This window comes from Thamnophis sirtalis, unplaced genomic scaffold, assembly GCF_051295495.1.
Source record: "Thamnophis sirtalis isolate CommonGarterSnake01/CBP01778 unplaced genomic scaffold, rThaSir2_p1.2 scaffold_15, whole genome shotgun sequence".
NCBI lineage: Eukaryota > Metazoa > Chordata > Lepidosauria > Squamata > Natricidae > Thamnophis > Thamnophis sirtalis.
In genome coordinates this window covers 39,896,167-40,180,077 of record NW_028261395.1, presented here as the reverse complement: position 1 = coordinate 40,180,077, position 283,911 = coordinate 39,896,167, and the positions used below count along the sequence as shown (strand labels likewise).

Sequence of the window (283,911 nt, the reverse complement as noted above, 5' to 3'; positions counted from 1 at the left end):
CCTCATGGCTGCTGCTGTGTCGCAATATTTTCAGGGAGGGCTTATTTTTGGGGGAGGGCTTATTTCAGCGCATGCGCTCAAAAGCTCGATTGGGCTTATTATCCGGGGAGGTCGTATTTTCAGGGAAACAAGGTATTGAAAGTGTCATGACCACAGAAATATCCTGCAGGCTAATGTATAGTTGGATCAGTCCTGCATTCTGTGGATATTCCAAAATAGGGTTGGCTGTATCCAAATCTGAATATTAAAGAACGGGGATCTGAAATGAGGCAGATGGGGCACTCTGGGAATGGTTGAACTGCCTGAATAAGGCCAATTACTTGATTCAGTTTGTGATGAACAAGGTGGGAAGAGGGAGAACTGTAGGGCTGGCCTGTGGTACTCTGTTTCCCTGAAAATAAGACCTCCCCGGATAATAAGCCCAATCGGATTTTTGAGCGCATGCGCTAAAATAACCCCTCCCCAAAAAATAACCCCTCCCCCAAAATATTGCAACACAGCAGCAGCCGAGAGGTGACCACATTCGCTGTCTCCTGCACCTCAAAAATAATAAGACCTCCCTGAAAATAAGGCCAAGTGCTTATTTTGGAGTGTATGTGTGTCAAAATAAAATCAGACCCTGTCTTATTTTTTGGGGGGGAACACGGTATTTGATGAGCAAGATGAAGGAACCTCTGTGAAAGAGCCAGCAGAAAGCTCTATGAAATCTCTCAAAAGCCATACCAAAGATACGCCTTCAGCTTTCTTCAGAATATTTTTTTTTTGGCTTGTAAGTCTAGCCTATAGCCTTGAATTTCATTGTGGTCTCCTATCCAAATATTACAGAAGCTTGATTGGGCTTAGTGTTGTTGTTGTTTTTGGCTCAAAGTCAACCAGATGTTGCTCTATTATGAAAGCCAACTTGTAGAATTCCACTCAATCCCTGGCCATTGGAATATCCTCTCTTACTTTTCAACTCTCTGGATTAGTAATCTATTTGATCTGGGAGGAGGAGGCGGGGGGTGAGGGAGAGGCAGTCCAGGATCCAGCCTGACGCTTGCTTCCTTTTGCTTAATGCCCGAACTGGCTGAGAATAGTTGATTAACCTACATAGATTTAAGAGCGAGAGAACCAATATCGAATCACCTTGCAATGGCCAGGTGGGTAAAGTCATTTCGAAAGCATGCAGGGATTAAAATTTAAAAGTTCAGCCGGACGTCTCTATCTGTAGAGTGAAATTTTCCACTCTTTTTTTCCCCAACCATATCGGCGTAAAACGCCACAGAATTATTGTTGAGAAATTATTATTTTTTTTGCCCAAGCTGAATGGGGGGCAGGGGAGAGTTTGTTTTGATATTTGCAGGAGCCAATTAATTTGAGCCTTCAGATAAAATCTCAGACACACCCAGATGACACGTACACCCCAAGCCACAAAGGGTGATAACATCACCAGCTGACTGTGCTGTTGCTGCCTTTTTTCTCCTTATTTCTAAGGTTATGAAATACATATTTTGTGTAGCTGGCTAATGCCAAAGTTTCAAAATCCATGTAATTAAGATTAATTTAAGAGCTGCATTGGATCATCTTGTGGCATCCACCCATTAATTAAAGAAACACTTTGAATTTCAGGTGCCTGTCTTAATATTTCATTCTGTGCTGGCACTATGCAACCGACGTTGGCCAAGGAAACTTTAAAAAAAAAAAAAGTGCCCAGGTGTACAAGAATGGAAGTGATTGAATATAAGAAAAGTTTTTTTTTCTCTCTCTCTCCTGGGAAAAAAGTGCCCTCTTCTGGAAAAGCACGACACTATGTAGAAAGAATACATATGTATTCAATGTATACAGCCCTGGCTATATGTCTCTTTATCATTTAAAAAAAACAAACCTCCAAGTGGGGTGAATGTCAAGGGCCCAAAAGAGCAGGGGTCCCCAACCTCTGGTCCCTGGGCTGCAGAAACTGGCCCATGCAAACAAGTGAAGCCCCATCTGTGGGATGCAGGGACACCGCCTCTGGTCCACAGAAAGACATCTTCCCATCTGTAGGAAGCTAGCACCCACCCCTCTCCTAGGAAAATGAAATATTGTAGGAAATATTAAAAAGGCAATAGCAATAGCAGTTAGACTTATATACCGCTTCATAGGGCTTTCAGCTCTCTCTAAGCGGTTTACAGAGTCAGCATATCGCCCCCAACAATCCGGGTCCTCATTTTACCCACCTTGGAAGGATGGAAGGCTGAGTCAACCTTGAGCCAGTGAGATTTGAACAGCCAAACTGCAGAACCGCAGTCAGCTGAAGTAGCCTGCAGTGCTGCATTTAACCACTGCGCCACCTCGGCTCATGTCAAGGCAGAATATTATATTTTCCCTAAAGGAGAAACGTGTTTCTAAAGACGAATTTGGAGCCTCAGCTCACTGCCTCCCGCAGCCGATATTTTTGTGCCAACCTATCTACAACCTATTTTCCAGTTGCAATGGATGGCTGTGAAGGTTGGACCATAAGGAAGGCTGAGGGCCAAAGAATGGAGGAGGCCTTTGAACTCTGGTGCTGGAGAAGAAGACTCCTGCACTGAGTCCCTTGGACTGCAAAGCTTCAGCAAAATTCCAAGTTTACACAACCTATGCTCCTATTGGGCTCCAGGATCATTGCAGATGGGGACTGCAGCCAAGAAATCAAAAGAGGCTTGCTCCTGGGGAGGAAAACGATGGCAAATCTAGACAGCATCCTAAACAGCAGAGACAGCACCCTGACAACAAAAGTGTATCTAGTCAAGGCTATGGTTTTCACAGATGCAATGGATGGCTGTGAAGGATGGACCATAAGGATGACTGAGCGCCATAGAATGGAGGCCTCTGAACTCTGGTGCTGGAGAAGAAGACTCCTGCATTGAGTCCCTTGGACTTCAAGGCGGTCCAACTGGTCAGTCCTAGAGGAGATCAACCCTGAATGCTCTTTAGAAGGCCAGATCCTGAAGAGGGAACACCAATACTTTGGCCACCTAATGAGAAGGAAGAAGGACTCCCTGGAGAAGAGCCTCATGCTGGGAAAGATTGAGGACAAAAGAAGAAGGGGACAGCAGAAAATGAGGTGGCTGGATGGAATCACTGAAGCAGTTGGCGTGACCTTAAATGGACTCCAGAGGATGGTAGAGGACAGGAAGGCCTGGAGGAACGTGGTCCTTGGGGTCAAGATGGGTTGGACAGGACTTCACAACTAACAACAACATCTACAAGACAAAGGTTGGGCCAGCTTATCTACAGCACAAAAGGCATGGGCCTCAGGACATGATAGGATTAGCCCTCGCTCAAGATGCAAATCAGGACAAAGCCATTAAGCCCAGTCGTGTATTAACCATTAAGCAGACTAAGCACATGCTTAGGGCACGAGATCCAAAGGAGGCACCACAAAGCAAAACAACAACAACCAATGAAGATATATACAAAGAAGGGGGGGCACCGAGATTTGTCAGTGCTTAGGGCACCAGTGAGCCTGAATCCACCACTGATTAAGCCATAATAAGAATTGCCCAAAGCCCCTTCATTACATCATCACCCAGCAAGATTCAACCAAGCCTGGGACACAGACAGCCCACCAAGTTAGCTAAGACCCCCCCCCCACCCCTTGGGAGTCTGACAGCCAATTTATTGTACAGGAACAAGAAACTCGAAGGCAGGGCCCAAGAGATTGTGTAAATATATCCCTCTGTCTCTCACCCATCTGCTCATTTTGCCCAGGACTCCAAAAAACCCATATGGTCCTGCCCACCATTAAACCATCTTTCCAAGCATGTTTCCAGTGTCTTTCTCCCCCATTTGGAATTGAACCCGATGGGCATTTCTTCCAATAATTGGAACCGATGCCTGGTGCCCAAAAGTGAAACGCAGAGTTGGCAGGAATGAGGAAAAGCTGGCTTCCACTCCTTCTTATCAAGGCAAGGGGTTATTGTGGCCCAGACCTCAGCCACTGTGAATCGCCTCAAAGAGCACATCAAAGAAACCCACTAGTTTCCAGGAATCAAGTGAGATTGCCAGACAAGAGCTTCTGTTTTGCAGTCAGTTGTCTGAATGGGAGGGAATACCAGCCAGCAAAACTGCAGCGCCGCTGATTTGAATACTGGGGCATAGATAATCTGGAGAAAATCTTACGCATCTTACAAGCATTCCTCTCCAAAGTTAAAAAGTGTCTTCAGCAGAATTACCAACCAGCCCTTCCGCTTCTTGTTCCCAGTTTTGAGTGCAAAACAAAATACTAGAAGACAGCTAAAAATCTACAGACAGGTATCTCAAAGATGCGACAAAGTGGGAACTTTTTTCCTTCTCCTCCCACCATTAGCAGAATGACACAAAAGTGTCAAAAATCTTTTTTTCAGATTGTTCTTTTTCTCTCTCTTTCTCATTCTCTCTCTCTTTCCCATTTTCTCTCTCTCACAAACACACACTCATTCTTTCTCATTCTCTCTCTCTCATTCTTTCTCATTCTCTTTCCCATTCTCATTTTCTCTCTCTCTCTCTCACACACACACTCATTCTTTCTCATTCTCTCTCTCTTTCTCATTCTTTCTTATTCTCTTTCTCATTCTCTCTTTCCCATTCTCATTCTCATTTTCTCTCTCTCTCACACACACACTCATTCTTTCTCATTCTCTCTTTCTCATTCTTTCTTATTCTCTCTCTTTCTCATTCTTTCTTATTCTCTCTCTTTCTCATTCTCTTTCCCATTCTCATTTTCTCTCTCACACACACATACACTCATTCTCTCTCTCTCTCTCTCTCTCTCTCTCTCTCTCTCTCTCTCTCTCTCTCTCTCTCTCTCTCTCTCTCTCTCTCTCTCTCTCTCTCTCTCTCAGTTTTGAAGCTATTTACTTTGTGCAGCTTTTATAGTCGGTTCTCACTGAAGGAGAGAAGAAAAAAAACACTTTGGAAAGGATTGGAATTGCCATCTTTCTCTGCTCCATTTCCACTGGTGCCCACGGCTATATGTAAGGCCAACCCACGAGGGAGGTTGTAAAAATGCTTTCTTCAGTGCCCCCTGCTGGTTGTGACAAATATTACGTTAGTTCTCCATTTTATGCCCTTTTAACTCGCCGACAATTGTTCCTCAGGTGGTCAGTCGTTCAGGAATTAGCTCGTAGCCTGATAAAGATTATGTGCCATTGCTGTGCAGATGTGCACCCATATAGAAATGCAAAGGTGGGTAGCTGTCATAAAGAACTCAGGTAAAATAAGGGGATATTTCTATGCCTTGGTGAGAAGCTAAGCAGAGGTGGTATTCAGCAGGTTCTGACCAGTTCTGGAGAACTGGTAGTGGAAATTTGGAGTAGTTCGGAGAACCGGCAAATACCACCTCTGGCTGGCCCCGCCCCCAACTATTCACTGCCTCCCGAGTCCCAGCTGATCGGGAAGGAATGGAGATTTTACAGTATCCTTCCCCTGCCACGCCCACTAAGCCACAACCCACAGAACCGGTAGTAAAAAAAAATTAAATCCCACCACTGAACCTAAGTGACTCTAATACAATTTCAGATCTGCAAGGAACCTGTGATTAGCACTCTTCAATCTATGCTGGATTGGCTAGCTTCACATAAGATTAAGGTTATCCTTCTCCCCTATGCTATCAGAGGGGGAATTCTCTGAAATTGGAATTCTCCATATGGATCACCAATTGTCCCTAATGGGAAACACCCAGCAGCAAGGTATGGGGGATGAAAACCAAGCGGAAACAGAATAGCAATAGCCCTTAGACTTATATACCACTTCACAGTGCTTTTACAGCCCTCTCTAAGCGGTTGACAGAGTCAGCCTATTGCCCCCAACAATCTGGATGCTCATTTTACCCACTTTGGAAGGATGGAAGGCTGAGTCAACCTTGAGCCAGTCAGTCAGGATTGAACTGTTGGCAGTGGGCAGAGTTAGCCTGCAATACTGCATTCTAACCACTAGGAAGGAAGGAAGAGTGCTTAGATTTATATGCTGCTTTCCAGTGTTTTCCAGCCCTCTGTAAGAGGTTTACAGAGTCAGCCTCTTGCCCCCACAATCTGGATCCTCACTTTACCCACCTTGGAAGGATGGAAGGTTGAGCTGATCAGGATCGAACTGCTGGCAGTTGGCAGTCAGCAGAAATAGCCTGCAATACTGCATTCTAGCCAGAGTTGGAAGGGACCTTTGTATTTTGTATTTGTATTTATTGTCACTTATAGGCCGCCCTTTTCCCTGAGGGGACTCAGGGCGGCTTACAACTCATGGGAAGGGAGTGCAAGACAGAACGTAAAATAATATGTGGGTACAAATAAAAATAGCAATAAAACACAACATTCATTCAACATTCGGGTGGGGTGTATGAAGATCTTTAAGGTTCTCTAGTCCTTCTCTGTGCCATTTCCAACAAATGTCTGTCCAATCTCTCCTTAAAAGCCCCCAGTGTTGGAGCACGCACAACTTCCAGAGGCAAGTCGTTCCACTGGTTAATTGTTCTCATAGTCAGACGCATCCACAAAGAGTCCCCACATTTACATGATCAGTGATTTTACATGTGGGGCGCACATCACTCTTACCTGCTAAATAGCAATACACTCCATTTTCCTCTGCACAGCGGGGTAGTCTTTCTTTATAACCCCCAAATAACCACTGGGGTTTAGTTAAGACTCCTCCTTCCTGCTCCAGGACCATTGGTGAGTCACCTGTACTCGCTGTTGACGAAGAAACTCGACGTAACCTCAGTTATCCTTTGCTTAAATCCAGCCCCAGGGTGCAAATGAATGCATGAAGCTGCCTTAGAGCACCTGTCCATGAAATGCAGCCCACCCCCACCCCCTCTGCCTAGTAGTGGTCTTCAGGCCTCACTGCCCATTCCTGTTTACAGGTAGTCCTCAACGTACAAACGGTTCAGTTTAATGACTGTTCAAGGGACTGGAAAAAAGTGACTTATGACTGTTTCTCACAGTTACGACCTTTGCACGTGATGATGATGAAGATGGGACCAAAATTTAGATGCTTGGCAGCTGGTTCATATTTACGACGGTGACGTCCCAAGGATGCGTGATCCACCTTTTGCGACCTTCTGACAAGCCAAGTCCATAGGGGAAACAGATTCCGCTTAACGGCCAGGTGACTAACTATAATCGACTGCAGTGATTCACTTAACCGTGGCAAGGAAGGTCGTAAGAAAGGGGCAAAGCTGACTCACAAAATGTCTCACTTAACCACTGAAATGTTGGGGGGGGGCTCAACTGTGGTTGTAAGTCGAGGACTACCTGTACTCAAGGGATAGCAGGTCGTATAAAGAGTCCAGTGAGCTAGAGCGCATTGACAGATTAGATTACAGGTTAACAGAGTTGGAAGGGAACTTGGAGGTCATCTAGTCCACCCCCTCCCCCTCAAGCAGGAGACCCTTCCCCATTTCTGACAGAGGGCAGTCCAGTCTCTTCTTGAAAGCCCCCAGGGATGAAGCTCCCACAAATTTGATGTCTTTGCTTCTGGTACTAAGCATAGATACGTAGTTCTCGCACGATTCCTACTAAGAGTAGAGTATTCTCAGTCACTGAACGATATAGGGCAGGTGGGTGAGTAGCATTTTTCCCTGTGTTTTTTTCTTCTTCTTCTTCTTTTCTTCTAGAGGTGTTGGTATACGTGTGTTCTCATTTGTGGAGAAAACGTTCATGATTATTTCATTTTGTGGCAGTAATGGAAAATACATTTTAGTGCCTTTGTCCCACATTTGCAATTCATGTTTCCATACATGATTACATTAAGCCTGTGTTCTGTCATTTTTGATGAATGTAGCTTGTTTTCTATAAAAAACAGACCTTGGGATGGAAAGTGACAGGAGTGGAGCTGTAACAAAGGGTGATCAATTTTTCATAGCCACGATCTCAAAAAGCAAAAGGAACTTCCTTAGAACCTCAAGGGCAGCCCAGGGAGGGAAATGGGAAACGCACTATTGTGGCACACTGAAGCGTGACCCCCCCACGAGTTATTTAGTGACCTGCCGGAAGGGCAAGACTAGGGGACAGTGGTCATTGGCAACGCTCTTTCCCCGCCTGAGGTTGACAGACTGATTTATTAGCTTACCAGTTCAAGTGTCACCGGTGGGTAAATTTTGCTCTCGCTGATTGACAGCCTCGGCTCGGCAACCGAACATACGCTGGGCTCACAGAAGGTTTCAGGTTCAATCTTAGCAATTTGATCTGAAGGATATTACAACACGGGGGGTTAGGAAAGGCCCTTTTTTGAATCTCCAAAGATCACAGTCAAAGACAAGAGAGAAGATTGGGCTGCAAATAAGGCACTAATGCCTCCCAGGGCCAAACGTTTCACCTTAAGGCAGCCGATGGGCACTTCTGGATGCATTTCGACACATCTGGAAGGGCGCAATTTGTGAAGACCTTCGCACCCACTAAAGATAACCAACTACTTTCTACCTGAAGTTCCCCCCCCCCAACCTATTTTTCCTCTGCTACTAGAATTCAAGCTACATAAGCGTTGGCTGTCTCAATTCTAACAGATACAGGTACACCTAAATTTCCACTTTGAATTAACTATGCACTTGGAAGTAAACAACTGATTTTTACAGTCGTGTTTTCCTTGTGGGAAACATCTAAGATTCCTCTGGCACTTTTTTTTTATTTTTTGTGGAATAAAGGTTATTTTCGGTAAATTTACCCAAAGGATAATATAGGATCCCAGGGAGCTTTTAATATGTTGTTGGTTTGAGCTCCGAACTTGGCGATTTGGTTAGAAACATTTCGTCTCAAAATATTTGCAACTGTAGGAAGTTAGCACGCACCCATCTCCTAGAAAAATGAAATTGTCAGGGTTCCAAATAGCATCCAAAAGTAAATCAAAGTCCGAGGCAAAGTATTGCTCCAATTTATTAAGAGAGCCATGTTGGCACATCTGGAAAAACCCGAATCTGAAAGCTTCCTGGTTTTCCCACCCAGTTGAAAGTTCAAGATCTTGCCCTCATACCCACAAGTCCATCACGTGGTCCAATCTTCCACTGCCATGCTGGCACTTCCACCCACCCAGTTCCAGCCAGGTGCAGAGACAAAGGATGACCTTGGCTTTCTAAGAAGAATTTTGTTATGGCTACATTCTACCCAACTCCATAATATCCTCTCTCCCATTTTCCCACAAAATGGGAAGGATGGAAGGCTGGGTCAACCTTGAGCTGGTCAGGATCAAACTCCTGGCAGTGGGCAGAGTTAGCCTGCAATACTGTATTCTAACCACTGTGCGCGATGGATGGATGAAAGGAAGGAAGATAGCAATAGCCCTTAGACTTATATATCGCTTCACAATGCTTTACATCCCTCTCTAAGAGGTTTATAGAGTCAGCCTCTTGCCCCCAACAATCTGGGTCCTCGTTTTACCCACCTCGGAAGGATGGGAGGCTGAATCAACTTTGAAAAAGCACGTTTGTCCTCTTTATTGTCGGAAGAATGGTGGAGAGAATCTTCCTACAAAACAACACAGCAAAGATTCCTAGAGAATATCTTGCCCAGCTTTCCATAGATCTGGGATCAACTCTGCCGATCACAGGTAGTCCTCGACTTAACGACCAGACCTGAGCCTAAAAATTTGTTTGCTAAGTAAATTTTGCCCCATTTTACGACCTTCCTTGCCACATTCGTTAAGTGAATCACTGCAGTTGTTAATTTAGTAACAAGGATGTTAAGTGAATAGAGTGGCCTAGGGGTGGAGCTGCCACCTCACAATCAGGAGTCTGTGAGTTCAATCCTAAGTAGAGGCAGATATTTCTCTCTCTGGGCACAATGTGAATTTATCTATTGAACAAAACTCTGCATTGGCAACAGGAAGGGCATCTGGCCATTAAAACACTCTGCTAGCTCAATTCGGTTGCCCAGACTCCACCCCAAAAGGGATTATTGGGGGGGGGCATTAAAAGGAGATGATGTTAAGTGGATGTGGCTTTGCCCGTCGACTTTGCTTGTCAGAAGGTCGCAAGGGGGGGGAAATCACACGACCCCAGGACACTGCAAACGTCATAAATATGAGTCACTTGCCAAGCGTCTGAATTTCGATCACACGAGCACAGGGATGCCACAATGGTTTTAAGTATGAAAAGCAGTCATAAATCCCGTTTTTTCAATGCTGTTGTAACTTTGAACGGTCACTAAACAAACTGTTGTAACTCGAGGACTACCTATACAGTGGGGACCAAAGAGCAGGTGTTGTTCCTCATTTAACGACCACGGAAGAAGGAAGGAGGAGTTGTTTCTCTTCTCCAGGCAATCACACTATAAAGTCCTCCCTGGAAGCAGCTTTCCCTGAAGTGCTCTTAATTCAGTCTAAAAAGGCTTTTTAAATAAATATTAAAAGCGGGTGTGTGAGAATCCTATTCGCCTCCTCTATAACAAGCTTCTTTTGAGTCATTTTATCCCTTTCGCTGATTTCTCCCCCCCCCTTTTTTTTTCCGCTGGCAAATAATGTGAGTGAGTCAGCGTTCTCCTCTCTCCCTCCACAAATTATGGCTCTAATTCAGTTTAAAGATTGTGACCCCTTCTTCTTCTTTTTTTAAAACTATACTAACCCGGCTAAAAGAATACTTAGCAATTTCTCCACTACCTACTGGGAGGGAATCTGGATGGGGCAGGCGGGGAGGGGTGGGGAGGACGAGATGGTAAAGAAAGGGGGCAGCGTAGAAGAGGAAGGGAAAGAAACTTTCACATAAAATTATGGTATATGGATAATTGAGAAGTTTAAAAACATGAATCTAATTGTGCAGCCCCTGGAGAGGCCGATATTGAGCCTTCCCTATAAAAGGCTTGGAGTTACCCAACGGTGATTTATTGCTAAATCCTAGTATTTTTCAATACATTATAGTTTTTAAATTGTGTTTAAATTGAGTGTAGAAGAGCAGGGGCCATTAGGAGATTCAGAAATGATGATTATATTTAAATATTCATGCACGCAGTACCTTATTATTGAATCTGAACACTAACAAAATCAATATTAAGTGCGGTTTGACATGAATTTATTTATGAATTTCGACTCTCTAAGTACTGTATTTTTTCACTCAAAAAATGGTGGGGTATAATGTAGTAATGATATCAAAATAGAGTGTCAGGGAGCATTAGCCAAGGAGGTTATAAACCTCCATATTACAGGGTGCTGTGCCGCCCTCAAAAAGTGCTTCGTGCACAAAACACAAATGCCTTTTTTATTTATTTGAAACACATAAACGCACACGCTCACACATAAACACATATACTAAGAAATAGGAAGGAAGCGCTGGGTTGGAAATTGCACAGCAGTGGGCTTTTCCTTGCTCTCAGGACTAGCGTAAAAAACGGACGGCCATCGACAGATTTCGGGAACGCAATGACTGGAATGGAGAAATAAGATTATGCGACAGTGTGTGTGTGTATGTGTGTTTTTTTTAAAAAAAACTGGACAGGTAGGAGGTAGAGTCACAAAAAACTGTCAAAGTCAGCCTGCTTTTATGATGTGTACATAAATCTACAAAATGTGATGCACTCTAAATTGCGGTCAGTAATTCACGGCCAAGGGCTCGAATGGGACAATTCACCACGGCCAACTTGTCCTCGGACAACTGGCCACAGGGCAGTTCAAGAAATAAAACAGTTCGATTAATTTCAACGGAACTGTGGCCAAGAGTAATAAAAGAAAAGCAAGCCGATCCAGAAACACAAGAGTCGCAATAACTTCCAACAAAAAACGTGGAAACGAAGAATAAAGATGAAATGATTAATTGCCGCCACCACCATCACCACCAACACAAATTGTTGCAAGTCGGACAAAAGCAACACCCGGATGATCTGACTGAGTTCCTTGAATTTTTGCAAGCATTTTCAAACAAAGACCAGAGAAAGAAGACAAAATAAGAAATTATGGATGTTTTGCATGCTTAAAGCTTTAAATGCAACGCCCCCCCCCCCCGGCTTGGCCTTATTTTTGGGGAGGTCTTATTATTTTTGAGGTGCAGGAGACAGTGAGCGTGGTCACCTCACGGCTGCTGCTGCATTGCAATATTTTTGGGGAGGGCTTATTTTTAGCGCATGTGCTCAAAAGCTCAATTAGGCTTATTATCCGGGGAGGTCTTATTTTGAGGGAAACAGGGTGTTCTCTCTCTCTCTCTCTCTCTCCCACCTTTATTATTTTTATAAATAACTCAAGCTGGAGAGCATATCTCGTACTCCTCCCTGCTCCTATTTTCCTCACAACAACAATCCTATGAAGTGTGTTGGGCTTAGGAAGAGGGACTGGCTCAAAGTTACATAGCTGGCTTTCACCTCTTGAATGGAAATAGAATTCACAGGCTCCTGATTTCTGCTGTATTATATTACTATTATTATTATTATTATACAATTGTATCACAGCTGCCAGTTGTTTCGCCGGATTTGGCATTGGTTACTAGTCGGGCCCCACCCAGGGGCCTAGGACGTCGTAACGTATTTTCGTAATATACGTGCAGATCCAAACAGTGCGGCCTTTTGCATTTGACTGATGGTGATTTTGTCAATTTTTAACTGTTTTAAATGTAATTCCAGTGCTTTTGGTATAGCACCCAGTGTGCCAATTACCACTGGAATTATCACTGCTGGTTTGTGCCATAGTCGTTGAATTTCGATTTTTAAGTCCTGGTATCGTGCGATTTTTTCATGTTCCTTCTCGGCGACCCTGCTATCACCTGGTATTGCGATGTCTATGATTGTGACCTTATGTTTCTAAACCAGTGTGATGTCTGGTGTATTATGCGCCAGTATTTTGTCGGTTTGTATACGGAAATCCCACAAGATCTTGACCATCTGATTTTCGGTGACTTTTTCAGGCTGATGTTCCCACCAGTTTGTTGCTGTTTTAATATTATAATTTTTGCACAAATTCCAATGGATCATTTGTGCTACTGAATTGTGCCGCAATTTATAATCAGTCTGCGTGATTTTTTTACAGCAGCTGAGTATGTGATCAACAATTATTATTATTATTATTGTTGTTATTATTATTATTATATATAATAATTAACAGAGATGTCACACGGAATAATGCTTTTTTCCTCCTTCCATCTTCTAATTTCATTCCTGCCTTTTTTCATACCTCTTATTAAATCGGGGTGGTGAGATTGTTTGTTAAAACAAAGAGGATATCCCAGAAATTTAAGATCCCTGAAGCACAGAAACCGGCGTCCGTAAACTTTCAAAGCACACAGAGGTTGAGCAAGTTCTACCAGACCAGATCCATTAAAAGATTTTAAACAGAAAATACAGGAAGATGCTTAAAAGTAACAAAATAAGACAATAGCTAAGCAAAGAGATAGGAAACCAGCTTGGGGGGGCGGGGGGTGTCAAAAAAAGAAAAAAGTCCAGAAACGTGCCTCCGCTCAACATCATGGATAATAATATTTATTTATTTTTATTTATTTATTTCATCCAGTATGCATTAGATAACAGATATAAGTACAGACATGATTATGAATACATGAAATGAATACAACTCCATGGGAATTGTGAGGGCAGGCACGCCCCTTACTTGTTACTTATTACGGAAGCAAAGGGGGGAAAATGGGTCTGCCTTACAAGGCAGTTGCGATGCGGTGGCTCAGTGGCTAAGACGCTGAGCTTGTCGATCAGAAAGGTCAGCAGTTCGGTGGTTCAAATCCCTAGCGCCGCGTAACGGAGTGAGCTCCCATGACTTTTCCCAGCTTCTGCCAACCTAGCAGTTCGAAAGCATGTTAAAAAATGCAAGTAGAAAAAGAGGAACCACCTTTGGTGGGAAGGTAATAGCGCTCCATGCGCCTTCGGCGTTGAGTCATGCCGGCCACATGACCTCAGAGACGTTTTCGGACAGCGCTGGCTCTTTGGCTTTGAAACTGAGATGAGCACTGCCCCCTAGTGTCGGGAACTATTAGCACATATGTGCAAGGGGAACCTTTACTTTTACTTTACAGGGTAGTTGTAAAGCTTTGATTAAATTCCAAGATCTATTTCTGTTTTCACTGCTGTTTGTGATATTTTGAATATGAAGGATTTTTAGTCACAGGTTGGGGGGTGGGTGGGTGGAACAAGACTCAAAGGGGCAAAATAGCTCTCTTCCAAAATACACTTAAGAGAATAAGAGATTAGAAACCACCCAAACACCCCTCTTTTCCGGTAAATGAATGCGTTTTGCTCTAATTTTATTTGGAATATAAAAAGGAGCCTCTTGAAATGTGCTTAGAAGAGCAGAATGGTGTGTGTGTGGGGGGGATGATTGGGGTGGTGGCATGCATGGGAAACATTACTCTGTCTTTATTAAAAATCCCATCCTCACATTTTATTGTTACTGTCAGCCTGCAAAAGACAGTGCTTAAAACAAAATAATACATAATGTATTACAGGGGCATAAACATCAGCAGTCATTTTTATCTTAAAAAGAAAATGCAAAAAAAACAACAACAACCCAACAACCAATCAACGCAACCGTAAAGTATATGGAGATGGTGAGTTAGAGGAACCTTAATATAAATGTTGGCCACTAAGATAATCAAAAAAGGTATTAGAGGGAAGGATGGGAGGAGCAGAGACTTGCAAAAGTCCTCTTGGCATTTTTGGTTTCTTGTTACTTTGCAATGGCATGACAGGAGGAGAAGGAAGCAGAGGAGGGAGCAAAAGGGAGAAGGGGGGGCTAATTTGGAAAGGACTTAAAGAGGGGGGGGAAATTTTTTTTGCAGAATAAATTCACTCTCCGTTGTACATCGCTGGAAAACGTTCTATATATATATTTTTTTAATACAGAACAAATAAGACGCACAAGTAATTCAATTACAAAATAATAAATAGTTTCTAATATTCAATGAGAAATCATTGTATGAGGGGAAACCACAAAAATGATCGAATACGTACTGTGGAGTTACTAGAAAGATATGATATTCCCGTTTCATTTGGGAAGGCTCCTGGGAGGGGCAGAATATCAATAAATACAAGGAAAGTTAGGAAAATACGGATAAGCAAAATATTCAGTTGCTTATAACATTGTAGGTAATGAACCTAAGTTTCCCACTGCAACGTCCCCCTCCCCATTTTAATAAAATTTCCACGGCTATTGCAAATCTGTCAAGAAACAATGAACAGTTAGGAGACACCGGCTGTTCTACAAGGTCATATAGGCTACGTATACAAGGTACTGTATGTGTAACCTATATAAGCTATGGGAAGTGCACTAATAATGTAAGATGGACGGATTGCAGACCTTTTGAACCTGCAGAAGAATTCCCAGGAATACATTATTTCTCAGGCTGCATCCAGCCCCAAGTGCTACTTTTACACTGGTAAAAATGCATAATCAAACCTGGGTAGAACTAATATAATTGTCTTCTTTAACTGCATTGATCATCTTACAATACAATAGCAGAGTTGGAAGGGACCTTGGAGATCTTCTAGTCCAACCCCCTGCCTAGGCAGGAAATCTTATACCGTTTCAGACAAATGGCTATCCAACATCTTCTCTAAAGACTTCCAGTGTTGGGGCATTCACAACTTCTAGAGGCAAGGAGTTCCACTGATTAATTGTTCTCACTGTCAGGAAATTTCTTCTCAGTTCTAAGTTGCTTCTCTCCTTGATTAGTTTCCACCTATTTTGCTTCTTGTCCTGCCCTCAGGTGCTTTGGAGAATAGTTTGACTCCCTCTTCTTTGTGGCAACCCCTGAGATATTGGAAGACTTCTATCGTGTCTCCCCTAGTCCTTCTTTTCATTCAACTAGACTTACCCAGTTCCTGCAACCGTTCTTCATATGTTTTAGCCTCCAGTCCCCTAATTCTCTTGGTGGCTCTTCTCTGCACTCTTTCTAGAGTCTCCACATCTTTTCTACATCGTGGCAACCAAAACTGAATGCAGTATTCCAAGTGTGGCCTTACCAAGACATTATAAAGTGGTATCAACACTTCACGTGATCTTGATTCTGTCCCTCTGTTGATGCAGCCTAGAACTGGGTTGGCTTTTTTGGCAGCTGCTGCACACGGCTGGCTTGTCCACTAGATTCCAAGACCCCTCTCACAGTTACTGCTGTTGAGCAAGTACCTATACTGTACCAGTGCATTTCATTTTTCTTGCTTGCAACCTATCCCAAACTATCTTGAAAACTTATAATCTAATTTTAAAATGCATCGCTTGCTTTTGCAAAAAAATAAAATAAAATGTCCAAAAATATCAGCAAAGGGGAAATAAACATAAAGCTAAGAAGGGAAAATTCACATCATGATATTTTCAGTGCCACCGTATAGGAACTGGGGTGGGTGAGTGGAAATTCACATGGCTGATTGATTTAAGAACAGTGTTGCCCATTGGCGGTTGTACGCATATTTTGAGTGACAGGGAGCCGCAGCGGAGAAAGAGGCTCCAGAGTCGCGGGTTGCTGACTCCAGCCATAATTCGGAGCAGTGTCAAGGGTCTCTGAACAAGTACGGGCAAAGGGGGAGGCGGAGAGAGGGAGATTCCAAAGCCCTGCCCCCAACTGTTTCTCCATTGCCGTTTGGGGGAGAATAGTTTAATTTGGAGGATTTAGTTTGGAGAATACCTACAGCTGTGATGGCGAAACCTATGGCACATGTGCTGGAAGTGCCACGCAGAGCCATCTCTCCGGGCATGCAAGTATTTGCCCGTTGCTCGTCTGCCTTCTGGCACGCAGGCCAGCTGGTCTTCACATGTGTGGGAGCCCCAGAAATCGGAAGAGCAGCCACCTGATATGCATGTGCATGCCTGAGCGGCTACTCTTCCAATTTCCAGTGCACACATGCGCACTATCCACCTGGTGCTCTGGTTTCTGGCATGCATGCGTGTGCAAAGACCAGGCGGCCTGTGCACATGTATGCACCGGAAACCGTAGGATCATCTTCCCGGTGCAACTGAGGATGATTTTAAGAGGGTGATTAGGAAGAATCATTCTCTCATATTTGAAGCCTCAAAGCACTGAGGTTAGCAGTAGCTTTTTGTATTGGCTGTTGGAAATGAATGGGAATCCAATGGAGGTTAGATAGCACCAGTGGTGGGTTTCAAATTTTTTTAGAACCTCTTCTGTAGGTGTGGCCTGCTTTGTGGGAGTGGCTTGCCGGCCATGTGATGGGTGGGAGTAGCTTGCCAGCCATGTGACCAAGTAGGAGTGGCTTGTTGGCCATGTGACTGGGTGGGCGTGGCCAACTTGTAAAATGTGGTGAAACTCAGTTAACAACGCTCTTGCTTAGCAACCAAAATGTTGGCTCAGAAACTCTGGCATTTGAAGCACGCAAGTCTTAAGTTACAAGACCCTTGCACCCCTAACCCTTTAGGAAAAAAAAACCCAGGGGTGTTCAAACTTGATAGCTTTAAGACTTGTGGACTTCAACTCCCAGAATTCCTCCTCTCGCTCTTCATCTTGATAATGTGCGGACGGGCGGGGGGAGCTGGAACCGGTTCTAAACGGCACTGTAGATTTGTGGAACCTCTTCTATAGAAGAGGTTAGAACTGGCAGGAACCCACCCCTGGATAGCACTAATATAATATGACAGCAGCGTCTACTTCTAAAAAGCAAGACTATTTCGCTTTTCAAAAATGTAGGTCAGCAAAACGTTTTTGTTAAATGCGCTAATAAAATGTATTTAAACAGTGGTGTTAAATCAGTGTGCCAGGTGAATTCCATTCAGAAAGTCCTGATTAAGCCCACAATTTTAAAGCAGAAACTGCTTAAAGATAGCAGAATCTCAATTGCAGAACCCTGCTGCAGAAGGGTTCCGGCTGCCATCTAGTGTTGTAAAGAGGGAACTGCATGTTTTTTGCATTCAGCATGGAATATAACAACATCCACAAGTTACAGTTGAACGTTTAAGTTGTTTCCACTTTTTTGTTGATTGAGACAAGAAATATGCAACAAATCTAACGTTTGGAAACAGTCGGGACTCATATTATTACATATTTTTTTCCTTCCCTCTTCAGATCTGGAAATTGGAGGTCTACTCTAGAGAATAAAATGATCTGCTTCTGATAGAGATACAGACAAATAATTCAACAAGCTTTTCCAAGTAGCTAGATAGGCCATTAAATACAAATTTCAAAGATTCAAATTAAGGGTAGGAGAGTTAACAATGATTTTATACTGTTCCTGGAGGACAAAATTATTTCATCGAAGGCACTTGCCCTAAAAATGACGCTATATGGCACTGCACAAGGACAGTTTTCCCCCAAATGCTATCACTCTGCTTAACAACTAATTCCAACAACATTGTCAATAATTTACTAAGACTGTATTACTGTTATTCTTCACTTCCTCCTTAGTATCTATCTCTTCCCACTTATGACTATAACCATATTGTTTGTATCTTTCAATTTATATTGTTTTTGTTTCCTAGTATAATTTGATAGCTTATTAGTAACCTTGATAACTTTGATAGATTATTATTATTAGTAGTAGTAGTAACCTTGATAATTTTCATAGCTTATTAGTAACTATCACTAAGTGTTGTATCTTATGATTCTTGATGAATGTATTTTATTTTTCTTTATGTACACTGAGAGCATATGCACCAAAGACAAATTCCTTGTGTGTCCAATTATACTTGGCCAATAAAGAATTCCTATTCTATTCTATTCTATATTCTATTCTATATTCTATTCTATTCTATATTCTATTCTATATTCTATTCTATTCTATCCCATTTCTACATTCTATTCTATCCCATTTCTACATTTTATTCTATTCTATTTTCTATTCTATTCTATTTTCTATTCTATTCTATTTTCTATTCTATTCTGTTTTCTATTCTATTCTGTTTTCTATTCTATTCTGTTTTCTATTCTATTCTATTTTCTATTCTATTCTATTTTCTATTCTATTCTGTTTTCTATTCTATTCTATTTTCTATTCTATTCTATTTTCTATTCTATTTTCTATTCTATTCTATACTATTCTATTTTCTTTTCTTTTCTAGTCTATTCTATTCTACATTTTTTACCCCTATCTTAAAATATGATATTGACAAAAGTTATTTAAAAAAAAAAGGGTGTGTGTGTGTGTGTGAAGCATTCCTGGGGACACAAAAGCACCGGGTGAGAAATTCAGAAAACTAGGCAAGGCAGGTAAGAGAGACAGCCTCAAGGCCTCTGAAACATTTCGGTCCATAGCAGGTATAGGACCGAAGGTGTCTTTGGCAGGAAGGGGGAAACAACAAACATATTCCTTCCCTGGAGGAAGAGGGGGAGCCAGGGTGGCAAAGAGTGCAATTATCACCCAGTAATCACACCTCATGAATGTCATTTGGCAGGAGATGTTAATCTTCCCCGCCTCCCCTTTTCCTGCACGTCAGGGATAGAAAGTGAGCAGTTACATGGGTTATTATGAGAAGGGGAGAGAGGAGGAGGAATTTTTAATAAGAATTGCCTGGAATTCCTTGCTCCTGCATCTCCCCCACCCCCCACCCCCATCCTCTTATCTTTGCCTAGTTGTGGCAATCTGGAACACGGAGGCCTGATTGCACCCCGAATTCTTTGTGATTCATTCAGAGCTTGTGGGACGGGGGCACTGGACTCGCAGGCTCAGTTCGGCTTTAAGGGCTGGGAAAAACTCCAAGGCTCTCTTTATTTTAGCAATCTAGACCAGACCTGGTATTCAGCCGGTTCGGAACGGTTCACCCAAACCAGTAGTGGAAATCGTGGGTGGGTGCGCCTAGGCTCTATGCCATCCTATTTAGGCACGTTTTCAAGCCCCGTGCATGCGTGCCAGCCCCACACGCTCTCACATTTACGAACCCCTTAGGGAAAGTAAGTGAATACCACCAGTGGTGGGATTCAGCCAGTTCGCATCACTTCAGGAGAACCGGTTGTTAAGTTTCTAAGCAGTTTGGTGAACTGGTTGTTGGAAGAAATCATTGGAACAGAGAACTGGTTGTTAAATAATTTGAATCCCACCACTGATTAGACGCCAGACCTTCAATATAAAACTGGAAACAGAGAATGAAAACAAGCTGTATGCAACTCTGAAACTATATTTTCTTACCAATGGGTTAACTAAACGGAGGTTTGTGGAATTAACACCATTGACAGGGGGGTTGTAAGGCAATGCAATGCGATGCGATGTAATGCAATGAACCACAAAACTTGGAGCGTTGGCAGAAATTCCTGTGCTAAAATGTGGGTGGCTAGTTCCGTAGATGTTTGAACTAATCTATGAATGATGGAAGGGAAACGGTGGCTCAATGGCTAAGACGCTGAGCTTGTCGATCAGAAAGGTCGGCAGTTCGGCGGTTCGAATCCCTAGCGCTGCGTAACGAAGTGAGCTCCCGTGACTTGCCCCAGCTTCTGCCAACCTAGCAGTTCGAAAGCATGTAAAAAATGCAAGTAGAAAAATAGGGACCACCTTTGGTGGGAAGGGAACAGCGTTCCGTGCGCCTTCGGCATTGAGTCACGCCATAGACGTCTTTGGACTGTGCTGGCTCGTCGGCTTTGAAACAGAGATGAGCACCGCCCCCTAGATTCGGGAATGACTAGCACATATGTGTGAGGGGAATCTTTGCCTTTTATGAGTGATGGGAAGCCCCATAAAGGTTGAACAATAGACATGGACTTCCTGAAATTACTTATTTCAACCTTGGCCAAGCCTCAGAAGTAAAGATTCCCACCCTGAAGTTCTGCCTAGACTATGGCACAAACCGACTTGTGTACATTTGTATGTTTCTACGTGCGCACGACTTAATATTGTTATCATTTTATTCCCAATTGCTGCACCGATAACCAGCTCTCTCACCCACCCCCCACAAAAAATAACTCATTGCCCACAAGGATCTTCTTGAACCCAATTAACCCACCCCCTCATTTAAAAAAAAAAACCCAAAACAATGTGGTGTAAAGAGCTAATCAGAGCTTCTTTATTAATTTTTCCTTTCCCCACAAGCTAATAATTGCATTAGAAAATGAATATGTAACGAACTGGAAACCACAGGAGTTGAAATGGCAGGAGGGAGATGGAACTCTTCGCAGGTGGATTTCTCGCGCATTAGAAGGGAGCACAAAGATCTGGTGTGGTTTTGCAAAGCCACAAGCGGGGGAGACCTTGAGAAAATAAACCACGTTTCCCAGCTACAGGAGAGCCTATAGGAGAATCAGCAGTAGACTTTAGCTATGGGGCTCTAGGGAATATTTTCCCCTAGGAAAATGAGATATTTTAGGAAATATTAAAAGGGCAGGATATTTCCCCTAAAAGGGAGGCAGAAACTTATCCCCCACATACCTTTGTCAATGGACCATTAAGGCCTGAGCCAGTTATTCTATATAATAAATATCTACCTCCTTCAGGCAGAGCCATACTAGGGCTTACCCAAAGGTCTTTCATTACATCATCATCCAGCAAGGCTCAACCAAGCTTGGGACTCAGGACAGCCTACAGAGTTGCCCCATGGGAGTCTGGCAACCAAGCACAAAATCAAAAGCCCAGAGTGGGCATAAAGCCAGGCCACTCTCAGCCTCTCTTCCCTTTTCCCCCAGGACCTCAAACCATGTGATCCTGTCCACCATTAAACCAGTGGTGGGTTCCTCTCCCCGTCGCTACTGGTACATTGCACACGGGGCCGGGCATCCTGGTCATGCATGTGCGCTGAGCACGCATGCGCAGTCCACCGCCCCTGTGACACCCAGCTGCTTGTCGGAGGTCGTGCATGCACCACACACTGTGCGCACATGTGCAATTGGCCAGTTGCTTTAAAAACAGGTATGGAACGCGGGCAGGCGTGTGTGCCAAACGAGCCACCGTACCGGTACAGTGGCTGCTGCTTCCGGCTACTACCGGTACAACTGTACCGAGCCGTACCGGCAGGAACCCAGCATTGCATTAAACCATCTTTCCAAGCAACTTCCATGAATCCAGTGTCTTTTTCCCCACTTGGAAATGAACCCAGAAGGACATTTCTTCCAACAGCCCAGATTGGTCTTTCTGCTTCTCTTCTGTCCTTAAGAGTGCTCCAAACCCAACATAATACATTTCTTTACAGTAGGGCCACCTCTGGATATTTTGATAGGTCTGTGGGTCGGATAACCAATACCTTATCTTTTCTTTCAACTTACAAGACTATGAATGCTAGAAGTGTGACTTGTCCCCTGCGGGAACAAATGTCTGTTTGGAAGAACAAACAGCTGCAGGGGTGGCAATTAACCCATCACAATTTGGGGGGGGGGTTGTCTTTCCCTCCCTCCAGTCAATACTTCACTGCCCCCTGCAGGGTGTGTGTGCCATCTCTGCTTGGATAGTCCACTCCATCTCTGCGGTGCGGTTATGAACCGTTGAGCACACAGGGTTAATTAGGGAAAATATCCTTTCTAGCTATTTAAATGATTCTGGCATTTTCAGGAGGGCACATGTAATATTCAAATTACTTCCACTCTATGCCGCCTTGTCTTTACTTGGCTTGTCTTCCCAGGTGAATTCGCGGCCTCTGAAATGCTCTAATTTCCCCACACAAGCCGTGTCAAATATAATTTTGGTGCAAAGTTAGTAATTATACCTAACATCAGTCTGATGTTAAAAACACTGAAAATTCTGCAAGGGGAGATGAACAGAGAGATGCGTGCGGCCAAGGCTGGGAAATGAAAGGCACCCCTTTAGTATTTGTGCAGCTTAATTAATAATAGCATGTTTTCACCAGTCACGGGGAGGGGGAAGATGTATTTCCCCTAAAACTGCCAGAATTCACTTCTGCCCAAATTATACTTTTTCACGGAGGAACTTGGCTTAGGGAGCGAGAGATTTGGCATAACTTCAAATAAAAATGCAAAGCCCCGGTGAAATCCTACAAGCATTTTGCAAGCATGTAAGGGATGCGGTGGCTCAGCCGCTAAGACGCTCGGCTTGTCAATCATAAAGGTCGGCAGTTCGGCGGTTCGATTCCCTAGCGCCGCATAACTCCCGTGACTTTGTCCCAGCTTCTGCCAACCTAGCAGTTCGAAAGCATGTAAAAAAGGCAAGTAGAAAAATAGCGACCACCTTTGGTGGGAAGGGAACAGCGTTCCGTGCACCTCTGGCGTCGAGTCGTGCCGGCCACATGCCCACGGAGACGTCTTCGGAGAGCGCTGGCTCTTCGGCTTTGAAACGGAGATGAGCACCACCCCCTAGAGTCGGGAACGACTCGCACAGATGTGTGAGGGGAACCTTTTCCTTTAAGCACCTGCAGTTTCTTCCCCTGAGAAATAAACCTCCCCCATTTTTCCTTTCTATAAAAATCCTTTAGAAGAAATATGTAGAAAGTATCAGCATCTGTGTACCCAGACACATGTATTTGGAAAAACTGGTTTCCAAAACCATAGACCGTCTGCGCAGAAGCAACATAGATGGCCACCTGTCAGTCTCTTTTCCCGATCTTAGTTTTGGTATCTCCTAGTTGCCCTGGTATTTTAGCTGAATTTAAGAAGTGGTGACTTCTCTGAATCTTGACAGTGTCATCCCCATTCTGATCTATCTTTCTGCCTGATTCCTCTGAATTTGCAATATCCCTCAGAAAGATGGGTTAGGAATGCTAAGAATTGTAAATTTTACATTTATAATGTTGAATTGTAAAGGAGCCCTGGCGCAGTGGTTAGAATGCAGGATTGCAGGCTAACTCTGCCCACTGCCAGGAGTTCAATCCCGACCGGCTCAAGATTGACTCAATCTGCCACCCTTCCGAGGTAGGTAAAATAAGGACCCAGATTTTTTTGGGTGGGGGGAATAGGCTGACTCTGAAAACCGCTTAGAGAGGGCTGTAAAACACTGCAGGTATTCCTTGACTTACGACCACAATTGAGCCCAAAATTTACGTTGCTAAGTGACACATTTGTTAAGTGAGCTTTGCCCCATTTTACGACTTTACTTGCCATAGTGAATCACTGTGGTTGTTAAATGAATAACACCGTCGTTAAGTGAACCTGGCTTCCCCATTCTGACTTTGCTTGTCAGAAGGTTGCAGAAGGCAATCACATGACCCTGGGACACTGCAATGGTCGTAAGTATGGAACAATTGCCAAGCATCTGAATTTTGATCAGATGATCATGGATCATAACTGTGAAAAATGGTCATAAGTCACTTCTTTCAGTGCTATTGTAAATTCAAACGGTTACTAAATGAACTGTTGTAAGTCGAGTATGTATGAAGTGGTATATACGGTAAGTTCTATTAATATTGCTAAAACTGTCACCAGAGTCCTTTAACATAGCAGGAGAGGAACCTTTCATTTAAAAAATATATATATTCCTTCTACGCCTGGAAATAACCAAGAACTTAAATCAGTCCTACTAACTGGAGGCATGTAAGGATGTATAATTATATAAGGATAATGATGAGAATAGCTGGGAATTGTAAAGAGGTCTACATCTCGGCCAAAATTAGGATTGGGGGGAGGGTTTTAAAAGCACAGTGACTATATATGTATACTTTTTTGTTGTTTTTTTCTTTAAAAAAGGAGGAGAATACATGTTAAAATGAAATACGTATATTGAGAAGGAATTATAGATACCATCAACATAAAATGGGGCTAGCTCAGAAGCTGAAATACACCAAGTAAATGAGATGAAGAGTGGGAAATAAGAGGAGAGAGGTAAGAGAAGAAGAGAGGGATAGGAGAGAGGGCAAAGGGGGGGGGAGAAGAGAAGAGAAAGGAGGAGTGGAAAGGGGAGAGAGGAGGAGAGAGGAAGGGGAAGTAGAGAAGGACGACAGAGGGAATAAAGAAAGTAGGGAGGGGGAGGAGAGAGGGAGAAAAAAGTGAGGGATAAGGTACAAATATGGTGTATGGGGAGCAGAAGAGCCAATAATTGTTTTTGGGAGTTGATGGTAAGATGAATTGATGTAAACATTTAATAATATAATACAATGTTGGCTATGTAATAGTATACATGCGCTTATATGTTATGAAAATGAAAAAATAAAAAACTTTATAACCAAAAAAATCAGTCCTATATTTCGGAGGGAACGAACCTGCTTCTCGTCTTAAATAGCCCTGTTGCACAGACCAATGCTGTGCAAAAACAGGGCTTTGGGAAGAACATTTGTGGCCTTATAACATGACAAGCACAATTCCTTAGTTCTTTCTTACTGCGCTTAGAGATTATCCTTTCCCCAACTGATGCTGGACAGATAAGCCACCTTCTCAGAACCTTTCAGCAATTTTACTGAGAGCTGCTAGAAAGGGTGTCAAACCGTAGCTGCGACGTGGAAGCCATCAACGCTAACTTCTGAAAGGCCTCTGTATAGCCACTTATCCGAGTCCCCCCCCCCTCCCGCCTGTCTTTTAGAGAACGAGAGATTTGGCATGACTTCAAATATAAATGCAAGGCCCTGGTGAAATCCTACAAGCATTTTGCGAGTGTGTAAGGATGGCTCGGCAGCTAAGACGCTAAGCTTGTTTATTAGAAAGGTCGGCAGTTCGGCGGTTCAAATCTTTAGCGCCGCGCAACGGAGGGAGCTCCTGTGACTTGTCCCAGCTTCTGCCAACCTAGCAGTTCGAAAGCACTGCAAGTAGAAAAATAGGGACCATCTTCGGTGGGAAGGGAAACAGCGTTCCGTGCGTCTTTTTTGCACGTAGCCTAGTGGCAAATGCCTTCTCTGGGTTAGAGGAGGAATTGGGAGATCAGGCTCGAACAATTGTGCTGTACGCCTCGCTTGAAGCCTGTCAACACCACGTCCCGACTGGCTTAATCTAAAACATGCCTGAAACTTAACCCTCCTACCCCAAGAGGATCAAATAGAGTTGTAAACTGCAAGAGTGTTGACAAGATCTCTGGTAAAAGGCTTGGCTGGTGGCTTTAGGCCTCTGCGTTTCTTGCCTCCCCGTTTTCTCTCCCCACCATCCACTCAAGTGCAGGAGAGCATTTTTCTATTACCATGTTTCTCCAAAAATAAGACAGGGTCTTATTTTCTTTTGACCCCCCCTGAAATAAATGCGTGGCCTTATTTTCGGGAAGGTCTTATTATTTTTGAGGCGCAGGAGGCGGCGAGCGTGATCACCTCATGGCGGCTTCTGTGTTGCAATATTTGAGGGGAGGACTTATTATATTTGAGGGGCAGAAGGCGGCGAGCATGGTCACCTCATGGTGGCTTCTGCGCTGCTCGTTGCTAAGCCTGCCGCTCTTTTCACAATGGCCATTAGTGTGACAGAAGGGGGGCTGTGGCTAGGGTTTCGGGAGCGGCCGTTAGGTAAGTGCGTGTGAGGTGCATGGGGCATGTTCCCTCCCTCCGGCCTTGCCTCGCTTCATGTTGTTTGCCTGGCAACCAACCAGAGGAAATGGCGGGGAACGGCTGTGCATGCGTTTGAATATTTTCGAGTAGGCTTATTTTCGTGGGAGGGCTTATTTTAGCACATGCGCTCAAAAGCCTGATAGGGCTTATTACCCGGTGAGGTCTTATTTTCGGGAAACCGGGGTAGATTTCTGATTACTCCACAAAAGAATTGCTTCATTCCATGCACCTCCTGCCATTCTACAAAAGAAGACGCACGGTGCTTTTAGCTACAAAAATACTTCCCCGTGTAGAAAAGGGTGTCTTCAGCAATTGGAGCAGCATACTAGCCAGCAGATAAATAAATATCCATTTGTCTGAAGTGGTGTAGGGTTTCCTGCCGAAGCAGGGGGTTGGACTAGAAGACCTTCAAGGTCCCTTCCAACTCTGTTATTCTATATTCTATAAATAAGATTAGCAGATAAAAATTACTTAAGCTTAGCCGGAAAGCTCCTTTTTAACAGACATTTCAATAAACGATGGCTGGGGAAGGGCCTATCTGCAGCCCCTGAGGGACAGGTGGCCACTGTAATTGTTTCCTATAGATCTTTCCTGAACTACTATCTCGTTTGGCTGATGGGGGAAGCATAAGAGGCCAGAAACGACTTTCTGGGCCAGACAATGCCCTCCCTTCTCTAATAGCTTTATTGATAATCTGCCATGTCTTTAAATTACAGGCCTTGTCCATACTCTACCCAAGATTCTCTGTGACATGCAGGTAGCAGCGCCAACCTCTGGATTCTTGGGAGCTGATAGCATTCAATGCATATTAAAAGCCAGTTTGGGGCTGTGGCCAGCATGTGGGATATGGATGCGAGAAGCCCAAAAGTTTAAGTCCTAGAACAGGGGTGGCTAACCTGTTTGTCGTTGTGTGCCGGAAGCATATGCGCACACACACACCTGTGCGCCTTTCCCCTGCACATGTGCACACGATGCCCTGTGTGTGCCTCGCCTCCATGTATGCATGCGTGACCCCGCCGTGCATGCATATATGACCCCCACGCTGCCCCACCCATTTTATGCTTCCAGGTTGGTGAAGGAGGCTTTGCAGACCCAAAATGGGATACGGGGGGCCCTCACTAAAAGTAAAAGCTGCTTCAGAAGAAACTTGGGCATGGACAGGTTGAAGATTAGGTATGGATCAGGCATGGAGTACTGTATGGTGTTACGAAGCTTTTAAAACAAGCAAGCAAGAGGCAGAAGCAAGAAACACCAAGGAGGTAGGAGTTAAGTCAGGGGAAACTAGGAAGTCTGTAGAGCTATTTAATGCCAGAAGCTACTGGTGCTGAGATACCAAGCCTTATGAAGCACTGTAACGAGCCAAACTAAATCCTGTTTGATTCTTTGGCTCCCCTGGTTGACCGGATGATTTGAAGTACCCCTTTAGCTATTCGAAAGTTGGCACAATTATATGTAGGACAAACAGAGTCTTTAAACTGAGGAAGTGTTTTAATGAAAATTGGCCCTGAGGTGTTGGCTATTCCTGCCAGCTTGCTGTTGTCTGCAAATTTGATGAGTTTCCCCTTCTATTCTTTCATCTAAATCGATAAAACAGAACAGAATAGAAGAATAGAATAACAGAGTTGGAAGGGACCTTGGAGGTCTTGTAGTCCAACCCCCTGCTTAGGCAGGAAACCCTCAGACAAACGGATATCCAACAGCTTCTTAAAGACTTCCAGTGTTGGAGAATTCACAACTTCTGGAGGCAAGTTGTTCCACTGATTAATCGTTCTAACTGTCAGGAAATTTCTTTTTAGTTCTAAATTGCTTCTCTCCTGGATTAGTTTCCACCTATTGCTTCTTGTCCTGCCCTCAGGTGCTTTGGAGAATAGCTTGACTCCCTCTTCTTTGTGGAAGCCCTTCAGATATTGGAAAACTGCTATCATGTCTCCCCTAGTCCTTCTTTTCATTTAACTTGACATACCCAGTTCCTGCAACCTTTCTTCATATGTTTTAGCCTCCAGTCCCCTAATCCTCTTTGTTGCTCTTCTCTGCACTCTTTCCAGAGTCTCCACATCTTTTTTACATCGTGGCAACCAAAACTGGATGCCGTATTCCAAGGGTGGCCTTACCAAGGCATTATAAAGTGGTATTAATACTTCACGTGATCTTGATTCTATCCCTCTGTTGATGCAGCCTAGAACTGGGTTGGCTTTTTTGGCAGCTGCTGCACACGGCTGGTTCATATTTAAGTGATTGTCCACTAGGACGCCAAGATCCCTCTCAAAGTTACTACTATTGAGCCAGATACCACCTATACTGCACCCATATAGCCTTTGTTTTTCTTGCCTAAATGTAGAACCTTACTTTCTTCACCATTGAATTTCATTTCGTTAGATAGTGCCCAATGTTCAAGTCTGTCAAGATCCTTCTGTATCTTAAACCTCTCTTCTTTTGCTGTAACCCACCTGAAATCTAGTTCAAAATCTACTTTCCATAGCTCCCATTCATGGTTGGGGAAACTGGCTTCAGTCAGAAATGATTAGGAACTGTCTGCTTTCATGCCAGGATGAGCCTCCTAAGTAAACCTGAGCTTTGAGGTTTAAGGCTGGGAAAACCCAGGATTTTTGTCCCACTACTTGGTCAATTATCAGATTGCTTTCTTTCCAGCAGTGACTTTATTTACTGAACTTGTAAAAGGTAAAGGTTCCCCTTGCATATATGTGCTAGTCGTTCCCAACTCTAGGGGGCAGTGCTCATCTCCGTTTCAAAACTGAAGAGCCAGCGCTGTCCGGAGACGTCTCCGTGGTCATTGGCCGGCACGACTCAACGACGAAGGCACACGGAACACTGTTCCCTTCCCACCAAAGGTGGCTCCTATTTTTCTATGCATTTTTTACGTGCTTTCGAACTGCTAGGTTGGCAGAAGCTGGGACAAGTCACGGGAGCTCCCTCCGTTACGCAGCGCTAGGGATTCGAACCGCCGAACTGCCGACTTTTCCGATGGACAAGGCGAGCGTCTTAGCCGCTGAGCCACTGCAACGTGTAGGACTCTCGAAAGAATGGTATGTGTTTGCTCTCCATCTTTTACCACTGATTTATTCACTTGTTTTATTTAATCTTGTATATGATGCCATGTTTTAATGAAATGGTTTGGGTTTGATCCTCAATGCCAATCACACTCCCCTAATGACTGTCTATCCATGCGGTCGCTAAAAGTGAAGACCAAAATCAGATGGCACATAATCATCACCTCAGCCGGGTCAATTTGCCAAACCGATGAAAAATCTTGTGGCCGCTTAAAAGCTAACATATCTGTTATGGCATCAGCTTTTTGTGGACTTTCGTTCACTTCATCAGATGTATGAAGTGTTGTTGCAAACTGCAAGCATATGCAGGCATCCCTGCCTCACCACTGCCGTACAATAGTTGCATCTGTTTTGAGTCAAGCTTCTCATGTGGCTTCAATCTATCCGTTTCCTGCTACCGTCTCTAGGATAAAGGGAGACCAATGCTGAGGCTTTCTCCAGTTATAACGGTCTAATTGTTGCTTTGTTGTCTATCGGTGGAAAGAAAGAGGAATTAAAAGTAGAAGGCTGGGGAGTTTTCTCCATGGTCAGTTTTCTCTTCCCTAGTTATTGTGCCCTGCCTGTGTCTGTGCACGAGGGCATGTTACACTTTTTAAATTCCCGAGCTTCAAACAGACAAGCACATATTTTTCTCTCCCACCCGGCTTCCCATCCGTGGCTCTTCCAGCCTTCTAATTGAATTCTTCCTTGACTAAAGCAGCTTTTGCTCATTGTTGGTATTAGTTGCAAAATCGCGTCCGATCCACCGCGACCCTATGGACAATGTTCCTCCAGGCCTTCCTGTCCTCTACCATCCTCTGGAGTCCATTTAAACTCACGCTGATTGCTTTGGTGACTCCATCCAGCCACCTCCTTCTCTGCCGTCCCCTTCTTCTTCTTCTTTTGCCCTCCATCGTTCCCAGCATGAGGCTCTTCTCCAGGGAGTCCTTCTTCCTTCTCATTAGATGGCCAAAGTCTTTGAGTTTCCTCTTCAGGATCTGGCCTTCTAAAGAGCAGTCATGGTTTGATCTCCTCTAGGACTGACCAGTTGGATGGCCTTGCAGTCCAAGAGACTCGCAGGAGTCTTCTCCAGCACCAGAGTTCAAAGGCCTCCATTCTTTGGCGCTCAGCCTTCCTTATGCTTCAACCTTCACAGCCGTCCATTGCAGCTGGGAAAACCATAGCCTTGACTAGATGCACTTTTGTTGGCAGGGTGATGTCTCTGCCTTTTAGCATGCTGTTCTAGATTTGCCATAGCTTTCCTCCCCAGGAGCGAGCATCTTTTAATTGGGCTGCAGTCCCCATCTGCGGTGGTCTTGGAGCCCAGGAAAATTAAATCAGTCACTACCCCCATTTCTTCCCCATTTTTTGCCAGGAATGGAGAGGGCCGGATGCCATGATCTTAGTTTTCTTAATGTTGAGTTTCAAGCCAACTTTTGCACTCTCCTTCTTCACCCGCATCAAGAGGCTCTTTAGTTCCTCTTCACTTTCTGCCATTAGAGTGGCATCATCTGCATATCTGAGTTTGTTGATATTTCTCATTAGGGAAAAAGTAAGCGCATGGATCCAATCTTAGTTTGTAGGGAGACCTTTGGGGGTTTCTGTTAGATAGCTGACCTTGTCGGGGGAAAGGCTGCCATAAGTACCGTTAATACCGACAATGAGGTTTAGGGAACAGGGTGAGGAGGATAACAGTGTAGGAACCAATCTGTTTCAGCACGGCCAGAAGGCAACTAAAGCTGAAATCCACATCTCATAAATTTTAATAAAGGCATACAACTGAAATAGAGCTTAAATATAAATGCTATTACATTTGATTGTCATCCACCTTTGTGATCCGTGACTCTCGTTCCTTTTTTCACCTCCCTTCAATTTTCCTCCTTCAGTTGCCCATCTTGGTTACCAAGAAACAGATGGGCAATCTCTTGAAGTAATTGTTGTGGCCCGCCAGTGGCCAGCAGAGCTGGCAGCGGATTCGGACAGTGAGGAGGCTGGGGAGGAAGATGGGCCAGTCCTGGAGTCTGGGGAAGGCTCGGATGAGGGCTCTGTGTCGGAGGCAGAGAGGGGGCCAGAGCTGTCTGACAGTTATCAGCTGCCTTCAGAGTCAGACATCAGTGAGGCAGACGAACAGCTGGAGCCTGTTCCCAGTGTGCGCATGAGCAGAGCTGCCAGATGAAGGGAACAGCTAAAGAAGAGGGGTCTACTTGGGAGTAAGGCCACAGGTGGACGATGAATGGCCCCTCCCAGAGGAAATAAAAAAAGAGCGAAGGGGGAGTGGAGTTTGCAGGAGACAATTAGTTCGCTTAATTGGTTCGTGACTCCCCGAGACTCCTTGCCAAGTTTTGCAGATATCGGCCTGGCAGCTCTCCAAGCCAGATAAGGTCTGTGACTGTAAATCCTCCCTCGAAAGACTTTGCTGGATGTGAAGGAGCAGAGTTCACAGTCAATTAATAAAAAGGGTTTTTGTCGGGACCAGGAGTTGGCTTCATGCTCTTGGGAAGCCTAGGTCAGAATAGTGCCTTTTTTCATGGAGGTGGAAATGTACAAAACAACGTTAAAAACCATACTAGCTATGTGAGTTTTGGTAGGGGGTGGGAGTTGCCAGCCACCCTGCTGTATGGTACACAATCAATATTTGTTTGTGTGTGTCTTTGAAGATGAAAGATTAAAGCCATACCCCGCCTGGGCTGCCTTTGATTAGCTTTTCATCTGAAACTTTGCAGCTGCAATTCTCCTTTGCTTCTCCCCACCCCACCCCACCAAAAAAAAAACATCATTTCTTCCTCATCCCCAAAAGTGACACAAAATTCTACAATTGTTCCTGCTTCTCTGGGGAAGATTCAACTTCAATGAAATCTTACAGAAAAGGAAGGGTGGGACGTAAAAGAAGCTGGACGAGACGAACCCTCTCCCCGAGAGAGACGGTTTGTCACTTTTGTTTTCAATTCTCTCCCAATCCTCAAACCACAACAGGCACCAGGAAGAGGAGGGGAAAAAAATCATTTGTTTTTGTTGTTTTTTTTCCTGCTTTTGCACTGCAGAGTCCCAAGATTTTTATAGAGCTGTCATGCAGAGGCATATTGTGCATGAAAGCAAATAAAATAGAATCCATTGAGTGCACAAGTCTTTTCCTAATTCCCTAACAAAAGATCATTTTTATGGAAGGTAAGAAAAAAAATGTGTTTCCCTGAAAATAAGACAGGCTCTTATTTTCTTTTGACACCCCCCCAAAAAAATAAGCACTGGGCCTTATTTTTGGGGAGGTCTTATTATTTTTGAGGTGCAGGAGGCCCTTTAATCTCGGCCCGCAGCCCGCAAATCAGCTGATATGGAGGGCTGGATATTCTGTCTCTTGTTTCTGGCACACTCTTGCCAGCTCCATCATCACCTGCCGCTCCTTTTGCCGGCCGCCACTAAGAGAAGAGATGTGGTAGTTAGGGTTTGCGGGAGCGGCCTCTGCGGGGCCGTTCCATGTGGATGGCAAGTGCATGTGGGGGTGCGTGGGGCAGGAAATGGCGGGACCGGCTGCGCATGCGTTAAAAATTTTTTTGGGGGAAAGTCTTATTTTCGGGGAATGGCTTATTTTAGCGCATGCGCTCAAAAGCCCGATTGGGCTTATTGTGCGGGGAGATCTTATTTTCGGGGAAACAAGGTAACTTTTTTAAAAACTAGATTTTAAATAAAGTATATAAACCAAGATAGATAGAAAATAAGGAAAATGCAACAAAGCAAAAATGAATAAACAAAGGATCTTTTTTAAAAAAGTAATAATAATAAGGGGGCGATAGTGTCAGTGCATCATTAATTATGAATGAACAAACTAAATACTTTGGTGAAGATAACAAAAGATCGTTATTAAGTTTTAAGCTAGGATAAAGAACTATATACCAATAATAGGACGTTTCATTGCATAAAATTATAAACTACAGTAGATCAATTCAAAACTGAAAGTTTTGCTTCAAACATCCCATGGAATTGAAATCTTTATATAAATTTCATAATTTATACATAAATTATAATTTATATATAATAATTTATACATAAATTTAATTTAATAATTTGTACATACATTATTAAATTTAATAAATTTCATAATTTATACATAATTTGCCTTGTGGTGCAGCCAGAACAATCTTGAACTAAATACACTCAAAATGGTAAAAATGGTGGTGGATTTTAGGAGAAATTGCCCTATACGACCACCTCTTACAATACTAGACAACACAACATCAACAGTAGAGACCTCCAAGTTTCTAGGTTCTATCGTATCTCAAGACTTAACTCCTAACATCAAAAACATCATCAAAAAAGCACAGCAAAGAATGTTCTTTCTGTGCCAACTCAGGAAGCTTAAACTGCCCAAAGAGCTGCTGATTCTGTTCCACAGAGGAATGATGGAGTCTGTAATCTCCACCTCCGTAACTGCCTGATTTGGCTCTGCAACCCAACAAGACAGACACGGACTTCAGAGGAGAATCAGCTTATTCATAACCTTGACTATCACTGTGTTGTATCTTTTTATTCTTGATGAAGGTATTCTATTTATTCTCTTATGTACACTGAGAGCATATGCCAAGGTAGCGCAGTGGTTAGGGTGCAGTACTGCAGGCCACTTCAGCTGACTGTTATCTGCAATTCAGCGGTTCTAATCTCACCGGCTCAAGGTTGACTCAGCCTTCCATCCTTCCGAGGTGGGTGAAATGAGGACTCAGACTGTGGGGGCAATATGCTGACTCTGTAAACCGCTTAGAGAGGGCTGAAAGCCCTATGAAGCGGTATATAAGTCTTAACTGCAATTGCTATTGCTATATGCACCAAAGACAAATTCCTTGTGTATCCAATCACAAAGAATTCTATTTTATTCTATTCTGAATTCTATTGTATTCTATTCTATTCTAAGGTTATATGTATATTATGCTATGATGATGATGATGATGTTATCTACCTGGATAATGAAACGTCTGCCAGAAAACCACCAAGCTCAGAGAGCACCAAGGAACCCCATAGTTCCTTGGTGCTCTCTGAGCTTGCTTGGTTTCTTGTAGATGTTTCATGACCCCAACTAGGTAACTTCATCACTAATCGCTAGCACTGATGATGTTAGCTAGTTGGGTCATGAAACATCTGCAAGGCATCAAGCAAGCTCAGAGAGCACCAAGGACTCCTCATGTTAACCCTTCTCTCCTTCCTTCCTTCCTTCCTTCCTTCCTTCCTTCCTTCCTTCCTTCCTTCCTTCCTTCCTTCCTTCCTTCCTTCCTTCCTGTCTTTGTGATGATGTTACCAAGCTGGGTAATGAAACGTCTGCAAGACAACAAGCAAGCTCAGAGAGCACCAAATACTGTAATCGGAGGAGGACTTAATGCTTAGAAAATCCTACAGCAATTAAAAAGAAGCAGAAAACAAAGTAGCTAGATACTCTCACTGACAATAACACACATTTCACACCGTACTGCCCCAAGAACAAATAAGTCTTTACTGTAGGGCATGCGACCTCGCCTCCGCGCACAGGACCCCTGCATGTGCGCACCCCGCAAACCAGCTGGCTGGTGGGAGGCATGTGTGCATGCGCGGTGATGGCGCACGTGACTGCAGAGAGGGCTCTGGGTGGCACCTGTGGCAGGCGAGCCATAGGCTCACCATCCCGGCTGTAGGGAGATGAAGGAATTCCAAATCGTGCCCTTCTAGGATTTCAAATTTATGCCCAGAAATGCAGCTGTAGAACTCTTATACTAATTCGAAGTCACTGCCACTGTCTCTTGTGGAGGGGGACTCTACCTTAAATACAGCCAAACCTACAGGAGCGTTTTGACTGTGTCATTGTGGGAGGAAGACCTGAACTGCACATTTGAGCTTGTTCTTCTCCACATGTCACATCTGGCTAATGTAAAATAAAGAAAAGGGGGGGGGAAACCCACACATGTTTTGATTGAAGCCTTTTTTTTTCCAAAAAAAAAAATGCCAACATTAAAGGAAGGTTTTTCCCTTTGTAAAACTGAAACTATAAAATAGTTCTGAAATTGAATCTGGGGGATTAAAGGAACCACATGAAAAGAGGAATGAATAGCTGGACATTTACTTCCGACACAGAACTTGGAGGCAAACATGTGCCTCCCAGCTTGCTTTTGAATAAATGGAATCTTACACAAACAATTCCATTTTTTTTTTAATTTCATGCGGAACTAAGAAAAGATATTTGGGATTTGTTATGGATATCTACACAAAGACTATTCATTTTTTAAATGTATAAAAAAAAACCTCCCCCCAAAAGCTTTTAAATTAAATTGGGAAAGTGAGACGAAAACATCAAATTATCCTCATTTTCCTTGGGCAATGCGCTTGATCTTACCTATAGCAGGAGAGGCTTTTTTTTAGTGGGACAATGTGCATGTCTACAAACAGTAGATCTATTATCTCTCTTCCTTCAACACAAATCGACTCATCTGACTACACAACACACAGAAATCTGTACGTTTTTTGCTCCCTAAAATTACTCTATTTTGTCTTTCTAACAGATCCCTTTCTGATCTGACGTGGAACTGAAAACACTAGCCATAGGTATCTCCAACTTGCTTAAAACCCACCATTTGTATGAAGACTGATCACAATCTTCTTTCCCAAGGCTTATGGCATCAATTTATTTATTATTATTATTATACTTTATAATTTCAACTAAACATTCAAAAATGTATCACAAATACCATTCACTGGTTGATACAGGTTGCTGCCAGCGTCCTAGGTATCAATCAAGTACCTTCTTAAGATGAACAATGCTCCGAGTAGCAGAACATATTATATTTTAAGAAGTTGCTGTTATCATCATCATCATCATCATCATCACCACCTTTATCTATCTATATAAAAATGGCTCTGTGTGTGTTCCAGCATAACTCTGGAATACCACAAGCAATTTCAACCAAACTTGGTACATAGATGACTTACTCTTTGGAGACAAATACTATGGGGGTAAGACACCCTTAACACCCCTCAGTGTGTGTATTCTGTTATGATACAGCCCGTTGTCCCTTAAAATGGCTTCTACTGTACAGCGCAGTAAAGTTGCCATTGTAATGGCTTCACAGTACTCCACAAGGGGGCTCCCTCTGGTAAGGGGGAAAATCCAACATTAGGAAATAAGTTTGTTCTGGATATCTACCTCCACAGAAATTGTGAATGTTGGTTTTGTTTTTAATATGTTGTCTTTGTCTCATTCCCCCCTTTCCCTTGTCTTTTGTGAGCCGCCCAGAGTCCTCCGGGAGTGGGCGGCATACAAGACAAATAAATAAATAAATAAATAAATAAATAAATAAATAAATAAATAAATAAATAAATAAATAAATAAATAAATAAATAAATAAATATTTTCTTATTTCAGGTTACAAAAGTTTCCTTGCAGAACTGCTGGAACCTTCCTGCTTTGTGTCTAATTATACAAATAGCTACTTATAAATCTGCAAGGTATTTCCAAAGCAGAAAATCAACAAAAAGAGGCGATTTTGCTGGTCCACGCACCCGCTGATTGAGCCAGAAAGGTATGTCAGTTCTGGAAGGAATATTTGGATCATAACCCAAGCCACAGACTATTACGACTGCATGATAAACCTCATAATGTTTGGCTGCGAAAGACTCATTACATGGAAGCCTCTTTCATAAATCTGACTTGTCCTCAAGTGTCCTCCAGTAATCATTTGGCTTAATATTGGGATATTAAACAAATACGGAAAGATTTTAAAATAATTATTAAAACACAATTAGCTATGTGTTTGACTTAAGAAGCAATATCACTTTTTCCATTAAAAAAAATAAAAGGAAAAACCCTTAAGTTGATTGTGTTGAAGGCCTTTGCACCTTTCAGAGATAATAAAACTGCCAATCAAAGGGATTTTCAAATATGGAAAGGCTCATCCTTTATGTTTTATAGCCCCCTCAGTGAACATTAAAAACGCATTATGAAGCTCTTGCTGCAGTAACAACTACCCCCTAAATCTGCATTCATAACTACTGAAATCACATTTCCCCTCCTTCGGAGCCAGCTAAAGTCCCAGTTGTGCCTTATCCCCACCCATCCTTTCCACAGCCAAAGAGTCCCGCGGATCAGTCCTGGATGAACTTGCCATTTTGGAAGAATAAAAACAGAATTCTCTATTTCCCCGTAGAGACAGCTTGGGTCAGTCAGTAAAACTGGAACAGATTATGCCTCCTGCCACACCAAATTCAGGCAAAAGACATTTCATCAACGAGTAGAGTTGTTCAACAGAAAATATCGCCCCCTTATGTCCAAAGGGGGAATCCCACACTTTTTAAAAATGAAAATATCAGGGATTTAAGAGTTTTGAGTTTACTGATCTCTGAGGATAAAAAAGGCCAACTGAGTTCCACAAGGTTTCTCTCAGCTATAATACAATACAATACAATAGCAGAGTTGGAAGGGACCTTGGAGGTCTTCTAGTCCAACCCCCTGCCTAGGCAGGAAACCCTATACCATTTCAGACTAATGGCTATCCAACATCTTCTTAAAGACTTCCAGTGTTGGAGCATTCACAACTTCTGGAGGCAACTTCTGTTCCACTGATTAATTGTTCTAATTGTCAGGAAATTTCTCCTCAGTTCTAAGTTGCTTCTCTCCTTGATTAGTTTCCACCCATTGCTTCTTGTTCTACCCTCAGGTGCCTTGGAGAATAGTTTGACTCCCTCTTCTTTGTGGCAACCCCTGAGATATTGGAACACTGCTATCATGTCTCCCCTAGTCCTTCTTTCTATTAAACTAGACATCCCCAGTTCATACACACTCTGCTAGAAATAGTTCTCCGTAAGGCAGCAAGCCCTATTGAAAAATAGAATAGAATAACAGAGTTGGAAGGGACCTTGGAGGTCTTCTAGTCCAACCCCCTGCTTAGGCAGGAAAGCCAACACCATTTCAGACAATAGGTTAGCCAACATCTTCTTAAAAACTTCCAGTGTTGGAGCATTCACAACTGTGAGACCTGCTCCAGAATAACGGTCCACGTGTACTTTTTCACTATTTATTTATCTGAAAGACTATCAAAATTAGAGTCATGTTTTTTTTTAAAGTTGAAGGAAGCTGTATAACAACAGGAATCAGAATTGGAATAGAGCTGGAAGGGACACTTGAAGGTCTTCTAGCCCAACCCCCTGCTCAAATAGGAGACCGTATACTATTTCAGACAGGTGGCTGTCCAGTCTTTTCCTAAAAACCTCCAGGGAGCACCTACAACTTCTGGAGGCAACTTCTGTTCCTCCGGTTAATTGTTCTCACTGTTGGGAAGTTTCTCCTTAATTGCAAGTTGCTTCTCTCCTTGATTAGTTTCCATCCATTGTTTCTCATCTTGCCTTCTGGTGCTTCGAAAAATAAGTTGACAACCCCCCCCCCCTTCTTTGTGGTGGCTCTTCAAATACTGGAATACTCCTATCGTGTCACTCCTATTAAGTTCTTTTCTCTAGTCTAGGCATACCCAACTCCTGCAATCATTCTTCATACATTTTTGTCTTTAGGCCTTTTATCATCTTAATTGTTGGTTCTCTCTCTCTCTCTCTCTCTCTCTCTCCCTCTCTCTCTCCCTCCCTCCCTCCCCCTCTCCCTCTCCCTCTCTCTCTAATTCTGCAGGACTTTTTTCCTCTTCGCAAGGGACGCGGTGGCTAAGACGCTTCACTTGTAGATCAGAGAGGCCAGCAGTTCACCGGTTCGAATCCCTAGCGCCGCGTAACAGAGGGAGCTCCCGTGACTTGTCCCAGCTTCTGCCAACCTAGCAGTTCGAAAGCACGTTAAAAAATGCAAGTAGAAAAATAGGGACCACCTTTGGTAGGAAGGGAACAGCGTTCCATGCGCCTTCGGAGTTGAGTCATGCCGGCCACATGACCACGGAGACGTCTTCGGACAGTGCTGGCTCTTCGGCTTTGAAACGGAGATGAGCACCGCCCCCTAGAGTTGGGAACGACTAGCACATATATGCAAGGGGAAGCTTTATCTTTACTTAAACCGGGCAGGGGCGGGGCCAGCATGTGACGCATCTGGTTTGCGGGCTGCGGGTTTGACACCCCTGATTTAGAGAATCCCAGGATCAAATTTTTGGCCTTTGGAGGTAAAACTCAACAATCCTCTGCCTGCAATCAAACATTCACTGTCTGCCAACTCAATGCATTATAATCTCCTATGCTGCTCCTACCTGTCTCTTGACAGGTGAGTGCATCTCGAGCAGGGCTGTCAAACTCCCATCAAGCGCTGGCCATGCCCACACCTGGTTTAGCGAAGGGGGGAAAGTCCCAATACATCATGTGACACCGCCATGATGACGTGAGCTTGACACCCCTACTTTAGAGCAGTGTTTCTCAACCTTGGCCACTTGAAGATGTCCGGACTTCAACTCCCAGAATTCCCCAGCCAGCGAATGCTGGCTGGGGAACTCTAGGAGTTGAAGTCCAGACATCTTCAAGTGACCAAGGTTGAGAAACACTGCTTTAGAGTAAGGACTATAATAAAAGTTAGGACATATTTAAGCCATTTATCAGCGCTTCACCAATAATTATCATTAAAGAGTTGCCTCTTTATGAATTCAATGCTTCACCCAAACAGTATTAACAGTCCCTTCATCATATGGATCAATTGGCAGCCATCGCCCCAATTCTTCCTCCCATTTTCTCCTTTATAGAGAAAAGCAAGAGATACTTAAATTCCTGGCATCGTGGTTGATGTTGCTTCCAGTCCCAGAGCGCAAATGACTTTCTTGTTCTAATGAGAAAACAGCTGTGCTGGAGCAGCTCCGTTGCTGAATCCTGCTGTGGTAATTGCCAGCTCTCTGCGTTATTTAGACTGGGAGCTTTCGGCTGCTTGCATCTTGCTGTGTCAATGGAGCTAATGGCTGGGAGAGAGAGAGCCATGTTTCCAGTAGTCTCAGCAAGGGCCATTTTCTGCCCCTTGCCCACAAGACATTTGCTGATGTCGTGCCCTGCTCCAGTCCAACTAGGCCATTTTGAATTGAAATGTCCAAAGGCCACAACTTCTATATAACTATGGAATTCTAGACAAGAAGCAAACTATCCTTTAAAAGTATTTTCAGAAAAGATATTGGAAAAGTGATGCTCCCCGTAACTTGATTTAGTGATATATATACATACATACATACATACATACATACATACATACATACATACATACATTACATACATACATACATATGTGCAATAAATGGAAGGGTGACTCAGTGGCTAAGACGCTGAGCCTGTCGATCAGAAGGGTCAGCAGTTCAGTGGTTCGAATCCCTAGCACCGCGTAAGAGTGAGTTCTCGTTACATGTCCCAGCTTCTGCCAGCCTAGCCGTTCAAAAGCACGACAAAAATGCAAGTAGAAAAAACAGGGACCACCTTTGGTGGGAAGGGAACAGCATTCTGTGCGCCTTTGGCCTTTAGTCATGTCGGCCACATGACCACGGAGACATCTTCAGACAGCGCTGGCTACTTGGCTTTGAAACAGAGATGAGCACTGCCACCTAGAGTCGGGAACGACTAGCACAGAGGTGAGAGGGGAACCTTTACCTTTTATGCAATAAATGCACGTGGGGTATGCTGCTTTTGGAGCCAAAGGTATAAAGGATCCAGCTGGCCCTTCCATTTTGAAAAGGACCAGGTTGGTACAGTATGATGCAGGCCCAGCAAATATTCACGTAGGAACTTAAGCATTTTCATTAAGGATAGATAACAAAGCAGCAGGTGGAAGTAGGTTGAGGCCTATTGACTATAGCAGCCACTAAGTGTCAGTAAAGAGTCACACTGTTCAAAGGTTTCTCTCCTGCACTATTTAGCACAGTATTTCTCAGTCTATACAACTTTTAAGATGCGCAGACTTTCTAGAGTTCCCCAGCCAGCGGGGGATTCTGGGAGCTAAAATCCACACATCTTAAAATTGTCACGGTTGAAAAACACTCACCTAGCAGTTGTCCAGATTTTTGTTCCCTAAGTCCCTTGGTGCTGATGCAACCTGCCACATTGTTCTGTTGGAAGAAATGTCTTTCTGTGTTCAGTTCCAAGTGAGGGAAAAGACACTTGAAACATGGAGGCTGCTTGGAAAGATGGTTTAATGGTGGACAGGATCACAGGGCTTGAGCCCCCGAAGAGAAAAGGGGGATGACATGCTTCCAGATATTGAGAGAAGAAGAAAAAGAGACCGAGATGCTGAAAGTCCCTGGTTTTATGCCCCCTCTGGCCTTTGATCTTGATCTTGTATTCTGATGGGTTGTCAGACTCCTATGAAGCCATGCAGGGACAACTCTATAGGCTGTGTTTTGAATCCAAGTTTGGTTGAGCATTGCTTCTTCCCAGGTGCCCTGCGGTGAGAAGAGTAAAGGGCTAATGCGATCATGCCTTGACCCCGTCGCCCTGGAGCTGAAAGGGGGAGATCTTTGTTATGTAGAATAGACTGGATCTATAATGGCCCATGTGGTGGTGGCTATTAAGAGTGAGTCTGTTTCCTGCCTAAAAACACGTTTCTCTCCATTTCTTACCCAGGGAAAATATAATATTCTGCCTTTTCAATATTTCCCAGGATATTTCGTTTTTTTCTAGGAGAGGGGTGGGTTTTAACTTCCTACAGTTTTAAGCAAGGAAGCTCTCCGGGCAACCTGTGATGCCATTTTGCCTCTGTGGGGAAGTCCCAAGCAACGACTTCTCTGTTCTTAATGTGGACAAGGGCTGCTCATTTGAGATGAGAAAATACTATTTATGGTTTTGTTTGGCTTGTTAATTTTCATGACACTGCCGTTGTAAAAATAATTAAAGCAGTGTTTCTCATCCTTGACAACTTGAAGTCCACAGGACTTCCAAGTTGTCAAGGTTGAGAAACACTGAATTAAAGCAAGCGCACAGATAAAAGGGTTCAGAAGACTAGGTTTTGGCAAGAGAATAAACATGGGAGGAATGTGAGTTGAAAAAGGTCAGTTCTTCAGAGGGTCAAGCAGTGGTGAAAGGCTACAGATTCGGGCCGGTTTGCCAGAACCAGGAGTTTAAAAAAAAGAAATGCTTCAAAAAAGTATTTTAAAAAGCCAGCTGCGTGAGAATCAGCGGTGCCTGAGGTTCCTCCTTGCCGCGACGGAAATTTTGTGCGAAGTCCAGCTGCTTTTGCATTGTGCATGAGTCAGTTGTGCAGCCACGCCCACCCAGTCACATGACCACAAAGCCACACCCACCCAAGCCACCCCCACTAGACCATGCCTACAGAACCGGTAGGGAAAATATTTGAATTTCACCACTGAGGTCAAGCTATTGTATCAATCAACCCACAGTAAAACAGGTTATCTCTGATTCAGACAAAGAAGAAAAACCAAGATTGGTTTGAAAGTCAAAGATCTCACAACAGATAGTTATTTGAAGCTAAGCTATTTTACAAATAGCTATATTTCAATACCTATTCCTGCTTCTTTGTTGCTCCATCATAACTGTTAGGCTCAGCAGCTAATCCTTACATCGTGTGCATATTTACCTGGACAACAAGTCATTTACTTTATGTTTATGTTTGTAATGTTTATTAACATTTATAGGCCGCCCTTTTCCCTGAGGGGACTCAGGGCGGCTCACATAAAATCAGGGAGGGGAAATACAAACAATGACATAAACACATATAATAAAAGTAATAAGCAACATACATTCATCATTCGGGAGGGGCAACTATCCTTGTCCCCAGGCCTGACGGGCTAGCCAGTTCTTAAGGGCTGTGCGGAAGGCCTGGACGGTGGTGAGGGTACGAATCTCCACGGGGAGCTCGTTCCAAAGGGTCGGGGCTACTACTGAGAAGGCCCTCCTCCTTGTAGTTGCCAGCCGGCACTGGCTTTACCATGTTACATATTAGGTTGTGGGTACACTTAACTAAACATGTTTAGTAGCTGCAGATTTATATTCCATGGGGCATTTGCTAAACTGTTGTGGCATGGGAATACTTGAAGATCAATATACCCAACCGAGCTGTTATGCCAAGATAAAGATTTTATTATAATTAACATCAGCTGCTAAAAAAAGCCAACACAGTTCTAGGCTGCATAAACAGAGGAATAGAATCAAGATCACATAACGTGTTAATATCACTTTATAAGGCCTTGGTAAGGCCACACTTGGAATACTGCATCCAGTTTTGGTCACCACGAAGTAAAAAGGATGTGGAGATTCTAGAAAGAGTGCAGAGAAGAGCAACCAAGATGATTAGGGAACTGGAGGCTAAAACATATGAAGAACAGTTGCAGGAACTAGGTCTGTCTAGTTTAATCAAAAGAAGGGCTAAGAGTGACATGATAGCATTATTCCAATATCTCAGGGGTGTCAAGCTATTCTCTAAGCATCAGAGGGTAGGACAAGAAGCAATGGGTGGAAACTAATCAAGGAAAGAAGCAATTTAGAACTAAGGAGAAATTTCCTGACAGTTAGAACGATTAATCAGTGGAACGACTTGCCTCCAGAAGTTGTGAACGCTCCAACACTGGAAGTTTAAAGAACATATTGGATAACCACTTGCCTGGAGTGGTGTAGGGTTTCCTGACTAGGCAGGGGGTTGGATTAAAGACCTCCAACTCTGTTCTTCTATATTCTATTCTATTATGTGATTTAAAACTGCATTTGGTAAAGAAACAAGTGAAGAAAGTAGGATTATTATATCAGAATTCCCAATGACTAAAACAATTTTTTTGCAGTGAGTGCAAATCAGAAGCCAAGAAGGCTTCTGTGGCTAATCACAATATTAGGATTATTCTTTTTTAGCTGGAACAAAATAAAGTGTAAATATTCATAGTATTCAAGTACTTACCTGTGTAGAGTCTCTTTTCTTTGTCTTCAGTCCACTTGTGTTTCCACCAGAAATGTTTCTGCAACATGTTAACTAAGGAGAAAAGTAAATCAAAATAAGCTGGAAGTCAAATGCAATTGAACCATTAGCAACATTTTACAACTTCAGACACTACAATAAACAAATAATCCACACATTTTTTCAGAGGCAAGGTGTAGAACTAAGTTTTCACCTGCACTTGGTTCATTTATCTCCAGGTAGGATTGCATGTTGCCAACAGGAAAAAATGTTTTGTAGAAGAGCCCTGAAACTTCTCTTATCAGATACATGATTAGGAAGACTCCCAGTTTCATTAGCCCTAAATTGGGGGATCAAACGACATTTAGAAGATTAATAAACTATATAAAAATTTCTTACAATTAACAGGAAACGAGATTTAATAGGAAGATATTAAAACTGTACCATCAGCTTTTAACTATAAATTAGAAGGTGGCGAGGTGAGGTGGCGCAGTGGTTAGGATGCAGTACTGCAGGCCACTTCAGCTGACTGTTATCTGCAGTTCAGCGGTTCAAATCTCACCGGCTCAAGGTTGACTCAGCCTTCCATCCTTCCGAGGTGGGTGAAATGAGGACCCAGACTGTGGGGGTGATATGCTGACTCTGTAAACCGCTTAGAGAGGACTGAAAGCCCTATGAAGCGGTATATAAGTCAAACTGTATTGCTATTGCTAAATGCCAATTTCAAAAGAATGGTTTCCTTTGGGGAAAAAAATCATATTTCACCATAAGATTATGCCACTCAAACATTTCATAGACATTTCTAGTGTTCTGGTTGCTCTTTCTGTTTAACTATATTAACTTTAACCTGAACCTGGACCAACTTCCTTTCAAACAGAGAATATCTTCAATAAGATAGTATTGTGTAAAGTTATAAGGCACAACTATGCTCTCCAAAACAGATGAAATAGTTTAGAAATAACAAATAGGAGGAAAAGAATAAGTAAAACCAAAATTTAGGTCTGTTCTTGAATATTTCTAAGGCATTTGTAATATCTTAAAAATATTATCCTCTACCTGATCTTGGAGGTTTGGTTTCACCTCCTAATTTGATTCACACATAAACATCAAGCTATACTTTGATTGCCAGGCCCCATTTGCCTGTATTTTATATATGTTTTATACACTCCAACATTGTACTAACTAACCCATCATGGAAACTCACCATGTGGGTTGGTTTTGGCTTACTACATGTGAAACCAGCTATTACAGTGTGTGACCCATGGTTTATCGTTCAGTATGCTGCAACAGCGACGTTCTACAGAGGAATTATTGAATCTGTCCTCTGCACCTCCATAACTGTCTGGTTTGGCTTTGTAACCCAACAAGACAGACACAGACTTCAGAGGAGAATTAGAACTGCAGAAAAATTAATTACAGTACTATCAACCTGCCTTCCATTGAGGACCTGCATACTGCATGAGTAAAAAAGTGGGCTGTGAAAATATCTACAGGCCCCTCACATCCTGGACATAAATTGTTTCAACTTCTACCCTCAAAACGAGGCTATAGAGCACTGCACACCAGAACAACTAGACACAAGGACAGTTTTTTCCCCAAATGCCATCACTCTGCTAAACAAATAATTGGATCTGCACTACTATTAATCTCTCATCGTTCCTATTACCCATCTCCCCCCACTTATGACTGTATGACTATAACTTTGTTGTTTGTATCCTTACAATTTATATTGTTTCCTAATATGATTTGATTGCTTATTTGTACCCTATAACTATCATTAAGTGTTGTACCTTATGATTCTTGATGAACGTATTTTTTTCTTTTATGTACATGAGAGGATAATGCATTAAAGACAAATTCCTTGTGTGACCAATCATACTTGGCCAATAAAAGAATTCTATTTTATTCTATTCCTCCTCTCCTCTCCTCTCTATTCTATTCTATTCTATTCTAGTTTTGGGTTATTCAGCACACGGCCACCAAAATATCTTGGTTTAGTCACAATGTAAAGACATTCCTTGTTAGAAAAACAGATTAATTTTAGATACTGGATGTGGGCCATAAAGAGAGAGGTTAAACCAGACTGCAAGTTACATAGCATTTAATTTTTAAAAACTGCCATCTCAAGTGGTAAGAAAATAGCTTTCTTTACAGTAAATTGTCCCATTTTTTCTTTGCTACTTTCTCAGGAGGGGGAGGCATATGTTAAAAATGCAATATACAAAATGTATTTTTAAAAAATGAAAGAAAAACAGGGTTTTTAAAAAAATTTGTACCCAACTTATTCTGTGGGTTTCTTTCTGGTTTGCTCTTGGACATAAATGGTTCATTTACATTTACTATGTGGCTTTTTGTAAATAATCAGCTTTTTTATGCATCAGATGCAGTATTTTAAATTAGAAATAAAGCTTCTGCAATGGTCTACTCAATGCACTGGTTGTAGAAACGACCCAGGGCGAGTTTTAAGCCCTCTAAAATTTAAAAATATTAAATGCAAAATTCTGCAAGAATTATTGAGGGGGAAAAGAGTAGTCTAGTTGCAAAACCGCCCTTTATAGCTCAGAATTTCAATGCAAAGCCAACCCCGGTAGTTTGCACGCATTTCAGAAAGAACTTTGGGATTAAGAATAGTTTTTTTTGGGGGGGGCACATTTTGTAAAAACAGCAGCGCAAAAACCTAAAGTTTTCGGACACAAAGGGAATTCAAAGTATTCAGCACTTCTGGGACTGCGCATGCGCAACGCTTGCCGCCAGTAGCTTTTCCCGCCCTTTTCCCGCTCGTGGTCTCCAAGTACCGCCTCTTCCGCATGCGTAGAAATAACAGACGCTGCTGAAACGAGCTTCTCTATAACTTCGCAGCGTCCTCGTAACGCATGCGCATGACACGGCCGAGTGGGCCATACCACTCCTGGGTTTCTATAAGGGGGGGGAGCCGTACTGTAGACTTCCAATTACTTCCTTTCGCGAGGGAAGAGAATATGAGCAACTTCGAAATGGAAATAATAGTGGAAGAATTTTGAACTATGCCTACTCCGGAGCACATTTTTTCCATGGCGATGACAAAAGCCTTGAGTGACAAGTCACGGCGTCTCCCCGCTAAGCGATTTGGCGTGGCTCGTTCTGGGACCGCGGCTTCGGTCCGCAATTGCTGAGGGAAAAGAGGGCGCCGCCATTTTGTCGACAGCGAGGAGAGTTGGAGGCCTCAGCCGGGAGCTTGCCCAAGGTCCTCTCGCGGCCTAGTCGCAACCGATTCTTTCCTGTCCTGCCTAGGCTTCGCGCCAACGGTGAGTCCAACAGTGGGAGGACGAGTCGGGTCGCCAGGCCCGGGCCCTCACGCTGAGGCCGCGGTGACTGAAACCCGGCCGAGCCGCGGTTGCGCGTATGGGCCTTTCTCCCGCCCGCTCCCCGACCCCACGCAGGAGGGAATAAGGCGCCCTTCCCCAGCTGTGAAGCTTCCATATTTAAGGGACTACGATTTCCACCATTTAGCCGGCGAGGCCTTCTTTTGGCGCTGGCACCCGTTGCGGCCCCCCACCTTTCGCAGCCAATTCGTGAGGTGTGGATAGACGCTGAGAGAAATGGAGGTTGCTGGGACTTGTAGTTCAGAGTAAAAAGTCTGGGATCAGAGCAAAACCAGGCTGCCCTGGTACTCCTTATTTCCAAGTACATGCAATCCTCGACTTACGACCGCCATAGAGCCCGACATTTCTGTGGTCGAGTGAGAGACATTTGTCAAGCGAGTTTTGCCCCGTTTTACTTGCCACAAGTTATTAAGCGAATCACTGCAGTCGATAAGTTAGTAACATATTAGGAATATATGGTACAAATGGCTAGAAAATAGACGCAAAGATCATAAAGGTTACTTAAGAGTCATATTAAAGTGGAAAGGTGTAACAAATAATTATGAGTATTGATATAATTTAAATATAAAAGCTATTTATATATAGGCATGAATATTTATAGAATATATAGGACAGCGATGTGTATAACTGGAAAGAAAGAAAATTGAAATAACCATTATGTAAAGATGAGCGATACTGATACTGAAACACTGTAAAGAATGAAAGTGTGGTGTAAATGATAAAATATAAGTGATAAAAATATATTTTTTTAAAGATAAGTTAGTAATCGGTTGTTAAGTGAATCTAGCTTCCCCATTGACTTTGCTTGTCAGAAGGTCGTAAAAAGAGGAGACACTGCAATGGTCATAAACATGAACCAGTTGCCAAGCATCTTAATTTTGATCTCACGGACGTGGGGATACTGCAACAATCTTAAACTATGAAAAAATGGTCCTGTCACTTTTTTCAGTGCAGTTGTAACTTTGGTCACTAAATGAACTGTGCCATTGTAACTTTGAATGGAAACTAAATGAACTGTTGTAAGTCGAGGACTACCTGTGTCTTTTCCTCCTCCCTCTGATTTTGAAAACCTACCGTAAATAAAGGTTGGACTAAGAACTTGGATGGGGGACCACTAGGAAATCCTAGATCTGTCACTTCAGCTGAGAAGTAAAAAAAAAAGTGGGGTGGGGAATCCCTAAAGAAGGCAGTAAACAAATCACTATTCTGCCAAGAAAACTTTGTGGATGTTACCATGGAGCCATGAGAAGTCAAGGAAACTATTTCTGAAAACTGCCAATGAGTTACCTCTTTTGATAGACCAATTGGAAAAAAGAGGAATTTCGTGCGTAATTATTTCAAAAAACACTTAATCTGGTTTCCAGGGTAACATTTATAGAGCGGCGCTCTTAGAGTGGCTAAATTTGTACCTTTTTATGTCATCATAGTGTGTGTTTAGAGTTGTAAATAAACAAAAATAGCACCTTGCAGAAAAATCCATTTGCAAAAGAAATTGATTGTAACTTTGAATTTCTGTTAGATCCAGCAATTTTTATCTGCAATTGTTCAAAGGTTGTGCATTTGCCAGTAAGAAATGTGTAAGTGGACTGTTAGGGGCTACCAGCTGGAGCGGGAAATTAGTTATGACATCCCAGAATGATACATGAGTCAATTCAAGAAAATACATGCTATGATACAGATAGTCCCCAACTTAGGACCACAATTGAGCCCAAGATTTATGTTGCTAAGTGAGAAATTTGTTGAGTTTTGCCCCTCTTTATGACTGTTCTGATCACATTTGTTCAGTGAATCACTGCAGTTGTTAAATTAGTAATGAGATTGTTAAGTGAATCTGGCTTCCCCATTGCCTTTGTCAGAAGGTCGCAAAAGGTGATCACATGACCCTGGGACACGGCAACTGTCATAAATATGAGTCAGTTGTTGAGCATCTGAATAAAAATCACATGACCATAGGGATGCAGCAAAGGTCATAACAGTGAGAAAGGGTCATAAGTCACTTTTTTTCATTGCTGCTGTAACTTTGAACGGTCACTAAATGAACTGTTGTAAGTCGAAGACTACCTGTATATCATCTTCATTCCATTGATACTGTTAGTGACAATTTTATTCTAAAGCAGTCTTCCTTGGAACAAATGAGACATAAATCCCTTTTGTGGTAGTGTTTGAACTATAGTACCAATATAAACGTCATATTCCACTTTCTATTTATGATGTTGTTGCTAATGAAACGCTTAATAATGGGAAATAGGGTTTTAATGCATATCCCCCAAAGAGTGGATATGTTTCTTCATGTTTGGTTTTAAAATATATTTTAGAATCAGAAACAGTTTCATCACAAGTAGTCCTCCATTTACAACAGTTCATTTAGTGACCATTCAAAGGTATAATAGCATTGGAAAAAGTGACATGATGTTTTTTCACACAATGACTGTTTCAGCATCCCCCATGGTCATGTGATCAAAATTCAGATGCTTGACAACTGACTCATTTATAACAGTTGCAGTGTCCGGGGTCATAAACCTGACAAGCAAAATCAATGGGGAAGCCAGATATACTTGTGTTACTAACTTAACAATTGCAGTGATTCACTTAACAATTGTGGCAAGAAAGGTTGTAATATGGGGCAAAACTCATTTAACAACTGTCTTGCTTAGCAACAGAAATTTTGGGCTCAATTGCTGTCATGTCGAAGACTACTTGTATGCTATTCCTCATTTTATGTATATTATTCCTTTTGTAGCATTGCATGTTAAAAGTTTATTTCTTTAAAGATTTTGTATTTAATTTTTCAGCATACTTACTACTGCGGCAGCTTATAGATAGTTAAAAACAAGATGGGTGTTGTTTTAATTATACATTTATTCATATGCATACACACCTCATTCTCTTCTCTTTGAGGGTAAGCAACATTATTAGCTTGTAATGTAAAAATACAAGATAAAGTAGAATAAACAAATCATAATACTTTATGATTTTGTGTAAGAGAAAGGGATCGATTTTGCTTTTGCAATGTAAACAGAAGTTGCTGTTTGTTTTAACATGTTCAGTTGAACAGGGAAGCCAAAAGATGCCCTATAGTCAAAAATTGCTGGTGTCTTGCCTCGCTGGTGGAATTAATTTGCTAATCACCCTGTTCCTTTTTTTAATAGCTGGCTGATGGATGCCAGTTTGGCAAGATTGCAGGGACAGTAGCTGCTTTATAATTTAGAATGTGCATGTAAATATCAACTATAAAATTTATGAGCGTCTGAATGACTACTGTTGGAATTATAATGGTAGTTGTTACCATATCATTAAATGGAATATTTTTGTATGTCAAAAGTATCTGAATGTTAAAAATAAAATATACAATATTTTTGTATGTCAAAAGTTTCTGAATGTTAAAAATAAAATAATGAGGCTGACTCAGTTTAATATTGTCCATTCTGATTGTAGGTGGATCTTTAGGTTCCAATCTATCATTTTTCAATTCAAGTTCTGTCCTATAAACAGTATTTAGATTCTGCCATTAGCCGAACCACTGATTACTTCTTTTATAAATTGCATGTTGCTTTTTTATTCATCTGTTCCTTTTCACCCTTCAGTAACATCACGGCGGAGATGTCGGAATACATCCGAGTAACGGAAGATGAGAATGAGGAACCCATTGAGATCCCTTCAGAGGATGATGGGACTGTATTACTCTCCACGGTTACTGCGCAGTTCCCAGGAGCCTGTGGCCTCCGTTACAGAAACCCCGTGTCTCAGTGTATGAGAGGAGTCCGATTAGTGGAAGGAATTCTTCATGCACCAGATAATGGCTGGGGAAATTTGGTATATGTGGTGAATTATCCCAAAGGTGTGTGTTTAAAGCTATTCTTCCTTTTCTTTTAAAAAAATTCTTACAACTATAATAATATATAGCTGGAAATTAAACCAGTTCATAAAACATTTTTTCAGCCATGTGTGGAAACAACTGAATTATTTAACCTGTTATTCTTTTAAATAATTGGGAAGGGAAACCACAAATACAGTACTAATATTCTGTCTAACAACATATGCATTCATATTATGAGGTGTTATATACATGGTTATTTAGTAAGGCCCCACTTACTGACATCTAGCTAAATACATATTACAGATGGCATGTGCATAAAAGCTTATTTCCAAATTATTATGCATATTGAACATTATGTTGAATGTATTCAGTTTCATGTTTCATGAGTATACCTTTGTCTGGAGTAACAGTTGAGGTATGCACAGCTCTAACATTAACTTATGTAATAACTTTGGGAAGGTCTCAATAGTCAAAAAATGCCAAATCCAGTCTAAGCCTTTGACTGCACAAACAATCGTAGTTGGTTAAAGTATAGACTGCCCAGCTTCCAGCAACTTTGGGAGTCTTATGTTGCAATTAAAGTAATCTATGTTTGTGTCCATGGCTGTTTCTTAGACAACAAGAGGAAAATGGATGAAACAGATGCTTCATCAGCCGTTAAAGTGAAACGAGCAGTTCAGAAAACCTCTGATCTGATAGTTTTGGGTCTTCCGTGGAAGACAACAGAGCAAGATCTGAAAGAATATTTCAGCACGTTTGGAGAAGTTCTCATGGTGCAGGTATTTGGCACTAGTTCTTCAAGTCGCACGGCGGTTCTTACAGTAGAATGAAAATTTAGTTTAGCTGGAGAAGGACTCAGACGGAGCCACCTCTCAGCAGGGAAGACCTGCCTCTCCTCCCTCTAGGCCAAATGGAGAGGGTCATTTGAGGGAGAAGGAAGCTGATCTTGTTGCAGCTTTTCATCAGAGACCGTAACGCAGAATGAAAGCTTCAGCTAAGAGACAACATTAGTATTTTTCTATTACATATTTCAAATTAACTTCAGAAGTAAGGTGAATACGGTGACCTTATGCTATTCTGGCCCTATAATTTCTTTTTCTAAACCTAGGTTAAGAAGGACATCAAAACTGGCCACTCAAAGGGGTTTGGTTTTGTACGATTTACCGACTATGAAACCCAAGTAAAAGTCATGTCTCAGCGTCACATGATTGATGGAAGATGGTGCGACTGCAAGCTCCCCAATTCTAAGGTACATGTTGGCATTTGTGGGCTTTATGAATCAAATTGGGCCCAGAGATTCTGTTCTCTGAAGCAGAAGAACAGAGTGGTCCGGGTGTTCCTATGACTTGACAGGGTTTTTCAGGTGGAGCGAAGCACTTCTTAGTTTTCCAATTTCCAATTCCTTGTCATCACTTGAACTTTAGAAGAGACAATTTCAGAATTTGAAATTTTTCTTTGGCTAGTTGCTGCGTGTGGGGTGGGGAACCTTTATTGCTTACGGCTTCTGTAATTCTTCCCTTTATATTAATATAAATCTTCTGCATTGGTACCAGCAAAGTCCAGATGAACCTTTGCGTAGCAGGAAGGTGTTTGTTGGGCGTTGCACTGAAGACATGACTGCAGATGAGCTCCGTCAGTTTTTTTCACAATATGGAGAAGTCGTTGATGTCTTCATTCCCAAACCATTCAGAGCTTTTGCCTTCGTTACGTTTGCTGATGATCAGGTATTCACCCAGTGCCCTCTTTGCCCCTGGGGAGCGTGCACTGTTTCCTTAAGCAGTTTTCATAACATTCCCATTTAATTCTGCTGTGTGTTCAACATAAATGCAGCTGGCTTTTGAATTACGAGACATACAAATTGCATATATCCTGTTAATACTTCATTCCTGTCAGCTCCACAATCATTTTAAGGGAGGTTTTCATTCAGGAAAGCTTGATCTAAAGTAACTCAGTATTACTGTGTAATTAGATGCTTCCATTTCATTGCCGCTGTTTAAATAACAACAGGCACAAAGCAAACCTTGTAAATAAGCTGGCTGTTAATCATTTTTGCCCTTGAGAAAGAATGAAGGAAAAACAGCTCTTAACTCTTGTTTGTCTGGGAAGCTGATTAATCTTGCCACAGACTTCTGGGCCTTCATACATTTGTATGAAGCAGGATTCGATTTCCAAATCAGCTGCCTAAGAACTATAATTGGGGTAATTTTGTGGAATGGGCTTCCTTTTAGAAAGCTTTTGTGGGGAAATGGGTTTATTGCAATGGTGGGTTCTGGATCCCGTTCCAACCAGCACGGTTGGAACAGGCCTGGCGCCACCAACATGGATGCGCATGATGCGTGCATACGTTGTAGCTGCCAGCGATGCTTCCGCAAGCCTCTGCGATGCTGCTCAGCAGAGCGTCGCGCAGGTGCTGTGTGCGGAAGTGCCGAAGGCTTTAAAGGACAGGTAAGGAGCGTGGGCGGGCAGATGGGCTCTCCAGAGCACCGTACCGGAACGCTACCCGGTATTCCGGGTTGCAGGCAGTATGTTATACTGGGGCATAACATACCGCCTGCAACCCACCACTGATTTCTTGTTTCAGAAGGAGTATGAAGTACAATGCAAGTTAAATTAGTATTGCCCAGTCCTGTTTATTCGTTTGTTTTAATAAGAAAAGGAGCGTAGTTCTCCACTGTTGTGAGGGAATTCTAATACTTGGCTAGGTAATCATGAATGCTTCAAACAAGCCTATATATTCATTGCTGCTCTTATAGCTCTTTTTGTGCATTTGTTGTCTCTCTTCCTTTGCTCCTTGGGTGACTAAACCCTTGCTCCTTGTTCCTTACAGGTCGCCCAGTCCCTTTGTGGTGAGGACTTGATCATAAAAGGAATCAGCGTCCATATATCCAATGCTGAACCTAAGCATAATAGCAGTAGACAACTAGAAAGAGGTGGAAGATTTGGTGGTAATCCAGGAGGCTTTGGGAATCAGGGTGGATTTCCTAATCGGGGGGGAGGCGGGGGAGGTGGCGGACTGGGTAACAGCCAGGGCAGTAACATGGGAGGTGGGATGAACTTTGGGGCCTTCAGCATCAATCCCGCCATGATGGCGGCGGCTCAGGCCGCGCTGCAGAGCAGCTGGGGGATGATGGGCATGCTTGCTAGCCAGCAAAACCAGTCTGGGCCGTCAGGGAACAACCAGCCACAGGGAAACATGCAGAGGGAGCAGCAGAGCCAAGGGTTTAGCTCCGGGAGCAATTCCTACGGAAGCTCGAACTCTGGCCCAGCGATAGGGTGGGGCTCCTCCAACACGGGCTCCAGCAGTGGGTTTAATGGCGGGTTTGGTTCAAGTATGGATTCCAAATCATCAGGATGGGGGATGTAAGGCAGGCTGACTCTGATGGGAAATCATTTTTTTTTTCTAGAGCTTCCGGTAAGTATAATCTAAAATGCATATTACTAAAAGGAAAAAGAAAAAAAAAAACCAACCCCAAATCAATTTGTTCAGTGTGTAGTATATTTCGATAGTATTTTTGACACTTTTTTTCTTTTGTAAGGGGGAAAAAAAGATTAAATGAAGTTTTATAGGTTTTGTTACCATGAGTTGGAATACATGAGTTGGGATTATTGAGTGGCTGAAAGTGAACTGTTTCCCTGACTGGTAAACGGGTGTGCTGCAGTTTAAATAGGAATTTGTAAAGATTGGATTCCTTGTTTTCCTAGTCAGCTGAGATCTTTGCATGTTTCAAAAAAAATGGAAGCCATTTTTCAGAAACTGCATCCTATCCTTATTAATTTTTTTTTAAATTTAATTTGATCCCCCCCGCCATAAGAATTTTTCTCTCTTTCTCTCCTTCCCCCTCCCCCAAATGTCCTGTGTGGAGAATGCAATGTTGGTGTCGGCTTTTTTTCCTTTTAACACTGTCTCCCTTCTCATACTAAAGTACAGTATGGAGACCTCATTTAGTTCTTGCAGTTCATCTCATTTCAAATGTGTCTGGAAGAAGCACTTCATTGAAAACAGTGCAGTTTAAAAAAAATACACAAACACAAAACACCTATATATAAAAAAAAATATCTGCTTTAGGAATACTCCTGTCTCCATGCTTTCCTCATCCAAGACTCCTTCATCACACTGCACATGCTACGTCTTAAAGATGGTGGGTGTTCCATTTTATCCGCTCCTCTTTTTATTTCATGGAGTCGTACTCAACGCTGTGAACGCAAGGCTGTGAGATGGAAACCAGAAGGCTTGTTTGAACTTCTGAAAACCTTGTGTGGGATTGGATTTGTGGTGCCAAGGCATGTGAGGGCTTGGTATGTGCGAGAAAAAGAAGGAGGCGCATGCGGAGAGAGACTTGGTGGTGCATTATGGGATTTTTTTTTTATTAAAAAAAAAACATTTTTTTTTCCTTGACGCAATGTCCCTCGATCCTGTGGCTTTGGTGAGAGAGTGTGCGGAGAGCGATGGGAGCAGACGTACGAATGTTTTCCTTGCATTCAAAAACGGACATCTTGATCTGGAAGAACTTAAAAAAAGGGGGCGGGAGGAGGGCTTTTTACTTAGTTAAACCAAATTAGTTGGATGTGTTAAGTGAAACGAATATCTGTATATATTTTTTTCTCCTTTATGTCAACTCTGCTGTGAATGCTGTATGGTGTGTGTTATTTTGTTCAATGATCCTGTAAGTGTGGTAACGTGAACCGAAGGTGGGGATTTTTCTGATGGGAACATCCAGTTTGTAGTGTGCTTTCTGCGTGTGTGCTTTTTTTTCTTCTTCCCCACCCCCACCCCCAGCAAAGCTCACTTGCAAAGCTCAGGTGTTCCCTTGCGGGTGGAAGTTTTTCTGTCTGTAAGATATTCATATGAATGCTGTTTGCTGAAGTTCTGTGTTTGGATGCTTTTTTATAAGATTTGTCAATGTAGGAAATTCTTAAATAAAACTGATTTAAGTAATACGTGTGTGTGTTTGACAGCCCCCCCCCTGAGCAAAAGAGCTCCTTAAAAGTATCATTTAAGATAAGAATTACGTTTTTTAAAAATGTTTTTTTAGGTTTGCCTGCCTTATGTAGCAGAAACTCCAAAACTAAGACCCAGCCTTATCTTTATAGCTTTTGTGATAAACGTATCTGAAATGCAATTCTGTCACATGAAGTTCCCCATCCCTAGTCAGCAGGCATTGGTAATTTCCTGGGTGTAAGCAAAAATCTCAAATAAGTCTATGTTCTCAGGGCATTCAGCCTTGATGGGAATAGGATGCTAAAAACCTCCGTTTCAATGTGGTGAACAGACAAAGTATTGGCAAACATTTGGCTCTCAATGAGTTATACAGTAACAGACCGTTTACTGTCCCTTGCTTGATATAAACCTACAACTTTCATTTGATACCTAATGGGAGCCGTCAATTTGGTCCCAAATAAATTTATACACTTTAAAATCTCCTGTAGCTCCCCTGATTTTCTTTGCATTTCAGCTGAAAATCCTATTTCCTTTTAAAGGATATTAGTGTAGTAGGTGGACTCTTTAAATTATTTGCTGGGTGCTTATGGTGGCGTTGTTGTTCGATACTGATACTGGTTTATTACACCAGAAGATGGTTCTTGGTGTAAAACAGATCTGTGAATATTCCGGAGGACATAATAGTCTTACATTGCATAATCTTTACTTCACCTAAATCCGATCCATTGCCAAAATCTACCATCTGAATTTTGCATTTTAGCACTTGCATTAACACCAGCTACTGCTGCTGAGTAACACTTAATATGGTTTTCTCGGACCTCCCAAGGCTAAACTGTGTCATCCCAGGAAGAATCATGAGGGTAAGTTTTATACCTCACTAGCATGGTTTCAGTAATTTATTTTGGCTTGTATTTATAAAACCCAAGGGCCACTTCTGGATAGAAAGGGGGACCCATGCTGTGATCATTTTAATGCTGCTTCAAGCAGTAAGGGCTCTAACGTCCCTTCCCTCCAATCCCTAAGCATCTTAGAATTGTTTTCAAACATGATTCATATCATTAATTTTTTCGTTAGTGTTGAAAGTGAGTTAATAAACAGAATTCTCATAACTTGATTGTCTGGAGTCTTGTTTTTAACTTTCTGCAGCCCTTGTACGTATTGTGCTAAATGCAATTTAAAGAGGGGAATAAGGAACACAGTCGGTTTGCCACCGCTAGAAGGATTATCTTGCTAATGAGCTTCATTTAGTAATAAGCAGCATTGTAATTTAACAGAGGCCCAATGTGAGCAAATGTGTGTTTCAGCTGCTTGCTGAGCATCTCTTAATTACGGAGACTTTGCTACTCAAATGGACGTGATGGTGACAATTCCTTTTTCCAGTCCAGATTTGTGTGGGCGTGAATTAAATCTTGGTGCATTTTGGTCTCAGCAGTTGAGACCAAAGTCTTACAGCTGAATGAGCAGGGCCTCTGGGGCTCTTGCTCAGCTCCTATGGGCTACATAACGCCTGACACTCTTTCTCTCTCCCTCCCGACCCACCAATTGTCAGCAGTGCCTGTTTATAAAAAGAGAATGCTACTACCTCCAACTCTTTGGTAGCTAATAAAGGAATTCCTTGTATGCTAGGTTGATCTCATTAAGATTAGCTTCAGTAAATGTAAATGAAGGGGAAGAGATTAGCCCCAATGGAGTTAAAGATTTGGACTTTAAAATTGACTGGTAGAAGAAAACGGGTGGTTTTAACAACATGAGAAAGCTGAATAGATGGGAATTATGACTGATGGGTTGCGGCAGGGAATAAGCCTGGGATATCTGTCTGTCTGTCTATCCATCCTTCTATCTATGATACAATACAATAAAGATACAATAATTTGCGAGGAAAATGTGAACATTGGTCTGGATGCTTTCTGTGAACCTTTCTGATTTAAAATGGACAAGGACATAATAATTGAGGCCCCTGTGCAATTTTCACTTGAGGGTTGGTGATAAATCCACAAAGAAGCAGATCTTTCAACTCTGATTGGTTGCATAGCCTAGAGACAGATTCCGTGGATCTTTCTTAAAATAAACCTCAGTTAGCTTGGTGGTGGTGAGGGGCTATAGATGAGCTTTATTAAAATCTACAGAAATGTTTGCGTTCTAGGTTTTATTAGAAAATGCGACAAAAACCAATCAAGAGTGGCGTGCAGTTAGGTCCCCCATCCATGACATATAATTGGACACCTTTGTGTAGACCCCGTAGAGCTCAGCAGAGCCACATTCCAAACCCCAGGAGACCAAGCCCCCGACAAACCACCTCTTGGCCTGGGTATCGTAGAACACCAAGGCCCCTCCACTGTCCCCATAGCAAGAATCCTTCCCACCCTCCTCAGTTCCTGCGCAGAGCATGTTTTCCGTCAGCCTGAGCTGATTTCCTTGCACAGTCCGGTTTGCGTAGGCCGCTTTGCATTTGTTCGACTCGACAACGTCTACCTCGGTGTACAGCAAGAAACGGGACTGCCGGGACCGCTCCGTTTTCCCCCAGCCAGCAATGATTCCTGTGTCGTTTGTCTTCACGTGGAAGCCGGGGTTGTATCCCGGCAAGCAGATTGGAGTGATGTTTTTGTTAACAGGGACTTTGTGTTTCAGTTTAATCAAAGCGATGTCGTTGTCAAAGTTGACGCCGTCGTTCGTGAAGCCGTCATGGACAAAAACCGATTCTGCCCAGGCTTGGTGATAATGAGGGGAGCGTTTGTTTAGGAGCCCCAATTTCAAAGTCAGGGAGGAGGCATCAGCTGGGCTGCCCAGGACGTGAGCAGCGGTTAAGATCCAGTTATCGTATAAAAGGGCTCCACCCCCAGTTGCTCCATGCGCGTCCGTGATTAAAACCTGCCAAGGGAATTGGCCGGGCAGAGCCTTCTGCCCTCCAAAGATACGCTTCAGAGTGTTAGACGTTTGCACTCCACAGACTGGCAAGGAAGAGAAAGGAGATACAAGTCAGACCTATTAGTTAAGTGAGATTTGATTCTCCTAGTCTCAATCTACAGGACCTAGAAAGTGTGGGGGATTGGATTGTGTGTCCCAAACTCATTTACTTTCCCATTCTTCTCTGCCCCAACAAGGAATTCGAGAGAGTGGGGGTGGTGTTTGATATTTGGATGCAAGATTTGCCAAGCACTTTCAAACACTAAGCTATGAGGCTTCTCTTTCCCCCACCTGGAGAGGTGGTGGTGATTGGTGTCCTTCCCATAACAAAATTCAGAGCTATCTGTGGCTGCATTGTAACATTGGCATCTGTTGCAGCTTAATGTGAGACAGGTTTCTTAGTCACAAATCTCAGCCGCTTAAGTATATCGATGCTTAAACTATGGAAATACCAATTTTTTCCTTATTGTGTGGTCTTGCTTTGAGATCTCCCAGGTGCTGAGTGGTTCAACTATCTTCACAAATATGAACGTTGCTTTATTATTGGTAATACTACATGGTGCAGTCTGGTCTTTTCAAATGTTGGCTTGGTTGTTTGATATGTCCCCAATTGTGCAGTTTGATTGGCCAATTAAATAATGGATGAGACAAAAAAAGAAAAGTTATTTTGTTCTATACCCAAGTTCTTGGGTATAGGTTTTTTTTAAAGGTTGCAATAAGGGGTATTTCACATCTGAAAAGTTCGTAATACCTCTCTTTAGCCTTGCATAGTTTCTTTTGTATAGTTCAGGGGTGTCAAACCCAAGGCCTGGGGGCCAGATCCGGCCTGCGGGGTGCTTAGATCTGACCCATTGGGTCACCCTGGAAACAGGGGCCGCAGTGCCTCTGCCAGTGAAAACGGGTTCCCAAGCTCAGTTTCTGGCTGCATCAGCCTCCTGCAATCCTCTGCCAGTGAAAAGGGAGCTCAAGAGGGCCGTGTGCAGAGTGTTCGGGCTGCCACAGGCAGCCCTGACATGAGTGACATCAAGCAGGCCACGCCCACTCTGCCCCCCCCAAAAGATGAAACAACCCTGATGTGGCCCTCAATGAAATCGAGTTTGACACCCCTAAAAGTGAAATAGTTATGCTGAATGAAAATTGCTTTCAGACACCTTTGATCATATGGGTATGAAAAAATCTGCAGATTTTTTTAAAAAAAGATTATTTTATACCTAAGATTCTACACACCCACACACATACACACAATTATGCACAGCTGGCAGATCAGGAAGGGAAAACTTTCTGCACCACTTGGAGCAGATTAGCAGCACAAAACAAGGAAAGGGTGACATTTGCCTGAGATCATATCCTTGTCTTATGTACCTGTTGTAGAGCACTTGCATATATATTACCTGGTTCACAGACCGGAGGTGCTTTGTTTCCCTTGTGATCCTTCCAGAAACCATCATGGGCACACCGGTAGTTACCTGCATAGACGGTATAGCCTTAGTAAAGAGAGATGCCACTCATACTTCAAATTGCAGCCAGCTCTTTTCCACCAGTATTAAAATACTGTCCTAACCCTCACCGGAAGCTCCCAATTTGCATCCCATAGTTTACTGATACCTCCTGTAGGAAATGGCCAGGCTGAACCCTGCGGGTGGAGTCAAGCACATCATCAGTTCAGAGTCCCTTTGTGCCCACAAGAAATATATCATATTTTTCAGAGTATAAGACGCACTTTGTTCCCCCCTAAAAGAGGGTAAAAATTTGGATGCATCTTATACAGCAAACGTAGCCCCGCCAGCCCCCACCCTTTGGCCTTTGCCTCCTAGCAATTTGCCTCCTTGCAGCAAATAGCAAACAGCCTGTTTCAGCTTCAGCAGAAGCAGCTGATTGTCGGTTGGATTGGCCACCTGACCAGCAACTGTTTCAGGGATTGCCATTGCCGCCTCCGTGCGCCCCATTTTCAGCCTCCACATCCCATTTTTGCCCTCTGCGTTCCCTGGTTTGGTCCTCTGCGCCCCAATTTTCTGCCCATTCTGATCTCTGGAAGGGGCATAAAATGGGGTGTGCGGAGTCTGAAAACAGGATGCGGAGGCCAAAAATGGGGCGTGCGGAAGTGGCAATAGGCTTTGGCAATCCCTGCAGCCTGAGACAGCTGATCTTCGGGAGCTGCTTGTGTTAATCAGGCTGTGCTGAAACTGAAACTGACTGTTTGTTGCAAGGAGGCAAATTGCTGGGAGGCAGATTTTTTTCCCCTTCTTTTCCTTCCCAAAAGCTAAGTGCATCTTATAGTTCGGAGCGTCTTCTACTCTGAAAAATATGGTAAGTCCAGCCTTCCTTCAATTCCATGGACTATCTACTGCCAATTTGCCTTGACGGTTAGTAGTATAGATTCTGGTTTAATGGTGGTATGAAATAAACTCATACTAATTTTGAACCGAACACTGGCTCTCGATTTCTTGCACCTGGCATCTTCCTCATTGCATAGACTCTATGCATAGCAATGCCAGAATCCTTGTGCCCTTGTTCCACCAGATTTACAAATGCCTTAAGTTGAAGAGACGTTTTTACTCGATAAAAACTATCGAGTGCTATACCTCAGCAATTAAGGCAAGGCACTGGTGTTTAGTCCAGCATACTTTTTTTGTTTGTTTAATGGAGCACTTCTTACTGTTTAATTGTCATAAGCGTGTCAAATTCTCTCTCCATGTGCTGATCCACAAACGCCCAAAGCATCACTTCATTTGCACGGGCGGGTGGGGAGGTCTGAATAGCCTTAGTGAAACTGCAAGATTTGCAGAATTAATTTTCTAAAACACTGGATTGTTGGGTTTTTTTTAAAAAAAAAGTCTATTGAGGAAGTCAAAAGGGGAGAGATTTTCAGAATTACGGAATATTTCAAGGTTCAAGAGAATAAGAATAGAATGTCCTGGGTGAAGATCCTGCTAACGAGAATGCAGAACTACTCCTCCTTTACTTTGACAAACTCCCGCTGGGATCGCAGGAAACCTTTTCAAGCAAAATTGAAGGCTTGCCTATGTCACAAAATGTTTTTCTTACCAGAATGGCCGGTTTTCAGGGCGTAGAAGGGGCTTTCACAATTATATTTGATTTCAGCTTGATAGGTAGAGATCTCTCTTCCGGTGACATACACAAGCGTGCCATTGGCTATGTCATTGGCAGGGCCGCAGTCAACAACTGAAAAGGATCAGGAAGAAATATTAAGCATCTGAAGGGCTGGAAATGCAGACAATAGTTACAAGAAACATCAGTATTAAAATAGTGACAGGTTAGGCGGCAGAGAATCTTGTCCCAAGTCAAAGATAATTTTTTTCTGAAGCTAAAAATGGGGGGTCTTGAGTATCTCATCAGAGATCTGTAACCCAGAGGCTTTTGTTTTAATTCTTACAAATTCTTTCACTCAGCTTGTAAATAGCATACATTACATTCTGCTTCTTTAAGTGTCTCCCAAATGACTTCTGGAGCATAGAATCAATTTTAAAAGAAGGATTAGAGGATGAGCAGAAGCGAGATAAAAGATTTTTGTGTCTGTTTAACTCCCCTGTTAAACCAAAAACCGGGACATATGTCAGGCTTGAGAACAGATTTCCACCAAGAAAAAAGTAACATATCTTGAGGACTGCAAGTCTCATGTGGATTCTGGGCAGAAGACCTACTGGTGCATTGGGCCATTGGCTTGTTCCATGCCCCGTCCTTTTGGCAGGTTGCTTTGAACGATTTCACAATCAGTTTGTTCTGTGGGAGGCAAAACAAAAGATTTCAGGGAATTTGTCTTGCAATTTGAGAACGCCTTGGTTGGTAATCATTCCAAAAACAACAAGGCAAAAAACCGTGTTGTGTCCTGCAAGAGCTTGATGTCCCTTCACCCCAAACCAGGAAGCACAAATTGCCAAGGAGCTGCTGATTCTCTTCTACAGAGGAATTATTGAGTCTGTCATCTGCACCTCTATAACTGTCTGGTTTGGTTCTGCAACCCAACAAGACAGACACAGACTTCAGAAGATAATCAGAACTGCAGAAAAAACAATGGCTGCCAACCTGCCTTCCTGCACGAGTCAAAAAGAGGTCCGTGAAAATATTTACAGACCCCTCGCATCCTGGACATAAATTGTTTCAACTCCTACCCTCAAAACGACACTATAGAACACTGCACACCAGAACAACTAGACACAAGGACAGTTTTTTCCCTGAATGCCATCACTCTGCTAAACAAATCATTCCCACAACACTGTCAAACTATTCACTAAGCCTGCATTACTATTACTATTAGTCTTCTCATCGTTTCTATCACCCATCTCCTCCCACTTATGACTGCAGGACTGGAACTTTGTTGCTTGCATCCTGATGATTTATATTGATATTGATTGTTTCCTGATTGCTTATTTGTACCCTCTGACTATCATAAGTTGTACCTTATGATTCTTGATGAATGTATCTTGTCTTTTTATGTTCACTGAGAGCACATATGCACCAAAGACAGATTCTTTGTGTGTCCAATCCAGTGGTGAAATTCAATTTTTTTTTACTACTGGTCCTCTGAGCGTGGCTGGGGAAGGATACTGCAAATCTTCATTCCCACCCCAGTCCTGGGGCAAGGAGATTGCAAAATCCCCATTCCCTCCCCACTTCAGGGGAAGGATACTGCAAAATCCCAATTCCCACCCCACTCCAGGGGAAGGATACTGCAAAATCCCCATTCCCTTCCCATTCCTGGGGAAAGGATATTGCAAAATCTCCATTCCTACTCCACTCCTGGGGCAAGGATACTCCAAAAGTCCCATTCCCTCCCCACTCCTGGTGCCAGTCAGAAGTGGTATTTTCCAGTTATCCAAAACTACGCAAATTTTCCGCTACCAGTTCTCCAGAACCTGCTGAATTTCACCCCCGGTCCAATCACACTTGGCCAATAAAGAATTATATTCTATTCTAACCACCAAGACCAAAACTAGGAATTTAGGTTAATAACAGCTCAATATTAAAAGCCTTTATAATGTACAGTGTTTTTCCTCTCTGCGTGATTGCTTTGGCCCAAGTTCCACAGCTAAAATTTATACCGATCTGTATAAGTTGCCTACCTGTAGAAGTAAAAAAAAATATTATGAGAATATTACACACCTCCAAAAGTGCGTAGCCCACGTTGCAAGTGAGGCTGTAGAAGTCTTTAAAAATATATTTTGCCTGCACTGGAGAGATCCGGCCATTGGGTGGCGCTTGAGGGTTGGGGCACGGCAAAGCTGCAGAGTTGGAAAACAAGGGGGTGGGGGAAACAGCCTTGATTTCCTACTTTTTGTCAAAATGCAATCATCTCACCGTTCCTACCAAACTCTACATTTCATATTTCTGTTCTACTAGTTTTCCTAGTCTGAATGGAAATTTAATCTCTGCAATGTAGGGGTTGTATTATTGATCCCACGGAACTCCTCCCAACTGTTTCAGCAACCGTCTGTATTGTGAACGTCTTGGTACAATTGGCATAACTTGCCTCAAAAGAATTCTAAATACCGTTGACTCGGGGGTCGACGTAAGTACAGGTAGTCCTTGACTTAGAACATTCAGTGGCCGTTCAAAAGTGACAACCACTGCAAAGGATGACTTATGACCATTTCCCACACTTAACGACCGACGCAGCGTTCCCCACAGTCACGTGATCAAAACGGAGATGCTTGACAACTGACAACATGTTTATGACGGTCTCAGTGTCCTGAAGTCACACGATCCCCTTTTGCGGACTTTCTGACAAGCAAAGTCAATGGGGAAGCCAGATTCACTTAACAACTGCGTGACTAACTTTAACAATTGCGGTGATTCACTTAACAGCTGTGGCAAGAAAGGGCACAACAAGCGGGGCGAAACTCACTGAACAATGGACTTGCTTAGCAACAGAAATTTTGAGATCCATTGTGCTCGTAAGCTGAGGACTACCTGTATCCCAATGAGATTTCCAATTTGCTTCCCCCCCCCACCTTCATTTTTACTATGCTTTCCTCTCTCCAAACACTACTAATTTGCCTTCTAGTACAGTTGAATTGCTATGGACACAAGGGTCCTCAAAGTACAGGCCACGGGCTGGATGCAGTCCGCTGAAGCCATTAATCTGGCCCGCATGGCGCCACAGGGCTGCCCACCTAGAGAGAGGGAGGGAAGACACACACACACACCCAAGGTAGCCACATCCCTTCACTAACCTGCTTTCCACCCCCAGGAGCATATCAAATTAAAGTTTAATTTGTATTGTTTCATGGGCTGCTAAATTGGCCATACCTATCCAGTCACATGTTCATTTAGCAGGGGTGGGTTCCGGATCCTGGTGCAACCAGTACGGTGCAACAGGGCCCGGCGTCCACCACATGAATGCGTGGAGCATACGCACGTTCGCAGCGCGTGCATGCATCCTTGCCTCCTGCGATCCTCCAGCAGCTCCAGCTGCTCGGCAGAGTGTTGCGCAGGTGTTGTATGCTCCGTGTGCGGAAGCGCCAAAGAGCTCAAATACAGGTAAGGTGGGCCCTCTGGAGCACCATACCTGAACGGTATCTGGTGCTCCCAGCAGACACCAGTACGCCCGTACGAGGCCGTACTGCCTGCAACCCACCACTGCCACCTCCGGGGCCCCAACAGTTTGAGGAACCGTGAATTAACATGACTTTTCCCCAAAGCTGTCTAACCTGTTGTGCTATAGCTGAGCTTCCATCCGGCATGAACACCAGAAAGGTCAGTGATGAACGTGATATCAACCGTATTGCTCCGCGTTTCAATTTTGGGAGGTGGGGAACTGCCACAGAAGGGACCATATTCTTTCTTGGGAGTCTTAACCTGGAAGAGCCACAAAAGATAAATGCTTTATAGCATCCGACATCCAGGTATTGCAGTCTGGCTCGGTCTGATGCCACCGTTTAAGAAAGAAAGGTCTTCGGTTATGGTTTTAAATTTCCTTTATCTTATTTTAAATACCATATCTTTAGGACTATAAGACGCACCCGTGTATAAGACGCACCATGATTTTGATGAGGTAATTTTTTTTTTTAAAAAAAGGTGTTGCACTCTGCAGGCCTCCCAAGCCCACTGTACGCCCCATTTTTTTGCAAAAAAACAAAAAGGGGGGAGGGCATGCAGAGCTTTGGGAGGCTTGTAGAGTGCTCCGGGGGGTTGGGGGGGGGTTAAAAAGGAGCAAAAAAGGGCCCTTCCCAGCCCCCAGGAGCACTCTGGAAACCTCCCAAACCTCTGCACGTCCATTTTTGCAAAGGGGGTGGCGGGGTTTCAGTAGACCAAAAATGCTGTATTCAGTGTATAAGACGCACCCAGATTGTTACCCTCTTTTTGGGCAGAAAAATGTGCGTCTTATACTCCGAAAATATGGTATGTTAATTTTAACCCAATCCAAAATAGAATTTGTCTTGTTGGGAGGCTGCAGAAATCGTGTGGAGTTCATTGGATTCACTGTGACCCAAGTACCGTATGGTTTTAGGATATGTCATTCAATAGGCATCCCCCCTTCAGTGTGATCCTACGGTACAGAGGGAAAGGGCTTTAGAAAGAGTGCAGAAATCGGCCATGTTTTTTTTTTTAAAGCCAAGTTTTAAACTTATTTCAGATTGCACCTATAAATTGAAATGATTGTGTGGCAAGTAGTTTTTTTTTTTCGGGGGGGGGGGATCCTTTTGAGCAAAATTCTGGAAAGCCTGCAATGAGGTGGACCTCATGTCTCACAAGTGTGATGAAATAGAAATATATTGGAAGTATTAATTTATTTTGAAGGTGTCTTGTGGCATTGACTGGCTTCATACATCATACTTATGTAATTTGTCTACTTTTGCCTTTGAAATGCCTTTTTATCAGTTGTTTTAAAGCCATTCCGTTTCTTTGGTCCTTTGCTGTTTGCTTCCTAGACTTCGTCAAGATAGGAGCAGGGCATATACATTGGTAGAGAGATAGAGAGATACTGTGTTTGTGAACTCTTAATATGGAATAGAATAGAATAGAATAACAAAGTTGGAAGGGACCTTGGAGGTCTTCTAGTCCAACCCTCTGCTTAGGCAGGAAACCCTACACCACTTCAAACAAATGGCTATCCAACAGCTTCTTAAAAGCTTCCAATGCTGGAGCATTCACCACTTCTGGAGGCAATTTGTTCCACTGATTAATTGTTCTAACTTTCAGAAAATTTCTCCTTTGCTTCTCTCCTTGATTAGTTTCCACCCATTATTCTTGTTCTACCCTCAGGTGCTTTGGAAAATAGCTTGACTCCCTCTTCTTTGTGGCAGCCCCTGAGATATTGGAAGACTCCTATCATGTCTCCCCTATTCCTTCTTTTCATTAAACTAAACATCCCCAGTTCCTGCAACCGTTCTTCATACGTTTTAACCTCCAGTCCCCTAATCCTCTTTGTTGCTCTTCTCTGCACTCTTTCCAAACATCTTTTTTACATCGTAGCGACCAAAATTGGATGCCGTATTCCAAGTGTGGCCTTACCAAGGCCCTACAAAGTTATATTAACCCTTCACGCGATCTGATTCTATCCCTCTGTTGATGCAGCCTAGAACTGGGTTGGCTTTTTTTGGTAGCTGCTGCACACGGCTGGCTCCTATTTAAATGGTTGTCCACTAGGACTCCAAGATCCCTTTCACAGTTACTGCTATTGAGCAAGGTACCACCTATACTGTACCTGTGCATGTTGTTTTTCTTGCCTAAATGTAGAACCTTACTTTTTCCACCATTGAATTTCATTTTGTTAAATAGCGTCCAATTCAAGTTTGTCAAGATTCTTCTGTGTCTTAAGCCTATCTTCCGGAGTGTTGGCTATTCCTGCCAGCTTGATGTCATTTACGGCTTAACATATCTTAAGCCCATCCCTTTGTAATTTATTCAACAAATCGTGACATAGGCTGCTTTGTGAACCCCGCCTCTTTGTTAGTTACCTGCTGTGAATTAAACAGAGCTATGTGAAAAATCCAGATTTCTAGCACATGGAAAAACCTCTAGAAGCAATCCCACTGACCTTCAGGATGTCATAGGGACACAGCACTTCTGGATGGTCTTCTACATCAAAGAGTCCCACAAATTCTAGGATGACCATGAAACCTTCTTCCACCCGGATGCTATAACTGCACTCGGATATTTTAGGATACGGGTTGGGATAATTGGGGCTGGAGAGTTCTTGCTGTCAACACCTTATTCGGACAGTGCGCTGAAAGAAAGGGGGAAGAAGAAGAAAAATAGAAGCCTTCTTCAGAAAAAATGCATGGTGTTTTTATAAAAAATATACATATTCAGTTCACATTTGAGTTTTGAACCAAAAGACCTTTTTGAATCCTAGGCTGATATAAGAAGAAACGAGATGCAAACATCAGCATTCCATAGGAAGCTGGCTAACAGGAGATTGAAGTGTTCATTTATCTGAGCAAGCACAGATTATCCTTGACTTGCAATGGTCCTTGTTTAATGACTGTTCGAAGTTACAACAGCACGGTGAAAAGTAACTTACGGTTGTTTTTCACACTTAACGACCGTTGCAGCATCCCCATGGCCACGCGATCAAAATGCAGACGCCCGGCAATGGAACTCATGTTTATGGAATGGAATGGAATGGAATAGCTTTGTTAATAACTCTTGTTATTCTATTCTCTATTCTATTCTCTATTCTATTCTAACTCTTGTTATTCTATTCTATTCTCTATTCTATTCTCTATTCTCTATTCTCTATTCTCTATTCTATTCTCTATTCTCTATTCTATTCTCTATTCTCTATTCTATTCTTTCTATTCTATTCTCTATTCTCTCTTTTCTATTCTATTCTCAATTCTATTCTATTCTCTTTTCTATTCTATTCTTTCTATTCTATTCTTTCTATTCTATTCTTTCTATTCTATTCTCTATTATTTATATTCTATTCTATTCTCATTCTATTCTTTATATTCTATTCTATTCTCTATTCTATTCTTATATTCTATTCTATTCTTATATTCTATTCTATTCTTCTATTCTATTCTTATATTCTATTCTATTCTCTATTCTATTCTTATATTCTATTCTTATATTCTATTCTATTCTCTATTATTTATATTCTATTCTATTCTCTATTCTATTTTTATATTCTATTCTATTCTTCTATTCTCAATTCTATTCTTTATATTCTATTCTTTATATTCTATTCTTTATATTCTATTCTATTCTATTCTCTATTCTACTCTACTGTACTCTACTCTACTCTACTGCCATCCCCTTTTTGATATCTCCCAAAAACAAGCCCCCTCCCCACAACTCTGTTCGCTGTTGCCAGATGTAAAGGAGAGGTAATAAGAGTTTCCGTGATTAAAAAAACGAAAATTTTTTTTTAAAAAAAAGAGTTTCCATGGTAAAATCCAGCACTGTATCACTTTTTGTCGGTGACATATTTATAGCCACAGTGTCTCCCTCTGATAACCCAAGGTAGGACTTCCCATCTAACAAATCTCTGCTAATTTCCCCTCCGTGTACCTTCCATTTAAATTTAATGTAAATTACATATAGTGAGTTTAATTACGCCATTACAAGATCCTCTCTTCTGACAGGTTAAAGAAAAGGTGTGTGTGTGTGTGGGGGGGGGTTATCTGGGATTGCATGTCACCCTGGAGACCGTAGGTTATATATCACGGCCTTAAGGAATGCCAGAGAATAGAAGAAGGGAGAAATTAAACTCTGTGGAATCTAGCGTTGCTGCACCCTGAACCTTTTCAGATAGAGCTGGCAGACCATTAAAATTTAGATAAAGGTAAAGGTTCCCCTTGCATATATGTGCTAGTCGTTCCCGACTCTAGGGGGCGGTGCTCATCTCCATTTCAAAGCCGAAGAGCCAGCGCTGTCCGAAGACGTCTCTGTGGTCATGTAGCCAGCATGACTCAACGTCGAAGGCACACGGAAGGGTGTAACCTTCCCACCAAAGGTGGCTCCTGTTTTTCTACTTGCATTTTTTAATGTGCTTTCGAACTGCTAGATTGGCAGAAGCTGGGACAAGTCACAGGAGTTCACTCTGTTACGCAGCACTAGGGATTCGAACCTCCAAAGCGCTGATTTTTCTGATTGACAATCTCAGCGTCTTAGCCACGGAGCCACCGCGTTTCCCATTAAAATTTAATGCAGTTCAATTAATGATTAGATGGTTTGGGCACGGGTAAGAGAGCTGTATCGACAGAGGTGTCATACAGGCACTGTTCAATTAATACATAATGTAGCAGGCATTAATATTAATTCAGCATTCCTTATCAAGGGTTGTATTTCTGTTTTGTAGACACACACACACAGACACACCTTGCACAAAAGCAGCCTTCTCTCTCTCTCTCTCTCTCTCCCTCGTCCCTCCCTCCCTTTCTGTCTTTGCCCATAAACCTCAACTGAGTTTTAAGAGTATCAATAGAACATTCAATTACATTTAGGCCTCTCTCTCTCTCTCTCCTTCCCTCCCTCTCTCTTTCTCTATCTCTATCTGTCTGTCTGTCTGTCTGTCTGTCTCTGTCTCTACACACACACACACATATGTGTGTGTGTGTGTGTGTGTGTAATTGAGAGCATTCAATTACACTTAGGCTTCTATCTATATCTATCTATCTATCTATCTATCTATCTATCTATCTATCTATCTATCTATCTATCTATCTATCTATCTATCTATCTATCTATCTAGCATTCAATTACACTTAGGCCTCTCTCTCCCTTCTTTTCTCCCCCCCTCTCACATATATGTTTGTGTTTGTGTGTGTGTGTGTGTGTATGCATATATATATGAGACAATTGCACAATTGCAACACAAATGTAACAAAGGCAACAGTAAAAATAATGGCTTTCTGTCTGGATGGTCTCTTGTGATGAGCCGATAGACAGAGAAAGGAAGCAGTGAACTTCCTCCCATATTTGAGCATATCAGGGGTTGTGACATAAAATACATATATATGAGAGTATACACACACACACACACTGCAGTGCCACCAGAGACCTTAACTCTGAGAAAGAAGCCTATCTCAACTTGTAAAAGTGTGATTGCCGGATCATTAGGTCCGAAATTAACAGTTGCCCATAAATTTGCCTACTGAATGGACTGGAAAAAAACATGGCAAAGACGGACGAGTAGAAAACAAAGGCAGGAGAAACTGGTGGGTTCTGTAAATGAGCCGAGATGATATGAAGCATAAACCATGATTTACCAACAGGGATGGTTTAAGTCCTGCAGTAAGGTAGACGGAAAGTGTTACAGGTTAGGGCCAACTGTGAAGAGTTCAACTTCACACAATCTATGGATGTCAAAGCTTAACTGTCAATTCCCCACTAGAAAGACCCTCATTTGAGATGATGGGTCTTACGGGGGAAACAAACCAAGAGTTGCTTTGAACTTTAGGTTCCTAATAGGAAGGAGTGGTGCGGTGGCCTAGAGGGAGAGCTCTCGCCTCACAATCAGGAGGCTGTGAGTTCGATCCTAGGTAGAGGTGGATATTTTTCTCTCTCTGGGCACACCGAGAATATATCTGCTGGACAAAACTCCGCCTTGGTGACAGGAAGGGCATCGGGCCATTCTGCTAGTTCCATTCAGTTGCCAAGACCCTGATGCAAGGGATTTTGGGGTCGTTAAATGAAGATGATGATGAAAGGAAGTAGGTTGGCAGGTGGGGGCAGCGCTGTAATTAATTCCTTCCCCAATTGTCCTCCCCAAGTGTTTTATTTCCTCCCTAAGGCTCCTTACATTAAGGGAGAGAGGGGCTTTTGGAAGTTGATGGAGGAAACCAGGAGGAAGAACCTCTTTCTGTTCATCTATTTTAAAATGCCCAGTTTCTAGTGTGAAATAGTTGGACTATGAAGCACTAATGTGGTGAGATTTGGGTGGACAGGAAAACCTGTCTTCTCTGGCATCAAATGACATGGGAGCTTACTGTGATTCTGAATAGAATAGAATAAGAGAGATGGAAGGGACCTTGGAGATCTTCTAGTCCAACCCCCTGCTCACGCAGGAAACCCTAGAGCACTTCAGCCAAAGGGTTATCCAACATCATTTTAAAAACATCCAGTGTTGGGTCATTCACAACTTCTGAAGGCAAGTTGTTCCACTGATCAATTGTTCCAATTGTCAGCAAATTTCTCTTGAGTTCTAAGTTGCTTCTCTCCTTGATTAGTTTCCACCCATTGCTTCTTGTTCTACCCTCAGGTGCTTTGGAGAATAGCTTGACTCCCCTCTTCTCTGTGGCATCCCCTGAGATATTGGAAGACTGCTATCCTATCTCCCCTATTCCTTCTTTTCATTAAACTGGACATACCCAGTTCCTGCAACCGTTCTTCGTATGTTTTAGCCTCCAGTCCCCTAATCCTCTTTGTTGCTCTTCTCTGCATTCTTTCTAGAGTCTCCACATCTTTTCTACATCGTGGCGACCAAAACTGGATGCAGTGTTCCAAGTGTGGCCTTACCAAGGCCTTATAAAGTGATATTAACATGATACGTGATCTTGATTCTATCCCTCTATTTATGCAGCTGTGTTGGCTTTTTTGACAGCTGCTGCTTCAACCTCACTCTAATTCCTCTTTTCCCCCCTACGAAACCTGCCAGATCTGTGTTGGGGACCGTTTCCATATAGGATGCTTTGAGTGTACGCTCTTCTCTCCCCTCCTCGTCTAGTCCTCTCAGGCCAATTTTCAGCCCAGCTTGTGACCTCTTTACGTTTCCCTTTCCCCTCGTGTTGAGCACCATTGCAAAATAAAACATTGCAGGAAATGTGGGACAGGGTGGAAGCCATTTTATTAACCACAGGAGGCGAGTCGCAGGAGGTGGGAGAAGCGGAAGGAAGAGCTAGATGCCGAATGACTGCAGCCCTCCATGGGTCTTCAGGAGAAGACTACACAGGTGGCCCCGCTGTCTCCATCTCTGCCTAAGCTGGGGAGCGGCAAGTTTATTTCACGCTGGAAAATAGAAAAGGGAGAACGAGAAAGGTGGGAATGAAGAGAACGACGCTGGCGAATGTAATCCTTCCTGAGTGAGTGGCATAGCGGATTTATGAGCCTCGGTGGCGCAGTGGTTAGAGGGCAGTACTGCAGGCTCCTTCTGCTAACCTGCTGGCTGCCTGCAGTTTGGCAATTCGAATCTCACCAGGCTTAAGGTTGACTCAGCCCATCCATCCTTCTGAGGTGGGTAAAATGAGGACTCAGATTGTTGGGGGCAAAAGGCTGACTCTGTAAAACGCTTAGAGAGGGCTGTAAAGCACTGTAAAATGGTATATAAGTCTAAGTGCTATTAAGCATAAGTCTAATCTTTATTGTCATTGTACTTAAATACAACGAAATTGGTTATTCCTTCCTTCCTTCCTTCCTTCCTTCTTTCCTTCCATCCATCTACCCATCCATCCATCCATGGTGCACAGTGGTTACAATGCAGTATTGCAGGCTAACTCTGCCCACTGCCAGGAGTTCGATCCTGACCTGTTCAAGGTTGACTCAGCCTTCCATCCTTCTGAGGTGGGTAAACTGAGGATCTAGATTCTTGGGGGCAAGAGGCTGACTCTGTAAACTGCTTAGAAAGGGCTGTAAAGCACTGTGAAATGGTATGTAAGTCTAAGTGCTATTCCTTCCTTCCTTCCTTCCTTCCTTCCTTCCTTCCTTCCTTCCTTCCTCTTTCCTTCCATCCATCTATCTATCCATCCATCTATGATGCACAGAGGTTAGAATGCAGTATTGCAGGCTAACTCTGCCCACTGCCAGGAGTTCGATCCTGACCGGCTCAAGATCGAGTCATCCTTCCATCCTTCCGAGGTCCGTAAGATGAGAACCCAGATTGTTGGGGGAAAGAGGCTGACTCTATAAACCACTTAGAGAGGGCTGTAAAGGCACTATGAAGCGGTATATAAGTCTGAGTACTATTGCTATTATAATCTGCCTTTTCTAGAGTTTCTGTTGACTTAAGTTGTTTTAAATCCCAATGAAACGTGCAGCACGTTCCAAGAACAAAGCAGTTGCATAAACAAATTAGGGAAATGATGATTAAAAAAAAAAGCATTAAAAGGTTCAGGTAGCACACTCCGGCCAATTTTTGACCACACCATCCTCCCTGCTTTTAGGAAGTGGACTCACCTTTGCAAGTTTTCTTGTCCTTGTGCAGAAGGTAGCCAATGTGGCAACTGCAATAAAAGCCACCCAGGTAATTGTGACAGTGGTGGTCACAAGGCAACTCGCCATCCAGCTGCCCTTCGCACTCATCAATGTCTGAAAGAGAAAAAAAAAACCAGAAATGGAGGACCAAGACTGGGGGCAAGGCTTGTAGAAGTAGCTGCTCACATGCAACATGGGAAATATCAAAACTGGATTGCAAGCTGTATTAGGTTATGGGCCTCTTTGGTGCAAAGCTCTGTGGCTTTCCATGCCTTTTTTGCATAAAGATAAAGGCTCCCCTCGCACATATGTGCTAGTCGTTCCTAACTGTAGGGGGGCAGCAGCGTTCATCTCCATTTCAAAGCCGAAGAGCCAGCGCTGTCCAAAGACGTCTCCGTGGTCATATCGCCGGCATGACTCAACTCCCGAAGGCGCATAGAATGCTGTTCCCACCAAAGGTGGTTCCTATTTTTCTACTTGCATTTTTTTACGTGCTTTCGAACGGCTAGGTTGGCGAAAGCTGGGAAATGTCATGGGAGCTCACTCAGTTACACGGCGCTGGGGATTCAGACCGCCGAACTGCCGACTTTAATGATCGACAAGCTCAATGTCTTAGCCACGGAGCCACCGCGTCCCTGGCCTTTTTTAGACCTCTCCAAAATTCTGCGGTACAATCCCTGTGGTTTCCCGCCGTTTTGATTTACGCGCGAAACTAACCTGTAACTTCTGAAGAAGCACATTCTATGTGAAAAGGAAGACCACAAAACCAGATTTAAAAACTCTTATTTTGCCCCCTCGTACCTATTTCTAAACTTATATATTAGTGATGGTGTCACATGGCAACGATTCCAGATTTGCCTTAAGAATGGTTTCCAGGAAATGCCGGACACTGAACTATCTGCCGACAAAATAGGTGCCAATTAAGGCAACCTATGATCATATCAGATCGGTGCCCATTGGACTCAGTACTGCCTCCATCAATGGGGTCTCAGCCAGACCCCTTTCCCATTATGTTGCCACCTTTCCCCACCTCCCTAGAGTCATCAAAACCCGGAGCCGCCTATATTTCCTCGTCTCACCTTCAGCAGCGTAGAAGGCCTCAAAGCCCGTGAACTGTTTCTCGTTGGAGTAATCTGATCGGAAAGTCACTTGTAAATTGTTATCAATGGAGCGGTATATCTTTTTCCCAGGGGCCTCCTCTGTGTCAGTGCTCTCTTGTCCGCAGAGAGTGGCCACGACCTTACCTGCTGAGTTCAGCTGTAAAGCAAACACACAGTAAGCTTTGCTGTTACTTGGTCTCCCTTAGCAATAGCAATAGCGCTTAGACTTACCCCAGCAATCTAGGTTCTCATTTTACCAACCTGGCAAGGACGGAAGAGTGAGTCAACCTTGAGCAGTTCAGGATCGAACTGCTGGCAATTGGCAGAATTAGCCTGCAATACTGCATTCAGACCACTGTGCCACTACAGCTTTTACCTACCATCCATCTATCACTATTTCATCCATCCATCACCTTTACTCTCTCTCCTTCCCTCTCAATTATCCATCCATCCATCCATCCATCCATCCATCCATCCATCCATCCATCCATCTATCTATCACAATAGCACTTAGACTTCAGCCCTCTCTAAGTGGTTTACAGAGTCAGCCTCTTGCCCCCAACAATCTGGGTCCTCGTTTTACCGAACCTCGGAATAACAGAAGGCTGAGTCAGCTTTGAGCCGGTTAGGATCGAACTCCTGGCAGTGGGGAGAATTAGCCTGCAATACTGCAATCTCACCACTGCGCTACCATGGCTCTTGTAGCAATAGACATATATACCGCTTCAGCCCTCTCTAAGCAGTTTAGAGAGTCAGCCTCTTGCCCCCAACAATCTGAGTCCTCATTGTACCGACCTCGGATGGATGGAAGGCTGAGCAAGAGAATCTTGTTCCAGTTTTTTCTGAGCTAAGCCAATAGGAAACAAGGGGTCAGGTTGCTCGCTCATTCGTATGAAAAGTGCTCTCGCATGTGGGTCTACACAGTATCTATCTCAACATGCACACCAAGTGATACCACCTGTCAGTTGGACGTACTTTGACATAGTCGTATTCGCACTGGTAAGACAGCTCAAGGTTGAAGTGAGTGAAATAGATGCGGATGGCGTAGCCCTGCGGCAGGGTGATATTCCATATCCTCTCCTTGCTGTTAGGATAGACGTTGGGGAAATCTGGGGAGGCGATCCTCCCGTACATTTTGTCTAGCCGAAGAATGTCGCCAAGTATCCCAGGCCACAAAGCGAGGAGGAAGAAGCAGAATCTGTGCCAGAGGAAATGGGGAAAGTTACACACGCATACAGACACACATACACAAAACCCTGCAGCTGGCTGATCCTTCACTCATGCTGACTGTCATTCCCTCTTCCTTCCTCATCTCCTTTCCTTCCTCTTCAGATTTCTCAGCCTGGCTGCCATCATTACCCTTTTAAAAAATATTCTGTAAAGCTAAAAAGTCAGGTATAAAAACTGTTTCAATTCTGTCACTAAAACAGGCGCACATTGATTGAATTTTGTAGACTACACCGGCGTAGACTTACAAGCTTCCAATTCTTTTTTTAAAAATGTTTTTATTAAGCAGTTTCCCCCCATTTTTTAAAGACCAATATCATCTTTGCAACATTTCCACATCAATAAGCTTCCATTATACTCTTTTTATCTGTACATGTATACCTCTATCTATCTATCTATCTATCTATCTATCTATCTATCTATCTATCTATCTATCTATCTATCTATCTATCTATCTATCTATCTACCTACCTACCTACCTACCTACCTACCTACCTACCTACCTACCTACCTATCTCTTTACACATATTTTATCTAATATAGTAATTTATACTTATATTTCTTCTATACATGTTACTCTTTCAATGTATTTATTTCTACACAATACATCTTATATCCATCTATGTACATCTATTCCTCTTATAACTATTATTCTATGCTATTTTATATACAATATATCTTAGATTTCCCCCCTCTTATTAATTATGCGGTTTTATGATCTTTTCTAATTTCTTAATCTTCTTTCCTTTAATGCTTTCTTATTCTTTGCATCTTTTCTCTAGCCATAAATTCCATACTAAGTAATACTCAGATTCTCCCAAATCCGACCAACTTCAATTCTTATCTGTCCAAGCCAGAATTGCCAATTTGTCTCCACTGTCATCGCCCATATCGAAGCTGAATTTAAGAAAGCCCACTAAGCTTCATTAAACAGAAGGAACACCAGAAGAAAAGGCACGGTTGATCAAATTAAATACTGATTTAATATGGTATCTTGTCTCTCTCCCTCCATCCCCCGAATAAGAATCCTCACGGAAGCAGGACGCAACCCTGTTCTTCTCCATTAATTTATCAAACAGCCTACTAAAGTCATGTAAGTTGATGGAGGACATATTGTCTCCAGAAATTCAATAGGTCTGCAATAGCGGGGCGGCGGGGAGGTGGGGGAGGAGAAAATCACGCCAACAGATGAAGGGAACAACTTGATAAGCACAGAGCAACCTCACAGCAAGCCATGCGTTGCCCAAAGGAATTGAATTATGAAAGCATTTCCTCATCGAAACAAGATAATGGCAGTTCCATAGATATTGGTAGAAATCCGAGAAATTGGAGAAATTACAGATTAACAGAGTTGGAAGGGACCTTGTAGGTCATCTAGTCCAGCCCCCTGCCCAAGCAGGAGACCTTACACTATTTCTGACAGATGGCAATCCGGTCTCTTAAAAGCCTCCAGGGATGAAGCTCCCACAACTTCCGAAGGCAACTTCTGTTCCATGGGTTGATTGTTCTCCCTGTCAGAAAGTTCCTCCTTGTTTCCAGGTTGAATCTCTCCTGGTTCAGTTTCCATCCATTGTTCCTTGTCTGGATTTCATGTACTTTGGAAAATAGCTTGATCCCCCCCTCTCTGTGGCAGCCCCTCAAATATTGGATGACTGTTCTCATGTCTCCCCTGGTCCTTCTCTTCACTAGACTAGCCATGCCCAGTTCCTGCAACCATTCTTCATATCTTTTAGCTTCCAATCCACTAATCATCCTGGTTGCTCTTCTCTGCAATCTTTCTAGAGTCCCAACCTCTTTTTAATAGTGTGCTGACCAAAACTAGATGCAGTCTTTGTGGGGGTCTTACTAAGGCTTTATAGAGTGGTATTAGTACCACTGATTCATCAAATTTTAGCTTTTTGCCCCTTCGCGCTCTCAATTTGTTCTCCTTCCCACATAAGGAGACAAAAACTAGGTTCTTCCCGGACACCAGGTAGTATCTCAATGTGTCATAGAAGAGATTGCTTCTCTTGTGGCTACCGACGTTCGTTTTTTTTAACAAGGATCAGTGAGATTTTGCTGGTCAACAGTGTTAGAACGAGTTCACACCAAGACCCCCGTTTCATTCCAATCATGCCCAGAACATACCTCATCACAGCGGTGTTCCTGTCTATTTCCACCCAGATTTTTGTAGTCAGTAGCTTTCTCCGGCCTGTTTACGTTGTTTTTGAGGAAGGCTTTTCCTCTGTTGGTTCAGAGAATGTTTGTCTGAATTTTGAACTCTTACGTTTCTCTCACACAGGCAAGTGGCGGAAGTTGGGACGGGCTCCCGTTGTTTGCTTCTCGGCCCCCCCTTTTCTTCATTCCCTTAAAGAAAGACACACCTTAGAAGTTTTTTTTTTAACGTCTAAGCTTGTTCTGGGATACAGCAAGTTGGCCAAAAAACCCCAAGCCCCAGAGCTTGTGGGTGAAGTGAGTGAGATAAAATGGGGAAGTTACAAGGAAGTACATGATTTTGTGAGTTGAGAGGGGGGTGGGTGGAGGGTTTGTGTTTGGCAATAGCCATTGTGTTTCATCAGCTGGGTCTTCCCCGCTCTTGTGTAATGTCCGTGAGCATATCAAAAGTCCAGGCACCTCTCCTGCAGCTGGAGAAAGAAAGAGGGGAGGGGAAGGAAAGAAATATTTTCATTTTCTCGGAAGACACTGTGTGGCAGTGGTGAAATTCAATTTTTTTAAACTACCGGTTCTGTGGGCATGTCTAGGTGGGGGTGGGGAAGGATACTGCAAAGTCTCCATTCCCTCCCCACTCAACACGCAGGCTCAGAGTAAGGGTCAGGAGTGTCATCTAAAAAATTCCTGTGTTTGATTCGCGTCTCGGGGGAATGAACCCAGATAATTTATATCTGCCGCTCGTTGCAAGAAGTAAACTGCATATAAACCAGAAATCTCCCAGTTCAATTCCCTGCAGGCACCAGTGCTAACAATATACCTGTGTGTTTTCAGCTAACACAAAATCGCATAGTACACAATGTTCCAACCAGGTTCTATAGCTCATCTGAAGCTTGTCGGGTGCATTAAACATAAACGGCTGTGCAATTTTTTTTTGCTTTCTGAAATCAATGTCCCATTTTCATCATTGCGACAAGCAGTGTACAAGCGCTGAAAGATAATGGGTGATATTCTCGGGAGCAGATGTCAGGTTGGCTCCGAGCTCAGAAGTGAGTCATAAAAACCCCTGATTCCCATCCAATTGCATCTTCAGCTTCGCGAGAAGAGCTATCCCAACGTTATGCCTTTGCACTTTGCTCAAGTAGAACCTCCTACACCTTCAAGAGACGGCGGACTTGTGTCGTGTGTTCTGAGCGAGGCTTCCCAAGAGCCTGAAGCAAACTCCTTGTCCTGGCAAAAAAAACTTTTTATTAATTTCCTGTGAATTCTGCTCCTTCACATCCAGCAAAGTCTTTCAAGGGAGGATTTACAGTCACAGACCTTATCTGGCTTGGAGAGCTGTCAGGCAGATATCTTTGCAAGGAGTCTCAGAGAGTCACAAACCAATGAAGCGAACTAATTGTCTCCTGCAAACTCCACTCCCCCTTTCGCTCCTCTTTTATTCCCTTTGGGTGGGGCCATTCATCATGATATCAAGTTGGCCATTCCCACCCAGTCACATGACCACCTAGCCACACCCATCCAGCTGGTCATTAGGCAGATCGTACTAGTGGCCCGCAAGATTTAAAATTATGAATTTAGTGGTCCCTGAGGTCCGAAAGGTTGGTGACCTGTTCTGACCCCCACCTTGCCCATTCAGAAACTACAGCCAAACAGAATGTTCAAAGGAATGTTTTTTATCAGTCCCGGCTCTTGCTAGCTGCGAGCCCAAAATAAACACAGATAAATGCTCTGGCAAAAAGTAAACTACAGCAAAACAGATTATATAAATCAAATCACTTATCCAAGTGCTTTTTCTCGATGGTTGCAAACAAATGGAGAACTTGACTAGAACAGAAACGGAACGTTGACTTCTGCAACCAGGGCGTGGCACCATCAGTCTTTTATCCGCAGGAGGCAATCCTAACTAGCCACAGCTACTCCTTATCATCTCCTGTGAATCCTCAATTGTTCCTTACTTCGGTCAGCCCTTCTCCTGTGTGCATCCTGAAACCACTCACAGGAGGTTTCTGTGTCAGAGTCTGATAGCAGCTCCAAAGGCTCCTACCGAGCCACAAAACTGACCCATGCTCCAGTCTATCCCCTCATGATCCCACCCAAATCCTAGACAAGCCCAACCCTGCTTAGCTTGGGAGCACCAACAAGGTCTGGCAGCTGCTACTTCCGCAGAATCCGCTATCAAAGACTCATTAGGCATTTAGCATCATCCCTACCTCCAGTTTTGTATAATGCAGTTGGAACAGTTTCTCCTGGCTGTTTCTGTGACAGTCAGTTGTTGTCCAATTTGGCCCTGGCTTTCTTCCCCCAACCTTTTCTGCCAAGATTGTTGCTGCAAATCAGGACTTAAATAAAACGAGCCTGCAAACAGATCACGCTCTTGTCTTGATTTGTGGACTTGGCTCAAGCCGTAGATTTGGCACACAGGCACATTAAACAGTTGGCTAGCGTTGATGGCCAGCAGTAATGCCCTCATTTGCGGAAGGTGAGCCTCGGGATATTCAGCTACTTAGGCTGCGCTGCACTAATGCTCTAATCCATGCACGCTGCCCCGATTCCTGCCCTCGAAGATGGCTCAGCCTTCCCCAATATGGGCCTTCCAGATTTAACAGAATAACGTTGGAAGTTGTGACCATAAATCCTCCCTTGAAAGACTTCGTTGGAGGTGAATGAGAAAAATTCACAGTAAATTAATAAAAGGGTTTTTTTGTCGGGACAAGGAGTTTGCTTCATGCTCTCAGGAAGCCTCGGTCAGAACACGGCCTCACAGGGCCACCAATTTAAGCACGAATTGAAATAAGTAGAATATTATTTTAATTCTGTTTTGGGGTACTTATGGAAAAACAATGCTGCCATAAGGCTAATGGAGAACTCCTAATAAAGAAGCAGCTTGCACTATATAATTAAGAAATTAAGACGGGGAAGACAATAAGCTGAAGGCTGCAGTTTAGGGAGGCAGAATTGGGGACACACAAACGTTCTGCGATGAAATAATACAAACTGACAGACTTTGTGTTCCTCTCCTCTCCTGGTTGGTCTAACGCAGCTTGCTGCAATTTGGCAGATAAATTCGGACAACGGTTTTCATAATTCTGCGGTTAATCCCAATACATCCAAGAAAGACTGGGGTGACAGGTGTTCCAATAGCTGAGGGGTTACCACAAAGACAAGAGATGGTGGGGTCAACCTATTCTCCAAAGTACCTGAGATCAGGAGAAGACGTAACCTATGGAAGAACATTAAAGAGAGAAGAGAATTAAGGTGAAATTTTCTGACCGTGAGAACAATTCATCAGTTCAACGGCTTCCCTCCAAGGGCTGTGGATGCTCCATCACTGGAGGTTTTCAAGAAGAGACTGGAGAGCCACTTGGCCAGAATGTTATAAGGTCTCCTGTTTGAGCAGGGAGTTGGACTGGAAGACTTCCAAGGTCCCTTCCAACTCTTGTTATTCTAGGATTGAATTCTCCAAAGCACCTGAAGGCAGGACAAAAGAAGCAGTGGATGCAGAGATTAAGTGAGGTACAAAGACCACTCTATAAAACCCTTGTAAGGCCACACCTACAGTGCTGCATCCAGTTTTGGTTATCACACTATAAAAAAGATGTCGAAACTCTAGAAAGAGTGCAGAGAAGAGCAACCAGGATGATTAGGGGGCTGGAGGCTAAAACAACGGTTGCAGGAACTGGGCCTGGCTAGTCTAGTGAAGAGAAGGACCAGGGGAGACGTGATAGCAGTCTTCCAATATTTGAGGGGCTGCCCCAGAGACGACGGGGTCAAGCTATTTCCCAAAGCTCCCGAAGGCCAGACAAGGAATAATGGATGGAAACTGACCAAGGAGAGATTCAACCTGGAAATAAGGAAAAAATTTTTGGCAATGAGACGAATCAACCCATGGAACAGAAATTGCCTTCGGAGGTTGTGGGGGCTTCATCACTGGAGGCTTTCAAGAAGAGACTGGACTGCCATTTGTCAGAAATGGTGTAGGGTCTCCTGCTTGGGTGGGGGTGGGGGTGGACTAAATGACTTACAAGGTCCCTTCCAATTTTGTTAATTTGTATCCGAAAGTAATCAAGGAGAGAAATAAGGAGAAATTTATTGACAGTGAGAACAATTAGAGGAATCTTTGTCTCCAGAAGTTGTGGGAGCTTCATCATTGGAGGCTCTCAAGAAGAGACTGGACAGTCACCTGTCAGAAATGGGATAGGGTCTCCTGCTTGAGCAGAGGTTGGACTAGAAGACCTCCAATGTCCCTTCCAACACTGTTATTCTGTATTTAGCCTAGAAAGTCTCTAAGGGGAACTCCCAACACTGATGATCCATTAGCAGCCTCCGAGGACAGAGCAGGTCAAGGACACAGGATCCATTGAAGCAGAAACTTGTTAAGTCTTCCAATTCTTTCAGCTCCTGTTTCTGTCACCCCTTCAGTTCTCAAAGAAAGGCCAAGCGTGTGAGTGACACCTGGCCTAATGCAAGTGGATGTGTTTTTATGGAAGCACCCTAACGAAGGCTGAAAAGATTTTTAAAACGTTTCCCTCCCTCCCCTCGCCTCCCAGTTTCTCTGTACCTCTAAGCTTCTTCTCAAGGTAACATTACAATTAAACAGGAAAGAAGATCTGGCGGCTGTGGACCGGGAGGGTGATGTGGTGTGTGTGTGTGATGGTTTTGCCAGGACTGAAAATAAATGTTGTGGTCCACTAGCAGAGCTGGCAGCAGATTCGAACAGTGAGGAGGCTGGGGAGGAACATGGGCCAGTCCTGGAGTCTGGGGAAGGCTCTGATGAGGGCTCTGTGTCGGAGGCAGAGAGGGGGCCAGGGCCATCTGACAGTTATCAGCTGCCTTCAGAGTCAGACATCAGTGAGACAGAGGAACAGCTGGAGCCTTTTCCCAATGTGCGCATGCGCAGAGTTGCCAGATGACGGGAACAGCTAAGGAACAAGGGTCAGCTTGGGAGTAAGGCCATAGGTGGATGGTAAATGGCCCCTCCCAGAGGACATAAAAGAGGAACGAACGGGGAGTGGAGTTTGCAGGAGACAATCAGTTCATTCCTGCATTCTTGCCAAATGTTGCGGCGTCTGAAAGATATCGGCTTGGCCACTCTCCAAGCCTGATAAAAATCGGTAATTGAGAGCTATCTTGAAAGACTGTGAGAGAAGAATTCACTCTAAATTAAATAAAAAGGGATTTACCAGGATGTGGACTTGGCTTTCTTGTTGCTGGGGAAGCCTAGGTCAGAACAATAAAGCAATAAGCCAGGAAAGGGAAGTGGGCTTGATTTTTCAGCCACAAAAGGAGGTTTTATGTTGCAAGTGGGTGTGTCTCCTATCAGAACTGACAGTCTTGCTTCCATCCACAGCGTGCTGGGATCCATCAGCTGAATTGCCGTTTTCAGTTAAGTCTGTGCATGTTAGGAACTTGCCAGTTTTGCCTCTCTTGGATGTTACAAGTAGGAAAGAACCCAATTCTCATTTCTCAAATCTTCCAAGGTGCCTTATTGAACTCAGAAAACTGGCCCTGATCTGTGAGCGTGGATATAGAAGCCGAAATTGCAGGGGGGGGGGGAGGAGGAGGGGAATAAATATCAGATTTAAGTCTGTAAAAGATTTTCTTTTGAAGGGGATCGTCTTAGTAAGACAATAAGACTATCTTTTAAGATGGAAATATTTGTTCTGATCTAGACTTCCCCAAAAAGCACGAAGCAGAATCCTTGTCCCGACAAAACCCCTTTTATTAAACGAACGTGAATTCCTCTCATTCACATTCAGCAAAGGTCTGGCAAACAAAGGAATATTTATGACCACAGACCTTATCCAGCTTAGTAACTATTTTCCAAATGAGGTGCTGTGCAAGGGGCAAAGAGTCTCTGAGATTCACGGACAGATCTTCGCACTCTTAGAAATGAATCTAACGACCGAATGAATCGTTTCCTGCAAAATCCCACTCCCCTTTTGCTCCTCTTTTATTTCCTATGGGAGGGGCCAATCACCTTCCACCTGCGGCTTTACTCTCAAGTCTACCCTGAGTTGTTCTTTTCTTCTGGCAGCTCGGCACATGTGCACACTGGGAACAGGCTCCCAACTGCTCCTCTGCCTCACTGCTGTCTAGCTCCGTAAACACCTGATCACTGCCAGACAGCCTTGGCCCAATCTCTGCCTCCGATGCAGAGCCTTCATCCGAGCCTTCCCCAGCCTCCAGGACTGGCCCATGCTCCTCCCCAACCTCCTCACTGTCCAATTCTGCTGCCAGCTTCCCTGGAGGGCCACAACAATATTTTGGATTTAAGCTGTGGATTCTGGCTGCCTGCTCTGATGTGCGGTAATAAGGGAAGAGACCTCATTTACCTCCAGATGCTCAAATTTGGTGTTTTCTATAAGAGGACCTTTGAGTTTTTCATGGATTCTCCCCCCCATTCTGACAGGCCACGTCCTCCTCAAAAGCAGAACTTGTCAAGAAGGCCTTCCGAAGGCATTTGGAGTTCGCCATTTTTGTTTTCATGGTATCCTGGCCCTCTCAATTCCTGGCAAATAGATGGGGAAGAAACGGAGGTAGTGACCGGTTTTATTTTCGTGGGCTCCAAGATCACCGCAGATGGGGACTGCAGCCAAGAAATTAAAAGACAGCAAAGTAAAAAGCAGAGACATCACCCTGCCAACAAAAGTGTGCATAGTCAAAGTTGTGGTTTTCCCAGTTGCCATGGATGGCTGTGAAGGTTGGACCATAAGGAAGGCTGAGCACCAAAGAATGGAGGCCTTTGAACTCTGGTGCTGGAGAAGAAGACTCCTGCATTGAGTCCCTTGGACTGCAAGGCCATCCAACCGGTCAGTCCTAGAGGAGATCAACCCTGACTGCTCTTTAGAAGGCCAGACCCTGAAGAGGAAACTCAAAGACTTTGGCCCCCTAAGGAGAAGGAAGAAGGACTCCCTGGAGAAGAGCCTCATGCTGGGAACGATGGAGGGCAAAAGAAGAAGGGGACGGCAGAGAAGGAGGTGAATGGATGGAGTCACCAAAGCAGTCGGCGTGAACTTCAATGGACTCCAGAGGATGGCAGAGGACAGGAAGGCCTGAGGAACATTGTCCATGGGGTTGGACACGACTTCGCAACTAACAACAACAAAATCAACCATTTTTGTTTTCATAAACAAAAATTGATGACGCACCTTTCAGAGCAGCTGATCGGTTGAAGGGAAAAAAAAAGTGGCTTGAACCCATCTGCCCGCCAATTGGCATGAAAGAGAGCGGCTCATTCATTCTGATTAGCCGGCCCCTCAGAAGGTGGGCGGAAAAGGTGAATCCGGACAGCTGCCCTGTGTGCTGTGAAGAGAGACCCATATGGAGAGTCCTAATACCTATTAAAAGACATCTGTGAGCTAAATTGAAAGAATAATGGCTCATCCCTTGGCGTGGCAGCCCAGGAGGCAGACTTCAGCACCAATTCATCAGAGGCAATTTCTGGTCCTTACAGCCCTGTTAAATCCAGCCTAGCGGGCGGGCAGGAAATTAAGCCCCTGTCAATGGCAGGGATGAAAGAGGATAATTTTCCTCTTGCCGTTTTTTTAATGGTCTCCCTCACCCCTGGTAGTAAATACCACCATACTTCCAGCTCTTCAATTCTTTTCAATTGCATGGAGAACTTCTGACCAGAAAAAAAAAATTAGGTACCTGATGTGGTGTGGTATGGAGGGCCACACAATCCATCATTCGTTTAACAATTTTGCACACTCACGTGTAGCAATAGCACTTAGACTTATATACCGCTTCACCGGGCTTCACAGCCCTGTCTAAGTGGTTTACAGAGTCAGCCTCTTGCCCCTGACAATCTTGGTCTACCTTTTACCCAACGCAGAAGGGTGGAAGGCAGGTTTAAGTTTTGTGCCACAATTTCTCTGTTTGAAATATTCTGACAATTCTACAGAGGAATTATTGAGTCTGTCATCTGCACCTCTATAATTGTCTGGTTTGGCTCTGCAACCCAACAAGACAGACACAGACTTTAGAGGATAATTAGAACTGCAGAAAAAACAATTACCGCCAACCTGCCTTCCATTGAGGACCTGGACACTGCACGAGTCAAAAAGAGGGCTGTGAAAATATCTACAGACCCCTCACGTCCTGGACGGAAATTGTTTCAACTTCTACTCTCAAAACGACACTATAGAACACTGCACACCAGAACAACTAGACACAAGGACAGTTTTTTCCCCGAATGCCATCACTCTGCTAAACAAATCATTCCCTCAACACTGTCAAACTATTTACTAAGTCTGCATTACTATTACTATTAATCTTCTCATCATTCCTATCACCATCTCCTCCCACTTATGACTGCTTGTATCATTATGATTTATATTGATTGTTTCCTAATATGATTTGATTGCTTATTTGTACCCTATGGCTATCATTAAGTATTGTACCTTATGATTAGTGACTTTACTTTTATGTACATTGAGACCATATACACCAAAGACAAATTCCTTGTGTGTCCAATCACACTTGGTCAATAAAGAATTCTATCCTATCTATTCTATTCCATTCCATTCCATTTCAGGCAGATGAGAATGTGATTAAGTCAAATCTCTTTGACTTGGGAATGGGAAACAGGTGAAAAAGTGACCACTTTTATATGTTTAAAAGAAAAGAAAATCCTTATTTTCTGGAAGGGAAGAATTAAGATTTATCAATATCCTGATTTCCTTGTATTTCTGGGTACAAATTGGCCACTATTATTCCATTAAGGAAGTTGATGGGCCCAGCCCGGAAAGTAAGTTTTCTTGTAAAAAGTGCCCTCAGCCTGGGAGAATTTTCTGTTCTGAAGCTCCCTGCTCTTTTGGCTAAAGTAAACCTGAACTGCCTGGAATTAAATTAGCCCTGTGAGGTTTATGGATCATTATATCTCTTGCAAATTCTAGTTTTATTGCCTGCGTCATGCATTTGAATGCGTTTGTTAAAGACCAATTTATGAGATTATAGGTACATTTTTCCCAGCTTTCTTTTGGTGTAGTGTTATTTATTAATTTTCTAGCTGGATACCTGTGTTTTGTGACAAAACTATGTGATTGGGCAATGCAGGAGAAATCCAGTTTACTCCAGTTCAATCCATTAGCTCAGTGGTGGACTATCTCTCACGCCGCCTTGAATGCGGAAGCAGTTCCATAGATGGAAGGTGTAGACATTGTGGTGAGGTACTGTAAGGAGCCCCAGGCCGCTCCTGAGTGAAGGAGTGGAACATCTGCCAGTTTGAACTGATGTAACGGAATGTGAAGCAACTGGCAGTTGGAACAGAGTTCTTTTCAGGTGGGGAGTGGGAGTAGAACTCCTTAGCATCAGAGCCTGTTAATTACTGTATACAAAATACTAGTGATCTGATGCTCATTTCAAAAAATCCTTTCTTAGCGAGCACCTAGAAGCCAAGAGGAACATATATGCCAAATTTCAAGTTTGTAGGCTTTATGGTTCTGGAAATATGGCTTTTATATATATATATATAGATTTAATACTTTTTTTTTTTACTCTGGCATTTACAAGAATTGTCGTTCTCACTGTTTGGTGACAGATCAAGTAGCCAACATGAAAGCAGAAACCCTCATCTTTGGGGCTATAGCTCCAGAAATTTGGGGATGGTGGCCTCAACAATGATGCTGCATAAGGGGAAGGTGTCTGTTGGCTCTCAGTTCTTTTATGTTCTACTGAGTTAGTTGTACACTTTGTCCTCTTTATTTAGGACGGTTTGGCCCATTGATATTTCCTATTGAAACAAAGAAAAAAAACCTTGAATTACTCATAATGACATAACATTCTTCCTGTTTAAATGCTGGCTGTTAATTTTTCCTCTGCTCCATTAAGCATCTATGATTCAGCTGAAGAAGCAAAAACGGCATAAGAACGAAGGCTCTTCTTTGAGTTGCCCTCTTTGGTGTCGTCTCCCCCCAGGTCGCCTGGGCCCAACAGCTCTTAGTCACAGCAATCCGACCCTGGGCATGCTTTCTCACTGAAGAGTGGAGTTACAATGACAACCGAGGTCATGCTGGAATTGCCCAAGACAAGGAAGGGACAGCCAGCCTCCCAACTGACCTTCCTCTCACTGGCTATTAATCATCATCATCTGTTGTGGCCCACTGGTGGCCTGCGGAGCTGACAGCAGAGTTGGATGGTGAGGAGTTTGGGGAGGAACATGGGCCAGTCCTACAGTCTGGGGAAGGCTCGGACGAGGGCTCTGCGTCGGAGGCAGAGACGGGGCGAGGGCCATCTGGGAGTTAGGTGCTGCCTCTGGAGCCTCCAGAGTCAGACATCAGCGAGGCAGAGTGCGCACTAGCGCAGAACTACCAGAAGGCAAGGACAGCTAAGACGAAAAAGATGTGGAGACTCTAGAAAGAGTGCAGAGAAGAAGAACAAAGATGATTAGGGGACTGGAGGCTGAAACATATGAAGAACAGTTGCAGGAACTGGGTATGTCTAGTTTAATGAAGAGAAGGACTAGGGGAGACATGATAGCAGTCTTCCAATATCTCAGGGGTTGCCCCAAAGAAGAGGGAGTCAAACTATTCTCCAAAGCACCTGAGGGCAAGACAAGAAGCAATGGGTGGAACTAATCAAGAAGAGAAGCAACTTTGAACTAAGGAGAAATTATCTGACAGTGAGAACAATTAACCAGTGGAACAACTTGCCTCCAGAAGTTGTGAATGCCTCAACACTGGGAGTTTTTAAGAAGATGTTGGATAACCATTTATCTGAAGTGGTGTAGGGTTTCCTGCCTAGGCAGGGGGTTGGACAAGAAGACCTCCAAAGTCCCTTCCAACTGTTATTCTACTCTAAAAGGGACTACTCGGGAGTAAGGCTTGGAGGTGATTGGCCCCTCCCATAATCCATAAAGGAGGAGCAAAGGCACGTGAGCCTTTGCAGGAAGCAACTTTGTTCATGCTGGTGAGTTTACATTCTGAAGCTCCATTTTGACTCTTTGCTCCTTGTGGCCTTGCAAAGTTAATTGCCAATTAGGTCTTTGGCAGCGTTTCAAGGAAGATAAAGGTGGGTGCTTATCAGCCTTATTCCGAAGGACTTTGGCAGACTTCTGTCAGACTCTTTACAAACTATTTGTGACTTATTATGGGCTATGAATGCACATAGTTCACAGCCTTTGAAATAAAAGGAGGATTTTTGGGACTAAGCGTGTGCTTTTCACTGTAATCAGGAAGCCTAGATCAGAATATCATCTTCTTTTAACGACCCCCATAATCCCTTGTGGGTAGAGTCTGGCCAATTGAATAGCGCTAGCAGAGTGTTTTAATGGCCGGATGCTCGTCCTGTCACCAATGTGGAGTTTTGTTCAGCAGATATATTTTCAATGTGCCCAGAGAGAGAAATATCAGCCTCTACCTAGGATTGAACTCGCAGCCTCCTAATTGTGAGGCTAGAGCTCCACCTCTGGGCTATTGACAAAACACAGCTTCTGTGCTTAGTTTGTACTCAGTTGTGTGCACCACATTCCCACGTTAGACCACTTGAGCAATTCACCTAATCTGAATGCTTAGCGGCGAGGAATCCCGTCCTGTAAAGATAATCAATGCTCTCCACGCGAGCACGTTCACAGCTGGCTGCTTTCCTCTCTTGCCAGTTTGCCGTGGCGGTGCCCTTAATCTTCTGCCGGGTTCTCAATTTCATACGTAAAGCAGGGCTTCTGAATATTTACAACGTTGGCTGCTTGTTTGTGGGTTCGAGTTTGCAACTTGCTTTTAGAAATGTGAACTCACATTGTTGTGTACGTCTTGTGTTTTGTTTTTTCTTGTTTGTGCTTTTCTTTCGGTTTTTAAAGGTTAAAATGTTCAATAGAAACTAAAAAGGAAAAAGAAATGTGAACGCCAAATCGCGTTCCGAAATGGATTCTTAAGTCTTGCTTTTACAAAAGTTGCGCCTAACGTGTTGCCGAAGGTTAACCAAAGGGGGGGAAAAACCGGTCTGTCGCTCACTGGAAGTAGAGAGTTGGAAGTTAATGCTATGGAATGTTAGCCAAAAGGAGGACTGGTCACAGGGCAAAAATTTGGGGAGGATTTGGGAGAAAGCAGCTTGAGGGACGTAGTTGAAAAAAATGTTCTTTCTCAGTGGAATTATCACTTTGGAGCAGGACTCTGTATTGCTAGCAAAGCTGCCCGAGGGAAGAGCCAGCCCCATAACTGAGGCATTGATTGGAGCATTGATGATTCCTTTTCATCCCAAACCTTGCTCCTGAAGTCAAATCAGATTTTGAGCAAAGCTAAGGAGGCGTGACTTCACTTGCTATGACATTGATTGATCCTCAGCCTTCCATTATTATTCTGGCTCAGAGCTAGTGCCGGCTACATGTTATCAGTACTGACTTAGTAGTTTTATCAGCAGCTTGTTTCCCCATGCAACTCCCAGCCTCAGGAGTGATTTAAGGGGCATTAGAACAAATTGGGAGACGCCATAATATCTGTCTGCAGCTCTAGCCATGTCCGTTGCCTCAGGCATCCACTCTTCTTAGCATCTGATGTTTTTCCTGAAATTTCCCCCCATGAGGAGGGGCCAATCAGGAGCTGCCCTCCCCCTAGTTTGAGAGAGAGAGACAGACAGACAGGAAGAAAGAAAGAAACAGAAAATGAGAAAGAGAGAGAAAATGAGAAACAGAAAATGAGAAAGAGAGAGAGAATGAGAAAGAAAAAGAGAGAGAATGAAAGAGAGAATGAGTAAGAGAATGAGAAAGAGAGAATGAAAGAGAGAATGAGAATGAGAGAATGAGAAAGAAAATGAGTGTATGTGTGTGTGAGAGAGAATGACAAAAAGAAAATGAGTAAGAGGGAATGAGAATGAGAGAAGGTTGTGTGTGTGTGAGAGAGAGAGAGAATGAGAAAAAGAATGAAAATTGTGTGTGTGTGTGAGAGAGAGAGAGAGAGAGAGAGAATGAGAAAAAGAAAGAATGAGAAAGAGAGAGAAAATGCGGAAGAATGAGAAAGAGAGAAAGAGAAAGAAAGAGAAAGATGAGAGCGTGTATGAGAGAGAGAGAATGAGAAAGAGAAAATGAAAAAATAAAGAGAAAAAAGAATGAGAGAATGAGAAAGAGAATGAGAAGAGTTTTTGTGTGTATGTGTGTGAGAGAGAGGGAGTGAGAGAAAGAGAGAATGAGAAAGTGTGTGTGTGTGTGAGAGAGACAGACAGACAGACAGACAGACAGACAGAGACACTGGAAAATAAACAGAAGACTCTGCATCCCAAAGTCCTCAGGCCATGCTTTATTTGTCAATGAAATCATCACAAAATCAGAGTTTGTGCTCTGATGGGGGAACGGAGAGAAGCCGGAAGAAAAGGACGGGGGGGGGGGGCATCACCACAGAAGGCAGGAGAGTGCCGGCCGGCCACAGCTTAGCAAGACAAGGGGTGGGAAGGGACTCACAACCAAACTGACCCAGTCCTTCACCTTCAGTCCTCCCGTCCGACCTTTGCAGCCTTTTGCCAAGAGGCGTGGGCTTAACTTAGGTCGCAAAATGTGATGAGAAAACCCCTTCCCCCACCTCCCCCCACCCCACACCCCCGTCTGCCGACCGAGACTCTTCTTTTTCTTTTGTTTTCTGGCCCAACATACACAACAAGAACAGCTCCAGAAGCCAGGAAGGCCCCCCGGGGCAGTGGGTGGATTTGTTAGCAGGCCGTGTAGGTTTTCCAGAAGAAGTTTTTGCACGGAGTTTTGCGGTCTCGCAGGCTGAGGTGTGGCGGCCTCCCCAGCACCAAGGGCTCTTCCTCCAGTTTCCTCTCCAGGGGATCTTCGAAATCGGAGAAAGCCACCGGGTCGCGATCTGCTGCGTCGACTCCATTCAGGAGCCCTGCGAGCATTTTCAGGACGAGGCTTTTCTGAGCTTTGGATGGCTCCTTACGGTCGTGACGGAGGCAGGAGAGAGAGAGGGGGAGAGAAAAAAGAGAGAAGGCACTGTGAGATGTTTTTTACATCCTTGCAAGAAAGGGGTTTTCTTTTAAAGGGTGGGGGGAACATAGAGATTATGGAAGAGAAGAGAATAACGGACTAGAGATGAGTGGAGTGGAGAGGAGACTGGACTGGAATAGAATAGAATAGAATAGAAATAGAATAACAGAGTTGGAAGGTATTTGGTATTTTGGTATTTATTAATATTTGTATGCCGCCCTTTTCCCTGGGGGGACTCAGGGCGGCTCACAATTCAGAAGGAGGGGGGGACAAACCAAGTTACATATAGGACAGTACTTCGTTAAAAAACACAACATTCATACTATTCGGGTACGGTGAGGTCTTTAGCCCCAGGCCTGTCGGGACAGCCAGGTTTTAAAGGCTATGCGGAAGGTCTGGAGGGTGGTGAGGGTACGAATCTCCACGGGGAGTTCGTTCCATAGGGTCGGAGCTGCCACAGAGAAGGCTCTCCTCCGCGTGGTTGCCAGTCGACATTGACTGGCTGATGGAACTCGGAGGAGGCCTAATCTGTGGGATCTAATTGGTCGAGTGGAGGTAATTGGCAGTAGGCGGTCTCTCAAGTACCCAGATCCAATACCATGAAGGGCTTTGTAGGTGACAACTAGCACCTTGAAGCGTACCCGGAGATCAACAGGCAGCCAGTGCAGCTCGCGGAGGATAGGTGTTACGTGGGTGAAACGAGGTGCACCCTTGAAAGTCTTCTAGTCCAACCCCCTGCTCAGGCAGGAAACCCTAAACCACTTCAGACAAAGGGTTATCCAACATCTCCTTAAAAACATCCAGTGTTGGAGCATTCACAACTTCTGGAGGCAAGTTGTCCCACTGATTAATTGTTCTGTAATGGCTCCTCTCCTAACTTGAGAAAGTGAAGACTCTTGAAACGGATTATGTCAAAAGGAACCTTTGATCAAGCAGGATGGAAACCATTAGAAGCAAAGCAGCACCTGAAAACCTTTTAGGCCATGCAAATGGGGTTAAGCTGATAATGACCGAATGCAGATTTTGACCAATACACAAGTGTGAAGATGCTTCCTTAACTCTTCTGCCCTGGGAGTCAATAAAGCACACTGTTCCCATGGCTATCTCTAATTAGACATCAAAGTTATATATCCCACATGGCTACCATAAACGTCCCTCCATAGATGTTGGGACCTTCAGTCTCCTGGTGACAGGAAACCAGTTGTAAAGTTGTAAAACTCAGTTGTTTCAGATGTAGCTAATGATTTAACTCCGAGGCTCCCCTCCTCCCAATTGAATGGCAGTATCACTTTTAGGGATCTGACATGCCATTGCTTCTTGTCCTGCCCTCAGGCGGTTGGTTTGGAGAATAGCTTGTTTCCCTCTTCTTTGGGGCAGCCCTTGAGATATCGGAAGACTGCTATCATGTCTCCCCTAGTCCTTCTTTTCATTAAACTAGACATACCCAGTTCCTGCAACTGTTCTTCATATGTTTTAGCCTGCAGTCCCCTAATCCTCTTGGTTGCTCTTCTCTGCACTCTTTCTAGAGTCTCCACCTCTTTTTTACATCATAGCAACCAAAACTGGATGCTGTATTCCAAGTGAGGCCTTCCCAAGGCCTTCCAAAATGGTATGAACCCTTCACGTGATCTGATTCTATCCCTCTGTTTATGCAGCCTAGAACTGTGTTGGCTTTTTTGGCAGCTGCTGCACACGGCTGGCTCCTATTTAAATGGTTGTCCACTAGGACTCCAAGATCCCTTTCACAGTTACTACTGTTGAGCAAGGTACCACCTATACTCTACTCGTGCATTTCGTTTTTCTTGCCTAAGTGTAGAACCTTAATTTTTCCACCATTGAATTTCATTTTATTAGATAGCACCCAGTGTTCCAAGTCTGTCCAGATTGGATGATAATCACATCCAATTTTAGATTTTCAAGGCAGACCCCTTCCCATTTATACAGGTAAAATCCTCGACTTAACGATCCCAATTGAGCCCCAAATGTGGATGGCTAAGCCAAACAGTGGTTAAGTGAGTATTGCCTCGCTTTACGACCTTCCTTCTCACAGCGAATCTCTGTGGACGCTAAGTTAGTAACGCAGTTATTAAGTGAATCTGGCTTCCCCATTGACTTTGCTCATCAGAAGGTCGCCCAAGATGACCCCGTGATCCCAGGTCATAAATATGAGTCAATTGCCAAGGGTCTGAATTTTGATTACAGGAACATAGCGGTACTACTAAGAGCATAACTCTGAAAAACTCGTTTTTTCAGTGCTATCGTAATTTTGAACGGCCACTAAATGAACTATTGTAACCCATGGAACAAAAGTTGCCTTCGGAGGTTGTGGGAACTTTATCCCTGGAAGTTTTCAAGAAGAGATTGGACTGCCATTTGTCAGAAATTGTGTAGGGTCTCCTGCTTGGGCAGGGGGTTGGACTAGATGACCTACAAGGTCCCTTCCCACTCTAGTGTATCCATATCTAAATTGAGGGCTACTTGTGATAAGGAGAGCACAGTAGAAATAACAGATCCATGGCGTTTGCAAGGGACTCCCCCCCCCCCCCCGGCAAGGAAATCCTATTCATTGTCTGAGCATAGCTGGATAAGCCAAACACTGCTGGATCTGGTTTGAACCCAGATAGGTGGAAATCCAAGGGAATTCCGGGGCCGTAGGGTAAAGAGACAGAAAAACTGGAACGCCTCCCTGAAGAAATCATCCCCATTTGCAAGCCGGCCTCCTTCTCTTTCCAACAAAAAGTTTCCATCAGCTTGACTTCATGTTTCCTTGACTTCGCATTTATGCTCCTCTCCCCAGAACCAGAACGATACACCAGCACACAATAGATACAAACTCAAGGTAAACCGTACCAAACTTGATTGCAGAAAATACGACTTCAGCAACGCCTGGAATGCTCTACCTGACCCTGTGGTTTCTTCCCCAAAGCCTCATAGCTTTAACCTCAGACTGTCTACTGTCGACCTCACCCCATTCCTAAGAGGTCCGTAAAGGGTGTGCATAAGCGCACCACCGTGCCTACCATCCCTGTCCTACTGTCCCCATTTATTCGTACCCATTTCATGTATTCATAATCTTGTATATACTATTTGATTGTTGCTTGTAGAAGGGGATGAGAGACAGGTACCTTGGTCTATATACCAAACAAATCACCCACTGGGATCCCCGTATCAAAACAACTTACCTTATGTGCAGCCAGAACCGGAAAATAGCATTTAACACAGCACGGTCCTTAAACAAAATGGTTCGGTTGAGCTCTGCATACGTGGGACTGGTTGGGGTAGATTGCAGGGGTGTCACCGAAATATAATTTGATCATATTTTATCTATATCTTAAATTACTGTATTGTATTGTATTCTATTGTATTCTATTACAATTTCATTTTAAGCTGTATTTTATTCCCATTCCATTTTAAATCATATATTTTATTCCCATTCCAGTTTAAATTGTATTGTATTCCCATTCCATTTTAAGTTGCATTTTGTCAAATTCCATTTTAAACTTGCTTTTATCAAATTGTCATCCTAATTTTGTTTCTGGAATTTTGGCACTTTGATACGGCCCAAGGACTAATCAATAGAGACTCAATGTCAATATATTTATTCTCTTATACACTCTTGACAAAACAAACCAATAAAATAAAAATAAATCAATAAAGAATGGGACAACTCCCCGCGGCCAACTCGCGCGCGAGACAATTATTCAAGAATTCGATTGAATTCATTTAATTTAATTTAAATTTTGGTCATTCACCTTTCCTTTCATCTCTCCTTTGGCATCCTTTCTTCAATGATTCTATTCCACTATTTCTTTGACATTAATGTAACTCTTTCCCCATGGGGAGTTTAGGTCTCCCAACTTGGGAGGGTGGTTTTCTTGGAGTCCCTGTGCTCCGAGGACAATCGCTCCTTTCACTCCGGTTGACCTTGTGTCTACTCCAGGTCCCTGGATGTGAACTCTTAAGCTCTCAAGATATCTTTTGAAAGGATCTCCCTCCATCTGCACTGATCTCTGTGACACTGGGCTGCCCACGGGAAATGAGAAAGCAGCTAATTCTCTTTTTTCAAACTATGCGTAACAAGGACATATTGGGGGGGAAGGTCCTGGCAGGAGGATTTCTCCCTAAGCCTCCTGACCTTTCCCGCTGGAAGAGCCTGATTTTAAATTTTCTATGAACTGCTAATTTGGTTCTGCAACCCAACAAGACAGACACAGACTTCAGAGGATAATCAGAACTGCAGAAAAAAACAATTACCACCAACCTGCCTTCCATTGAGTACCTGGACACTGCATGAGTCAAAAAGAGGGCTGTGAAAATATCTACTGACCCCTCACATCTTGGATGTAAATTGTTTCAACTCCTACCCTCAAAACGACACTGTAGGGCACAGTACACTAGAACAACTAGGCACAAGGACAGTTTTTCCCCAAATGCCATCACTCTGCTAAACAAATCATTCCCTCACCACTGTCAAACTATTCACTGAGGCTGCATTACTCTTACTATTAGTCTTCTCATCGTTCCTATCCCCCATCTCCTCCCACTTATGACTGCAGGACTGGAACTTTGTTGCTTGCATCCTTAACGATTTATATTGATACTGATTGTTTCCTGATTGCTTATTTGTAACCTATGACTATCATTAAGTGTTGTACCTTATGATTCGTGATGAATGTCTTGTCTTTTTAAGTACATTGAGAGCACATTGCACTAAAGACAAATTCCTTGTGTGTCCAATCATACTTGGCCAGTAAATAATTCTATTCTACTCTACTTTACTCTACTCCTATTCTATTCTATTCTCTATTCTATTCTACTCCTATTCTAGTCTAGTCTATTGTACTCTACTATTCTATTCTCATATTATATTCTACTCCTGTTCTATTGTGTATTCTATTCTACTCTACTATTCTATTCTAGTCTAGTCTACTCCTATTCTATTGTGTATTCTGTTCTCTATTATATTATATTCTACTCCTGTTCTATTGTGTATTCTGTTCTACTCTACTAGTCTAGTCTAGTCTACTCCTATTCTATTGTGTATTCTGTTCTATTCTATTCTACTCTATACTCTTCTATCTACTATGCTATTCTCTATTCTATTTTACTCTTATTCTATTGTGTATTCTATTCTATTCTACTCTACTATTCTATTCTCTATTATATTCTACTCCTACTCTACTCTACTCTACTCTACTCTATTCTATTCTATTCTATTCTATTCTATTCTATTCTATTCTATTCTATTCTAGTGTATAGATAAAGTATGTTCCTAACCCAACCACCAGCAATTTATGGCTCTCAAATGGATTTGGAACACTACCGATGATCCGAGAAAGGTGATTTAGAAAATAATCTGTCCCAGATTGCGTTTGTCTTGGGGACAGCCTAATGAAGCAAGGATTCTGCAATTGTTTTCAGACTGTGTGTGCTTTATCTCTTCCCCACTTTTCTCCCCTCTGTGGCGAGAGGGCACACTGAGCTCCGGGAAACTAGCTTTTGAGGCAACTCATAAAAGCTGGCATTGTTATTCTTTACTATTCTATTACCCTCCATTCCTTTCGCAGTTCTCAATGGAGGATTAAACAGCCTATATTAACTCTCCCTGCTTTCTGATCAGTTATTTCCCCCCCCCCCCCTTGTTTGTCTCTGATTCCTTTATGGGAACCACACTGCTCTTAGGAGAGGAGAAGAGAGGAAAGGGGAAAGAAGAAAGAGGAAAGGCAAGGAAGGAGGGAAGGATTAGAAAGAGAAGGAGAAAGGGTAGGAGGGGGAAGAGGAAGAGAGGAATAGGGGAGAGGTAAGGGAAGTAGGAAGGCAAAGGAGAGAAGAGAGAAAAGGGGAGAGAAGGAAGGAAAAGGAAAGGAGAGGAAGGAGGGAAGGGATAGAAAGAGAAGGAGAGAGGGCAGGAGGAGGAAGAGGAAGAAAGGAGTAGGGGAGAGGTAAGGGAAGTAGGAAAGGCAAAGAACAAAGGAAGGAAGTAGAGAAGAGAGGGAGGGTGAAAAGAAAAAAATAGGGTGGTGATAATACAAAATAGGTGTATGGGATGGTAAGCAAAGCAACCCAAAATGTATATTTTAACTTTTTATATGGAAAAACAAATAAGTAAAAAGTGATAAAAGATAAATAAGAACAATAACTATGGGAATGTATACCTGTAACTATATATAAGAGAATAAAATTTTTAAAAAACTTTTTAAATTAAAAAAAATGCACACCCCTGATTGAGAAAAAAAAAAATCTTTTCCATGCCCCAACGTCCATCCTAAACAAAAAACATGGACTACTTCATGAAAGGCTTCCTCTTTTTCAGATATTGAAAGAATGTCATCCTCCCTCCCCGCCCCCCCCCCCAACTCACCCTGCTAGTCTGTGCCGAAAAGTTATCGTCTCCCGGCAAGGCAGCCGCGCACACCGTCCAGGTCAGCAGAAGTACCGCAACAAACCTGCCCATCGGCATGACGGATAAATTTCAGGGAGCTCTTGCGAGAGAGAAGCTGGGAGGCAGACCCGCTTCAGGATATTCTGCCCGGCTGCTGCATCTTCTCCTTTTATAAAGCACTCCCCGGTGCTGTGCCAGGTGACGGGAGCCGGGAAAAACTCTCTCCCAAGCCAATGAGATTTGAGACAAGTGGCAGCATCAGCTATTAGAGGAATGAGAATAGAGAAGTAGGAGCGACCCCAGGGGATTGTGACATAACAGCAGAAACGGGTAGGTAGGAGACAATTCCACTGGAGGATGAGGATGATTGAAATTTATTTATTTATTGGGTTTGTCAAACATGTAAAAGATAACAGGTGTAAGTATACCACCTAGGGCTTGAAATTTTAGGGCTGGATAACCTTGAACTACGCCGTCTACGTTCCGGCCTGAGCTTAGTGCCCAAGATAATCTGTCATAACTACTTTTACTTCAACGGCAATAACACAAGGGCTATCCATAGACACAAACTAAGTGTCATCCGTTTTAATCTTGATTGCAGGAAAAACAATTTCAGCACTAGAGCAGTAAATGTGTGGAACACCCTACATTATCCTGTTGTTAGTTCCTCTAACCCTCCCATACCTTTTACCTTAAGCTGTCTACTGTGGAGTTTACGCGTTTCTTAAGAGGTCCCTAAGGAGCCGTGCATAAGCGCACCAGCGAGCCTACCATCCCTGTCTTACTGTCCCATTTATATGTACTCTTTTTATGTGTTGATGGCTATGCTTTGCTTATTTATATCCATTTATTTGCGCCATTTTTTTCACGTGTTTTCACCCTTGTTTCCTTGTACTTGTCGACAAATAAAATAAGTGTAAACATGATTATGAATACTAGAAATTAGTACGAATAAGTGGAGACGACAGGACAAGGACGGTAGGCACGCTGGTGCGCTTATGCACGCCCCCTTTTCGGACCTCTTAGGAATGGGGTGAGGTCAATAGTAGACAGTCTTAAATTAAAGTTTTGGGGGCATTGGGGATGTAACAACGGAGTCAGGTAGAGCATTCCAGGCGTTGACCACTCTGTTGCTGAAGTCGTATTTTCTGCAATTGAGTTTGGAGCTGTTTACCTTGAGTTTTGTATCTGTTCACCCGTGTATTATTGTGGTTGAAGCAATAATACGTTGATAGGTAGGATGTTGTAGCAGACAATTTTGTGTACGACGCTTAGGGCAGACCTTAAATCGGTGTAGTTCTAGATTGTCCGAGCCCAAAATTTCAAGCCTGGTGGCATAAGGGATTCTATTGTGAGCAGAGGAGCGGAGGACTCTTCTTGTGAAATACCTCTGGACTCGCTCGCTTGTATTAATGTCCGATATACAGTGTGGATTCCAGGCAGACGAGGCTGTATTCGAGAATTGATCTGGCAAAGGCATTGTATGCCTTGGTTTAGAAGCTTCGCAAGATTAGTTTGACAGCTCTTAATACCTTTTTGGCAATGCTGTTACAGTGAACTCTGGGGCTTTAAATCATTTGAGATGAGTACTCCTAGGATCTTGGTAGAGTGAGGGGTTGTCTGTGAGGTCGTATTCACCCAGCCTCTCTCCCTAGATTCTTGCCTCTGGAAATTAAGAAAAAAATTCCACAGCTGAATTGTAGATTTTCTCCCCACCCGAGGCTTAAGTCCAGCAAACAGCACAATTTTTTAAAAAAACAAACACCACAGGGCATTGATAGCACGCTTTATCCCCATGTGTTCCGAAACAACAAAACTTGCGAAACAAAAAGACTCTGACATTCAAGGAAGACTTTTTCCTCCTCTGAAATGCAATTTCTTTTCCTGGTGGGGCTGAATTCTACCCCGAGAGATCAGAAATTGTGGAATCATCTGAACTTCCCTCCTCTTTGCATGACTAGTGAGAGGATAGTTTTATCAAAGAAGTCGTGGGTTGGATACCCATGCTTCGCTATGGAACTATGTGATCGGGCTTGATAAATTGACAGTTAAACCTTGAACATTAATGAGTAGTTATGTTTGGCCTCTCCTCTCTCCTTCTCTCCTTCAGGCTTGCCCCACAGAAGCCTCTCCTCTCCTATTCCCCTTCTCTCCGTTAGGCTGGCTCCATTGATCCTCTGCTATCCCCTTCTCTCCCTCAGACTTGCCTTACAGAAGCCTCTCCTATGTTATCCCCTTCTCTCCCTTTCAGGTGGGGAGGGGAAATAGAATGTCTAACTTCTTAGCATCAGAGCATTTTTGAGGTGGGGAGGGGGAGTAAAATGTCTAAACTTCCAGCCCGCAGCCCCAATGTGTCACTGGCCATGCCCACGCCCAAGTGGCAGTTGGAACAGAGTTCTTTTCAGGTGGGGAGGGGGAGTAGAACATCTAAGTCCTTAGCGTCAGAGCGTGTTAATAATAATATAAGAAATACTAATGATCTGATGGTCCTTTCGAAAAATCCTTTCTTAGCAAACACATAGAAGCCAAGAGGAACATACATGCCAAATTTCAAGTTTTTAGGCTTTATGGTTCTGGAGATTTTGTGATGATGCATGAGTGGTATTTCGCTTTTATATATATAGATGAATGACTGATGGGGAACTGTGTAAAATCTGATCAGAGGCCATAATCACTGATCAGAATAGTCCCAAAGGTGCTTTTTCCAGGAGGTAACTGGACTCTCTTGTTTTTTCTTTTATGACGTTTCGCTTCTCATCCAAGAAGCTTCTTGAGCTCGGACACTATCTGACATTTCCCTACTATCCTATCAGAGCTGAAGAAGCTTCTGGGATGAGAAGCAAAACATCCTCAAAGAAAAAAAGTCCAGTTGCCTCCTGAAAAAACACCTTTGGGACAACCGTGACCTGGATGATTGAGAATCTCTAGAGACTTTTAGCTACACAATTTGGGATGAGGATCCTTGGAATGGTCTGGGAGTAGGAATGGATTTCCAAAGGGGGAAAAAAATTGCAGACTACAGGAACCATTTGCACCACGCAGGTGATTCTGAGGACACAGACAAACCTCCAAGGGGCCTCAACGACCCTCTAAAAGGATGCAAACGACCAGCTGTCTGCAAGGAATATAAATCCTTCTATTATTCCCCACCATCCAGTCAGAGCTGAAGAAACTTCTTGGATGAGAAGTGAAACATCTTCAAAGAAAAACCAGAAATCCAGTGGCCTCTTGAAAAAAAACAGCACCTTTGGGACGACCATGGCCCGGATGTCTGAGAATCTCTACAGAGACATTGATGAAATTCAGAATGAGGAAATCTTCTTCTTCTTCTCCATTTGCCACCCCCAGTAAATATAATAAAGATTTTAGTTGATTAATCTACTGCTGACATATGTCAACTTTATACATCTGCCTTGGTTGGTGAACATGCTTACTATTGTGGTTTCCTGCTGGACTTCTCTTTTGTTGGTGAGATTTTCTAGAACAACATCTTGTGTTGCCTCTATAAAAGCTCTCTTGTTCAGAATACAACATATGTTGCCAAACTTAAGCCCAGTGCTGTAATGTTCCTTACAATAACATATCCATGAAAATTGAATTGGCCCATAAACGGCAGTTTTAAAGAACCCTATTCTTTCGAATTGCAGGATAAAAATTAGAAATAGCCGATAACGGAAAGCCCAGGAGGGGAAATTATGTAAGATGCCTCTGTAGAAGGTAGAATTGAAAGGCATATATGCATGCACCCTCCCTAATAGGTTGCTATAGTTATTGCCAGTAGTTCTCAACTTACTAACTCAATGGAGCCCAAAATATCTGTTGTGAAGTGAGACTTATTTTTTTTTTAAAAAAGGTTTTTTGTTTTTATTCTTCATACATACATACATACATTCACAAAAATACATTCTCATAGTTGTTATTAATATTGTGTGTGTTTCTTTTAACATTTATAACAATTCTTTTCTCCCTCTAAAGATTTAAATATATATGGTAATCTCTACCTGCCATGAGCTAGATCAGCAGGTCAGCGGTTCAAATCTCACCGGCTCAGGGTTGACTCAGCCTTCCATCCTTCCGAGGTGGGTAAAATGAGGACCCAGATTGTTGGGGGCAATATGCTGACTCTCTGTAAACCGCTTAGAGAGGCCTGAAAGGCCTATGAAGCGGTATATAAGTCTACTGCTATTGCTATTGCTATGAGCCGAGGTGGCGCAGTGGTTAGGGTGCAGGGCCACTTCATCTGACTGTTATCTGCAGTTCGGCGGTTCTAATCTCACCGGCTCAAGGTTGACTCAGCCTTCCATCCTTCCGAGGTGGGTGAAATGAGGACCCAGACTCTGGGGGCGATATGCTGACTCTGTAAACCGCTTAGAGAGGGCTGAAAGCCCTATGAAGCGGTATATAAGTCTAACTCCTATTGCTATCTCATACATCCATCTTGTTTTCCCGCAACCCTACTCTTCCTTCCCTCTCCTTTTCTCCTTCCTTCCCTTTTCTTCTTTCTTCTCTACCCTTCTCCTTTTTCTTTTTCCCCTTCCTCTCCCCCACTCCTCTCCTCTTCTTCCCCTTCATGCCCTCTCTCCTACTCTTACTTGCCCTCCATGTCTTCCTCTCCTTTCCCCTTTCTCCTTTCCCTCTCCTTTCCTCTCTTCTCCTCTCCTTCCTTCCTTCCTTTCCTCTCTCCCTTCCCTCGATCCCTTGTTGTGATTACTTATTTTCCCCTTCAATCTATTTTCAGGACGATGTTGGAACAAACTGGGTACTGTATTTACATAACTTTAATTCCCTTGAAGTGAGACCTTTGTTAAGTGAATTCTGACCCACTTTACAATCTTTCTTGCCACAGTTGTAAGTAAATCATTGCAGTTGTTTAGTTAGAATATAGACTAACAGAATTGAAAGGGACCTTAGAGATCTTCTAGTCCAACCTGAGTCCTTGGGAGAAGGACAGCATATAAATCCAATAAACCAACCAACCAACCTCATGCTCAGGCAGGTAACCCTATATCTTTTTAGACAAATGGCTGTCCAATCTCTTCTTAAAAACATCCAGTGTTGGAGCATTCACAACTTCTGGAGATAAATCGTTCCACTGATTAATTGTTCTCACTGTCAGGAAATTTCTCCTTGGTTCTAAGTTGCTTCTCTCCTGGATTAGTTTCCACCCATTTCTTCTTGTCTGGCCTTCAAGTGCTTTGGCAAATAGCTTGATTCCCTCTTCTTTGGGGCAGCCCCTGAGATATTGGAATACTGCTATCATGTCTCCCCTAGTCCTTCTTTTCATCACACTAAACACCCAGTACAGTGTGGTGGGATTCAATTTTTTTTTTACTATTCATTCTGTGGGTGTGGCTTGGTGGGTGCAGCATGGCTTGGTGGGCGTGGCAGGGGACGGATACTGTAAAATCTCCATTCCCACCCCACTCCAGGGGAAGGATATTGCAAAATCCCCATTTCCTCCTGATCAGCTGAGACTCGGGAGGCAGAGAACAGATGAGGGCAGGGCCAGTCATAGATGGTATTTATCGGTTCTCTGAACTATTCAAAATTTCTCCTACCGGTTCTGCAGACTGGTCAGAATCTGCTGAATACCACCTCTGACCCAGTTCCAGCAACCGTTCTTCATATGTTGTAGCCTCCAGTCCTCTACTCATCTTTCTCGCTCTTCTCTGCACTCTTTCTAGAGTCTCAACTCTGTTAATAACATGTTGCTAACTCAACTGTGTTAGTGATATGTTATTAAGTGAATCTGGCTTCTCCATGAGTTTCAGCCCTCTGCAGGCTTCAGAAGGGCTGGGGCTAGGCAAAAATGCTTCAATTTTTGTGAAAAATGGGCAAAAACGGGCCATTTTCCACAAAAACAGAGAGTTTTTTTGCCTTCCCTCAGGCCCCAGCAGCCTTCTGCAGGCTTCAGCAGGGCTGGGGCAAGGCAGAAACGGGGGCATTTTTGCTTTGCCCCAACCCTGCTGAAGCCTGCAAAGTGCTGCTTGGGGCTGAAGGAAGGCGAAAACTTTTTTTTCCTACTTACCTTTTCGAAATCTTGGTGCGTCTCATACACCGGTGCGTTTTATAGTTCAAAAAATATGGTAAAAGCAATCGTCAAGCAGACAGTTCAAATCTCAGCCGAAAGCACAGAAACGTTGTGCAATTTCACTGCTGTGCAATCTGCTCTGCAGATGTGATGGCGTCAGTTTGGTATGCTGTAGTACAGTGGTGTGAAGTCTCTGGCCTAGAAAACAGGAGGTTGTGAGCTCAAGTCCTACCTCAGGACTGGAAACTGTCTGCTTGATCTCGGGCCACTTCCTGCCCCTCAGCCCAATCCACCTCACAGAGTTGTGGGTATTTTGGGTAAAACTGGAGGCAGCGGAATTAGGAGTGTTTGCCACCTTGAGTTATATAAAATAAAAATGCAAAATATCTTAGGTTGATATTTACGCGAGCGAGATTTGAACAGCTTGACACAAGGGTCAGATATGGGAGATTCCATTCTGTTGTGACTCAGCAGAAGTTTGCTGTGAGTTGAGTCGGGATGCAAGATTAACAGTGCAGCTGGGGCTCATTAGTGGCGTCTTCTGGTGATAAAAGGAAGGATGCTGCCACGCCCTGGTTGCAGGAGTCAATGTTCATCATTCATTGTTCATCGGTCGTGGTTTGTGAGAGACACTTGGAGAAGTGATTTGCTTTCTGTAACCCTGATTCAAAGAGACACTTGGAGAAGTGCTTTGCTTTCTTTTTGGACACCTGGTTTTGCCGTAAGAGTTTTGTTTTGCATTCTGTTATCTTCTTGCCAGAGACTTTGTTTATGTTTATTTTTGGGCTCGAAGCCAGTCTGAGCTGAGGACTGATAAAGTTCTTTCCTTTTAAGTTTGTCTGCCTGTCATCTGTTAACGGGCAAGGAAGGGGGGACAGAACACCATTCTATACCCTACAATGAGCGTCTCTGCATTTGTGGAGCAGCAGAGGTAGAAGACCTGGCTCACATCCTATTGGATTGTTGCTTGTATATGGGGTTGAGAGAAAGGTACCTTGGTCCATATACCAAACAAATAATGACCCATTGGGATCCCCATATCAAAACAACTTACTTTATGCGCTGCCAGAACCTGAAAATAATATTTAACACAGCACAGTACTTAAACAAAATGGTTTGGTTGAGATCTCCATACGTGGGACTGACTGGGGTAGATTTCAAGGGTGACACCATATAATATAATATAATTTTATCACATTTTATCTATATCTGAAATTATTGTATTCTGTTCCAATTTCATTTTAGACTGTATTTTATTCCCATTCCATTTTAAATCATATTTTATTCCCATCCCATTTTAAATTGTATTTTATCAAATTACATTTTAAATTGCTTTTATCAAATGTTAGTAATAATTTATTTCTGGAACTTTGCACTTTGACATGGCCCAAGGGCTAATCAATAGAGACTCAGTCAATGTAAAGTAAAAATGCCACTACAGTCATTAATGATAATAAAATTAAGTAGCTGGCATTTGACACCCTCTTAAGGTACGTTTAACTAAACAAGAGAAAGAAGTCCTTTGGACAGAACTCCTAATCTTACCCTGCTTATGTTATTCTGCAGTTGTATTTGGTTTCTTTATGTAGAACAACATTAGAGCACAATTAGGATCCAATCGCACAATAACAATTGTGCAGTTGACTGGTGGATGGATTCTCCATTGTGAAAGCCCTGCGATGCTCCTCAAGTTGTGGAAGGTGGCCATTTTCAGCACCCTGGACAGAGGCAGATTTCTCCTGCAAGAAGGGAGAAGGAACCTGGCTGAAAGCCAGATTTTCATGCAACCATAGAGTCATGGGGTTGGAAGGGACCTCGGAGGTCCTCTACTCCAACTCCCCACCCATGACAAGAGTCCTGGTACTATTCTGGAGAAATGGTTGTCCAATTTTTGTCTTGAATACCTTCAACGATGCAGCACCCACAACACCAACAGGCAAGCTATTCCCTTGATTAATCCTACGCACTTACTGTCATACTAAAAAGCAGAGACATCACCCTGCCAACAAAAGGATGTCTGGTCAAGGCGATGGTTTTCCCAGTTGCAATGGATGGCTGTGAAGGTTGGACCATAAGGAAGGCTGAGCGCCAAAGAATGGAGGCCTTTGAACTCTGGTGCTGGAGAAGAAGACTCCTGCATTGAGTCCCTTGGACTGCAAGGTGATCCAACCGGTCCAACTGGCTCAAAGTTCACTCAGCTTTACATTCTTCCGAGGTCGGTAACATTAGGAGCTAGATTGTTGGGGGCATGATGCTGACTCAATATGCTGACTGCTTATATATATATGTATATGTGTGTGTATGTATATGTCTCTCTCTCTCTGTGTGTATCTCTATCTATCTCTATCTATCTATCTATCTATCTATCTATCTATCTATCTATCTATCTATCTATCTATCTATCTATCTATCTATCTCTCTATCTCTCTATCTATATCTATATCTAGATATATCTATATCTATCTATCTATCTATCTATCCATCTATCTATCTATCTATCTATCTATCTATCTATCTATCCATATCTATCTATCTATCTATCTATCTATCTATCTATCTATCTATCTATCTATCTATCTATCTATCTATCTATCTATCTATCTATATGTTTTCGTAGACAATCTCAATCTTACACAGGAAAAGATCTGAATACAAGACCAGCATATGTATACACACACACACACACACACACACACACACACACACACACACATGAGCCAAGGTGGCGCAGTGGTTAAATGCAGCACTGCAGGCTACTGCTAGATCAGCAGGTCAGCGGTTCAAATCTCACCGGCTCAGGGTTGACTCAGCCTTCCATCCTTCCGAGGTGGGTAAAATGAGGACCCAGATTGTTGGGGGCAATATGCTGACTCTCTGTAAACCGCTTAGAGAGGGCTGAAAGGCCTATGAAGCGGTATATAAGTCTACTGCTATTGCTATACATACATACATACACATAAACACACACACACACATATATATACACACACAGAGACATACACACATTTATACAGAAGGAGAGAGAGAGAGAGAGAGAGAGAATGAATACAATCATTTAATAGGCTCTACACTTCCATGTGGTCTCCAGGCCCCATGGCAAAAGCAGGTTTCAAGCTCTTCTGGGAGGCCAATGGGGATAAGGGGGGTGGGGTTGTCACTTTCCCTTCATAATTTAGTGGCCATTTCACCCCAACTGCTTCTGTTCAGCTGAGCTGACGTTAAAAGCAGAAACAATCCAAGAGGATGAAATAAGGGGAGGAAAAAAGAAAAACAATGAAGACACGACATCGATGCTTTAAGATTCCACAAAACATGCTTTATTATTGTCCCCCCCCCTTTAGGAAATCACACAGAAAGGGGTGGGGAGGGTGTCGTGAGCCCGTCTTCCTCATTGAAGATCCCCAGACCGTGTAGGAAAACAAAGCTGGCATTGTGGAGCCGTGAGTGGGGAAAGGCAGCCGCCTTCTACCTCTCCTCCTCAGGCTGGTCTGTAGATTTTACTCCTTTGATTTTGTTACTTTCTCAAGCCATTGGGCGCCTTTATGGAGCTTCGCTTTTAGTTGCTTCACAGTAGCTTTGGCGAAATCCTGTATTTTTCCAAGTATCCCTTCACCCTGTTAATGGGGGAAAGCGGGTGTTAAAATTGTATAATACTGCTGTCTCAAATTTCAAAACCTTTCAGGTTAACTTTCCCGCGAGATGTCTCTCTTTGAAATGTACCGAGCGTTACCTCAAGAACGTGAGTATGCAGTGAAGTCACACTTTTTCGCCCCAATGTAAAACAAAACAAACATCACCCACTTTACTTGTTCAAAATAAAGAAGGGGGGAAAAAAACCCCCACCCAAATCTTTTTTATTTCTCCGGAAGGGAAGAACTAAGTTTAAACGGATGTCTTTGGCCATCCGGATCAGGGGTGGGCTTCCAAATTTTTAGCAAGGGGTGTTCTCTGCCCGGTTGCCGGCTGGGCATGGCCATCGTGGGTGTGGCCCAGTTGGCCTCCTGCACCACGGCTGATTGGGGGGGGGGAAGGAGGGAGTTTTTGTCCTCCCTGGGCTCCGGAGGCTTTCTTCGAGCCTCCGAGAGGGTGAAAATGGCCTTCCCAGGCTCCAGAGGACCTCTAGAAGCAGGAACTGGGCCCGAACGTCTGGTAGGCCCATTTTTCGCCCTTACCAAGCCTTCATGCGTGCCCTGCACTTACCTGCATCCAAAATGGGCTGTGTGGGAATTCCTGGGAGGGGAGGGGTGGAGTAGGCGGGGCCAGCCAAGAATGGGAAGACTCAGTCTTCCGTCCTTCCGAGGTGGGTAAAATGAGGATCAAGATTGTTGGTGGGACAATAGGTTGACTCTGTAAACCGCTTAGAGAGGGCTGTAAAGCACTGTGAAGCGGTATATAAGTCTAAGTGTTATTGTTATTTTTCCTCCCTCCCTCCCTTCCTTCCTTCCTTTTTTGTGGTTAGAATGCAGTATTGCAAACTAAATGTACCCACATCCATGAGTTCAATCCTGACTGGCTCAAGATTGACTCAGCCTTCCATCCTTCCGAGGTGGGTAAAATGTGGACCTAGATTGGGGGGGGGGGGGTGATAGGCTGAATCTGTAAACCGCTTAGAGCGGGCCATAAAGCACTGTGAAGCAGTATATAAGTCTAAGTGCCATTGGTATTTTTCTTTCCTTCCTCCCTCGCTCCCTCCCTCCCTCCCTCCCTCCCTCCTGTTAGAATACAGTATTGCAGGCTAACTGGCCACTGCCAGCAGTTCAAATCTCACCAGGCTCAAGGTTGACTCAACTTTCCATCCTTCTGAGGTGGGTAAAATGAGGACCCAGATTGTTGGGGGCAAGAGGCTGACTCTGTAAACTACTTAGAGAGGGCTGTGAAGCGGCATATTAGTTTAAGGACGATTGCTATTATATATTTTTCCAAATTCTGGTTTTATTGCTGCACCATGTATATGAGCATGTAAACTGGTTAATGCCAGTTTATGGGATTGCAATTTCTTACAGATTCGTTTGAAGGGGTGTTTCACCAATGTGTTAGAGAGGTCTGTGCAGAGATTACACGCTATTCTCCACACCAAAAGACTCTAAAGTCAATCCTAAGCATGGATCTAACAAATAAAGAAATAAATTAGAGGAATCTGATGAGAGATCTTCCAAGATGGGATGAGAATTCAAACAACTGTTTCTTCCAGATCTGCACCGAGCCGAGGTGGCGCAGTGGTTAAATGGAGCACTGCAGGCTACTTCAGCTGACTGCAGTTCTGCAGTTCAGCTGTTCAAATCTCACCGGCTCAGGGTTGACTCAGCCTTCCATCCTTCCGAGGTGGGTAAAATGAGGACCCGGATTGTTGTTGGGGGCAATATGCTGACTCTGTAAACCGCTTAGAGAGGGCTGAAAGCCCTATGAAGCGGTATATAAATCTGCTATTGCTACTGCATTATGCCAACTTAGGTATTAAATATTGGCTTACAACAGGGAAAGACACTGTCCCATGAACTCAACAAAGAAAAAATACAGATATTCCTCAACTTACGACCACAATTGAGCCCCAAATGTGTGTTGTTAAGTGAGAAATTTGTTTTTACAACTTTTCTTGCCACATTTCTTAAGTGAATCACGGCAGTTGCTTAAATCAGGAATATGGTTGTTAAGTGAATCTGATTTCCCCATTGACTTTGGCTTGTCAGAAGGTTGCCAACGATGGCCGCAGGACATTGCAACCGTCATATATAGGAGTCAGCTGCCAAGCATCCAAAAGCTGATTGTGTCAGCATGGGGATTCTGAAATGGTCATAAGTGTGAAACATAGCCATAAGCCATTTTCAGTGCCATTGCAACTTTGAACGGTTACTAGATGAACTGTTATAAGTCGAGGATTACTTGAAATGCCGGTCCATTCACCTACCTTCTCAGCGTCACCGTCATCAGAATCACTGTCTTTGCCCTCTCTCTCTTGAGTTTTCACAACCAGGACCAGGAATGCTACTCCTAGGAGGACAGGTAGAAGCTTCATGGCAGCGAGAAAGATCTTGAATCTCTCAGGTCAGTGGCTCAAGCAGTACTTGTGCAGGGGGAAAGGGCCGCCCCTTATGTAGTCTTGGCTACGCTCCGTTGACCGACCCTCCACCTCTTCCTGGACTAGAAGGAACTGCAATTTAGGAATACAAATTTGGGTACTTGCTGATCTTGTTTTATGGACCGTTGGGTTCCATGAACTGCTCCATAATGGGTCCCCCTTGTGACCACCTAGGAACAGATGTAAGATTAATTGGGGAGTTATAGAAACAACAATGAGGAGAGGAATATCCTGAGCCTGCATCACGCCATGGCTCATGTTTTATGACTGCATCACTCAGTGAGAGCCAGACCTAATTATTGAAGTTAAGCAAGGATTACCAATCATAACAAAATTACAGGGGAAAGTGTAAGCTAGCTATCTAGCTATCTGTCTGTATAGATAGATAGATGATAGATAGATAGATAGATAGATAGATAGATAGATAGATAGATAGATAGATAGATAGATAGATAGATAGATAGATAGATGAGATAGATGAGATAGATATAGATAGATAGATTAGATAGATAGATAGATAGATAGATAGATAGATAGATAGATATAGATAGATGATAGATAGATAAATAGATGATAGATAGATAGATAGATAGATAGATAGATAGATAGATAGATAGATAGATAGATAGATAGATAGATAGATAGAGATGGATGGATGGATGGATGGATGGATGGATGGATGGATAGATAGATAGATAGATAGAGCACAGTGGCTCAGTGGCTAAGACACTGAACTTGTCAATCAGAAAGGTCAAATCCCTAGCGCCGTGTAACGGAGGGAGCTCCCATGACTTGTCCCAGCTTCTGCCAACCTAGCCGTTCGAAAGCACGTAAAAATGCAAGTAGAAAAATAGGGACCACCTTTGGTGGGAAGAGAACAGCGTTCCGTGTGCCTTCGCCATTGAGTCATGCCGGCCACATGACCACGGAGACGTCTTCGGACCAGCGTTGGCTCTTCGGCTTTGAAACGGAGATGAGCACCACCCCCTAGAGTCGGGAACGACTAGCACATATGTGCGAGGGGAACTTTTACCTTATGACCTCTGTCCAGGCCCCATGGCAAAAGCAGCTCCTGAGGAATTTTACAAAGATTTGCACTCTGTTAATATCACTATTTTATAACCCTAAAATCTGAAAACCTTTCAACTTATGTTTCCATTTCTCTTTGAAATATTCTGACCATTACCTCAAGAACTGAGTACGCAGTTAGGTCAAATCTCTTTGAGCTGCAGTGTAAAACAAGTGGGGAGGGGGACTAGCTTTGGTAATTCAAAATAAAACAAAACAAAAACATTTTTTTCTGGAAGGGAAGAACAAAGATTTATTGATATCCATGGCCAACCTGTTCCCTTTGTATTTTGAGGCATGGGAGGGATGTGGCTAGTTATTTCACTGAGTCAGCTGTGGGATGTAGCGTGAAAAATAAGTTCTCCGGTGTAAAATGTCTTCAGCCTGGTAGAGATTTTGAGTTCTGAGTCTCCTTCCTTGGTTTCTTTATTTTTATTTTATTTATTTATTTGTCAATCATGTATAAGATAACAGATATAAGTATAAACATGATTACGAATACAGGAAATGGATACGAATAAGTGGAGACAGTAGGACGAGGAGGGTCGGAATGTTGGTACATTTATGCGCGCCCCCTTACAGACCTCTTAGGAATGGGGTGAGATCCACGGTGGACAATTTAAGGTTAAAGTTTTGGGGGTTTGGGGAAGAAGCCACAGAGTCAGCTAGTGCATTCCAGGCATTGACCGCTCTCTTGCTGAAGTCGTATTTTCTGCAATTGAGTTTGGCGTGGTTTACGTTAAGTTTGTATCTATTGTTCGCCCGTGTATTATTGCGGTTGAAGCTGAAGTAGTCATTGACAGGTAGCAGACAATTTTGTGTACTAAGCTTAGGTCAGACTGTAGGTGGCGTAGTTCTAGGCTCTCCAGGTCCAAAATTTCAAGCCTGGTAGCATAAGGGATTCTATTGTGAGTAGAAGAGTGGAGGACTCTTCTCATGAAATACCTCTGGACTCGCTCAATTGTATTAATGCCTGTTATACAGTGTGGATTCAAGGCGGACGAGCTGTATTGGAGGATTGGTCTGGCAAAGGTTTTGTATGCCCTAGTTTGCAGTGCAATGTTACCGGAGAAGAAGCTTCGCAAGATTAGTTTGACAACTCTTAATGCCTTTTTGGCAATGCTGTTACAGTGAGCTCTGGGGCTTAGATTGTTTGAGATGAGTCCTCCTAGGCCCTCCTACGCCCTACGCCTAGATGACTGTGGTTAATTATTTCACTGAACTAGTTGTGGGATGTAGCATGGAAAGTAAGTTCTCCGGTGTAAAACGTCTTCAGCCTGGTAGAGATTTTTTAGTTCTGAGCCTCCTTCCTCAGTTTATTTTAGCAAAAAAGAACAGGGGAGCTCAGAACTCAAAAATGTGAGAAATCTCATTTTTGGGACGGTACGGGGGTGGGTTGCTGTCAGTTCACAACCTGTGTGCGTCAAGTGCACTGTTCCGCGTGCACTGTTGAATGTAAATTGTTCTTCGTACATGCGCAGAACAATTTACAGTGAACTGCACACGCGCAGTCACTAAAATCCAAAATGGTGGTGGCCAAGCGGCAGTGAGGGAATCGGTTTGGGGGCGTGGCAGGCTGGGGTTGCTGCCGGTTCTCCGACTTAGGCCTGAATTCCACTAACAGTTCCGGCGAACCGGCCCGAACCGGGACCAACACACCTCTGGGACGGTAGTTCTTGCAATTTGGAAATGGCAGCAAGCAAAATTATGTTTAATGCGGGAGGGTTGTTTATGAATATGTCCAACCATCCAGTTGGTCAGTTGTACACATTGTGCTCTTGTTTTACGATCCCTTTGACTGATAGATACTTCTTGTTGAACGAAAGAAAAAAATAATAATAATAATTACCCATGCTTTTTAGTCATAATTGTGTTCCAGATGACTTCTTCCTCTTTAAATACAGGCTGTTCATTCTTCCTCTCCTCCATTAAGCATCCATGATTCAGTTGAAGAAGCAAAAACGGCATAAAAAAACAAAAGTTCTTCTTTTTTTCAAAGTTTTTTTATTTTTTACATATCAGTGTGTGAACAGTGGCACCTGAGTAGAAAAAAAAATAGTCTTAATCATATTAGTTTCATTTAACAAGCTCATATAATACCAGTAGTAATACACATCTTTGTATTAAATTTTAATCTTTCATTGTTTAGTTATTCAATATTTCAATATGTTATTTTTCTACCGATCACCCTATCTTAATTATCATACTTTTTGATGTGAATAAAATATTATCCATCATATTTGTTACATTTAACAAACTTATATAACCAAGGCCACACTTGGATTACTGCATTCAGTTTTGGTCGCCATGATGTAAAAAAGATGTGGAGACTCTAGAAAGAGTGCAGAGAAGAGCAACCAAGAGGATGAGGGGACTGGAGGCTAAAACAAACAGGAACTGGGTATGTCTAGTTTGATGAAAAGAAGGACCAGGGGTGACATGATAGCAGTCTTCCAATAACTCAGGGGTTGCCCCAAAGAAGAGGGAGTCAAACTATTCTCCAAGGAACATGAGAGTAGAACAAGAAGCAATGGGTGGAAACTAATCAAGGTGAGAAGCAGCTTAGAACTAAGGAGAAAATTTCTGACAGAACAAATGGAAAAACTTGCCTCCAGAAGTTGTGAATGCTCCAACACTGGAAGTTTTTAAAAAGATGTTGGATAACCATTTGTCTGAAGTGGTCTGGGGTTTCCTGTCTAGGCAGGGGGTTGGACTAGAAGACTTTCAAGGTCCTTTCCAACTCTGTCTATTCTATTCTATTCTATTCTATTCTAGCTATTCTATTCTATTCTATTACTAATACCAACATTTATATTACATTAAAATCTTCCATTATTGCTTATTCAACTTGTTATCTTAAATTAAGAAAGATCTTAGTTTAAATATGTAAGTTTATTAAATGTAATAAATATGATGGATAATATTTTATGAAAGGGTATTAATACATGTATTTAAATAATATGGGGATTGGCATAAAAACAACACATAGAATTACTGACTAAACAAAAAATGAAAAATGATGATTCAGTATGAATATGTATGCTAAATGTAACGAATACGTTTAATAATATCTCAGTTATATTATGTAGAATATGCTGTGTCCCAAGATGGCTTGCAGGTCTGATAGGGCGATTGATATAAAAACAATATATTGAAATATTGAATAATCAAATAACAGAGGTTCTTCTTTGAGTTGCCCTCTTTGGTGTCATCTCCCTCCAGGTCGCTGTTGGGCCCAAGAGTCACAGCAAGCTGCCCCCCCCCCCCCCCCCGTGCATGCTTTCTCACTGAAGAGAGTAGTCCGGATCAAGAGGTTTCAGGAAGGAGCGGGCTGTGAGAGAGGAAGTTTCTGCCTTGTCCTTTTTCATAGCCATTGCCTCCCAAGTTGACCAAGACCAGAAGCCCTGGGAAACCAAGCAAGTCCTTGTATGAGGCAAAGATGAAGGTAATGGCCCAAGACAAGGAAGGGACACCCAGTCTCCTCAATAACCCTGTTCTCCCTGACTTTGAGTCCTTAATGTTCTCAAGAAGGTCCTCCATGGAAGGGATCGCCATGAATCTAGCAGTTTGTTCCTTGATTAACGAAGAATGGATTCTAAGGTCAAGATCTCTTTCTGGGGGGTGGGGGGTGGCTTTGCATTGTGCCCTGCACAGCAGCAGCACTGAGCCATGCTTTCAAAGCCTCAAGGGCAGCTGTGGCTTTGTATCCCATTGAAGTGCACCAAGAAGTCTCCAGCACCAGCATATTTTTTTCCTGATCTCCAGAGGCCTCTCAGTCTCCACCCCGATGGGACACTCCTGCACTCCTTTCCCAAGACCCCTTCTCTATTTCCCACTTAGGGACCCAGGTGCTTGGAGTTACAATGTCAACTGGGACTGCAATGGATCATGCATTACAACCCTATCGCTTCGTGACCAAATTCTGGTCCCAATGATAGTCGTAACTCAAGGATGACCTCTGCAGTGCAATGGTGTTAGTGAATTCTTTCCATCTTTGTTTATACATATGTACAGCTCAGCTTGTATCTATGGAGCAGGGGGTAAATTCAACAAGTTCTGACAGGTTCTGGAGAACCGGTAGCGGAAATTTTGAGTAGTTCGGAGAACTGGCAAATACAACCTCTGGCTGGCCCCAGAGTGCGGTGGGAATGGGGATTTTTCAACATCCTTCCTGTGGAGTGGAGAGGGAATGGGGATTTTGCAATATCCTTCCTGTGGAGTGGAGAGGGAATGGGGATTTTGCAATATCCTTCCCCTGGAGTGTGGTGGGAATGGAGATTTTGCAATATCCTTCCCCTGGAGTGCGGTGGGAATGGGGACTTTTCAATATCCTTCCCCTGGAGTGTGGTGGGAATGGAGATTTTGCAATATCCTTCCCCTGGAGTACGGTGGGAATGGGGATTTTGCAATATCCTTCCCCTGGATTGCGATAGGAATGGAGATTTTGCAATATCCTTCCTGTGGAGAGGAGAGGGAATGGGGATTTTGTAATATCCTTCCCCTGGAGTGTGGTGGGAATGGAGATTTTGCAATATCCTTCCCCTGGAGTACGGTGGGAATGGGGATTTTGCAATATCCTTCCCCTGGAGTGCGATAGGAATGGAGATTTTGCAATATCCTTCCTGTGGAGAGGAGAGGGAATGGGGATTTTGTAATATCCTTCCCCTGGAGTGTGGTGGGAATGGAGATTTTGCAATATCCTTCCCTGGAGTGCGGTGGGAATGGGGATTTTGCAATATCTTTCCCCTGGAGTGCGATGGGACTGGAGATTTTGCAATATTCTTCCCCTGGAGTGCAGTGGGAATGGGGACTTTTCAATATTCTTCCCCTGGAGTGGAGAGGGAATGGGAGTCTTGCAATATCCTTCCCCTGGAGTGTGGTGGGAATGGGGATTTTGCAATATCCTTCCCTGGAATGGGGAGGGAATGGGAATTTTGCAAAATCCTTTCCCTGGAGTGGGGAGGGAATGGGGATCTTGCAATATCCTTCCCCTGGAGTGCGATGGGAATGGAGATTTTGCAATATCCTTCCCCTGGAGTGCGGTGGGAATGGGGATTTTTCAACATCCTTCCTGTGGAGTGGAGAGGGAATGGGGATTTTGCAATATCCTTCCCCTGGAGTGTGGTGGGAATGGAGATTTTGCAATATCCTTCCCCTGGAGTGTGGTGGGAATGGAGATTTTGCAATATCCTTCCCTGGAGTGCGGTGGGAATGGGGATTTTGCAATATCTTTCCCCTGGAGTGCGATGGGACTGGAGATTTTGCAATATTCTTCCCCTGGAGTGCAGTGGGAATGGGGACTTTTCAATATTCTTCCCCTGGAGTGGAGAGGGAATGGGAGTCTTGCAATATCCTTCCCCTGGAGTGTGGTGGGAATGGGGATTTTGCAATATCCTTCCCTGGAATGGGGAGGGAATGGGAATTTTGCAAAATCCTTTCCCTGGAGTGGGGAGGGAATGGGGATCTTGCAATATCCTTCCCCTGGAGTGCGATGGGAATGGAGATTTTGCAATATCCTTCCCCTGGAGTGCGGTGGGAATGAAGATTTTGCAATATCCTTCCCCTGGAATGGAGAGGGAATGGAGATTTTGCAATATCCTTCCCCTGGAGTGGGGGGGGGGGCAATGGAGATTTTGCAGTATCCTTCCCCTGCCACGCCTACCAAGCCATGCCCACAGAATCGGTAGTAAAAAAAATTGAATTTCACCACTGCTGTGGAGATTCCCAGTCATCCAGGTCATGGTTGTCCCAAAGGTGCTTTTTTTCAAGAGGCAACTGGACTCTTGAAAGAAAAGAAAACTAAAGAAAAGGGGAAGGAATTAAGGAAAGAGGGAAAGAGAAAGGAAGGAAGGAAGAAAAAGAAAGAAAGAAAGAAAGAAAGAAAGAAAGAAAGAAAGAAAGAAAGAAAGAAAGAAGAAAAAATTCAGTTGCTTCTTGAAAAAAGCACCTGGTTTTTTTTTCAGCTGGTAGTTTCACAGAGAATGAGGAAGGGGTATATTGTGTCATGAGACCCTGGAGCACAAACTGCCTAAGGTTCTGTGTTTGGCTTGTGTTCAGTGTGCTGTGTGATCCTCCTCCCCACAAGAAAATTAGTCCAGGTGAGCCATTCACCTAATCTGAATCCCATTTTGAAATTGATTCCTGAGTTTTGTTTTGTTGTGACAAAGGTTGCATCCAACATATTGCCAACGGCTAATCAAAGGAAATATGGACTGTGGCTCATTGGTCACCAGTAGAGAATTGGAGGTAATGCCATAGAATATTAGCCAAAATGTTGACTGAAGTTCCCAGCCCAGTCCATCTCACAGGGTTGTTGTTGTGGGGAAAATAGAGCCGAGGTGGCGCAGTGGTTAAATGCAGCACTGCAGGCTACTTCAGCTGACTGCAGTTCTGCAGTTCGGCTGTTCAAATCTCACCAGCTCAGGGTTGACTCAGCCTTCCATCCTTCCGAGGTGGGTAAAATGAGGACCCGGATTGTTGGGGGCAATATGCTGACTCTGTAAACCACTTAGAGAGGGCTGAAAGCCCTATGAAGCGGTATATAAGTCTAACTGCTATTGCTAATAGGCGGCAGCAGCATTAGCTGTACAACAGCACTTGGACTTATATACCGCTTCGCAGTGCTTTACAGCCCTCTAACGGTTTACAGAGTCAGCCTCTTGCCCCCAACAATCTGGGTTCTCATTTTACTAACCTCAGAAGGATGGAAGACTGAGTCAATCTTAGATATCTTCGCCACCTTGAATTATATAAAATAAAGGTGCCATAATGATCAGTAATATATCTATAAAAGTGAAATAACACTCACGCATCATCACGAAATCTCCAGAACCGTAAAGCCTAAAAACTTGAAATTTGGCACGTATGTTTCTCTTGGCTTCTAGGTGCTGACTAAGAAAGGATTTTTCAAAATGATCATCAGATCATTAGTATTTCTTATATTATTATTATTAACACACTCTTATGGTAAGGAGTTAGATGTTCTACTCCCCCTCCTCACCTGAAAAGAACTCTGTTCCAACTGCCACTTGGGCATGGGGTTGGCCAGCATGTGACTTATCCGGTCTGCAAGCTGGGAGTTTAGACATTCTACTCCCCCTTCCCACTTGAAAAATGCTCTGATGCTAAGGAGTTAGACTGAGGAAGAGTAGGGGATCAGATAGGAGAGGCTTCTATGGGGGAAAGCGAGATAGGAGAGGATCAATGGGGCCAGCCTGAGTTGGGTATTTCCCAACTTCATCCCTTTTGCTATGGATTTCCAGAGTTTTCCAAGGCCTTTAAAGCAGGGGCGAAATGCTACCTGAACCGGTAGTAAAAAAAAATGCTTTAAAAAGTTTTTTTTTAAAGTTCCAGCGATCACCCGGAACTGCTGATTGTCACGCAGCTGATCATTGGATCTTTTTAAAAAACTTTTTTAAAGCATTTTTTTTTTACTACTGGTTCAGGCAAAATGCTTAAAAAAAGTTTTTTAAAAAAGTTTCCGATGAGCAGCTGTGACAATCAGCTGTGCTGCATGATCCAGGTTAAAGGGTAAACTATTCTAAAACTGAGAAAGATCCAGCTACGAAATCTCTTGGCCCTTTGCAGTTAAGTCTTCCTAGTGCTTTTCAACTTTTTCACAGATTGCACCGTTTTTGGGACATGGCAATATCCGAGGACCACCAGTGGCTTGGCGAGGTGTCAAAAACTTGGCCAAAACTACAAATAAAAAAGGAAAAAAGTGATAAAGTACACCCACTTACCGTACTTTTAATGGGAAACTTGTGCTCGTTTCTCTGGCATTAGTCTTTGCACTCGTGGCAGGAGAGGGCTTACTGATAGAATTAAGTCCGATTCCAGCTGAAGACAATTCCTTTCTTGTGGCACTGCTGCCTCTTCAGTTCATCACCCCCCACTGCACTTGTCTAGATGTTGTGTTACCACCTGCCAAGTGCTGAAGTACGGTACTACCAGTGGCTTTTTCCTTCTTCAGCCATGATTGGATGTTCCTGCAGTAGCCTTCCGTATTTTTTCTCCAGCAACCCAGAGAGACACTTAGACTCTGCCCAACTTCTATTGCTTGTTGTTGTTAGTTGCGAAGTTGTGTCTGACCCATCGCGACCTCATGGAACACATTCCTCCAGGCCTTCTCTACCATCCTCTGGAGTCCATTGAAGCTCAGGCCGACTGCTTCGGTGACTCCATCCAGCCACCTCATTCTCTGCCGTCCCATTCTTCTTTTGCCCTCTATCGTTCCCAGCTTGAGGCTCTTCTCCAGGGAGTCCTGCTTCCTTCTCATGAGGTGGCCAAAGCATTTGAGTTTCCTCTTCAGGGTCTGGCCTTCTAAAGAGCAGTCAGGGTTGATCTCCTCTAGGACTGACCGATTGGATGGTCTTGCAGTCCAAGGGACTCAATGCAGGAGTCTTCTCCAGAACCATAGTCCTTCCATCACTATTCCTGACCAAACCAAAGGCAGTTTTTGCCTAGCGCTCAACCAGATGACTGAATTATCCTATTGTCTTATTTTGCACCATAGGCACACATTAAAAACTAAGCACATTAGTGCATGCACCTGTTATTCTCTCCCCCCCCCTTCCTAATCTGGTCTTATGCAAACAATGGATTTCTTTTTGGAGGGTGGAAAAGAAGAGCTGCCTTTCAATCAATTCTCGGGTTAGCATCCCAAGATGGTTTTTAGAACAGTAACCAGAGGACCAGCAATTTCAATTCCAGTCTGATCCAAAAGGGGGCAGCACCACTAGCCTGCCTAGGCCGAGACCTTAACACTCAATTGTTGCAGAATGGCACCCTCTGGTGCTCATCTCATACCTTTGAAGTAAGGAGGGGGGGGGACCCTTGATCCAGCTCAAAAGTCTAATAGATTTGCATTTTCAAATTGAACATTATCTGTATGTGCCCAATCTCCCTCAAAGCTCTAACCCATGTCTTAATCTTCCTCAAATTATTTCAAAATACCTCACTGGCTGTGTCAAATTAATTTGGCAATTGGGTTGAAAGGCTGCATTGCCTTGAAATGGCTCCTTCAAATCAAGTATTTGCATACCCTTAAGAAATGGAGGGTTGGGTCGAAAATGATGAAATTGGAGGGTCCCTCCCCCCCACTAGTTACACAAAGTTACGCATTGTGCATAACGAACCTTTCTCCCTTCAGTTTTCAAAACTGGGAACAGCATTTTGACCCCCACTCCAAAATTATTTTATTAAAACACGAAGGAAGTCAACAGACACACAAGCAGCCGCATTTAAAGGGCTACTGGGGGAAATAAAATAAATATGGCTTTTTCTTTTTCTGCTTAGGAAAAAAATTGTAAGTTCCGTCTTTACATTTTGAATTCTTCAGTTTCACAGCCATAGAGGCACGGTGGTTAGAAAGCAGTATTGCAGGCTTAATCTGCCCACTGCCAGGTGTTTGATCCTGACAAGCTGAAGGTTGATTCAGCCTTCCAATATGGTTAGAGGCTTTAAAGTCTTGTACTATTGTCATAGATGATAGATGATAGATAGATAGATAGATAGATAGATAGATAGATAGATAGATAGATAGATAGATGTAGATAGATGTAGATAGAGATAAGATAGGTAGGTACGTAGGTAGAGATGATAGATAAGACAGACAGATAAATGGATGTAGGCAGAGATGATAGATAAGATAGGTAGGTAGAGATGATAGATAGGTTGGTAGGTAGTGATGATGGAGAGAGAGAGAAAGAGAGAGAGAGAGATGATTGATAGATGATATGGTGGTGCATTGGTTAGAATGGAGTATTGGAAGATAACTCTGCCCATCGTCAGGAGTTTGATCCTGAACGATTGAAGGTTCCCTCAGCCTTCCAGGGTCGGTAAAATGAGAAGAGTTTGTTGGGGGCAATAGACTGACCCTATAAACTGCTTAGACTGCTGCATAGTTTATAGGGTCAGTCTATTGCCCCCAACAAACTCTTCTCATTTTACCAACCCTGGAAGGCTGAGGGAACCTTCAATCGTTCAGGATCAAACTCCTGACGATGGGCATAGCATGATAAAGCGGTATATAAGTCCAAGTGCTATTGCTTTTGCATGATCAAGAGGAAAAAAAAATTAGCTTCATCTGAGAAAAGGGCAAACCTGTAAAACCTTTTAAAATAATCGGTCTGTGGTTTCCATAAGACCCGACTACTTGCCTTAGCCAAAAGACCATCGACGACCAATGTTCCCTCTAATTCAGTGATGGTGAACCTATGACACGCATGTCAGTGCTGACACACGTAGCCATTTGGGGTGACACGCACAGGATTTCATGCGATTCATCCTCGGCTCCTGCACGGCCGCTGAGGATGAAAGAATCTGTGCTGGAGGAACGGGGGGGGGGGACGTGTGATCTCCCCCGCCCACACTCACTTACTGTATCGCCGCCGCCCCTTTCTGAGCGCAGGGGCTGCTGGTAAGGCGTGTGTGCCGTGCGCACACACGTCATCAGCGCGGCGAGGGAGGACCCGCAGAAGAGGAGCGCGGGAACAGTGCGCGCCTCTCTCCAGTCAGGCCGGCACAGAGAGTCTACTCCTGGTTAGTTAAAGAATTCGCCCTCCCCCTCACTTATCTCATTTCACGGCAGGGCTGTGGAGTCTGCTGCTTCCAGCTCCACGTCCTCATCAACATGCCGCTCGCGTCACTAGGAATATTCATAGCAGGGGCGGGCTGGAGCGGCATGTTGATGAGGACGTGGAGCTGGAAGCAGCCGACTCCACAGCCCTGGTTCACAGCACCCCAAACAAGTTCAATAATATCAAGGGCAACATACGAAATCAACTGATGAACAAAGAAGTTACTAAGCAGGTATGTTAAATAATTTGTTTTTGGTTTATTAAATACAATTATATATTGCAATTATACATTTTTGTAGTTTAAACTATAAATTGCGCAAAATTATGTTTTTGTCGAAGTGACACACAACGCGAGTTATGCTCGATTTTTTGCCGATTTTTGACACACCACGCCAAAAAGGTTGCCCATCACTGCTCTAATTTCTTTTCAGTGTGAGCAGAAAAGTATAGTGTTTGAGCGGCATATTTTCATGCCTGAGCACCTGAATTTTTTTCACAGATGTCACCTAAGACAACAACAAAATCAGTATTATTTGAAACTCATGTATGTTTATTTATGTTTATTCAAGGTACCCGCTTAATTAAAAGTGTTATATAATATCAGTATCACTTAACAACGCTCCTGCTTAGCAACCAAAATGTTGGCTCAGAAAGTCTGGCATTTGAAGCATGCAAGTCTTAAAGCTGTTGTTACAAGACCCTTGCACCCCTAACCCTTTAGGGGAAAAAAAAATCCAGGGGTCTTCAAACGTGACAGCTTTAAGACTTGTGGACTTCAACTCCCAGAATTCCTCCCTGAGGGGAATTATATATGTGGACTGTTTCATAGTTACATTAGAGAACTACATTGTTAGAACTTAGCACAAAAGATACCTTTTATCTGAAAATCCAAATAGAGTAAACCTGCTATTATCCCAGAGCACTAATGTCATTTGTCCCAATCTGTTTTACGAGTCTGTATTAAAATAGATAGAAATATTTTCACTAAATTTTATAGATCTATATTTCAGGAACCTATCAGAAGTTAGGGCAAGATAAGAGTGGAAGAATGAATTTTGTTGCAGGTCATGGGGATTTTTTCAGCATCTTAAAAGTGGAGCGCATGTGCATTGAACTAGCAATACCCATTTAATAACAAAAGGAAATGGCTGAATTAAATTTGGTAAAGTTGCAAGCGAGCTGTAAAAAGCTTGTGGTTTTTAAAATCAGAGAATCAGAAGGGATACTGGAGGTCTTCTAGTCCAGCCCCTTGTCCAAGGCAGGAGTCTTTATATCATTTGAGACAAATGGCCATCCAGTCTTTTGAAAACCTGTAGCAAATGAATTAAAATTCCATTGATTTTAATTGTTCTTACTGTCAGATTTCTCCTTATTTCCAGCTTGAGTCTCCTTCTGACAAGTTTCCATTGCTTCTTGTCCTGTCCTCAGGTGCTATTGCTGCCGCCTCCTCCTCCTCCTCCAACAGCACCAGCACATTTGCTGCCCAGCGCTGCGGCTGAGGTGAAGCCGCCAAAGCTCCCGCTGGCGCCCCCGCAGCATTGGGCGGAAATCCAGCAGTGCTGTTGGAGGAGGCAGCGAACCAGCCTGCCACCGCCGGCCACCGCTAGCCCCGCCGCTCTTCCCGCCCCCTTCCTAGCCCCACAGTCCAGCAGTCGCAGCAGAAGCAGCCCCGGGGCTCCGCTGCCACTCCCCGCATTTTCTGGACGGGGTCTTACAGGAAGGAATCCCCCTTTGAAGAGCCGTGCTCTTCAAAACAAGTCTGGGGAGGTCCTTTGCAGGCGGCCAGTTGTAGCCACCTGCAAAGGACTTCCCCACGTTTGCTTTAAAGAAATCTCTGCGCAGCAGTTAGAAACTGCTGCGTGGGGGTTTCTTTCCACGTGCGCGGCCGCGCAGCCGCGCACCTTAGAGGGAACAGTGTCGACGACAGCAGTTTTTGCCCCACGGAATTCGACAAGCATTTGCCAAATCCCAATATTAAACACAAAAGGCCAAAATGAAAAGCTTTATTTTGGAGCCTCCCAGTTCTGTGCGCAGAAACAGTGGCAACACCAGGGGTGGGATTGAAAAATGTTAAGCAACCGGTTCTCTACCTGGTGGTTGGGTGGGCATGACTATGGTGGGAATGGCCTGGCTGGCCTCCTGCACCACGGCGGGGATGACAAGGTTTTCACCCTCATTGAGCCTCCGGGTGAAAATGGCCTTGTTTCCGGACTTCCGGGAGGTCAGTTTTTCACCCTCCCAGAGCCTCCACACGGGCCCTGCACTTACCTGGCATAATGAACAGGCCGCGTGGAAACTCCTGGGAGGGGAGGGGTGGGCGAGGCCAGCCAGTCCTTGCAACTACCGGTTCGGCGAACTGGATGTAAAATTATTATCCGGTTCACCTGAACTCATGCGAACCCGTTGAATCCCACCACTGGGTAACACAAGCTTTTACTTGCCTAATGTGCTCAATTCCCCCTCCCTCAAAAAAAAAGAAGAAAAAGAGACAAAGACCATTTTAGATGTATTTTTTTTAAAAAAGGAAACAAAATCATACATAGACATACCCTTCCGGCCTATATTGTACCTAGGCAAAATTTCCCCACAAGGCAGAATGAGTTACACGGGGACTGGCTAAAATCAGGGGTCTCTGAGAGGTCACCTTTCCTCCCCAGATCTTTCGGGCTGCAGAATTCCCAACCCTTGGCCCTTATTTTGAACCAGCAGGACTGGAATCTTATTTTGGGTTTTTGAAAGAAAGATGGGCACGGTTGGGTCAAAGGGTGCCAGATTTATCATCAGGCTGGGAATTTGGGCACTTGTAGCTTAAGACACTCCCAAAGAAGAACCAGCTCAAGGAAAGGTATATGTCATTTTTGCAAACTACCAGTGAAATGCACCACGGTTATCTTCTTAAAAGGGGAACAGTTCCTTAAAAGTTATAGGTTCCCCCGTCGCATACATATGCTAGTCGTTCCCGACTCTAGGGGGTGGTGCTCATCTCCATTTCAAAGCCAAAGAGCCAGCGCTGTCCAAAGACGTCTCCGTGGTCATGTGGCCGGCATGACTCAATGCCAAAGGCGCACGGAACGCTGTGACCTTCCCACCAAAGGTGGTTCCTATTTTTCTACTTGCATTTTTTAACGTGCTTCCGAACTGCTAGGTTGGCAGAAGCTGGGACAGGTCACAGGCGCTCGCTCTGTTACACGGCGCTAGGGATTCGAACTGTCGACCTGTCTGATCGACAAGCTCAGCGTCTTAGCCCCCGTGTCCCCCTGCGTTTGTTCGAAACATTTCTGGGAGGGAGAGTAATTTCATTTCCAAGGCTACTTCTGCTTAACAAAGATGCATGATTACAACAGTAATTTGGGAGCGGTGTGTGGAAAAGGCCCGGACTTGCTGTCGATTGGAAACGCTCCGGTTATACCGGCATTTCCGGCGGCACAAACGGGGGCAGCTTAAAACGCCTCTTCTCTCTTCATGGCAGGCAGGCAGGCAAGCAGGCAGGCAAAGCAGAGTTTACAGCTGGCAGACGCTTCTTAGTTCAGCTAAAAAGGGATTGCTGAGAGCAGGGACAAAATACCAAAACAGTGAAACAGAAGGTTTGGTTCTCCTATGGGGGCTTTTGAAAACATTACACTATTCGGGGGGGGGGGGAAAGCTGCCAAACCACGTCCCGTCTGCTGAGTTACTGAGGAGGGGTGGGGAGCATCAGAAAAAGAGTGTTTGGGGAGGGGGGGAAATATTTGTTAGCTATAAATACAGATCCATGAATCGGAAAACACCGGCTGGGTTAATGCTGAGTTCTGGAAGGAGACGCCTCCAAACCGCAGAGCCTGAAACCGAGGCCTGAGTGGAAGCTTTGGAGTCTTGCCAGGGGCCGAATGCCAAGTCCTTTTCTTTTTAAATACATAATAGGAAGAGACGTTCAGCTGGCAGAGAGGGTACCCGGACTTGCAGGACGGGAGGACCGGAGCCATCGCCGGAGAAAATCTACGGTGGTGCCACTTCGAGATCTCCAGACCTTTTGAGGGAAGAGGGCCAAGCTGTCCTGTGGCATTTTTTACACGGTACTCAGTGCCTGGGGAGGGGAGGGGAGGGAGGATGGAGAGACGGAGAAAAGCACAGCTGTTAACAGGAAACTGGCGGGCAAAGCATGGTAAATGTTTCGGCCCCGAGCGAATAAAATAATTGTGTAAGTGCTTATTCAACAATTGCTTCTGTTGTGGCCCACAAATTCAGACAGTGAGGAGTCTGGGGAGGAACATGGGCCAGTCCTGGAGTCTGGGGAAGGCTCGGATGAGGGCTCTGTGTCGGAGGCAGAGAGGGGTCCAGGGCCGTCTGACAGTTATCAGCTGCCTTCAGAGTCAGACATCAGTGAGGCAGAGGAACAACTGGAGCCTGTTCCCAGTGTGTGCATGCGCAGAGTTGCCAGACAAAGGGAACAGCTAAAGAACAGAGGTCAACTTGGGAGTAAAGCCACAGGTGGACGATGAATGGCCCCTCCCAGAGGGAATAAAAGAAGAGCGAAAGGGGAGTGGAGCTTGCAGGAGACAATTAGTTCACTTACTGTATTTTTTGGAGTATAAGACGCACTTTTTTCCCTCAAAAAAGAGGCTGAAAATCTGGGTGCGTCTTATACACTGAATACAATTTTTTTGCCTTCTGAAGCCCCGCCCCTTCACCAAAATGGCTGTGCAGAGCCTGTAGACAGCTTTCAGACAGCTCCTGGGGGCTGGGGAGGGCAGAAATGAGTGAAAAACATCCCGGTTTTTGCTCAACTGTGCCCCCCCCAGCCCAGGAGTACTCTATAAGCTTCCTAAAGGCTATGCATGCAATTGTTTTGTCAAAAAACAGGCCCGTTTTCACAAAAAATGGGCCTTTTGCTTGTTTGGGGCCCCCCCCAACCCCCAGGAGCACTCTGCAAGCTCCCTAAAGGCTATTCATGCCTTTTTTGGGGGGTGGGGGGGACAGGCCTGTTTTAGCAAAAAATGGGCCGTTTTGGGGAGGTTTGCAAAGAGAAAAACTTTTTTTTAAAATTTGCCTGTTCAAAACCTTGCTGCATCTTACACTCTGGTGCATCTTATACTCCGAAAAATACAGTAATTGGTTTGTGACTCTTTGAGACTCCTAGCTATGTTCTGCAGATATCGGCCTGTCAGCTCTCCAAGCCAGATAAGGTCTGTGACTGTAACTCCTCTCTCGAAAGACTTTGCTGGATGTGAATGAGCAGAATTCACAGGAAATTAATAAAAGGAGTTTTTTGTCAGGACAAGAGAGTCATGCTCTTGGGAAGCCTTGGTCAGAAAGAAAGGGGACCACACTGGCAATGGCAGAGAATGGGACCCATCCATAATTTTGCGGGATTCGTCACGCTAACGTCAAAACCTGGAAGGGGAAAAATAAAAAAATAAATCCAGGCGTGGTTTACCTTTCGTGCAAACTCTGGCAAGACGAATGCCGCTCGGTGGATGTCCGAGTTGTAATACTTAAGGCTCATTTTTTCCACTTGTTCCTGAGAAAGTAGCTGGATCGGTTCCCTGAAGTTAGTGTTCTGCATAAAATTTCACACAAGGGAGAAAGACAACAACAACCCAGCCATGTTTATTCGTTCGAGAGCTTTTGGAATCACTAGCGTAGCTTTCCCCATCCAGAAGTGCCAGGAGGGGAACTCCTAGACTTCTCCACTAGCATTGGTTGAGCCATTTGAGGCCACCACACTACAAAAAAAAAAGATGTGGAGACTCTAGAAAGAGTGCAGAGAAGAGCAACCAGGATGGTTAGGAGACTGGAGGCTAAAACATGCAATGAATGGTTGCAGGAACTGGGCATGGCTGGTCTAGTGAAGAGAAGGACCAGGGGAGAAAGGATAGCAGTCTTCCAATATTTGAGGGGCTGCCACAGAGAGGAGGGGGTCAAGCTATTTTCCATGAAGGCCAAACAAGGAACAATGGATGGAAACTGACCAAGGAGAGATTCAACCTAGAAATGAGGAACTTTCTGACAGGGACAACAATCAACCCATGGAACAGAAGTTGCCTTCAGAAGTTGTGGGAGCTTCATCCCTGGAAGCTTTCAAAGAGACTGGACTGCCACCTGTCAAAAATGGTCCAGGATCCCCTGCTTGGGTGGGGGGGGGTTTGGACTAGATGACCTACAAGGTCCCTTCCATCTCTGTTAATCTGGATCTATCTAAGATGATCCAAGGCCTGGAGGCTAAAACATACAAAGAACGATTGCGGGAACTGGGCATGGCTGGTCTAGTGAAGAGAAGGACCAGGGGAGAAAGGATAGCAATCGTCCAATGTTTGAGGGGCTGCCACAGAGAGGAGGGAGTCAAGCTATTTTCCAAAGCACCCAAAGGCCAGACAAAGAATAATAATGGATGAAAACTGAAAAAAGAGATTCAACAAGGAAATAAGGAGGAACTTTCTGACAGTGAGAACAATCAACCAGTGGAACAGAAGTTGCCCTCGGAAGTTGTGGGAGCTTCATCACTGGAGGCTTTCAAGAAGAGACTGGACTATCCTCTGTCAGAAATTGTGTCGGGTCTCCTGCTTGGGCAGGGGGTTGGACTAGATGACCTACAAGGTCCCTTCTTCCAACTCTGTTAGTCTGAGATCTCCCAAGGGTGAACAAGGCCGGCACGTGCACCTTCTCTTCTCCCTCGCCCCAGGGCCTCCCGTACACAATTACACCGACTCCGTTAATGCAAATTCATGGAGGGAAAAAAACGAAACAAAACCCCTCTGGGTCCTTACTGGATTTTTGCTGCAAAGCATGAAGCCAATCTGGCCGCTGGGGTACGTCGGGATGGTGCAGTAGGCGTACTCGACCACTGGAAAGAGGGATTTACAGAACTGGCGCATCTCCTTAATGAGATCGAGGTGCAACCACTGGCATTCCCCTGGTCAAGAAAGAAAGAAAAGATGGATTTTTCCCATCTGCCTGGCCTGGTTGTCTTCTCTCGAGGAAGCTCGGAATCGGAGATGTGGGTTTCCTGCAAGCCTTCTTGTGTTTTTTCTTGCTTTTATAAAAGCCCTGCATGAGTAATTCGTGACTAAATAGACCCATTTTTCTGAGTTTGTACATGCCTTCAGCTTTTAAGGGTTCCCCAAGCACATATGTGCTAGCTATTCCCAATTCTAGAGGGCGGTGCTCATCTCCGTTTCAAAGCCGAAGAGCCAGCGCTGTCCGAAGACGTCTCCGTGGTCATGTGGCCGGTATGACTTAACGCCCAAAGGTGCACGGAACACTGTTCCCTTCCTACTAAAGGTGGTTCCTATTTTTCTACTTGCATTTTTTACGTGCTTTCAAACTGCTAGGTTGGCAGAAGCTGGGACAAGTCACGGGAGCTCCCTCCGTTACGCGGCAGCAGGGATTCGAACCGCTGACCTTTCTGATCAACAAGCTCAGCATCTTAGCCTCTGAGCCACTGCGCCCCTTATCTCCAGCTCTTAAGCCAACCCAAAGACCTGACTATGCACATCGAGACCAGCTATAAATCAACCGGCAAAGCAAGATTATTATTTTTTTTAAAGCCACATTTGCAAAGCCAAATTAAGGCAACTACAGTAGTCCTCGACTTACGGCCACATTTGAGCCCAAAATTTATGTTGCTAAGCGAGACAGTTGTTAAATGAATTTTGGCCTCATTGTACGAACTTTCCTGCCACAGTTGTTAAGCGAATCACTGCAGTTGTTAAGTCAGTAACCTGGTTGTTAAGTGAATCTGGATCTCAATTGGCTTGTCAGAAGGAGATCGCTCCCCCCCAGGCGCTGCAACTGTCATAAATACGAGTCAGTTGCCTGAATTTTGATCACCTGACCATGAGGGGTGAGTTCCTGCTGGCATTACTACCGGTTCGTTGCCTGAAATATTTTGCACTTAAAAAGGTCTGCGCATGCGCATACCATTAAAAAAAAGGGGGGGGATTACATTTTTTCAAATCTTCGGCGCCTGCGCAGAACGGAAAATAAAGATGGCAGGGCCAGGATAGAACCGGTATGGGCACCTTTCCAGCCAAGTTACTACCTCTTCGGCCGTACCGGTAGGAACCCACCTCTGGTTGTAAGCAAAAAAATGGTTAGAAGTCAATTTTTTCCCCCAGTGAGGTGTTAACTTCGAACGGTCGCTAAATGAACTGTCATAAACCGAGGGATGCCTGTATTCAACGTTTGCACCTGACTTGGGTTAACCATGCGGAGAATGGGGAGCCGGTGGGCTCAGACTGCTTGGGGATTCTTTAAGGGGGAATCTTAAAGCAAAACAGCAAGGGGAAAAAACCCAGTTTTAACTCAAGGAAGGGGGAACTGGACCAGGCCGGGTACTCGGGCCAGGAATCACCTTGGCAACAGAGAATCCCATCTTCCCTCAGGGCAGTTTTCATCAGCTGGTAATAGGATTCCTTAAACAGGCTTTCAGCTGGACCTGACAAGAAACGGGGTGTTAAAAGAGCATTATAAGGTCAACGCATCAGATTAAAACTGGGGGGATGTGGGCCTAAGTCTCCCTGGGCTTGCAGTTTGCCACGTGATCAGAGTACCGTGTTTTCCCAAAAATAAGACAGGGTCTTATTTTCTTTTGACCCCCCCCAAATAAGCACTTGGCCTTATTTTCGGGGAGGTCTTATTATTTTTGAGGTGCACAAGGCGGCAAGCGTGGTCACCTCACGGCTGCTGCAGTGTTGCGATATTTTCTGGGAGGTCTTATTATTTTTGAGGCGCACAAGGCGGCAAGTGTGGTCACCTCATGGCTCCTGCAGTGTTGTGATATTTTCGGGGAGGACTTATTATTTTTGAGGCGCAGAAGGCAGCAAGTGTGGTCACCTCATGGCTGCTGCTGTGTTGCGATATTTTCGGGGAGGGCTTATTTTAGCGCATGCGCCCAAAAGCCCGATTAGGGTTATTATCCAGGGAGGTCTTATTTTTGGGAAAACAGGGTAGCTGTCTATGGAGATTCTCGGTCATCCAGGTCATGGTTGCCCCAAAAGTGCTTTTTTTCCCAAGAGGCAACTGATTTTTTCTTTGAAGACGTTTCCCTTCTCATCCAAGAAGCTTCTTCAGCGCTGTCTGGATGGTGGGGAACGGAAGTACTGATACTCCTTGCAGACAACTGGTCATTTGCATTCTTTTCAGAGAGCCATTGAGGGCACTTGGGAGGTTTATCTGTGTTCACCCTGAGGGAATCCTTCCCTTCCCCACCATCCAGTCAGGGTTGAAGAAGCTTCTTGGGTGAGAAGCAAAATGTCTTCAAAAGGAAAACAAAAACAAAAAAAAATCCAGTTGCCTCCTGAAAAAAAACACCTTTGGGACAACCACGACCTGGAGGACTGAGAATCTCTACAGACTTCTAGCTACACAATTTGGGACAAACACCCTTGGAATGGTGTGGGAGTAGGAATGGATTTCCAGAGGGAAAAAAAATGCAGACTACAGGAACCATTTGCACCACTCGGGACACACTCTGAGGACACAGATAAACCTCCAAGTGGCCTCAACAACCCTCTAAAAAGGATGCAAATGACCAGCTGTCTGCAATCCTTCTCTCCCCCCCCCCCCCATCCAGTCAAAGCTGAAGAAGCTTCTTGGACAGAGAAGCGAAATGTTTTCAAAGAAAAAGAAAGAAAGCCCTTTGGGACGATCAGAGTAGCTGCCTTCTCTCGGCCCACCGACCCTGGCAGGGTCATTGGGAGGATTAAACGGGCAGTGGGAGGCCTTAACTCAGGAGTCGGCAACCTTAAACACTCAAAAGACCCATTTGGACCCATTTCCCATAGAAAACAAAACATCGGGAGCCACAAAAACCTTCCGGTGCCGGACTATTTCCTGAGCAGCTACAAAACTAGCATATGTAGTTGAATTAAACATTCTGTTTTCTTCTGAATCTTTTATTTCCTTGGATTTATCCATGGTTGGCCTACCAGGGGTCGAAAAGCTCAATAAATCACATCCCGGTGAGTGTTGCACACTGGCAGTTGTGACGCATATTCTGAGCGACAGGGAGCTGCAGCAGGGGGATGGAAGAGCCACATGCGGCTCCAGAAGCAAAGCCTGAGCCCTGCCTTAACCAAAAGCAGGAAAAAGGGAGATTGGGAAGGCTGCAGGTGGGGCCCGGCTCCCCAGACTCACCCATGGGATCCGAGGAATCGGTGATGATCACATCAAAAGCCTCTTGGTTCTGCTTCATGAATTCAAAGCCATCCCCAACGTGGAGCGTCAGCTTCGGGCTGGAGTAGCCCACGGCCATGCCGGGGAGATATTTCTTAGAGGCCTGGATCACGTCCTGCAACATTTCGAGTCATGCATTTTTCTACATCCAGCAAGTAACGGGCCATTTCAGCTTAGCAGCTTAGCCCAAACTGTTACTCCAGGTAACTGAGGAATTCTTTTGCCAATCAGTGGAACAAAGAAAGTCCCTTTGCAATCACACTTCATGGCATTTTTCTAGCTCTGCCTGGAGAAGCTGAAGAATCAATCTCAGCCCTTTGAATTTTAGTTGCAAAGTTGCTTATAAATCCTAAGTTGCATTAACAAAGGGATACAATCACAATCAAGGGAGGCACTAATGCCACTCTATAAAGCCCTAGTAAGGCCACACCTAGAGTACTGCATCCAGTTTTGGTCACCCCACTATAAAAAAGATGTTGAGACTCTGGAAAGAGTTCAGAGAAGAGCAACCAGGATGATGATGGGGACTGGAGATTAAAACATAGGAAGAACGGTTGCAGGAACTGGGCCTAGTGAAGAGAAGGACCAGGGGAGACAGGATAGCAGTCTTCCAATATTTGAGGGGCGGCCACAGAGAGGAGGGGATCAAGGTATTTCCCAAATCACCTGAAGGCCAGACAAGGAATAATAGATAGAAACGGAACAAGGAGAGATTCAATCTGGAAATAAAGAGAAATTTTCTGGCAGTGAGAACAATCAACCCATGGAACAGAAGTTGTAGGAGCTTCATCACTGGAGGTTTTCAAGAAGAGACTGGACTGCCATCTGTCAGAGATGTTGTAGGGTCTCCTGCTTGGGTGGGTGGGATTAGACTAGATGACCTACAAGGTCCCTTCCAACTCTTTGTATCTTTATCTGTCTGCAGCTACCACTAAGCCACGGTCCTTCCGTTGCTTAGTCCCAAGGCCTTACTTTTCCTAGGGTCAAGACACGAAGCTAGTTAAGAAGCCCTTCTCTGCATTTTCCCAGTTTACCCAGGATGGGCCTTACCTGCTTCAGTTCTTCCTGCACCCCCTCACACACACACACACCCCACTCCCCTTCTCCAGGCTGTGCCCTTGAGCCCAATAAGGGCTGTGACTGCATGATATGCCAGCTACTTTTCAGCTGACCATAAATTCAGTAGTAAACAGCCTGAGATTGAATCTCAGTAAATATCATTAAGTGTTGTACCTTATGGTTTTTGAGAAATGTATCTTGTCTTTTTAAGAGCCGAGGTGGCACAGTGGTTAGGGTGCAGTACTGAAGGCCACTACAGCTGACTGTTATCTGCAGTTCAGCAGTTCAAATCTCACCGGCTCAAGGTTGACTCAGCCTTCCATCCTTCCGAGGTGGGTGAAATGAGGACCCAGACTGTGGGGGTGATATGCTGACTCTGTAAACCGCTTAGAGAGGGCTGAAAGCCGTATGAAGCGGTATATAAGTCTAACTGCTATTGCTATGTACACTGAGAGCTTATGCACTAAAGACAAATTCCTTGTGTATCCAATCACACTTGGCCAATAAAGAATTCTTTTCTATTCTATTCTATTCTATTCTATTCTATTAACACACTGCAATGCTAACCTTTATAGGAAATGTAATTTAATGGCTTGCTGTGTTTTTCCTTGTTTTTTGTCTCCCAACATCCGGGAATGGCAAGGTTGTTCGAGGACTCGGGAGGGAGTAAATCCACTGCCAGAACATTCCTGCCCCAGCGTTTGATTTTCACTGGGGGGCATTTTTGGCGAAGAACATCCTGTTCTTCTAAACACCTCACCCTCCAGTTGGGACAAGCAGTATTTTCTGCCTCCTGGGCCTCCCACCTTTTCATTTTCTCTTCCACCCAACCCTGGAAGATTCAGCCAGTTGGAGTTCTCCTCCCCTGATGAAATCTAACCAGGACGATGTTCCATTAAGGGAAACCCAGATCCATCCCCTATTCGGAGGATAGAAAAGAACTAAACGCAGTTCTGGTCCAAGATTTGGGGCTGTTTTTCTCATCCAGGGAAACTGCAAGGAGGTGGATTTCAGTGAAATACTGGAATAAACTTCCTAAGGAAAATAGACCTTAGCAGTCTCCGAGGATGTAAACAAATCCTGAATCTTGCATAGTACTCAAACCTAAACATGAGCAAAGGGATTGGATTGGCACAGCCGTTGCCGAGAATGATACAGGTACAGATTGACAGAGTTGGAAGGGATCTTGTAGGTCATCTAGTCCAACCCCCTGCCCAAGCAGGGGACCCTACACCATTTTTGTCAGATGGCAGTCTAGTTTCTTCTTGAAAGCTTCCAGGGATGAAGCTCCCACAACTTCCGAAGGCAACTTCTGTTCCATGGGTTGATTGTTCTCACTGTCAGAAAGTTCCTCCTTATTTCCAGGTTGAATCTCTCCTTGATTGGTTTCCATCCATTATTATTCCTTGTCTTTGGAGAATAGCTTGTCCCCCTCCTCTCTGTAGCACCCCCTCAAATATTGGAACTCTTAATATCCTTTCTCCCCTGGTCCCTCTCTTCACTAGTCTAGCCATGCCCAGTTCCTGCAACTGTTCATCCTATGTTTTAGCCTCCAGTCCCCTCATCATCCTGATTTATTCAGTTATTTAAATGGTTATAGACCATTTATAGTGTGGTGATCAAAACTGGATGCAGTACTCTAGCTGTGGTCTTACTAGGGCTTTATAGAGTGGTATTAGCACCTCCCTTGATCTTGATTGTATCCCTCTGTTAATGCAACTTAGGATTTCTAAGCAACTATGCAGCTACAATTCGACTGTTGGGAGTTGAAGTCCAAACATCTGGAAGGCAGGTTTCAATCACACCCACGCAACCTGGCAATTTTACAACTCTACTTCATGTTAGTCTCCCACGAGTTTTCATTCCTACGTTGCAAGGTTTTAAGTGATCTTGGTGATTGGTCGTTATGAAATCATGGCGATGTCTGGGTTAACTTAAATCAGGAGCAGTCCAACAGCCAGCCCCTCCTTAAGAATAGGAGAATTTATGAAAAGGATAAGCTTTGAGATTAACACAGTTCTCCTCTTACAACGTCTATAGCAGTGTTTTTCAACCTTTTTTGTGCAAAGGCACACTTTTTTCATGAAAAAAATCACGAGGCACACCACCATTAGAAAATGTTAAAAATTTTTAACTCTGTGCCTATATTGACTATATATAAAGTAATTCTCCCACGGCACACCTTACACTATGTCACGGCACACTAGTGTGCCGCGGCACAGTGGTTGAAAAACACTGGTCTATAGTCCTAAATATTATCTTACGCTGATCTCGAAGTGAAATAAAAATACATCTAGACCAGTGACGGTGAGCCTTTTTCTTACGGCGTGTCAAAATTGCCCACTCAAACTCCCCACTCAATTGTGCATGCGCCCCCTCCCCTTCCAGCGCATGTGCAAGAGACCCCTTCCCAGCCTCCGGAGGCTTTCCTGAGGCCTGGGAGAGCGAAAACAGCCTCCTCTGGCCTTCTGGAAATGTGAAAATCATATGGGCTCCAGAGGTTCTTCATCACAGATCTAGACACATACACCTCCTTACTGGTCAAACACATCCATGCCATTTGGAGCCCCAGTGTCCGATTTTCATGCAGAAGACACCAGACCAACTCCCAGAGTTAACCAGGCTTTGCAAACCAAGGCATACCTCATCAATTTCACACTGTATTACCGACTCAACCGAAGGATGCTTCACTACTTCTCTTAAGACTCCTCCGTCGCCACCACCGATAATCAGAATCTGGATAAAAAGGAGAAGGTGCTGCCTCAAGCGCCAAGCCAAATCTCCATCAAAGCCTTACGCGGATTTAGAGGCCACCCAAATCCCCAAGGGAGCTTACAGTGTTAAAAGCAGGAAAAAAGGCACATACTGGGGGCCTCTACCAGGAGACAAATACTTAAGATGTAATTCTACAGGGCTTGGCACCCCCACTCCCTCAAGGCCTGGGGGAGCAGCTAGCATTTCAGCAACTTTTTAAACATCACTTTTTAAACATCACACACACCGAGAACCCAATGGATCTCGGTGTGTATGTGTGTTAATATCACAGAGTGGGCATTGCAACAGAGATTTCTCTCCATGAGGACTAGACGTCTATGGAGATTCTCAGTCACCCACATCATGGTTGTCCCAAAGGCGCTTTTTTCAAGAGGCAACTTGGACTTTCTCATTTATTTTTTCTTTGAAGACGTTTATACAGAAGCTTCTTGGATAAGAGGCGAAACGTCTTCAAAGAAAAAGCAGAAAAGCACCTTTGGGCCATGAGGACCAGATGCGTGAAAAAATAATCAACGAGGATCGCGATTTATCATCACTTGCTGCTTGTATGTACACTGAACGCTTCTGCACCGGAGGCAAACTCCTTGTGTGTCCAATCACACTCCTCGAGACAAACTCACTGTGTGTCAATAAGGAATTCTATAATCTACTGTATTTTTCAGAGAATAAGACCCATCGTTTCCCCCCCAAAAAAGAGAGGGTGAAAATCTGGGTGCGTCTTAAACACTGAATACAGCATTTTTGGCCTCCTAAAACCCCGCCCCCTTTGCAAAAATGGACATGCAGAGGGTTTGGGAGGCTTGCAAAGTGCTCCTGGGGGCTGGGGAGGGGAAAATGAACAAAATGAGCCATTTTTACTCATTCCCCCCCCCCCCAATTCCCAGGAGCACTCTACAAGCTTCCCAAAGCCTCTGCATGCCCTCCTTTTTTCTTCTTTTTTTTTTTTGCAAAAAAATGGGCCATTTTTTGCTCATTTTTGGCCCTCACAGCCCCCAGGAGCACTTTACAAGCCTCCCAAAGCTATGCATGCCCCCCCTTTTTTTTGCAAAAAAATGAGCCATGCAGAGGGTTTGGGAGGCCTGCAGAGTGCAAAAACTTTTTTTTTTAAAAAAATTACCTCTTCAAAATTATGGTGCGTCTTATACTCCGGTGCGTCTTATACTCCGGTGCGTCTTATAGTCCAAAAAAATATGGTATTCTATTAAGGATCATTGGCTAACATTTCAATGCTTTAAGTGTTTTTTCCGGTGAGACTGGTCTATCAGGGCAATCTGGTCTACCCAAATAGGGGATGGAGCCTACTGCTTCCACCTTTACCTTTAAATTTAACATTGGAAGGCTTTGTCTACCCGCAATGGGGCAGCTGTGACCAGACAAGGAGTCTCCACGTGGAAAAGGCTGCGCCAGGGCAGAGCAACACCAAGAGAAGAGGCTGAGCTCCGTGGACACCTGCTTTGTCTGTAAAACCTGGCCTGACACCCTGTGGAGCCATACCCATCCCAGGTAGCCAACCACAAGCCAAGCGGGCTCTGGAGAACGCTCACCTTCCGGGGGTTTGGATGGCTGCAGAGCGGGAGGTTGGCGATCATTTCCTGGTAGGAAAACTCATCTCTCTCGGTGCACTGGATAACTCCGTCAAGAACCAGGACGTTCCCGTAGGTTTTGCTGTAAAGGAGAAAGGGTCGAAAGATCCCGCTGAGTTTTGAACCAAGATTCAAAAGGAAGCCTCCCCTCTCCAGAAAGAGGGGAGAAAACCTTTGCCAGACCAATTCTCGAATACAGCCCATCTGCCTGGAATCTACACTGTACATCGGTCATTAATACAATTGAAAGAGTCCAGAGATATTTCACGAGAAGAGTCCTCCGCTCCTCTGCTCACAATAGAATCCCTTATGCCACCAGGCTCGAAATTTGGGTTTGGACAACCTGGAACTACTCTGCCTTTAGTACACAAAATTGTCTGCTACAACATCCTACCTGTCAACAACTACTTCAGCTTCAACAGCAACAATACACGGGCAAACAATCGATACAAACTCAAACCGCTCCAAACTCGATTGCAGAAAATACAACTTCGGGCAACAGAGTGGTTAATGCCTGGAATGCTCTACCCAACTCCGTGGTTACTTCCTCTAACCCCCACAGCTTCAACTTTAAACTGGACCTCAACCCCATTCCTAAGAGGTCCGTAAAGGGGGTGGGCATAAGCCCATCAGCGTGCCTACTGTCCCCATTTATTTCCATTCATTTCTTTCGTTCATGCCCATGTTTATACTTATACCTGTCTTGTATATGTTTGACAAATAAATAAATACAAATACAATACAAGAGTGTTGTACTTATGTAAACTTAGGGCCACCTCTGCTGTCCCTGAGGATGAAACTCACCGGCATCTCTCCATCCAGCAACGGGTGACCATTTCTGCTAACGGGTGACCATTTCTGCTAGGATCAGCACTCTCTCTTCCCCTCTGCCCATTCCCCCCAAAACCACTTTCCGCACTTCCTTTCCATTCCCACCCCCCTTCATCTGGCTTCAGCTGATGCTTATGCCCAGCTGCCTACTCCTGGGTGAGGAAGCCAGCCAGTAAACAGTAAAAACAGAGTTGGAAGGGACCTTGAAGGTCATCTAGTCCAACCCTCTCCTCACGCAGGAGACCCGTTCTAGGGATTCGAACCACTGACCTTCTGAGCGGCGTTGCGTGCAGTGGCCCTCTCCTTGGCAGGCAGCCGTCCCCTTCCCCCTCAGGGAGCCAAGTCCGGTTGGGTGGCACCTGATCCAGTTGGCTCTCGTGCTACTAGTCAGTCCCTGGCATCACAAAAGGCAACTGGGTGCCACCCAACTGGGCTTGGCTCCCTTGGCAGGGAGGGGGAGAAGCCTGACTGCCAAGTTGAGGGGGGGGGGGCAAGGAGAATGCCACTGTATGTAGCACTACTCGAAAGGTCGGTGGTTCGAATCCCTAGTACAGGGTCTCCTGTGTGAGGAGGGGATTGGACTAAATGACCTCCAAGATCTGTTTTTACTGTTTGCTGATCCTCGTAGGCAGAGGGCTGGACTCGACTCCAAGGCCCCTTCCGACTCTGTTACTATTTACTATGATCAAGCACATGGTGGCTCCTTGGGGGACCCACAGGTCTCCTGCATCAGCAGGGGGCTGGACTGGATGACCTCCAAGGTCCCTTCCGACTCTATTTTTCCTGTTCAATGAACCTCGCTTGTGGGATCGAGCGCCCGGCGGCTCCTTAGGGGACCCATAGGTCTCCTGTGTGATCAGGGGACTGAAGTGGATGACCTCCAAGGCCCCTTCCTATTCACTCTGATTACCGCTTGTGGGATCGAGCTCCCGGCGGCGGCTCCTTGGGGGGACCCACAGGTCTCCTGCATGAGCAGGAGCCTGGACTGGATGACCTCCAAGGCGCCTTCCGATTCTGTTACGGTTTACCGTTTGTGAGATCGAGCGCACGGCGGCTCCTTGGGAGGACCCACAGGTCTCCTGCGTGAGCCTTGGGGGCTGGACTGGATGACCTCCAAGGTCCCTTCCTATTCACTCTGATTGCCGTTTGTGGGATGGAGCGCGCGGCGACTCCTTTGCGGAGCTCCCACTCTGCAGATCTCCACGGGGGGCAGGAGTGGGGGGGGGGGGGGAAAGCCGAGGCGGCAGGAGGACCGAGGCTGCAGCTGGGCACCGCCTTGCCGCCGGCTTCCTTGCCGCGATCGCGGGTTGCGACCCCCGGAGCCCCTTCCCGAGCGCGCTCACCTGCGGAAGACCAGGATCTCCTGGAAGGGCGAGCGCTGGTGGTGCAGCACCTCCTCCACTTGCAGGGAGAGCGCCTGCCCGGGCCACAGGCTGCAGGTCTCGCGGAACCAGCCCTCCTGCGAGACGGATCCTCCGGCTGCAGCAGCCGCCTCCATGCCCGCCCAGCCCGGCCTCGGCTCGCTGCAAAGGGCCGATGGGGAAGGGAGGGGGGGAGGAGGAGGAGGAGCGGCTTCCCTCCCACCCTCCCTGGGCCACCTGCCACCTGTCCGCGCCGCAGCCCAACCCGGTTTCTTCTTCTCAGGAGGCGTGGCCTCGGCCCTTCCCCAAACGGCGGGCCCAATGGGAAGCCGCGACAGTTCGGGAAACGGGCTTCTCATTGGCCGAGACCCGCCAAGGGCGGCGGGAGCGAAAGCGAGTGAAGCCAGCAAGGTAGGTTGCGCGTTCCAGGCCTGGCCACGTGGGGCGCTGGAGCGGCGGGCCCGGATTGGCTGGGGAGAAGGCGGACGCGGAAGCGAGGGGCCGGCCCTCCACGTGGCTGGCTCGCAGCTGGGCTGAGCCTCCCCCTCCCCTCCCCAGGAAGCGCCCTGCTTTGCTTTGCCCGGGGGAGTCCCAAAGGGGTTTCCCCCCCGCCCCAAGAGACAATTAGGTGGCTCAGTGGCTAAGGCACTGAGCTTGTGGATCAGAAAGCTCGGCAGTTCCCTAGTCCTGGTCTCCTGCGTGAGCAAGGGGGTTGGACTAGATGACCTCTAACGTACCTTCCAACTCTGTTACTGTTTACTGGACTTTCTGTTTTTTCTTTGAAGACGTTTCGCTTCTCATGCAAGAAGCTTCTTCAGCTCAATTTCCCACCATCCAGTCAAGAGTTGAATATATTTTACATTCCTATTCTTCCTATTCCTATCTCCATTCCCATTCCTATTCTATCTGGACCTTCTGGTTTTCTTTTCTTTGAAGACATTTTGCTTCTCACCCAAGAAGCTTCTTCAGCTCAATTTCCCACCATCCAGTCAGAGCTGAATGTGTTTTACATTCCTATTCTATCTGGACTTTGTTTTTTTTCCCCTTTGAAGACATTTCGCTTCTCATCCAAGAAGCTTCTTCAACTCAATTCCCAACTGTCCAGGCTTCTTCAACTCAATTCCCAACCATCTAGTCAGAGCTGAAGAAGCTTCTTGGATGAGAAGGAAAATGTCTTTGAAGAAAAAAAAGGCAGATAGTCCAGATAGAATAGGAATGGGAATGGAGATAGGGATAGGAACAGAACAGAATAGAATCTTTTATTGGCCAAGTGTGATTGGACACACAATGAATTTGTCTTTGATGCATATATCTCAGTGTACATAAAAAGACAAGATACATTCGTCAAGAATCATAAGGTACACTTTAGTGATAGTCATAGGGTACAAATAAGCAGTCAAATTGTACTAGGAAACAAAAGCAATATAAATTGAAAGAGACAAGCAACATGGTTATAAGTGGGAAGAGATAGATACTAGGAAGGAAGAGAACAATAATAGTAATACAGTCTTTGTAAATTATTTGACAGTTGTGGGAATTAGTTGTTAAGCAGAGTGATGGCATTTGGGAAAAAACTGTCCTTGTGTCTAGTTCTGGTGTGCAGTGCCCTATAGTGTCGTTTTGAGGGTAGGAGTTGAAACAATTTACGTCCCGGATGCGAAGGGTCTGTAGATATTTTCACAGCCCACTTTTTGACTCCTGCAGTGTCCAGGTCCTCAATGGAAGGCAGGTTGGCAGCCATTGCTTTTTCTGCAGTTCTGATCATCCTCTGAAGTCCGTGTCTGTCTTGTTGGGTTGCAGAGCCAAACCAGGCAGTTACGGAGGTGGAGAGGACAAGACTCCATCATTCCTCTGTAGAACAAAATCAGCAGCTCTTTGGGCAGTTTGAGCTTCCTGAGTTGACGCAGAAAGAACATTCTTTGTTGTGCTTTTTTGATGATGCTTTTGATGTTAGGTTGATGTTCGGTTGTCCCAAATTTGCCTCTTGGAAAAAGCATCTTTGGGACAACCATGACCGGAGGACTGAGACTCTCCAGAGACACTTTGCTCAGGGAGGTTATCTTTCAGCCGTCCCCGAGTTGAAACCTCCCGGAGAATCACCCTCTGTAGCAGGAGAGCCGTCTTAAGAGTGAGACGGTGTACATTCAACCACTTGGATTACAGCACCCATCAGTCTCAGCCAAAAGCCTAACCCTCCGCAGCTTTTCTTGAGGTCTGGGGCCCGCAGTGTGGTTTCAAACCCTGTTTTCTATGCAGGTAGTCCTCGACTTACAACAGCTTGCTTAGTGACAGTTCAAAGTTACAACTACTGAAAAAATTGGCTTGTGACTGGCGACTGGGCCATATTGGTGACAGTTGCTGCATTTTATGTCATTTTATTCTATTTTACACATTTATGAATTAAATTCTATTGTATCTTATCCTAGCACCATTGTATTTTACCTTACCCTTATTTTAAATTGTTTGTATAAGATTTTATGGGTGATATGTGTTTGAAGTTTGTGCTTTGATACGGCCTATAGACTAATCAATATAGCTTATTATTATTCTCTTAATGGGTTTATATGTTCCTTTCCCCCTCACTGTTAGGGAAACTGACTTGAATGTTAATTTAAATAAAGCTAATTTAAACTAAAATAACCATGCCATGCCTAAAGGAGCAAGAGAAGAGAAGCAAAACAAATGAACCATCACTTAATTTAAACTTGCCTTCCTTTCTTTTTCAGGGGAAAGAAAAGCACTTTAATTGTTTAAAAAAACAACACCGAAAACACGTTATCCGTACAAAAAGTGGCAGGAGGTTCTCGATTTTCGCGTCTTCCAAGAACTTTCTTGATCTGTGTTATCTTTTTGGCCAATTGTGCCGAAAACCCCTGTGTGAGGATGATAGAAAGGTAAGAAGAGATCTCAACTGATTAGCAATAGCAATAGCACTTAGACTTATATACTGCTTCATAGTACTTTTACAGTCCTCTCTAAGCGGTTTACAGAGTCAGCCTCTTGTCCCCCAACAATTATTTGACCCACCTCGGAAGGATGGAAGGCTGAGTCAACCTTGAACCGGTCAGGATCGAACTGCTGGCAGTGGACAGAGTTAGCCTGCAATACTGCATTCTAACCATGGCGCCACCACAGTATCTGTCTATCCATCCATCCATCTCTCTCTCCATTGCAATAGCACTTAGACTTATATACCGCTTCACAGTGCTTTACAGCAGTCTCTAAGTGGTCGGTGGCCTCTTGCCTCCGACAATCTGGGTCCTCATTTGACCCACCTCGGAAGGATGGAAGGCTGGGTCAACCTTGAGCCTGGTGAGATTCGAACTGCAGCTAGCAGTTAGCTGAAGTAGCCTGCCGTACTGCACTCTAACCACTACGCCACCTCGGCTCTTAGGTTTAAAGGAGGAACAATTTGAGAATCAGGAATTGCCCAACATTTCCAATTTCACCACAGGGGTGGCAAGGGGTGGCAATAGTGGCATGAGATATTATGGACCCTTATCTGCAAGGTATAGTTAGTCAAATTACAATGGCACTGAAAAATGCAACAACCGTTTTTCATATTTACAACGGTTGCAGAATTCCCCCATGTCACATGATCAAAATTCAGATGCTTGTCAACTGGCATGTATTTATGACGGTTGCAGGGTCCCAGGGTCGTATGATCAAACGAAAGTCAATGGGGAAACCAGTTTCATTTAAGAGCCGTGTTGCTAACTCAACTGCAATGATCCACTTAATAACTGGGGCAAGAAAGGTTGTAAGGTAAAGTAAATGTTCCCCTTGCACATATGTGCTAGTCTTGTTCCCGACTCTAGGGGGTGGTGCTCATCTCCGTTTCAAAGCCGAAGAGCCAGCGCTCTCTGAAGACGTCTCCGTGGTCATGTGGCCGGCATGACTCAACACCGAAGGCGCATGAAACGCTGTTCCCTTCCCACCAAAGGTGCTCCCTGTTTTTCTACTTGCATTTTTTTACGTGCTTTCGAACAGCTAGGTTGGCAGAAGCTGGGACAAGTCACAGGAACTCACTAGGGATTCAAACTGCGAACCTTTCTGATCGACAAGCTCAGCGTCTTAGCCACTGATCCACCACACTCTAAGAACGGTTGTAAAATGGGGCAAATCTCACTTAACAAATGTCTCTCTTAGCAGCAGAAATTTTGGGCTCTATGGTGACCGTACATTGAGGACTATCTGTAGTTCCAATATTCCAGCTGTTTCAGATAGATAGGTAGATAAGATAGTATCTATGTTATAACTCTACCTACCTGTTGGATTTTCCAGCTGTGAAAGACATGCTTTTTGTTCCTGCTGGCTGTTGTGATTTGCTGGCTCCTGAAAATTTCTGGAGGTTGTTTTTTTTGGGGGGGGAGGGCAGGGAATGGGGGGAGAAAAGAGAACAGGGGGAAAAAAGGAGGAATGGTCTGGTTGAAACTTTTGGCAATTCTATTTCTCCTTCCATAACAACAATTATTAGAAACCCATCTCCTGCTTACAATACATTGTCTGGCCAAGCACACACACACACACACACCACCCTCAGAACCACCCATTACAACACCCCTTTAGGTTTCCCCACATCTGAAAGAGCCACAAGAGAACACAATGCACAACACACAGCAAGCCTGATTGTTGTGATCCATAGGCTGGGCTGAAAAGGGCTCTGAAAAGCTGCCCAGAGTCATTGGATACCACATGGATGGCAAATAAAATCCATCCATCCATCCATTCATTCATTCTTTGTGCTAACTTTCTCCTCTGAAGCACCAAATGAGTGGAGGAAACGAGCCAGTTGGGTCTAGAGGTTAAGGCACCAGGCCAAACACCAGGAGGTGATGAGTTCTAGTCCTGCCTTAAGCATGAAAACCAGCATGGATGATTTTGGGCCGTTCCCTTTCTTTCACCCCCATCCACTTCACAGGGATGTTGTTGTGGGGAAAACAGGAGGAGGCAGGAAGATTAATGTACGTTCGCTGCCCTGGGTTAATTATAAAAATAATAAAAGGTGGAACAATAAAAAGTTAAGGTAATGATGATTTAATAGGTGACCAGCTGCTGTGAAGGCTGTAAACTGAGATGATGGAATGAGTCAGCAGGGCTACTGCCACTTTAAGAAGCTGTCTATATAAGGGAGGCCCTGTGAGGGCATCTCTCTCTCTCCCCCTCCATAGTATTATAGTTGAAGATTGATTGATTGCCTGGTCTTGCCGTGTGTGTGTGTGTAGATAGATAGATAGATAGATAGATAGATAGATAGATAGATAGATAGATAGATAGATAGATAGATAGATAGATGAGAGAGAGAGAGAGAGAGAGAGAAGGCAGTGGGAGATCGGATCATATGATGGACCTGTGGGTGTGGGGGGCAAGATCTTGAACTTTCAACTGGGTGGGGGAAAAAACGGGAAGCTTTCAGATTTGGGTTTTCCCGGATGTGCCAACATGTCTCTCTTAATAAATTGGAACTTTGAGGAATACTTTGCCTTGGACTCTGATTTACTTTTGGATGCTATTTGGAATGCTGACACCATTGTTTTGAAAGACAAAACCTCTGCGTACTGTACTTCGCTCCTGGATTGTCTCAAACTAGCAGTCACACTCTGCACACTCTGACAATAAATACATACCTTGTTGCCAGCGGCCTGGATGGCGGGATTAAATTGCCGTGGTGGCTTGGATTTGCTGCTCCCTGAAAGGAAAGGAAAAACCGAAAGGGACACTTTTAGGAAGGAATGTTGGTGCAAAAAGTATCAAGTCCAAAAAGTAACAGAAGACCAGAAAAAACACCAGAGCTGCTTGATGGTTCAGCAACAAAGGGCACACCCAGCCATTGGGCGGTAGCTGAAGAAGCAGAGGAAGGGTGGCTTTCTTACCGGCAAAGACTCGGAAATCGGATTTGCTGTAGTCGAAGGGCGTGAAGCAGCTGGCGGCAGGGTCTGCTTCGGGCTGGGGAGCTTCAGGTTTGGCCTTTTTCCTCTTGAGAGTCTCCGTCGCAGGATTCTGGTCTTCTGCCTCCCGCTTTGGGGTGGCGTGTTCTTGCTAGAAACACAACCAAAGAAAGAGAAAAGATTGCTGCATGGTTTCTCAAGGAGGCAGGACAAATTCTCCTCCCCTATTGTCAAAGCAGAAGCCGGAACTTGACTTCGGCTATTTCGACTGTAACATAGGAGATCCATGCTGGGGAAGAGCCTTCCCAGAAAGGATCAACAGGTTTCGGGTCCTTTCCACACTCTAGGCCAACCTTTCGGACCTCAGGGACCACTAAATTCGTAATTTTAAATCCCGCGGACCACTAATACAGTTTGCCTAATGACCGGCTGGGTGGTCATGTGATTGGGTGGGCGTGACCAACTTGATGTCACTCACATCAAGGGGTGCCTCGCCGTCCTCTACTCACCCCTCCCCTCCCAGCCCCTCCTCACCTGTCCCCCCCCCCAGGCTCCTCGGGGCCCCAACAGGAAGGAGTTGCTGGAGCTAAGCAGCCACCAGGAGAAAGAGTTGGCAAAAGGGCTCAGTTCAAATTGGATCTGACTGAGAAGGAGGCTCAGCAGAAGCATCTCACTGAGGACTAGGAGCACAGGCTTTTCAAGCAGAGGGAAGACCTGCGGGAGTGCAAGGCCAGGTACCGGCGCCTGGAGGCTCAGTGGGCTGAGATGGTCAGCCAGTTCCAGGCCATGATGCAGCCCCACTGGAACAAGGCCCTCTGGTTCTTCACCACTAGCGTTTCCCTCCAGCCTTCGCCCAAAGCCCCCCACCAGGAGGCTGAAGCAGACCCCTAGTTGGAATTTCTGCCCCCCTCTGACCTCCACAAAAAGACCCCGAAGGGGGAGACTCTCTGCAGCAACACAAGCCTTCATTGCACGTATCCATCCCAGGGGCCGTACTTTGAGGACCCCCAATTTAGTGCAATATAAAAAATGCAGAAAATTTTTCTGCAGACCACCAAAATTTTCTCACGGACCACCGGTTGGTGACTGCTACTCTAGATCTCCTCAGCGTTGACACTCACCGCAGCTAACTGGCGAACAGAGACGGTCTCTGTGTCTTTGATCCTGGGCTCCTTCTCTGCAGCCTTCGGGGATGCCTGGGGATCAGAGGCTGTGAAGGAAGGAAGGAAGGAAGGAAGGAAGGAAGGAAGGAAGGAAGGAAGGAAGGAAGGAAGGAAGGAAGGAAGGAAGGGACAGAGAGATTTAAGCCTCGGCCAAACAAATCTGAAATTGCTCTCCATGTTGAGGGAAGGGAGAACTTTCCTCTTGAACGCACAGGGAGCTTTGCTGGATTGCCGCTCAGGATCATTTCACTCAGCTTTGGTGGGAATGGATCACTAACATAAAGCCTCCCCCCATCATCCCTCCCCCCAACACAGGAAGCAACTGCCTACTGCTTATTTCACTGCCGCATTTACTCTTCAAGTAAGATGAGCATCGATGCCCACTTACCTATTCTAGATCCAGGAATTAGGTCACACAAGTAGCTGGCTGGAGCTTTTCTCCGGGCCGGAGAGTTGAAAGGGACATTAGGGGCACAGTTGGTGTTTGTGCCACGCCCCGGGTTATCACACTCCGCATCCCAGCTGGGCTGCTAAGCCACAAAGTTGGGGACCACTGTTCTAGATTGCTACCCCTATGAGTTAGGACTTCTATCCTCCCCCTTAGGGGGATCCTGCATCAGAAGAAGGACCAACGATGCTTTGGGCTCACATTTTTACGAACCGTCACCCACCAAGCCACTCATCCTCACCTGCCTGAAGTTTCTGCTTTACAGGGACTTTCTTTGCTGCCGCCTGGAGCTGGGCCTGGCTGAGGAGCTTCCACCGGTTACTGATCTGAAAGACAAGATGCTGCCTTTGAGAAGCCATCTCCCATGTAGAAACTCAGCACCAAATTGTTGGAAATGTGACCATGAATTAGGCATGTACTACCACATGTGGTAGTCATGCCAAAAAACAAAAGAATATGGGCAGAAAATCCAAAAGTGGCTGATAGAGATAACCGAAGAGGAAATAGAATTCACACTGGAACTATTTCTTTTGGGAATTATAAATAATAAATATAACAGGGGGGTGGGATTTACTTAACAATGCATATTATTACGGCAGCAAGAATGGTCTTTGCCCAAAACTGGAAAAACAGGGAAACTCCACAAGAAGGGGAAATAATTAGGAAAATTCTGACTTGCGCTGAAATGGATAAATTGACATGGGAATTGAAGAATAAAGACAAATCAGAATATTATAAGATAAATTTTATCAACGGTTGGAACAAAAAAGAAAAGACTCAAAATAAGTAATGGCTAAGATTCATAGAACGGAGACCAGAATTATGTATGAAACTATAATAGTGAAAATGTATAAGATCAACACAAAGCAACATGGTTGGAAATAGGATATTTCTATGTTGTAAATACGGAAGAGATCAAATGTTAAAAAGCAGGGTGGTTACAATATATAACTTTATATTTCTCCAGGACGGTTACACTGTGGCCAATGTTTTAATTTGTGTTCAGTAAAAAACTTTAAAAAAAGAGAGAGAGAGAAGCCATCTTCCGCCGGCCAGATCAGCCCTGGCTTTCTCTTGGGGCAGAGAAGGGACAGGAGGCCACTGTGAGATCCGGGGAGCCTCCCGTTGCAACGAACTGGCCATCGGTTTACGAAAATGTTCTTACCTCGTAGATTTTTGAGGACGGGTCCGACTTGGCAGCCTGAGAGATGTGAACGGGGTTGAGCTCTGCTGGCAAATACTAAGCGAAGTAAAAACAACAACAACAGGGACACCTTAGTTATGGAAAGAGTGTGTGGACACACCTACGGGCTGGGCAGTGGTGGGTTCCAGATCCCATCGCCACCGGTACGCTGTGACGGGGCTTGGCGCCCACCACATGCATGCATGTGCACCCACCGCCCTGCGATGCTCCAGCTGCTCGGCGGAGCATTGTGCAGGTGCCATACATTGCGTGCGCAAATGGCCTGGTTGGGTCAAATACAGGTAAGGAACGTGGGCGGGTGGGCCCTCCAAAGCACCGTTCCGGTACAGTGCCTGCTGCTCCCATACCGGCGCGTACCAGCCGGAACACACCACTGGGGCTGGGATATTGGTTAAGGCAGCGGTTCCCAATCTTTTCGGCACCAGGGACCGGTTCCATGGAAAGAGGTTTTTCCATAGACTGGAGGGAGATGTGGTTTCGTCTGCTGCCTGCATCCCACGGATGGAGCTTCACTTGATGGCGAGGTCTGGTTTCTGGCAGGCTGCGGCCCGGTGCCAGCTGGGGACCCTTGAATTAAGGTATGGATTTGCGTCTTCTTTAAATGCCAAATAGTAAGAACCTGGGGGGGAGGGGGGGAGATGTGATTTTTTTACCATTCGAAATGGGTTCTCGAAGGACTCCATGATATGCTGAGCTTTCTGTTGGGCCACGGTTAAGTTCTTGCCATTTTCATTCTCTTCTGGCTCCTGTGGGACCAACAGGAGAAGTTATCATCAGCCCTAATGTGCTTTATGAGCCACGGTGGCGCAGTGGTTAGAGGGCAGTACTGCAGGCGACTTCTGCTGACTGCCTGCAATTTGGCAGTTAAAATCTCACCAGGTGCAGGGTTGACTCAGCCTTCCGGCCTTCCGAGGTGGGTAAAATGAATCCTCCCTCCCTCCCAATGATTAGAATGCAGCATTGCAGGCTGACTCTGCCCACTGCCAGCAGTTCAATCTTGACTGACTGCCTCAAGGTTGACTAAGCCTTCCATCCTTCCAAGGTGGGTAAAATGAGGACTCAGATTGCTGGGGGCAAGAGGCTGACTCTATAAACCTCTTAGAGAGGTCTTGGAAGCACTCTGAAGTGATATATAAGTCTAACTGCTATTGCAATAGATGGATGAATGGATAGATAGGGATAGATGATTGATAGACACACTCACGCCCACGCACAGACGCTGTTGTGCTGCAATAATTAGAACGCAGTATTGCAGACTAACTCTGCCCACTGCCAGCAGTTTGAATCTCACCAAGCTCAAAGTTGACTCAGCCTTCCATCCTTTCGAGGTCAATAAAATGAGGACCCAGGTTGTTGGGGGCAAAAGGCTGACTTAGGCCCGCTTAGAGAGGGCTGTAAAAGCCCCATGAAGCGATTTATAAGTCTTAAATGCTAGTGCTATCTTCCTTCCTTCCCTCCCTCCCTCCCATCAATTCCAGTGGTTAGAATGCAGTAGTGCAGGCTAGCTCTGCCCACTGCCAGCAGTTCGATCCTGACTGGCTCAAGGTTGACTCAGCCTTCCATCCTTCCGAGGTGGGTCAAATGAAGACCAGAGATTGTTGGGGTGCAAATAGGCTGACTCTGTCAACCGCTTAGAGAGGGCTGTAAAGCACTGTAAAGCGGTATATAAGTCTTAAGGGCTACTGCTAATCCTGATGATTCGATCCAGCCCCTTCCCTCTCCTCTCCCCGCAGGGAAATCCTTCTCAGCTTGCCCAAAGCTCACGTTAAAAACACTGATGCTAGCTCTTAACCGGAGACACAGCGGGGGTGGGCCCGTCTGCTCTGACCAAGGCTCCACTTCTGAAAAGAGGCTTGCGTGCTCCAGAGGCAGCCCAGGCCCTTCAGGAAAGGGAGGGAAAGAAGAAAAGAAATTAGGCAATAATAATAATAATTACTTTTTTAAAAAAAACAAACCCATCTCTCCTCCTTGGATACTCTCCAAGATTCTCCACTCCAGTATAATTGCCACACTTTTGATCAGAATTTTGGGGGAGATGATACACCAATGACGGCGATCCTTTTTGTAAAGGCTTGCCAAAATTGTGGAATGAGCCCCACCCACCTGTGCATGCGTGACCCCTCCTGCACACATGCACGCACAATCCCCCTCCCCTTGCGCATGCGCGCACACCCTCCCCAGGCTCTGGAGGCTTTCCTGAAGCCTGGGGAGGACGGAAATGGCCTTCCCTGGCCCTCTGGAAGGCCGAAAATCAGCTGGCTGGCAAATATGACTCCGCGTGTCACCTGTGGCACATGTCCCATGGGTTCGCCATCAGGGTGATATACAATTGGCTAATTTCGGTTGGGGGGGGGGAGACCGAGAAAGGTGAGGCAGAAGAAGAAAATAGGAGGCTCACTCCATCATTTGGCTTTCTGCCTTGCCCACCAGAGGCTTTGCATCAGGGGTGGGTTCCTGCCAGTTCTAACCTCCTCTATAGAAGAGGTTCCACAAATCTATGGTGCCGTTTAGAACCGGTTCCAGCTCCCTCCCTCCCTCCCCTTGCCCGTCCGCACATCATCAAGATGAAGAGCGAGAGGAGGAATTCTGTGAGTTGAAGCCCACAAGTCTTAAAGCTGTCAACTTTGAACACCCTTGGTTTTTTTTTCTTCTAAAGTGTTAGGGATGCGAGGGTCTTGTAACTTGACAGCTTTAAGACTTGCGTGCTTCAAATGCCAGAGTTCCTGAGCCAACATTTTGGTTGCTAAGCAAGAGCGTTGTTAAGTGAGTTTCACCACATTTTACAAGTTGGCCACGCCCACTCGGTCACAGGGTCGGCCAGCCACTCCTACAAAGCAGGGCACCCCTACAGAAATTTGAAACCCACCACTGATTTGCATCCAAGCGTGATCATGATCAAAAGACATTTCATGGGCTAAAGATGCTTCCTCCTCCCCCTTTCCAGAACTTACCGTGATCCATATGGTTGAGTTTCTCGTCCTGGGCACTGTGGGAGCTGTCATGAGGCCCAAACAAATAGTTCTCCGGCTTCTGACAAAACCAAAAGACAGAATAATAGAGAGTTGGAAGGGACCTCGGGGGTCTTCTAGTCCAACCCTCTCCCCCTATTTAGAGACCCTAAATGGCTACCCAGTTTCTTCTTAAAGGCTTCCAATGATGGAGCACCCACAACCGAGGGTAAGTCATTCCATTGGTTTATTGTTCTGTCAGGAAATTTCTCCTTAGTTCTAGGTTGCTCATCTCCATTTTTACAAACAGAGTAGAATAACAAAGTTGGTTCCTATTTTTCTCCTTTCCTTTTTTACGTGCTTTCGAACTGCGAGGTTTGCGAAGCTGGAACAAGTAACGGGAGCTCACTCCGTTACGCGGCGCTAGGGATTCGAACCGCCGGACTGCCGACCTTTTTGACCGAGAAGCTCAGCATCTTATCCCCTGAGCCACCCCAGTTCCAAGATCCAAGATTACATACCTCTAAATTCCGAAAAGGCTCTTTCCTTCTCACGCCAACCGCACATTCTGACTACGAGGGGACAAAGTAAATGAATGAATGAATTAATTAATTAATAAGGAAACTGACCTGGAAAGGAATTCAAAGAAAAAAAATACTGCCTGTATGAACGCTCTCTTCCTTCCTCCTTTCCAGGAGAACGTCCATAAACTCTGCAGGAAAAGAGTCATCTAGAGCAGTGTTTCCCAACCTTGGCAACTTGAAGATGTCTGGACTTCAACTCCCAGAATTCCCCAGCCAGCGAATGCTGGCTGGGGAATTCTGGGAGTTGAAGTCCAGACATCTTCAAGTTGCTAAGGTTGGGAAACACTGCTCTAGAGCAATAATCCCCAGCGTTTTGGGGCTCCAGGGACCAGTTCCGCAGAGAGAGGTTTTCCCGCAGACCGGAAGGGGGCGTGGTTTCGCCCGCTGTCTGCATCCCGCGGATGGGGCTTCGCTTGTTTGCGTGGCCCAGTTCGTGGCACGTGGCTGCCCACGGACCGGAGTTTGGGGACCACTGATCTAGATAGATTTTAAACGCAGGGTTTCCAAACATTTTTCTTTCTTTCTTTTGGCTAGCCACTGTTCTGAGTGAGGCTTCCCAAGAGTCTGTAGAAAATTCCTTGTCCTGACAAAAAATGCTCTAAATTCATTTCCTGTGAATTCTGCTCCTTCACATCCAGCAAAGTCTTTCAAGGGAGGATTTACAGTCACAGACCTTATCTGGCTTGGAGAGCTGCCAGGCCGAGATCTGCAGAACTTGGCCAGGAGTCTCGGAGAGTCACCAACCAATGAAGCGAACTAATTGTCTCCTGCAAACTCCACTCCCCTTTCGCTCCTCTTTTAGTTCCCCTGGGAGGGGCCATTCATCGTCCACCTGTGGCCTTACTCCCAAGTCGATCCCTATTCTTTAGTGATTCCTTTCATCTGGCAGCTCTGTGCATCCGCACACTGGGAACCGGCTCCAGCTGTTCTTCTGCCTCACTGGTGTCTGACTCTGAAGGCAGCTGATAACTGGCATCCGGCTCTGGCCCCCTCTCTGCTTCCGACACAGAGCCCTCATCAGAGCCTTCCCCAGACTCCAGGACTGGCCCATCTTCCTCCCCAACCTCCCCAATGTCCAAATCTGTTGCCATCTCCGCTGAAGGGCCACAACAGCCACTCTGCTCCATTACTTCAATGAAAGAGGCCATTGGTCACACTACCTCTTACCTTTAACAGTGGCATCTCTCGAGCCTGGCCTATTAGGAGATGCATTTCGTTCAGCTGCTGGCGGACCAGAGGTGGAACTGGGTTACAGCAGGCAATGATTCCCTGGGGTTCTCTAAAGGTGCGGACAAGCAGGGAGAGCAGGTTTTGGTGAAGGAATCTTCTTTTGTTTTAACTTACAAAGGGAACAATATCAGCCTTGAACCACCCCATCTTACTCAAGATACCTGCTTGTAGAATCAAGAGACTTACTTGGGCAGCTCCTCAGCTATTTTTAACAACATGTGATTGGGAAGGATGTACCTGCAGAAGAAGTCAAGACAATTCAGATTCAGATGAACAGAATGCGAAGGGACCCTGTAGGTCATCCAGTCCAACCCCATCTAGTCCAACAATAAATAAAGAGTTAGTTGCTTGTCTCGGGGACCTGTTGAGGTCTTTGTCAGCGTCCACATTTGATCAACTGTGGCTAGAGCAGGCCTCTTAAGCTGGTCCTGATAAAATGCAGGTAATCCTCGACTTAGGACCACAGTTGAGCCCCAAAGTATCTGTTGTTCCGCGAAAGATTTGTTAAATGTGAGTTTTGCCCTGTTTTGCAACCTTTCTTGCCACAGTTGTGAAGCGAACCCCTGCAGTTAGTAACCCAATTGTTAAGTGAATCTGGTTTCGCCTTTGACTTCGCTTGTGAGAAGGTCGCAAAAGGGGGACACAGCAATGGTCATAAATATGAACTGGCTGCCAAGCGTCGCAATTTTGATCACGTGACTGTAATGGTTGTAACTGAGAGAAACAGTCATGACACATTTTCAGTGCATTTGTGTGGAAAAAACAGAGTTGGTTTAATGTCAACTGTCCAACTAGCGCACCCAAAACAAGTAAACACACTCTCCTCGGGAGCGTCGAATTCCAAAAAGTAAAACTTTATTGGGTACGCCATTTTGGTACTGAAGAATCAAAGCCAGCTCTCGTTTTCCAACACAAAGGCTTACCTAAAACAATAGCTTCCCTTTCTCCACACCCCTGGGTGATCACGTTGTCCAATTATGAGGCGTCCTTTTGTTATGGGAACAGTCCGCCTCTTTCTCAAGCACCTGCAGTTGTGACCTTGATGGTTTCCAGGCTCTCACAACCCACGGACATATACTCAACACTCCCTCCCGCTAGTTCATTGGCACGTTGAATAGCGAGGTTTGAAAGAAGCAAAGCGGTTCAAGGTACCGACATGCCATTGTAATTTTGGTCACTAAACGAACTGTTGTAAGTCGAGGACTACCTGTATTTGCTCTGCTGGGGGAGTGAGGGGTCCCCAACTCCTCATGGATCTCACCAAGAATTTTTCTCTAATGTAACTATAAAGTCGAAGCAAAACTGCTGGTTTGGTAGAACTCAAGAGAGGCGCCCAGCGGCCATTTTCCTCACCCTGTGCTCTCATCCTCTTGGCGCGCCATCTTGTCCCTCCAGGCGAAGAGCAGCCGGAAAGCTGTGAGTTGCTGGGTGTTCAGGTGCTTTTTTTGCTTGCGATAAAGTTCCAGGTACGAATCGTCTGTGAAGATGGGCTTGGTATATTTCTAATTGTGAAGAGATCCAACACATTTAGTCTGGAAAACATCCAGGGTTTTCCGTTCTAGAGAGTGGGCTACCGAATCACAATCCAGCCATTCCTCTTGAAGACAAAACCAGAGAATGTCCTCTACATACGCACCCCAATATTTATTTTAAATTCCCATTTCTAGGTGGCACATTTGTTTCCTTAAGGTGAATGGATGTCTGTGTATCAAAACTCTAGATAGATAGATAGATAGATAGATAGATAGATAGATAGATAGATAGATAGATAGATAGATAGATAGATAGATAGATAGATATAGACAGACAGACAGACAGAGTTGGAAGGGATCTTGTAGCTCATCTAGTCCAACGCCCGCCCAAGCAGGATTTCTGACAAATGAGAGCCCAGTCTCTTCGTGAAAGCCTCAAGTGATGAAGCTCCCACAACCTCCGAAGGCAACTTCTGTTCCATGGGTTGATTGCTCTCACTGTCAGAAAACTTCTCCTTATTTCCAGGTTGAATCTCTCCTTGGTCAGTTTCCATCCATTGTTCCTTGTCCTGCCTTCAGGTGCCTTGGAAAATAGCTTGACCCACCTCCTCTGTGTGGCAGCCCCTCAAATATTGGAAGACTGCTATCCTGTTTCCCCTGGTCTTTCTCTTCACTAGACTAGCCAGGCCCAGTTCTTGTAACTGTTAGATAGCTAAATAAGATAGATAACATAGATAGATAGATAGATAGAGATAGAGATAGAGATAGAGATAGAGATAGAGAGAGAGAGAGAGAGAGAGAGAGAGAGAGAGAATTAGATAGTGTATGGGTGTCTGTGTACCAAACTCTCTCTCTCTCTCATCATTAGAGGAATATATTTTCCTGTAATGCAGGGGTGTCAAACTCGGTTTCATTGAGGGCCACATCAGGGTGGTGTTTGACCTCAGAGGGCTGGGGAGGCGTGGCCAGCTCAACATCACTTGTGTCGGGGGAATCCGTGGCAGCCTGAGCCAGACTCCCAAGCTGTTTTTGGCTGCAACAGCCTCCTGCAACCCTCTGCCAGCAAAAACGGAGCTATGGCCCTCCCGAGCTCCGTTTTCACTGGCCGAGGCATGGCGGGCTGGTGCTTCGCTGTTTCCAGGGTGACTCCGGGGGCCAGATCTAAGCACTTCGTGGGCCGGATCCGGCCCGCGGGCCTTGAATTTAACACCCCTGCTGTAATGCAACGGCTTCTCTTCTCTGCTTGTGCCAAAGGATAGTTCTGCGTTCACCTTTAAGCAGATGTCCCGGCTTCGCTGCCAAACCACTTGGAGTTGAGTGGGCTGCTCGTTGGCTGCTTCCCAGAGCGCCTCTCTCACTCTGTCGTAGATATAAAGCAAGTAGTGGGTGTCCTCGCGGGCGTAGAGGGCCATTTCTTCTGGCAGCGGACTAGAAAACAAGGCCAGAGAAAAACAGGGTTTGCCCCAAGGATCGTACGTGGATTCTCAAAACATTCCTACTCCCTGCCTCATGTCACAATTTTTTTTTCCGGTCAAAAGTTTTATTTTATTGTTTATGATACATATAATATAATCCAAAGTATACCAGTACATCTTAACAAGCATTTTTCAAGTATTCAATAGTATATCAATTCCTTTTACCATTAAGCCTCTTCAATTTTTATTTGCTCTTCTGCTTTCCGAGGTGGCGCAGTGGTTAGAGTGCAGCACTGCAGGCCACTTCAGCTGACTGCAGTTCTGCAGTTCGGCTGTTCAAATCTCACCGGCTCAGGGTTGACTCAGCCTTCCATCCTTCCGAGGTGGGTAAAATGAGGACCCGGATTGTTGTTGGGGGCAATATGCTGACTCTGTAAACCGCTTAGAGAGGGCTGAAAGCCCTAGGAAGCGGTATATAAGTCGAACTGCTATTGCTATTTCCATATACCGTATTATAGTCTATTTCATCTTCAGCTCTCCTCCTCTCCTTCTCTTCTCCTCCCTCCCTTCCTTCTTCTCTCTGCCCTCTCTCCCTTCTCTACTTCCCCTTGCTCTTTCCCTCTCCTCTTTCCACACCTTCCCTCTCTCCTACTCTTTCCCTCTCTTCTATTTCCTTCTTGTGCCTCCTTTCCCTCTCTTTCCCTCTCTTTATCACCCTTCCATTCTCTATTTTACATGGTGTATTTCCGCCTTTTAGCAAACTCCATTTAGTATCAATGGAATTAATAATTGTATTCTCGAAGAAAAAAGAGAAAAAATATTTTCCCTATTGCTAGTTTTTCTTTTAGAGGTATACCTTTGCACAAATTCCATTTGTCTCCCCCCCCCCCCCCCCGGGGTAACAATCTGTTTTTTGGCCGTAGTGCAAGACAAATTCAAATTTCCCGCTATCCTCATAATGCTGTTACATACTTTTACATCATTAAGCGCCTCTATTTTATCTCATCTTACGATTTTAATTATATATTATTAGGCATATTTCCACCTTTCATCTCCATGTTTCCCCCCCCTCTAATAACTTTCCCAACTAATGTTTTTCTTGTTTGTAACCCGGCATAATCATTTCACCTTCCATTATTAATACATATCAGCCAACCGACTATCTTTATCCACCTTAATTAGTTTACCTTTGATTCTTTTTTGCTTGCAATCCTTTCTATACCATGCACACATATTACATTTCAGTATTAGAGTTAATTCAAGTTCAACCCCAGGGACAAATCTTACCGGATCCTCCAGTCCGCCAGTTGATACTGCTTCTTGCCATCCACGTCGCAATAGAGCTTCAGCAGATGATGCAGAGAATGGCGTCCGAGGTTGAGCAGCCGAGCCGCCTGGTGAGTGTCGAAGATATTCACCAGATAGAGGCCAAAGTCCCTCTGAAGCCACTCCACATCCGAATCAGCACCGTGAAGGACCTGCAGAACCCCCGTCAAGAGAACATGGTGTTGAAAGGACACCTCTTGGCTTCCTATTGGGCTATTGCCTGCTCCAGATTCTGGCAAAGGCTGTTCTGACCGAGGCTTCCTGAGAGTATGAAGCAAACTCCTGGTCCCGACAAAAAACCCTTTTATTAATTGATTGTCAATTCTGCTCATTCAGATCCAGCAAAGTCTTTCAAGGGAGGATTTACAGTCACAGACCTTATCTGGCTTGGAGAGCTGCCAGGCCGATCTCTGCAGAACTTGGCAAGGAGTCTCAGAGAGTCAGGAACCAATGAAGCAAACCAATGGTCTTCTGCAAACTCCCCTCCCCTTTCGCTCCTCTTTTATTCCCTTTAGGAGAGCCATTCATCGTCCACCTGTGGCCTTACTCCCAAGTCGACCCCTGTTCTTTAACTGTTCCCTTCGTCTGAGCACTCTGCGCAAGCACACACTGGGAACAGGATCCAGCTGTTCTTCTGCCTCACTGATGTCTGACTCCGAAGGCAGCTGATAACTGGCATCCGGCTCTGACCCCCTCTCTGCCTCTGACACAGAGCCTTCCCGAGACTACAGGACTGGCCCAGGTTCCTCCCCAACCTCCTCACTGTCTGAATCTGCTGCCAGCTCTGCTGGCAGGCCACAGCAAAGGCTTTTACAGCCCTCTCTAAGTGCTTTACAGAGTCAGCCTGTTGCCCCCAACAATCTGGGTCCTCATTTTACCCATCTTGGAAGGATGGAAGGCTGAGCCAACCTTGAGGCAGTGAGACTCTGATTGCTGTTCTCTTTCAAGGTATCCTCTGAAGCTACGTCTAGTGCCAGGTTTGTGGTCCTTCCTCCCTCTCCTTTTTCCCTTCCTTCCTTCCTTCCTTTCCTTCCTTTTGCTTTCTTTCTTTCTCCCCTTTCTCCTATCCCTCCCCCGTCTCTTTCTTTCTTTCCTTCCTTCCTTTCTTTCTTAGCACCCTCCCACCCCCCATTTTTGGCCTAGCAGGCCTCAGGAAAGACTCCTGGGAGCAAAAACGGACTCCAAATGCTAAAAAAGTTTTAAAAAAGAAAAGTTTCTACCATCGCACAGCACAGTTGATCGTCAGAATTTTTTTTTTAAAACTTTGTTAAGCATGTTTTTACTACCGGTTCAGACAAACAGGACTGAACCGGTAGCATTTCACCTGAAACCTGTTCTCGGTTCCCAGCTCAGCATCCCCTTAGTTGGCTAGTTGTACTTCTCACAAGGTTCAGCTGAGCTTCCTTTCCCCCTCTTCTTCCTTACAGTCCAATCCCCTGCCCCCCATTGCTAATGTCAGTCTGTCAGCTCATGAAGCTTGGATAGGAGAGATGCAGCCATGACAGCAACCTTCAACTTATTTCAGTTCCTTTCACCTCTGCCCCGATGAAAAGTCAACATCCAGATGTTTGCACAGAGGAAAGGGATGCTGATGTTCCAGGGGGCCATGAGTTCCCCATCTCTGCAACCCTGACTTTTGGGAAAACTCTGTGGGCTCAGTGGCAGCCCCCCCATGAAGCCAGAAAGGCTTAATTAACTCCAGAAGGACTACTAGATGGAAAGGGAACCTGCCTGCATCAAATCTGCCTCCTTCTCATCCTTAACTGCCTCCTTTTTTCACCTTGACAATTGCAGGGTCAGTGAAAGTTTCGTTCAAGATGTACAAGTCGCTGCGTAGTTCTAACGGGTCAATGATGAAGTCCTCTGTTCGGGTAGAAATTTGCATCAGGCAAGTCAGCCCCAAGAAACTCCGATAGGAATGGTGCTACGGGAGAGCAACAAAAGTAGGTAATGACAGAGTAGGTAATAAGATAACATACTATCAAGAGTAAAACTTTGGCACTGAATGGGTTACTGTATTTTTCAGAGTACAAGACGCTCCGAAGTATAAGATGCACTTAGCTTTTGGGGAGGAAAACAAAGGGGAAAAAATCTGCCTCTGTCTCCCAGCAATTTGCCTCCTTGCAGCACATAGTCAGTTTCAGTTACAGCACAGCCTGATTAGCACAAGCAACTGATTGTCAGTTGGATCGGCCTCTCAATTGCCATAGCCTATTGCCGCCTCCATGTGCCACATTTTCCGCCCATTCCAGGCGGTGGGGATCAAAATGGGTGGAAAACAGGGCGTGCGGAGGCCGAAAACGAGGTGTGCAGAGGCCGAAAACGGGATGCGGAGGCCAAAAATTGGGCCTGTGGAGGCGGCAATAGGCAATCCCCTGCAGTCTGAAACAGCTGATCGTTGGGAGGCTGATCCAACTGACAATCAGCTGTTTGTGCTAATCAGGCTGTGCTGAAGCTGAAACAGGCTGTTTGCTGTTTGTTGCAAGGTGGCAAATTGCTGGAAGAGGCCAAAGGGTGGGGGATGATGGGTGGGCGGGGCCTCATTTGGTGTATAAGACGCATCCAAATTTTCACCCTCTTTTAGGGGGGTGGGGGAGAGCGTTTTATACTCCTAAAAATATGGTAACTAGAGAAACGAAACTTCTACAGTTCCACTGAAGCTTGTAAGAGCCTGGAAACCTTTCAAGGATGTCTTAGCAGGTGTGAAGAAAGAGGCAGATAGTTCCCATAACAAAGAGAACTTGTGTACTTGATCTATGTGGAAGCCTGGGGGGTGGTTGGCTGGGAAAAATCATTGTTTAATACGATGAATTGGGGGCCTGAGAATCTCAGTTAGTTTTACCATGCATTCAAGAAACACTAAGCTTTCCAGAAACGAAATGGTCCTGGAGTTTTATTGGGATACTCAAGCTGGGATGTTGACACATACATATCCTGCTTTTTAGACTTCACACTTTTCCCAAAGCAGGGATCTTCCCCGCAAAGGGAAAAACAATTAATGACAAATGGAGAATTTTGAAAACACTTCCCCAGTTTAAAGCCCTGCCAGCATTTCTCAAATTTCTGAGAATCCGAATCCCAGCCCCTTGCTTCCCCACCCCCAAAAAAAGCATAAAAGAAAAAAAAGTTGCACTAAAAAGGCTCACCTCCAAATCCAAAGCGAACTCTTTGCAGCCCACCAGCTTCTCGTTCAGGTCCACCAACTCCTCCAAGGTGGAAATGAAGTGGCAGGGAGTCTCCGCCAATGGTCTAAACATCTGGAGAAAGGAAGGAGGGAGGGAGGGAAGGAAGGAAGGAAGGAAGGAAGGAAGGAAGGAAGGAAGGAAGGAAGGAAGGAAGGAAGGAAGGAAGGAAGGAAGGAAAGCATTGTAATTTCAGCTGCAGAGCCCAGAAGGAGCTGAAGGAAGGTGGAGGACTTGGCTCAGCGCTTACCTGGACCTGAGGCTTTTCGAGAAATTCTGCTGGCACTGAAAAATGTTCCAGCTCATACCGATAAGGGTGAACAAACCTGCGAGAATCCAGAAGGACAGTACAATCAGAAACTAAGATTGTGATCCTTAACTAATGAAGAAACCAGCAAATGGTAGCACCAGGAGTAAATAGAACACAACCGAGGTGATAGGTTGATCCTCAAACTTTCTATTAGGATGTCTTGGGACTAAAATGTAATTATTTGAGGTATATACGTAGCTGCCCAGAGTCAGTTATGGGAGATGGGTGACTATATGATTTAAAGAAATTCCCAGAATTCCAAGGACGATGCTGCTTTGAATTTGCTGTAGGTTTTGTGGGAGATCACGAGGAGAAACACTTGGTGCAGATTTAGTCCCAGCTGCCCGTTGAGGTGGATTTTAACGGTTTTAATCATTTTTTTAAAAGCTGCTCAAAGTCTTAATTAATTTAATAAATTAAAATTAATGGTGTCTGTAACACATTTAGCAATAGCACTTAAGACTTATATACAGCTTCACAGTGCTTTACAGCCCTCTCTAAGGGTTTTACAGAATCTTATTCCCAACAATATGGGTCATTTTACCGACCCTGGAAGGATGGAAGGATGCAACCTTGAGCAAATAAGGATCGAACTTCGGATTGTGGACAGAGTTAGCCTGCTATCTTACATTCTAACCTCTGAACCACCATGACTCCTAGACAGCAATAGCACTTAGACTTCACAGCCCTCTCTAAGCGGTTTACGGAGTCAGCCTCTTGCCCTCAACAATTTGGGTCTTCATTTTACGGACCCCTGAAGGATGGAAAGCTGAGTCAACCTTAAGCCGGTCAGGATCGAACTGCCGGCAGTCTGCAAGTCAGCGAAATTAGCCTGCAATGCTGCCTTCTAACCACATCTCTAACCAATGAAATACAATTAAAACTTCCTGTCCTTACATGTCTTGCTCCGTCTGTTGGGTTCTCTGCTGGTGGAGGAAATCAGCCAGGGCTGCGGGGACATCCAGATCTTCCGGACGCTCCTTCCGCTCTTGCCGGCTTTTCAGGAGTGCTGGAGAGAGGGAAACCAAGCGGTAAGGCCCAGCCACCTTGGTGCTCTCAGGATGGCCAATGATCCCCAGCCTGTTGCCTTTGGAAGGAACAGCAAGCCCAGTGGTGAAATCTAATTTTTTTCCCTACCGGTTCTGTGGGCGTGGCTCTGTAGTCATGTGACTGGCGGTTCCAAAGACAGAAACTCACGTTAACATTGTCCTGGAGCAGGGGGTTGGACTAGATGACCTCCAGGTTCCTTCTAGCCCTGGATTGCTGTGCTCTTTCAAGGTATCCTCTGAAGCTACGTCGAGTGCCAGGTTTGTGGTGCTTCCTCCCTCCCTTTCTTTTTCTTTCTGCCTTCCCTCCCTTTTTTCTTCCCTCCCTCTTTCTTCCTTTCTCCCATCCCTTCCTTTTTTTCCTTCCTCCCTCTCTCCCTCCCTCCCTTCCTTTCTTTGCACCCCCAACCCCCAGTTTTTGGCCTAGCGGGTCTCAAGGAAGCCTCCTGGAAACAAAAACGGACCCCAAATGCTAAAAAATAAAATAAAATAAAAGTTCCTACCATCGCACAGCACAGCTGATCGTCGGAACCTTTTTTTTACTTCGTTAAACATGTTTTTACTACCGGTTTGGGTGAACTGGCACGAACCGGTAGCATTTCTCCCGGACACAGTGTAGATCTGTTTGTCTAACCCCGCAGTTTCCCCCTCCCCTCGCACCTTGGGGCAAGGGCCTCAGAGCGTTGGGCTTGACGAAGAGTTTGGCCACAAACGGGGTGTTGGAATTGTCCACCTTCTCGCGGAACTTGAGCTGAGGACGGACAATGTTCTTCGCGTGGAGAAGGCGAAACGTCTCCAGATTCGACCTCGTGCTGGTGTCCCGGTTTTGCTGGGAAACGGGAAATTGGAGGCCAAGATGAGACTTTCATCCAGCGGCGGGTTTCACATTGTTACCACCGATTCGCCGCACCCGCCCGTTTGACGCACATCCTCCCGGCCTTCCATGCATGCACTTTGCTCGCGCATGAGCCTTCCACACATGTGACCGGCCTCAAAAACGTGCCTAAATAGGATGGCGAACCGGTCTGAACCAGCTGAATGCTACCTCTGCTTTCATCCAGTTAGATGCTCTTGGGAAAGTCCCAGCTGATAAAAGCCTAAAATTTCCTCCCCTAGCTCAGGTTTGAAAATACATAACTTTTGAATCACAGAGCCAGTTCATATGCCATGTTTCATCTAACTCTTTTTTTTTTTTTAAATCCTGCCTGGTCAAATTGTCAGCTTGGACCCCTGCAGAACTTAAAACTTTCATCTTCCCCAAACTAGCTGGAGGTGAACTGTAACCTACGGAGGTTACCTAGAGAGAACCATTTTAGGGAAAGTCGGCCTAGAATAGGGGTGTCAAACTCGATTCCATCGAGGGCCGCATTAGGGTTGTGTTTGACCTTAGGGGGGGTGGAGTGGACGTGGCCAGGGTGGTCATGGCCAAGTTAACATCACTCCTGCTGAGGGCACCTGCAGAGGTCCGAGTGCTCTGGCAACTAAATGGGCTCCCGAGCTCCGTTTTCGGCTGGGATGGCCTCCTGCAATCCTCTGCCAGGAAAAACGGAGCTTGGGAAGGCCGTAAGTGTGGGCCAGTCCTCCGCTGTTTCCAGGACAGCCTCATGGACCAGATCTAAGCACCCCGTGGGTCGGATCCGCCCCCCGGGCCGTGGGTTTGACACCCCTGGCCTAGAAGTAAACCCTGCACCTTAATACCCCAAGCAAAAATGAGTCTCACCTTGCGATTCCAGCTAGAGATGATTGTCTTGGGAGGCTGCAGGCCTGTGGGAAGGACCGGCTCCTGGTTCTTTTTTAGTCCGGCAGCTTCGTCCAATAACATGCCCTGAAATGTCAGAGAAGGAAGTTGTGGGGATTGCCGGGCGGATCACGATAAGGAAAAGGGAGAGAGAGAGAGCCACCGAGTAATCCCTTGGGAGCCTTCGCGGAAGGGTGCTGCTACGCTCACCACACGTTCTAAGATGACATCGTTGGCGTCAACCAGCAGGTCGAATTTGTCCTCCAGCTCTGTCACCTTGCTGTGGTCTTGAAGGTGACTCCGGCACCCGTGGTACTGCATCACTTTACTCATGCTAAGGAGAGAGAAAGAGAAAGCGAGAGAGGCAGAGAGAGCGTGAAAGAGAGAGACAAAGAAAGAAAGAGAGAGCCAGAGGGAGCATGAAAGGGAGATACAGAGAAAGAAAGAGACAGAGACAGGCAGAGATAGAGAGAAAGAGAGAGCATGAAAGGGAGATACAAAGAAAGAGAGAGAAATAGAGAAACAGGCAGAGAGGGGGGGGGGAATGGGAGAGAATGAGACTTTAGAAGGCCGTTAATCACTTGTTAGCAGGAAAGGATGCTCTGTGCAGGAAGACAAATGCTTCCGGACCCACGCAGGGCAATTTATGTTCCTCTCTGGGTGTCATGGCGTCATTTAATCTGGGCAATAGACCAAATGACTTGCAGACAGAGCTCCCTTTCTGCCTCTCCTTGGCGTTTGACGCTGGAATCTATTTGTAGAGACTCACCACTGCAGCAGCCTTCCCCCTTGCATTTCGCAGTAGGCCTGGAACCCCGAGAAGCTGCGGTAGAAATCGTACTCATCTCCGGGCTGAGGGAGGCCAGACGAAGCCTTGGTAGCTGAGACCACCGTGCCAAGGGCATGCTGGAGAAGAATGGGATGATTGCAAGAGTTACGCATGGAATATTTCTCTAGCCTGCCTTTTTTTAATCATCGTAATCGTTTGGCCTTTTATGGTGTGTGTCCCATCAAAGCAGATACAATACAATACAATAGCAGAGTTGGAAGGGACCTTAGAGGTCTTCTAGTCCAACCCCCTGCCTAGGCAGGAAACCCTATACCTTTTCAGACAAATGGCTATCCAACATATTCCTAAAGACTCCCAGTGTTGGGGCATTCACAACTTCTGGAGGCAAGCTGTTCCACTGATTAATTGTTCTCACTGTCAGGAAATTCCTCCTCAGTTCTAAGTTGCTTCTCTCCTTAATTAGTTTCCACCCATTGCATTCATTCATTTCATTTCATTTTATTAGCATTTATAGCTTCTTGCTTCTTGTTCTACACTCAGGTGCCCTGAAGAATAGCTTGACTCCCTCTTCTTTAGGGCAACCCCTGAGATATTGGAAGACTGCTATCATGTCACCCCTAGTCCTTCTTTTAATTCAACTAGACATACCCAGTTCCTGCAACCGTTCTTCATATATTTTAGTCTCCAGTCCCCTAATCCTCTTTGTTGTTCTTCTCTGCACTCTTTCCAGAGTCTCCACATCTTTTCTACATCGTGGCGACCAAAACTGAATGCCGTATTCCAAGTGTGGCCTTACCAAGGCATTATAAAGTGATATCACCGCTTCACATGGTCTTGATTCTATCCCTTATAAATCCAATAAACCAAACCAAACCTCTATTTATGCAGCCTTGGACAGTGTTGGCTTTTTTGGCAGCTGCTGCACATGGCCGGCCCATATTTAAATGGTTGTCCACTAGGACTCCAAGATCCCTCTCACAGTTACTACTATTGAGCAAGGTACCACCTATACTGTACATGTGCATTTCGTTTTTGTTGCCTAAATGTAGAACATTACTCTTTTCACCGTTGAATTTCATTTTATTAGATAGTGCCCAATGTTCAAGTTTGTCAAGATCCTTCTGTATCTTAAGCCTGTCTTCTGGAGTGTTGGCTATTCCAGCTAGCTTGGTGTCATCTGCAAAGTTGATGAGTTTCCCATTTATTCCCTCATCCAAATCATTGATGAAGATGTTGAAGAGTGCTTGGCCTAAAACAGAGCCTTGGGGTACTTTACTGCATACTTCCCTCCATGTAGATGCAGTTCCATCCAAATCCATCCCCACCGGAAGGAAAGAAACTAGAGGCAGTTTGGGACTTACAGCAGTTCATTTATGACCGAAGTTACGACGGCACTGAAAAATGTGACTTCTGACTGTTTTTCACACTTACAACCCCTATGGGCACGAGAGCAACATTCAGACCCTTGGCAATTGACTCATAATTGTGACAGTCTCAGTGTTCCAGGGGTCACGCAATCCCCGTGACCTCCGGAAGAAGCAACAGTCAATGGGGGGAGCAAAGTCATTTTTTGGGGGGGGGGACCAGATTCACAAAAACTGTGTTACTAACTTAACAACTGTGGTTGCTTCATTTAACAACCGTGTCAAGAAAGGTCGTAAAACAGGGATAAAACTCATTTAACCAATGCTAAATGCTATTTATGTTTATGAAACATTGGGAAAATGATGAAGGATTATGGAAAGAGACTAATATTGTTGAAATTGGAAGATTTGATGTATACACATGTATTTGCATGAGTATTGTTTATGTGGTTTGAAAAAGAGTTGACCCAGTCAATGTACAGTTCATAAAATGTGTCTATTTATGTTGGAAAAAAATAAATTAAAAATTGAATGGGAAAATATCCCAGGAACTTGTAGAAAAAGCTTCTAACAATTTCTGCAGCCAGGATCAATCAGATAAGACAGGTTTGTCCAAATCTCCTTATTTCCATTGCCAGAGGCTTGCAAAATAAAAAATAAAAAAGCCTAGTCTTTTTTTTTCTTTTTTACTTTGCGCGCGCTTTTAACATAATTTATTCTGGCACTTTTAAAGTTAGATTTATATTTGTATTTTACGTCAGAACGTGGCGGCAGCATTGGAACTACAACTCCCGGCATGCTCAAGAAACCAAAGCGCATGCGCGCCTCCCTTCCCAATACCTTCACGAAGGAATCTGCGTCTTTAAACCCCGGCAGCACCATCGCCGCGCCGCTGTTTTCCATCGCCGGCGCCTCGGAGGAGTTTCCTAAGCCCTTGCCGCTCTCCGCCGTCGCCATGGCCCACCAAGGTCGAGGCCCACCGCGCTACCGTCACAGGCCCCCCTCGCAAGCAGCCACCATACTAGGCAGCAGAGCCACGGCGATCCCCAGCACAAGCGAAATCTCGCGTTTTCTTGCGCTCTCTCTCTTCTTCCCGCGAGATTTCGTCCCAGCGCGATCCAAAACGTTCAGACCGCAGTGTCTATGGCTGAGGTCCCCAAACTTGACAACTTTAAGACTTGTGGACTTCAACTCCCAGAATTCTATCTGGCTGGGGAATTCTGGGAGTTGAAGTTCACAAGTCTTAAAGTTGCTAAGTTTGTGGACCTCTGGTCTATGGAAATTCTCAGTCTTTCAGGTCATGGTTGTCCCAAAGGTGTTCTTTTTTTCAAGAGGCAACAGGACTTTCTGGTTTTTTCGCTTCTCATCCAATAAGCTTCTTCAGCTCTGAATGGTCAGGTTTGGTTTGGTTTAATTTATTTGTATGCCGCCCTTTTCCCTGAGGGGACTCAGGGCGGCTCACAACTCAAAAAAGGGGGGGGAATACAAACAGAGTTACAAAAACATCGAAACCATACATAGTTAAAAAACGCAACAATCATACCATTCGAGATAGGGGCAGCGAATCTTTAGCCCCAGGCCTGTCGGAACAGCCAGGTTTTAAGGGCTATGCGGAAGGCCTGGAGGGTGGTGAGGGTACGAATCTCCACGGGGAGTTCGTTCCAGAGGGTCGGAGCAGCCACAGAGAAGGCTCTCCTCCGGGTAGTCGCCAGTCGACACTGGCCGGCTGATGGAATTCGGAGGAGGCCTAGTCTGTGGGATCTAATTGGTCTAGTGGAGGTAATTGGCAGTAGGCGGTCTCTCAAGGTTTTACACAGCCTTTTTTCAGTGGGTTGTGTTTCCTTCGCCCTCTTTAACAGCGTTGTTAGAAGCATCCCTTTATGGATAGAGAAAGGCAACTGATTGGTTTCTGCTTTCCTCGTTCTATAATTCTGTAAGTATAGCATATAGAATAACTTTATTGTCACTTTAAATGTACGCTGATCGGCCTACATTAAAATGAAATTTCATTGCATACAGCTCTCAAAGTTTAGGAGCCATTGCATGATGTCAGAATCAAGCTGGAAGGGACCTTCAAGTAGACCCATACTGTTAGATTTTGGGTTGAATGAAAGGAAGGAGTAACGTTGAACTAAAGCTCTTTATTGCAAGTCAGTAATAACACTAGCAAACAGTCTGGCTGACAGCTCTCCTTTTATAGGCAGTCTGTCAGCCAGGCAACCAATCAATTTAAGCCAATTATCCCACTTAAACAGCGGACCTGACTGAAGACTTCACTTCTTGGCTTCAGCAGCTAATTACAATAGGTGACACATATCATTTCAGACAAGTGATTGTCCAGTCTTTTCTTAAAAGCTGCCACTGTTAGAGCACCCACAACTTCTGAATAGAAGCTGTTGCACTGATTGTTTTCACTGTCAATCAATCCATCAATCAGACTAGAGCTGGGAGGGGCCTTGGAGATCTTCTAGTCCAGTGTTTCTCAACCTTGGCAACTTGAAGATGTCTGGACTTCAAGTCCCAGAATTCCCCAGCCAGCGAATGCTGGCTGGGGAATTCTGGGAGTTGAAGTCCAGACATCTTCAAGTTGCCAAGGTTGAGAAACACTGTTCTAGTCCATCTCAAGGAGGAGATCCTATACCATTCCAGACAAACGGCTGTCCAGTCTCTTCTTAACAGCCTCCACAACTGTGCCCACAACTTCTGGTGGCAAACCGTCCCACTTGTTAATTGTCCTCACTGTTAGGAAGTTTCTCCTTAATTCCAGGTTGCTTTTCTCGATTAGTTCCCATCCAACCAAAATCTGACCAGAAAGGAGGATAGAATAGAATTCTTTATTGGCCAAGTGTGATTGGACACACAAGGAATTTGTCTTTGGTGCATATGCTCTCAGTGTACATAAAAGCACAAGATACAATTTACTGGTGATGCACGCTCCTTACATTTAGCTGAACAAATGAATGTGTATGGGGACAAATCATTTGCGTGCGCGTCAATCTGGTAATTACGGTGAAAAGAGGCGGTGCTCTGAAAAGTAAAAGGAAGCCGCTCTGTGCAACCATCGAGAAGTTGGCGAGGCTTCTCACGCACGCGTAATCCTAGCTCCGAGTTCCATTTGGGCGGAAGCATTGGCGGCAGGACCTCACTCGGCGTCCAACGCTTTTTTTATCCCGCTCTTGTTGGCCCGCCCGCGTATCAATCTTTTTGTCCTCTTTCCTGATTGGGACAATCTGTACGCCCAACTCCCCCCCCTCGCCGCGGGAAGAGATTGGTCTAGGAGAAGACGGGGAGAGCGGGACTAACTTCCTGTCATTTCTCTCCCCACCTCTCTCTCTCTCTCTCAATCTCTCTCCCCCCCCCGCCTCTCTCCCGCCTTTCTATTGGCTGCGCCCTTGTCCGTCTTCGGGTGCCGGGAAGGGGATTGGTCGGATCGGCCGGCGATCCAAAAAGGGCGGAATAAAAAGAAGAAAAAAGTGGAGGCAAGAAAAGGGATGGCGGAGTCGAGCAGGCCGCGGAGGAGGAGGAAGAAGATGGAGGAGTGAGGCGGAGGAGCATAAGGCCGTGAGTGTCGAGAATCCCCCTCAGCGCCTGCCCGTTCTTCCGTCGTTTTGCTGCCCTCCGCCGCCGCTCTGCAGCTTCTGAGGCGGGTTTTGGCGCCTTGAGGCAGCGGCCATGACCTCTTCGCTTCTCTCCTCAGACAGTTGCCCCGCCCACTCCCCAGGCCCCGCCCACTGGTCCTTGAAAACCCCTTGTCTCTCTTGATAGGCCCCTCCCACTTATTTGGGTCCCCCTCTCACCTGTCAGTCATGGGGCTCCTACCAGCTGTGTGTCCGTCCCCCCAAATTTCCCAGCTCTGGGGAGAATGGGATCATTGTATGTGTATGGGGGGGTTTCATTCCTAGCCAGCTTCACCTGCTCAAGTTTCTAGTCCTTCCTGAGGTAGGTTTGCCAGGGCCACAGCAGCTCCGCTTTTAGGGTGCAGGTGGGGTGCCAGATGTTGAAGGCCTGTCGGCAGCTGCTCAATATAGGGACATGCCGAGAATGGCCCCATCTGGCCATTCTACTACTGTCTCCATTCTTTATTTATTCCGTTTATTATTTATTCCTATTGTCTCCATTTAATCTTCATTTATTCCGTTTATTTATTATTTATTCCTACTGTCTCCCATTTATTCGTACCCGTTTACTGTGTTCATATTTATGTTTAGACGTAATACCTGTTAGCTTTTACATGTTTGACAAAATAATTGAAATGAAATAAAGTTTGCAAATTTCCATGGTTGAATAAACCTTGCCTGTGGACCTTGCTCAAGGCTGATAACAGATAGTTTTCTCCAATACAGGTAGTCCTCGACTTACATCCGGTTCATTTAGTGACAAGTCAAAGTTACGACAGCACGAAAATGTGACTTAACTGTTTTCTACAGTTAGCAACTTCTGCAGCATCCCTATGATCGAGATTCGGATTCTTGGCAACCGAGTCATATTTATGACTGTTGCTGTGTCCCAAGGTCACGTGACAACCCCCCCCCCCCCGTTGCGACTCTGACAAGCAAAATCAATGGGGAAGCCAGATTCACTTAACAACCGTATTTCTGACTTTCCCACTGCAGCGATTCACTTAACAACTGTGGTAAGAAAGGGTGTAAAGTGAGGCAAAACTCACTTAAGAAATGTTTCACTTAACCACAGAAAAGTTGGACTCAACTGATCGTAAGTCGAGGGCTTCCTGTACTGCAGAGGAGGGCTTCCTGTACTGCAGAGGAGATGGGTAGTTTTTCTTCTCTCTCCTTTCTAGGTTGCTTGCGGATAAAATTTGGCTGCGCCTGCTTCTCCCCCCCAACAGAAAACCCAGGAAGACTCCATGCTACCATGTCTGGGACGGTCATTATCCTCCAGCAATTTGCTGGTGGCCTCAAGAGCCGTAATGAAGAGACCCGGGCGAAGGCGGCAAAGGATTTGCAGCATTATGTCACCATGGAACTCCGGGAGGTGAGTTAGGAAGACCTGTCATAGCACTGTTTACGTTACCTAGTTTGGATAATGAAACGTCTGCAAGAAAATTACCAGGCTCAGAGAGCACCAAGGACTCCTCATGTCAACCCTGATCCATCCTTCCTTCCTTCCTTCCTTCCTTCCTTCCTTCCTTCCTTCCTTCCTTCCTTCCTTCCTTCCTTCCTTCCTTCTTACCTACCTACTTACCTACCTACCTACCTACCTACCTACCTACCTACCTACCTACCTAACTACGGTACTAGCATTGATGTTTAGTCAATGCTAGTTTAGGTCAAATATCTTTCCTTCCTTCCAGCACTGATGATGTTACCTAATTTGGGTTATGAAACATCTGCAAGAAAACAAGCAAGCTCAGAGAACACCAAGGACTCAGCTCCTCCTGTCAACCCTGAGCTACAGGGTTCCTTCCTTCCTTCCTTCCTTCCTGTCTTTGGTCCTAGCACTGATGATGTTACTAGTTTGGGTCATGAAACATCTTCAAGAAAACAAGCAACCTCAGAGAACACCAAGGACCCATATATCAACCCTTCTCTCTTTCCTTCCTTCCTTCCTTCCTTCCTTCCTTCCTTCCTTCCTTCCTTCCTTCCTTCCTTCCTTCCAGCACTGATGATGTTACCTAGTTAGGGTCATGAAACGTCTGCAAGAAAACAAGCAAGCTCAGAGAGCACCAAGACTCCTCATGTCAACACTGAGCTATAACCCTTCCTTCCTTCCTTCCTTCCTTCCTTCCTTCCTTCCTTCCTTCCTTCCTTCCTTCCTTCCTTCCTTCCTTCCTTCCTTCCTTCCTTCCTTCCTTGATACTAGCACTGATGATGTTACTTTGTTTGGATAATGAAAACATCTACAAGAAAAGCACCAGGCTCAGAGTGCACCAAGGACCCCTCATGTCAATGCTGAGCTACAAATATTCTTTATTAGACCCTTCATGGTGTGACTATGGGATGGCGACTTGATCTGCGCCTGGACCTTGAAGTTCACTTTCTGCTCGGAACTTTGCTTCAATGGAAGCAAACAAGAACCTTTCCCCCCTCCCCCTCTTTGAATTAAGATTAGACATATTTCTTACGTGTTCTGTTTCATCCTTTTCCATTAAGGTTGGATAAAAGGTTTAGGATAATTCACACCCACCTTTTTCCCCTCCTGCACAGATGAGTCAAGAAGAATCCACACGTTTTTACGATCAGCTGAATCATCACATCTTCGAGTTGGTTTCCAGTTCAGATGCAAATGAAAGGAAAGGAGGCATTTTGGCTATAGGTGAGTAGCCAGATAGATTGCCTAAAGAATATTGGCGTAGAGATCGATGCCACTTGTTTGTGATGTGTCTCCAAAATGTTGCCATGCACAGGTGGCTATTCACTGTTCCAGGTGCCAGTAAAGAAGCACCTCATTTTCTAAGTTAGACAATTCATTTCACTTCTTTCCAATTTCCTAGAGCTGATGAGAAAATAAAAGTAGCAGGATTACAGATAGTCCTCAACTTACAACAGTTCATGACTGTTCAAAGTTACAACTGCATTGAAAAAAGTGACAGGACCATTATTCGCACTTATGACCCCCCTGGTCACTTGATTTACTTTCGAATGCTTGGCAATCGGTTCATATTTATGACAGTTGTAGTGTCCTGGGGTCGTGTGACCATCTTTTGCAACCTTCTGGCAAACAATGGGGAAACCAGATTCACTTAACAACCGTGTTACTAATTGAACAACTGCCGTAGTTCACTTAACAAACGCGGCAAGAAAACTCGTAAAATGGGACAAAGCTCAGTTAACAAATTTCTCACTTAGCAACATTAATTCTGGGCTCCATTGTGATTGTAAGTGAATTACCCCTATTACTCCTTTAGCAGCTCTGACACTTTTAAGTGTTTGCTGGTGTTTTCTCTTCCTCAGCAAGTCTGATTGGTGTTGAGGGAGGCAATGCCACACGCATTGGCAGGTTCGCCAACTACCTAAGGAACCTCCTTCCATCCAATGACCCCGTTGTCATGGAGATGGCCTCCAAAGCCATTGGGCGTCTCGCTATGGCCGGCGATACCTTCACTGCAGAATATGTGGAATTTGAAGTGAAGCGGGCTCTGGAGTGGCTGGGCGCAGACAGGAACGAAGGACGGAGACATGCAGCGGTAAGAATAGCTACGATTCAAGCTGCCTATGAGATTCTGGCACTCGGTTCTTATTTCTGAGAAATACACTGACTTTATTCCTATTAATTCCTCCCACATCCATCGTGAAGTCACAAATGGATGTTTTTTTAAACAGATGGGCCAAAAATCCCTTTTGATTCAAAGTTAATGCTTTTATATGTAACTAAGGTGTAATACTGACGTATAAAGCTGCTGTGATTGGCAATCTCTCTCTTTTTTTTTTACCCAGGTCTTGGTTTTGCGAGAGTTGGCCATCAGTGTCCCCACGTTCTTCTTCCAGCAAGTTCAGCCATTTTTCGACAACATCTTTGTCGCCGTGTGGGATCCGAAGCAGGCCATCCGGGAAGGAGCCGTTTCGGCTTTACGCGCTTGCCTTATCTTGACCACTCAACGCGAGTTCAAAGAGATGCAGAAGCCGCAGTGGTACCGAGTAAGGAAGGGGTTTTCTTTCCGAAGCCGTAAACCCATTAGGTCAGGTTGCAGTTGTGGGAAGGATTAGAATCTGATTTTGAGGCGGGATATGTGGGATGATCATAGATCCTGGAGTCCTAGTGATCTTGGAGTCCTAGTGGACAACCGTTTAAATATGAGCCAGCCGTGTGCAGCAGCTGCCAAATAAGCCAACCCAGTTCTAGGCTGCATAAACAGAGGGATAGAATCAAGATCACGTGAAGTGTTAATACCACTTTATAATGCCTTGGTAAGGCCACACTTGGAATACGGCATTCAATTTTGGTCGCTACGATGTACAAAAGATGTGGAGACTAGAAAGAGTGCAGAGAAAAGCAACAAAGATGATTAGGGGACTGGAGACTAAAACATACGAAGAACGGTTGCTGGAACTGGGCATGTCTAGTTGAATGAAAAGAAGGACTAGGGGAGACATGATAGCAGTCTTCCAATATCTCAGGGGTTGCCACAAAGAAGAGGGAGTCAAATTTCTCCAGGGCACCTGAAGGTAGGACAAGAAGCAATGGGTGGAAACTAATCAAGGAGAGAAGCAACTTAGAACTGAGGAGAAATTTCCTGACAGAACAATTAACCAGTGGAACAGTTTGCCCCCAGAAGTTGTGAATGCCCCAACACTGGAAGTCTTTAAGAAGATGTTGGAGAGCCATTTGTCTGAAACGGTATAGGGTTTCCTGCCTAGGCAGGGGGTTGGCCTAGAAGACCTCCAAGGTCCCTTCCAACTCTGCTATTGTATTATTGATCCCGTCAAGCACAACTGTTTTGAGAAGCCAATATTCAATTCTAAGCAATAGTCCATGTGGTTTCAGCAAACCTATGAGGAAGCTGAGAAGGGCTTTGATGAGTCTGTGGCGAAAGAAAAGGGGGTGAACCGAGACGACCGAATACATGGTGCCTTACTGATCCTCAATGAACTGGTGCGGATTAGCAGCATGGAAGGAGAGGTGAGTCCTTCATTTGAAGAGGCGGGGGAGGGGGGGCATGTCGTTGTAAGACATTCCTGTCTTTCAGCATGGATTAAAAACCTTGAAATAAATACTGACTTGGACAGCCATGTGAATGTGACCAGCTAGACTTAGTTGCTCAGAGTAGAACCCCACGAGCAACAGAAAGATACGTGATTTGATATGTGCTTCTATGCCAAGGGTCGGCAACCTTAAACGCTCAAATGAGCCACCAAGGTCCTAACCGGAAGCCCCCCATTCAATTCTGGAGTCGACTGGAAGTCCGGTTCCCCCCTCCCCTCCAACCATAGAGTCTCCTCCTAGCACGGCGTCCTTTTTCCTCTGCTGACCAGAAGTCCAGTTGCCCCACCACAAAGTCTCCCCTAGCGCAGCTTCCCTTTTTCCTCTACCTGTCCTAACCGAAAGTCCTATCAATTGTGGAGCTGACCAATAACAGGGAGCCGCAGCAGAGGGATGAAAGAGCCACATGCTGCTCCAGAAAGCCGCCGGTTGCTGACCCCTATTCTATGCCATCATTGTTTCTATATGGTAAAATAAATTGTTGCCCGACAGAATTGGAACAATTGAACAGCTGCTGCCATTAAAGGCTACAAGTGGATGTAATAAGCAGTTGCTTTGATTCCACAAGGCTGCGCTTCTCTATTTCCAATCCTGAGGCAGCAGCCTGCCCTGCCCCTCCCCACCCCCATCTTAACCCTCTGTTTCTCCATTCAGCGCCTCAGGGAAGAGATGGAAGAAATCACCCAGCAGCAGCTGGTGCATGACAAATACTGCAAGGATCTTTTGGGCTTCGGCACTAAGCCCCGCCACGTCACCCCTTTCTCCAGCTTCCAGTCGGTGCAGCCCCAACAGTGCAACGCCTTGATCGGACTTCTGGGCTACAGCCCCCACCCAGGAATCTTGGGATTTGGGACGTTACCTGTCCCAGCCAAGTCAACCTTGGTGGAGAGCCGATGCTGCCGAGAGTTAATGGAGGAGAAGTTTGACCAGGTGTGAATTTTTCCCCTTCCCAATTGCAAGTGCCTTTTCAAGAGCATCCAGAAAGTCCTGATAAAAGGCAGTCAGTGATTTGAATTATTTTTTTTGAGGCAGAGCAAAGGTGCAAATCCAAATTTTGTTTGTGTGTGTGTGTGTGTGTTGTGTGTGAGAAATTCCACTTAGCACAAACTCCTTTGAAAACTGATTTTCAACTGGGACATAAAAAAGCAAACAAAAGTGCATTTTTGCATTTGGATGAGATGTTATTGATGGCAGACCCTGCCTTATAAAAAGAATTGTGCAAGAACCGTGTTTATCTGATAGTGAAGATTTAACATCCTTTTGGGAACCTTTTGAGTATCTTCCGTAAAAAGGAAACACTTCATTAGTAGCTGATAACCTGGTGCTGCCCGGGTATTTATTTATCCCAATCCTTCTTCCATGGACGTTGTCGCAATTTCTAATGTTGGATTTTCCCCCTTACCAGAGGGAGCCCCCTTGAGTACTGTGAAGCTGTTACCATGGCAGCTCCACAGCGCTACACAGTAGAAGCCATTTTACGGCAGTACAGTAGAATTCATTTTAAGGCACAACTGGATGTATCTTAACAGACCATGCACCCTGAGAGGTGTTGGGTTGTCTTACTCCCACAATATTTGTTTCCAGAGAGTAAGTCATCTGTGTACCAAGTTGGGTTGAAAGTGCTCAAGGCGTTCCAGAATTATGCTGGAAAACACACACACACACACACACACACACACACACCAGCCATTTTCTATGTATAGATTTTAAAAGAGAAAATGCTTGAGAAAGCTTCTCCTTTTGTCTCATTCCCTTTCAAGCTTTCCTATCTGTCCACAGCTGTTATTTGAAGGGGCTTCCTTCTTGTTTTGGGGGTGCTGCCTCAGCTATTAATGGAACCTCTTTCACTTTGAAGGTCTGCTATTGGGTGCTGAAGTGCCGAAGCAGCAAGAATACTTTGATTCAAATGACTGTCCTCAGCTTATTGCCACGGCTGGCCGCTTTCCGCCCTTCAGCTTTCACAGGTAAAGAACAGGGATTGAGGTTGGTACTTGGGAATGAGACACCAGAAAGATTTCATTCATTTTTGTTTATTGTTTTTTTTCCCCCGTGGAGGATATATAGAAGTATAGAGAAGAAAATGTACCTCTACTGTAGATTGGGTTTTTTTTCCCCTCTGGGTAGAGCAGAGGTCTCCAACCTTGGCACCTTTAAGGTTTGTGGACTTCAACTCCCAGAATTCCTCAGCCAGTGAAGCTCTGGAACTCTGGGAGTTGAAGTCCACAAGTCTTAAAATTGCCAAAGTTGGAGACCCCTGATGTAGAGCATAGGGGGAAATGAGGTATGTTCAACTGGATGGCACGTCACTAAGCAGTTGCAAGAATTTGAGGGTCCACTCTGCCAGCACCCAAGAGCTGTGATGGCCCAGTGGTTAGAATGCAGTATTGCAGGCTAATTCTGCCCACAGCCAGGAGTTCAGTCCTTGCTGGCTCAAGGTTAACTCAGCCTTCCATCCTTCCCAGGTCGGTAAAATGAGGACCCAGATTGTTGGAGGGGGGGCAATATGTTAACTCTTTAAACCACTTACAGAGGGCTGTAAAGCATCGTAAAACAGTGTATAAGTCTAAGAGCTATTTCTATTTCTAATTAGTTTGATCCAGGAAGCCATTAAACACCTCCTTCTCCAGATTCTTACAGTCTTAAAGGAATGACCTCTTGGACACTTATGAACCTGTGTCCCATTCATCACTAATTACCTAGTTGGCACTCTGTTTTTTTGGAGTATGTTTGAATCCTCTGGATTAACAATTAATGAAAGTGTGTGGTTTTTATTCTTCCTCCTCTGTTGCTGTTGGCTGACCAGCTGACCACTACCTCCCTGATACCATGAGCCATGTCTTGAGCTGCGTGAAGAAGGAAAAGGAGCGGACGGCTGCTTTCCAAGCCCTGGGCTTGCTCTCGGTGGCTGTGCGCTCAGAGTTCCAAGTTTACCTGCCCAAGGTTCTTGAAATTATCAAGGGAGCCCTTCCGTTGAAGGACTTTACCCACAAGTAAGTGAGGGTTTCCAGACTCTGCCAGATTTTCAGGATTGTGCATTCCACTTTAGGAATGACATCCCTCTGATGGTTGAAACGATTCCAGACTCTTGAGCGTTGATGGTTAATTAACACGAACCGATATTCACTCTCATTTTGGACGAAGTTGAAAGTCATCAAAAAGAGAGTTTTAAGGCTCTCCCCAGCCCAGAGCCCATTGCCCCAAACAAGCTGCCTCCTACATATCAGGTCTTTGGGTGTTGAAGCTCATGAGGTCACAGTCACAGCTATTTTTCCATCCCTCTCACCTGTAAACTTCCTGTCAGGTGGTGCGAGAATTGCTCTAATTGCTAAGTGTATGAAAGGTTTGGCTTGCTTAAACGAATGTAATCCATGCCTCCTTAGGAGACAGAAATCCGTGCAGGTGGACGCCACTGTTTTCACCTGCATCAGCATGCTGGCACGAGCAATGGGTCCCTCTATTCAGCAAGACATCAAGGAACTTCTGGAGCCCATGTTGGCTGTGGGGCTGAGGTAGGTCTTGTGTTCACTCCGGCAGCCTCCTTGTCTTTGGCTTTGGGCCTGCATTGATCTCCCTGAATCACCAGACATTGTTACACTTTCACGATAGCTGAAAGCAGCCTCATGTTCAGTTGTGTAACAAACAGTGTCACTTGTGAGCAGCTGCTAGGTTTTCCTTTTCTTGGGGGTTTGCTTTAGAACCTAGAAAACACGTGAGATTCGAAGCACTTTCTGTTCTGACCGAGGCTTCCCAAGAGCATGAAACAAACTCCTTGTCCTGACAAAAAAACCCTTTTATTAATTGACTGTGAATTCTGCTCCTTCGCATCCAGCAAAGTCTTTCGAGGGAGGATTTATGGTCACAGATCTTATCTGGCTTGGACAGCTGCCAGGCTGAGATCTGTAGAACTTGGCCAGGAGCCTCAGAGAGTCACAAACCAATTAAGGGAACCAATGGTCTCCTGCAAACTCCACTCTCCGTTCGCTCCTCTTTTATTTCCTCTGGAAGAGGCCATTCATTATCCACCTGTGGCCTTCCTCCCAAGTCAACCATTGTTCTTTAGCTGTTCCCTTCATCTGGCAGCTCTGCACATGCACACACTGGGAACAGGCTCCAGCTGTTCATCTGCCTCACAGATGGCTGACTCTGAAAGCAGCTGATAACTGGCAGACGGCCCTGGTCCACTCTCTGCCTCCGACACAGAGCCCTCATCAGAGCCTTCCCCAGACTCCAGGACTGGCCCATATTCCTCCCCAACCTCCTCACTGTCCAAATCTGCTGCTAACTCCGCTGTCCACTGGTGGGCCTCAACACTTTCTTGCCTGGAAATTGGGTTTCTTCACAGGCCTTGGACCAAAATCCACTGCGTGTATCCCCCTGCTGAAATAATAAGATGATCTTTATTGTCACTTTTCCCGTGAATATGCTGGCACACATTAAAAATGAAATTCTGATGCCCGCATATACACATACGTGCATACACATATACTGTACGTATAGAAGCCATAGTGGAGCAGCAGTTAGAATGCAGTAGTATAGGCTACTTCCACTGACTGCTGGCTGCCAGCAATTCGGCAATTTGATTCTCAGGGGCTCAAGGTTGACTCAGCCTTCCGTCCTTCCGAGGTAGGTCAAACGAGGACCCAGATTGTTGGGGGCAAGAGGCTGACTCTGTAAATCTCTTCGAGAGGGTGGTAAAGCATTGTGAAGCAGTATATAAGTCTAAGTGCTAGTGCAAACACACACACTCCATTTTGAACACATAGTAAAAAAAAGATTCTTGAGTGTTAACAAGGTTGATACTTTTAAGGTACAAAACTATATTAGAATCTGGATGTTCTGCTTTGGATCCTCCCAGAAGGTAACAAGGGAAACCCGTCGCGGAGAGGAAGTGTAGTGTCCATGACAATACCTGTGAACCCTGGTCAAGCATTGCTTATAAGCCATGGCCCGAATAGAAAGAAATGAACATCCGATAATCTTTTCCGCTGTCCTCACCACTCTCTGCTCAGCCTTCCTATCCGAAACAGTAATGCATCCAAACCATAAAGCAATACAATGTCTAGGCAAGGTTCTGGAAAGGTTTGCAAGCCCCAACTAACAGTTTATCAACGGCCCTCTGTATCTTGTCCTCAGCCCTGCCCTGACAGCTGTCCTGTACGACCTGAGTCGCCAGATCCCGCAGCTGAAGAAAGAGATCCAGGATGGGTTACTGAAGATGCTTTCCCTTGTGCTGATGCATCGCCCGCTGCGTCACCCGGGCATGCCGAAAGGGCTCTCCCACCAGCTGGCTTCACCCAGCCTCACCAACATCCCCGAGGCCAACGACGTGGCCAGCATCACTCTCGCCCTCCGCACCTTGGGCAGCTTTGAGTTTGAAGGTAAGCACGCTGGAGGAGGAGGCGAGTGGACATCCGACAGAGAAAGTCCGGGTAAGAGAACTGGCCAAACCTCCCCGTTCTCTCTTTGGCCCCTTCCTTTAGGGCATTCATTGACTCAGTTCGTCCGGCACTGCGCGGATCACTTCCTCAACAGCGAGCACAAGGAGGTGCGGATGGAAGCAGCCCGGACATGTTCCCGCTTACTCACGCCTTCCATTCACCTGATCAGCGGCCATGCCCATGTGGTCAGCCAGACCGCGGTCCAGGTGGTGGCCGATGTCCTCAGCAAACTCTTGGTGGTTGGGATCACAGACCCTGGTAAGCATCAGGAGCCAGGGAAGAGGGTGCTTCTGGGCAAAGGATGTTACCACTCAATGGTCTCTTCTTGGGGAAGGGGATGCCCTTCTAGGAGAATTGGCATAATAGAATTTTATTTCTTGCTATCCACAATGAAGATAAGAGTAGCTGATGATGAGAAATACCTCCAGCTGCTAGAGATCACCTGATATAGGTAGTCCTCAACTTACAACTGTTACTTTAGTGACAACAGCCCTGAAAAAGTAACTTACGCTCACACTTACAACATCCAATGAGCCATGGTGGCATAGTGGTTAGAGTGCAGTACTGTAGGCTACTTCTGATGACTGCCAGCTGCCTGCAATTTGGCAGTTCGAATCTCACCAGGTTCAAGGTTGACTCAGCCTTCCGTCCTTCCGAGGTCGGTAAAATGACCCAAATTGTTGGGGGCAAGAGGCTGATTCTGTAAACTGCTTAGAGAGGGCTGTAAAGCCCTGTAAAATGGTATATAACAGTATATGGTCACATGATCAAAATTCAAACGCTTGGCAACTGACTCGTATTTATTACTGTTTTTATTTATTTATTTATTTAACACATTTATATGCCGCCCAATCCCGAAGGACTCCGGGCGGTTGTTGCTCTGTCCCGGGCTCATCTGATCAGATTTGTGACTCAATGGGGATTCACTTAACAACAGTGTGATGAACTTTACAACTGCAGCAATTCATGTAACTGTTGTGGCAAGGAAGGTCGTAACATGGAGCAAAATTCTGTCTTGCTTAGCAACAGAAATTTTGGCCTCCATTGTGGCTGTAAGTCTGTAGTCCAAGGAGACAGTGCTGGATTAAGCCAAGGTTCAATGGACTTGATCATATTGCTCCCTGCTTGGGCTATCCTTTTTTTCCCAAGCATCTGCTGTACAAATCTACCCTCTCCAGACCCCGACATACGGTACTGCGTGCTGGCATCCTTAGACGAGCGCTTTGACGCCCACCTCGCCCAGGCGGAGAACTTGCAGGCGCTTTTCGTCGCTCTGAACGACCAGGTGTTTGAAATCCGCGAGTTGGCCATCTGCACCGTGGGCCGGCTGAGCAGCATGAATCCGGCTTTTGTCATGCCATTCCTCCGGAAAATGCTGATTCAGGTAATGGTTTCAGAGCAGGTATCGAGCCAAACCCTCTCTGCCCTGACGATGCCCCAAAATGTCACTTAAAAGTAGCTCAGAGGTGAAAGGGGCTGTTTTGGTGTTTATTTTTTTGTCTTTGTGAACAGGCCGTTAGCCCCGGTGTTATACATACAGTTATGGGTTTTCGGAAGTTCTCCCTATTTTTATTTATTTCATACTAGACGATAACCCATTGTTGTCCGGGTATTTATTTATAGTGGGGAAATGTCTGGACCAAACATAATATGTAATGTTGGCTTTTCCCTCTTACCAGAGGGAGCTCCCTTGTGGAGTACTGAGATGCCGTTACCATGGCAACCCCACTGCACTGCACAGTAGAAGCTATTTTATGGCAGTACAGTAGACATCATTTTAAGGCACAACAGGCTGTATTTTAACAAAACAGATGTTAGGGGTGTCTTACCCCAACAGTATTTTTTTTCCAGAGAGTAAGTCATTGTGTACCAAGTTTGGTTGAAATTGTTCAAGGTGTTCCAGTTATGCCCCGAAGCAGAAATTATAGAAAATGGGAGGGAATTCTGGATACATTAAAATGGGAGGGAATTCTGGATACATTAATATCCACTAATGGATTAGTATTCTTGGTGGCGCAGCAGTTAGAATGCAGCATTGCAGGCGGTCTCTGCCTACTGCCAGGAATTCAATCCTCACTGGCCCAAGGTTGACTCAGCCTTCCATCCTTGGTAAAAGGTTGGTAAAACAAATACCCTTCCATGATGGTAAAACGAGGACGATAGGCTGACTCTGTAAACCACTTAAAGGGGTCTGTAAAGCACCATGAAGCGGTATATAAGTCTAAGGGCTACTGCTAATAAGTAGTGATAAGTAACAGGTGTAGAAAATTCAGAGGAGCATTTTTTGGGCTCTTGGAGGAATAAGGACATCCAATTCACACACGTCAGCCTTTCACTTCTGAGCTGAAATTCTTTTCTCTCTCCTCTTGCCATTAACCTGGAACTGTCCCCTTCTCCCTTCCAGATCCTGACCGAGCTGGAGCACAGTGGCGTGGGCAGAATCAAAGAGCAGAGTGCCAGGATGCTGGGACACTTGGTCTCCAACGCCCCCCGGCTCATTCGCCCCTATATGGAACCCATCCTCAAGGTAAGGCAGCCGTGGAGTCGGGGGCTGACTTTCTGAATCTCCAAATGCATCATCCCTTCGTTACTGCAGCCTCCTTCCCTTTGCCCTCCAGTCCTCAGTGGCTCTCTTCTGCCAGCCCCCAGGTTGAAAGAAAGATGGATTTAATGGTGGCTTCCCATCCCTCTCCCGAGCTTAAAATGCCCTTTCCTCAGTAGGATGAGAAAGGAAGGCGTACAAGTAGCCCTCGACTTAACAACAGTTCATTTAGTGACCGTTCAAAGTTACCGACGGCACTGAAAAATGTCTCTTAGGAGGGTTTTTCTCACTTAACAACCGTTTGCAGAATCCTCGTGGTCACGTGATCAAAATTCAGGTGCTCGGCACCTGACTCGTATTTGTGATGGTTGAAGGGTCCCTGGGGTCGCGCGATCCTCTTTTTGTGACCCTCTGACGAGCACCTTCAATGGGGAATCCAGATTCAGTTAACAACCAGGTTGCTAACTTATCAGCTGCTATGATTCATTTAACAACGGAGGCAAGAAAGGACGCAAGCTGGGGCAAAACTCACTTCACAGATACCACACTGAACAACAGGCTCCATTGTGGTCTTAAGTCTTAAGGAGTGCCTGTAATTTATCTGACCCCCCTTTTTTTTTCTTGTCATTTTTGCCTTGTGTTCTGTGCCATTCGACAGGCATTGATCGTGAAGCTAAAAGACCCAGATCCTGATCCAAACCCTGGTGTGATCAATAATGTCTTGGCTACCATCGGTGAACTGGCCCAGGTTAGTTGTGCTGGTCCTCTTTCAGCAGCTGCTGAAAGGAGCGAGTCCCTTCCTTCCCCACTGCAGCATCATTCGCCATTGTTCTGCCCTTTGCATTCCGGACTCTGCTCTTTTTCACATCTGGATTTCCTCCCCCTCCCCCCCAATAGGTGAGTGGGCTGGAGATGCGAAAGTGGGTGGATGAGCTTTTCATCATCATCATGGACATGCTCCAGGACTCCTCCTTGCTCGCCAAAAGACAGGTGAGTGGCCTGAAGAGGTCCACCTCCTTGGACCTGAGAAATTGACACACACACACTTTTGATGTCAGGGATGATCTGCTCTGCTTAGGAGCCCCCTTGAGACTGGAGGGGAGCTTAAGGCCGATTCTCTCCCCCTGGGCTGAATAATGGAGTTGGGAAGGGACCTTGGAGGTCTTCTAGTCCACCTCCCTGCTCAAGTAGACGACCTATACCATTTCAGACAGATGGCTACCCAATCTCTTCTCAAAAACCACAACTTCTGGAGGCAAGCCATTCCACGGGTTAATTCTTCTCAGTGTCAGGAAATTTCTCTTTAGTTCTAGATTGCTTCTCTCCTTGTTTAGTTTCCAACCATTGTTTCTTGCCTTTGGAAAATAGCTTGACCCCTCCCCCCTTCTTTGGGGCAGCCCCTGAAATATCGGAAGACTGCTATCGTGTCTCCCCTAGTCCTTCTTTCCTTTAAACTAGACATACCCAGTTCCTGCAACCGTTTTTCATATGTTTTAGCCATGCTGCCCTCTTGAAATGGGCAATATCGCTGTTCACCTGTTGTGAAAGTTCTTAAATCGGTTCTGTTTGTGCGTTTGTTATTTTAAAATTAAACCACTTTTGTGTAGAAATAAAATGGGTGTCTGCTAGAGAAAGCTGACATGCTGTTTACTTCTCTGATGGCCAATGCGGCCAAGCAGTTGGCCAACTATTTAGATGGGGCTGTAATCCTGTTTTCTTCTGTGGTGGATCACTTTCACAGGTGGCTTTATGGACGCTGGGACAGCTGGTAGCCAGCACTGGCTACGTGGTGGAACCCTATCGGAAGTATCCAACTCTTCTTGAGGTGCTGCTGAACTTCTTGAAAACAGAGCAAAACCAGGGTACCCGAAGAGAGGTAGGACTCTGCCCCCTTGGCTTGGCATGCTGAGAGGGGAGGGGGAGCTTTGGAAAGCTCCCTCAAATGTGTCAAATGAAGATGGGTTTGCTGTATCCATTTTTTCATGCCTGCAAGAAAAGAAGGGCTTAATGTGATCCTTTATCAGGAGAAAGTGTGCCCAGGGAAACCACTTATCCAAATCAAACCTTCAAACTTACGTTGGTTTTTATCCCCATTTTCACTTAGGCTATTCGCGTCCTTGGCCTCCTGGGAGCTCTGGATCCATATAAACATAAGGTGAACATTGGTATGATAGATCAATCCAGGGATGCTTCGGCTGTCAGCCTCTCAGAATCTAAATCCAGCCAAGATTCTTGTAAGTGAACTGAGGAATGAACGTTCTGAGTCGGCCTCTTGTCAGAAAAAAATCATGTTATTTAGTAGTTCACTTTTAAAAAATCAGAAATTAGCTCACTTGAGCTTGGGTAGCAATAGCAATAGCCTTATATACCACTTTACAGCTAAGCAGTTGACAGAGTCAGCATATTGCCCCCCCCAACAATCTGGGTCCTCATTTTACTGCCCTCTGAAGGATGGAAGGCTGAGTCACCCTTGAGCCAGTCAGGCTCGAACTGCTGGCAGTCGGCAGAATTAGTCTGCAATACCACATTCTAACCACAAGGAAGGAAGGAAGGAAGATAGCAATAGCACTTAGACTTATATACCGCTTTACAGCACTTTACAGCTAAGCGGTTTACAGAGTTAGCCTATCGCCCTCAATAATCTGGGTCCTCATTTTACCGACCTCAGAAGGATGGAAGGCTGAGTCGACCTTGAGCTGGCCAGGCTCGAACTGCTGGCAATCAGAAGAATTAGCTTGCAATACTAACCAGAAGGAAGGAAGGAAGGAAGGAAGGAGGGAGGGAGGGAGGGAGGGAGGGAGGGAGGGAGGAAGGAAGGAAGGAAGGAAGGAAGGAAGGAAGGAAGGAAGGAAGGAAGGGCCCTTAGACTTATATACCACTTCACAGCGCTTTTACAACAATCTGGGTCTTCATTTTACTGACCTCGGAAGGATGGAAGTCAGTCAACCTTGAACCAGTCAGGATCGAACTCCTTGCAGTGGGCAGAGTCAGCCTGCAACACTGCATTCTAACCATTGTGCCACCCTGGCTCTTCATGTGGCATTGGATGCTTAGAAGCAAACCCATTGTATGACTAAATTGGATTATCGGAATCAAAATTAAAAACAAAAGAACATTCAGGGCATCCAGTGGAGTCGATGATTGGCTCCATCCTTCTTAAGGTCCTTCTTGCATCTCAGATCCATAAAGTCATTACGCACAGTGCAGTTTCGGCCTGCTTTAGATGTTGGTCACCTGTTGCGCTCTGCAGACCTTGAATGGAGAGTCTTCTCCTTTCCAGCTGACTACAGCACCAGTGAGATGCTGGTTAATATGGGAAACCTCCCGCTGGACGAGTTCTATCCCGCCGTCTCCATGGTGGCGCTCATGAGGATCTTCCGGGACCAGTCCTTGTCCCATCACCACACCATGGTGGTCCAAGCCATCACCTTTATTTTCAAGTCCCTCGGCCTCAAGTGCGTGCAGTTCCTGCCTCAAGTGATGCCCACTTTCCTCAACGTCATTCGGGTTTGCGATGGGGCCATCCGGGAGGTGAGTGTGGCCCTGCAGGGAGTGGCTTCTCTTTCTACTGTCCTCGGAAAGCAGAAATGGCTTCAAACAGCCAAGAAAAAAATACATGAAAATGTGGCTCTTTTGAGAAGGGAGGGGGACAGAATGTCACAACCACACACACACACACACACACCCAATGTTTCCTGAGTCTTTTCGCTGCCTGGGAATCGTTGGGGCTCAGGACCCCGGACAGCACCCCAGAGTTTGGGGGAGCTGGTAGAGTTGTTAAAGAGGATTCGGGTTAATGTCAGTTAATTCCATGTAACACCCCCAAAGAAAGAAGACTCTGACGCTTGAGTTTCCTCTCTTCCATTTTATTAGAGTTGTCCTATTGGCACATCTGGGAAAACCCAAATCTGAAAGTTTCCGGGTTTTCCCCACCCAAAAGAAAGTCCAAGTCCCCGCCCAGCACCCACAGGTCCATCCCATGGTCCAATCAGGCACCGTCCAAAACTGGAGATGCCTCCCTGTCACCACCTCGCAGCTGCAGGGCAAGGTGTCCTTGACTCTCTGAGAAAGGAATGTTATTTAGACTATATATTTCCCATACTCTATATAATCCCCCCTCCCATTTCCCCACAGTAGAAAATGTGGCAGGCCTGAAGGCCCAAATGTAAAAAAATGGCTTCCAGGTCTGACACAGAGGCTGGCTGAGTGATCTGTGCTGCCAGCGGGCTGAAGAAGTGAATGATCATTTCCGTTCCCTGGGGTTTTTTTTTTTGTTTCTTTTGAAACATGGTGCAATGCCAACCATTCTCCTCTCCTTCATCCTAAAGCTGGCTGCCCTGTGACTTCCTTTTTAATGGCAAATACTCCCAGGTGGAATCATTCTCCTGCCCAGAGAAATGAAGCGTCTTTAGCTCAGTCCAGCTGTTCTTGGTGTGCTTTTGCACAGTTGTTGTTCTCAAGTCTGTAACCACTCACGGGTTTTGCCTTGTCCTCTTCAGAAGGGGAGAAAGTGGGCTGTCCCTACTGTAAGTAAGTTCTCCCAGTTTCCGGCCACTCTTGTTAATCTGCTACCTTTTAAGTGTCTTATTTTGCCCAGGGCTCACAAATTCCGTCTTGCCCCAGGCCACGGTCAACGAGACCTTGATGCAACTCTTCGAGAAGCCATCGTCACCTGCAAAGGTCTACTGTGCTTCTCATCTTTGGTTGTTTGAAGGTGTATGGACTTCAACTCCCAGAATCCCCTGGGAGCTGATGCCCACACCTCTTCAAACAGCCCAGGTTGAGAAACACTTGTTCATCAGTGAGTTTGTTGCAACTGCAGGTGGAGATCTGTGGGGCAAAGAGAGACAACAATTCCTTCCTGGCCAGCCGCTAGGTTGATACTGATAAACCCGGTTAATCTCTTGGATCAAACCTTGACTGTAACTGCGAGAGGCAGAATGCAGCCCAGGGAAAGAAAGGAAAACAAAACAAAAAAAGGGATGGAGGGAGGGAGGGAGGGAGGGAAGAGGAGACAGAAGGAACAGGGAGGGAGGGAAGAAAGAGAGCGGGAGGGAAGACAGAAGGAAGAGGGAGGGAAGGAAGGAAGAAGAGAAGGAAGATGGAGAAAGGGAGGCAATAGAGAGGAAAGGAGGAAGGGAAGAGGAGAAGAAGGAAGGAAGGAAGTCCAAGCAGAATCCATCCGGACTCAGCTTCAGCATCTATTGAAGGCCTGGAGCCCTGAATAACATCCTAGCTGGGAACCATGGAATCCCTACCGAGCACAAGCTGTGCTTTGGGTGGGAGCCACTCTGAAGAAGCTTTTGGAGACTCACCTTCTCCCAGAATGAAACCACTGAGTGGCTGCCGAAGCCCACATTTTGGTCTCCCTGCCTTTGTTGCTTGACCAGATCTGGCCTGCCTTTGATGCACTTTGCCTACTGTCTTTAAAAATTTGCAGGTAAAAGAAGATGGTGATAGTATGCTGGGGAGAAGAGCCGAGGTGGGTACGCTTGGCATTTAAATGCCCTAAAAAGGCACTTCCTGCGTTGGCTACAATGCTTCTCAAATTCCTAATCAAAGAATAAGAAGCGCTCCGGGCACCTTCTTTGCTACTTCTTTTTCGCAGCACTCTCTCACTAATTCCTCCCTCCCTCCGTTCCTTTTCTCTCTCTCTCTCTGATCTCTTTTGCATTATCAAGGTGGATGATCAAGTGGATCCCGATTTGCACCGGTCCCAAAAAATCTCTCTTGATCATTGGATTCTCAGCCTGAAACTTAACTGCCTCTCTTTTTGCAAGCGGCCTCGGTTTTCTGCTGTCTCTTTTCCCAAGGAGGGTGCTGGGCACGCAGAGAGGGAAAGTTTACCAACGGCAGGGAAAAAGTCGTGTGTGTTTGAAGACATTGAGGAAGGGCAGGGACAGGCTTGGAAAGCAAGGTTGGGACACTTTGGGAATCTTTTTCTCTCCGGTGTTTATACTGGCATGCCTGAAACCTCTGGTGCTTGCCTGAATGCTTCAGAGTCCTTCTCCCTGAGGTGCCACACAGTGTTGGCAAGCCCTGGTTGTGAGCCGTGTGAAATGAAATGTGTGCTCGGGGAGACAGCATGACACTGAAGCCAACGAAGACGTGAAGGGGGAGGCGGGGTGAGGATCGAAAGCCCCTCAAAGTGCCGTTTTTGCTCTTTCTCCCTTTCCAGTTCCTTTTCCAGCAGCTGGGAATGCTGGTGTCCTTTGTGAGAAGCCATATCCGACCTTACATGGATGAAATTGTTACCCTCATGAGGGTGAGTACCCAGCTGTGAACCTTTCCAAGAAATTCCAACTCGCGGGAAATGTTTTAGAAGAGGGAGACATAGAACTCCCTGGGCCTGAATTTCCTTTGACATTAAGCAGCAGCTTATGTCGGTGGCTCGGTGGCTAAGACACTGAGCTTGTCGATCAGAAAAGGTTGGCAGTTTGACGGTTCAAAATCCCTAGTGCTACGTAATGGAGTGAGCTCCTGCGACTTGTCCCAGCTTCTGCCAACCTAGCAGTTCAAAAGCACGTAAAAAATGCAAGTAGAAAAATAGGAACCACCTTTGGTGGGAAGGGAACAGCGTTCCGTGCGTCTTTGGCATTGAGTCATGCCGGCCACGTGATCATATCTTCGGACAGCACTGGCTCTTTGGCTTTGAAATGGAGATGAGCACCGCCCCCTAGAGTTGGGAACGACGAGCGTGTATGTGCGAGGGGAACTTTTACCTATGAAAGGCCAAATGAAAAAGGCAGTGGCACAGTGCATATATTGGAGTTAGTTCATCAATAAGGAATCAAGAACAAAATATGTTCAGCTGTTTTACAATATTTCCCTGGCTCTTCGGTTGAGAAAACAGTTTCAGCTTTTTGACACATTCATACCTGCAATGCTGGAAAATGTATTCAAGAAGGATGTCCAGGACAAGCAGGAGAGTTAAAAAAAAAGAAAAGAAAAGTTGCTGTTATCCAAGCGGATTTTTTTGTTCTAAACTGGGGGGGGGGGGGGATCCAGTCTCAGATGTCTGCAGAGATTTCTCTTGGTCCACCATAAGATTTTGAACACAAAGCAAATTTCCATCTTTCTGAGATGGAATGGAAGCTTCAAATGCTGGAATTAACCTTCAAACCCTTTAACCTGTAGCATTGCAATGGGAGTCATTTCTTTTTCATGTTTTCCGGCTTTCTGTCCTAACATTGCTCACTTTCCACCTTTTCCCCCCATCCAGGATTTCTGGGTAGTAAATAATTCCATCCAGAGCACAATTATCCTCCTCATCGAGCAGATAGTGGTGGCCCTCGGCGGGGAATTCAAACTCTACCTTCCTCAGCTCATCCCGCACATGCTTCGCGTCTTCATGCACGACAGCAGCAGCACCCGCAGCGTTTCCACCAAGGTGAGCAGGGGGCACAGGGGCATGCATCCCACACCCTGGTCTGATTCAAACTACGATTGGCCCTCCGAATCCTGGCCTGCTGCAGGCCTGGAAAAGTTCATCTTGCCTAGGTGTCTTTCGTTCCCAGGAAGACCTAACACAGGAGTGTCAAATTTAAGGCCTGCGGGCTGAATCCAGCCCATGATGTGGTCGGATCTGACCCGTGGGGTTTTTCCTGGTCTACCCAATGCGAAGAGGAAACATGCCAGCAGTTTGGGGAGTGGTGTCAAACTGGCCACTCCCACCCAGTCAGCCACGCCCGGCCAGCCCCCTGAGTTCAACCACAGCCCTGATGAAATTAAGTTTGACACCCCTGACCTAACATCATTTGTTTCAGTTCTGCTAAAAACATGGAAGTGCGTATCCCAATTGCTTTATACTTTCTCAAAAAAATTAGGGTTAGAACATGTTGTTAGTTGCGAAGTCGTGTCCAACCCATTGTGACCACATGGGGAACGTTCCTCCAGGCCTTCCTGTCCTCTACCATCCTCTGGAGTCCATTGAAGCTCAGGCCGACTCTTCAGTGACTTCATCCAGGCACCTCCTTCTCTGCCGTCCCCTTCTTCTTTTGCCCTCCATCATTCCCAGCATGAGGCTCTTCTCCAGGGAGTCCTTCTTCCTTCTCATCAGGTGGCTAAAGGATTTGAGTTTCTTCTTCAGGATCTGGCCTTCTAAAGAGCAGTCAGGGTGGATCTCCTCTAGGACTGACCGGTTGGATGGCCTTGCAATTCAAGGGACTCTGCGGGAGTCTTCTCCAGCACTAGAGTTCAAAGGCCTCCATTCTTTGGCGCTCAGCTTTCCTTATGGTCCCCCTTTCACAGCCATCCATTGCAACTGGGAAAACCATCGCCTTGACTAGATGCCCTTTTGTTGCCAGGGTGTCTCTGTTTTTTAGCATGCTGTCTAGATTTGCTATAGTTTTCCTCCCCAGGAATAGCATCTTTTAATTTCTTGGCTGCAGTCCCCATCTGCAGTGGTCTTGGAGCCCAGGAAAATAAAATGTGTCACTCCCTCCATTTCTCCCCTGTCTATTTGCCAGGAATTGAGAGGGCCGGATGCCTTGATCCTCGTTTTCTTAATGTTGAGTTTCAAACCAACTTTTGCACTCTCCTTCTTCCCCTCATCAAGAGGCTCTTTAGTTCCTCTTCATTTTCTGCCATGAGAACATATGCCGGTACTTAAACCCACAGTGGCTGTTTTGAACCTTGCCCTTGGTTCCTATGGAGTTTACTTTCTGTCCTTTCCAGCTGCTGAATGCCATCCAGTTGTTTGGAGCAAATCTGGACGATTACCTGCACTTACTGCTGCCTCCCATTGTGAAGCTTTTTGATGCCCCCGATGCCCCCCTGTCTGCTCGCAAGTAAGAATGGATGTTGTCCACATGCATCTCCACTGTTTTACGGGCTTTTAATGAAAGATGCTGCTGGTACTGTCCAAATACTTAGAATTTTCTCAAAAGGACATCCACACTTGTCCCTCTTTTGATTTGATTTTGATTTTTTGATTTTTATTATATTTATATGCCGCCCTTTCCCCCCGAAGGGGACTCAGGGCGGCTCACAATTCAATTTTGGGTTTCTCTGTGTCCCTAACCCTTAACCTGAATTGATTTTGCAATTGCAGTGCTTTGTTTCCTCCCGTCTTCCAGAGCTGCCTTAGAAACTGTGGACCGATTAACGGAGTCCCTTGATTTCACGGATTATGCTTCGCGGATTATCCATCCCATCGTGCGAACTCTTGACCAGAGCCCAGAGCTTCGCACAACTGCCATGGACACGCTCTCCTCCCTGGTCTTCCAGCTGGGGAAAAAGGTATTATTATTTTTCCAAGGAGAGAGATCTCCACTTTGCTGAATTTAAATCCTTTCCTATGAAACATATAAAGAACGGTTGCAGGAATTGAGTATGGCCAGTCAAGAGAAAAGGACTAGGGGAGACACGATAGCAGTTTTCTAATGTCTCAGGGGCTTCCACAAAGAAGAGGCAGTCAAGCTATTCTCCAAAGCCCCTGAGGGCAGAGGACAAGAAGCAATGGGTGGAAACTAATCCAGGAGAGAAGCAACTTAGAACCGAGGAGAAATTTCCTGACAGTTAGAAAAATGAATCAGGGGAACAGAAGTTGCCTCCAGAAGTTGTGAATGCTCCAACACCGGGAATCTTTAAGAAGATGTTGGACAACCATTTGTCTGGAATGGTATAGGGCAGTGATGGCAAACCTTTTTTGGCTCGCATGCCAAAAGCGGAGGGAGCGCAGGGGGCTCGTGCACGGGCGTGCCACACCCATAATGCAATGCCCGACCCTCAGAGCGCATACACGCATGACCAGCGCTCCCCCTCATTTTTTGCATGCTTTTTCACCCTCCCCAGGCTCCAGAGGCTTTATAGGAGCCTGGGGAGGGCTAAAACAGCTTCCCACCCCCCTGGTCCCCGGAGGCCCTCCTGAGGCCTCTGGAGCTTCCCTGAAGCCTCCGGACGGCAAAAAACGAGCCTACGAGCGAACTGGAAGTCACTTCCGGGTTGCTTGTAGGGCCGATTTTAGCCCTCCGGAGCCTTCAGGGAAGCTTCCGGAAGGTCCCTGAAGGCTCTGGAGGGCTAAAACCAGCTCTACGAGCAAACCGGAAGTCCATTCCCAAATTTTCGGTTTGCCCGTAGGGCCGGCTTTTTGCGCTCCGGAGGCTTCAGGGACCTTCCGGAAGCTTCCCTGAAGCCTCCGGAGGGCCTCCTGGGGGGATGGGGGAGGATGTTTTCGCCCTCTGGAGCCTGGGGAGGGCGAAAAAAGGCCTCACAAAAAGGCTGAAGTCAGCTGGCCAGCACCCGTAGGCCAACGCCTCGCCTGCCCTGAGAAATGGCCCCATGTGCCACCTGTGGCTCACGTGCCATAGGTTCGCCATCCCGGGTATAGGGTTTCCTGCCTGTGCAGGAGGATGGACTAGAAGTCCTCCAAGGTCCCTTCCAACTCTGTTATTCTGTATTCTTTAAATAGTTCCTTAGGTGATTGGAGAAGTGACATTGTAACATTTAATGAGATATTGGATGGTATACGTGTAAATGAAATGTTGGCTATATCCTGCAGGCTTTTTTATTACAAAATATGAAACTACCCCTTTAAATGGATCAGTGGCACTTGAAAATTTGGCCAAAGAAGTAACACGATAACAAGGAGCTGTAAAATACTCCACAGCCAAAAGACAAACTCCTTAAATGTAACCATCTATTATTTAAAAATGTAACGATTTTATTGGAGCTGTTTCTGAAAGCGTACATCGAATGTGATAAGTTGGCTCTCAGGACTGCATCCCTGTGCAGATTTCATTTTTTAACATTTCACTCGTGGCGTTTTTCCTGAGCTGCTGTTGTCTTCCGTTGTCGTCCTTGCCCCCCCCCCAAAAAAAGAGAAAAGAGAGTCTTCCGGGTGCTACCTCTTCTTCTCACCCCTGCAGTATCAGATCTTTATCCCGATGGTCAACAAAGTATTGGTGCGTCACAGAATAAACCACCAACGATACGACGTCCTCATCTGCAGGATTGTGAAGGTCAGTGACTCCTCAGGAAGCCGAATGAGATGGCAGGGTAAAAGCTGTTCATTTGAAGGACACCTGTCTCTCATCTGTGCTCCTGCCCTGAGCTTATCAAAGCACCGGAATTTCACTTTAATTCCGTAATGTTTCTTCATATATATACGGGGAGGCAATCAAATCCTTCCTGTCAACATCCAGCTTGAGTATACAAATAAAAGCCCAGGGTCATTTTATTTGCTGAAAAACTTACTGGTTTATTGAATACATAACCCGAGAAGGCTGAAATAAACCTAACTCTGAGTTTCTCAGGCCCCAGTACATAATATTTATTAATCAATGGTTTCCCAGCCCGAGTCCCCCCTGTTTTCCACATAGGCCAAGTAAAGTTCCCATTGTTATGGAACTATGTGTCTCATTTGCACACCTGCTCAAGAGTCCTTGAAAGTTTCCAGTTTCTCACGAACTTCAGTGGGCCTGCAGAACTTTTGTTTTTTCTCGCTAAGCCAGGGATGGGCTGCTACAGGTTCGCCTGACTTCGGGAGAACCCATAGCTAATGTTATGGCTGGTTCAGAGAACCTCCAAATCCCACCCCTGATGGCCCCTCCCACCCCGCCCCTCTCAGGGGCTTCCACATGGCCCATTTTGGATGCGAGGTAAGTGCAGGACCTGCACGGAGGCTTGGGGAGGGGGAAGTTCCAGGAACTTCCATTTCCTGTCTCTAGAGGGCCTCTGAAGCCCGGGAGAGGCAGTTTTCGCCCTCCTGGAGCCTCAAGGAAACCCTCCAGAGCCTGGGGAAGGTGAAAACAGGGGGCCCGCCATGGTGCAGGAGGTCGACTAAGCCACGTCCACCATGGCCACACCAGTGGTGGGTTCTGGATCCTGTTGCAACCAGTACTGTGCAACAGGACTCGGCCTCTTTCACATGCACGGCGCGCAATGTCTGCGCATGCATCCTTACCTCCGTGACGCCTCTGCGATGCTCCAGCTGTTCGGGGGAGTATCACGCAGGCGTTGTACGCTCTACGCGCGGAAGTGCCAAAGAGCTCAAATACAGGTAGGCGCTCGGGTGGGCCCTCCGGAGCACTGTGCCCGTATGGTACCCGGTGCTCCCGGCAGGTGCCAGTACCCCCATACCGGGGCGTACCGTCTGCAACCCACCGGTGGGCCACACCCACTCAGCAACCGGGCAGAGAACCCGTTGCTGAAATTTTTGAAGACCACCCCTGAGTTAAGCCTCCCGTAAGCAACCCCTCCCCCCTTCCTCTAATGACAAGTTGAAACGGTGAGACACGTCGGTGCCAATGTTTCACCCTGGACCCTTCCGTTCGGCCACAAGCACAAACCACCGCATTGCTACCCAAATGCAAAGCCGGGTTTGGTTTTGATGAATCTCTGCTCTGTGTTAGGGCTACACTCTCGCCGATGAAGAGGATGACCCTCTGATCTACCAGCACCGCATGCACAGGAGCAGCCAAGGAGAGGCCCTCGTCAGCGGCCCGGTCGAAACGGGGCCCATGAAGAAGCTGCACGTCAGCACCATCAACTTACAGAAGGTAATCTTTGGCACTGCGCTGGGCAGAGATACGCTTCTGGAGATCAGTAGCGATTCTCAGCAACAGTTTCTGATGTTCTGCAGCATCAAATTTTTCCTGGACCAGTTTGGGATGATCTAACACAGGGATGTCAAACTCAGTTTCATTGCGGCCCACATCATGGTTGTGTTTGACCTTTGGGGAGGAACATGGGCTCTCTTTATTTTTCCTTCCTTGCTCTCTTCCCTTCTTTTTCTTTGTCTTTCCTCTTTCCCTTTCTCCTTTCCTGTCCCTTCTTGCATGTTCAAATGCAAAAGGGGAAACATTTCTCACTTGGTTTTGTTTTTAGTTTGTTTGCTAGCCCTCTGCCAGCGAAAACGGAGCCTGGGAGCCATCTGCATGCACACACGCGCACACACGCACACACACACACCAGGCCCTGTTTTCGTTGCCATGGCCTGTAGCCCTCTGCCAGCCAAAACAGCTCATTTTCGCTGGCAGAAGGTTGCAGGAGGTCATCATGGCTGAAAAAGTGGCCCCGGGGGGGGACCTGCACGGCCCTCCTGGACTCTGTTTTCATTGGCAGAGGCAGAGCGGGACAGTCCCTTGCTGTTCCAGGGTGGCCCCGCGGGACAGATTTAAGCCCCCTGTTGGCCATATTTGTCCCGTTGGCCTTGAGTTTGACACCACTGATCTGGCAGACTTCGTGTCACTTTCAAAATGGAGGCTGTATTTGTCAGACTGGTTTCCCCACATTTGAAAAACTTTTAAAAATGAAGCTTCCGGACAACTGGAGAAATGGGGATTGCTGTCCCTGTGCAGACAGATTCATGGAGGATCAGGCTAGCAATAGGGACTAATAACCATAGAAATTGACGATATTATTTTATAAACCTCAGGCAGCATTAAAACTTTAAATGGTTGGGAAGCAGCATCCAATTAGATCTTAGTGCAAGCTTGTGAAATTCAAATTCATCCAGTTATTCAATATGAGAGCCAGAACGTTTGGCTGGTTAGGACTGAGAGCAGCCTGGGGAATTCTGGGAATTGAAGTCCGCACACCTTCAAGTTGGGCAAGCTTGAGAAACCCCTACGTATCTAGAGTTGTGTGACCATCTTCCAACTCTTTGTGCCATCACAAAGCAGCCCATTGAACCCCAGAAATTTTTCACTGAGTTTCAGCAAGATGATTTTGGGGGGACTTTCAGGGCCGCAGAAGTGGAGTTGGGGCCCCGTGGCTCCCATGCTGTCAGTTTTCCTGTCCCTGACGAGTAGCTGATTGCGGCAACTCCTAGAAGAGCCCTTTGTATTCTAGGCCTGGGGAGCAGCCCGAAGAGTTTCCAAGGATGATTGGTTGGAATGGTTGAGACGGCTGAGCCTGGAGCTGTTGAAAGACTCCTCATCGCCCTCACTGCGCTCGTGCTGGGCCTTGGCTCAGGCCTACAACCCCATGGCCAGGTAGAAATTCAACCTCAATCCAGGGAGAAGACAAAGAAAGGTCCCCTTGGGTCGTTTAGTGCAAGGGTAAAAAAAATGTTTAAGGTGTGTGTGTGTGTGTGTGTGTGTGTGTGTGTGTGTGTGTGTGTGTGTGTGTGTGAGAGAGAGAGAGAGAGAGAGAGAGAGAGAGAGAGAGAGAAGTGTTTTGGTTTGGGGGTGTGAATCCCAAAGATACTTTTTCAAGCGTCAACTGGTCTTTCTTGTGGACTCCCCAAAATCCACAAAGAGGGGACTCCCACTCAGACAAATTGTCAGCGGCATCAATTTTGTCACCGACAACATTTGTGAAACATCTAAGCACCTTATTAGCTCCTCCAGTTGGCAACACCAGCCGTCACATCAACAATTCACAGGACTTTGCCCAGCAATATTTGGAAACTAAAACTGGACCCAGATGAGACCATGGATGTTCTGACCTCGGCTTCCTGATCAGTAAAAAGCATATGCTTAGTCCCCCCCAAAACCCCTCTTTTTATTTCAAAGGCTGTGTATTATGTTCATTATCACCCCGTAATGAGTCCGACGGTAGTCTGCCAAAGTCTTTTGGGATAAGGCTGATAAGCACCCAGCTTTATCTTCCTTGAAAGGCTGCCAAGGATCTAATTAGCAATTAGCTTGGCAAGGCCGCACAGAGCAAACGGAGCTTCAGAACTAAACCAGCATGAACAAAGTTGCTTCCTGCAAAGGCTCACGTGCCTTTGCTCCTCCTTTATGTCCTGTGGGAGGGTCCAATCACCTCCAAGCCTTACCTCCCCAGTTGTCCCTTTTGTTTTAACTGTTCTTGCCTTCTGGCAGCTCTGCATGCGTGCAGTGGGAACACTTACCCCATGTTCCTTGGCCTCTCTGATGTCCAACTCCGGAGGCTCTGGAGGCAGCACATAACTCTCAAATGGCCCTGGCCCCTCTCTGCCTCTGACACAGAGCCTTCCCCAGAGTCCAGGACTTGCCCATGTTCCTCCCCAACCTCCTCACTGTCTGACTCTGCTGCCAGCTTTGCAGGCCACTGGCGGACCACAACAATGGTTTCCCATGATGTGACTTCCCTCTTCACCTGTATTCCACAAGAAAGTCCAGCTGCCTCTTGAAAAAGCATCTTTGCTACAACCATGACTGAGAATCTCCATGGACATTTGGAATGTGAACTTTTGGAGGCTGACGGGTGTTTGGTTGAGAACCCGAATGTTTTACAGCAAAGGTTAAATCGCTCGTATGCTGTACATTTGAAGATGAACACATTCAAGACTTAAGTACTTGCGCTTGATGGGGAAAATGGAATGAAGGATAGTGAGTTACGCATCCGTGCTTGAACGCTGGAGGGGGTAGGTGACGTACATCAGTAAAACGTAGCAAATGGGACAGAGAAAAAATTGTTTGAATGCTGAAAGACTATTACGGGGTAGCTTGAGAAGAAAGATTTTCCTGTTGCTGGTCAGTTCCCATGTCTGATGGTTGTTTCCATTAGAAATTCTCTCCTGTGCAGTTATGGACTCTAAGGAGAGGTGGGTTCTGGGTTCAGTTTGGATCAGTGAAGTAATATGTTCAATGTTGGAAGATTTATTGTTTCATTCTGCGTGTCCTTCTTTTGCATCTCTCTCCCCCTCCCACCCACCCCCAGAGATCTGTTTAATGCAGCCTTTGTTTCATGCTGGTCTGAGCTGAACGAAGACCAGCAGGATGAGCTGATCCGTAGCATCGAGCTGGCGCTGACGTCTCAAGATATTGCTGAGGTCACCCAGACCCTGCTCAATTTGGCGGAGTTCATGGAGCACAGCGACAAGGTAAGACACGTCGGGGTGGAATTTTTCTGACTTTCTTTTTCTTTTCTTTTTTTTAACAACTTTGCTCTGATCTTGCAAAGAGACAGGTGACTTTGCTGATAATGCAAAAATAGCAATAGCACTTAATAAATCGCTTCAAGGTGCTTTACAGCCCTCTCTAAGCGTTTTACAAAGTCAGCCTCTTGCCCCCAACCATCTGGGTCCTCGTGTTACTGACCTCAGAAGGATGGAAGGCTGAGTCGATCTTGAGCTGCTCAGGATGGAACTGTGGGCAGTGGGCAGAGTAAAGCTGCACTACTACATTCTAACCACGGTACCAAATGGTAGTGGCTCAGTGGCTTAATGACGCTGGAAATGGTCTCATCTCCAGCAGTTCAAGCTCTAGCACTGCGTGGCAGGGTGAGCTCCTGTCACTCACCTCACCGTCTGTCTACCTAACCATTCGAAAGCATGTTCCATGCAAGTAGATAAATAGATACCACTTTGATGGGGAGACGAGCTTGTGCTCTGTGCAGGCAGTCAGATTCCGGGGTGGCTCTGAACCTTCCTAGTTGTGGTGCCTGTTTGCAAGGCAGCTCCGGGAAGGGAGAGGATCCTTGAGTGACACTGCCGGAAGAGTCGCTTGTCTTTCTCTCTGGTGCAAAGCCAGCTCACCCTCCTGTGGCACATCTTAGGAAGCATGCAAGCATTTCCTATAACATGGCTGGTACCTTGGCAAGTCAAACTACGTGTTCTGACCCAGCTCCCCAAACACAACAAACTCAACTCAAAAGATTCCTTTATTAGGAGCGCCGGCAGCCCCGGCAAAAAGTTTCTCTCGCAGGCTAATGAAGACGATTAGCTGTTTTTCACACCTATTCATCTCCGCCCCCTGCCTTTTATCCCCAGAGCTAGGGAGGGGCTTCGCTAGCAGCGGTGGCTCTTCCATCCCAAGGACCGGCCCATAGATTTCCACTGCTCTCCTCTGACTTCTGTGCATCCGTGCATCAGGCAATGGACCCAGCTGTTTCTCTTCCTCATCAGCCACCTCCAGAGCTGGGGGCTGTTGACTCTCCATCTGAGGGCTGACGGACGGCCCAAGCTCCACCTCTGTCTCTCCCTCTCTGCCAGCTCCATTCCCTCTTCTCCCTCGGAGCTCTCAGGTTGCTCTGATGCTGAACCTGAGTTCCACGCTGCCTCCTCCTCCTCTGATTTGGCTGCTGGAGGGGCTGGTGGTGGATAGGCCGCAACACTACAACTCTGCAGTAGCTTAGTGGTCTCCTGGGTACAGAAAAATGCCATACGCTAATAACAACAATAATAGTAATAATAATAACCACTGCGTCTCCAGGGCTCATGAATAAGCTTGCATTTAATTGCTTACATAAGGTTCTCTAGATCCTAGTTCCCCAACCTTTCCAAGTTGGCGGCCCGGGGGGAGGAGGGGAAGAAAGGGAATGGTTTCGTGGGAAGGGCAGACACATATGCGCACACCTGTTGCTCATGCAAGTGGGGCGGTGAACGCCCACAATGCTTGTGACACGCGAGCACTGCTGTGCGCGTACACACCTGTGCATGCATTGGCCAGCTACTACGGCCTCAGGCGCAGGTTGTGGGGCCCTGCTCTAGATTGCACTGGAATCTTGCCCTCCCATCACAGCCCTGATGCTTTTGTGCGGCTTCCTCCACGCAGGGCCCGCTGCCGTTGGGGGACGACAACGGCATTGTCTTGCTGGGAGAGCGGGCTGCCAAGTGCCGAGCCTATGCCAAGGCCCTACACTACAAAGAGCTGGAATTCCAGAAGGGGCCCACGCCAGCCATCCTCGAGTCTCTCATCAGGTAGGCTGTTTCCCTTTTGCTCTCTCGGTCGGTAAGCCCATGTGGCATTTCTCTGGACGTCCTTTTTGCCAGGAACAATTCCAGAGCAAGGATTGGAGTTATCCCTAGGCTTGGCAACACCAGCATGTGGTTCCTGCTTGGGGAAATTTGTCTAGAGCCGTGATGGCGCCATGTCGCTTGGCCCCCACAGCCTTGCCTGTTTGTCTTCTGGGTTCCTGTTGCACATGGGTGCCTGATGATCAGCTGTCCATGTGCCCAGCAGTGCCAAAAACCAATATCTGCATGTGCGCCGGCCAGCTGATTGTCTGGTGTTCAGCTATCTTGGAGCGGGGTCCCTTCCCATGCGCAGCACTGCCGAAAACTGGCCCCGCGTATGTGTGCCAGCCAGCTGATCATTGGGCGGGCATGCACACTAGAACCTGGAAGTTTGTTTTTTCCGGAGCCCTGACAAACATGCGCACATGCACGATGTTTCCGCGTGACCTTTTTGGCACAAAGTTCCAAAGAGGTTTGCATTCACTGGTCTAGAATCAAGGAAGAAAGTGGAGATTTCTTTTTTTTTTTTAAACAAGAAACACAACATTGTGTGAAAAACTTACTCATGCTAAATTCTGTCCTTCCCTTTGCATAATTAGTAGACAGAGCCAAAAACCTCAGTACCAAAATATCCATCTGATATTATCCAAGGTTTTTTTTTAGGGGGAGGGGGAGAGTGTCTCCATGTCACTGGAACAAAGATTTACAGCTCTCCTTTGCCAGTAACCAAATTACCCTTTTGTAATCTCAGATTCTTCACACTGTTGACACCAGATTGTTGAAACACACATACACTGTGTTTTCCCGAAAATAAGACAGGGTCTTATTTTCTTTTAACCCTTGAAATAAGCACTTGGTCTTATTTTCAGGGATGTCTTATTGTTTTTGAAGTGCAGGAGACAGCGAGTGTGGTTACTTCATTGGCTGCTGGTGTGTTGCAATATTTTCAGGGAGGGCTTATTTTGAGGGGAGGGGTTATTTTAGCACATGCGCTCAAAAGGCCAATTGGGCTTATTATCCAGGGAGGTCTTATTGTCGGGGAGGTCTTATTATTTTTGAGGTGCAGGAGGCAACGAGTGTGGTCACCTCATTGGATGCTGGTGTGTTGCAATATTTTCAAGGAGGGCTTATTTTAGCGCATGCGCTCAAAAGGCCAATTGGGCTTATTATCCAGGGAGGCCTTATTTTTGGGGAAACAGGGTACACACCGTGTTGGTTGACATTTCCAGAAATTCTCCTTGACTGGAAGCATTTTTGTCCTGAGGGCTATATACTTGGCCTCAAACTCGGTTTTAGAATCAAGAGGATTTTTTTTTAATTATTATACTATCAGATGGGAAAGAGGCATTTGGACAGAGCACTATTTGGTTTACAACTGCAAAAAATTAAAATTAAAAAAAAACTCTAAGCGTCCGATTTCCATAAGCTTCCCATATGGAGCAATCCACTATTCCAGTCCACCAGGGAAATAAACAAAGGCAAATCTACGTTAATTCCAGGGAACAGGTGAGCATCCCGATAGAGAACATTGTTGTCAGGAAGATCCAGAGATATTCAGGTGGAGGCTGAAAGAGGCGAGCATCTGCCTTGCTACTGATGAAGGGCATCCCCCGCCTGTAAGCTCATTCTTGATATCAATGGACAGGGCTTCCCCCTTGACTCGGTTGGGGTCCCTCTAGGCCTTGAAGTCCGTGGACCGGATCTTCATCTCGACCCTCTTCAGGGAATAGAGTTTCCCACGCCAGCTGTACCAGATGATGCCATCGGTGCTTTTGTTGTGTTCATCCTTACGGTAGTAAACCCCGTTCAGGTTGGAGTCCGTGCAACAGTTGTACCAGTAGCCACCTGTTGAGAAAGATGGATGAGAAATCTTGGATGCCAATGGAGTGATCCTTCTGAAAAGGTCCTCATCTCTGAAGGTCAAGGGATTACAAAGCATCGGGGGGACGGCCGTGTCTAAACATTCCCTACCTCGACATACAACATTTCATTCAGTTATAACAGCACTGAAAAAAGGGGATTTATACCAGTTTTTCACACTCGTGACCTTTGCAACATCCCCGTGGCCACGTGATCAAAGCTCGGGAACTGGTTCATATTTATGACGGTTGCAGTGTCCCAGGGTCACCGGATTCCCCTTTTGTGATCTTATGACGAAGCAAAGTCAAGTTTTGCTTAACAGCTGTGGGACTAACTTAACAATTGCTAACAACTTGGGCAAGAAAAGTTGCAAAATGGGGCAAAACTCACTTAACAAATGTCTCATTTAGCAACATAAATTCTGGGCTCAATTGTGGTCGTACTTTGAGGAGGACCTGTATTGAAAATGATACCAATCAACTCATCCCACGTGGAGGAGGTATTTTTTCTTCCACTGCTGAATACCTGATGGAGCAGGAAGACGACTCAAAACGCTATACAGATAGTCCTCGACTTACAACAGTTCATTTAGTGACTGTCCAAAGTTACAACATCGCTGAAAAAAAGTGTAGACTGTTTTTCACACTGCAGCATCCCCATGGTCATGTGATCAAAATTCAGATGCTTGGCAACTGACTCACATTTATGATGGTTGCCGTGCCGTGGGGGGGGGGGGTGTCACGCAATCCCTTGGATTAATTTAACAACCGTGCTACTGATTTAAGAACTGCAGTGATTCACTTAACAAGGGTGGCAAGAAAACTGGTAAAATGGGGCAAAACTCGCATAACAAACGTCTCACTTAGGAGCAGAAATTCTGGGCTCAATTGTGCTCATAAGTCAAGGACTACTTGATTTATGTCAAGAGAACATAAGTTCTCTTAAGAGAAATGGGGAAAATCCAAAGAACAGAGCAATCAACACTTTGGAAGAGTTGCCCTTCTGGAATCTGAGCAAGAGACAATCAACCTGAAAACCAGGTGGAACTGGGCTACAGGACGGATGGATTTTCCTACGTAGAATTTGGGGAGGGTTCTTTAAATGCAAAGATGGACGGGGGTCCCACTTAACGAACATTGATAACAGGAAGAGGAGGAGTTTTGGGCACACGGCTGACCTTTGCGTAACTGCGCGCAGTGATCCAAGCACTTGTCGTTGTCCTTGTCCATGGTGCTGAAGGCCGTGTTGTTATGGTACCTCATGGAGTCGCGTGGCACGCTGCCACTGAAGTTGCCCAGGAACAGGCGGTAGCCGCTCAACTCATTGCCCACCTCAAAACGACTGTATTGAGCAAAAACGTTGTTGCCATCCCAGTCCTGCAGGGTAAGAAGAAAATCAAAAGGAGACACCGCTTATTTATTGTCTGTGACAATTCGTCACGGCCAACTCACCGCGGGAGAACCTGCCGTGGACAAGAGTTACACTAATATCAAAGAAACAGCAACAGCGTTTAGATTTATATACTGCTTCACATTGCTTCACAGCCCTCTCTAAGCGGTTTACAGAGTCAGCATATTGGCCCTCAACAATCTGGATCCTCATTTGACCCACCTCGGAAGGACGGAAGGTGAAATGGAATCATTAAAGAAAGGATGCAAAAGAAGGGACAGAATGAAATGTGAGTGACAAAAATGAAAATATATTTTAATTTATTTTAAGTAATTGAATGGAATTGTTAAATTGTCCTGCACCGAGTTGGCCCACGGTGAGTTGACTGTGGCAACGTGTCCCGTGGCGACTGGGCCATGGCAATTTGGCTGTGGCGAATTGTCCCATTCTGCCTTATTTATGCTTGATTCAGGGAAATATTGACCAGAAATATTGGTGTTTCACCAAGCTCTGAGGAGAGGAAGTGGCTTCTTTGTTTAATTGACGTTGTACATTTCTTTTATGCACTCAGCCACAAACGAATGTAATCTACTAACCTGAAACTAACTGTCACTCTGTGTGTTAGGCCTTAGACTGGATCATGTTTTTTTGGATTTAATAAATACAATAACATGCAATGGAACCTATACTTTTCATGCACTGCCTCCAGTTAGCCAGGGCTGCCCAAGGAAAATAGTTATGCAGCCTAATCCTGGTCTACGCTGCTTCGGTTTGATGGGACAAGACTAAACTGGCATTATTAGACCGCCTTTGGCAACCCTTCCCAGCTCCCCCAGGTCTTCTAAAGCAGGGGTCAACAACCTTTTGGACCTCAGGGATCACTAAATTCATAATTTTAAATCCTGCAGACCACTAATATGATCTGCCTAATGACTGGCTGGCTGGGTGTGGTCACTCATGTTGAGGGGTGCCTCACCGGCCTCTACTCGCCCTTCCCCTCCCAACCACTCCTTGCCTGCCCGCCGGGGCTCCTTAGGGCCCCAACAGGAAGCAGTTGCTGGAGCTAAGCAGCCATCATCAGAAAGAGTTGGCAAAACAACTCAGTTCAAATTGGATCTGACCAAAAAGGAGGCTCAGGAGAAGCACCTCACTGAGGACTAGGAGCATAGGCTTTCCAAGCAGAGGGAAGACCTGCAAGAGTGCAAGGCTAGGTACTGGCGCCTGGAGGCTCAGTGGGCTGAGATAGTCAGCCAGTTCCAGGCCATGATGCAGCCCCACTGGAATGAGGCCCTCCGGTTCTTTGCCACCAGAAGTTCTTCCCTCCAGCCTTCGCCCAAAACCCCCCACCAGGAGGCTGAAGCAGACCCCAAGTCGGAATTTCTGCCCCCCTCTGCATCAACGCAAGTGTATCCATCCCAGGGGGCGTAGTTTGAGGACTATGTAGATTTAGTGCAATATAAAAAATGCAAATGATTTTTCAGCGGACCACCAAATTCTTCTCACGGACCACCAGTTGGTGACCGCTGTTCTACAGTACTTCAACACCGAAATGCTTCTCAATGTTTTCCAAGTTCCTTTGCTCTTGAATGTTGCAAGATCCCACAGCCTCTAACCAAGCGGTCAGAGAAAAGTCGGCCGAGCAGGTGAAGCCACTGTACTTGCCTCCAGCTCCACACGCAAAATGGACGGCCTCCTGGAAAGCCGATGGATGTGCTCATTTCCCAGCCAGAAATCTCCCTGCAGGCTTCCAAACCCTTCCTTGTATTGCTTCCAATTTTGGCTGAAAGAGATCAAGCCAATTTTCCGCCTTTGGATAACAGTCCAGCCTCCCCCATCTGTCTCCATGTCACAGTATACCTGGGGAAATGAAAAGAGGGGCGTAGGAGGGATAAGGTAAGGGTCCAGGAATAAAGTATCTCTCGTCCAATCTCAGGAGCCAACAAGAAAAGGTGTTTCTCTTCAGCCAGACTGAGCCAGGCACAGGAAGCAGAGAAGGCTTCAAATTTAACTCAGTCTCTGGTCAGATTGAGATTGAGAATAACCCAACCTTGGACCTTCAGAGAGGTTGAGAACCACTCAGGCATGGCGGTAATTTACCAAGACAGTGAATATCAGTGTAACTTCATGTTTCAAGCCTATGTTCAAGCAACTCACCTACCTTTCTTGTGGAGCAAATAGCAATAGCACTTAGACTTATATACTAATTTCCAGTGCTTTCCAGCCCTCTCTAAGCGGTTTACAGCATCAGCCTCTTGCCCCCAACAATTTGGGTCCTCATTTTACCAACCTTCCGCCATGGAAGGGCAGAAGGCTGAGTCAACCTTGAACCTGATGGGATTCGAACCACTGAATTGCAGGCAGCCGGCAGGCAGCAGAAGTAACCTGCAGTACTGCACTCTAACCACTATGCTACTGTGGCTTTGCCTGGAATGGGAAGGGCACCGAAAAGTTGCATCCCATTTTGGGAAGGTGCAAAGAACAAATCGAAATGGTCGAAGCCTAATTCCATCCCATAGAGCTGTGGATGTTTTGTACGCAACTGGGAGTCCTCTTAGGATAGATAACAATTTTTATGTCTATAGGAATCCTAAACCTTGCATAAAGGCAAAAGTTTCCCCCCCCTCACACATATGTGCTAGTCGTTCCTGACTCTAGGGGACGGTGCTCATCACGGTTTCAAAGCCGAAGACGCCTCCGTGGTCATGTGGCCGGCATGACTCAACGCCGAAGGCATACGGAACGCTACTCCCTTCCCACCAAAGGTGGCCTCTATTTTTCTACTTGCACTTTTTACATGCTTTCGAACTGCTAGGTTGGCAGAAGCAACAAGCAACGGGAGCTCACTTCGTTAGGCGGCGCTAGGGATTCGAACCGCCGAACTGCCCACCTTTCTGATCGACAAAATCAGCATTTTAGCCCCTGAGCCACCCCGTCCCCCTTAAGACAGACACAGTTTTTATGCCTATAGGAGTCCTAAAGTCCATAGCTTCCTGCTTTTCCTCTCTTCCCACGGCGTGTGTAACGTCTCACCTGGAGTTCTGGACTTCCCAGAAATTCATCAGGGAGAAGTCTGTAGACTCCGGAAGATCTGTAATTCCTCTGATAAAGGGAGGAGCAGTCGTACACGGCGTCTGAACGAGAAAACCAAAGCTCAGTAGGTTGGATGATTCCCACCCGTCAGAAAAACCGAGGGCCCGTCGCTGCCTTCTTTCCCTCCAGAAAGTTGATACTACATACGGTTGCCACGTGCAAATATCTCGTCGACTTACGATTTCCGCAAATTAAAGCAAAGCCCAGCTGGGCACACAGGCAGTCCTCAACTTACAACAGTCAGTTTAGTGACCGTTCACAGTTACAATGGCACTGAGTAAAGCGACTTTTTCACGCATACGATCTTCCCAGCATCCCCATGATCACGGGATCAAAATTCAGATGTTGGGCAGGTGGTTCATATTTATGACTGTGGCTATGTCCCAAGACCACGTGACCACCTTTTGTGACCTTCCGACCAGCAAAATCAACGGGGAAGCCAGATTCACTTAACAACCGGGTTAGTAACTTATCAACTGCAGTGTTTCACTTAACAATGGGGGCGAGACAGGTCCTAAAAGGGGGCAAAATTCATTTAACGAATGTCTCATTTAACAACCGAAATTTTGGACTCAATTGTGGTCGTAAGCCAAGGACTATCTGTAAAAACGATGATTGAGATGGCTGCTGGGGTGTTTTTTCCGGTCTGATTCTATTTGTGATGTCTTTATGGACAATGAGTAAGGTTTCCCATGCATGTCATCTGGCTTTACCCATCATCTCAAATCTTGTGTCTCTGCCTCAGAAAGAAAGGGTGTGTCACCATTCTAAAGATATTTATAGGCCTTTCACTGCATTGGATATAAGCACGTACCATGTTGTGACCTAGGCTTCCCCAATAGCATGAAGCCAAGTCCTCGTCCCGATAAACCCCTTTTATTTAATTGACAGTGAATTCCTCTCCAGCCAAGTCTTTCCTCTCCCGCCGTCTTTCAAGGTAGTTCACAATTACCGACCTTTATCAGGCTTGGAGAGTGGCCAGGCCGATAACTTTCAGATGCCGCAATACTTGGCAAGATTGCAGGAATGAACTAATTGTCTCCTGCAAACTCCCCTCTCCTTTCGCTCCTCTTTTATTCCCCTATGGGAGGGGCCATTCACCATCTACCTGTGGCCTTAAGTCGACCCCTGTTCCTTAGCTGTTCTCTTCATCTGGCAACTCTCCGCTGGCAGCCACAGCTCCCAATATAAATACTAAGTATACATGCTAAACTCTCCCCCCCAAATATGTCTGTGTTTTTGTGTGTGTGTAGGATGATTTCATCCTATTTTAGACCCTTGGCAGAGGCTTAATATTGCCTGAGAAATCGACGTAATACAGTTGCCCAAGATACATAGTTAAGAGAAGGAACGAGATTCTTTTGAAATTTTGAGCTGCTGCCTGGATTCACTAGCCTTGGAGTCATAAAGAAAAACCAATAGTGCTTTGAAACGTTGGGCGAGGGTTGAGGGAGTAGCTAGTAATTAAATTGGTCTGGATTTCAACATTATAAAATGGCTCTGAAAGGAAGCTTGACACCTGTTTTTTTTAAATCAATACTGTTGTGGCCAGCAGAGCTGGCGGCAGACTCAGACAGTGAGGAGGTTGGGGAGGAACATGGGCCAGTCCTGGAGTCTGGGGAAGGCTCTGATGAGGGCTCTGTGTCGGAGGCAGAGAGGGGGCCAGGGCCATCTGACAGTTATCAGCTGCCTTCGGAGTTGGATATCAGTGGGGCAGAAGAACAGCTGGAGCTTGTTCCCGATGTGCGCATATACAGAGCTGCCAAGAGAAGGGAACAACTAAGGAACAAGGGTCAGCTCGGGAGTAAAGGCACAGGTAGACGGTGAATGGCCCCTCCTATAAAGGATAACACTTTCGGTGAAGGGCTGTGTTTAGGGTTTATGCTCCCCAGCCCTGCTAGTTGAATGGGGCGAGTAGTTTTATTTAGGCTAGCAACAAACTAAAGAAAGAGGCTGAAACTTCTTGGGTGAATTCCTCACCTGTTCCAGAAGATGGGAATTCTCCCAAAAGTTCAGGCTCCTCAGTGCTCTCTGAGCTTGCTTGTTTTCTTGCAGACGTTTCATTTCCCTAACTAGGTAACGTCATCAGTGTTTGTAAGGAGTGCTGCTTGCTGTCAGTTTATATTCTGGTGGCTTGCCTTGTTCGGGAGCTGGTCTTAAGAGATTCTTTTTTGGACTGTTTACTCTTTGGCAGTTTCTTGATTGAGGCATTGCTTGCTTGATTTTTGGTCTGCTCAGAGAGCACCAACTCAACCCTGAGCTATAAATATTCTCCTTTATTAGTTCAGGCTTCACTCGGCTTCAGAATAAACGCCCGTACAATGGAGTTCTTCCTTAAGATTCATCTAAGTCTCTCAGTCCTTCCCCTTCCCCTCCTCCCAGTTATATTTTATACATTCCCGGGAGTCAAGCTCTGAGGCTACTCCGTCAGCATTAGCCAGGGGAAGGGGAGGGGGGAGCCTTTCCTTACCTGTGGACGTTTGGGTGACCGTCTGAGCCGCCTGAAGCTGCACAATGTCGAGCTGGGAATTCACCTCCGAATACTTCCCTTCCACGTCGTCGAGGCGGGCGCCCATCAGCTTGACGCTCCCTTCCAGGGCCATCACCTGCGTGACGGCATGCCCCAGGACGTCGTCCTGCTTCTTGCTCATCTCCTCTAGCAAGGAGGAGAGATTGGCCACTTGGACCTTCAGCTTCTTTAGCTCTTCGCAACATCCGGGGCTCTTGCTGTTCTTGCTCACCCCGGTTTTCTTGGGGAGGGTTTGCAGCCACGCTGGGTATATAGTCAAAGAGAGGGTTAGGGCACATAAGCTAGCCAGTTGAGGGCTGAAGGTGGCGTGCATGATCATGGCTCTCTCTCTCTCTCTCTTTCTCTCTCTCTCTCTCTTCCTCTCTCCTCCCTCTCCTCTCTAGTTCCAAATAACTCCTAAAAAACCCCAAGCCCCCCACGTCCTGTCAATTCAGGGCCCTTCCACCCATGTGTTGGAATTGCACTGGAACAGAGGTTTTGTCCGAATCAGAGCTTTTCCTCTGCAGTGCTGCCTCTTAACAAGTCAGTTGTCTTGTGCTTGCTAAAAGAGGCCGTGTGTGTGTGTGTGTGTGTGTTTGTGTGCGTCTCCTCCTTACCCCCATTTTAAATATTTGTGGCTCCTGGCTATCTCCACCCCTTGCAGCCATCCGGAGCCCTCCCATTTCATTCTGCCCATCGTGGGCGAAACTAGAGAAACCGAGAGGGCGGAATATTTTGTTTTCATTACGAAGAGTTTGGAACTCGCCTTTCTTAGTTGGGTTATTTTCTCAGGTGGGAGAAAAGGATTGGTGGGGGGAAACCACAATTGTTTTCACGGGGAAAAATGCCCCATTGGATTGCTGCCTTCCCAACGATTAATCTCTGGCGCGTTGAAGACCATAACAGGATTTGATGTCCCGTAAAGGAAAGAAGTCCAGCAAATGTCATGGTTTGGCAATAGTTTGTCACACCCCTCTTCCGTTGATCGCATCTCTGGCGATCTTATTGGGAGATTATGAGGTCCTTTTGTGGGGGTATCTTGCCCTTGATGGATACAAATATCAAGATGGGAAGAAAAATGACTTATATTGTTTGGTGCACTCTTTTGTTAAAAAAAAAAAAAAGTACCTATGAGTGCGTAGCTCAAAAGGTATAAATCACACACTGAGCAGGATGAGTTTCATCAACATCCGTGCCTCTTTTGCAAAGCAGAACATTACGAAGATAACACTAATTTCCATGCAACATCGACTAATCTAGAGAGCATCAAAAAGGAGGCTACAAAACGGCAACATATTGCTTCTCTCTCTCCCCCCCCCTCTCTCTCCCTCCCTCCCTCTCTCCCTCCCTCTCTCTCTCTCTCTCTTTTCCCCTGCTCCCTTCCCTGGAATTTCAGAGTAAAATCACTTGAGTTCAGTCAAGTTTGAAGTCTATAAAGCATTTCCTCTCCTTCTCCCTTTGACAAGTTACAAAATGAAACAGCCACGCTCCACAGCCAGACAGCCCAGGGCAGGGAGCAGCAATCGTAGAGGAAAGGTGTGTGTGTGTGTGTGTGTGTGTGTGTGTGTGTGTGTGTGTGTGTGTGTGTGTGTGTGTGTGGAGGGGGAGGAAGGAAGGATAACAGCCTATTTGTCAGAAGGCGTTGAAAAGAGATAGAGTCGCAGGTAATGAATCGCCCACACAAGCAGAGTTGAGATGCTCGAAGCTGTCAAGCCGAACATGACAGCCATTCATCACTTTTATAGCAGGTTGTTGATTCTCCTTCTTAAGAAGGAAAGCATCTTTACTCACTCCCAAGGGACCACGGGGGTTTATTGCCCACAGCCATATTTCAGGCAGAACAAACACAACTTGCTGTTGCATTAATAACAAGTCACTAAAAGACAGCTGAGGAACTACAAAAAAACCCTCCAAACCCTGTTCTTTCAAATGCGGAGTGGATAACTGAGCGAATAGAAGAGCCGAGGTGGCGCAGTGGTTAGAATGCAGTACTGCAGGCTACTTCAGCTGACTGCTAGGGCAGTTCGAATCCCACCAGGCTCAAGGTTGGCTCAGCCTTCCATCCTTCCGAGGTGGGTAAAATGAGGACCCAGATTGTTGGGGGCAAGAGGCTGACACTCTAAACCGCTTAGAGAGGGCTGTAAAGCACTGTGAAGCGGTATATACGTCTTAAGTGCTATTGCTATTCCTTCCTTCTTTCCTTCCACCCATCCGTCCATCGTGCACAGTGGTTAGAATGCAGTATTGCAGACTAACTCTGCCCACTGCCAGGAGTTCGATCCTGAGCAGCTCAAGGTTGACTGAGCCTTCCATCCTTCCGAGGTGGGTCAAAGGAGGAACCAGATTGTTAGAAAGGGCAAATGGGCTGACTTTGTAAACCGCTTAGAGAGGGCTGTAAAAGTGCTATAAGTCTAAGTGCTATTGCTATAACTGAGGTCTTGTCATCCTCATGCTGGCGCCTTCTCTACAAAGGCTCCCAATCTGAGCTTGTGGATCCAGGTACTCCTAATAACTGAACCTGGCTAGCAAAACATAAGAGAGAAAATCTTGGATCCGCTGAGCTGAGCTGAGCTGAGCTGGATGCATGGATGACCTCCTAATATGAGTGACGAGATCCATCAGACCAAGAGGAACTTTTGGGGGTCAGAAGGAGGAAAGAGGTGGGAACGAGGGAGCAGTGCCATCATTTTTTTTTAATCTCTCTGCTGTTTACTCCAGACAGATGCTTAATTTAGGAGGGTGTATAGTTGCAGCTGAAACACACACTCGCTCGAAACAGGTCATCCTCAACTTACGACCACCATTGAGGCCAAATTTTCTGTTGTTAAAAAGACAGCTTTTAAGCTGATTTCCCTCCCACCCCTTTTATGACTTTTCTTGCCACAGTTGTTAAGTTAGTAACCCGGTTGTTAAGTGAATCTAGCTTCCCCACTGCCTTTGCTTGCCAGAAGTCCACAAAAGGGAATCACTGTTGCGGTTTGCCAGCAGATCTGGCAGCAGACTCGGACAGTGGGGAGGTTGGGGAAGAACATGGGCCAGTCCTGGAGTCTGGGGAAGGCTCTGATGAGGGCTCTGTGTCGGAGGCAGAGGGGGGGGGGAAGGGCCGTCTGACAGTTATCAGCTGCCTTCGGAGTTGGAGATCAGTGGGGCAGAAGAACAGCTGGAGCCTGTTCCCGATGTGTGCATATGCAGAGCTGCCAAGAGAAGGGAACAACTAAGGAACAAGGGTCAACTCGGGAGTAAAGGCACAGGTGAACAGTGAATGCCCCCCCCCCCCAGGAAATAAAAGAGGATCAAAAGGGGAGGAGAGCTTGCAGGAGACCATTAGTTCGCTTCATTAGGGTGAAGATCCATCCCTGACTTCTTGCCAAGTAACTGCTGCTACAGCCCGGCGTTTGGAAGATATCAGCCTGGCAGCTCTCCAAGCCTGATCAAAGTCTGCAGTTGTGAAATTTCTTGGAAGACTATTGGCTGGGACTTTGCTGGAGAGGAATTCCCCTTAAACTAAATAAAAGGGGTTTTATCGGGACGAGGAGTTGGCTTCGTGATCTTAGGAAGCCTAGTTCAGAACAATCACATCACACACACACACACATACACACACAAAGGACATTGCAACTGTCATAAATATGAGTCGGTGGCCATGCATCTGAATTTTCCTGGAGTCTGGGGAAATAAGTAAATCTTTATTACAGTCAAAGACCACAATACTCATTAGTTTTTACAATATGTTACAAAAGAACTGACATTAAGATATAATTAAAAAGTATTGACGTTAAAAGTGGAAAATAACATACATGTTCTCAGATTGTTCGGGTCCCTCCCTGGTTTACCTGGGTGCAACGCTGTTATGTATAGGAGTAAATACAATGGTCCAAAGATTGTTAGAGATAAATGTCCAGATAATTGGTACAAGATGACAACTGTACTTCTGTAGCCAATTTTATTTTCTTATGGACATTGCAGCAGCACAGAACTTTGTCACTGCATACGTGGTAACCGGGTTAGTGTCCTGGAGGAGAAAGTCTAGATAAAACTTGTCTGCCCTCCCTGGCAATCTCTCTAATAAGGGGAAAATATATGCAGACCTACAAACTCTGTATAGCTCGCAGTGTAATAGAACATGCCTGATATTTTACGCTGACCCGGTCAGCTTTGGGAAATCAGCACCTCACCACCACCAGTCCCCACCCCGGGGTGCTGGTGATTTATTTTGAAGAGAGAATTGAGATGATGTCAGCATTCCAAATATCATGCAGAATTAAGAGTCCAAGGCAAAACTATCTTCAAAGTTCCAATTTAATAAGACAGACATGTTGGCAACAAACTGTGGAAATCCCAAATCTGAAAACTTGCTGGGATTCCACCCAGTTGAAAGTTCATGATCTTATCCCCACACCCATAAATCCATCACATGGTCCAATCCTCTTCGGCCATGCTGGCATCTCCACCCAGCTGGTTCCGGTCAGATGCAGAGGTGCGGAGACAAAGGATGACCTTGGGCTTCTAGAAAGGAATGACAACAACACATTCCACAATTCTACTCCTTTCTATTCCCCCCTCCCAACTACTACACTAATGAAACAGCATAGGAAAATAATAGAAAGTGTGGCAGGCTAAAGATCCTAAAAAAGGAACATAACTGCAGGCCTGACATCTAATTAACACGACCCCCACATTTGTGGCTGGTGTTTTTGTAGCGGACGACAGACAGGGCCTTCTCAGTTATGGCACCCCAGTAATTTGGGGAGGGGGGTGGCTTTTCATGCATCATTGTTTTTTCCTATGCCTTTATAGTTTAACTATGAGGAACACCCTAAAACAGCTGTTAATTTTTATTTTCATTTGTTTTGCTTTGGTCCACTGTTGCTGAATAAAACCTTGCTTTCCATAATTGTTTCTTAACATGAGAAGATGCTGAGGAATGAGTTCCATTAAATAAAACCAAACATTACAAAAATCCGCGTCTCCCAATCTTAAATATTTATTAGTTTTATAACAGAAATGACTCCTGATCCTTCTCCCCCACCCCCCTTTTCTCTTTGCAGCATAAATAATAAACTGCAGCAACCGGAAGCCGCATCTGGGGTGCTGGAATACGCCATGAAGCATTTTGGGGAGCTGGTAAGCGATCCCTCTGTTTTTGCCCATCGGCTTTGTGCGTTTGGAAGCCTCCCGTCTCACGTGGAGGGACTGCGTGTGCGGCTGGATCCTGGGGAGGAATCCACGGCTTGGCAACTGTCACATCAGGAACTGCCAAAGGGCTAAATCAAAAAGGCCGGAGCCTGCATGGGGCCAGGGACACAAAAATCAAAAAAGGAGGGGGGGGGTGTAGAAAAAAAAAAGCTTTTGTATTCTTATTGTTTTTATTACAAGTGAAATTCCTTAAAAATTAGCAGAAACAGGAAGAGTCGGGCAGCACTTTTTCAAACTCACACATGATAAACATGCTGACAAGAGTCTTATTGTTTTATTTTGTGTGTTATTAATGTAGTGCTTAATTGTTGCGTTTGAGTTGCAGCTCACAAAAACGCTACCAAATGCATTGTGCTGCTGGGCGTCATCTAAATATTGGAGGCAATCTAGGTATCCTTTTTCCAAACTTTAGATGCCTTCTTCAAAAAGGATAAGTAGGTAGGAAGTGGATTTTTTTTTTTATTCCAAAAGGGGAAAATTTGGGGCTTCATTTGTGAAAAGTCTGCCTTAATGCTGAATTACAATCCACTTCTAAAAGGGAAATTTTCTGAGATGAGAACAGTGTTTCTCAGAAGCCTCAACGCCCAGAATTCTCCAGCCATGTTGAAGCCCACCCCAGTCTAAGTCTAAAGTTGCTAAGGTTGAGAAATACTTGGCTTAGGGCAGCTAAACAAAATGGCAGAGACCCCTTTCTGCGGTATTTCCCCACCGCTTTAGCTTCAGAAGGAATTCCAATAGGTTCATTTCAGTTGGGCTGCCCCATTGCCAATGGTTGCTGTGTGCCAGTTGGGGATATTCTGCATTTTATCCACCACCACCCCCATTTCCTGGCCCCTCCTTCTAGGAAATCCAGGCCACCTGGTACGAGAAGCTGCACGAATGGGAAGATGCCCTTGTGGCCTATGACAAAAAGATGGACACCAACAAGGATGACCCGGAGCTGATGCTTGGCCGCATGCGTTGCCTGGAAGCCTTGGGGGAATGGTAAGAGCCCAGTGATGTGCTTTGCTCTTGGGAGCTTCTGCTGAGGCCACAAATGGAATGCTGCATCCAGTTCTGGTCACCACAATGTAAAAAGAATGTTCTTAAGACTCTAGAACAGGGGTCCTCAGACTTTTTAAACAAGGGGCCAATGCACAGTCCCTCACTGTTGGGGGGCTGGACCAGCTGGGTGGGCGTGGTCATGTGACTGGGCGGGCATGGCCAATTTAGCAGTCCAAACAATACAGAAAAAAATTAAACTTTAATTTGTTTTGCTCCTGGAGGTGGAAAGCAGGTTAGTGAAGGGATGTAGCTGCCTTGAGGTGTATATGAGGGACTTCTATTTGTATGTGTGTCCCTCCATCCCTCCCTCTCTCTCTCTCTAGAGACCAGGGAGTCCAAAAACAGGCCTGTTTTTGGCCTCCAGAGATCTCCACATATCCCATTTTTGGCCTCCAGAAGGCAGGTGGGGGCCTGCGGGTAGGTGATGTGATGTGAGAGAGGCAGCCTTGTGGTCCCCCGCAGGCCGGATTAATGGTTTTGGCCGGCTGTATCTGGCCCACGGACTGTAGTTTGAGAACCCCGATCTAGAAAGAGTGCAGAGAAGAGCAACCAAGATGATTAGGGGACTGGAGGCTAAAACATACAAAGAATAGTTGCTGGAACTGGGCAGGGCTAGTTTAGTGAAGAGAAGGACCAGGGGAGACAGGAGAGCAGCCTTCCAATATTTGAGGGGTTGCCACAGAGAGAGGGGGGGGGGAGGTCAAGCTATTCTCCAAAGCCCCCGAAGGCCAGACAAGGCATAATAATGGATGGAAACTGAACAAGGAGAGATTCAACCTGGAAATAAGGAGCCGTTTCCTGGTAGTGAGAACAATCAATCAACAGAATGGCTTCCCTCCAGAAGTTGTGGGTGCTCCTTCACTGGAGGCTTTCAGGAACAGATTGGACAGCCACCTGTCAGAAATGATATAGGGCCTCGTGCCTGAGCAGTGGGGTTGCATTAGAAGACCTCCAAGGTCCCTTCTTCCAACTCTGTTATTCTGCCCTTCCTTGGAAGTCTCTTTCCACAGGCTCTTTATTTCAAGCAGTGTTTCTCACCCTGGCCACCTTTAAGACGTGTGGATTTCAGCTCACCAGAATCGCTTTGAACAGTGAGATGGGTGAAATATAAATGTAGTAATAAAATCAATTTGGGGTTTTTCTGCTGGGTTTATAACTCTCGTGTCTCTTGGGCTCTAGGGGGCAGCTGCATCAGCAGTGCTGTGAGAAATGGACTTTGGTGAATGATGAAACACAAGCCAAAATGGCAAGGATGGCGGCGGCGGCAGCTTGGGGCTTAGGTGAGACTGTCCACCTCACCTTTTGCTCTTTGAGGGTCTTCCGGGGAGGAATCCCTGGGGTTCACGCTTGGCCAAGGCAGCCTTGCAGAGGCAGTCCCACATCTGGCTAGGCCAAAGGGGCTTTCTCATACTATTTAGATCAGTGTTTCTCAACCTTGTCAACTTGAAGATGTCTGGACTTCAAGTCCCAGAATTCCCCAGCCAGCAAATGCTGGCTGGGGAATTCTGGGACTTGAAGTCCAGACATCTTCAAGTTGACAGGGTTGACAAACACTGCTTTAGATGTTCTCCTTGCATCGTCCCGAGCCATGAGATCAAACAATATCCCAGCTTCTCTCTTCGGCTGGCATTAAATGGTCATGAGCCTCAGTGGTGCAGTACTGTAGGCTCCTTCTGCTGACTGCCGGCTGATTGCGATTTGGCGGTTCGAATCTCACCAGGCTCAAGATGGACTCAGCCTTCCATCTTTCCGAGGTGATTCAAATGAGGACCCAGATTGTTGGGGCCAAGAGGCTGATTCTGTAAACCACTTAGAGAGGGCTGTAAAGGCACTGTGAAGCAGTATATAATTCTAAGTGCTAGTGATATGAATTTTGCAGGCACAGGTGAAAAGTCTGAACAACCCAAAATTCGGCATGAACAAAGCTTAGGATGCAACATGAATAGACAGCTGTGGGATTTTGACCCAACCAGATCCTCCCATTGGCTCAAGCTGGGCTGTTTTCTTTCTGACTTTCCTCAGGGCAGTGGGACAGCATGGAAGAGTACACCTGCATGATCCCAAGGGACACCCATGATGGCGCCTTCTACCGGGCAGTCCTGGCTCTCCATCAGGACCTCTTCTCTCTGGCCCAGCAGGTATTTCCTAAAGTTTGCCAGCCCTGTTTGGGATTTGGGGGACATTCCTTCTTTTGAACCACATCCTAACCTGTCATGTGTCTGTGGTTGGCAACCTGCAGTTGTTGTTGTTGTTGTTGTTGTTGTTTTACTAGCCACCTGCTTTATATCAGTATAATGAGCTTCCAAGATCCTAATGGTCTATTTATCCAGATCATTGAACTCGAGAGCCCTAAAGAAACATTAGACAACTGCAGTGTTCATCTGTCACTTAGCATCTGAATGCTCTCTTGTATTTTGCTGAGGCAGACCATCCATTCATCCCTCCATCCCTCCCTCCCTCCACCCACCCACCCACCCACCCACCCACCCACCCACCCACCCACCCATCCATCCATCCATCCATCCATCCATCCATCCATCCATATGCTAAACAGAATAACAGAGTTGGAAGGGACCTTGGAGGTCTTCCAGTCCAACCCCATGCTCAAGCAGGCGATCCTACACTATTTTAGACAAATGGCTGTCCAGTCTCTTCTTAAAAGCCTCCAGTGTTGGAGCATCTGCAACTTCTGTCCCACTGCTTCATTGTTCCGTTAGGAAATTTCTCCTTAGTTCTAGGTTGCTTCTCCTCTTGATTAGTTTCCATCCATTTGCTTCTTTTCCTGGCTTCAGGTGCTTTGCTAAAGAGGTTGACACCCTCTTCTCTGTGGCAGCAGCCCCTTAAATATTCATCATTCATTGGCATCCTTCAGTCTCAAAAGACTGTGGTCTTGTGCTCTGGAAAAGAGGTCCTAACCCAGTATCTGGTGTGACTAAAAAATCCAATTTTAGTGGCAATTCCTTCCACAGAGGGCAGATACATTCTGTCCCCTGCCAGCCCCCAGATTTCATTGGTTGGAGAAGGCCATGCTGGGACCTTAGCCTCCAAGCTGAACGATCAGAGGTCAAGGTTTCCCAGCTGTTAATGTCCATTCCCAAGGCCTTTAGATCCCTCTTGCAAGTATCCTTATATTGCAGCTGTGGTCTCCCTCTGGGGCACTCCCCTCAAATATTGGACCACTGTTCTCATGTCACCCCCTAGTCCTTCTTTTTTTTGAATTTTTTTTAAAAAAAATAAACGAACAAAGACAAACAAAAACATAAACACACACAACCTTCTTCCATTTCATATAGCGTGTCGTTTGGTTCCAAAATTTTGTGCGTCCTTTCCATGGTCACCACTTATAATTATATATCAAACCACAAACTGTTCATTAGAGAAACATAAGCACCTTATTGTTATATATCAATTCTTCAACTATCATTATTATTCCTTAATTTTAAATAGAATATTCTAAATATTGAATTCATGCATACAACAACATTCCATGACATCATTCTAATCTGTTTAACAATGCTAACCCCCCCCTTTTTTTTAAATATAATTTTTATTAAACATTATTACCTTTAAAAAACAGGGAGAAAAATACAGCGACATAAGTACAACGACATAAGCAAAACAAATCATACATAACAATATAAAGTAAAACATACAGATACAAATGCAGTTTTAAACATACAACCCCCCCCCCCCCACGGTGACAGTCATTCACAGCCCAGTTTTTTCTTTCTTTCCTCATTGTTAGGTCTCTAAGCCACATCTTCTCATTGCAAGATTCAGGGATCTATTACGGTACCTATGTTAACTTTCCCCATTTTAAGTCCCCGCTGTTCTCCTAGTCGCCCACATATACCATAGGTTCCAGCTAAGATAACAATGCTAAACCCTTATAGTATTGCATCTATCATTCTATTATTCTTAAAATATAAAAAATTCTCCAATATTTTCCGTTGCCGTGATTTTTTATCTAACCCTAGTCCTTCTTTTCACTAAATTAGACATACTCAATCCCAGCAACTATTGTTGATACGTTTTAGCCTCCAGGCCCCCAGTCATTGTGGTTACTCTCCTCGGCACTCTTTCCAGAGTCTCAACATTTTATTTTTTAATAATGTGGTGACCAAAAACTGGATGCCGCATTCCAAGCGTGGTTTTACCAAGGCCTTATATCCCAGGAATGATTGTTGGCTTATCTTTCAAAAGAAGCCTATTCTGCGGTCTCCTCCGAAATTCGCAGCCAAAAGAAACCTCTTAAAAAATTTTTTAAAAAATTTCAAGACGACCCACACAAAACCATTCGGCTGCTAGCAACGCAAATAAGACAAGGCCCACCCACCCCCTCCCCGGGGCCCTTAGAAGGACATTTCCATGATCATGATCTTTTTGTACCTTTTGAAAAAAAGGGTTACGTAATACACCATCCTGCGACTGTATTTCAGCTTTGGATTATGGTTGGGCCGGATGAGGACCGGTTCATATTCCGCACCAAAAGGGTGGTTGTGTAACCCTAGAGAGAACATGGAGCTTGTCCTCCTGCAAGTAGGGAGCCGTGTCCCTTCAGGGGAAATTCTTTCGGGGGGGGGGTGGCTTCTTTTGTACGGGAGCCCAGCTGAGGTTTTAGGAAGTCTGGAAAGGCTTTGCCTGGCAAGAGCGTTCCCAAGCCATTATGCTCTTGGAATATTTATTCATCAGATTTGTAAAGACCGTCTGACTTAAATCACAGAAAACAAATACAGCCACGATAACAAAAAAAGAGGCGGATGAGAGCCATCTGGGTGAAATAAAACCATCTTGGGCCTACATCTTTCCTACTCGGGCCCACCACTCTACCTAACTCAACGCCTGGGGGTGGAAAGAGCCAGGAATTAAAGCATCTTCATAAGTTTTTGAAGTTTTCGAACACACTGATGGTTGGATTTCTTTGTGTTTACCTCAACTTTTTCCTCCTCCTTTCAGTCGTGTTGTGGCACCCAGAGCCTACATTTCCTGTACCCTCTTATTTGGATTTTAAATGGTCCCCCACTCCTCAGCTATTAACTGTCTTGTCTATGCTGCTCTCCCTCTCTTGTTCTTACCTAGGCTTCCCCAAAAAAGCAGGAGGCAAAGTCCTGGTCCCAGCAAAACCCCTTTTGTTAAACGAATGGGAATTCCTCTCCTTCACATTCAGCAAAGGCCTGGCAAGCAGTCTTTCAAAGGAGTATTTATGACCACAGACCTTATCTCTCTTGGAAAGCTGCCATGTAAATATTTTCCAAATGAGGTGCTGTGCAAGGAAAGACTGGGCACAGAGTCTCTGAGATTAACGGACAGATCTTCACACTCCTGAAACGAATCGAACGAACGAACGGATTGTTTCCTGCAAAAGCCCACTCCCTTTTCGCTCCTCTTTTATTTCTGATGGGAGGGGCCATTCACTGCCCATCTGTGGCTTTACTCCCAAGTCAATCCTGATTTCTGAGCTGCTCTTTTCTTCTGGCAGCTCTGCGCATGCGCACATTGGGAACAGGCTCCAGCTGTTCCTCTGCCTCACTGCTGCCTAGCTCCATAGGCACCTGATCACTGCCAGATGGCCTCAACCCCATCTCTGCCTCCGATGCAGAGGCCTCCTCCGAGTCTTCCCCAAACTCCAGGACCAGCCCATGTTCCTCCCCAACCTCCTCACTGTCTGACTCTGCTGCCTGCTTTGCTGGCCACTGGCAGGCCACAACATCTCTTGCCTCCAAAGCTGTCGGTCTTTGGTTTCCCTGCCACAAAATTTGTTTTCACTAGACCACTGAGTGACTCTTTTCTCTTCTCCCCTTGCTGGGATTCCGGAGACAGAAATCAGGATTCAGCCTCTTGGGAAAAAAGCAAAAAACTATTTTATCCCCGGATTGTGTTCGGGGAACTTTTCCTTAGTGCAGGTCTTCATTTTGCTTAATCTTTTCTCTCCCCCCCCCCCCCCAGTGCATCGACAAAGCCCGAGATCTCCTGGATGCAGAGCTGACAGCCATGGCAGGAGAGAGTTACAGTCGAGCTTACGGGGTGAGTATGTCGTCTCCTCATCCATCCGGCACTGCAATCCTTCCTTAGGGGATCTACAGGGAGTCCTTGACTTACAACAGTTTGCCGAGTGAAAGTTTGAAGTTACAATGGCCCTAAAAAGAGTGACTTATCGCCATTTTTCACACTTACGACCCTTGATTTACATTTGGATGCTTGGCAACCGATTCACATGATGGTCGCATGGGGTCACATGATCCCCTTTTGTGACCTTCTGACGAGCAAAATCAATGGGGGAAGCCGGATTCACTTACTGACCGTGTTACTAATTTGACAGCTGCAGCGATTCCCCTTAGCGAACGTGGCAAAAAAAGTCATAAAATGGAGCAAAGCTCAATGAACACGTCTCACTTAACAACATGACTTTTGGGTTCCATTGTGGTTGTAAGCCCCGGAGTAGTGATGATGATGATGGTGCCAACCTCTTTTTTGCAGGCGATGGTCTCCTGCCAGATGTTGTCTGAGCTGGAAGAAGTGATCCAGTACAAGCTTGTGCCGGAACGGCGAGAGATCCTTCGCCAGATCTGGTGGGAAAGACTGCAGGTAAGGCTACCTTGGAAGCAGCAGCTCCAAAGAAGCAGGTCTGATATTCAGAATCAGTTTAGGAACTCTGATAACAGGAGAACAGCACACTCAGGCGTTTTGGACTAGAACCTCCCTCCCTCCCTCCCTATTCCCAATTCCCATCTCCTCCCTCCCTCCCTCCCTTCCTCCTTTGCCTTCCTGCCTTCCATTCCCATTCCCATCTCCTTCCTCCCTTTCCTTCCTCCCTCCCTTCCATTCACATTCCCATCTCCCTCTCTCTCTCCCCTTCCTTCCTTCACTCCTTCTCTCCTTTCTTCCTTCCCTTGCCATCCCCTCCCCTCCCCTTCTTTCCTTTCCCATCCAATCCCATCTCCCTCTTATCTTCCTTCCTTCCTTCCTCCCCTCCCCATCTCCCTCCTATCTTCCTTCCTCCCTCTCTTCCCTTCCCCTCCCCTCCCCATCTCCCTCCTCTTCCTCCCTCCCCTCCCCATCTCCCTCCCCTTCCTTCCTTCCATCCATCCATCCATCCATCCCATCTCCCTCCTATCTTCTTTCCTTCCTCCCTCCCTTCCCCTCCCCTCCCCATCTCCCTCCTCTTCCTTCCTTCCTTCCTCCCTCCCTTCCCCTCCCCTCCTCTCCCCTCCCCATCTCCCTCCTCTTCCTTCCTCCCTCCTTTCCCCTCCCCTCCACATCTTCCTCCTCTTCCTTCCTCCTTCCCTTCCCTTCCCCTCCCCTCCCCATCTCCCTCCTCTTCCTTCCTTCCTCCCATCCCATCCCCATCTCTCTCCTATCTTCCTTCCTTCCCTTCTTCCTTCCTTCCTGTTCTGCCCCTGCCTGAGTCTGCCCAGCCTAAGCCCCGCATACGTGTCACTGCCAGCAGCCGCCTTCTAGTTTCCTGTGCCATCTGGGAAGCATTTCGTCTCCAGAGCTGCATTCCTGTCTGGAAGAGCTGAGAGAACATTCCACCGGTTGAGGCAAAGCCGATGGGGAAGGTCTGCAGATGGAGCTGTTTATCACCCCGAAAAGAGGGGGAAACAGGGCAAAGAAAGGACACATACTTCTCGCTCTTACTCATCACATTCTTCTGGATTGTTTAGTGGAGAGTTGATTTCAAATAAAGCTTCAGGCAGCATCATGTTTCTTCTAATTTTAGATGAGTGGGAAAGTTGCCCCAAGTGATCCCCATTGATCCAGACAGTCCATTCCAAGAGTTGATCTCCCCGGCTTTTAGGGAAAAATAAAAATTATTTTGAAGAAGGCACAGAAAACTCAGCTTCCCTCCCACATGGCTAAATAGTGAGAAATCAGATGCAGTTGAATCTATACATCTCCACCCCAGAATGCATTTAAAACTGTGCCCAAAGGAAACCCAGTTTTTCTGATGTGAAAATACAGATTTCACACACAAATGTGAACATGCCGAAAGGAGGCGCCTCCCAAATGCCACATTTCTCTTTAGTAGTTGGAGTGGAGGGTGGTTTTCCCAACATCTGGTGCAGTGGTGAAATCTAATTTTTTTCCCTTAGTGGTTCTGTGGCCGTGGCCTACTCTCTCTCTCTCTCTCTCTTTCTCTCTCCCCCCTTTATCTACCTACCCTACTCTCTCTCTCTCCCTACCTACCTACTGTATTTCTCTCTTTCTCTCTCTCCCTCTCTCTATATATATATCCCTTTATCTACCTACCTATCTAACTACTCTCTCTCTCCCAACCTACCTGCTGTATTTTTCTCTCTCTCTCTCTCTCTCTCCCTCCCTCCCTTTATCTACCTACTACCTACCCAACTACTATCTCTCTCTTTCCCTACCTACCTACTCTATTTCTCTCTCTTTCTCTCCTTCTCTATCCCTCTACCTACCTACCTACTTTTTTAAAAAAATTGCCTCTTCAAAACCTGGGTGCGTCTTATACTCCGAAAAGTACGGTATCTCTTCCTGATCCTCTTTGTGTTACGAGGAATGGAATCCTCATGGATCAAAGGTTTCTCACAGATCAAAGGTATGGGTTTTTCCAGCTCCATTCCGTTCTATGCCCATAGATTGCAGGAAGGAGATTGATAAGAGTCCAAATGGCAAGGATCATGTTTTGACAAATGCCAGATGTTTCACCGACCCTAATACAGTAGGAATAGTTGTATTCCTAATAGTTGCAGGAAACAGAGGTATATACGTTATAAATACAAGGGCATAATATGTGTGTGTTACGGAAAACAAATGTTTACATGTATGTGTCACAAAGGTTTACAGAATAACAAATAACAAGTTTCTACTAATTCTATTCTGGTATTATTTAGTATATCCTTATTCCTATTCCCCTTCAAGAGAAGGCTATTGAGAAACCCCTTTCTTCCTAGGGTTGCCAGCGGATCGTAGAGGACTGGCAGCGGATTCTCATGGTCCGATCGCTTGTGGTCAACCCTCACGAGGACATGAGGGTGTGGCTCAAGTACGCCAGCTTGTGTGGCAAGAGCGGCAGGCTGGTGAGTAACTCCGGCCTCCACTTTGTTCAGCCTGAGAAGCTGCTTAACCTCCCTCCGTAGCAGTGGTCGTGACCCGTCAAAACCGCGGTCCACTAAAGCGCGCCCAATCAAAGCGCGTACGTGACGTCATCAGCAGCGCGACAAATAAAATTAAAAATAAATTAAATTAAAATTAAAATTAAATTACAGCAAGCCGATTCACATAAAGGTAAGGGTTAGGGTTAGGGTTAGGGTTAGGTTAAGGGTTAGGGTTAGGTTTAGGGTTACGTTAAGCGTTAGGGTTAGGTTAAGGGTTAGCATTAGGTTTAGCGTTAGGTTAAGGGTTAGGGTTAGGGTTAGGTTTGGGGGGGTTAGGGTACGGTTTTCGCGTTAATTTTAAATTTACCGCTCACAGCGTGCCGTTTTCATCGCGCTGTGATGATGTCACGTACGCGCTTTCGTCAAGCGCGCTTTAGTCTACCGCGGATTTGTGGTGGAACCGCAGTGGTGGGATTCAATTTTTTTTTTACTACCTGTTCTATGGGTATGGCATGGCTTGGTGGGCGTGGCAGGGGAAAGATACTGTAAAATCTCCATTGCCTCCCCACTCCAGGGGAAAGATACTGCAAAATCCCCATTCCCTCTCGATCAGCTGGGACTCGAGAGGCAGAGAATAGATGGGGCCAGTCGGAGGTGGTATTTGCTGGTTCTCCCAACTACTCAAAATTTCTGCTACCGGTTCTCCAGAACTGGTCAGAACCTGCTGAATACCACCTCTGCTCCGTAGCTTTTCAGAAAGGTGGACTTCCACTCCCAAAATCCCCCAGCCAACCTGCTGAGGAAAAGGCCTGGATGTGAGCTCTGTGTTTAACTTGTCTCTCCTTTTGTTCCTCGCCGAAGGCTTTAGCCCAAAAAACCCTGGTGTTGCTCCTGGGTGTCGACCCATCCCGACAGCTGGACCATCCCTTGCCCACTCTTCACCCTCAAGTAACCTACGCATACATGAAGCACATGTGGAAAAGCGCCCGCAAGGTAGGACAGGGCTACTCTCTTAAGGATGGCGTCCCTTTCTTGCAGAACTCTTTCTGTCTTAGAGCTGTTGCAATGCTGGCAGTTAAAACCAAGCCAGAGATTCCTTCCTTGCCATCTTCCCCCTCCCTCCCCTCCACAATTTTGAAGAGAACATGTCTTCTCCCCTCCTTTTCTGGAGTTGTGTCTATTTCCTACCGTATCTGGATGCTGAAGAAAGAGGCCTTTTACGCAAGAACTGTGATAAGATGCTGAGTTGGTCGATCAGAAAGGTCGATCATTTTGGCGGTTCGAATCCTTAGCACCATATAACGGAGTGAGCTCCCGTGACTTGTCCCAGCTTCTGCCAACCTAGCAGTTCGAAAGCATGTAAAAAATGCAAGTAGAAAAAATAGGGACCACCTTTGGTGGGAAGGGAACAGTGTTCCGTGCTCCTTCGGCATTGAGTCATGCCAGCCACATGACCACGGAGACATCTTTGGACAGCGCTGGCTCTTCAGCTTTGAAACGGAGATGAGCACTGCCCCCTAGAGTCAGGAACGACTAGCACAGATGTGTGAGGGGAACCTTTCCCTTTCCCTTACAGTTCCTTGCAGATCTTAATGCCCAGCACCAAATACAGGTAGTCCTCTCCTTATGACCTCCATCGAGCCCAAACATTCGGTTGCCGAGTGGGACATTTTTTAAAATTGAAGTCTGCCCCATTTTATGACCATTCTTGCCAAAATGCTTATGTGAATCACTGCAGATGTTAAGTCAGTCACATGGTTGTTAAGTGAATCTGGCTTCCCCATTGTTGGAAGGTTGCAAAGAAGTGATCGCACGACCCTGGGACACCCCCATAACTGTCATAAATATGAGTCATATGCCAAATACCTGAATTTTGATCATGTGACCACAGGGATGCTGCAATGGTTGAAAAATGGTCATGAGTCACTTTTTCCGGGACCATTGTAACTTCAAACGTTCACTAAGTGAAGTTTTGCACCAACTGTACTTCGAACGGCATGTTGGGCAAATGGCTTTTAAGAGCAGAAGAGGAGGGGATGCCCCGCGTGGTCCAGGAGGAGGAGGAGGAGGGAGACGGTCTCCTTAGCAACCCCTTTGCTTCGCTTCCCATCTTGCAGATCGAAGCCTTCCAGCACATGCAGCATTTTGTCCAGATGATGCAGCAGCAGGCTCAGCATGCCATCGCCACCGAGGATCAGCAGCACCGACAGGAGCTTCACAAACTCATGGCCCGGTGAGCAACCATCTTGCCAAACCCAGGAATGGTACCCTAACGCACCTGCCCCAACTTTTTGGGGCACCAGGGACCAGTTCTGTGGAGAGAGATTTTTTTCCACAGACAGAGGGGTGTGTGGCTTTGTGTGGTGCCTGCATCCTGCGGATGGGGCTTTGCTTGTTTGCGCAGACCAGTTTCAGGCATGCTGTGGCCCAAGGCTGGTCTACCAACCCCCAAGACAACCAGGAATTAAAAAATGCTTTAAAAAGTTTTTTTTTAAAGTTCCGAGGATCACGCAGAACAGCTGATTGTCGCTGATCCTCAGACCTTTTTAAAAGCATTTTTAAACTACCGATACGGGGGAACTGATAGTTAAAAAAGGCTTTAAAAAGTTTTTTCAAAGTTCCAAATATCACACAGTACAGCTGATCGTCGCACAGCTGATCATCGGAACTTTTTTTTTTTACTTTTTAAAGGATTTTTGTACTACCAGTTCTCCCAAAATCCTGCTTTCTAGCTAATCTAAATCATGTGGGACTCCTGCCCGAAGTCTTATTTCTTACTTTTACAAGATTAAAAGTTTATCTGTTCATATCTTTGGTATACAGGTACCAATGTCTGGTTCCAATAAACCAGAATAAGATTATTGCAAGAAGTATTGTAAATATCTCTTTAAGTAGCTAGTATCTGAGTTTGCACCAGGGACCTCTCTAGAAACAGTGGGTCAGTAGGCAAAATGTACTTAAGACTCCCTAAGAAGACATTTCTGCTTTGTGAGTTTCCTTCCTGGGCCCTGATGCAGTTACATCCCCCAGAGGTGGACAGTGGCCTCGTTCTGGCTGATCATCCAGGATCCAGAATTCATTTGAGTGGTGCGGTGGCCTAGAGGTAGACCTCTTGCCTCACAATCAGGAGGCTGTGAGGTCAATCCTAGGCAGAGGCAGATATTTCTCTCTCTGGGCACACTGAGAATATATCTGCTGAAAAGGAAAAAAAACTCCGCAATGGCAACACGAACGGCATCCGGCCAGTAAAGATTCGGCTCCATTCAGTTGCCCAGACTCCACCCCACAAGGGATCATAGGGCCATTAAAAGAGGATAATGATGATTCGGGGGAATTCACTGGAGAAAGAAGCAATTAGGTTTGGAAGAGTTAATGGTAAAAGGAAACCAAGCTGTCAAAGGACGTGGTGGTTGGACACTATCAAAGCTGACACCAGACACAGCATAGAAAAACTTAAAGAAATAGTGCACAATCAGAAGATGTGGAGGAACTTGCTCCTCATCTCAGATTTGATAACCACCTTCTCCTCCTCCTCCTGGTAACCCAGATTTCTTTGTCCTGTTCTCAGGTGTTTCCTGAAACTGGGAGAGTGGCAGCTGAACCTACAAGGCATCAATGAGAGCACCATTCCCAAGGTCCTGCAGTACTACAGCGCCTCTACAGAGCATGACCGCAATTGGTACAAAGTAAGTCAAGGGAGAGGTCAGGTCAGAGGTACTGTATTTTTCGAAGTATGGCGCACCTTTTTCCCTCAGAAAAGAGGCTGAAAATCTGGGTGTGTCTTATACACTGAATACAGCAAAAAATTTTGCCTCCAAAAAACCCTCCCCCTTCACCAAAATGGCCATGCATAGCCTTTAGGAGGCTTTCAGAGGCTCCTGGGAGCTGGGGAGGGCAGAAATGAGCGAAAATGGGCCCAGGAGCACTCTACAAGCCTCCTAAAGACTATTCATGCCATTTTTTTTTTAAAAAAAAGACAGGCCCGTTTTTGTAAAAAACTGGGTGTTTTTTGCTCATTTTTGCCCTCTCCACCCCCCAGGAGCACTGTACAAGCCTCCTAAAGGCTATTCGTGCCCTTAAAACACACACACACACACAACGGGCCCGTTTTCACAAAAAATGAGCCATTTTTGGGAGGTCTGCAGAGTGCAAAAACTTTTTTTTTTTAAATTTGCCTCTTCAAAATTTTGGTGCGTCTTATACTCCGGTGCGTCTTATACTCTGAAAAATACGGTAGGTCCCTCGGTGGCTTTTAGTACCGGCACTCGTGTGCCGCCGGCATAAGAAACCAGGAACCAGGTTGTCTCACCAAGAAGGACTCGCTCTGGTCTGAAACTCTGGAGGTAAAACCATGGCAGTGCTGAAGGAAGGGAGTCAAAGGCTGACATGAAGAAGCCACATCCCCATTTTCATTTGGATTGTTAACGGTGCGACTGGAATTGGTGTTGGAGGACTGCCAGTTGGCAAAGTGAAACAAACCAAATATGAAAAAGTTATGATACTTATGTACGTAGTTACTTACCAAGCACATCTAAATGATATTAAAGTAACCAAAATATATTTACAGTCCCCAAGGCATGTCACAACTTTTGAGCACCCCTAATGTCTCTAAAGTGGGAAGTTGAAAAATTTGACACAGCCTACATAAAAAGCGAAGGCCAATACATGCGTCCCAGAATAATGTTGTAGGATGCAATTTGAGTCGGTCACCAGGACCAGAGGTTTTGTCTTCCAAACCAAACAGAAGTTAGCAATAGCTCTTAGACTTATATACTTTCCAGCCCTCTCTAAGCGGTTTACAGAGCCAGACTATTCCCCCAACAATCTGGGTCCTCATTTTACCGACTTCAAAAGGATGGAAGGCTGAGTCAACCTTGAACCAGTGAGATTTGAACTGCCAAATTGCAGGCAGCCGGCAGTCAGCAGAAGTAGCCGGCAGTACTGCACTCTAACCACTGCGCCACCACGGCTCCCTGAAAATGGGCTCCAGCATGAGTCCAAAAGCTCAGAAGACAAACAAAATCTTCGGTCCCAGTGACCGACCCAGATTGGATCCTGGCTAAGCGGTATACAACTTTTAGGAAAGCAGGTGTGGCCTCCGTAGTTAAGTTTCAAAGGGAACAAATGTAGGTTTGAGAGAAAAGCAAAATGGGGGGGAGGAACGGGGGCGTTGATCAGGAAAAGCCAGATTGCATCATTGTCCTTGAAAGAGTTAAGAAAAAAATTGGAGAAGGGGGGAGATAAGTCCATATAAGTTTTGCTTCTGGGGAAAACGAGCTAACAGGTGAAGAAATGGCTCAAGGACTGAACTGGTGCCTCAGTCACTGCCCTCCAGGGACAACCAAATCATGCCAGAGGTGCCTCTTCTCTTTCCAGGCTTGGCATGCCTGGGCAGTGATGAACTTTGAGGCGGTCCTGCATTACAAGCTCCAGAACCAGGCCCGGGACGAGAAGAAGAAGCTACGCCATGCCAGCGGGACCAGCATCACCAGCGCCAACACGGAAGGCAGCAACAGCGAAAGCGAGGCCGAGAGCGCTGAGAACAGCCCTGCCCCTTCTCCCGTGCAGAAGAAGGTCACAGAGGTCAGGCTGCTCCCGGGGTGTGTGTGTGTGTGTGTGTGTGTGTGTGTGTGTGTGTGAGAGAGAGAGAGAGAGAGAGAGAGAGAGAGAAATCCCCAATTCCCCCTTTCTTGGGGGGAGACTCATCCCTCCTTCTCTCTTCCCGACAGGACTTGTCGAAAACCCTCCTGATGTACACCGTGCCGGCAGTTCAGGGCTTCTTCCGATCCATCTCTTTGTCCCGGGGAAACAACCTGCAGGATACGCTCAGGTGCCTTTTGATTTGAAACCTTTAATCATCAATTTTTGGAATGGGGTAACGGGAGGGTAAGCCCAAGGGCAAAGTGCCTTACTCCCCCCCACTTCCTTGTGTGCTTATCTAAGGAAGAAAACGGAACTCGTGGAATTGTTTTCTCTTTCTCCAGGGTTCTTACGTTGTGGTTTGACTATGGCCACTGGCCAGAAGTCAATGAAGCCTTGGTGGAAGGGGTCAAGGCCATCCAGATCGACACCTGGCTCCAGGTAAGGGACTGGTACGAAAGTGTGAACCACCTGTCTTACTCTTAAGTGAGTGTTTCTCAACTTGGGTGGACTTCGACTCCCAGAATTCTCCAGCCAGCATTCCCCCTTCCATATGGGCACCTGCTGATATGTGATGTCAGCAAAATATTCTTTCTCCTTCTTGTGTATTTTGGTCATTTCTTTGGCAGGGACTGTTCTCCAGCGAACAGCCTAGTTCTGACATGGAGCTCTGGATTTTGAGATAGGAAGCTCTGCCTCCTGCGGGGGATAGTAGAATTTGTTTAGTGGCAGCTGCCTGGTTATACAGCTTTAAGAAGGGAAAGAATAATCTCCCCTCTCCTTAACTGGTTGCCACTGTGTAAAAAAGATATGGAGACTCTAGAAATAATGCAGAAAAGAGCAACAAAGATGATGAGGGGACTGGAGGCTAAAATATATGAAGAACAGTTGCAGGAATTGGGTATGTCTAGTTTAATGAAAATAAGGACTAGGGGAGACATGATAGCAGAGTTCCAATATCTCAGGGGCTGCCACAAAGAAGAGGGAGTCAAACTATTATCCAAAGCATCTGACGGTAGAACAAGAAGCAATGGGTGGAAACCAATCAAGGAGGGAAGCAACTTAGAACTAAGGAGAAATTTCCTGAAAGTGAGGACAATTAATCAGTGGAACAACTTGCCTCCAGAAATTGTGAATGCTCCAACACTGGCCATTTTTAAGATGTTGGATATCCATTTGTCTGAAGTGGTGTACGGTTTCCTCCTGCCTAAGCAGGGGGTTGGACAGAAGACTTCCAAGGTCCCTTCCAACTCTGTTATTCTATATTCTTATCTCTCCTTTTTTTTTTTTTTTTTTTTTTTTGCTCCCCTGAAAAATCAGGTGATCCCACAGCTGATTGCAAGAATTGACACACCTCGGCCTTTGGTGGGACGGCTCATTTACCAGCTGCTCACTGACATTGGAAGGTACCATCCCCAGGTGAGAAACACAGAGTCTTCACACAGACCACCTATCAAACTCCAAACTTTGATGAATTGCTCCTTTTTTCTTGTCCCTCCTATAGGCTCTGATCTATCCACTGACAGTTGCCTCAAAGTCAACGACAACAGCCCGGCACAATGCTGCTAACAAGATATTGAAAAATATGTGCGAACACAGCAACACGCTCGTCCAGCAAGCCATGATGGTCAGTAATATATAAACTGCGTCCTGCCATGTTTTTCCCACATGCAAAACCACAGGAAATGAACTGGTTCATTCTTTTATGCCCTCACACTGATTTTCGTCGATTTACAGTATTTTTCGGAGTATAAGATGCACCGGAGTATAAGACACACAAAAGTTTTGAAGAGGCAAATTATAAAGAAAACGTTTTTGCACTCTGCAAACCTCCTCAAAATGGTCCATTTTTCACGAAAATGGGCCCGTTTGTTTTTTTCTTCAAAAAAAGGACATGCATAGCCTTTAGGAGGCTTCTAGAGTGCTCCTGGCGCCGGGGACGGTGGGGATTGAGCAGAAAATGGCCCATTTTTTGCTCATTTCTGCCCTCCCCAGCCCCCAGGAGCATTCTGGAAGCCTCCTAAAGGCTATGCACGGCCATTTTGGTGAGAGGGGCGGGGTTTCGGGAGGCCAAAAATGCTGTATTCAGTGTATAAGATGCACCCAGATTTTCAGCCTCTTTTTTGAGGGAAAAAGATGCGTCTTATATTCTGAAAAATACGGTATATCATTTCAATTAACTTACTTTCCCAGTTCACTCCCAATTACTAGCTTTGCCTTTGTGGAAATGCTGCTCCTTTTTATTATTTTATTCAGTTTTACAAACACTGAGGTTTATTTATTTTTTTGTGCGTGCTTATTTATAGTATACGCAGTTTGAAAGAAATTCGATCAGGGCTCTGAAAGAGTGGATTTTCAAAAAGTTTCATATTTAAATAAAAAAACCAGTTTCTCCACTGAGCTTTCAGTTCCTGTACATATGGTTCTGCTCTGGCTTATTAACTTTTATAATCCTTATTTGGATAATCTCTTCCAAGCTGTTGCCCCTCCTCCGAATTGTAACTACTATATACTGGCTCCCTAAAGTCCACTTAAAGCAAGCTTGGGCAGAGAATGAGATCTTTTCCTAAAATCGGGGGAAACTGCCAGTCTGTCGTAAGCTCTCTTGCCTCTGTGCATACTCTCTGCTGTTGCTAAGACAAAAAATGGGAGGGGAACTTGCTAAAGGCCCTTTTGTTACAGAATTGTGTAATTGCTTGAATTGTGTAAGAAGCAGCTTTATGCGTCTCCTGAGAACAGTTGTGTGACTCCTTCTAGCAGTCAGTCTGGGTTAGATCTCTAAGGTTGCGGCTATAGCTGCTTCTGCTATACAAACTCTAGGCAGAAAGTTTGCTCTTGATTGAACAGACAGTTTTATGGTCTTTTATACATTACATGTTATACATTACATATGTGTGTGTGTGTACCGCATTTTTCGGAGTATAAGACGCAACGGAGAATAAGATGCACCACAGATTTGAAGAGGCAAATTTTTTTTAAAAAAGTTTTTGTACTCTGTAGACCTCCCAAAAACAGCCCATTTTTCGCTCATTTCTGCCCTCCCCAGACCCCAGGAGCACTCTGGAAGCTTCCTAAGGGCTATGCATGGCCATTTTAGTGAAGAGGTAGGGTTTCGCGAGACAAAAAATGCTGTGTATTTTTTAAGACGTGTGTATAAGACGCACACAGATTTTCAACCTCTTTTTTGAGGAAAAATGTTGGGGCTTATACTCCGAAAAATAAGGTAATACCTTTAACTTATATACAGTTTTTCACTTTACTAATGTTCCTAGGTACTCTTTATGTATTAATTATGTATCTAGTTTCTAGCCAATTATTTCCTCTCTATCTTTTAATTCCATGGTTAATTTATTCTTTTTTGCATAGTCGAACACCTTTTTTATTATCATTGTGTTCGAAGGAATGTTTTCTTGTTTCCAATTCTGAGCAAAAGTAATTCTGGCTGCGGTTATTATATGGAGTATGATATATTGAATTTCTTTGCTTAGGTTTCCCTTCATAATCCCTAGTAGAAACAGTTCTGGTTTCATCACTATTTTTTGTTCCGTAATTTCTTCTAACCATTTTTAAATTTTCATCCAATATTTCTTAGTTTTTAGGCAGGTCCACCACATATGGTAGAATGTCCCTCGTTCATATCAAGAGGATGTGTTTTCCCAATTGGTGTAGGTTTGAGATGCCAATCTTCCACTGCTGAGAGGGTAGTTTTTCCTTCAACCTGGCCTTGTTCATCCCAGCAGGGTGGGGTGGAGAACATAGAACACGCTTCAGTGAAGTGACTGAGCCTCCCATGCAGTTGAATGCCAGCAAAACCCTCCCCCCCTTTGCCTTTTAACCTCTCCCGGGGGGGCCTTTCCTCTTTTCTGCCACCAGGTAAGCGAAGAGCTGATCCGCGTGGCCATCCTGTGGCACGAGATGTGGCACGAAGGGCTGGAGGAAGCATCTCGCCTCTATTTCGGGGAGAGGAACGTGAAGGGGATGTTCGAAGTGCTCGAGCCGCTGCATGCCATGATGGAGCGTGGGCCTCAGACGCTCAAGGAGACCTCCTTCAATCAGGTAGCAACGAAAGAGAGAAACAAATCACATTGCAGGCTTACCCATAAAAAAAGAGATCGGAATACTGGCCTAAAGGAACAGCCTCCATCTGACATAATGAATTATGCAACAAAGATGATTAGGGGACTGGAGGCTAAAACATAAAGAACGGTTGCTGGAACTAGGTATGTCTAGTTCGGTGACAAGAAGGAGTGGGGTGACATGATAGCAGTCTTCCAATATTTGAAGGGCTGCCACAAAGAAGAGCCAATCAAGCTATTCTCCAAAGCACCTGAGGGCAGGACAAGAAGCAATGGATGGAAACTAATCAAAGAGAGAAGCAACCTAGAACTAAGGAGAAATTTCCTAAAACAATTAATCAGTGGAACAGCTTGCCTCCAGAAGTTGTAATAGAATAGAATATAAGAGAATTTTTTATTGGCCAAGTGTGGTTGGATACACAAGGAATTTGTCTTTGGTGCATATACTCTCAGTGTACATAAAAAGAAAAAAAATACATTCATCAAGACTCATAAGATACATACAACACTTAGCGATAGTCGTAGGTTACTAAATAAGCAATCAAATCATAGTAGGAAACAAATAAATTCATATAAATCATAGGGATACAAGTAGTATAGTTATAGTCATAAATGGGAGGAGGTAGGTAATAGGAAGGATGAGAAGAATAATAGTAATGCAGTCTTAGTAAATAGTTTGGCAGTGTTGCGAGAATTATTTATTTAGCAGAGTGATGGCATTAGGGAAAAAACTGTTCTTGTGTCTAATTGTTCTGGTGTGCAGTGCTCTATAGCGTCGTTTTGAGGGTAGGAGTTAAAACAATTTATGTCTACGGTGTGAGGGGTCTGTAAATATTTTCACAGCCCTCTTGACTCGTGCAGCATACAGCGTACAATGGAAGGCAGGTTGGTAGCCATTGTTTTTTCTGCAGTTCTGATTCTCCTCTGAAGTCTGTGACTGTCTTGTTGGGTTGCAGAGCCAAACCAGAGAGTTACGGAGGTGCAGATGACAGACTCAATGATTCCTCTGTAGAACTGAATCAGCAGCTCTTTGGGCAGTTTGAGCTTTCAGAGTTGGCGCAGAAAGAACCTTCTTTGCTGTGCTTTTTTGATGATGTTTTTGATGTTAGGTGTCCATTTTAAGTTTTGAGATATGATAGGACCTAGAAACCTGAAGGTCTGATCCACACAATCTGCCTACAAGCCCAAAGCAACTCTTTCCTTTCCTGCAGGCTTACGGCAGAGATCTGATGGAGGCCCAGGAATGGTGCCGGAAATATATGAAATCAGGAAACGTCAAGGATCTCACCCAGGCTTGGGATCTGTATTATCACGTCTTCCGGCGCATCTCCAAGCAGCTGCCTCAGGTCTGGGGAGAGAGGATCCTCATTTTCTGTGGGGATTTTTTTCCCCCATCTGTCCTTCAGAACACGTCCTAACCAGCTTCCTTTGCTTGCTTCCCATCTTGCCAACAACAGTTGACTTCCTTGGAGCTCCAGTACGTTTCCCCCAAACTCCTGATGTGCCGCGATTTGGAGCTGGCCGTCCCGGGGACGTACGACCCGAATCAGCAGATCATCCGCATTCAGTCCATCGCGCCCTCCCTGCAAGTCATCACCTCCAAACAGAGGCCGAGGAAGTTGACCTTAATGGGTGAGAAATTGGCTCTGACAAGCAAGGAAGCTTTGGGGGCTTCTCGGGGGCCTCCGACTTTGCTTGGTTTCTCTCAGCCACGACCGATTCCAGATGTATCCATTGCCGGCTCCCTCTTACAGAACGGCATCCAATTAAAAAGACATTGCGTTCAGGAAGAGCAAGCCGATGCAATGATTCCTTGGGCAGCCATATCCCATTCATGTACCTCTCAGGATGCAGAACAAATCAATTTCTTGTAGCTGTCCAGTTCACGAGCAGATGCCTTTAAGGAGGCAAATCAGTCAAGCAATAAAATGCATCCAGGCTAAGAAAGGGGAAGTGTTAAATTAATGGGTGTAGTGACAATTGAAGAAGCTCGGGAAGGATCAGCGAATGTTTGGCCTATGAGATTTTGTTTTATTCTAGTACATTTTGCCTTGTTCATAATTAACAAGGGCAGTGTGTGCTTATTATTTGACTGTAGGAACTTAACCAATGGCAATAGCGCTTAGACTTATATACCACTTCATAGTGCTTTACAGCCCTCTCTCAAGTGGTTTACAGTGTCAGCCCATTGCCCCCAACAATCTGGATCCTCATTTTATTGATGAAAGTTTGAGTCAACCTTGAGCCGGTGAGACTCAAATTGCTGGCAGCCGGCAGTCAGCAGAAATAGCCTGCAGTACTGCATTCTAACCACTGTGCCACTAAAGCAACATAATGCTACCCCTTCTAATTTGCCTCGGAGACAAGTTCTTTCTTGGTTCCATCAGTTTTACACACCTCAAGAGTGCCTTTTCCTTTTCCACAGGAAGCAACGGACACGAGTTTGTGTTTCTTCTGAAAGGACACGAGGATCTTCGCCAGGATGAAAGAGTGATGCAGCTCTTCGGCCTTGTGAACACTCTCCTCGCCAACGACCCCACTTCCCTCCGTAAAAACCTCAGGTGCCTCACCTGCCTTCATCCCAGCCAGCATAGATGGCTTGCTAAAAAGATGGGTGAAAGTCAGCAACTAATTATTCTAGTTCTAGAAACTAGAAATGCATCAGTCTCAGCCCTGAAAGTAATAAACTACCATATTTTTCGGAGTATAAGACGCTCCGAAGTATAAGACGCACCTAGCTTTTGGGGAGGAAAACAAGGGCGGGGGAGATCTGCCTCTGCCTCCCAGCAGTTTTCCTCCTTGCAACGAACAGCAAACAGTACAGAGGATGTACACTGTGGTGTTACATTTTCAGACTCTACTTGGTCAAATGCTGTTAAAATTGATGTGGCTTTCTGGAAGTATACGTTATTCTCTGCTATTTAAAAAGAAGATACAATAGCACTGGGCCTCTTCAGATCAAGCATTTATTTTAAAAGCTTCTTCATTTTGTTAAGTTGTCTAGAAGATTGATGTCTTTAAAAAAATAAGTCTAATAATTTGAACATTCTATAGGCATTTACAGTTATTGACTTACCTCCTTGCAGCAAAAAGCAAACAGTGTGATCAGCACAAGAAATTTTTTTTGCCTCTGCCTCCCAGCAATTTACCTTGTGCAGCAAACAGCAAGTTTCACTTTCAATTTCAGCAGGGGCCTCCCAATCATCAGCTGCTTCAGGCTGCAGGGATTGCCATAGCCTATTGCAGCCTCTGCAAGCCCAATTTTCTCCCTTTGCTGCAAGGAGGTAAATTGTTGGGAGGCAGAGGCCAAAGGGTGGGGGACGGTGGGTGGGTGGGGCTACGCACCTAAATTTTCACTCTCTTTTCGGTGGTATAAGGTGCGTCTTATACTCTGAAAAATACGGTAAAACATAAACTAAAATGAAGATAAAGGGCAACAAGTATCTGTCATTGTTTGCGATGACATGAATACAGTTTCATCACCAATATGTTTGGCTTTAATGCCAGCCTTGACCACCCCAATGCTAGGGGTGCTTATTATTCAAGGGGTTAGTTGTGCTTCCTACTTAGGGACATAACTTTGCAAATGGAGTCAATGAAGCAGAAGAATTCCGTTAACTAAAACTTATGGCATGATCCCTGCCAATGTGCCAATCAGAATTTGATTTTCTGAACCAGTAATTTGACCCTGGCCTACTAATGGGAACACATGGGATGGGTGGCATTGGCACCTGGAGCTGTTGAGCAAGTTATTAAACGGGAACGATACAGTGGAACATAGAAGCGGAATATAGAGGGGTTGTAAGAGAAGAGGCAACTTTGGTGGAGTTGCCATAACTTTACTAGATGCTTTTTTTGAATGCTGCGATAGTTAGCAATCCCATTTTAAGAATGAGAGAAGTAGCATGAAGTTGCCAATGCCAGCAGGGTCTTTGTGTGAGACCCAATTCGGCCATGATTACAGGCTGCTCCATCTAAGCCAACAGATTCTGCAAATTCACTAGGACAGTGCGTACTTTGGCCTCCAAGTGTGTCTGTGAGCACATTTGTTAAATCCCATTTGTCTGCGAGCGCAAATCCCAGCCTTTACAATGCGGATTCTCCTCCTCCTCTCTCCTTTTCCAGCATCCAGCGCTATGCGGTGATCCCTCTCTCCACCAACTCAGGCCTTATAGGCTGGGTGCCTCACTGCGACACCCTGCACGCTCTGATTCGAGACTACAGGGAGAAGAAAAAGATCCTACTCAACATTGAGCATCGCATCATGCTGAGGGTGAGCTCTGCCACTTGCTCAATCTTCAGAGTTTTGCAACTCATGTATTCTGTCCCTGAATCTCAGGCTGAGGAGACACAGCTTGATAGCCATACACAGTCCTCCCAAAGTTGCTTTTTCAGGAGGCAACCGAACTTTATGGTTTTTCTATGAAGACATTTCGTTTCTCATCCAGGAAGCTTCTTCAGCTCTGATTGGATGGTAGGGTATGGAAGGATTTACACTCCTTGCAGACAGCTGGTCATTTGCATCCTTTTAGAGAGTCGTTGAGGCCACCTGGAGGGTTCATCTGTGTCCTCAGAGTCACCTGAGTCGTGCAAATCAATGTGGAGCCTTTTTGGAACTGCTGAAAGGACTGTGTGGTAGACTGGAGATAGAGGATGTCATATCCCTCCCCCTCTGTTGAGAGTGGTCTGTTCTTTCAAACCAGCGGACCTCTGTGTCCAAAAGGTGGACTTTTCAGTCTTGAAAAGGGTGGCTTTTTCTTGGATGAGAAGCGAAACATCTTCAAAGAAAAACCAATCAGTCCAGTTCCCTCTTGAAAAAGCACCTTTGGGACAACCATGACCTGGAGGACCGAGAATCTCCATAGACATACACCGTTAGTTTTGCTCTCCGGAGCAGCGGCCACACCCAGTATCAGAATGGTTCCTGCATTTCTTTCCTACCTGTCCAAACTTTTTTTCCTCCTCCCTGAAAAAGGATATCAATGACTAATGGATGTTGTTAATCTGATTGTTCTTAGATGGCTCCTGATTACGATCATCTCACTCTAATGCAAAAGGTGGAAGTGTTCGAACACGCCGTCAACAATACAGCCGGTGATGACCTGGCCAAGCTTCTGTGGCTGAAGAGCCCCAGCTCAGAGGTACAGCTAAGGCCCATTCCTGTTCCTTCTTCCAAACCCTGAAAATGCTTCTGGTCTTCCAGTCAAGATTGGAATAAAATCTTGGATAAATTGACACACAAATAAAACAATCCACCCTGTTTTTACTTCCCATTTTCAAATATCTGTTTTAAGAGCTGAAAGAGCTGCTGTTCCACATTCTTTTCTAAAAGAAAAAAGAAAATACGTCCCAAATGGGCATAAATCACCCACTTTTTGTTTCGACAGGTGTGGTTTGACCGAAGAACGAATTACACTCGTTCGTTAGCTGTGATGTCGATGGTTGGCTACATTTTGGGTCTTGGCGACAGGCAAGTGGAACTAAACCTATTTCCCTAAAGAATAAAAAGGCATTCACAATCCCTGCTCTGTTCACAAACATCACCTATTAATAAATCATAATTCATAACAGTGATGCAGGTCAATTTGCTGAATTGTATGCAGTGCCCATAGATAAATACGAACTAAAGTTTGGAAAGAAACTTGGGTGTCAGAGTTAATCCCTTACCACTCAGCTATGGATGCAAGAAGAAAAATGAGATACATGAGAGAGAGAGAGAAACACCCTCTAATGACCACCTATATATAGACACATCTTAAAATGGTAAATGACTTGCATGGACCCCACCAGTCTTAAATAGGCTATACCTATACTGCTATATCATCCTTATTGCATCAGCTTACAGATTACAGTATACAACCTTACATCAGCTGGCAGCTATTAAATTCTCAGTACCTGACAAAGGGAATCAAAGAATTGAGCCGAGCAGAATTATGCTTTATTTAATCGTTTGGGGGGGGGGCTGGGGGGTTAGATATAGGATGTGACATTCTGAGTTCCTGCCACAAATTGTTCAGTAAATAGTGTGGTTCTTTCAAACAGGCATCCCTCCAACCTTATGCTGGACCGACTGAGTGGCAAAATCCTGCACATCGACTTTGGAGATTGCTTTGAGGTAAGCTGGTGAGATTTGCTTTTTAGAAAACGAAGCACTCAGTTAAGATAAGTTAAGAAAAAAAACTCCTTATTTCGTATCCACTCAGGGCTGAAGTGACATGACACACAGAGAGACCTAATTTTTTAATGTTAACTTAAATATGGGCAATTCAGGGTTTTCTGCTGTGGGAAAGTATGAGCTGAACCCAAAAAGGAGTGAAGATCAGGAAAGACATTGAATAGAAGATAAGCCAGAACAGAACAGAATAACAGAGTTGGAAGGGACCTTGGAGGTCTTCTAGTCCAATCCCCTGCTTAGGCAGGAAACCCTACACCCCTTCAGACAAATGGTTGTCCAACATATTTGTTAAAACTTCCAGTGTTGGAGCATTCACAACTTCTGGAGGCAGGTTGTTCCACTGGTTAATTGTTCTCACTGTCAGAAATTTCTCCTTAGTTCTAGGTTGCTTCTCTCCTTGATTAGTTTCTACCCATTGCTTCTTCTCCTGCCCTCAAATGTTTTGGAGAATAGCTTGACTCCCTCTTATTTGTGGCAGCCCCTGAGATATTGGAAGACTGCTATCATGTCTCCCCTAGTCCTTCTTTTCATTAAACTAGACATACCCAATTCCACCAACTATTCTGCCATCATTTTGCTCCCTACTACCATGGTCCTGAAATCAGTTTGGCCAACTTAAATGAAAACCTCAGGAACCCGAACCACAATCCTTCCTGAATTCGATGCCTTTCAGCACTCACTGTTCCTGTCTTTGAAGCCTTTCTTTGCCTGGATTTTAGGTGGCGATGACCCGAGAGAAATTCCCTGAGAAGATCCCTTTCAGGCTAACCCGGATGTTGACCAACGCCATGGAGGTAAGCCAGATCCTACAACAGGGGTGTCAAACTCAAGGCCCAGGGGATGAACGTTGCCTGCAGAGTGCTTAGATCTGGTCCATGGGGCCAGCCTGAAAACAGCAAAGGACCAGCCCACGATGCCTCTACCAGTGAAAACGGAGCTCGGGAGGGTCGGAGGCTCAAGAAGCTTCTTCAGGTCTGAAGTTTCAGTTTCTCGGATGAGAATAGAAACGTCTTCAAAGAAAAATCTGAAGGTCCAGTTGCCTCTTGAAAAAAGCACCTTTGGGACAACCATGACCATGTCTCAACTGACATTCCCCCCCCCCCTTTTCTTTCCCCCCACCAGGTCACAGGCTTAGATGGAAACTACCGAATCACCTGCCACACCGTGATGGAAGTCTTACGAGAGCACAAAGACAGCGTCATGGCCGTATTAGAAGCCTTCGTATACGACCCCTTGCTCAACTGGAGGCTGATGGACAGTAGGTTGGCCGGAAATGAATAGACAGTGGCTGGGGGACCCAACAGACCTGAACCACCTCTCTCTCCCAGGCAGTACCCCCAAAATCAGCTTAGAATACAGATTAGTCTAAAAACCAAGAATCTGATTACAAGTTACCTGACTCACCCATTTTTAAAAATAGCATATGCACCAAAGATATTGTGTATCAAATTATAATTGGACAATAAAGAATTCTACCCTAGTCTATTCCATTCCATTCCATTCTATTCTGTATTCTATTCCATTCCATTCTGTATTCTATTCTATTCTGTGTTCTATTCTGTATTCTATTCCATTCCATTCTGTATTCTATTCCATTCCATTCCATTCTCTATTCTATTCTATTCTGTATTCTATTCTATTCCCTATTCTATTCTGTATTCTATTCCATTCCATTCTGTATTCTATTCTATTCTGTTCCGTTCCATTCCATTCTGTATTCTATTCTATTCCATTCCATTCTATTCTCTATTCTATTCTATTCTCTATTCTATTCTATTCTCTATTCTATTCTATTCTCTATTCTATTCTATTCTATTCTCTATTCTATTCTCTATTCTATTCTCTATTCTATTCTATTCTGTATTCCATTCCATTCTGTATTCTATTCTATTTTCTATTCTGTATTCCACTCCATTCCATTCTGTATTCTATTCTCTTTTGTATTCTATTCTATTCTAGTTTTTATGAGTTGCAGCTCCCTACGTCAGGTGCCAGTCTGAGCTGTAGCTTAGGAAACCACCTGCTTTCTAATATAATTCTGTCCATTGGAAAAGGGTGTTACCCAATACTTGATTTTGGCTAGCATAGAACTAACATGGCTCTCCTCTTAACAATCCCTGTTCACGTAAAGAAACAGACAATTTAGGTGGTTGTTTAATGACAGGTAGTCCTCAACTTACGCCCGCAATTGAGCCCAAAGTTGATGTTGCTAGGTGAGAAATTCATTAAGTGAGTTTTGCCCGGTTTTTTACAACCTTTCTTGCCACAGTTGTTAAGTGAATCATGGCAGTTGTCAAATTAGTCACACAGTTGTTAAGGGAATCTGGTTTCCCCCATTGACTTTACTTGCCTGCTTTGTGTGAGTGGCTTGCCGACCATGTGACCGAGTGGGAGTGGCTTGCCGGCCATGTGACCGGGTGGGAGTGGCTTGCCAGCCATAATCAGGGTGGGCGTGGCCAACTTGTAAAATGTGGTGAAACTCACTTAACAACGCTCTTGCTTAGCAACCAAAATGTTGGCTCAGGAACTCTGGCATTTGAAGCACGCAAGTCTTAAATCTGTCAAGTTACAAGACCCTTGCACCCCTAACCCTTTAGGAAAAAACCCCCCAGGGGTATTCAAACTTGACAGCTTTAAGACTTGTGGACTTCAACTCCCAGAATTCCTCCTCTCGCTCTTCATCTTGATGATGTGCAGACGGGCGGGAGGGAGGGAGCTGGAACCGGTTGTAAACAGCACTGTAGATTTGTGGAACCTCTTCTATAGAAGAGGTTAGGACTGACAGGAACCCACCCCTGGCGTGGGGGGAAGGGAAACTGGAATGACCCCACTTTCTTTCTTTGCAGCAAACACCAAAGGTAATAAGCGATCTCGGACCCGGACAGATTCGTACTCTGCTGGCCAGTCAGTCGGTGAGCAGGGACCAAGGCGTCCTCTGTTTTTCTCTACGTTGTGTTGAATGGGCACAATATTTGAGTTCCCTCTCCTTTCTCTAATTTGGCTTAAGCCGCGGCAAGATGGAAGCACCAACGAACGAGCCAACATTATTTCTTTGCAAAGCTCTTCTTTTGACCCCTTGACCTTTTCCCCTCTGTTGAAGGGGAAGGGAGGGCAGCCCTCGGAGTCCCCATGGAGGCTTTGGGGTTAGACCACATCTCATAATCCCCCCTAAATGCCCTAAATTCCCCCTGTCTTTTACCATCTTGGAACACAGAGTCTAATTCCTAAATTCTGTCTCTCTCTCTCTCCCAAGCAGCCTATACCTCTTTGCCTGCTTGAATCCATCTCAATGTAACACAAGGAAACTCAGGAGCAGAATATTTTGTCTTTATCTAACCGCTTTCCTCCTTTTTAAAGAAATGTTGGACAGCGTGGAACTGGGTGAAACAGCTCACAAGAAAGCTGGAACAACAGTGCCTGAATCTATCCATTCCTTCAGTAAGTTAGAGGGCCTGGTTTTTTCTTGTTTGGGATCCATTTTTAATGGATCCCAAACAACACATCTCTAAAATTGTTCTGCTTCAAAATGTATAACATAAAACAACTTACTAATAAAAAGATGAATGGTCACATTCGTGAGGGGTTCGATTACCCCTTTATAAAGTTGTTCTGCATTAAGGGCCACCACAACATTTCATGGTGGCAGGTTCCACATTCCATCTTTCATATAAAAGTATCTTATTCTGTCCTCAATTTACTTTTGCAGTTTCTTTGAGTAAACTAATGTTATAAGAAGAATAAAACTAAGATCATGGCATCCGGCCCTCTCCATTCCTGGCAAATAGATGGGGAAGAAATGGAGGTAGTGACAGAGTTTATTTTCCTGGGCTCCAAGACTACTGCAGATGGGGACTGCAGCCAAGGAATTAAGACACTTGCTCCTGGGGTGGAAAGCTATGGCAAATCTAGACAGCATGTTAAAAAGCAGAGACATCACCCTGCCAACAAAAGGGCGCATAGTCAAGGCTATGGTTGCCCCAGTTGCAATGGATGGCTGTGAAAGTTGGGCAATAAGGAAGGCTGAGGACCAAAGAATGGAGGCCTTTGAACTCTGGTGCCGGAGAAGACTCCTGTGAGTCCCTTTGGACTGCGAGTCCCCTGGATTGCAAGGTGATCAAACCGGTCAGTCCTAGAGGAGGTCAACCCTGGCTGCTCTTTAGAAGGCCAGATCCTGAAGAGGAAACTCAAAGACTTTGGCCACCTAATGAGAAGGAAGGAGGACTCCCTGGAGAAGAGCCTCATACTGGAACGATGGAGGGCAAAAGAAGAAGGGGATGGCAGAGAATGAAGTCGCTGGATGAAGTCAATGAAGTAGTCAGCATGAGCTTAAATGGATTCCGGGGGATGATAGACAGGAAGGCCTAGAGGAATATTGTCCATGGGGTCGCAATGGGTCGGACATGACTTTACAACTAACATGGAGGAGGAGGAGAAGAAGAAACCATGTTGTTTGGCTTACAATTGAAAAGCCCCCAGTCTTGCCTTTCAAAGAAAATTATCTGGTTCCTCTTTGCTTTGTTAATATACAAGGTTGGAGTGTTCAAAACTGGACTATGGATAGGATCATTTCCCCCTTTAATCAGAATCGAGAAAACTGACTTTTAAGGATTCTACCCAAGATGCAAATAAATGGATAGCTCAGAATCTTCAAATTTAACTATGGCTCACCTTCCCCCCCCCTCTTTCCCCCCCCTATCTTTTAGTTGGGGATGGCCTCGTGAAACCAGAAGCCCTAAATAAGAAAGCCATTCAGATTATCAACAGAGTCCGGGATAAACTCACAGGTAAGTTAACTAACCTGTGCATCATTTGTACAGGACTCCTGTCACAAACAATTTGCAAGTTTTAACTATCGTCCAGGAGGATGATAGTGAAAAACGTGGGGAGGAGGAGAGAAGCCAGAAATAGGTGCACTTAGATGATGCTGTAAAGATCAGAAGAGAAAATGAGGGAGTCAGTCAAGACTTGATGGCAAAGGTTGAATTCTAAGTGCTCACATCCATCAAGTGTGAAAACTCCTTATCCAGAAGAGGAAGAAAACTGTTATGGCCCGCCAGTGGAGCTGGCAGCAGAGTCGGAGGTTGGGGAGGAACATGGGCCAGTCCTGGAGTCTGGGGAAGGCTCTGTGTCAGAGGCAGAGAGGGGGCCAGGGCTGTCTGACACTTATCAGCTGCCTTCAGTCAGACATCAGTGAGGCAGACAAACAGCTGGAGCCTGTTTCCAGTGTGCACATGCGCAGAGTTGTCAGATGAAGGGAACGGCTAAAGAACAGGGCTTGGGAGTAAGGCTACAGGTGAACGATGAATGGCTCCTCCCAGAGGAAATAAAAGAGGAGCGAAAGGGGAGTGGAGTTTGCAGGAGACAATTAGTTCGCTTCATTGGTTCCTGACTCTCTCAGACTCCTTGCCAAGTTCCGCAGATATCGGCCTGGCAGCTCTCCAAGCCAGAGAAGGTCTGTGACTGTAAATCCTCCCTGGAAAGACTTTGCTGGATGTGAATGAGCAGAATTCACAGTCAGTTAATAAAAGGGGTTTTGTTGGGACCAGGAGTTGGCTTCTCTTGTTCTAGGTCAGAACAGAAAACCTTGATGGAATGGTTCTACTGGTTAGTCTTTGTGGTGATTACACTGCCTGTCTTGCTGAGAAAGGCCCATGTTCCCTAACCCCCCTCTTGTTTGTCCCTTGCCAAGGACGAGACTTCTCCCACGACGAAACCCTGGACGTGCCCACCCAGGTGGAGCTCCTCATTAAGCAGGCCACTTCCCACGAGAACCTTTGCCAGTGCTACATTGGATGGTGAGTGTGCAGGGGGAAACTTTTCAGCCCAGCCGGGGAAAGGGCCTGTGGCTGGCCCACGGAAGAGAATCAAATTGGCAACTGTTATGGGTAGTATAACATCTCAGGCTCAAGCAGGGGGTTGGACTAGAAGACCTCCAAGGTCCCTTCCAACTCCGTTACTCTGTTTGCAAGTAGTCCTCGGCTTACGATCACAACGGAGCCAAAAATTTCTGTGGTTAAAGCGAGACATTCATTCAGTGAGCTTTGAACCCATTTTACGGCCTTTCTTGCCTGTGTTGTTAAAGTGAATCACTACAGTGGATAAGTTGGTAGCCCCGGTTGTTAAGTGAAACCGGCTTCCCCCTTGACTTTTGCTCGTCAGTAGGTCGAAAAAGGGATTGCCGCCTCTCATTTGAGAGGAAGCTTCTAGTCAGTCGGCCTGGCTGCGGAAGGCTTGATCCTGAACACGAGTCCCTGTTCAAGCCATCTCTCTCTGTCTCTCTCATTGTCACAACGAATCACATGCCTCATACTTTACTTCTTTTCCACTGTTGAAGATCCAAAAGCACCACTCTTGGAATTAAAAAAAGTTCTTTTCCTCCTCTTGTTTAGCCTTCTAAGCCTTCCTTCCCTGCCTCCCTCCTTCCTTCCCTTTCTCTCTCTCTTTTTCCTTCCTTTCTTCCTTCCTTCCTTCAGGGCTGCATCTCTCCTGTCCAAGCTTCATGAGCTGGCAGTGGGATGATTGATCCTTTCCTTTCCCTTCCCTCACCTACCTTCCTTCTTCCCTCCCTCACCTTCCTTTTCTCCATTTATCTTTCCCTTCCTTTCCCTCACCATCCTTCCTTCTTCCCTCCCTCACCTTCCTTTTCGCCATTTATCTTTCCCTTCCTTTCCCTCACCATCCTTCCTTCTTCCCTCCCTCACCTTCCTTTTCTTCATTTATCTTTCCTTTCCCTCACCATCTTTCCTTCTTCCCTCCCTCATCTTCCTTTTCTCCATTTATCTTCCCTTTTGCCTTCCTTCCTTCTTTCTTCCCTCCCTCACCTTCCTTTTCTCCATTTATCCTTTCCCTTCCTTTCCCTCACCATCCATCCATTCTTCTTCCCTCTCTCACCTTCCTTTTCTCCATTTATCTTTCCTTTCCCTTCCTTTCCCTCACCATCCTTCCTTCCTTCTTCCCTCCCTCATCTTCCTTTTCTCCATTTATCTTTCCTTTCCCTTCCCTTCCTTTCCCTCACCATCCTTCCTTCCTTCTTCCCTCCCTCACCTCATTTTCCTTTTTCCCATTTATCTTTCATTTCCACTTTTCTCCTTTCCTTTCCTTTTTCCCCACTTTTTCCATATCTTCCTCACAAATCCCCAGGGAAAGCTCAATGGGACTTCAAAAGCAAAGCTGTCCCAGTTGTATAGGAACTCCCCGCCAGGTTGTTTGACTGCTTAATGACTGCTCCCTTCTCCTCCAGGTGCCCTTTCTGGTAACCGAAGGCCTGTGTCCAACCCTCTTCCTGGCTCCCTCTCTAGCCTCTGGTGTCCCCACGGGGCTCTTTCCCGGAAGCGATGGGGAGTAAAGATGGACTCCAGCTTGAGGGTGGAGGGAAAACAGTTTTTCTCAAAGTTTGGGAGTTGTGGAGGAGGAAAAAAAAAAAGGAAGGCTTCTTTTACAAGACACAACCTCCGAGACACAGCTGGGTAATGCAGTCCAGCCATTTCTGGGCCTCGATCACCTTGTTTCAGGTGTGGGAAAGTGAAGAATGCCTATGAACCAGCCGTTAGTTCACCTGACTGGCCAATAGGTAGGCCAGCCGGACTGCAGTTGAAGTTTGTGAAGCCACAATTGCAGCATGTTTTTTAAGAATGCATGGAATGGCAACTGTAGTAGCAGCAATGAGCCGGCAGGAATAGGGGCCTCGCAGAAGATTTTATTATCCAGGCTGTTGCCATAACAGCCCAGAAAAATGAAGGGACAATAAAGTACTTTAACATTGAATGTTACAACGTTTGCAGAGGAGGTAGAAGAAAATAGATCCTTTCGGAAGGAAAAGAGAATTCAACCTCTGGTAGAATATCCACCTATTTTCCCACTATTTTTGCTTGTGTTCTTACCCTTTGTGCATTTGGAGGGAGAGCAAAAAGTAATTGTGAGGCGTTCAAAAGCTTTGGAGGGCAGTGGTTTTCCCAAATATTGCAAGCGAACTGCACAAACTGTTTTTGTGTTTCGATGCCTTGTGGTAGCCTAATTATTATTATTTTCCGTGCCCAATAAAGTCCATCCTGTCGTAACTGTCTGGATGCTGGACGTGCTTTCTTTTTAAAAATGCTCTTATTTTCAGAGGGAATGAGAAGGAGACAACTTCCTCTGGGCCACTTCACCCCCGTTACTTCGCTTTTAACTTTTCTGGGGGAAGGAAAAGGTTTGCAAGGACACACCTCGGTTATTGCGTCTGCTTACGAAAACGTTACAAATGGATGTAGTTCCCCCGGCAGGGACACCTGCTGAAGTGACAGTGTCTAATCTCTCGGCCGTGTCTGTGGTACAGGGCCCTGTCTAGGGAAAACGGTCCAACGGTGACGCTCGTTTTGGTAATCCTCATCCTTGGGGATTTCCCCCTGTCTTTGGCCATTTTCAAGCACTTCATGAGTTTGGCACCAAAGCTCGATTGCTGCCAGTTGAAATTCAGGCCTTGGTGCTGAAAAAAGATGTGACGGATTCCAGGAGGGATGTTGTGAAAACCATGCGAGACCTGCCAAAGAGAGAGAGAGAAGAGAGAGGGAGCCAAGGTGAGTTGCCTTTGAGACGAACCTCAGCGCCGGGTTGGGAAATAAGGACAACCATTCCAGGAGATTCCCCCTCTCTTACCTGGCGCCATTCGTTATTGTACTCGGAGTCGTATTTGTATTTGTTCTTGGAATGATACTCTCGGATGACTTTGAAATCCTCGGACAACAGCTTCACACTCAACTTGTAATGGCTGTTGAAGCTGCTGTAAAACCTATTGGGGGGGGGGAAAGCGGAGAGGCATGGTTTGAAGCCAGCACATCCTTGTCTCAGGATGTCCAGGCAAGGCTTGGCCAATGGCTTGCTGGAGGAGAAGGAGCTTGGAGACCGAACAATACAACAGACTGGAGCTCCAGTGCCAATTCCGGCCAGCATTCCTGGTCTCCAAACTCTTGCCATTTGACTTGGTTATGGAATAGCACTTATATACCTCTCTAAGCAGTTTACAAATGTCAGCCTATTGCCTCTAACAATCTGGGTCCTCATTTTACCCACCTCGGAAGGATGGAAGGCTGAGTCAACCTTGAGCTGGTCAGAATCAAACTCCTGGCTGTCGGCAGAGTCAGCCACGTAGGGGTCATAGCTGAGGTCTGAGCTCCCAGGTTTGGTTGAAGTTTGGCTGATGCAGTGAAGGGGCTTGTTGTGGCTGAAGTCTAATCCTACCTTTGTTCAGACCTTGCTGTAGCGAATGTGCTTATGAATAGAGCTATCTATCTCTCTATCTCTGACAAGTGCTGACATCTGTTGAGGGCTATTAAGGAAGGGAGGGGCTGCTTTCCAAGAGCATATTTCTCCATTTCTCATCCACGGAAATATAATAATCTGCCTTTTTAACATTTCTCAAAATATTTCATTCTTCTAGGAGAGGGATGGGTGCTAATTTTCTACAGGTTGACTTCTACATATGCATCTTTAAAAGCTACCAGTTGCTTGAAGTAGAGGTTCAAGCAATCCTGCACCTGGGCAGGTAACAGCCAGGGAGGACTTGGGTCTAAATCTAGAGCTTTAGCAGCTTGTTGCCTTAGGAAGGTAAAACTTTGCAGAGCTGGCCTTGCAATCCAGATCTAAGCAGGGAGACCACCTCAAGCCCATATTTTTATATCTCTTAACATCTGTTGTGGCCCACCAGCGGAGTCGGACAGTGAGGAGGTTGGGGAGGAAGATGGGCCAGTCCTGGAGGCTGGGGAAGGCTCGGACGAGGGCTCTGCGCTGGAGGCAGAGATGAGTCCGAGGCTGTCTGGCAGGGATCAAGTGCCTACGGAGCTAGACAGCAGTGAGGCAGAGGAACAGCTGGAGCCTGTTCCCAGTGTGCGCATGCGCAGAGCTGCCAGAAGAAAAGAACAACTCAGAAATAAGGGTCAATTTGGGAGTAAAGCCACAGGTGGAAGGTAAATGGCTCCTCCCATAGGAAATAAAAGAGCGAAAGGGGAGTGGGCTTTTGCAGGAAACAATTTGTTCGGTGTTTAGATTCATTTCAGGAGTGTGAAGATCTGTCCCTGAATCTCAGAGACTCTGTGCCCAGTCTTTCCTAGCACAGCACCTCAGTTGGAAAATATTCACATGGCAGCTTTCCAAGACAGGTAAGGTCTGTGGTCATAAATATTCCTTGGAAAGACTGTTTGCCAGGCCTTGGCTGAATGTGAATGAGAGGAATTCCCATTCGTTTAATAAAAGCGGTTTTGTCGGGACCGGGACTCTGCCTCCTGCTTTCTGGTCAGGACAATGCCTAGTTGCCTACGTTTCCTGCTCCCTTATGCCAGGAGCTGATGTTCTGGCCCTTACCAATCCTTCACCATAATTGTGGGTCTCCCGTCATCCATCAGCTGATCCCAGTAACCTTCATCCTTCAACGTGATGAGCTGAGACTTTGTGCAGAGCCTACCGGAGAAAGTACCACAATTCAGAAACACAATCCTGCACTTCTGGAGGTTGGAGAGCTTCGTCGGGTTAACAGCCTGGGTTTTACGAGACTTTGGTTACATTAGAGCAGAGGGAACTGGGGTCTAATTGGGCGAGACGGGCCTTTTTTTAAGTTCCTAAACACTGAACGGGAGCAAAAGACACAGAGGCATTTTCAACCGTAGCGTTTAACGAACTGAAAAATCAGAAGAAAGCAGACAAGTCATTTGGGATAGAGCAGAATTCACGCGGCCTGATTTAAATTACATTAAATGGGATCATCCTTCTTTGGCTCGGAAAAATGTTTCCGTGGAACAATCTTAAAATCAAAATTCTTGCTAGGTGGGTGGAATGAATCCATATAAAGTGAAACTTCCCCTTTCTATCATTTTGAGAGAAGGAAGTCTAGCTTGCCTGGCAGAAGGCCACAAATTCCCACGGTGACTTCCCTTCCCCCCCATCAATTAAATGTCCGAATAAACGTCACGATCCTCCTCCTCACCCATTGTACACAGCAAAACATTTTTCAACCTCTTGATAGGGTATCCATTCATCTTTTACAAAAAGATTCCTCTGAAGGAAGTCCCAGGACTGCAGCTTTGCGGAGTCTTTTTCAAAGACATCTTTAATTTTCCACTGTCCGTTTGAAGGCGTGGCCGTATCCCAGAAGTCTAATCCGTCTGTTAGAAAAAGCCACAGGAAGTCAAAGAAGAAGCACCACACGCTCCCTGCCCCATTCACACACTTATTTCTCTATAAATCGGACTTTCTTAATGGGATGAGCTGCAGGTTGCTCGAAGTTGGCCTCAAGCGTTGAGGTTGAGTTTTATAAAGGGCACAATTTGCGTTCATCCTTTCTGCTAAATCGGCTCCATAGGGGGAAGAGTCAAAGAGTGAAAATCACAATGGTACAGAAGTTCGGCGGCTCTTGAAGACAGAATGAATATTAACTTCATTATTTACACAAGGGTCTCTTAATTCATATCAGTCCCCGGGGCCGTAGAAGACCCCGGTCAAAATGTAAAAGGCCTGTCCTCAATGGTAAAAAGATCTATAATTTATTATTAGCAAGACCACTGCTTTCATTTGAAAATTATTATTTTTCCCCTGATGGTGAACCTATGGCACATGCCTGTCCAAAGTGGCAGGCGGAGCCTCTTCTGGGTTTCTGGTGCGCATGCGTGCGTGACGGCAAGCTGGCCTTCGTGCATGTGGCAGTGCCAGAGATGTGAAGAGCCAGCCTTCTATTTCCTGGCGTGAGCATGCACCTTGGCCACCTGATCGTCACGCGCACATGTGCCTCATTTAGACTACTCGGCTGCTGTGCATGCGCGTGCTGGAAACCAGAATTCATTTTCCGGCGTGCGCATGGCCCCTTGGCAGCTGCTCTTCTAGGTTGCGGGCAAGACGCGCCCGTTCCCTTTTCGGCACTCTGTGCCGAAAAGATTCGCCATCCCTGCCCTAGAGGCTTCGGGCCCACTCAACCATCCAGCTGCAGAAAGAGAGAGAAAAAGAAGGAAAGGCGTATCAGTGGAGGTTCTCCGTCCTCCAGGTCCTGGTTGTCCCAAAGGTGCTTTTTTTCAAGAGACAACTAGACTTCCTTGTTTTCCTTTGAAGATGTTTCTCTTCTCATCCAAAGAAGCTTCTTCCGCTCTGACTGAACGATGGGGAATGGAAGAATTTGTACTCCTTGCAGACAGCTGGTCATTCGAAGGGGAGGGGCGCAACATCCTCTATCTCCAGTTTACAACACAGTCCTTTCCGCAGTTCCAAGAAGGCTCCACACCCATTTGCACCACTCGGGTGACCCTGAGGACACAGAGAAACCTCCAAGGGGCCTCAGTGACTCTCTAAAAGGAGGCGAATGACCAGCTGTCTGCAAGGAGAACAAATCCTTCCGTTCCTCACCATCTAGTCAGAACTGAAGAAGCCTCTTGAGTGAGAAGCGAAACGTCTCCAAAGAAGAATAAGGAAGTCCAGTGGCCTCTTGAAGAAAAGCACTTTGGGAGAAGGAAAGACAGTTCCTCGGACTTTTCGCCCACCTGGGTGGCCTTTGGCCTTTTGCTTAGAGCAGAGCTGTCCCCCTCTTGGTCTTTGGAAGCTATCGCAGACCCCAGAAGGGTCGTTGCAACCCGGACACGCTCTCCCCTGCTTGCAGTGGGACTCACCTTCACCACAAGGGTTCTTGATTAAGTTCCTCTCCAAGTGGCAGAAAATGTAGAAGGTCTTTGGCATCCTCAGGCCAGCGTCCTCCTCTTGGTACTTGCGCCTCCATAGGGAAGGGGTGTCCAAGATGTCTCGCCACCGTGTACAAACCAGCCGGCAGTTCCAGATCAGCTCCTTGATTGGGAGCAGGCGGAAGACCGCCAGCAAAATGTCATCCGGCAGATCTTGAATGCTTGCCATGGTTTTTTTTTGCCAAGGACAACTAGAGAGATGGACACGAGAGATGAGGAAACACTGCGATGGGCCACTGGAGAGCAGAACCCCACCTAGATGTGGGAATCGATCCCAATTAGACAGATGGTCTTGCAGCTCCCTTTCAACCCTATCCACACTGGCCTTCACCTGGTCTCTCTCTTTCTCTCTTCGCCCTCCATCCTTCCCCTACTTTCCTTCAGCCTCCCCCAAAGCTCCTTAGTTCTAGGTTGCTTCTCTCCTTAACTAATTTCCACCCGTTGTTTCTTGTCCTGGCTTCGGGAGTTTTGAAGAATCGCTTGGAAACCCACCCAGCCCAATCTCTTCTTCTGTGTCAATCCTGAAAGCTGAGCTCTGGAGCGCAAAGAAAGGAAAGCTTTAAAGTAACATCTCTGCGAGGAACTAAAGTGGAGGGGGACTTTGTCCGGGCTCTTCACTCTTGAAGATCCAAGTTCTGGATTTAGAAGTCCCACCCGCTTGGCTTGCCCGATGGTGGTGGGGCTCCAGCTCTCAGCTGAGAAAGGCTGGGGAGGGGAGGGGGTTTACCTGGCTTGCAAGGAAGAGGCAGGAAAGGAATTTGTGCCCCCTCCGGGCAGGAAAAAGCTGCCCTCTCCAGTCCCGATCAGCAACAGGGTGCCGCAACTCAAGTATAACTTTGCTAAGATGCGGAAGAGAGGAAGGCGTTGCCTGCTTTGCTGTTGAAGAGGCTGGATGGGGGGGAGGGAGGTGGGGGAGAGAAATGGAGCAGTAGGGGCGTGAGCCTGTCAGGCAAGGTTCCTGCTCACTCAGTGACGCATGCCCTCCCGTCTCCCATCCTGGTCCAAAAGCTTCCCGAATGCTGTGGAAATTTACTAGGCAGTGACCGCCACTCGCTCCCAACGGGGCATCGTTCCAGATGTTTAACGTCTCAACTTGTGAGCAGAGCCAGATCATAAAGTGGAAAGCGTCCATGAGAGAGAGAAAGAGAAAGAGAAAAAGATGAGTGTGGGTGTGAGTGAGAGAGAGAGAGAGAATGAGAGAGAATGAGAAAGAAAGAAAGAGAAAAAGATGAGTGTGTGTGAGAGAGAAAGAATGAGAAAGAATGAGAGTGAGAAAGAAAGAATGAGTAAGTGTGTGAGAGAGGTGTGTGAGAGAATGAGAAAGAAAGTTGAGTGTGTGTGAGGAGAAAGAGAAAGAATGAGTGTGTGAGAGAGAATGAGAAAGAAAGTTGTGTATGTGTGAGGAGAATGTGAAAGAGAAAAAAATGATAGAAAAAGAATGAGAAAGAAAAAGAAATGAGAGAATGAGAAAGAAAAAGTGAGAGAAAATGAGATAGACAAAATGAGAAAGAATGAGTGTGAGAGAATGAGAAAGACTAAGAAATAAAGAAAAATGAGAAAGATAAGTGTGTGAGAAAGAAAGAATGAGAATGTGTGAGAGAGAGAATGAGAAAGAAAGTTGTGTATGTGTGAGAATGAGAAAGAGAAAAAGAAATGAGAGAGAATGAGAAAGAAAAAGAATGAGAAAGAGAAAATGAGATAGAGAAAATGAGAATGTGTGTGTGTGAGAGAGAGAGAGAGAGACGGAGGGAGGAGGATGCCAAGGGACGCTCTCCCTTCTTCCCTGCATCATGATCCCCTCTTGCGGCCACCACACAGGGGGGTGAGAGTGGGGCAGGGGAGCCTGGAAAATAGTTCAAACCCACCCACCCACGCCCCTCCCAAGCTTTGTCCTAACTAACCAGCTGTGAAAACAGGCATGAAAAGAGAAGAGCGGCTGTGGAGCATGGGCGGAGGGCAGGCAGCAGCTGGGTGGGGAAAGGCAGGGTGGGAAAGGTTCCCGGTGCTGATTCATCACTCTTGTGGCATAAATTAAGCTGAGTGTCCCCCTCCCCCTTTGGTGGCTTTAAGACACCTCTTCCCTGGGGGTGCCCCTCCCCCCCTTTTACCTGGTTGGAGTTCAGGAAGAAAATTTTCCGAAAGCCAGACAAGGAATAATGGATGGAAACTAAACAAGGAGAGATTCAACCTGGAAATAAGGAGACATTTTTTCTGACAGATCAACCAACCCATGGAACAGAAGTTGCCTTCAGAAATTGTGGGCGTTTCATCACTGAAAGCTTTCATGAAAAGACTGGACTGCCATCTGTCAGGAGTGGTGTAGGGTCTCCTGGTTGGGCAAAGGGTTTGGACTAGATGACCTACAAGGTCCCTTCCCACTGTTAATCCGTATCTGTCAAAGTAATGGGTAGGACTGAGCAACAAAGATGATGAAGGGACTGGAGGCTGAAACATTGGAAGAACAAAGTTTGCTGGAATCGGGTACCACGTCTAGTTTAATGAGAAGAAAAAAAAGGATTCAGTGGGATTTGGGGGAGGGGGAAACCCCCAGGGAAAGGGCGTCTTAAGAGCCACCAAAGGGGGGGTGGGTGGGCAGCCAGCTTAATTTATGCTAACAAAAACTGCTTGCATCAGCACCTTTCCTAGCCTGCTTTTGGTTGCATTCCAGGGACTGTATAGAGACCTCAATGTTTGAAAAAGTAGATAGCAAATTCCCATGCCAGGAGTTAAAGTGGAGGATAGATGAAAGCTACAGGGAAAAATAGCAATAGCAGTGGACTTATATACCGCTTCATAGGCCTTTCAGGCCTCTCTAAGCGGTTTACAGAGAGTCAGCATATTGCCCCCAACAATCTGGGTCCTCATTTTACCCACCTCGGAAGGATGGAAGGCTGAGTCAACCCTGAGCCGGTGAGATTTGAACCGCTGAACTGCTGATCTAGCAGTAGCCTGCAGTGCTGCATTTAACCACTGCGCCACCTTGGCTCTAACCACCTGTTAGAATGAGAAAAGCTCATGGTTTTAATCTGAGCCTGGGAAACTCAGATTGACATATCCGAGGGGATTTCTCCCGCCCACCTGCCGTACCTGACCTCATCCCAACATTGTTTTCATATTGCTTTCTTAGGCATCTCAAAGCAGAGACATCACCCTGCCAACAAAAGTGCATATAGTCAAGGTGACGGTTTTCCCAGCTGCAATGGATGGCTGTGAAGGTTGGACCATAAGGAAGGCTGGGCGCCAAAGAATGGAGGCCTTTGAACTCTGGTGCTGGAGAAGACTCCTGCATTGAGTCCCTTGGACTGCAAGGCCATCCAACCGGTCAGTCCTAGAGGAGGTCAACCCTGAATGCTCTTTAGAAGGCCAGATCCTGAAGAGGAAACTCAAATCCTTTGGCCACCTGATGAGAAGGAAGAAGGACCCCCTGGAGAAGAGCCCCATGCTGTGAACCATGGAGGGCAAAAGAAGAAGGGGACGACAGAGAATGAAGTGGCTGGCTGGAGTCACTGAAGAGGTAGGCGTGAGCTTAAATGGACTCCAGAGAATGGTAGAGGACAGAAAGGCCTGGAGGAACATTGTCCATGGGGTCGGACACGACTTTGCAGCTAACAACAACAACAAGGCATCTCATGGACAAAATTCTTCAGTGACTCGAGGTCAGCAGGCAGCAATTTCATACCCCAGGCTTCCCCTCCTCCTGCAAAGCAGCCCAGAGTTTCATGGATCGGCTCCGGACATCAGCAAGGTGAGTCACCGAGGCTCCCCAGAAGCTGCTGCATCTGTTCTGCAAAGATAGAAAGGAAATGATGGAGCTTGGAGATGCTACCACCACAGTGAGCATCTTTATGACAGCAGTGTTGGCGGAGAAAACCTTTGAGTCTGCTTTCCAGAGGCTTTTTAAGGCAGCAACCCCCTCAAAAAACGTTTTGGGTACCAGGGACCGGTTAGGTGGAGATTTCCATGGACCAGAAGAAGAGTGGTTTCGTGGGCTTCCTGTATCCCATGGATGGTACTTCGCTTGTTTGCGTGGCCTGGTTTCTGGCATGCCCAGTGCTGGTCCATTGATCTGGACTTGGGGACCCCTGTTCTAAGGCATGTATGGTGGAAGTGTCCGAGTCTGAAGGACACGAGGTTGGGGAAAGGCTGGCCAGAAAAAGCAGAGCTCTCGGTGGAGAATCCCTGGGTTAGCTTTCACGTCTGCCTTGAGCTTCACTTTCCGTTGCTGATCCCTGTGGGAAAACTGATGCCTTTCCGCCCACGGAGTTCCCAAAACACATGATCAGGAAGCAGAGAGTCAAGGACAGCCGATTGCTATCCTAGGACTTTCCGTTCTGGCTGTAAACATTCAGGCAACCATCAGTGAGCAAGGAAGAGTCTCTCCCTATATCTTTCTTTCTTGGACCCTTGCTTCCTGATCAAGTAGCTCTAATTTTGCAGGTTTTCAGGGAGACCCTGACCCATCTTTATGCCGGCTCCTGTTTGATTGCAAATCTCTTCCAAAAACTCTACTCCCCCCGCTCTAGTTCCTGACACTTCCTCGCGCAAAGGTAGAAAGATGCAAAGAAAAGTGACAAAAGAAAGCATTGGAGATGTTGCTAATTCCCTGAGGTCTGTCTGGCCAGGGAGGAGGAGGAAGAGACGGAGGAGGAGGAAGAGGAGGAGGGAATTCCTGATTCATTTGCATAGAATGACGCAGGTTGTTTGATGTCACATGGACACAACAGTGGAGCTGTTCTGTTTTGATTCCTGGATGTTAACGCCCTCTGGGGAACTCAAGAGCTAACGAGCCACTTTGATGGACTTTGGATTTATTTTGCACTTCGAACTCTTGATACGGATGGTTTTGGGGTTTTTCCATGAATTTATAAAAGGCTTCTAGGCACAGCTGCAATGAGAGAATGAGCTTCTAAATAGCAGCCACTGGAGGAGAGCCTCATGCTGGGAACGATGGAGGGCAGAAGAAGGAGACAACAGAGAAGGAGGTGGCTGGATGGAGTCACGGAAGCAATCGGCCTGAACTTAAATGGACTCCAGAGGATGGTAGAGGACAGGAAGGCCTGGAGGAATGTTGCCCATAGGATCAGAGTCGCGATGGGTCAGACACGACTTCGCAACAAAGAGGAAGAGTGACCCTCTGCTTCAAAGTTTTAAGAAGCTTTAGCCACTTTTCCTGAGCATTAAAACTTGGTTTGCAAGCTAGTGTTCTTTCAAACAAATGCAGAGTGCCATCTTCCTTCGAAAATAAAGCTGGGCTTGCTTGCTAGCAATTAAAAATTAAACCTCACTTGTTGCATAACTTTCAGCCCTCAGTACAGGTTGTCCTCAACTTAAAACCACAATTGGGCCCCAAAATTCTGTTGCTAAGTGAGTTTTGCCCCATTTTATGCTTTCTTGCCACAGCTGTTAAGTGAATCACCACAGTTAACAAGTTAGCAAACTGGTTGTTAAGTGAGTCTGGCTTCCCCATTGATCTCACTGGTCAAAACCACAGGACCTTGGGACACAGCAACGGTGATAAGTATGAGTCAGTTGCCAAGCATCTGACTTTTGATCCTGGGGATGCTACAAAGGTCGTAAGTAGGAAAAATGGTCATAAGTCCCTTTTTTTCAGTGCTGTTGTGACTTTCAACGGTCACTAAATGAACTGTTGTAAGTCAAGGACTACCTGAAGATTAGCCACTAGGCTAAAGTTCATGAGCTCTGAAAAATTATGTCTGTCTTGGAGAAAGGAATCTCAATTACTTCCTTCTGAGGCCAATGGTTGCATCAACTTTAACTATTTCCTGTTTTGATAAAAGCCTCAAAGTGCAACTCAAATGTTTTAGTCCCAGACAGCCCAGAAATAAACAGTTTACCTCTTACAGAGTTCCTGATTTATCCAACTATTGCCATTTTTTCACCTAGAAAAAGGGTTTTTTTTCCCCCTTTAATTTTATACCCATTTTCACAGACTTCAAAGAAGGCATTCAAACCAGCCTGGAACACAGTTTTTTTTTTTAAAAAAAAACACCAAGTGACTTTAATTTTACAAAATAATTCAAAAGCATCGAGTGACATGAGACATTTACAAAGAGTTTTCAACCGTGAAAAACGGAGAATTAGAAGGGAGCCTGAGCAGATATTCCTGGTAAGGAGATTCCAAAAAAAAGACGGTTGCTTCTCTCCATATTTTTTTTATACCATGTTTAACTACATCCAGTACTCCGCAAGAGAGGATCAGCCTTCCTTAGACTTGTTCAGACAACTAAAATAACCTTTGACAGTTTGGCCTGGAACTTCAGAGGTCTTACTTTTAAATATATTTTGGATCAAAACCGCCTCTGAATTTGCCTAAAAAACAGTATGAGAGAAGGTAAAGGTTCCCCTTGCACATATGTGCTAGCTGTTCCCAACTCTAGGGGGCAGTGCTCATCTCCGTTTCAAAGCCAAAGAGCCAGCGCTGTCCGAAGACGTCTCCGTGGTCATATGGCCGGTATGACTCAATGCCGAAGGTGCACGGAATGCTGTTCCCTTCCCACCAAAGATGGTCCCTATTTTTCTACTTGCATTTTTTACGTGCTTTCGAACTGCTAGGTTGGCAGAAGCTGGGCAAGTCACAGGAGCTCACTCCGTTACGTGGCACTAGGGATTTGAACTGCCAAACTGCCAACCTTTCTGATCGACAAGCTCAGCATCTTAGCCACTGAGCCACCGCCTCCCTTTATTTAAAGTATAAAGTGAGTACTGATAATTAGCAAATCGCAATCGAGGCATTTAACACATAAAAAAAGAAAAGAATCAAATTTCCCTGTTGCCCGCATGTGTTCTTGGCTTCATATTTGCTCTCGCTTCTCCCAACGTTGCTTGTGAAGTGTGTGTTTTTGGCCACAGAATGTGTGTACGCAAAAGAGCCTTTTGTGCTCTCTAGCCCGAACCTTTAACAGGAAACTTTAACATGGAAATTAACTCCAAAATCTGTTCTACTTACTACTTCCCCCGCACTTCCCCGTGATCTGAAAATATTGCCATCACCCCGTAAAATGATCAGCAGCGTTTATGGCTGGTCTGTGCAAGTGTAAACCCACAGTTTCAGAGAAAGCGTATAAAACAGAGAAAATTCCTCCCTTCTCAAATAATGTCAAAGTGCTAAATGAAAAGCCCTGGGCTAGGCTGCCCCCTCATCATACTAAATCAACTGCAATACTACTGTTGGTTACTTTCACTGCAGATCGCCAGCCCACTCTATGTTCAAAATCCACATGGCGCACTCCAGACGGATAATTTTCAAAGGTGTACGAAACCTACAGAGGAGAGAAACACAAGAACAGTTTGGTCTGGAGAAGAGGGGAATAGGAGAGGGGAGGGAAATTGCTGTAAAATGCAAAATCTATGTTTTGTTTCCAGGGATTTACTTTAATACCCAGAACAGGAAGGAGCCTTGGAGGTCATCTAGTCCAGTGGCCCCCAACCTACAGGACACCAGGGACCGTTCCAAGGGGTGTTCTGACCGAGGCTTCCCAAGAGCAGGAAGCAAACTCCTTGTCCCAACAACAACAACAAAAAAACACTTTTTATTAATTTCCTGTGAATTCTGCTCCTTCGCATCCAGCAAAGTCTTTCAAGGGAGGATTTACAGTCACAGACCTTATCTGGCTTGGAGAGCTGCCAGGCCGATATCTGCAGAACTTGGCCAGGAGTCTCAGAGAGTCACGAACCAATGAAGTGAACGAATGGTCTCCTGCAAACTCCACTCCCCTTTTGCTCCTCTTTTATTTCCCCTGGGAGGGGCCATTCATTGTCCACCTGGGGCCTTCCTCCCAAGTCGACCCCTGTTCTTTAGTGATTCCTTTCATCTGGCAGCTCTGTGCATGCGCACACTGGGAACAGGCTCCAGCTGTTCTTCTGCCTCATTGATGTCTGACCCTGAAGGCAGCTGATAACTGTCAGACAGCCCTGGCCCCCTCTCTGCCTCTGACACAGAGCCCTCATCAGAGCCTTCCCCAGACTCCAGGACTGGCCCATCTTCCTCCCCAACCTCCTCACTGTCTGAATCTGCTGCCAGCTCCACTGGCCACTGGCAGGCCACAACACCCCCTGCTTGAGCAGAAGAGTCCATACGGGTAGTCCTCCACTTACAACAGTTCATTTAGTGACTGTTCAAAGTTACGACATCACTGAAAAAAGTGACTTAGGACCATTTTTCACACTTACAACCGTTGCAGGGTTCATATTTACGACAGTTGCAGAGTCCTGGGGTCATGTGATCCGCTTTTGCGACCTTTTGACAAGCAAAGCCAAGGGGGAAGCGAGATTCACTTAACCTGTAACATGGTACTAACTTAACCACTGCAGTGATTCACTTAACAGCAGGGGCAAGAAACGTCATAAAATGGGGCAAAACTCACTTAACAAATGTTTCACTTAGCAACATACATTTTGGGCTCAATTGTGGTCGTACATTCGAGGACTACCTGTACCATTTCACAAATGTTTTGTTTTACCTCCCTCCATTCTTCCACAGTGGGCACTTGTTCTTGGACTTCAAACATCTTGCAGTAATCTTGGAGGACTTCGCAATCGGCAGAGAGCAGGTTCACCGTCAGCTGATAATGGGAATTATCCACATTAAAATACCTGTTTTTACAGAGGAGAAAAACGGGACAGAAAACAGCATCAGCTGGCTGCTTCCAAAGGCCATTTTGTGCCTGAAATAATGTAGAGGGAATTGAAGGTGGCCTTATAATGGCTTCTACTGTACTGCCATAAAAATGGCTTCTACTGTGCAGCACAGTGGAGTTGCCATGGCTTCACAGTACTCCACAAGGGGACTCCCTCTGGTAAGGAGGAAAATCCAACATTAGAAATTAGGTTATAGAAATCCCCCCCAAAATAAATACCCAGGCAACGCTGGGTTATTGGCTTGTATCTTCTCAATAAGGGGTCTCCAACCTTGACCACTTGAAGACTTGTGGACTTCAACTCCCAGAATTCCCCAGCCAGCCACATCCATAAGTCTTAAGTGGCCACGGTTGGTGACCCTGGTACTAGAATGATAAAACAGTCAATCTCATTTTAACCAGCTATCTTGCTCTCTTGAGTTTTGGGCATGAAGGGACGTGGTGGCTCAGTGGCTAAGACGCTGAGCTTGTCGATCTGAAAGGTCGGCAGTTTGGTGGTTCGAATCCCTAGTGCTGCGTAACGGAGTGAACAGCCCTGGCTCTTTGGCTTTGAAACGGAGATGAGAACCACCCCTAGAGTCGGGAACGACTAGCACATAAGTGCGAGGGGAACCTTTACCTTTGGGCATGAAGAATCCAAAGCATATTTGGCATGCCTTAAGGACTAGAGACTTGATTCCCCCCTCCCCCTAAACACAACATTTAGGGAAGCTGAATTTTCTTCTGAAGAGAATATTTGGGGCATTTTAAAGAAAGAGAACCCATTTACCATCGTACAATTTGTGCCTACTCCTTTTTTTTTGCCATCTACAGTACTCACCAATCCTTCACCGTGATTTGGGGCTTCATTTCATCCATTACCCAGTTCGAGATCCCTTTGTCCTTCAAGGTGACCCGTTGTTTCTTCTTAACAAAAAACCTAAACAGAGGTAGAAATGCAGAAAGGCCTTCCTGGTCTGGGGAAAAGACACTGGAGCCGGAGAGGGTTAGAAGCTTGAAGCTCCTATTTGCTATTCACTATTCACTATGCTATGCTATGCTATTCTAAATTCTATAATCTATTCTGTACTCTATTCTATATTCTATTCTATTCTCTATTCTATTCTCTATTCTATTCTCTATTCTATTCTCTATTCTATTCTGTATTCTATATTCTATATTCTATTCTGTATTCTATGTTCTATTCTATATTCTACATTCTATATTCTATATTCTATTCTGTATTCTATATTCTATTCTGTATTCTATATTCTATTCTGTATTCTATATTCTATTTTATATTCTATATTCTATATTCTATTCTGTATTCTATTCTGTATTCTATTCTATTCTGTATTCTATATTCTATTCTGTATTCTATTCTATTCTGTATTCTATATTCTATTCTGTATTCTATATTCTATTCTCTATTCTATTCTCTATTCTATATTCTATTCTCTATTCTATTCTATTCTCTATTCTATTCTCTATTCTCTATTCTGTATTCTATAGTCTATTCTTTATTCTATTCTATGCTTTATATTCTATTTTCTATTCTATTCTCTGTTCTATTCTATTCTCTAAAGTTTTCAACTGTATTCTATTCTATATTCTGTATTCTATATTCTATATATAGAATATAGCCAAGGTGGCACAGTGGTTAAATGCAGCACTGCAGGCTACTGCTAGATCAGCAGGTCAGCGGTTCAAATCTCACCGGCTCAGGGTTGACTCAGCCTTCCATCCTTCCGAGGTGGGTAAAATGAGGACCCAGATTGTTGGGGGCAATATGCTGACTCTCTGTAAACCGCTTAGAGAGGCCTGAAAGGCCTATGAAGCGGTATATAAGTCTACTGCTATTGCTATTGCTATATTCTATTCTGTTGTCCTGTTCTGTTCTATTCTACTTTATTCTACTTTATAGTCCTGTTCTGTTCTGTCTTGTTCTGTTCTGCCCTACTCTATAGTTCTATTCTATTCTATTCTGACTATTGTGGCATTCCCACAGTCATATAATTTACGTGCGTGACAACTGACTCACATTGATGACCGTCCCAGGGTCATGCGATCCCCCATTTGTGACCTTGTGACAAGCAAAATCCATAGGGAAACCAAATTCACTTAACAACTGTGTTACTAATTTTAACAACTGCCGTGATTCACTGAACCAATGTGGCAAGAGAAAAGTGGTAAAATGGAGCACAACTCATTCAACCACGCTCTCACTTAGCAAATTTCGGGCTCAATTGCGGTCGTAAGTCAAGAACTACCTGTACAACTTCAGACTCTTTGCACAGGCCTGGTTTGGACTTGGGGGGAGATGACTCCTTCCCAAATCTGGGGACCATGCCAAACCTCCCAATTCCCAGATGAGCTCCTAACTCTGTTATCAACATTTAAAATACCTCGGGCCGCCATCTTGGTGCCATGTTGGTACGAAGCACGTCCAGACAGTGTCTGGAAGAGGAGATTTGCGTTTTCTTTTAAATAACTTGGAGAAATGCCTTTTGAACCCTCCGGGGAGATCCTCGGGCATCCAATCGGCCATCCAGTCCGCGGGATGCAGTTCCCAGTATCTCAGCCCCGCTGCAGGAAAGAAGAAAAAAGAAAAGAAAAAAAGGCAAATTAAGAAAAAATGACCAGGTGTTGGAATTACAATAGAATAGAATAACAAGAGTTGGAAGGGACCTTGGTGTTGTGGGCTGCCAGCGTCAGCAGATTCGGACAGTGAGGAGGTTGGGGGGGGGGGGGAGACATGGGCCTGTCCTAGAGTCTGGGGAAGGCTCTGATGAAGGCTCTGTGTTGGAGGCAGAGAGGGGACCACAGCCGTATGCCAGTTATCAGCTGCCTTCAGAGTCAGACATCAGTGGGGCAGAAGAACAGCTGGAGCCTGTTCCCAGTGTCAGCATATGCAGAGTGGCCAGACGAAGGGAACAGCTAAGGAACAGGAGTCAACTTGGGAGGAAGGCCACAGGTGGACAATGAATGGCCCCTCCCAGGGGAAATAAAAGAAGAGCGAAAGGGGAGTGGAGTTTGCAGGAGACAATCAGTTCGCTTCATTGGTTCCTGACTCTCCGAGGCTCCTGGCCAAGTTCTGCAGATCTCGGCCTGGCAGCTCTCCAAGCCAGAGAAGGTCTGTGACCGTAAATCCTCCCTCAAAAGACTTTCCTGGATGTGAAGGAGCAGAATTCACTGTCAATGAATAAAAGGGTTTTTTGTTGAGACAAGGAGTCTGATTCCTGCTCTTGGGAAGCCTCGCTCAGAAACACTTGGAGGTCTTCTAGTCCAACCCCCTGCTTAGGCAGGAAAGCCAATTGGTCCACCCAGTTTGCCAGCTCATCTGGGTCTCTCTGCTTTCCCTCTCATGGCTTCCTTTGCTAGATTTGACGCACTCCCTGCATGTTGAAAGCTAGCTTCTCAGGGGGGCACCCTTCCATCCTCAGCCACCTTCTTGCACACAAAGCAATGTGGGTTCCCTGTTCCTAAAGGGCCATGTCAGTTAACCCCATGGATGGGTTTTTTTTGGGGGGGGGGGGCTCTGGGAATTGTTGTCTGGCTCCGAAGCAAGGACCAACCTCTTCCACAAACATTCCTCAGGAGATTCCTCTTGCTCAAGCTGAAGAAAAACACCTTCCAGTCTGGGAGGCTGCCTTCTAGCTGCTCCAGGCGGAAGCCGAGTCGCTCGCATTTCCTCTTCCAGACCACGGGAAGGTCCACTAGGTAACGCCACCGTTTGCAGACCAGGCGGCAGCTGTGGATCAGGTCCCTCTTGGGAACCCTGGAGAGCACGTCCAGCAAGGCGTCCTCCGGCAAGTCCTGCAGGGTCAGTTCCTTCCTCTGGAGAGAACTGAGTGTTCAACAAACATCATGAGGACTAGTAGCGCCCTCAAATCCCAAGGAGACAGAACTGTTGCAACATGAAGTCGGGCAAAAGAAGCCAAAAGCCACATGGAATATAGGAAATGGGCAATCTGGCTCCTAAAGCTACATGGTGCGACCCTGGTCATGCTCAGAGGCACTCTTGCTCCTTTTGCTACAACTCTGGACATGCTCAGAGGCACTCTTTCTCCTTTGCCTAGAACTCTGGATGTGCTCAGAGGCACTCTTTCTCCTTTCCCTAGAACTCTGGACCTGCTCAGACACTTGCTCCTTTTGCTACAACTCTGGACATGCTCAGAGGCACTCTTTCTCCTTTCGCTAGAATTCTGGATGTGCTCAGAGGCACTCTTTCTCCTTTCCCTAGAACTCTGGACCTGCTCAGACACTTGCTCCTTTCCCTACAACTCTGGACATGCTCAGAGGCACTCTTTCTCCTTTCGCTACAACTCTGGACATGCTCAGAGGGACTCTTTCTCCTTTTGCTACAACTCTGGACATGCTCAGAGGCACTCTTTCTCCTTTCGCTAGAATTCTGGATGTGCTCAGAGGCACTCTTTCTCCTTTGCCTAGAACTCTGGACCTGCTCAGACACTTGCTCCTTTCGCTACAACTCTGGACATGCTCAGAGACACACTTTCTCCTTTCGCTACAACTCTGGACATGCTCAGAGGCACTCTTTCTCCTTTTGCTCTTGCCAGGAGCTTTGGGAAGGAAGGGCATTCGGCCTGTCTGCCTCCCCCACCTTACGGTGCTTTTTAAGGATGCCCGATTGTTTGCTGCTGCAACAGGCGGGGGGGGGGGAGGAGCGGCGAGACCCCCAGCTTTCTCCGCTTGGCCTCCCTTCCTTTCGGGCTGGGTTGAGTTGCTCCCTCCGCCCACCCCCTCGGGGTTTACCTGGCCCGGGAAGGTGGCGGCAGGCGGCGGCGAGGGCAGCAACAGCAGGCGGCGGCGACCAGGGGGGACATGGGTGGGTCGGCGGCGGTCAAGGAAATGGGTCTCTTCGCCGTATTATCAGGCAGCCCAGCTGATCTTAGGGTGGGCGTGGCTGGCGGAGGGAGGGGCCGGCGGAGGGGCGGGGCATGCAGCCAGGAAGGCGGGTCCGATTGCAGGCTGAGGTCTGCAGCGAAGAATCGGGGGTGGGGGAGTCGGAGACCCCTCTCTTCTCCCCACAATCTGGAGGGTTCCACCCCAGAGGTTGGACTCCAGGTCCCATCATCCCCCGCCAGCCCAGTCTCTCCGCATTAGAAAGCTACTAGGACTTGGTGAGCGGCCAAGCCCCTCTCCCTGGGGGTGGGGGAGAGGCGATTGCCCCCGATCTTCTTTTGCAAAGCTACTAAGCGCCGGGAAAGGGGGCTTGGTTTGATTTGTCGAACCCTATGAGCACGTGCAGAGTGTCCGAGAGCTGCAAAACTCGGGATTTAGGCGTTTCGGTGAGGAAAAAGGACGAAAAGAGAATTGGACTGCCATCTGTCAGAAATGGTATAGGGCAGGGATGTCTGAACTTGGGAACTTTAAAACTTGTGGACTTCAACTCCCAGAATTCCCCAGCCAGCCAGACACAAGTCTGAAAGTTCCCAAGTTTGGACACCCCTGGCCTGGGCCTCCTGCTTGATCAGGGGGTTGGACTAGATGACCTACAAGGTCCCTTCCAACCCTGTTATTCTGACAAGTTTTGCAAGAGGGTTGCAACGAAAGGTTGGTTTTGGAGTTTGGAGGAGAGGTCTGTGTACCTAGTTTAAATTAAAAATGGAACTCCTGTTCAATAGCTAAAGATAATCCAATATAAATGAAGATTACATTCGATTGCACAAAGTTGGTTTTTGTTTTGCTTTTGAAGCTCGGCATTTTCTTTTTCTCTCCCGCCTTCCTAGCAAATCAGCCAATCGGCTTCCTTGAACGGAGCAGACAGACACGACGTTAGCCAATAGCAACGGCAAGCGCTTGATCCTTGGCCCCGCCTTTGCCAGTCTCTTGGAGCTCTCCGTTATTAATAATAAGACGAGAGGGGAGAGTTCTGCCCGCCTCCCTCCCTCTTGAAAAGGCAACGTTAGATTGCGCATGCTCAAGTATCTACCCCTCTCTATGGTTAACATACGTTGCGGAAAAGTCTCCTCTGTTAAGAATCCAACGTCTCGCGGGTGTGAAGGTCACGAAGGCTCCCTTCTACCGCAATACCAAGAATAGGCGCGCGTGTATTTTTTTAAAAAAAAATCTCCATAGGCCTCAATGGCTGCAAATAGGATTATCGCCCATTTGGTTCCAGTAGTGAATCATTGACCCTCGCTACCGTATTTCGTAGAATAGACGCGGCCCTGCTTTGTATCCCCCCCCCTCCCTCCCCTTCTGTAAATGCAATTTTATTTCTCCTAATTCGGTGCTAGGCTGCTTCTGTGGCATTTGGGGGTCCCCCTTTTGTTTTATTCCGGTGTTTCGGGGCGGAGGGGGGGTGAAGCGCGTTGCCCTTGAGGAGAAGCGGAACCGCGGGCTGCGGCCTAAAGCCTTTGGGAGGCCCACGGCCCTCCCTCCCTCGCTCCTTCCCTCCCCGGCCAGGGGCGGAGGCGGCAGGGAGAAGCTTCCCGGGCCAAGAGCCGCGCCGTCCCGCCCTGGTGAGTCCTGAGGAGATGCTCCCGACCTCGCACCCCGAGCCCCATGCGCCGCAGCCGGCCGGGGAGCGCCTCCGGGAGGGAAACGGGGCGGGGTTTCTAGCAGCCATCCCAGCCCTTCCCTCTGAGGGGAGGCTCCTGGGACCCCCAAACCAGCGTCCAGGCCGCGCCTTTTGGGCCTTGGAGTCCCTCAGGGTTTCTGAGGCCTCGGGGGTGGCGGGGGGAGATGACAAAACTTGTTTTAAATGCTTTCCCTTGGAAGTGGGGGTGGATGGGGGTTATACAGGTAGAGGTAGTCCTCGTTTTACAACCACAATTGAGCTCAAACCTTTTAGTGTTTTTTTTAAAGTACGTTTTATTAAATTATTTATTTATAATTATTTATATAATTAATAAATATAATTATTTATTACATTTTTAAACATATATATATGTTATATGTATATATATGTATATATATGTATATATATGTATATATATGTATTATGTATATATATATACATAAAAAGCTCCATATCCATCTGAACAATGTGTTGTCTGGGTACAGGGTACACTATTTGTTGTTAGTTGCAAAGTTGTGTCCGACCCATCACGACCGCATGGACAAAGTTTCCCCATCCTCTACCATCCATTTAAGCTCATGCTGACAGCTTTGGTGACTCCATCCAGCCACCTCCTTCTCTGCCGTCCCCTTCTTCTTTTGCCCTCCATCGTTCCCAGCATGAGGCTCTTCTCCAGGGAGTCCTTCTTCCTTCTCATCAGGTGGCCAAAGTCTTTGAGTTTCCTTTTCAGGATTTAGGACCTTCTAAAGAGCAGCCAGGGTTGATCTCCTCTAGGACTGACCGGTTGGATGGCCTTGCAGTCCAAAGGGACTCGCAGGAGTCTTCTTCTCTAGCACCAGAGTTCGAAGTCCTCCATTCTTTGGTGCTCAGCCTTCCTTAAGGTCCACCTTTCACAGCCATCCATTGCAACTGGGAAAACCATAGTGTTAGATCAGGTAATGGAAAGGCACACACAGGCTAGCAGTAACAACAGCTCTTTATTGTAACAGAACAAGTATGTACAATCCAGCGAAGGTTGAGTCTGACAGCAGCCCTTTTATAGGGAACTATCAGACCCTTCGACCAATGAGATTAAACCTCTGTTCGCTCCGGAACAGAGGACCTTGATGGAAACCATTATAACTATAGCTAGTATCTTAACACATAGCCTTGACTAGATGCACTTTTGTTGGCAGGGTGATGTCTCTGCTTTTTAGTATGCTGTCTAGATTTGCCATAGCTTTCCTCCCCAGGAATAGCATCTTTTAATTTCTTGGCTGCAGTCCCCATCTGCGGTGGTCTTGGAGCCCAGGAAAATGAAATCAGCCACTGCCTCCATTTCTTCCCCTTCTATTTGCCAGGAATTGAGTGGGCCGGATGCCATGATCTTATCTTTCTTAATGTTGAGTTTTAAGCCAACTTTTGCACTCTCCTCCTTCACCCGCATCGTTTTAATACATTTTCTTAAAATGCACATAAAAAACTCCATATCTGTCTGAACAACCCAGAGCCCAAACTTTTGGTTGCTAAGGGAAACATATCTTCAGTGAATTCGGTCCCATTTTAACAATCTTTCTTGTCACAGTTGTTAAGGGAATCCTTGCAGTGAGTTAAGCAGTTGTTAAGTGAGTGCCACGGTTGTTAAGGGAATCTGGCTTCCCTATTGACTTTGCTTGTCAGAAAATCACAAATGGGGGATGGCGTGACTCTGGGACGTCATAACTATGAGTCAGTGGCCCAACATCTGAATCTTGAACAGGTGACCATGGGGAAGCTGCAACAGTTGTAAGGGTGAAAAATGGTCGTAAGTCATTTTTTTTCAGTACCATTGTAACTTTGAATGGTCGCTAAATGAACTGTGGGCTACCTGTAGTACTCAATTTCCCGACCATAATTGAGGTCCAGAATTTATGTTGCTAAGTGAGAAGTTTGTTAAGTGAGTTTTACCTCATTTTACGACTTTGCCACAGTTGTTAAGTGAGTTACTGCAGTTAGTAAATTAGCAACACTGCTTTAAGTGAAACAGGTTTCCCCATTGATTTTGCTTGTCAGATGGTCGCAAAAAGGGATCATGTGACCCCAGGACACTATAAAGGTCATAAATATGAACCTGACTTTGCCAAGCATCTGAGTTTTAATCATGTGACTATGCGGGTGTGTCCTAATCCTAAGTGTGAAAAACACTCAAAAGTCACTTTTTCCATTGATGATGTAACTTTGAATGATCATTAAATGAATTATTGTAGGTTGAGGACTACCTTTCTTTGCTGTAACAAACCAGACAGTTCTTGAAGTACAACCGACTCAATGATTCCTCTGAAGAACGGTAGAGTAAAGCTAAGGGCACTTAGGGTTTTGCACTAAAACAAATCAAACACACTTAAAAGTTGGCGGTTTTATTTCATGAGGTGCCCTTTCCATGCACAAACACACAGTTCAGTATGTAGGGTTTTTTTTAATGGGTGGATTTTTTACACCACTTTTTGAGACATTTTACCTTTTGTAAGGGGTTTATTCATATTTAAATAGCACAAAGAATAAAGCCATTAAAACAACAGCATGGTAAAGCAACATATTGGTCTAAAACCTGAAATATTCTTGTTGGGTATTTTTCCAGAAAAGTACAATACAATGAATACATATTTAATTCTACATGTGTTAACAGCAGCGAGAATTGTATTTGCACAGTGGAAAAATGAAGAAATTCCTACAGATGAAAGTGTAATTAAAAAAGTATCAGAATGTGCAGAGATGGATAGGTTAACACTCAAAATAAAGGAGAAGGAAGAAACAGAATACTTTTTAACATGGGACTTATTCTACCAATGCTTAGTTAACAGAAACAGAAGTTAGAAACTTAAAAGCTTAAGAGAATGATTAACTACAATGAAGGTTACTAGTATGGATAAACAAATATTATTACTAGGTGATTATTATCAATGATATGAATATTATTATTACTGCTAAGAAAATAGGACAGGGTCTTATTTTCTTTTGACCCCTGAAATAAGTGCTTGGCCTTATTTTCGGGGAGGTCTTACTATTTCTGAGGTACAGGAGGCGAGCGCAGTCACCTCATGGCTGCTGCTGTGTTGCAATATTTTTGGGGAGGGCTTATTTTAACGCATGCGCTCAAAAGATGGATTGGGATTATTATCCGAGGAGGGCTTATTTTCGAGGAAGCAGGGTATTATTACCTTTCAAAACCAACTGTACTCCGACAACACGGTCCATGTAGATATTGAGTTTTTATGTTTACTAAAGAAAAATGTATAAATAAAACATATAACGCAAAAAAGAAACCCCAACCTGCTTGCCAGCGGAGGTGAATTAGAATTAGAATAATGGAGTTGGAAGGGACCTTGAAGATCTTCTAGTCCAACCCTCTGTTTAGGCACGAAACCCTGCATCATTTCAGACAAATGGTTATCCATTTGTGAGGGGGGGAAAAAACCTGATCTGCCTTCTTACTGGGAGGGTGCTTTAATTGCAACTCAGGCAGCCTCAGATGACACTGGGAATTAGTCCATCCAGTTGGATCCTTTATGTCTTGCTACTAATCTATCCGGTTCTGCCTCACTGTGTGTTTCTCCCAGATTTGGCGTTAAGGACTGTCTTGATTACGTGATCCAGTTGTACTACCAGAAAATGTCCGGCTTCTGATACAGAGCCTGTTGGTCGGCATAATCTGGAGCTGCAAATTTCAACTTGCTGAGGATTTTTTTCCCCCCACGCCTCTGCAATTCCGGAGAAAACATCTGATCTGCACAGACTAAGTCTCATCCCCTCCAGGTAAGGCTGCTTAGGGCTCCGGTTTGGGATTTGGGAGCTCCTGGTCTGGAAGACTGCAGAAGTCTTAGATGTTTTGATTTCCAACTCCCATCCTCCCAACCAGCATGGCCAGAGGTGAAAGGGTGATGAAGTTGTTCCCCAACAGTTGGAGAGTGTCAGCTTACCTGTCTCTGTGCCAAACGATTTGGTAGAAGGTTTTTTTTTTTAAGGGAGACATGTACTTTTTATATGACTTGATCTTTGATTAAAAGTTTTTTTTTGCTCAGGAAATTCTTTGTACTGAATCAAGTTGGTTGAGTTCAATGTTGGATGAGTTTCAACAGGAAAGATATGATTAATAGCCTTCCTGTTGCTATGGAATTACCCCACTCCTCCCCATTAGCTGTGCTGAGTGGCTGCTGGGAAATGTAGTCCTACCACTTCTGGAGATGCCTGACTATTTTTTAAAAAAGGAAATTCTTGGAGCAGACAGGAGCCATGCAGCACCCTTGCATTGCCTACATTTGAGAGCAGCATTCAGGGTGAAAGAGATTGCTGCGCCCTTGAGATGACTTTCTTGGCCTCCAACAAAGTAAAGGCATTATGAGCATGTGGTGGACTTCATGAGGGAGCCATTTTGGGGTCATCTCTTAAAGGGTGTGAAATCAGACATCTAAATGAACAAGTTAGCTACTTCTTTCCACTGAGGGCCAATGAAGGAAGACAATTCTCTTTCTTTCTCTCTCTCTCCCCTTCTCTCTCTTTCTCTTCCTTTCTCTCTTTCTTTCTCCACTCTCTACCCTTCTCTCTCTTTCTCTTCCTTTCTCTCTCCCTCTCTCTCTTTCTTTCTCTTGATCCATCCTTCCTTCTGTTTTTCTCTCGCTTTCTTTTTCTCTCCTTTTCTTTTTCTCTCTTTCTCTGTCTCTTTCTGTGACCCTCCCTCCCTCTCTTTCTCTCTTTTTCTCTCTCTCCCTTTATCTTTCTTATTTTCTCCCCACCTTCCTCTGCCCTCTCTCCCCCTTTCTTTCTCCCCTCTCTCTCCCTCCTCCCTCCCTCCCTCCAAACTGATCATTCAACACAATCACTTAGCAGCTAAGGGCCTACTCTCAGTTCCATTGTGGATTCGCAGTTTCAGATATATTGCAGCAATTATTTAGCTAAATTGGGTATTTAATTAGCTATCTCTATTTCTATGCCTGTCCAGAGTCATTGACTGAGATGGGCAGCCATAGAAATTGAATAAATAAATACATATTTTTTAATAGTTTAGTTGTCTTAATTTTTCCACTTGCTTCCTTGGGTTTTTTTCTTAGCTCTTTCAGATCAGTCCCTGGACTTTGGAAAGCATGTCCTCAGCTGGGGATACTCTCATTCCTCTTTTCCTTCTCACCCGGTTTGCCCAATTTTTCCTTGTCCAAATAAAGTCCCTAAAGTGTCTCTTTTTCTTTCCTAAAGCATCTTGCAGGTTAAAAAAAAGGGGAAACCATTAGAAAAATTAGCAATTGCACAAACTTTCTTCCCTTCCTCAGGTCAGTTGTTGGCACCTGTCCTTCGAGGACGTTGTTCAGCCATTGAGATGGAAGACGAGACGGAGAAGATCAACATTGGGACTGAAAGCCTACAGAACAACGAGGCAATCCAAGAAGGAATTCCATCCAACAGCTGGCCACACAAATGTGCCTCATACGTCCTGGCTCTCCGGCCCTGGAGCTTCAGTGCTTCCCTCACCCCGGTGGCCCTGGGCAGCGCCCTGGCTTACCGCTCCCAGGGTACCCTCGACCTGGGCCTTCTGGTTGGCAGCGCCGTCACCGTCTTGGCAGTCCATGGAGCTGGCAACCTCGTGAATACCTACTATGATTTTTCCAAAGGCATCGACCACAAGAAGAGTGACGACCGGACCCTGGTGGATCAGATCTTGGAGCCTCAGGATGTGGTCCGGTTTGGGGTCTTCCTATACACTTTGGGTTGCATCTCAGCAGCATTCCTCTATTGCTTCTCCACCCTCAAATTGGAACACCTGGCTTTGATTTACTTCGGAGGACTCTCCAGCTCTTTTCTCTACACTGGAGGTAAGCGGAGCTTCTCTGGGTGGTCTCCCTTCCACCCTGTGGAACACGGGAGACAGGGGGGAAAGAAACCTGCATCCCATTAAAATGCTGCCAGTTTAAATTTTAGACCAGGCCAAGAAATTGAGTTATATGGCCTGTATGTTTGGGAAAGAAACCCCAATATTCATCTAACTTCCTGGATTTTATCCTGCTTCCGGGAACAAAGGAGCCAATGGCAGTCAGGTTAGAAGGCTGGATCCTGCCTCTGGTGTTTCACAAAGCTCCTTCTGTGTTTTTGTGAATACAAATGTGGCTTTAACAGTTGCTAAGATGCTCTTTAGCATTAAAGGTTGTCCTTCTAGACTCACATCTAGTAGGGTTTCTCCCTGCTTTCAGCAGAGAAATCTTTCCCCTCACCTCTTCCTGAAAATGCTTTAAACTGCAGGAGCTGTTAATCCTGGGCTCTTCTGCAGGGAAAGCATGCCCAATAGCGCTTAGACTTATATACCTCTTCACGGGGCTTTACAGTCCTCTAAGCCGCTTACAGAGTCAGCCTGTTGCCCCCAACAATCTGGGTCCTCATTTCACCAACCTCGGGAGGATGGAAGGCTGAGTCAATCTTCAACCAGCATCGTACTTCTGGCAGTGGGCAGATTTAGCCTGCAACACTGCATTCTAACCACTGTGCCACCATGACTCTCTATGACAGTGAATTAAATTTTCCTCAGTGGAAAGAGCCTGGAGAAGGGAAGAATTGGGGTGGGATAGTCTCAGAAGCAGATCTGGCAAGTGTGTTCTTAGTTTCCCCAGGACCCTAATCTTGTACAGCTGTTTTTGGTAGAATATTAGGAGATTCTTCCTAGCAGGAGCTGTTTGTCAGTGTGGAATGGGCCAACTCGCCACAGGACAACTCAACAAATTAAAAGTTAAATCAATTTCAACGAAACTGTGGCCAATAATAATAAAATAAAGAAAGCCAGAGTTAATTTTGACCAAAACGTGATCGCCACTAATGAAAGTAACTGAACGAAATGATGAATACATCATTGACTTGTCCCATGGCGAGTTGGCTGTGATGTCCTCCAGCCCTTGTGAGTGGAACCTTCTGCCTCAGGAGAAGCCAAGATCTCCTCGGCTGGAGGTATTTAACTTCCCCTCCTTGTCGTTGCTGCAGGCATCGGATTTAAGTACGTTGCACTGGGTGACGTGGTCATCCTGATCACCTTTGGTCCCCTGGCTGTGATGTTCGCCTATGCTCTCCAGGTGGGCTACCTGTCCATCTCGCCCTTGCTGTATGCCGTGCCCTTGGCCCTCAGCACCGAGGCCATCCTGCACAGCAACAACACCCGGGACATCGAGTCCGACCGGCAGGCGGGCATTGTCACGCTGGCTATTCTCATCGGCCCCACGCTCTCTTACGTCCTTTACAGCAGCTTGCTCTTCCTGCCATACCTCATCTTCTGCGTCCTGGCTACTCGCTACACCGTCTCTATGGCTCTACCTCTCCTCACTCTGCCCATGGCGTTTTCCCTAGAACGGCAGTTCCGGAGCCAAAGTTTCCTCAAAATCCCGCAAAGGACAGCCAAGCTCAACCTCCTGTTGGGACTTTTTTACGTCTTCGGCATCCTTCTGGCTCCCCGTGGCTCCCTCCCCAAACTCTAGAGAGACATCAGAAAATAGAAGGTTCCCTGAAAATAATTCTTCCCCAAAAGCTTTCATAGAATACACAACACACACACACACAAATACATACATGTATATATGTACACGTGAGTTTACAATCTTCACCAAACCACATAAGGTTTTTTTCCCCTGATCCACGAACGTCAGATTTCCTGAAATGTTTCCTTTTCACAAAGGGATAAAATCATCTTTATAAAGTTCTCGGTTCTCCGAGTTGGGTTCCTGCTTTTTGCCGTTGTTTCTTCTATTGTCTGCGTTTCATTAATCAAAAAGTTCGCACTACGGGTTAGAACTCCCCAAGGCCACGTAATAAAAAGCTCTTTTAAAATAGATTTTTGGGGGGGAACAAAAAAAAGCTGCACCAGCAAGGGGAAAAAAAGAATCAAAAGCGCTAAAGTAAGATAATCATCGCATCTAATGCATTTTCATACACACACACACCCAACGTCTACTTTCTGGTCTTAAAGTTTCTATTGGAGGGAGCTCCAGAGATTTCTTGTGGTATTCTAGGAAAAATGACTGGGATCATTTCCCAGTTGTTCACATGGGAGGCTGAATCCGGTACCAGATCTCCTTTAGAGATCAGGTGCCGACACCTTCCACATTCTTTGAGTAACACCTCATCTTATCATAGAACGCTCTGTGGAGTGATTCCTGTCAACTGTGCACTCGTTCACATCTTCTGTCTACGTTGGATTGCAGCATCAATTTGCATTTTCTCTCTGCCATCCATCATAAAGTTGCCGGCAGCAGAGTCCTTGCGAAGAGTCCGATAAGATCTGCCAATCCTAGTTTCCCAAGAGGCTCCCTTGCTCAAACGCCAGCAGCCTGAAGGAGAAGCTGAGGGAGTCTGAATGTCCCCTTCGCTGATCATTTTGAACAACAGGAATCTCATATTTTGGTGAAGGGAGATGGGCCCCAAATTGACACCAAACCAAACCAGATTCTTTGCCTTTCTCTCTCCCTTTTGACGAGAACAACAGCACTTATGTGGACGGAGCTTTGGGCTGGAGATAAGATGTAACACGGTTATTACCGAAGTAAACAAATGTGTGGGAAGAGATGACTCCCATCCGTTTCACGCAGGTGTTTCAATCAGCATTGAAGAGGTGCTGCTGGTTTAGGGTGGCTTTGGATGGCGCCTCTCCAAGCGGTAGGATGGGGAGGATTGAGAGCAACCCATGGCTTCCCTGATGTATATTGGGATCCTGTTCGTCCATACAGAGGCTTGGTACCAGGGGTGGGGATCCTACCGGTATAACAACCGGTTCGTTGAGCGTGTGCTTCATGCTTCACTGCGCATACTTGCGTAGTTTACAGAAAACTCACCTTCCGCATTACTGCTGGCGAGGAAAATGTCTGAGGAGCAGCAATCCACTCTGCTGATCAGCTGGGCTTCAGAAAAGGAAATATAGGTGAGTATAGCGCGTGGGCGGGCAGGCCCACTTCAAAGTCTGAATGAACTGGTTTACTCCCAGCTGATAGTCGAAGCTGCCAGTTCGCCGGAAATGCTCCGAACCGGTAGAATCCCACCCCTGCTTGGTACCCTCTACACTGAAGCACACCAGCATTTGAAAGCAATTCTCCTGATTCTTCCAGCTGGCCATCAGAAACTCGAGCCTTGTTTGCTGCGGTTTTTGAGCTACCACTGGTTTCCTTGTTTCCCTCTTCGTTCTGGGCTTGTTCACCCACGCTCACACCTGTGATTTCACGCAAGGATCACCTCCCATTTCAGGGTTCTGAGTCAGATTTCCGTCCCACCAGGCGCTCACACCACCACCCCCAGCTTCTAAGTTTTTTTGGGAGGAGGCAGTTTAATGAGAATAGAATATGCATTTGGAAGATGTCAGAGACCTAGGTGCTTGTTGGGTTGTCACTGGCAGACTGACTGGCCTCCCATCGTTGGCTGTCCATTGATCACCAGACCAATGTATATTTTACAGACAGCAGAAAAAAATGTGGTCCTGTTGCAGGATGTGAGGAAGGAAGGAAGGAAGGAAAGGAAGGAAAAGAAAGAAAGAAAAAAGGGAGGGAGGGAAAAAGGAGAGAAAAGGAAAGAGAAAGAAAGAAGAAAGAAAAAGGGAGGGAGAGAAAAGGAAAGAGTAAAGAAAAAAAGGGAGGGAGAGAGAAAGAAAAGAAAGAAAGAAAGAAATCTGTTTTCCAGGCTCACATTCTCTGGGTAAATTTGCTCTGATTCATTGTGTGCCCTCCTTTTTTTCTACGCTGCCTGGAGTTCTTCGGAGGCTCTGTTTGCAGCAGCTGGTTTGATATGTCAAAATATCTCTTGTGTTTCTGCCCAGCCACCCCACGGAGAGCTGGCAGAAGAATAAAGCTGTCTTGGCAAATGCTAAGCCGCGCCGGATCTCTGGAGCCTGATCTGGCCCAAGGACTTAATGCCGCACAAAGATTTTTAAAAAGAACATCTGGGAGTCCAGCTCGGGCGCTGTTTGTTTTTATTGACACCGCCATCATTTTCAATAATAAAAATATCAGAAGGCAAATCCTGATTAACTTGTCTTTCTTTTTCATTGCTCGCTTAGATTTGGGGGAACAAAGCTTTTGTGTGTCTTCAGCTTGCGCACACAGTGGCCATGAGCTGAAAGGATCCATGCCAGTAACATCTGAAAACATCAATGCTGGCTTCCAGTCGCAGGGCATGAAAAACGAGCTGGCTTTGATCACATTGTCATAGCCAACATCCCTGTCGGATACCTCCTGTTCCAATTTTAAAGTTTCCATCTTTCCAACCCCAAGTGGCTTTTGCTTCATCTGCAGAGCCCCCCACCCCCCAAAAAAAACCCAGCTCTGATTTTGTGCATCCTGAAGAGGGCAGCATTTTGCCACTCATGCCAATAAGGACAGAGACAGGTTGAATATAAAGTATTCAGAATTTTATAGACAGACGATCACCTAAGCCTGATGGAGCAGTTCAATGGCAGCATCTTCTTTTAAAAAGTAGCTGTTTACTGGGCCACCATCTTGAATGAAGCATCTTTTCATGCCTATTGAGATTCTCAAGCATCTCTTGTCCCAAAGGTGCTTTTTCAAGAAGCAACTGGACTTTCGTGTTTTTCTTTGAAGGTGTTTCGCTTCTCATCCAAGAAGCTTCTTCAGCTCTGATTGGATGGCAGGGAAGGGAAGGATTTATATTCCTTGCAGACAGCTGGTCATTTGCATCCTTTTAGAGAGTTGTTGAGGCCACCTGGAGGGGTTTATCTGTTCCTCGGGGTCACCCGAGCAGTGCAAATGGGTGTGAAGCCTTCTTGGAACTGCTGAAAGGGCTGTGTTGTAGACTGTAGGTAGATGATGTCGTATCCTTCCCCCTCTGTTGATGGAGGGCTGTTCGATTTTTACCTAGATGGCCTCTTTGACCCGTCTTTCTAAGAAGTTCCAAGAAGGCGCCACAAAGTTGGCAGTGCTATATGGCTCAGAACCGGAAGCCAGAAAGTTGGAGTGGTTTTAATACACCTGTCTGCTCTGGATGAGTTCATGTCAGGGTTTCAAATAGCATCCAAAAGTAAATCAAGAGTCTTCAGGCAAAGGATTCCTCAAAGTTCCAACTGATTAAGAGAGCCTTGTTGGCACATTTGGGGAAACCTGAATCCGAAAGCTTCCAGGTTTTCCCACCCAGTTGAAAGTACAAGATCTTGCCCCCATACCCACAAGTCCATCACATGGTCCAATCTTCCACTGCCATGCTGGCAGTTTCACCCATCCAGTTCTGGTCAGGTGCAGAGACAAAGGATGACCTTGGCTTTCTAGAAAGAATTTTGTTATGGCTACATATCATCTAACTCTGCATAGTTCCCCCCCCCCCTCCATCTTCCCTCAATAGAAAATGCATAGTAGAATAATAGAGGGTGTGGCAGGCCTGAAATCCAAAAAGAAAAGATCGCTTGCAGGCCTGATAGTTCATATCACCAGGATCTGACAGATTACGTCCCAGAGCTCTGAAGGACCTGACAGATGTGATCTTGGAACCATGTCTTTCAAAGATCCTGGAGCACCGGGGAACTACCAGAGAACTGGAAAAAAGCTGATATGGTTCCTATTTTTTTTAAAAAGGAGGGGGGGGAACAGATCCAGAAAACTACAGACCAACCAGCACCAAGGTTCAGTTTTATGCCCAGTATTCTTCAAAACCTTCATAAAAGATCCAGATAGATCTCGACAGACTTGAATACTGGATCCTATTTAACAAAAGGAAAGTCAATAGTGTGGTAGGCAAGAAAAAACAAATGTACAGGTATAGATTATGGAAGAACAGCCAAATGTGCAGGTATAAATTAGGCAAATTACAGGTATAGCTTAGGCAGGAAAAATCTAATGTGCAGGTACAGATTAGGCAGGAAAAACCAAATTACAGGTATGGATTAGGCAGGAAAAATCTAATGTGCAGGTATAGATTATGGACTAGCTGCAAAGGATTTCTAAATCTCCGTTTGGGGAACCCCAGTTATGAATGCTAAGAGAAAGAGTAATAACATCAAGCCATCCATTTTTAAACACACACCCACGCAGACAACACACCAGCCTGGAGCCAGAATAGTCTAAACTCATTTAAAGCACCGCAATTAATAAAATGCAATGAAACCCAAAAAGTCTGAAGGCAGTTTGAAAACCCCAGTAGTAATTAGGATGCCGTCGTGTGTCATTTCGGGGAGAAGAGAGGAAGCCGGGGTGCTGCCTTCAGAGGCAATTCCAGGAGGAGACGTTTTGGTGGCTCGGAGCCTCGTTTGTGCCGTTCGCTTCCATTTCAATTTCATTTCACTCGATCTTTCCCTCGTTAAAAAGCCAATTGGGCGGGCCCAGGAAATGTGCTGCAGCTGTCCGTGGTGCTTGGGAGAACTCGTCCGTCCAGCCGTCGGGCGTGGGAAATCCTCCAAGGGCGTCGGAAGAACGGGGAGGACAGGAAGCTCCGGAAGATAACCAAGGCTTGTTATCTGGCTATCTTTTCTGCCGCAACACTCCCCTTGGAAGGAGGCCCAAAATTGTGATGCTGTGTGCGGAAAGACTTCGTCCACACCTTGGCCGCTCACCTGTGGAAGGTGATGGGGAGAGGAACATCCAGAGATGAAAATGTCCATTCTTTGGTGACCTCGGGAGGAGGAGGAGGAGGAGGAGGAGGAGGAGGAGGAGGAGGGAGGAGGAGGAGGAGGAGGAACTATTTAGCCGTCTCTTAATTGTCTTCCTTGGTTTTCTTGTTTCACCATCCCTGGTGTAACCAGTTTCATGACCTTGGGTTTTTTAATTCAGTTGGCTTTATATAGGTAAAGGTAAAGGTTCCCCTCGCACACATGTGCTAGTCGTTCCCGACTCTAGGGGGCAGTGCTCATCTCCATTTCAAAGCCGAAGATCCAGCGCTATCTGGAGACGTCTCCATGGTCTTGTGGCCAGCATGACTAAACACCGAAGGCGCACAGGACACTGTTCCCTTCCCACAAAGGTGGTCCCTATTTTTCTACTTACATCTTTTAAACGTGCTTTTGAACTGCTAGGTTGGCAGAAGAGACCTCTTCTGTAGGTGTGGCCTGCTTTGTGGGAGTGGCTTGCCAGCCATGTGACTGGGAGCTCATTCTGTTATGCAGCACAAGGGATTCAAACAGCTGAATTGCTGACCTTTCCGATCGACAAGCTCAGCATCTTAGCCCCTGAGCCCTCGTGTGCCATATTTTGTATCTTATAACCTAATAAAATGTTTAAAACATCCTCCATAAATTGCCTGGAAACAGAGAGTCGGTGGCTGAGAACAGAATGAAATCACGAATTATGAAAACAAAGAAATGACCGATCTTTTTCTCTTCCTAACATACTTTTTTAGGGAAACCCACAGACCTAACCCCCCCCTTTTTCCCCCTGCCCCGAATTGCCTGCTTAAGAAATGAATTGCTTTTCCAGATTTGCACAAAGTCATTTTTCTCTTGAAGGTGGAATGAAGTACCCGCCTGGTTTTTTTCCTTCCCCCCTCCCTCCCCCCCTTTTAAAAAATCCATAGCTCCGAGCCGTGCTAAAAAATTCACGAGGCTCGATCCAACTCTGGGTTGTTATAGAAGAGAGGGAAGCGGCAATCCAGTTGCCACTTGGAGTTAAGCCCATCTGTCACCAGTTCGAAAAGCAAGCACTAAAAAGCAAAATTAAGGGCTGGGTTGGTTGGTTTTTTTTGGCCCAGCCGGGTTTCCATTCTGATCCGTCTGTTGTGCCCTCACATACCTACCCTGTCCGTGGCCCAAGCCTCCCGGGAACCTAAGCATGTCAAGCACTGGGAAATCTTGTTGGAACAAGGAAAGCATCACAAGTAACAAGCGGGCTGCATCTGTTTCCGTGGCAACCACCGCCCGATACGGTTCCCCCTTTGCAGATGCTTTCCTCCGTCCCGATGGCAGAGGATGAAATGAAACAGCTGTTTGGTGTGTGGCTGGGATAAAGGGGGAGGATTAGCATCTGTAAAAAAAAATGCTACTTTTCCCCAGTTTTTTCCCCCCTTTTTTGGGTCTTACTGTGCTTTGCTAGGTTTTGAAACAGGAACACGTTTGAAGCATCTTTCTTCTGTTCCAAAGTTTTGTTCTTTTTAGCTGCAATCCGTGCTGGGTTAGTGCGTGGTGGTGACTCCAGCTGTTGCAGAATTTCAGGCTGTAGCTTCCCCCACCGATCCCTCCTTTCAGATCATTTCTGCCTGTGGTGAATGATGGTATGGCCCTTTTCTTAAAATACGTATGTGTAAGCGTACAGGTGAGGGAGGCGATGGCTCAGTGGCTAAGATGCTGAGCTTGTCAATCAGAGTGGTCGGCAGTTCTGGGGTTCGAATCCCTACAACCGCATAATGGAGTGAGCTCCTGTGACTTGTCCCAGCTTCTGCCAACCTAGCAGTTTGAAAGCACGTAAAAAATGCAAGTAGAAAAATAGGGATCACCTTTGGTGGGAAGGTAACAGCGTTCCGTGCGCCTTTGGCATTGAGTCATGCTGGCCACATGACCACGGAGACGTCTTTGGACAGCGCTGGCTCTTCAGCTTTGAAACAGAGATGAGCTCCGCCCCCTAGAGTCGGGAACGACTAGCACACATGTGCGAGGGGAACCTGTCTTCTCTTGCTTGTCAAAAGGTCGTAAAAGGGGCTCACAGTCATAAAAATGAATTAGTTGCCAAGCGTCTGAATTTGGATGACATGATCATGGGCATGCTGCACAGGTCCTAAAACTCTGAAAAGGGGTCAAAAGTCACATATTTCACTTTGAATGGCCACTAAATGGAATCCTGTAAGTGGAGGATTACCTGTAATTAGAAAAAACAGAGAATCAGTGAGTGGGAAGGGACTCTAGAGCTCATCTATAGAATAACAAGAGTTGGAAGGGACCTTGGCGGTCTTCTAGTCCAACCCCCTGCTTAGGCAGGAAACCCTACATCACTTCAGACAAATGGTTATCCAACATCTTCTTCAAAACTTCCAGTGTTGAAGCATTCACAACTTCTGGAGGCAACTTCTGTTCCCCTGATTAATTGTTCTCACTGTCAGGAAATTTCTCCTCAGTTCTAAGTTGCTTCTCTCCTTGATTAGTTTCCACCCATTGCTTCTTGTCCTGCCTTCAGATGCTTTGGAGAATAGCTTGACTCCCAATTCTTTGTGGCAACCCCTGAGATATTGGAACTCTGCTATCATGTCTCCCCTAGTCCTTCTTTTCATTCAACTAGACATACCCCAGTTCCTGCAACCGTTCTTGATATGTTTTAGCCTCCAGTCCCCTAATCATCTTGGTTGCTCTTCTCTGCA

The 283,911-nt window shown here is 45.5% G+C and overlaps 10 protein-coding genes across 13 annotated transcripts; 3 read left to right on the top strand and 7 right to left on the bottom strand.

Annotated features, from left to right (window-relative positions):
- Positions 1-46,985: 46,985 nt before the first annotated feature.
- On the top strand, positions 46,986-102,227 carry TARDBP (TAR DNA binding protein). Of its 2 annotated transcripts, XM_087702032.1 has the most exons (7): positions 46,986-47,279; positions 50,942-51,195; positions 51,790-51,953; positions 52,283-52,423; positions 52,728-52,898; positions 54,002-54,119; positions 101,928-102,227. In XM_087702032.1, exons 2-7 carry the CDS (start codon positions 50,958-50,960, stop codon positions 102,050-102,052), a joined length of 957 nt encoding a protein of 318 aa, XP_087558158.1. In that variant the 5' UTR covers positions 46,986-47,279; positions 50,942-50,957; the 3' UTR covers positions 102,053-102,227. The 2 variants fall into 2 exon arrangements, with proteins under 2 accessions (XP_087558158.1, XP_013920884.1); XM_014065409.2 differs by lacking the exon at positions 101,928-102,227 and having other exon boundaries at positions 46,989-47,279; positions 54,002-54,968.
- On the bottom strand, positions 58,198-78,890 carry MASP2 (MBL associated serine protease 2). The gene is given in 12 exon segments (XM_087702031.1): positions 58,198-59,061; positions 60,409-60,483; positions 62,063-62,200; positions 62,680-62,758; positions 64,139-64,257; positions 65,686-65,833; positions 68,016-68,175; positions 68,177-68,204; positions 74,096-74,227; positions 75,193-75,370; positions 76,189-76,411; positions 78,568-78,890. Coding segments are annotated over 12 exon segments (2,061 nt in total). The 5' UTR covers positions 78,573-78,890; the 3' UTR covers positions 58,198-58,285.
- Positions 92,224-99,143, bottom strand: CORT (cortistatin). The gene is made up of 2 exons (XM_087702033.1): positions 98,865-99,143; positions 92,224-92,451 (listed from the first exon to the last, which is right to left on the bottom strand). The coding sequence occupies exons 1-2, from the start codon at positions 98,961-98,963 to the stop codon at positions 92,224-92,226; spliced, it is 327 nt and encodes a 108-aa protein (XP_087558159.1). The 5' UTR covers positions 98,964-99,143.
- Positions 102,228-126,287: 24,060 nt separating the features above from the next.
- On the bottom strand, positions 126,288-140,598 carry SRM (spermidine synthase). Its single transcript, XM_087701950.1, has 8 exons — positions 140,384-140,598; positions 138,171-138,291; positions 136,495-136,587; positions 132,754-132,907; positions 130,970-131,053; positions 129,384-129,529; positions 128,054-128,176; positions 126,288-126,703 (listed from the first exon to the last, which is right to left on the bottom strand). The coding sequence occupies exons 1-8, from the start codon at positions 140,536-140,538 to the stop codon at positions 126,686-126,688; spliced, it is 894 nt and encodes a 297-aa protein (XP_087558076.1). The 5' UTR covers positions 140,539-140,598; the 3' UTR covers positions 126,288-126,685.
- A 2,497-nt stretch (positions 140,599-143,095) lies between these two features.
- On the bottom strand, positions 143,096-167,560 carry EXOSC10 (exosome component 10). The gene is made up of 25 exons (XM_087702637.1): positions 167,350-167,560; positions 165,125-165,261; positions 164,566-164,689; positions 164,338-164,442; positions 163,278-163,446; positions 162,469-162,580; positions 161,512-161,587; positions 161,226-161,336; positions 159,860-160,003; positions 158,041-158,231; positions 156,610-156,766; positions 155,220-155,368; positions 154,053-154,103; positions 153,804-153,915; positions 152,574-152,624; positions 152,056-152,134; positions 150,869-150,984; positions 149,758-149,850; positions 149,066-149,140; positions 148,142-148,226; positions 147,411-147,499; positions 146,275-146,440; positions 146,029-146,090; positions 144,670-144,746; positions 143,096-143,274 (listed from the first exon to the last, which is right to left on the bottom strand). The coding sequence occupies exons 1-25, from the start codon at positions 167,464-167,466 to the stop codon at positions 143,244-143,246; spliced, it is 2,679 nt and encodes an 892-aa protein (XP_087558763.1). The 5' UTR covers positions 167,467-167,560; the 3' UTR covers positions 143,096-143,243.
- Positions 167,561-169,939: 2,379 nt separating this feature from the next.
- On the top strand, positions 169,940-248,853 carry MTOR (mechanistic target of rapamycin kinase). 2 transcript variants are annotated; one of them, XM_087702219.1, is made up of 59 exons: positions 169,940-170,070; positions 171,308-171,501; positions 172,674-172,782; positions 173,421-173,653; positions 173,904-174,104; positions 174,952-175,086; positions 175,822-176,097; positions 177,023-177,131; positions 177,971-178,157; positions 178,548-178,676; positions 180,301-180,545; positions 180,648-180,863; positions 181,784-181,989; positions 183,010-183,132; positions 183,806-183,895; positions 184,045-184,137; positions 184,889-185,023; positions 185,252-185,381; positions 186,428-186,678; positions 188,588-188,629; positions 189,326-189,412; positions 190,370-190,537; positions 191,824-191,936; positions 192,225-192,387; positions 194,016-194,108; positions 195,501-195,647; positions 196,942-197,084; positions 198,739-198,901; positions 200,574-200,719; positions 214,652-214,727; positions 215,644-215,783; positions 217,023-217,123; positions 217,866-217,981; positions 221,790-221,867; positions 222,321-222,428; positions 224,762-224,887; positions 225,767-225,898; positions 227,023-227,138; positions 228,474-228,591; positions 230,282-230,488; positions 230,635-230,735; positions 230,890-230,986; positions 231,866-231,964; positions 232,050-232,172; positions 234,419-234,601; positions 235,833-235,967; positions 236,079-236,253; positions 237,047-237,182; positions 238,747-238,894; positions 239,640-239,762; positions 240,009-240,091; positions 240,664-240,736; positions 241,516-241,590; positions 241,919-242,054; positions 243,643-243,708; positions 244,154-244,234; positions 245,500-245,580; positions 246,486-246,591; positions 248,037-248,853. In XM_087702219.1, exons 2-59 carry the CDS (start codon positions 171,382-171,384, stop codon positions 248,050-248,052), a joined length of 7,608 nt encoding a protein of 2,535 aa, XP_087558345.1. In that variant the 5' UTR covers positions 169,940-170,070; positions 171,308-171,381; the 3' UTR covers positions 248,053-248,853. The 2 variants fall into 2 exon arrangements, with proteins under 2 accessions (XP_087558345.1, XP_087558346.1); XM_087702220.1 differs by lacking the exon at positions 188,588-188,629.
- On the bottom strand, positions 202,046-210,193 carry ANGPTL7 (angiopoietin like 7). Its single transcript, XM_014065403.2, has 5 exons — positions 209,565-210,193; positions 207,035-207,135; positions 205,667-205,861; positions 203,793-203,991; positions 202,046-202,600 (listed from the first exon to the last, which is right to left on the bottom strand). Exons 1-5 carry the CDS (start codon positions 209,941-209,943, stop codon positions 202,431-202,433), a joined length of 1,044 nt encoding a protein of 347 aa, XP_013920878.2. The 5' UTR covers positions 209,944-210,193; the 3' UTR covers positions 202,046-202,430.
- On the bottom strand, positions 248,473-253,659 carry LOC106555729 (F-box only protein 44). The gene is made up of 5 exons (XM_014074623.2): positions 253,417-253,659; positions 251,751-251,928; positions 251,132-251,227; positions 249,431-249,563; positions 248,473-249,314 (listed from the first exon to the last, which is right to left on the bottom strand). Exons 1-5 carry the CDS (start codon positions 253,652-253,654, stop codon positions 249,030-249,032), a joined length of 930 nt encoding a protein of 309 aa, XP_013930098.2. The 5' UTR covers positions 253,655-253,659; the 3' UTR covers positions 248,473-249,029.
- A 6,116-nt stretch (positions 253,660-259,775) lies between these two features.
- Positions 259,776-267,036, bottom strand: LOC106548087 (F-box only protein 44). The gene is made up of 6 exons (XM_087702123.1): positions 266,895-267,036; positions 265,697-265,968; positions 264,527-264,707; positions 262,963-263,061; positions 261,966-262,098; positions 259,776-260,765 (listed from the first exon to the last, which is right to left on the bottom strand). Exons 1-6 carry the CDS (start codon positions 266,963-266,965, stop codon positions 260,646-260,648), a joined length of 876 nt encoding a protein of 291 aa, XP_087558249.1. The 5' UTR covers positions 266,966-267,036; the 3' UTR covers positions 259,776-260,645.
- A 53-nt stretch (positions 267,037-267,089) lies between these two features.
- Positions 267,090-276,374, top strand: UBIAD1 (UbiA prenyltransferase domain containing 1). 2 transcript variants are annotated; one of them, XM_014065415.2, is made up of 4 exons: positions 267,090-267,262; positions 272,241-272,436; positions 273,945-274,484; positions 275,638-276,374. In XM_014065415.2, the coding sequence occupies exons 3-4, from the start codon at positions 273,992-273,994 to the stop codon at positions 276,123-276,125; spliced, it is 981 nt and encodes a 326-aa protein (XP_013920890.2). In that variant the 5' UTR covers positions 267,090-267,262; positions 272,241-272,436; positions 273,945-273,991; the 3' UTR covers positions 276,126-276,374. The 2 variants fall into 2 exon arrangements, with proteins under 2 accessions (XP_013920890.2, XP_013920891.2); XM_014065416.2 differs by lacking the exon at positions 267,090-267,262 and adding an exon at positions 268,440-268,606.
- Positions 276,375-283,911: the final 7,537 nt, after the last annotated feature.

Bases quoted from the DNA above. Each gene is read 5' to 3' on its own strand.
- TARDBP (XM_014065409.2), top strand. From the start codon at position 50,958: ATGTCGGAATACATCCGAGTAACGGAAGATGAGAATGAGGAACCCATT. The intron at 51,196-51,789 runs GTGTGTGTTTAA...GCTGTTTCTTAG, and splicing joins TGTGGTGAATTATCCCAAAG to ACAACAAGAGGAAAATGGAT. The intron at 51,954-52,282 runs GTATTTGGCACT...TTCTAAACCTAG, and splicing joins GAGAAGTTCTCATGGTGCAG to GTTAAGAAGGACATCAAAAC.
- CORT (XM_087702033.1), bottom strand. From the start codon at position 98,963: ATGCCGATGGGCAGGTTTGTTGCGGTACTTCTGCTGACCTGGACGGTG. The intron at 92,452-98,864 runs GTGAGTTGGGGG...CACGACCGTAAG, and splicing joins TTTCGGCACAGACTAGCAGG to GAGCCATCCAAAGCTCAGAA.
- SRM (XM_087701950.1), bottom strand. From the start codon at position 140,538: ATGGAGGCGGCTGCTGCAGCCGGAGGATCCGTCTCGCAGGAGGGCTGG. The intron at 138,292-140,383 runs GTGAGCGCGCTC...TCTCCTTTACAG, and splicing joins GAGATCCTGGTCTTCCGCAG to CAAAACCTACGGGAACGTCC. The intron at 136,588-138,170 runs GTGAGCGTTCTC...CTTTTTATCCAG, and splicing joins GCCATCCAAACCCCCGGAAG to ATTCTGATTATCGGTGGTGG.
- EXOSC10 (XM_087702637.1), bottom strand. From the start codon at position 167,466: ATGGCGACGGCGGAGAGCGGCAAGGGCTTAGGAAACTCCTCCGAGGCG. The intron at 162,581-163,277 runs GTGCGAGGGGAG...CCCTCTCTCCAG, and splicing joins TCTGAGGCCCTTGCCCCAAG to CACTCCTGAAAAGCCGGCAA. The intron at 144,747-146,028 runs GTATGTATTTAT...AACAACCTCCAG, and splicing joins TCCAGGCCGCTGGCAACAAG to AAATTTTCAGGAGCCAGCAA.
- MTOR (XM_087702219.1), top strand. From the start codon at position 171,382: ATGTCTGGGACGGTCATTATCCTCCAGCAATTTGCTGGTGGCCTCAAG. The intron at 188,630-189,325 runs GTGGGTACGCTT...CTCCCTTTCCAG, and splicing joins TGCTGGGGAGAAGAGCCGAG to TTCCTTTTCCAGCAGCTGGG. The intron at 240,737-241,515 runs GTAAGCTGGTGA...CCTGGATTTTAG, and splicing joins ACTTTGGAGATTGCTTTGAG to GTGGCGATGACCCGAGAGAA.
- ANGPTL7 (XM_014065403.2), bottom strand. From the start codon at position 209,943: ATGATCATGCACGCCACCTTCAGCCCTCAACTGGCTAGCTTATGTGCC. The intron at 205,862-207,034 runs GTGAGACGTTAC...TCATTTCCCCAG, and splicing joins TGGGAAGTCCAGAACTCCAG to GTATACTGTGACATGGAGAC. The intron at 202,601-203,792 runs GTCAGCCGTGTG...CTTTCTCAACAG, and splicing joins CTGCGCGCAGTTACGCAAAG to GTGGCTACTGGTACAACTGT.
- LOC106555729 (XM_014074623.2), bottom strand. From the start codon at position 253,654: ATGGCAAGCATTCAAGATCTGCCGGATGACATTTTGCTGGCGGTCTTC. The intron at 251,228-251,750 runs GTGAGGAGGAGG...TTTCTCCGGTAG, and splicing joins TGTTTTGCTGTGTACAATGG to GCTCTGCACAAAGTCTCAGC. The intron at 249,564-251,131 runs GTAAGGGCCAGA...CCCCCCCAATAG, and splicing joins ACAATTATGGTGAAGGATTG to GTTTTACAGCAGCTTCAACA.
- LOC106548087 (XM_087702123.1), bottom strand. From the start codon at position 266,965: ATGTCCCCCCTGGTCGCCGCCGCCTGCTGTTGCTGCCCTCGCCGCCGC. The intron at 265,969-266,894 runs GTAAACCCCGAG...TTGAACACTCAG, and splicing joins CCGCCACCTTCCCGGGCCAG to TTCTCTCCAGAGGAAGGAAC. The intron at 262,099-262,962 runs GTGAGTACTGTA...CTGTAAAAACAG, and splicing joins CAAATCACGGTGAAGGATTG to GTATTTTAATGTGGATAATT.
- UBIAD1 (XM_014065415.2), top strand. From the start codon at position 273,992: ATGGAAGACGAGACGGAGAAGATCAACATTGGGACTGAAAGCCTACAG. The intron at 274,485-275,637 runs GTAAGCGGAGCT...TCGTTGCTGCAG, and splicing joins CTCTTTTCTCTACACTGGAG to GCATCGGATTTAAGTACGTT.